Below are 243,793 nucleotides of genomic sequence, written 5' to 3'. Positions count from 1 at the left end.
AAGGGATTTCTTTAAAAAAAAAAAATCTTGTCCACAGCACTCTGTCAGTTTCTATTTTGAAGTTCCTTGAGGGTGAGTGTTGGGTCTAAAGTCCATCGTGGGACAGGTGGCCCATGGGTCTGTGTGCCGCAGATTGCCCCCTCCTCCCCAGTCCTCTTCCTCTCAGTCCAGGATGAAGTTCCCTAGTAGATTTACACAGAAATCTTGTGGAAATGGCTTTTCATTTTATTGTTTCAAGAAGAAGGGCTGCCATCGTGATCTCTGTAGTCAGGTTTTGGTGGCTTGAAGGCTATGCAATTACGTTTTTCTATTTAATATAAAGAAAAAAATTACAAGTACAAAATTAGTCCTATGGTGGTGGCAGGGGATCTTGAAAGTGGGGACCATTAGCTTTGTTAGTTTCAGGTGCAGGGGCCTCTGGCCATGAGGACACATCATCGTGCTCTGAAGTTGGAGGGACCAGTGGGCTCAGTGGGAATGTTTACTGAGTGTATCTCATGGGCTGGGCATTGACCTATTTGTACTGTGTGTTCCTTATTTGAGACAGTGAGTTCGTTTAACCTCAATAGCCTCTTTAATAAATTAGACTTTTTATTTTGAGATATAATGTAGATTCCCATGTAGTTGTAAGAGATTATATGGAGAGGGCCTACGGACTTTTTGCCCAAGTTTCTTTAAAGATTCCATCTTGCAAAGTTGGGATACAATTCAGTAATGACTCACTAACCCTATGAGGTTTGTGTTATTGCCCTCATTTCTATTCATGATTAAACTGGGGTTAAGAGGAGCACACAGGCCTGCCCAGGTCACCCATGGTTAGTGTAGAGTCGGGTGAAACGTGGGCTTGGGATTTCCAGGCAGTACCAACATGATGCTCTGTGGCAGGGAGCAGCATTCATTTTGCTTGTTTATTCATTCATTCAACAAGCATTTATTGAGAAAACTCTGTGGGTCAGATGCTATCATAGGTTTATCTGATTCTTCAGCATTACGGAGAATCCGGTAATTTTTCCTTCTTTTTTAATCTGAGAAAATTAGCTCTGAGAGGTTATAAACCCCCCAAAGGAAATATAGCTCATAAATGAGGGATAGTAAATTTGTACAGTTCCTTCTTCTTATGCAGGTGGGACCCTAGGCATTTTACATTTGTAAACGTCCATAATCCAGATATATTCTTGTAAGGCAAGGATTTTTTTTTATTTGAAGTATACTCATGTTTACAATGTTGTGTCAATTCCAAGGTGTTTTTTTTTTTTTCTTGAATTTGGAATTCAAAGAATATTTTTTGAGGGGGGTAAATAGGTTAATTTATTTGTTTCATTTTTTTTAAATGAGGTACTGAGGATTCAACGCAGGACCTCATACATGCTAAGCATGTGCTCTACCACTGAACTGTACTCTCCTCCCCAAAGCAAGTTTTCTTATCAGGTATTCTGCAGCTTAGGAGTTCAAATAAATTGGAGTTGAAATCCAGGTCTTTTGATCCTACTGTGTTTCTTTGCATTATATCCTGCTGAGGGGTGTGGAAGCAGTTCCTTTATTCATTCCTTTATTCAGCAGTTTTGAGCATTGACTTTGCATCAGGGCCTGGCTAGGTGCTTGGAAACAGAAAACAAGAAATGACCCTTTTCTGCAGAGGGCGGAAGCCTACACCAAAAGCTGCGTAATGTGATCCGAGCTGCGGTAGCCATGTGCAGACGCTGAGGACAAACTGTACCCACGGCTTTGCTTGGGCTTCCCCTGCCATCTGACTGGTACACACCAGGTCACCGCAACCCATTGTGGCCCGCAGCCCGCAGCACAGTATGTACCTCTGTCTCCTCTTCCCTCTCATCAGGGCCTGCAACATGAACATCCCTGACTACGTGCAGTGTGCTGAGGACCACCAGACTCCCCCCGTGGTGGTCCAACCCGTGGGGATCATCTCAGAGGAGAATTTCTTTTGCATCTATAAGCGAATCTCCTTGGTGAGGCAGATCATACCTTGCGGCTCGCAGTGGGCACTCTGTATCCACTACAGTCACCACTATGCGCCCAAGAATGGGTGGAGCAAATTCCAGACCCAACGCAAGGTCTTGGGCCTTGTCACCATTACCGACTGCCTCTTGGCCAAGACCTTCGAGAAGCTCCACGTGCAGAGGAGCTGTATGGCACCACGCTCTATGACTCTCGGCTCTTTGTCTTTGTGCTGCATGGGGAGGTGGCCGAGCAGCCGCGCACCGACGTGGCCTTCAATTTACGAGGACTGCAGGGTGGTGGAGAAGAGGTTCGAGGACTTCACTGAGTATCTCTTCATCATGCTCAAGTCCAAGTGTCTGGACTGTGCATCCGACAAGTCTGGGGACAAGATCCTCCTGCTCTACATCCTGTTTGAGAAGGAGGACTTTGTGTGATTGGATACAGAGTACAGGAAAGTCTACCTGGATGCCCGGACACCCTGGCTGTGTGAAGGGTTGCTTTCCTACATCCAGAAAGGGATCAGCAAGGAGGAGGTCTGTCTTGTAGCCAAGGCGTGAGGGAGGTGAAACCCGCCGGTTTTCAGACGTTTAAAAGTGTATCCGCCTTTGTTTCAGAGAGATTCTTTTAGGGTTATTATGGACACTTACTCCCGCTTTTCAGCCAATTCCCCTGGTGTGACCCCTGGAATTGATGTCCAATAGAGTAGCCAAAGTCACTGATGCTAGGAGAGCTGGGGAGGAGGCTGCTCTGAGCTGAGATGTGCTGTAGGTCAAATGCACATCAGACGCTGAGACTTGTCTAGTAAAAAGAATGTAAACTATCTTGTTTCTTTCTTTATTGATTACATGTCAAAATGATAGTATTTTACATACTGTAGAATAAGTAAGATATGCTCTTAAAATCAGTTTCTAGGGTTTTTTTGGGGGGGTTTACATTTTTAAATGTGGCAACTTGGAAACTTTCTTTACATGGCTGTCATTTCATTCCTGTTGGCAGCATGTCCTGGGACAATCTCATCCCTTTGCTTATAGATGTCATGCTGAATCCTGAGACGCAGAATGAGGTGCTGGTTGAGCTGGGGGTGGAGCCAGTGTCTCCTGCCTCCCAGGTCCAGCACCTGCACGGCTCAGGCCCTCTCTCCCTGCCTGACAACCACCGTGCCAATTTAGGACAACAGAAACACTGCCAGGGGCTTCCAAATGAGCTCCTTACGCAGGGAAAGGCGTGTCACGGAGCATGGGACACAGCAGGGAAAGATTCGTCCTCACTTTGTCCCTGTGATTAGTTCAACGGACCCACTTTGCCTTGGAAGTGCAGACGAGCTCTTCTGGGCTGCCTACCCCCCCACATTCTGCTCTGTTTCCCTGTGTATCCATCGAGATGTCCCTCGGGCCGAAGAAGGTGAGATGCCTTTGCCGAGAGGTGGTCCCCCTTTGCTGGGGAGAGTGTGGGAATCTGTGCCCCCCCGACCTACGGCCTCGGGCCTTGAGTCTGGAGAGGGCTCATGGCGGTCCCACAGGTACGGACTGAGGGCCTGGCACGTGCTGCCGGGCCTGATGTGGAGAAGGTTTTCTGCGATTCTCTGTGAGTCTAAAATCAGATTCTACTTTCTGGTTGTTGGTAAGTTGGAGGAGAAGATGCCAGAGAATTGATAAAAAGAAAGTCCAGACCAGTCCTGTGAGTGACAGGCACAGGGGACCCGAGTCCCTCCTGCTTGTGTTGCCTGGCGGGCTCTGGATGAATTTTCTCTTCGTCCCCGGACATACATCTATATCTTAAGGAAGGGGCGAGGCATGTCGTGGCCATGACCTGTACTTGTCCTCACAGGGCCCCGTGAACTACACGGCTTTCTCCCCTTCTTTTTCTTGTAGATGAACTGGCAGATGTTGTGGCCTGGACAAAGCTGAGGACACAGATGCCAGCACCGTGCCACTCCCAGGCTGGCTCCATCACCTGTCACCTCCTGCTGAGTCCCCAGGCGTCAGTTAATGTCGGTACATCGGTGCAACGTAAGCAGGGACCAACATCTCCCCCTGGACAAAATGGTGGGTGAGCAGTGGAAGCCTGGAGCCCTGCCCCAGCCCCCTGTCCAGTGCCTCCTCTTTTGTCACAGGAGGCACTGGTGACATGTTTGCTCAGCAACTGCTTGGCTCTGAGTCTGCAGACCCACCATAGAATGCCAGCTTGTTTTTGCCTTTTGAAGTCTGTCCTTGGGATTTGGCGGAGTAGCTGGTTGTGTGCTTAGCCCATAGTGGTTGATACTGTCACCATTGTTTACCCAGAACCTTGTGTACAAGGCATGGCTCCCGGCATCAAAATACAGCAGCGCATTAAACCTCCCTCCTGGTGGGTCTGTCTGTTTTGGTACCGTAAAGGCTCAGCCAGCATCTGAACGTCAGTGAGATAACGCGGCCTGTGAGCTCGGGTCAAGTAAGGTCTCCTCCAGTCACTTTTACTCCATTGTTGCTTTTACTATTCCACAGTCATTACTTTTTTAAACAATGCTTTGGTGCAGGAACAGAGCCTAATTCTCTCCTGTTACTCTTGGTGGGAGTGAGTAAAATTGTCCAGCTTGAAATGCGACCACATTTTGTAGCTCAAAAGCTGTTTACACGCATCTAGGTGAAGTTTAGGTTTGGGGCGCTGACCACGTTGGGGTCCCCCGGCAGCGCCGCTCGCCTCAGGCCCCTGCCTTCCCTGGAACAATAGGTGAGGGTGGGTCTCACCGTCCCCTCATCCCTGTCCTCACCAAACTCACGTAAATTCTTGTAATTGCTCTCAGTTATTTTTGTTCTCATGTGTTTCTAATTTTCGCTGTTCCTCTTTTCCTTTTTCTATTTCCCTTTCTATCTTGTACCGCCCTGTGAGCATGTTGTTGCGTCTGAAAAGTGGACTGTGCACACCCTGCATTGGAAATAGCCAGATTGTCCTCCGTGCTGTCCCCATCGCTTTAAAAAGCAAAAACCTTAACAGTTGCCTTGGTCCATATATTATCCTAGTCATCTTTTTATTTTCTATTTTTTTGGAATTTTTGCTTTGTTAGCACATCACCCACTGGTGTTTGATACCTGTTAAAATCCTTGCTTTGAGGAACCAGTTTGGTCCTTCTTATGTTTGGTGACAAATGCGCCCTTATTAAATTTGTTTGATTGTTTTGAAGAAGCGAGATGCGAATTGATTTAGGCGGCTGCTGAGGGATTTTTTTCATGGAGTATTAAACTTGGAAAGTCAAAATCTGCAGCATCTTCCTTGATTCTGGCTTTCACACAAACGTGCTTGGCACGCGGTTCCGGGCTGTCGCTGTGTGACGTGAGTGACGGAGCATCCTGGACGGTGGTCACTGGTGAGAAAGTGGCAGGCTCGGAGATGAGCAGCTGCAGGAGATGCTGTTGGAGGAAGCAGTCACCGTTTTTTGGTTTTTTGTTTTTTGTTTTTGCATTCACCTTCCCCGTGCCATTTACTTTACTTTGCCTTCATAGAGAGGCAGGAGCGGGTCTAAACTCCATGCCACTCTTATTTTCCCTTTATGAGGCTGGTTTTTCTGAGTATCAGAACAACATGGCCTTCTCATAAGTAGCTGGCTCACTTGGATCTGGTGGACACAGGGACCGCTAAAGGGGACCGTAGCTTCCTCTCTGCTCCAGCCAGTGGGAATTCAGAGCCGGGTCTGTGGTTTGCCTCAGCAGCCATGCAGACCTCCCTGCACCAGCCTTTACTATTAACACATGGTGGCAGTAAATAGCTGACTCCGTGTCTGTTGCAGCTGACGTCCACCGGCCGTGTGGTTAGTTTGCGATAGTGAGTCTCCAAAACCACCGTCAGCCGTGAAGTGACCTTGCATTCTCACTCACACCCTGGTTCATCTCACCCGGGGAAAGGGTTTGGCCACCACTGTCATGCTGGTCATGAGACCTTGTTTCTCCTTTCATGCCCTGGTCCAATTGTGGACACTTCATCATTCACTGACTTGGTCTCGCTTGAGACAGGCCAGACATTCTGAAAGAGTCCATCACATTCTGGGGGGGAACAGAACAGAAGTAAGTGTCGCAAGTAGGAGTCTAGGCTATCTGGGTTGGAAAATGCAGGCTGGGATCTGTGAAGGCTGGGCTGTGCCCTGAACACAGGCCTTTCCCGTGGCTCCCGATAGCCCAGGGGTCGGAGTGAGAACAGCCTAGCCTGGGTTCCCCCATCCTCATCTGCTCACTGGCAGATGTGTCTGCTAACAAGGAACTGCCCAAAACCTCGGGCTCTTCAAAGTTCAGACCACAGGAGAACCTTGAGTCCCTTCTCCTGGGCCTCCTTTTTGAGAATCCAGTGCCTTCTGAGGTTATCAGCGGCAGGAGATGCCTCCCCCTCCAGGGAGCTCTCTTCGGAGGACTGTGAGGCACTGCACCTTCCTTTCAGCTTGTGGGGTTCCATCCGTGGTCCTTGAAGAACCAGACTTGAGACTCGCTTAGCGATAGAAATGACAGGACTGATTCCAGGGCAGGGCCGGGGGGAGGAACAGGGGAAATTGAATGTGACCTCAAACACCTAGGTGGGTTCTGGGTCTGTTACTAAAATTGGGAGCCTGGGAGGTACCTGCCAGGAATCGAACTCTAGAGTAAATGGTGGACATGAGGCATTTTTAAGATTCCAATTGTCATCCAAGTTAGGACCTCAAAAAGGTACTCGGTTCTATGGCCCTGGGGCTCAGGTGAAGGAGCCGGACCACAGATACACGTTGGGAGTCGTCATTCTTAGCTGGTGTTCACAGCCGTGCAGGTGGATGAGCTCATCTCGAGAGGTGCAGACTGAGGCTGAAGCGGGGCAGGGCTGTGCCTGGGTTGGAGGAAAGCCCAGACCATGCAGCTTTGGTGTGTAAGTCAGTGGCGTTTGGGATTTTCAGAGCAATGGCATTTATCCTTAAGGGTCCTGGGGGTGGGCAGGGCCACCCAGGAAGAAATCTGAAGGGAGGGTTGTGGCCACACGTGCGCGTCTTGGGATGATGCAGGGGCTGCATGGTCCTGGAGGGGAACCTCCTCGGAAGCTGGAGTCGGAGTGGGGAGTGGGGAGAATGTAGTCACACTCACCTGTGAGGGAGGGACAGAGGCCTAGGGAGTCTCCACCCTAGTGGACTCTCTTTCCCAACAACAAAAGGCCAGTAGACAGAAGATTTGAAGTGAGAAGGGACGGGCGCTGGGAGAGGAGCCAAAATGGAGAATGGTGGTTGGACATTTCTGGAATAGTCTCCCTGCAAAATAGAGTTAAAAAAACTCAGACTCTTAAGAATATTGATAGTGACGTTGGAGGAGATAGTTCTTTTCTGGCCTCCTAAAGGTAAGGCATGTATCCAGGAATACACAGAAGAATCGGGCAGTCTGGTCCGGGGGCTTGACCCTTACCAGGGGGAACAATGCAAGTTTAAAGGGGAAGAAGGTCAGCGGAGGGAAACTAGCCAGGCCTCGTGTCAGGTACCAATCGGCCGCCCTACTTGCGTGTTACATTCACATCCATGTCTCCCAGGTGGGCGGTGGCAGCCCCCTTTTGCAGATTGGGAAGCCTTCTCAGAGGGGTTAAGGATTTAGTCCGTTTAGCGGCTAGTCAATGCTGTAGCAGGATTCAAGCAGGGCCTTGTCAGACTTCAAGGGCATGTTCTATCTACTAATTCCGGTACCTCCCTGTTGTACCTGGATTGGTGAATTGGGTCAGTTTTGGAGCCGTTCACAAAAAGTACGATTTAAGTGCCTCAGGACTGTTCCACAAAGCTCAGTGTTCTTTAATGGTTCAGAAGCACCGCAGTGATTTTCGCCCCACAGAGGTAAGGTCTTACTCCTTTGACGCTGACGTGGTTGCAAATGACGTACAGGTGCAAAACCAGACTTAGCAGCTTCTGAAGGGAAACTCTCCAGTTCTCCCTTGATAGGCTTTCGTCCACGGGATGTAACCTGCTGCAGCGTAGATCTGAGCTTTCCGTATGGAGTGAGGGTTTGATATCCAAATTTAGCAAAGAAGGGTCAGAAGGAGAAAATCGATGTTAACAATTTATTTTGGGGTTTCATTAGACAAGATGCACTATCGCTTAATGGCCCCTATAACGTATGTAATTGAGTACAGAACATTGCATTCCTTACTTTCTAATGAGAGCTGTCTTGCAACGTAAGGTTGTCTGCTTTAGAACTTCAGCTCAGGCAGTAGGGCCCCTGTCATTGTTTTGGTGTGATTGTATTTACACAGTGCATGTAATCTGGGCTTCCTCAGCCCCAAACACTCCAGTGAAGAATCATAGGCTGTAGCCATCACTTAGTTATACAAATACTTCTACAACTATATGATACAAAAAAAAAAAAAAAAAAAGAGAGAGAGAGAGAGAGAGAGATTGCCTTTATCAAAGTTCCTTTGATTTTAACTGCAAACTGTTGTTGAGCAGCTATGGTTTCCTTTGGATATGAATATGTACATTTCTTTGCATGTAACTTGGATTTTAGACTAGAACACCAACCTCTTGCTTTCCAAGATCCAGAAAAATCATAGCCAAATGACATACATATTAAACATTTTATTCTTTTCTTCTGAGACAGAATCCTTGAATCTGGGACTTGGGCTGTGATTTTGCTTTTTGCTCGTCCCACACCTCTTGTCTCACTCCTTTTTCCCACGTGGCCTCCAAGACTTCATGGTCTCCGAGGAGCAAGTGGACAAACAGTTGGTCGCCAAGCAGTCCTGCTGTAGAGGGAGCCCAGCCAAGAGCTAAAGAACATCATCAGAGAGGGCTTTCTTGAAGAAATGGGCTCTACATTCAGTTATGAGGACAGAGTAAGAGTTAGCCAGGAGAAGGAATCAAGAGGGTGACTCAGGTGGCAGGAGCAGCCCGGGTAGAGGCCTGGAGGCTTTTGGGGTGGGGACTCGGGGAGAGTGCACAGTTTGGTCCAGGGTGGAGGGTCCCCCTGCTTGGGAGGACCCTGGAGTGGGCCTAGGGTTGGAGGGCTTTGGAGGAGCTTGGTTTTTTACTACAACTGACACAGAAGAGGCAGTGAAGGGTGTCAGCAGAAATTGACCCTCAGGAGAGGTACTCATGGTTTTGCTTCTGATGTTCTACAGAAAGAAGGGGTCGGGGTGGGCGAGAGCAGCTCTGCCAGTCCCTTTGAGACCCACCCCTTCATTCATTTATTCATAACACATGCAATTCTGAGTGTCCAGGGGAGAGAGGGTGGACTCACAGTAGTAAGCAAAATGTATTGCTTCTTGAGAGCTTAGCAGTGTCAGAAGTTGTCTTAGCGTAGAATGTTCTAGGAACACAGCAGGGGCACCTAACCCAAAGTGCAGAGGTTCGAGGGAAGGAAGACTTCCTTGACAAACCGTCAAAATGAGCCTGGATGCAATTGGGAAGTAGCAGCAAGTCAGGGGGCACCTGAGGTCATTGGGGACCTGTGTACTGAAGTGAGGCTGGGCGAGCAGGGTCGGAGGTGGGGCTAGAACTCTACCAGGAAGCCTCTGAAGGGTTTGAAGTGGGGGTGATGTAATCAAATATGCGCTTTGGGAAGGCTGTTCTGGCTCTGAGTGTGTGTGTGTGTTTGTGTGTGAAGCGGGGAAGAGGGGGAGAATGCCACCAACTGGGAGGGTCATTAGAAGACCATTGACAGGCTGGGGTGCCACCAGTGGGAGAGGGGCGTCGGGGCTGCTTGGGGACGGCAGGGGCAGTGTGGATGCCGGATTTCCTCATGGGGAGGGCTTATTAACGGGGACCCCCTAGCGGCACCTTGTGTCTGGAAGAAAACGGATGCAGCCAGGTCGACTTTTCTCTTCTTCCCTGCCTTGTGTGATGATCTTATCTCAGCCAACATTTGGAACAGAAGAGCTAAGTTTCAGGGTAGCCCAGGACTTTGTTGAGCTCGTTCTAGTGAGATCTGCATGTTCACATAGCAAGAAACGTCCCGTCTTTTGGATTTCCATAGGGGTATTTATTCTTGATAAAGATTGCTTTCTTGGTGAGAGGAAATTTAATACAGCTGCTGTGTTTCTCAAAAAAAATCTTATCTATTAAAAAATTTAATATTCAAAAGAATAGCAAAATTTAAAATGATAAAGTAAGGCTTTGGTGTAGTTTCTTTGGTTTCTGAATTAATGTAGAGTTAGAGCCTTTGCATTACTTAAATAGCACATCCTTGTCAGTATTTAAAGAGCTGTTAGTGAGCGCCCCAGGCCCCACTTCTCAAAGCATCATTAAATCTTTCTCTGAAATAGTGAAGTCATAAAGGTCTTGTTGGCAGAAGCCAAACAGTTGGTTTATAATTTGCAGCATAGCACCCTTTATAAAATAATAATAGGTTCAAAATTAAGAAAGTGGAAGATAATTGATTTTTTAAAGTGGAAACATAATCTTTCTTGTGTTAATGATGCAACTGGAAATTTCGAAAAGAAAAATCCTACTGTAATATCATCTATGTGGAATACATATATGTCTATCACGTTTGCAATGTAACTGCGCAGTGGTTTTTGAAGTCAGGACCATTCCAGCTGAGATACTGGCAGTGAAGGTTGCTGGTTTTCAATGGAAGACCCTAAATTTGCGTTCTTAGCTTTATCCTTTTCTTTTCTGTTCTCTCTCTCTCTATTTTTTTTTTTTTTTTGTAGTGAGAAGGCTCAGTAGTGCTTTGCCAGCATGATTATGGGGCAATTTGGGGGCAGATATCGTGCACAAGCAGTGAGATATTTCCATGCATTTTACTTTCCGGACATCACCATGGAACATGTGGGGGTTTGTGCCTGCAGGCCGGGATGCTGCAGGACTCCCTGGTCCATCACCGTTATGTCTTGGAGCTGCTCCAGTCAGTGAATGACTTTCTGTGGCTTGGAGGTAAGGTGATCTGATGCAGATGATCAGATGTGTAACTAAGTGCTGTTACTTGAAATAGAAAACCTATCAAAAATGGGTCTAAAATACAGGATGAAGGAGGAGAATTGGCTGAGCTGCTTGCATGGGGAATATTCTCAGGTGACTCCCTCATTGGGTCTCCTGTCACTCCCCACCCCCCCAGCCCTGCACGGCAGTCATGCTGAAGCAAGCATGCACTTTCTCAGAAACGTGCTGAATTTCCTTGTGCCTCTGTTTGTTGGCTTTTTTTTTTTTTTGAAAGCACATCTTGCCCTTTGCTTAAATGCCATCCCTGCCTAGTCACCTCTTACACTCATTCGTCTGGACCTCGTCCATACATAGCTGCTGAATGGATGAACAGAATGTAGTATCTCCATGTAGTTGTACATTATTCAGACGTAAGAGTGAATAAAAAAGGAAAAATAAATAAAGGGGAATATGAAAAATGCCACCTGCTCTTGGAAGTCCACCCTGACTGCTCAACCCGCCCTTTTCCCTTTGAAACCCAATCACTTATGCTCCTCTCTACTCTTTTTGATAGTACTTACCACCTTCTAATAAACTTTAAAACTTTCAAAAAAAAAAAAAGAGAGATGCTCATACCACTTCAACATGGACGAGCCTTGATAACAGCACGTTAAGTGAAAGGAAGCAGACACAAACGGCCACATATTGTTGACTTCAGTGATCTGAAATGCTCAGAATAGGCACATGCAGATGCAGAGAGCAGGTAATGGTTTCAATGGGCTGGGTGGAGGGGGGTTGGGGTGTGACGGCTAGTGACAGGGGTGTTCTTATGGGGTGATGAAGTGTTCTGGAAATAGATGGTGGTGAGGGCTGTACAACCGTGAGTGTGCAGAAGACTGCTGAGCGCTGTCTCTGGGAGTGCCTGTGGTTGGGGGCGGATTTATTTTGTTCTCATCCGTGAAGAGTCATCTTCTGCTGAGGCCATTCTACTCCTGGAGTGGTGAGGCTCAGAGACTTTGCAGAGTCATGTGTTATTTTCCCACTTGCTGAGTGTAAGCAAAAAAGGTTTAAGCCTGAGAAAGTGCTCCATCTGCAGAAATGTCTTTCAGTTTTGCATGGTGTAAAAATCTTGAGAGATTTTTAATCGTTGAAGACAGCCTGTGGGGGGAAACAGCCCGTGAATCCTGGGTGACACTGGGAAGAGCCGCGATTCCATCCCTGACATGGGTGGGGATTTCACCCCCGTTCAGGCAGTGAAGGGCCCAGACCCGTGAGCGGAGTTGACAATCGTGAATATTTACGTGTATCCGCTGCTTCATCTTGGATATTAATTTCAAGCTGAGTCAGTTTGTGGCGGCAGCCTCATCCTACATCAGGAATCTATAGTATCTGCTCTTTGAGGTGAAGACCTGACAGACTTGATTATTTAACAGTCTCCCTTGAATTGATATGTCAGATTCCTTTGTCAATAGTAAAACAGCAGAAATATAGACGTCCTTTAATGCCGATGTGACCTGGAGCAGGTTTAGTCTCTGTGCCTCAGTGGCCTTATCTTCGGGGTGGGGAAGATGATAACAGTGCTTCCCTCAGAGGGGCTGGTGAGGGGAGAGTGAGGAGCACAAAGGGAGGACTTACAGGATATGCTCATGAATGACAAAATTTAGTACTATCAGCCTGGTGAGGCCTCAGGGGCAGAGATGGCCGAACAGAGAGGTCCTAGCCGGAGCTCGATCCGTGTTGGCAGCTGTTATGATCAGTATCACCACTGTGGGTTATCAGGCTGTTTTAAGACTTGGTAATAGGAATTCATGAATAATGTTAAAAGATTAGACAACTCAGATCCGGTTTACATAGTTCTCAAGATTTCCTATGAGAAATGGATATTTTTCCCCATCTTAAATCTGAGTTGAGTCTCTAAAAATATTCTGTATTCCTCAATCTTTTTGATTTAATTCTCCATTTCTTGAAAAAAAATCTTTAAATGGAGTTACAGGTGTCTGAACTGAGGGTCTCATGCATGCTGAGCACATACTCTCTCAAGTGAGGTATAATCTCCACCGTGATTTTTTTAAACTTTTCTTTCTTAGTATTCAGAGGTTAGAGGCCTCTAATTCTTTTTATGGAGACATGTCCATGAACCTGTAAATCTATAATTAGTGGACAAAATTTGGTTTATGAAAAAATTCTATAAAACATTCTGCAATCCTTTCAAAAGGAAATGCTCATTGACATAAAATGTTTCCCCTTTATGGTGATTTCTAATTTTTTGTCTGCCTTAACTTATTAAAAGTAATCCTCATCATCATAATGACCAAGCTTGCTCTGAGTGGACACCTCCCTAAGGCTAAAATGCTTTCCTCATGTTTTACCTCATAGCAGGAGTTTAAGGGTAGGTATCAGTGTCTCCTTTTTTGCAGCTGAGGGATTGAGAGATGGGGCAGCTTGTCCAAAATCTCACACAGCTGTCGCTGGCAGACTCAGGGCTGGAACTCAGGCTGCACAGGATGCTTTCTCAATGGCTCCTCTGATCAGCCCTGTGTTGAGTGGTTTCCCGAAATCCTGTGAGTCCATAAATGAACGATTTTAGCGATCTCAGTTTGATGAAGCCTTCAAAGTAGAGACACCAGTGAGAATGTGAGACAGAGTGGCATAAATTGAAATTGTACGTTTTCACAAATGTTGCATTCTCAGGCAATGACTTAAAAGGTTTATATTTTTTTATTTTAGTGCTATGTAAACACTAAAAACAAAACATTAAAAATAATTATAGTGCAAAATAGGAGTGGGCTTTGAAAGTCCAACCATTGCTAATGATGTTGCTTGTTTTTCTCTAGTGGTGCTTATTGACAGAAAAATTTACAAAGACTGAATTTGTTCTATGTAGTCTTAGTATGGAGGAAAGTTTTGTCAGTGAATATTCTAAGTAAAATCTTTACTCTTTTCTTTCCTGATGATGAATATGTAAGTTGTTTTCATGGCTTAAGTACATTTCCTCATTTGTGAAATTTGAGTGATGCCGTTTACATTGTTTGACTGTGAGATGTAGACGCCTTTTATACGAAGCACCCAAGAGCTGCTTTGTAAAAATATGCTGTCACAAGGACAGATAGTTTAGAAGGAGCAACTCTGAATACTAAAGAGTGTGGCTTGTTTCTGATGCATATTCAATATGCATATATATGAATATATGAATATGGCTTAAAGTAACAAGGATTCAGGGTTATGTGTGTGTGTGCAGTATGAAGGTTTAATGAAATCTGTATCATTCTAGTGAGACAGGGACTAGTTAAATCACCTTAAGCAGACGGCCTTGAAGATTATTTACACAGAAAGTGTGTTGTTACAACTCAGAATTCATGTTGCCGTGTAACCATCCACTCAGACATTTAAATTCGTAGAAATCTGACCAGAACTATTAAGTTTAAAAAAATCCACATTGATCATTTTAAGGGAATAAGCTTCTTTCTTTTGTGATTAAAGAAATTTTGATTTATTTTTCTGCATGCTTAATAGGTTTTAAAATATCAAAACATTGATTTGACATGTCACTTTTTTTAATAGAATAAAGCTCATGCTGTTTTAATGTGCAAATAAAAGTTTTTGTATTTCAATACACTTGTATGATTTCCTGGCTGTTTGAGAAGTATTTTGCAAGATACTTAGATGACCTACTGTTGGAAAAATACAGACGTGACTTTTATGAATAGAGGCCTAGTACAGATCTGTTGGTTTTTGCTACACTGCATGACATGAGGCCTAGGAGAGAGAGATTTGCTGCTGATTGCCGGAAGGACAGATCCCACATCTCAGTCTCCCCTCCTGTAAAATGAAGTGGCTGGACTGGATTCTTTCCTCTTCTAAGATGAGTTTCCATGAGCCTGTGTCTTTTGTTTATATTCAAGAGTATTAGCAAAGTCAGATAATATACTGAATACCCCTCCCTTCCCCGAAGCAAACTGCAGTATGTGCTACATAAGCTTTTAGTTATCAGATTCTTGTTTCTGATTCAACAGGCAATTTTTGTGTTGCATCTTTCCCGGCAACCTGGAAGGTCTTTTTAGCCATAGGAGGCGCTGATGCACTTTCATACAGTCTTAATTTTCCTGTTTGTAAAAGAAGGCTTAACAAATATTTTTTTGCTTTGATTCCTTTGCTTAGTGCTTCAGAATAGCACAATGTCCATTATGTCTGTCTACATGGAAAAATTATTCTGCTTATATCTTTGTTTTATTCTCTCATCTCGCTGTGAACATTTCAGACTTGCTATGCAAAAAATGGCAAAATCGGTCTTTTATTCCAGTGTTAGCAACCAGTGAGCCGGGATTTTATAAAGCAGCTAGAAGCGGCCTCTTGAGCACCTTATAGCTGAAAAGTGTACTGAGTTCCCTGAGTATTGGCCCAGCCGCTGTGTGTCATTTGGTGGGAGGTGATTTTGTACATACAAGAAGGGGTGTAGTGATTTGGCTTGGGTTTGCTTGCAAGCGCTGCCACTGAGCCACATGAGCCTGAGTCAGTTTGTTCTGAGTTTCTCCCTCGTCTGTGAGATGGGGATGCTCGTATAAACTTTGCAGAATTCTGAGAATTAGAAATTATGTAAATTGTTTAGCACAGTGGGAATGTCAAAGGGCTCATAAAGTTTAGCTCCTGTTTTGTATGAAGCCATCATTTTACAGTCTTTGGCTATTACTAAGAAACAGGAAAATAAGAAAAGCTGGTTTTATGATGAAAGATATTTGAGGAAGTTCCATAGTTCCTATACCCATAATTTAGCATCAGCAAAGTCAGGACCGTTACACAGTCGCCCTGAAACAATGTTAAGCCACAGAATTTTTTGGTACTTCATATATATTGGGGCTTAAGTGGACCCAATACTTATACACATGTTTTCTCCAGCAGCCAACTGAGAGATGACACAGAAGAACAGACAGGCGATAAATGTCTCCTTTATTACTGATGAAGCCACGTTCTCCATGAAATTCAGGGCTGTGGGAAAATGCGTGTCATGATACTGTGTCCCAGAATTAGAGACTCACACAGTCCCAGTTAGCTCTGGGCCACAGTGAGCCTTCCCTTAAGATGATCTGCCCCATCCTGCACAGGGCTGAACTGCCATGGAGCTGAGCATCCCGGGTGCTTCCCAAGGGTGGCCAACACTGGAGGGAAAGGAAAGGTTTCATATGCCCTGCTTGTCTCTCCAGACTCACACCTCAATCTGTTATTGTGAAGAGTGCTAGCCGTTGGCCAGGGGTAAGGGGTGTGAAGGGGGAAGCCCTCTCCATGGACCAGAGGAGTGTGGAGGAGGCATCCCTTCCCTCAGTTGAAACAGGTGTTGGGATGCAAGAGAAGGGTGCTCCCAAAGTTTTTATAAGAGGGGAAATAAGGATTTCCTTTGGGACTCAGACTAGCCATGAAACACAGAAGATGATTAGTAGGGAGACTTGTAAATCACTTTCTTATTAAATTCACATTTGTTGAGCACCAAAAATGTTCTACATACTTTTCTGAGCGTTTTACAGAAATGAATCCTTCAATCTTCACAACAAGTGAGTAAGGGAGATTTGATTGTTATCCCAGGTTTACAATGTGCAAATTGAGGCACGGAGAGAGTAAGTAAGTTGGCCAATGTCACAGAGCTAGTAAGTGAAAGAGCTGGTATTTAAACCCTGGCTGTCTGTTTTCCAGGCTCCCAGGGATGGGCTTTGGGTGTTTAGATGTATCTGCATCCCTGGATCTCTATACCTCTGTGCATAACTTAGCCCAGAAAGGACAAGGAAAGGAGAGTTACACAGGTGCTCACAGTCGTGTCTCAGCCACTGTCCACGGACAGTGCACCGTGATTGGCGTTAAATGTCTTCTGGGCTGCAGATCTGTTCGTATAACAGAAATTTATTCCATTGAGTTAATCTAGAAAACCTTCCTGCTCTGCTTCTCTCCATGGTTGCCATGTGGCTGCCTGCCTGTGATTGGGCCGTTGAGGAGAATCTGTACTCATAGTTGAACTCTGATATTTCAGTCTGGTTCGTGGTTTCACATCTCCTGTTACATTAATAAATTCAATTTCTGGTTTTCTTGCATCAGTCTCTCATGAGTTTGGTTAATGTGACATCAGTCCATGGGAGCCCAGGGTTGCTGACGGTATATTTTCTGAGCACGTTGTGGCACTTCTACCCGTGCGGACCTGGGTGGAAGATTTCCGCCTTCCGCACTGATTTCCCTGAAGAGCAGGGTCCTCTCCCACCCCCGGATGTGAGGCTGGGAGCTCTCAGAGTAGGCCAGTCAGAGGCCAAGTCCACCAATCAGAAAATGATGAAGTCCTTGGAAGTGGGTTTAATAGAAAAAAAGGGCTTCCAGGTAGTCCGATGGGCTGTTCGAGTCCATTTGGTGAAAAGCTATCCACTGTTTCTGGTTGAGCTGCTTCTTTGCTGTTGAAAAGTCTGGATTACATGGAGGGATTTTAAAAAGCAGAATAGTGTGATTTCATGTGGTAAATCCACACCGGTGAGAAGTGATGGATGACCGCCTGTGTGAGGCATAGACAGAGTCTTACAAACTTCATAAAACAGCTTTAAAAGCTCTGCCATCTGAGTGCACTTAATATGGGGTCCAATTCATGACTGGGCATGCTGAGAGGGCAAATAATTGATAATGGCATAAAGGACACGGAGGCATCAAAAAGGTCTCAATCATGTTCCCTGTTTAAAGGATGTGGCACAAAGTAATATATTTGAGCTGGTTCTTCACTGAACAGTTTTGAGTGTTTTCTGGGACTCCCCAGTGCACCAAGGTTCCGTGAAGCTGGGTGTCCCCTCAGTGCAGCTCTGTCAGCGCTCATCCTGGGCTGACGTGGTGTCACGGGGAGCAGGACGGTCAGCTTCCCCGGCTCCTCCGAGCTCCGTTTCTTCATCCGCAATGCTGGGTTTCTCTTCGGTGTCTACTTAGTAGGGTTGCTGAGAATCACACGTGATGTTGTCAGGGGCGATTTGTGGTTGTCTCTGTAATTGTCATATAGTGAATATTTGATAGAAACTCGTTTTTTATTAAAATTATGGCTCCTAGATTGCAGTGGTTTTTAGTCTGCATTTACTCTTTTTATAACATTATTCTTATTTTTAAATATGCACTTATTTTTATTTATTTTTATGAAGGTACTTGGGACTGAAGCCAGCACATTGTGCATGCTAAGCAGGTGTTCTACAACTGAGTAATACAGACCCTCCTTGTCTGAACTTAAAAATAAATATTTCAATACACAAAATTGGTCTTAAACACCATCATGGGACCTATTTTCTGTATAGACATATGAATACATATGCTATTTCAATAAGAATAAATGTTGTTGGGACATACTTTCTGAATCTGTTTACGTGTTTAAAAACGATCATAGGTAGTGATAAACACGAGTCTTGGATCCACTACTTAGGGTCTGTTTTGCCATCATGGGAAATTATATTCTACAGAGAAGGCTAATTGGGTCTCGTTGATATTTGGATGATTTAGCAGATGATGAAGGCTTTCAAAACCTGACAGTTTTGTTTTTTAAACTAACTACAAAGTTATCTTCTACAAATTGGAATCCTCAGCTTGTGAATTGCCCAGTAATTCAGTGTGTACATGTCTGTGTCTCTGTGAACGTGTGTGTGTGTGTGTGTGTGTGTGATTACAGGAAGGTAGAAATAAGTTCCATATAGCCTTCTGATACCTTTCTTTTCCAGTTCAATGTGTAGGCATATATTTATACAAATAAATTGATACTCTTTTGTCATTTGGCATATTGGTGGGAATAAATGGTTCTCATACTTGTTTCAGAAGGGTTGGGGAGAATGAGCTTAGAAAATAGGAGGAGATAGAGGCAGGAAGGTTTTTTACTCTTTGTGCAGGATGAGAAACAGCAGCTTTTCTTTTTTCTACTAAAGCAAACTGGCACTGAATTGTAAAATACTGTTACTCAGAATTGCATTTCTGATCAGATACGAGTGCCTCAGATTTTTCAAGGCAACATGAATGATGAAAGGTGTTTTAGCAGTTATCTTTAAATGTAGTTTTATTTTTTAAGTAAAAGGCTATAGCCTGTTTTTCTTCCAGCGTTACAAGAAGTTCCCATTGATCCAGGTACATGATAATTGTGCTTAGTTTCTTCGGGTTGTTGTTTTTTGTTTTTTTTTTTTAAGTGCTTGTTTCATTGTGGTGTGAATGAATGTTTAAAATTTTTGGATTTTGATGTTTAGAACATGCTGATTTATCAGAACTGTTAAAAAACTGATTGTTGTTTGGTCCTCGTTTGTTGGGGTAACCTATTGATTTCTGTTGTCTGTTAAAGAGGGAAATTCTTCCTCTAGCCTGTAGATCATTAAGTGAATCGTTTGCAGTGTGCCTTTAAAATTCTTTGAATGCATTGAGCATGTTTGTCCAGTGAGTTTTGAATTGACTCATAGTAATGACTTTGTTTGATTCTGTGGCTTTTGCTCCTCTCCACATGAATTTGAATTCTCTGTTGCATTTTGTATACGTGTCCTTAACAGCGGAAGAAATTTTGCCTTTTTTACATAGGTGGGTTTTCCTATCCCCTCTGAATGCCTTCTGTAATTGATACAGCGAAAATCTGTTATTGCAGTGCTTAATTATTTCATAAACTATTTTTTGGCTTAATCAGAAACAATGAAAAAGAATGATAATAAAAAACATGAAAACCTTCCTTCCTTTGAAGAATAGAATTGAGGTGGTCAGGCTCACGCGTGCTTTGTAACTGACACCCTTAATTTCATGTCATTGTGTATCATGATTCGGAGATGGAGTTGCTTCAGGTTTGTAGATTTTTGTTTTAACATTTGTGTTGAATTCATTCTCTAGGCTGATGTTTCCTGTTGCGTTTGTGGAAAGTGTAGGTGAAGGGATACAGATGCTACGTTTTGTATTCAGGAGGCCTGAGTTGCTGAAGAGAATAGAGTAGAGGGTGGGCTGAGGAACAGAGTGACACTCCCTCACCTCCAGGCTGAAATTGATGAACAATGAAATCAATTAGGTGTATCGGTATTTATTTGACCAATAGAAGTCAGAGGGCCCAGACTGTCTAGTTATGCGCAATGGAAAGTACTGAATTCACCTGCAGAATTAGGTGATTTACCAAGTAGAAGCAGCTTAGAGCAATCAGAAAAATCAGTTCTATGATGAGATATAAAAAGAATATAATATCTATTATTTCTGAAACTTTTCTATGTTAAGTTGTGTAGAGTTAAAATTAAGTTCCAAGCACCAGGAGTTAAGAGTCTGGGTGGTTCTTTGGGATCGTTATTCAGCGATGTGTCTAGACCATGCTGGAATGGCCGAAGCTGGCAGGAAAAGACCCAGAGCCAGGATTTGTCATCCTAGGTTGTCCTCCATAAGGGTTCCATGTGATAGCCCATGATTGGGTTAACAAATTTAACAGACACCAGACGCATGTCAACTTTAAGAAGAAAAAGTGTGCTTAGTAACTGCTTTCAAGCAAGCACCTGTGCATCCTCACTCCTGTCTCCTTGCCATAAAAAGCAGAGACAATGCCTTGCTTGCATATTTGAGGTTTTAGATAGCACTCTGTTCATTGCACAGCAATAAGCCAGGCCCTCAGCTATAAATGCTGGGCGTGCATGCTGTTAGATAGTCTATTATCCCCAAAACACGGACCTGGCTGGACTGGTGGTCTGCTTTGTAATGAATATCTAAAGGATTTATCTTGTTCCCCTCTCCCCATGACTCCCCTAAAGGTAAACTAAGCCTTTTTACTCATTGTGGATTCTACAATCTCTGTCTCATCCTGTCTTTCCCCAAGTTCCTGTTTACTATCACACAACTGTTAAAGACTATTTCCTTTGATTATACCCAATAAATATGGGAGCATTTGAGAGGCTCTTGGAGTTGGCTCCCTACTTCCTCTTGTTTTTTTTCCTTTTTCCACAGTCTTGAGTCATTCATTCCATGTCGGTAAGACTTCTGCCAGCCAGATCCCACTGTTCCAGGTGAGAAGGATGCAGAATTTATCTCTCCTACCCGAGGGAGAGAGAGAAGAAAATTGAAATCTGCTCCCTCGTGGTCCCTTCATGCCCCAGGGCCACTCCAGTTCACCTGCAGCCTTATGGCCTCTGCTCTCAGGGCCTCTGTCCCAAGACTGATATCAGCCTTTTTTTCCCTTGTCAATATTTCCTGTGCCTTTCAGAAGTTGGTCTCTTCTCTGCAATTCCTCCCTGGCAGATGTGATGGTTGTCAGCGTGCTGGTGGGCAGTCATTTGGGGACTCACAGGAGCCATTCTGATTCTCCTGAGTCTCTCATTCGGGGTTACAAAACTGTCGAGAACCGGAGGAAGCCCATTCAAGTGAGGTTAACACAGTATTATATCACTTTCATTTTATTTTTGAATTTTCAGTGGAGAAATTATTTGTAGCAAACTGTTACAGATTTTCGGCCGCCTGCTTTCATCACCACTATTTCCTTGTTGGCTCTGGTGCTTGTTTAAAGAACCAGGTTTCTTCTCTGGTCACTTCTAGCAGCTGGGCTTGCCGAATCCTTGATCTGCATTTGAAGCAGAATGCTTCTTCGTGATGTCAAACTGATTTTCCTTGTCATGTCTTAATATTTTGTGTACACTCAGCAACTGTTTGAAGTGAAATGCTCTTGTCCAATTTCGGTTAACTCACATTTGCTGAACTCCTGCTTTCATGCTGAGGGCAGTTTCTTCTTCCTGTAATAAAATTTAAAAATTTGCATTTACTATGGGAAGGTACTGGCCCGAGGTGCTTTCGTTCTTAACAGTTTTAATAACAATTCACCCGTTAAAATGTACAGTGGTTTTTACTCTATGCCCAGAATTGTGCATCCCATTCAATCTTAGAACATTTTCATCCCCCCAACAGGAAGCTCCTTATGCATAAGCAGACATCCCCATCTTCCCCATCCTCCCACAGACCCAGGGAGCCACTTTTCTCTCTCTGTGGGTTTGCCTCTGCTGGAAATTTCATGTAAATCTAGTTACTTCATGTAAGTGGAAGCATCTATTGTGACTGACTTCTTTCACACTGAGTAACGTTTTCAATATTTGTCCACGTTGTGGCCTGGGTCAGTACTCTATGCTTTGCTATTGCTGAATAATATTCCTCTGTATGGCTGGGCCCCTCTGTTTACCCATTCATCACGTGATAGACATATGTGTTGTTTCTGATGTTTGGCTGTGATGAGTAATAGCACCGTGAATATTCCTGTAGGAGTTTTTATGTGAACATTTGTTTTCAGTTCTCTTACGTGTGTGCCCAGGAAGCAAAATTGCCTGGTTATTCAGAAACCAAATGTTCAACTCTCTAAGGACCTGCCAGGAGTTTTTCCAAAGTGGCCAGGCTGTGTTACATCCTCACCAGCAACGGCTGCGACCTCTGCATCTTCTGTGTCCTCATTAGTGCATGTTACTCCTTTTTTGATTATAATCTATTGTAGTGAGTGTGAAGCGGTTTCTCCTAGTGCTTTTGACTTGATTTCCCTTACAGCTAGTGATATTGAACATCGTTTCGTTGTGCTTATTAGTCATTTGTATATTTTTCTTGAAAAATATTTTTCAGATCCTCTATTCATTTTTTAATTCAGTTGCCTTTTTATTGTTGAGTTGTAGGAGGTTCTTTTTGTTTTTGTTTTTGTTTTTTTTTTTTTTTTTTTTGGTAGATACAAATTCCTTATCAGATAAAAGATTTGAAAAAATTTCTGCTGTGTGTTGTTTTTTCACTTTCTGGATGGTGTCCTTTGAAGCAAAGTTTTAAAATTTGATGAACTCCAATTTATCTCTGTTTTCTTTTTCCTTGTTCTTTTGGGGTAATATTTAATATCTGAGGTATTTTATTTAACCTTTTATATATAAAATAACTTAATTATTAGGACCGTTCTAGGAGACGGGTGCTGTTGTTGTCCCAAGTCTATGGAAATGAGACTGGGATGCAGAAAATTTCACTGACTTATCAGTGTCAAAGCTACGCAGTGCTGTGGGAGTTCAGACCCTCATGTTTGTCCCCAGCATCTGTGCTCTTCACCACCATGCTCCACTCCATCCTGGAATCGTTAATGAAAAAGTCTTTACTTTTTTGATTTCTTGTTAGTTTTTGTTTTTCTCATTGGGGCCTCATCTCCTCATTTTCCTTAAAGAGATCAGTGTAGGTTTATTTTAGGTCTCATGTAGGCAGAAGCATTGCTATCAGTTAACTTCTTTTTTACTCACACTCCATTGATGGCTATTGCTAATTGACCTAATGAAGTCTTGCTTTAGTCTTTCCTTCTCATGACACTAACAACAGAGTCATGACTTACAGGATGCTTAAAGAAGAAAGTACTTGATTGTTTTTATTTTGCTACCCAATCAAACCAATCAAATAAAAACCCCAGAGTTGACACAGACGGTAAACCCTCCAGAATAGGCTCACTGTCTTCCTTGTGTTTCATTTGTTTGGTCACAGTGTCTGGATAGTGCCTTGCTGTCCAGCAGTTTTGTTAGGATACAGTGCTCGTGAATCATTGTAAGGACAGAATTTTGACAATAGACTGTGCTGTTCATTTCACGAGGGAAAAGTTAATATAGAAAAAACTGCTCAGATCTATTTTAAAATTAAGCTTGGAATTTTGAGAAGAGTTCAAGAAACCATACAAAGATCTTTTTCACTAATTTTAGATCTATCTTAGACAAATTATGGTTACATAGAAGAGTACCTTATCAAGTAAATTTGACAAGAGGTGTGTATTATTGATTATTTGTTTTAGTTGAAATATTCTACCTGGGAAAAAGTAATCAGTGCCCATAAATGAACAAATATGTTTGTAATTCTATGCAACATGGGAGCAGACTTCATATGTTTCTATATAATATATATGACTGTGTGTTTTAATCTGTCTTTCAGTGTTTTTATAGTTTTTCAGCAATGTTGTAACTTTAGAATTCTTCAAAGAAATTCACCCCAGATTCTAGTGCAGTTTGTACTGTGTATCCTGACTTATGCATGGGATTCCACTGTCCCCACAGGGAGGAATTTCCTCTTCTATTGAATTAGTATCAGAGTTAAAGGAACTGTGATTTCTAGGCCTTTGCTCTCCATGTGTTTGCATTTGACTGTCAATCGCGATTTTCCCTTTCTTGAGTTTTCATTGTTCAATTAGTATTTTTGAAAATAACTATTAATATGTTGCATCGGTCTCCCTAGAAACTTGATGTGTTTGTGCTTTTCAGTTTTCAATTTATGAAAAATGTAAATACACACTTGATTTTAAGTAGTCCTTTTTCACTAGATATTTGGTTACCTTTTTATAGTTAAAATGTTTTTTTCCCAATGAATGAATCGGTGTGCATGTTTTAAAAGACACCTTACTTTCTATTTTTCTTATTGTAACAGTTATATTCATTGTAGAGAATTTAGAAAATACGGATAAACACAGTCATAACTTCACAATGGCCTCTAATCTCACCTAGGAATACAGTTGTAAGGTTTGAAATTGAGAATTACAAGTCCTCTCACATTGTTCTTCTTTTTCAAGTACGTTTTGGTTACTGAGACCCTCGAATTCCCATATGAATTGTAGCAGCAGCTAGTCAGTTTCTGCAGAGGAGCCCGCAGGGATTGTGATCGAGTCCAGGTTGAATATACGGATCGTTCTGGGGAGCACTGCCATTCCAAGAGCGCTGTCTTGTGATCCAGCAATGTGCGTGGTTTGTCTGTCCAGGTATTTAGGTTTTGTTTAATTTTTTTTTTAACAATGCTTTGAGTTTACAGAGTTATTTTACTTTTTTTTTTTTTTCCCTTTATACTGAGGACAAGTGTGCCAGGTACCGGGATCAGAAGTGTATTTGAGCCCCGCCACTTGCTGCCACAATGGTCGCTGCGCTCTTGCTTCACCCGCTCTACAATGTTGCACAGAATAGGACCTCAGTAACTCTCTCTCTCGAATGATTATATGCTTGTTGGATGATGCTTGAGAGTCCGTGTGATGATTTTTTTTCCCCAGCCTTTCCCCACTTCTTTACTATGCCCTTTCTCTTCCTTTCCTCCAGCCTGGGTTTCAGTTTACCTGTGGCATTGATTTTTCTTGTCTGTAGACACTTCCTTTCACTGGTTCACGATAATTTTACATGTGGGCTGTGGAAACTTGCTAGATGTCAAGAAAGAACCAATCCATTGCATGCTAGTATTTTTAGAGTGCATTATTGTTTTATCGATTGAAATTAAATCAGGGTGACCGCCTGAGCCCTCCCGTGAACTGTTTTTGCCTTCCTACTGGTGATAATGCTCTGGTTGCTGAATGTGCCCTTTCCCCATACTTGGTTTTGGAGTTAAGTCACCATCAGTGGAGCCCTCTCTTTAAAAGATGAAGTAAACATTTGCTCCTTCTCCCTGGTTGGGGACTTGGATGAGATGAGGTAACAGATAAAGAATGGAGCCCCACCTCATTCTAACACCCGCTCGTTCCGTTCTTTCTCCACGGAAAAAGAGTACAATTCAACACTATAAAGACTGATTGTGAGCAAATGAGATAGACAGGACAACCGATCATTTATTAAATATACTTTCATGCCAGAAACAAATGTATTATACACACAAAAAGCACACAAAGCACGGTAGTACCGTGATTACAAACGTGGGTCCGAGTTCGAGTCCTGGAGTGACCAGTCCTGTGAGATGGAGAACTGGTAGGTCGGCTTAGCCTCTCCCGGTCTTGTTTTCTGTCCTGCAGAGATGGGGCTCGCTAGGCGTCCCTCCCCCGTAGAGGTGCTATAGGGTGCAAATGATGCGCGTGGGCAGCCCGGGCACAGCTGCTCCTTCCTCATAAGTGCAGGAGAGCATAGCTTTTGTGGTGAAGGCTTTATAACAGCCCCTTGTAGACTCTCAGTGCTACGAAGGGATGCCTTGTGCTTTGGAGATGGGATTCTAATTTCTGTAAATACCCAAGGATTGTGTAATTGGGCCCTGCTGATTTGAATGTATTCTTTAGAAAGTACATATTGTAGATATATTTTTCAAGCATGCATGCTTTTTTCTTTTATTATTTATAGTTCTACCCTCTCTCTTGGTGGGACTTTTCATGGAATCCAGGAAAAAGCCCTTATCCACCTAGCTCTTCACACGTCTCCGTGGCGGTTTTCTTCCCTGACTAGAAGAGGGTTCTGCATAGGGAATTTTCTTTGTTCCCCTTTTCTTGGAGTCTCTCTGTCTGTCTGCCCACCTCTCACCTGTCCAACTGTCCATTTCTCTACCCACTCATTCTTCTGACTTGTTCCAAAAAGCATTTCAGGCAGCTTACAGAAGAACAGATACCAAATAAACAGGTGAGGAAATGGGGCCAAGTTCAGACAGTGAGGCTAGGAGGCGAGCCTGTGTGAGGGTGGCAGGCATGAGAGACACGCGTCTGCCCTGTGACTTATAAGATCGACATCAAGAGTGTGCCTGAGGCTCCCAGCAGACACAGGGAAACAGGGCTTGTGGGAGATGCTCACTGGCTGTGAAATAAATAAGTCGCTGAGGAGAAGCCCAACCTTTCCAGCTACTAAGGCTTAGGAGAATATTTTGAGTGTCTTCAACATCAGAGTATTTCATATTTTCTTTTATCAGAGTTCTACATATAGTTGGTTACATTCTGTACCTGGAAACTTCTACAAAATTTCTTCCCACGTGAGTCCCATGACTCGGGTATGGGTTGGTTCTGCTCATTGACTGGGGTTGGCCAGAAACCGAAAATGACAGCTTCAAAGGAGCCTGGGATTTGTCAGTTATGTTTTGTCAGTACTGTAGAGTTCAAAAAATGCTTTCACAGTATCTCTCCATCTGAGGCGGCAGCGTGCTCTCTTACCAGCATCAGGAGCTTAGGGCCTGTGGATGGTGGGGGCTGACTGCATTGCCGTCAAGACAGCTGAGCTAGTCACTGCAGGTGTTTTTCTATTACGTAAGGCCTTTCATGATCTTTACTTGAATGTTTCAACAGGGAGTTAATTAACTGAGTCAATTAACATTTAATAAATATGATGCTTTGTTGAAAAGACAGTTATAGACAGAATATAAGCTCTGAAGCCTTTAAAAACGGTTTCATTACTGAAATTTCAGTAGGGGAGATACACAGTTTATCTTATTTATGCCTCTCTTTTAAAGTAACAAAGAAGCAAAACAGAAAAGGCAGAGGATGGTTTCTGTTCTTCCTTTCTGCTTGCAGGTGCCCTCACCTCCAGTAGCATCCATCCAGACACATGAACTGACACTGGCCGTGCTCAGAACTGCCTCAGCCCTGAAGATACAACTGACAAATAGAAGGGGGCCACGCCCTGTTACAGCAGGTGCTCTCACTTTGTGGATCCTTATGTAACTGAACGGTGTTAATCAGGATTGCCCGTTCTACATTGTGTGGCGCTGCTGCGGTGTCTCCTAGGTACTTGTTTCTGTAAGTATTCATGTATTATTCCCCACTGCGTGGTACTACACGTCTAAAAATGCTTTTTTCAGATGAAAAATAATGTGCATTTAATACAATATATTTGAAAAAAGGGACAAAAGAGTCTATCCTGGTCCCGCTACTCAGAGATAATAATTAACAATTTAACATTTATTTTCTGTTTTTTCGTCAGTGTGTATCATCTCTGTCATAAAAACCAGTGAGCACTCTGTCCCTGTTTACTGTTCGGAGACCTCCATTTTCCATTTGGCTTATTACATGTTTTTCTACAATATTCTATCTCCCCTGGCATGAATTTTAAAGACCAGTGTAGAATTCTGTCTTATGGAGGCATCGTCCATTTTACTTCGGACTTAAATAAACTTTTAAATTCCAAGTATACTTAACTGAAATACTGAAAAGAGAACTGTGGTGGTACAGGAAGGCCCCTAACTCCCTTCCCATTATTTCCTGGGAGTAAAAGCTGTTGAAAATTTGGTATATATATTTCATGACCTTTATGCCTATGAGATACATATATATACACATATGAGAAATCAATGTATAGGTGTGTGTATATATGCTTTATTTAAAAATGAGGCCATACTATATGTTTTTCTGCAGCACGCTTTATTCACTCAGGGGTATATCATGGACGTCCTCCCACTCCAGACTCACCCGGCCCTTTCAGATAGACTGGAGGGGTCTCCTGATGTGCGGGTGTCGTCTCTTGTCCACGGACACATTTGGTGGGAGAGTGCTGTGAACAAGGCCCTGGACCACGGCGAAACGCCGGCTCCCTCAGGGCCCGCAGCTCGCCTTGATTTACCGCATCATTGTCTTGATGGTGGACAGTTAAGTTTTCTCCATTTTCCACTGTCAGAAAGAATGTTTGAGTTGCATCCTTCTTGTACAGACATTCCTGTGATCTTGTATGTGTATTCCTTTAGTTAAGGCTTCTGGAAATTTAGTCCCTGGATGTGACGTTTACATTCATCACAGACTCCTTTCAAGTGACTAGAAATTCCTTCTCCATTGGGGAATGAAAAAATGCACAATTACTTATGTAACCAATTCTCTATCGCTGGATATGATTTCACTTCAGTTTTTCTTCCCACCTTTGTAAACAGTGCTGTGTAAATGCCCTGATGGGTACATCTTTTTGGACTGATTTTTTTTTCCTAAAGGAAACGATTCCTAGAAGTGGAGTTGAGTCAGTGTGTATGTACGTTTTTCAGAGCTTACAAATCCATTGATATGTCATCCTCTGAAAAAGTCGCTCATGATTTGTTCTCCCACAGATGGACACTAGCTAGAATATCTTAAAAATATTTGCCAATATGATAAGCAAAAGTGCTTTTTCATTGTTTTTGTTTGCATTTGATGACCAGTGAAGTTTTGAGCATTTTTCACTCATTAGCCATTTGACTTTTTTAAAATGAATGATTCCTCTTGTCCTTTGCCCACATTTAAGTGAGGGAGCTTCTTTTTGCTTTGTGAAAGCTTTTTGTATGTTATGAAAATTAACTTCGTGAATTCATCAACATGTATCACAGAGCTTTTTCTTGTCATTTCTTTCCTTTCATTTTGTTCAGGAAGTTTTTTGATTTTTGTTGTGGCTCAAACTATTCTTAGGATAGTAAGTGTCTTCCTTATGGGTTTTATCTTTGACATTATTCTTAGAAATACTCTCTTATAATGGAATAAATCTCTTCTGTAGGTTTTTTTAATCTCTAAGATGGAGATTATAATAGTAAATGTTATAGTGAGGAGAAGTTGAGTTAATAAGAGCAAAGAGTTGTATTTGCTGTTACTAGTACTTTTTAATATTTACATCACTATCTGCAATTTATCTTGTGGTCATTATGACAGGAATGGAATTTATTCTTTCCAGGTGATTCTCTGTCCCAGGACAATTATCGAATTCATAATTTTCTCTTTGATTTGAAATCCCAACTCTACAAAATACTTACATACACTAGAGTCTTTTTTTGAGCTCATGGTTCCCTTCTGTCAATCTCCTTTCCTTACTCCAGCACCATATCTTACATACTGTAAAAATTTATTTAATCACTGGCAGTCTGATTTTTTTTGATTCTTTTCTTCCATCCCAAATTTTCTTGTCAAGTATTATGACTTTATTATTCCTGAAGAATTCCAAAATATTTTGTTCAAGTTAAAAAAAATCAGATTGGAATTTTCATGGGATATTTTAGTAAGTTTTGAATTATTCTTAGGAGAACTTACATCTTTACAAAACTGCTTTTCTCCATGCAATATGTTTATGTCTCTACATTCATACCTCTTACTTTAACCCTCAGTACAGTCCTGAAGTTTGTCCATTTAGAATATGGGCATTATTTTTGAATTTATTCCAGATTATTTTTTATGTTTTTGTTAATTTTGTAAGTGAGAATTTTTTGCTATTATATTTTTAAATGCTTAAAACTGACATTTAGAAAGGAAGATTCGTTTTGTCAATACTCACTTTGTAAATTGTCATTTAAAATTGTAAGTATTAAGTACTTGTTCCAGAATCCTTTCTTTTCTGTTTTTAAAAATTTGTTTCCAAGATTCTCAAAATGTTCATAGCTAAGTAGTATAGGTGGGGAGACAGATGGAGAGAGGTAGTGTGGCTCACGTACAAACTGTGAGCACTTTCATGGCTGCCTTTAGGCTGGAGAAAACTGCAGAAGATCCCAGGTTAGACTAAGGGTGGCTTTGTATGCACTTGAAAGCCAGCTTTCCTGCCTGTATGGTGAAGCATGTTGGGCGTGGCAGGTAGATGATCAAGGTCTGATCAAGGTCATTGGCTACACATAGCGCTGTGTCTGTGAGAACTGGAGACCATTACCTTGGGAAATACTTGGCGCCAGGAACACTGCAGGGGATCTGGGGAGCATGTGTGTTAAGGAATTTCCAGCGCTGGGAGTGGGAAAATCAGACTCTGCATTCAGATCTGAGTTTGATTTCATCCTCTCTGGTTTACTGGTCCTCTGAATTTTGTCAAGTTATCTACCCGCTTTGAACTCCTGTTTTCTTGTCTCTCAAAACAGGAGAATTGCAGCCTGCTGCTAGAGTGTTTCATCAGGGTAAATGATTTGTGTCTATAAGATGCCACGTACAGTCACAATCTCAGTGAGAAATGGGCTGTCACCTCTTCTTCTGCAACTCAGTGCTCCATAAGACAACGGGGGAAATCCAGTCCCTAATTTGTATGTGATGCAATGAGGAAGAAAATTATCGTCTTGCCTTTCCCTAGCAGTATTCTAACTTCTTTGCTTCATTTACCTCTTTCCTCCTTTACTCTCCCCTTTCACCTCCTCCACCAAAAGAGACTGAGTCTGTCTCAGAACACTACATTCAAATTACTTTAAATGTTGGCTCATCCCCATGAAATTACAGTGAAATTAAAAATAATCTGTACACGTCCCAGACATGATTATATTTGATTTACACACACACACACACACACACACACACACACACACACACACACACACACACAATCAGGCTACCTCCCATTTGCTGAGTTAGAAGGACCACTTTTTCTGAGTTTTCATTCACTGAGCGTGAGAGCAAAGTCTCTTAAGCAGAAATTCGCCTGGCTTTTTGCATGGTTTTTTAAATTGGATTTCTGCTTTGTGTCCACAGAAATAGTCTCCTATTAGAAGAGGGGAAGTGGAGACATAGATATTCTGCTGAGATATTGGTGTCATCATATTTGAGTTGGAAAGGACTTATGACAGCATAGATTCGTAACTTTTTATGGGTGAGAATCCATGATAGTGTAACTTGGACAAGAACCCGGGTCTTCTGTCTTCATGTCCACACGGATGAAGAGGAAACTGGGTGGGGGATGGCAGGGATCCTTGCTTGAGTTCCGGGGTCTTGCTAGTTTCCATTGTTCAGCTGCCTTTAGTTTATGTCCATGTGGCCTCTCATGGGAAGGTCACTCTATCCTGATAGATTGAGTTTCTAATCAGCAAAACGGTCTGGACACACTCATGGTTCCCAGAGATTTTCTGCTGACCTGCTGACACTTTATATACATGAGACCTAAGAAACTGCTGGATATAAAATCCTTATTGTTATCATTTGCCCTCGAGTTCCACAGGAATGGGGTGCTGTCTCAGGCTGTCTAAGGCCAGCTCTGAACAAAGATAGGGTTCTAGGCTTGCAGCTGGACACGCCCCAGTCGAATGGGATTTCCAAATTAGTTTTTAGAATCAGGCAGATTAGTTCAAATCTTACCTTTACCAGTTATTAGCTTTGTGACCTTGAGGAAGAAACTTTACTTTTTTGGGGACAAATTTTCTTTATCTGTAAATAAGTCCAGTATTTATTTTAGGGATTTTGTTTTAGAATTGAATGAGCTAATTCCCTCATTTATTCCTAAAATACTGATCACATGGTTCTATGCTGGTGACTTAGTGGTTGATTACTAAGGGACTCAGTAGTGAGAATGTGGGTGAGGCTCCCTAGATAATAGAGCTTATATTCCAGGATATGCTTGTAAAAGACTGGATTGCAGTGGATTTTTACTAAATATCCATTCCTTTCCTAATCCCCATTGATTGTGTATATATCTTTATACTAATATATGAACAATTTTTTATTGCAATTTAAGTCTTTTTGTAGTATTTAAAGTATGTATCTATAACAAAAATACGTGAAATAAAATGATTTGACTTTCATTTTCTTTTCAATAAGCAAAACAAAATAAAATAGAAAAGAAAAGAAAAAGTTTTGAAGGAGTAGAAATAATTTTATTTCCGTGGAATCGACTCCCTATGTTATGTTTTTCGGTTGTGTTCTTAAACAGCATATAAAATTGACAGGTTTTGACTTCAGTGTTGATAGCTGGGTGAGTATAGATTCTTTTTGTGGTTGTCTTTGATGAATTATTTGCACTAGATCATAAATAGTATGCATGTTACATATTGGAAACGAAGAAACAGTGGAGACATACTACCTCCAATGCAGTCATTTTGTTACCGAGTCCAAACTCATTCTGCTCACCAAATGACAGGCTAATAAACTGGGAGATGAGGTGTTGGAGCGAGGAATAGTGACTTTATTTGCAAAGCTGGCAGACCCAGAAGATGGCAGACTGATGTCCTGGAGAACCATCTTCCCCAAGTCAGAATTGAGTCTCCTTTTATACTAAAAAGGGGCGGGGCTGCAGTTGGTTGTTGGAAACTTCTTGTTGTATGAATTGCTTGTCCTTTGAATCCGCTGTTCTTGCAGCTGTCCATGTGGATCAAATCATGTTGCCCCTGTAAAACCTCCAAAAATAAAACAAAGTTATTCTCTATTTTGCTACTTGCCATCTCTACATAAGTGCAGATTAGTTAGCATCCTTCAAGATCACAGGCAGGAGAAGAGGCTGTCCTGGATATTTCAGTCTAAAGGCAACTTTCTTTTACAAATGGTGCAGAGATAGCAAGTCTGAGCCTAGAAAACAGGGCACAGGTTTAAAGCCAAAGGAACAGACTTAACATGGGGTCAAAATTGTTCTTTTCTTTTACAATTCCCTTTTCCACTTCATAGATAATTTTAGTAAGAAACATGAGCAATTTTGTATTTTTGCTTCTTAATAACCGATAAGTGGGCCAACTATATTTTTGTGAGCAGGGATGCTGTGCGGGCATAGGGGTCACAGCAAACTCTTGTTGGGGGTGTCCGACCCTGGAACATGTCTGATGCCCCGTGAGTGTTGGTGAGGGTCCCCCTAGCCAGCGTCTCTCTTCAGGAGCCAGCATATGGGCATTGATATCTGGAGACCTCATTTTCGGCTGCAGGAAATTTTTTAGATACTGCGATTGAAAAATCACTCCAGCTGGGGATAATTAGGGAAAAAAAGGAAAAGGAAAAGGGTTTGGAGTAGAGTAGAAGAGAAGGACATCAGATCACCGAGCCTGAGTGCTTGGCAGCGGGGCTTCGGGGGAGAGGGGAGCAGACGTGGGGAGGGGCCTGGCCCCGGAACCAGCTCCTGCACCTGTCCCCGTGCCCAAGCCACATAGCTTTTAATTGGGCCACCTCTCTGGGCTGGATGTCACCCTGGGCAGAACCTTGAGAATCGAAGGTAAGGGGTGGGCAGCACTCACCTAGGGGTTCACTGTGGATTTCGGTCAAGTCCACAGTGCCTTTTCTGGTCATGAGTCTTCACTTGTCCTTTATCTCAGGATCTGAGGAGGAGGAGAAAGGAACTCAGGTAGAGATCCAGGAAGATATCCGACTGTGTTAAGAGAGGACAGACACAGTGACACGGGGAGCGAGGACACTTGCAGCAAAGTAAAATTACTTCACAAATATTGCTTCAGAGTTGCAGGTGTGAGAGAGCCTAAGCCTGTCTTAGAGTGCAGGGGACATGTGGAAAGGAATGGCAAAATTTCCACTGAAAATTGAAATTTTGTTAAATAGCCTGCTTCTGTTGCTTGTATCACTTGAATGAATGCAGGCATATTTCTGTGGGCATTTATAGGTTCACTCAACCCCACCAGCCCCTCTTGCCCCCATCGGGGATGGGATTTCTCAAGCACAGTGCCCCTCCTGCTTGGGTGGGCCACGCTGCGTGTCCTCGCCTGGGGCCGGGCTGCTGCAGGGCACTGAGTCCCCGAGGCTCGGCCTGGGAAACACTACAGGAATATCTCTGCTCTCGACTGAGGGCCTCCTTTTCCCCCTGCAGTGTAAGAATGCCGGTGACTGAGTTAGAAGCATGCTCCCAAGCTGTCCGTGTCCTTGCCATTCAGAAGCGGACACTGGAAGCTTCCGAATTTCTCCAGAATGCGTTCTACATTCACCTTCGGCAGGTGAGTGTATGTCTTTACACAAGTGGAGGAATTTCTGCCGTTTTCCTGGAACTTACTCACCACTAGTCCATCTGATATTTCTGTGCTAGTATTCAGTATGGCCTGCTGAAATATGTGGAGTCAGATCTTGAAACACTGATGAAGAGGATCATTTATTTTATTTCTATATATGATAGCCTTTTACTTTCAAAATTCAGAATTTTTGGTTCTTTCAGGAATTTTTGGGGGTTGGCGAAACAACTTTGCTCTTACCATCTTTGAGACCTGTTGCTTTGTGCCTCTCACCTGTCTTCTGTCACTTGTGAGGCGATTCCATTTGTGACCCTGTCCGGGTTGTTCATGTTATAAAACATATAGTCTGTTAAAGTACAGTCCCTTTTACTCCGAAGGCATTCCACAAATACTCCTTAAATCTGGGTGTGGTTTTAAGAAGACAGAATCATTAGAACATATGCTTGCAGGTTGCTAGTGCAAAATCCCCAAATCAATAGTCTAGCTCAACATCTATAATCTTTCTAATCTACCTTGGATTTGTATGGATAAGTGAAGCAGTTTGCTAAGAACTCAAGACCAGGGTTAGAATACAGGCTGGTGTAGCTCAGCAGGTCCTCCTGGGCCAGCGCTGTGCCAGAGGGTGGGGCAGAGGGGGAGAGGTCTGGGCCTTGGGGAAAGGGGAGGGCCAAGAAGGAGGGGGGTCCTGCCGTTCCTGAGCTCAATGTTTCATGGCAAACACCTTCACCAGGTGAAAAACTTGGAGTTTCTTCTAAGAACAGTAGGTTTGAAAAGAGTCCTAAAAGCACGGGAGTGACAATATCCCATTTGTGTCTAATATGGGAGAGCGGCTGTGGGGTCACTTGGGAGACTCTTGAGTCCAGGTGTGAAGTGTTGGTGGCTTCCACTTAAACGGTGGGACAGTCAGTGGGACAGGCAATGGGAAAAAACGAACAGACTTTAGGCATGTTTAGATGGTAAAAAGGAAAGGATGAATGATGTCTGTGAAGGTAGGATGGAGTTAGGCCCAGGTTTCTGGGTGGATTAATGAGGTAAGTGATGGTCCTGTTGTGCTCTGAGGAGGGAAACTTCAGAGGGAGCTCTGGGGGAAAACTGATGAGTTCAGCTATGAGTAAAGTGAAAGGCTGTTAAATGTGTGGTCTGGGAGCTCAGGTGAGAGCCAGTAGTGAGTAGCGGTAGGGGAGAGGGACTGTCAAATAATTTTGTGCGCATACAAATAATTATGATTAATGATACACTTACGCATCTACATTCTGGATTTAAAACCCATTAACATTTTGCTATATTGACTGCAGAGTTTCCTAATTTTTTTAACAGAAATAAAATAAATAGAAACAGAATAGTGGAGTTAATGAACATCATAGAGCTGATGTGTGTCCTTGTATGTATTTTGATACCTCATCTGTTTATAACCATAATCTATACAAAGTTAACTAGTTTAACATAAGTGTTAGACAGAGGGACGTGACACACAGTGTTGGGGCTTGAAGCTGATCTTCTCAGGCAAAATATGTCACCTCTTTGTGCCTTAGTTCCATCTTCTGTGACTGACCCCGGGCCCCTCATCACAGCTCATTTCCTAGACTAGATGTTGGGAGGGAGGCTGCTGAATGGAGTAAGAAGTGGCAACTGCTAGGGACACTGAAGAGAGACACAAAAAGTGATTAAAGCCGATAAACTCAGTACAAACAAATACTCTCAAAAGAGAAAGAATCCCGCAGTGTTTTGAGCCACTTAGCGTATGGGAAACAAAACCACGTGGACCCAAAGCTCTTGAGCATGTGAATATTGTGGGTGGGAGGGTGTCATCAGAAAAGGGTTGAGAAAAGGCCTTTTGGTTTCCCTTGACGTTTCCAGTAAGGATGGGGAGCAGAAGAGAAAACCCCCTGCTTCACAGTGGAAGCTGCTGTTTTGTGCAAAAATGACCAAAGGTTGGAGAACATTCATCAGCGTTGCTGGCAAATGAAGAGACTTCGGGATTGGGTGGGGCACTTGCTGCGACTTCCAGGTGACCTGCTGGCTGGGGGCTGTGAGGCGGGCAGTAGGTTGGCAGGTTGACCCGGGCATAAACCCTGGCTCTGAGGCTGCTGGTCTGACTAGCAAACCTGGGCACGCGCAGTCCTAATGGGGCAGCTCGGGATGTGGCCTGGGACACCTGCCATTCTGAGGGTGAAAAGAGGGCTTCCCTGAGGGGGTGTCCCTGCGGAGAGTGGAAACGTCCTCCTGCAGGGGAGGAAGAGCCTCTGAGCAGGGTGCTGGATGCACAGGCAAGACCACCCTGAGCACGGAGGGTTTGGCGAGCCGTAAGTCACATAGTGGCCCGAGCAGCCTTGTTCCTGAGAAAATAGAGGGAGAAGAGGCTGAAAAGCAGACTACGGTCAGACCCTGTGGTTGGTTATGAGTGACAGTAAAGGACTGGTCCGGCAGGCACGAGAGAACCCTGTGGGTGTCCCAGTGGGGGCGTCACATCGGAGGGTGTAGCTGGGTTACAGACTTTGCCACTTATTAGCTGTGTGACTTTGAGCAAGATCACCCCACCTCTCTCTATATATCTTCATCTGTAAAATGACACAGTGACAAGCTCGTGTCATCAGAAGGCTTAGTTTAGCTCTGATCCTCTGTGTCCAGTCTTGTCAGTGCTTCCCTGCAAGGTTCTGCATTGGCTGCTCTTACCCTCAGATGGGAGGGCGTAGAGGGATATTGTAGCACCTGACGGCAGGAAGGGGTTGTTTTAAAAACAGACATGTAGCCGCCTGCAGCTGCAGGCCTGCAGGCAGTTTGATTGATGGTCCTGGAGAGGACTTTGGAAGCCTTAGCATCGTTTTAAGACTTTTTTCCCTTGGGGGCAGCATTTGCTTTTGCAGATTAATTTTGAAGGTTTGGGCTTCTTGCAAAGCTGTCTTCAGAGATGGTTATATACGTAACATATCGTATAAAATAAAACGCTTTTATTTAATGTGTGGGACTTTGCAGCTGTTGGGAACAGCTCTGTTGGCCTGGTCTCCACGGAGGACACTAGGGGTCAGCAGAGCGTGCGGGAGAGCAGGCAGCCCGCCATGCTGCTTCGGGGTGTTCTCCCCAGCACAGCACTGTGCTGAGTTGACTCTTCTCTGAGTTTGGTTGCCAGATGTGCAGACAGCAAATTAATGAGTTCTGGTCGGATTGTATAATGACAGGAAGAAAGAGGGTCCCGTAGTTTTTCTGGACTAGAACATTCTTTTGGTTCCTGATCCAGTGTGTTCCATTACAGAATTGATGAGTTGTGTGTATTCTGAGACTTGTCGACTGAAAAAATGTGTAGCCTGAAAGTTTAGAGTTATGCTTTATTTGGCGGGAGGACTCGAGGCGGAATTAAAGCCTTCAAATCTGTCTGAGGGCCTGCTTCCAAGAAGTAGGGGAGGAGCTAGGATTATATAGAAACCTTACAACAAAGACCAGGGAGTTGGAAGAATAAAAGATTGCTTGTTATCTAAAGAAATCCAGGCATCTCAAGTTCAAGAATTTAGTGATTTTCTTTGTATGGGAGGAAGTAAACATTTTGGCTCATTGAATTCATTTCTTTTACAAGCACCTAGTTATCTAGGGCCAGTATTCTGTCCTTTCATATTCTGAGTCCCCTCAGAGGGCACCATTCTGTGTGGCTGCATAGGTTGAGCTATAAGCCTGTCCTCCCTGGGAGATGGTGGCAGCTGCTGATGACTTGGTTTCAGCACTCTTTGTTTACTGACATGGTTGCCGTATTTTCATTCACATTGTAGTATTTTCATTTACAGTGCTCCCCCTTGGTCCTAAATTCGACCAATAATTTGAGAGACATTTCATGACCAATTTTGTCCCAGGGTGCTATGAAGGCTCATTCCTAGTTCAGGTTGAAGAAATTTCTGACCTGCCATTCAAGGTTTTAGGTGTTTTTATCAGGCCCTGTTGATACTAAAAGTTCTCTGGATGGCCTGTCTTACTAGTCTGTTATGATCCAGGAAATGTTTACCCTTCGTTGCTCATTCCCATACCTAGAATCACACTGTTATAATTATTTTATGCAGGGTTATAAATTTTATGTATTTCTTCCATATGATTTGCCATCATCAATCTTGTTGTAGGCCTAGCTACACTTTGGGAAATGTAAGAGAAAACAATCTTATAAAATAGACAGGATATAAGCAATACAGCTAGTAACGTTAATAAAGTCACGATTAAGAAATTAATAGTCAAGAAGTTATATTTTTGGGTTAAAATTTTTCTTGTGTTTCTGACTGAGTTTGAGTGATCTTACGAGAAAGTTCGTATTTATGGTCAGGCTTCGAGCAGGTATTAATTGGCCAGGTGAGGTCTCCCACCTTGTAAGATCAACAGTGGCCTAAACAGAACTATAATTTCCTTTTTAGAATAACGTTTCTGAGGGCTATCTAGTTAGAGCCTTGGAGTAGGGAAACCCACCAAGGTAACACAGAAGTACTAGACATAGGTAATTTACCATAAACTTAAAAATTGGGGTAGTTCATAATCAAAGGTAGGAGAAATTATCAAAGTAACTGGTATACAGGCCTGGTCTGGTGTCTTGGGTCAGCTGTCTACCTCATATGTCGTCGTCTTCTCATCCTGGCCTGGTAGCTTTTTCTCCATTTGGGCCTTGTTTAAGGTGAGCAGTGCTCTATAGGCCAGTGCACTGCAGGGGCTCTTTCTGATTGGAAATGAATCTGAAAGTCAGTTTCCTTCAGCTTTGCTGTGTATGGTCTAGTTAAGAGTACCTGATAGAGTCCTTCCATTCATGTTGGAGACAATTTTTTAAGTCATGCCTGTTCCAGTATGTATAATCCCCTGGCCGCAGGTCATGGGGCATTGGATCTTTACCCAAGGATATATTACTAAGCTTCAGAAAGAAACATACAGTGTCCTTTTAATAATTCAATTAAACTTTGCAGCAATGTAACATGACAGCAAGGAATGATCTGGGAAGTGTCTTACTAAATATAGACCTCAATTAACAAAACGAGAATTTAATATCCACTAAAATATAATCTTTTTCTCTCTAAAGTTCCCTCATTTTTATCAAATATAGTCAAATCAAGGTGAATTTGTTTACAAGTTGTCTGATTATTTGATCATATAGGCTCTTTTAAATTGGCTTTGTTGGAACTTTTAATAAGGACTTTTAAGCTAGAATGTTAATAAGGTTTGTTAAGGCCAGGAAAGCCCCATCAAGGGCTTGTCATAGATTTCTGCCTAACAGATTTAGGTAAATTCTTTTCTATTTGATGTCCTTAAAATACCTTGAGGTTCCTATACCTGTTAGGAGACGATCTTCCTAATTTATCTCATAGAGCCACTGGGGACCTTAAAGATTTTAGTCTCTTGAGGGATCAGATAGAGAGAAAAGATAACTGTTCTAAGTCTGCTTACATAGGTATAATTTATCAAATTGACGTGAATCATAAGTAGTTTAAGGAGAAGAGTTTCTTTATGTCTGGTAAACAGGTTAAAAGCCAGTAGTATTTCAGACAAAATCAAAAATTGTAACCATATTCATCAGTTTACTCAGTCCCACGTAACTAATTCTTTTAATCAGAGTTTTCATTAGACCTTTAAAATTTCTTACCCAGTTTATTTCAGTGCTATAGTTTGAAATTTATTAGAAATCAGTAAATCTCCTTGAAGAGAGAGTATTTTGCAAAATCATCAGAAGAAAACAATTACCTGCCTATAAATGACAACAGAATTAACAGCATGGTTAAACAACATTACACTGTAATCTATAAAGAAACCTGGTCACAATAACCTGAATTATGACTGGTAACATTTCAGATATACCAGAATGTTAGGGAGTCCATATAATTTCTAGAATATCTATATTAATAATATTTTCTCATACAATATAACCTAGGAAGATTTATTATTCATTTGACAATACTTCCCATGTTAGTTAACATGCCAAATGAAACTTACTACTTTAAAATCTCTCTTTGAGATGTTTCAGGGACCCTTTGTAGCATCCCATAGTTAACTGGAGACTAAAAGAATTTTAATGAGAAATTGATATTTGGGGAGCTTGTTAAAAGTTTTCAAAACACTTGGTCAGATAAGCGTATAGATCACTGTAAAGTAGTACTTACTCATTAACAAGAAAATATTTCAAAGGTAAAGGCACAACAGATCACTTAAGTCGCATAAGAAGTTTTACAATTTGTTACTGAAGGTGGATTAATATTTTAAGAAAATTTTGTCCCCTTAACAGAGAGAAAACCAAATCTAGTCTTGTACCAGCTTACTTCTAAGATTCATTTACTTTGCCCAAATTGATTCTAAACTTAGCCAATTCTGACCACGTACAAAACTCTTTCCTCAGGGTTCCTCTTCCACAAGCCTTCCCCAGCTTTCTATACTCGTATTAGTGTGTCCCTTATTTTTTCTTCCATTCACAAGTAACCAGATTCAGGACAAAGTCACTATTTTTCATTAACAAAATATAATTCCATTCCTTATATCTTCCTTTACACATTTATCTTACCTTCCTAGGATACTGAGATCTTTCCCTTAATAATAGAGACTATTTCAGAGTGGCACCAAGCATTTATTAATATTTCTAAACACCTTTAGTTTCTCTGTAAGAGGAAGTAATATGTTAAGTAATTCATATTTCAATCTTATTTTATCTGAAAATGGCATAGCTATTTAATAAAATCCTATCATTTGACTTAATTTAGCACAACTCTAGAATTTAGATACCAAACATTTAGAGATTATCTTAAGCATACATTTTAAATATATATTTTAAAAAATTTACCCAAAACTCTCATCTCATTTGCATTTAATTTACTTCAAATTTTATCACACCACATTACTATTATTTTTTTTGACAAATCTGTAACATATATAACAGGATCTTATTTGACTTTCATTAAACCTAGGTACAGTAAATGCATTATACTTAATATTGATGAGTTTAAAGATGTCTATATTAATTAGAACACACTTAAACTAAACAATACCAAGTGTTATCTTAATATTGAATATTTTCCAGTTCACGTGAACCTGAAGGTCAAATTAGTTAGTTTTTATTTTAAAAATACTTAATTTGTAAGCTATTACTTTTTACGTCAATTAAGCAGAGCTCTTTGACTTTGTTTTTTTTCTTTTTTTTAGCTGTAGAAATATCTCACATCTATAATGTGTACTCAGGCTTATAAACAGACCAAATCTAGAGATCTCATAGCTTCACTTTAAAACTTACTTATAAGAAAGGTATAATAATAGTTGGAGTAAGCTTAATTTGCTTGCTCAAATCACTAAGGCTTACTATTTATGAAAAAGATATTTAAGATTTCTTGACAAAGTCTGACGGACCCATCAGAGTTCTGAGTTCTAAAATGCCAAAAATTTCTTTGGCCTTAAGTTTTCTCTCATTAAGCTAATTAGGCTCAGTCCTATGTCACTGTTTGCTGTATATAGATTTCTGACCTGCAAGACAATGACAGACACTTCCAGTTCCCCAGAGAACTGCTCTGTCACGCAGGCCCAATTGTACCTCCTTATTTGGCTTTTTTGTATCAGTGAGAAGAGCTTTAAACAAAGAATTCCATGTTTTAAAACTTTAAGGTTCAATTTATCTTGTCTTCCAAAGCTTACATAAGGCATTTAGTAAGGTCTCTTTTCCTTGAATTATAAGTTAAACCCAGGGTAAACCTCTTATTATATTTTTCTATTAGCCACTGAATATTAGTTTTAGTTTTACATTATATTGGACGGCTCATGTAACTCTATTGGTTTCCTTTATTTTGTTCAATTAATATTTTCTGAGGGACAGAAATGTGCCCAGCCTTGTAATACCAAGAAGGGGAAGCGTTTTTCCATTGAAACACATCTTTCCCACAACATAATTAAGCAAAAAGTTTATATAAAGCCCATTTAAACATACCAATTTTACAAACTTTTATCTCAACTTTATTAACTCTTATACCTTTAATTTTAATATTTATTAGGTTTAATCAATAATTTTTATTTCTAGAAGGAATGCCAGAAGCCCTTTTCTTCTTTTCTTTTCTTTCTTTCTTTTTTTTTTTTTTTTCACTGTATCTAATTTTATAGAAAAGTCTCTGGGATACCCAAGTTTTAGCCAAACAACTTAGGCCCTTCTCAACTTTTAATTTGATTAATGGGTCTGTTGCCCCATTCATTGATCAAATATCACAGTCTACATATATTATATGTATCTATCCCTATAAATACATACATTTTAAACTGGGGCAAATAAAACGGACTTCTTTGAACTTTAATTTTGGGGGGCAGTAGGTGACCATTTTGGCCATTTTTTTTTTAACTTTACGTAGTGTAGAATCAAAACCTTGTCTCAAAATCCAACAATGTCCATTTTATTTATGTCATTCAAAATAACCATCAAAAAAATTTACCCACTTAGGATAATCCACTTATCATTTTTTTTTTCTGCTAAGAAAAAAAAAATCTTTCGACATTTTTACATTCTTTTTTCCAGTTACTCAACCTAATTAACATTAATTATTCTAAGATTTTATTAACATCTCTAAAAGCATTAATGGGAAAGGAAAAACATAAATGTAGCTTTTTAAACCAGTTTTTGTAAAATAAGTTCTTAGATTAACCATTAGATATATTTTCTACCTTTAAACTTGATTTTAATAGGTACCAATAAAACGGCTGTTTATAATGAGAGCTCTTTCAACTTTCACCAATTTAAAAGTTTTCCAAATTAAGGGATCCATCATATGGCCATCAATTTATATATATATATTGATTTTAAACGAATAAGATGAAGAGGCTTTTCCAAATGAGAGTAGGGGTGCTGCCTAAATAAAATTCAAAAGTTTACTCTCCAAAAGGTAAAGCAGTTCATGGTCCAGACTGATGCAACAAAGGTTAAGATGGCAAAATGCCTGAAAATTGGTACAAAGGATTGTTGAGAATCCCAATTTATTTGTGTGGTCACCATATGTACACAATACTTGTACCTTTTGCATGGCAGAGTCCAAATTTTCCATTAAAAACAAAAAGGAAACATATATATACATACATACACACACATAATACACCCAGCGAAAGATAAAATGTTTATATTTCAAAGACACAGGAAGAGAAATCCAAGTTCCCCCTAAAAGGGTTTTGGTTTTTATAAGTCCAGAATTCCAAAAAATGTTTTTATCAGGCCTGGTTAGTTACTTTAAGAGTGAGATTTTTTTTTTAATTCCCAATTAAATTTGTAAGTATTGTATGTATATAAACCTGGCTGGGGTATTAGTTGGAGGCTGGCAATCTGTCATTTCTTTATCTTTTTTTTTCCTTTTCTTTCTTCCTTCCTTTATTTTTCTTTTTTTTTGAAAGTTCTATTCCCCATTCTAAGGAAGGGTTGTCAGAATAAAATTACTAGTAGGTTTTCCCGCAGGGACAACTCGATGGCATGAAGTCTTTGCCTATACCACTCCTGCAAGTTTCTCAGTCATCCGAGAAAACTGTTACCAGCCAGGAAGGGGGTCCCATTTTTGGAGTTGAAAGGTTCCTCATAAGAGTTTTACTTTTATTCTGAAAAATTCAATGGAGGTAACCAAATTGAGGAAAACATTAGACCAGCCTCTTACCTAACCACTCAGTCCTGACCCCAGTGTCTTTCAACATGGACCCACTCTGGAGGTCCCCACTGGGTATTTTCCTGGTATCTTTCAACCAGCCCCACCTTGGACGTCTCCTAAAGATGGGTGTTTCCCGTTATCTTTCAACCAGGCCCCACACAGTATGTCTCCACTGGGTGGGTTATTCCCCCCCAGTATCTTTCAACTGGAGGGCCAGGTACCTGGATACACCGCCAAATAAAACTCAGGATTATCACCCAATATGGGAGATCCGAGAACCAAGATAGACTCACCCAAATTCATCTGGACTCCCCGAGGAGGTGGATGGGCACAAAGGGCCACTGCTGGTACCAAGGCTCCGGATACTCGGAGAATTCAGTTGGAGAAAGTCTGCTCTGGGTCCCTTCATGGTGTCCAAAACTGTTGACTGAAATACATGTGCAGCCTAAAAGTTAAGAGTTATGTTTATATGGCAGAAGGAATCGAGCCGGGATGACAGCCTCTCAGATCGCTCTGAGGGACTGCTCCGAAGAGGTTGGGGAGGAGTTAGGATATATAGAAGCTTTACAACAAAGACCAGGTAGTTGGAACAATAAAACATTGTTTGTTATCTAAAGAAAGCCAGGTATGTCAAGTTAAAGAGTTTAGTGATTTTCTATGTATCACGTGGGCTCACTGGATTCATGCTTTAGACAAGCACCTAGCTATCTAGGGCAAGTATCCTGTCTTTTCTTATTCTCATTCTGTTCAGAGGGCACTGTTGTGAATGGCTGTAGAGGCTGGACTTCAGGACTGTCCTCGCTGGGGGATGGCGGCAGCCACTGATGATTTGGTTTCAGCATTATTTGTTTACAGATATGGTTGCAGTATTTTCATTCACATTGTAGTATTTTCATTCACAGACTGATTGTGGATAATCTGGAAACTTGGAAAGGAACCGAGATAGAATTACTGAAGGTACCTTCTACTTTAATATTCCGTGTGCAAACATAAACACGGATGAAGCATACATTTGAATTTGGTGGTGTAGGGAATGGTTTCTGCACATTACAGGAGAAGGCAAGGCAGAATTCCTCTACTTTGTTGGCAGGGATGTGGGTCCACCTGTCTTTTCTGTAGCGGTTTCTGAGAGTAGTTTATGGTAATTAACAAACATTGACAAACGGTGGCACACATTGCATTTAAGAGCTGGCCTGTGCAAACTTGTGTATTGGACAGGTGGATTGGAGAGAGATGTAGCCCAGGCCTGGGCTCAGATACAGGTTTAAATCGCCATTTCCTCACCAAAGGGCCTTGAACTAGAGTGGAACCTCCCTTAATCTGTTGGTGAAACAGTGAAATGTGCATTATAATATTCGTTTCTTCCTGGGATTGTTGTAAGATGTGAACAGTATTATAACACTCATGAAACACTTAACAGGCACTTAGCATTGTTCACTGTGTCTGTCCGCCCCGCTTAGCGTGTGTCACAGCCGTAAAGGTAGCATGTGCATGTTGAGGATGTACTGGTAGCCCCTTGAATAGGTTGTGAATTTGGTGATTTCCTTTAATCCTGGAAACTCTATACGCCATGGGCAGTTATTTTCATTGACAGATGAGGAATCTCAGGGTAAAGAAGACTGTGTAATTTGCCCAAAGTCAGACCATAATTTTGAGTGCTGGGGCCTCGTTTCAGCATGGGCCCCTGGGCCTTCTGCCCTCTCCGTTCTGCCCCAGAGCCAGACGTGGGGTCGCCTTTCTTCCAGCCCAGAATATCCAGTAGGCAGCAACACAAACCTGGACCTGTGCTGCTTAAGCAAAACTCCGGAGGGGAGGCAGGTACTAAGGGGATAAATGTAAAAACAGACGACTGCAAACTGTGATCAGCTCTGAGAAGGAAAGGAGCACGCCTCGCCACGCAGAGCTGGGAGCTTTCCCTTCGGGGCTGCTCTGGGGGCGTTCATCTCAGCTAAACAAACTCCGGTCCTGCACCAACGCAGGAAGGCAGGGCGCGTGTGACCAGGTTGACTTGGCCTCGTTGATCATACTCATTCCCCATTCAGCGGCAGCTCTTACGGGCACTTACCTAGTAAACAGATTTTGGCCATTATCATAACGCACTTTGCTTGGTAGTTTTATTGGCCTCACATTTGAGATGAGGTAATTGAAGCTGGGGAGTTTGTTGCATGCGCGTGATTACCTTGGAAATACCCCCACTGGTCTTTCAACCTAGACTGGTGTGGCTGTTATATCCCAGCCCTGTGAATGGCATCGTGTAGCTTCTACCAAGTGGCGCAAATGACTGACACTGATTTTTCTTAATTCGCCGGAAATGGTATGTGACAATAAGAGAAAAAGGTAGTCAGAAATTGTTTGGAAAACTAGAACAAAATCCAGTTCTTCCCCAGCTGGGGAAGCGTACCCAGTGTCACTCACCCCACTCACTGCCTGGCATCTCCTCCCTGCCGACTCCGTGTTCAGAAGCCACTCTGAGCCTTTGAAGAACATTTTGCCTCATGACACTGTTGACAAGGACTTGCAGCCTCTCTGTCCCTGGTTAACTCTCTCTTCAAAGCCATTTAAATTTTATGCAGGCTCCTCAGCTCAGATGTAAGAATAGCCTCTTTAAACTTCTTGATGCAGCTCCTTAGTGAAGATCTTGTGAAGGAAAACTAGCCAAAACCTGGGAGTTATGCACACAGTGACTGCAACCTCAGCACTTTGTGAAGTTCAGAATCAGAGGGGTGGGAGACTCAGGAAAGGCTATTTAAGGTAGAGAGGGGAAAGTGAAAGGACTCAGGCAGTGTGAGACTGAAGCATCTCGTTCCCAGCTAGCAAGGCAGCTGCGTTCAGGATGGTATGTGAGGAGTACAGAGTTCTCACAAATAAAGAAGTGGTGGGATGGGAGGGAGCACAGATAGATTCTTTACTAGGGAATGAAAAAGTGCGCTGAAAACTTCCTGGTTGAATAAGAGGACTGTGACATGATGTGCTTGAATTTTGGAGAGAAAGGTTTTGTGGGGATAGGCCTAGGAGAACGCTGTCTGGCTAGGGGGTCAGCACAACAGGGAACCACAGAGAACATGGCTGACCTCAGGGCCCCTGCTGGGGGAGGGGCTGCCCGCCATTTTGAGCCCTGGGGGCTGCTTCTGTCCCTTAGCTGGGGCCTCAGAACTCCTTTCATATCCCAGTCCTGTTGATACAAGAAAACAGATGTGGGGCATGAGAAGAGCTGTGTCCCAGGCTTTGGTTGAGCCCCTTGAATGTGCCCCACCAGACGTGGGTCCTTGGCTTCATGCAGGAAAGATTTCAAGAACAAGCCACTGTTGAGTAATGGTAGATTTATTCACAGAGACACATTGAAAGGCAAGAGAAAAGCCACGAGTTGTGGGGTTCGGGTGCTCAGATTAAAAGTAGGTACACACTTCGCAGACAGAGTGTGGGCCTTCTCAGAAGAGGGAGAGAGAGTGGTGACCGCGAGGTGGCGCTGTGTTGCTCGTTTTCTTTGGCTTGATTGTTTCATATGCTAATAAGTAGACTGAGCAGCCTAAGGGCAAGGGGCTGGGATTCCCAGGGAGTTGGCCATTTCCTACCCTGTGACCTTTTGTGGCTAGCCTTGGGATGGCCATGGTGCCTTGGGGCATGTTATTCACCATGTTACTATTACAATGGGTGTAGAATGAAGCTCAAGCTCTGCTAGAAGAAGTTATATCTCTTCATCTTGAGCCTCAAGGCCTATTGGGGATTGAATCCTTCACCATTTTGATGTTAATTGTTGTGGCCTTCCTTGAATGGCTGTGCTCTGCCCCCTTCCATCCTGTCTCACTGTGATGACACAGAGAGTGCAAAGCCCGGGCCCTACTCATGCTCCTGCATTTAACAGGGGGATGGGTGGTGTGGGCTGAGGATGACTCTGAGTGGTGAGAAGGATGTTTCAGATTTTCCCACGTGGGACATGGGGACCTGCCAGCAGCCACTGCAGATTTATCTCACAGGTATTATCGCTTGTGTCACTCATTTGTTTCTATTTTTCTTTTTTTTTTTTTTTAATATTTAATCTAAATTTAATATCAGGTTTTTTTAGGAAACAAATTTCTCTTTTTGTTTTCTTTGGGGCTCTTTGGGGTTTAGGTAATTAGGTGTATTTATCTGTTCGTGGAGGCCCTGGCACTTGAACCCTGGACCCCGGGCACGCTAAGGACACGCTCTACCACTGAGCTCTACCACCCGCCCCATCATCTTTTACTTTTTGCTTTAGCTGCCAAGAATCTTACAGTTGAATTTCTAGTCGGCCTTTAACACTTACCCTAACTTCATGGCATTCATTTTTATGACTTTACCTTCCCCTGTTTTCATTTAAGTATTCAATTTCCATTTTGTCTTCACTCTCACTTTTGTCTTTTTGTTGTTATGGTTGTTAAGCTGTGTTTAAAAAAATTGTTTAATTTCTCTTTTAGCAGGAGGCTGAAAGTAAATAAATATGTAAACAAACTTATCACACTTAAATATTTTATACTTTCTAAGCTGTTTAGTAGTTACTTAAAAACCGAATTGAATACTAAAGTGATAAAATTTTTAAATTATTTTTTAATTTTTTTATAAAGTTATAGCTGATTTACAATGTGATATAAGTTTCAGGTGTACAATAGTTGCACAATTTTTATTTTTATGTTCCATTTATAGTTATTGTAAAACATTGGCTATATTCCCTGTGTTGTAAGATCCATCCCTGTAGCGTGTTTATGTTAGATGGAGCAGTTTGTATAAGAAAGCTGGGTAACGCAGAGTCTGGGTAGTGGCTCAGTCTAACCCATGTGCATGGGCACCCTTCCTGTCAGAGCCCAGGCCCTCACTCCTCTCTGCAGGGGAGTGAGTGGAGGCAGCCCTCATCAGCGCTGGCACCACCCTCTGAGTGGCAGTGACAACAGTGACTGTCTGTGGACATGCAAATTGTTGTTCCAGGAGCTTTACATGCATTTCTGCATTTAATAATTAAAGCCCTCCTTTGAGGAATCATTTTATGTTTTTAATGAATAATACAATTTATTTTGATTTTGATAGACTTCAAACCTCCAGAAAATTTACTGGAATAGTACAATAAACGCTCAGAGCATTTCACCTAAAAGGGCACTCTTTGCCCTTTTGTGTCTGGCTTACTTTAGTATAAACTTTCAAGGTCCATCCATTTTGTACCTTCAATCAGTAATTTATTCTTTTGATTTGATAATATCTTTTTTCTTTTTTTTGTTTTTTGTCTACTTAAAAATATTTTCATTGAATTCTAGTCAGTTTATAATGTTGCATCAGTTTCTTGTGTACAGCACAACACTTCATTTACATAAGAAAATTCCTGCATTCATTTTCATATTCTTTTTCAATATAAGTTACTATAAGATACGAAATATATTCTCCTGTGCTATACAGTATAAACTTGCTGTTTACTCTATACATACTATCTGCAAATCTTGAACTCCCAAATTATTCCTTCCCACACCCTCTCCACTCAGGTAACCATAGTTTGGTTTCTATGTCTCTGTGTCTGTTTCTGTTCTGTAATTAAGTTTATCTTTTTGTTTTTTTTGTTTTTTTTTTTTTTTTAGATTCCATATGTGAGCGATCTCATATGGTATTTTTCTCTCTCTTTCTGGGTTACTTCACTTAGAATGACATTCTCCAGGTCCATTCATGTTGCTACAAATGGCATTATTTTATTATTTTTTTATGGGTGAATAGTAGTCTGTTGTACAAATATACTACAACCTCTTTATCCAGTCATCTGTCACTGGATATTTAGGTTGTTTCCATGTCTTGCTATTGTAAATAGTGCTGCTGTGAACATTGGGATGTAGGTGTCTTTTTGAATTAGGGTTCCTTCTGGATATGTGCCTTGGAGTGGGATTGCTGGGTCATATGGGAGGTCAATTTTTTGTCTTTTGAGGAACCTCTATACTGTTTTCCACAATGGCTCCACCAAACTGCATTCCCACCACAGTGTAGGAGGGTTCCCTATTCTCCACAGCCTCTCCAGCATTTACTGTTTGTGAACTTCTGAATGATGGCTATTGGGACTGGCGAGATGTGATATTTGATTGCAGTTTTGATTTGCATTTCTCTGATAACGATATTGAGCATTTTTTCACGTGCCTATCGGCCATTTGTATGTCTTCATTGGAGAAAAGTTTCTTTAGGTCTTCTGCCCATTTTCGGATTGAGTTGTTTGTTTTTCTTTCTTATGAAGTGTAAAAGCTGTTTATATATTCTGGGAATTAAGCCCTTGTCAGTCTCATTTATTGCAAATATTTTCTCCCATTCCATAGTTTGTCTTTTTGTTTTGCTTACTCTTAACTTTGCTGTGAAAAAGCTTGTAAGTTTAATTACATCCCACTTGTATATTTTTGCTTGTATTTCTATTGCTTGAGTAGACTGCTCTAGGAGAACATTGCTGAGATGTATGTCAGATGTTTTCCCTATGTTTTCTTCTAAGAGGTTTATAATGTCTTGTATACATGTTTAAGTCTTTAAGCCATTTTGAATTTATTTTTGTGTATGCTGTGAGGGAGTAGTCTAACTTCATTGATTTACATGCAGCTGTCCAGTGTTCCCTACACCATTTTCTGAAGAGGCTGTCTTTAATCCATTGTATGTTCTCACCTCCTTTGTCAAAGATTCAATGACCAAAAATTTGTGGGCCTATTCTTGGTAATTTTGTTTATCCGTTCATTGATGGATGGATATTGTTTGTAACCTTTGGCTACTCTGAATGATACTGCCATGAATATTGATGTGCAAGTTTTTGTGAGAAAATGTTTTCATTCTGTTGGCTGTACAGTTGGCCGGCCATATCTGTAGTTTCCACTTCATGGATCCAGATGGCTGATTGTAAAGGGACTCGAACATCCTTGGATTATGGAATCCAGGATGGGGGGTTCCTGAAACCAACCCCCCGAGAATACTAAGGGATGACTCTTCATGTAGGAGTGAAATTGCTGAGCCATATATTTCTAACCTTTTGAGGAAACAGCAGACTTCTCCAAAGAAGCTGCACCATTGTCCCTTTCCACTGGCCGCATATGAGGTATCTCTGCCTCCTGAACAACACTTGTTATTGTGCATGTTTTGATTATAACCATCCTGGTGGGTATAAAATAAGATCTCATTTTCATTTTGATTTGGCTACTGATGCTGAGCTTCTTTTCATATGCTTTTTGGCCATTTGTGTATTTTTTTAAATCCTTGGAAAATTTAAAAATTGGGTCGATTTTCTATGTATTGTTCAGGTGTAAGCATTTGTTATATATCCTGTATACAACTCTCTTATTAGATACATGCTTTGCAAAATTTTTCTCCTATTCTGCAGATTATCGTTTCACTTTAGATTTTTAAATATTAAAAAAAAATTCTTTATAGTGGAGGTAATTAGATGTATTGATTAATTTAATTTTTTTGGTAAGCACGCACTCTATCACTTGAGATAACCCCTACCAGTGTCATTTCACTTTCTTGATGATGTCCTTTGTAAAAAAAGGTTTAATTTAGATGAAGTCCAGTTTATCTGCTTTTTTCTTCTATCACTGGTGCTCCTGGTATTGTATCTAGGAAACCAAAGCCTATCCTAGGACCACAAAGATTTATACTGTATCTTCTTTTAAAAAGTTTGTACTTTTAGTTTTTACATTTCTGTCTGTGATCCATTTTGAATTAATTTTATTTGTAATATAAAATATGGGGGTCCAGATTCCAGATTCATTCTTTGCCTGCAGACACCCAGGTTTCCCTGCACCATTTGTTGAATAGACTATTCTTTCCATAGAGTGTTGTTGGCACCCTTGTGGAAAACTGACTGTAAATGTAAGTTTTTTCGCCCTGGGATTTTATTGTGTCTCATAGATTTATTTACACAAACTTATGCCAGTACCATACTGACTTAGTACTATATCTTTTTAGTACCCTTTAAAGTGAGTCCTCCCACTTTGCTCTGCTTCTTCAAGATTGTTTTGGCTGTCCTGGGCCCCTTGCACTTCCATATGAAATTTGGGTTAAGTTTTTCAATTTTTGCAAAGAAGTCAGCTGGAATTTTGATAGGGTTTCTACTGAATTTGTAAATCACTTTGGGGAGTCTAACATTTTTAACAATATTGTCTACCATTCCATCAACATGGGATGTCTTCCATATATGTAGATCTTTTAAAATTTTTTGGTGATACTTCAAAATATTCAATGTACAAACCTTGTAAATTTTTGTTAAATGTATCTCACTTTATTTTTAATGCTGTTGTAAATGGAAAGGCTGAGCTTCTTGAGGGAAGGACTATATATCTATTTGTTTATTTCTAGGATTTCTACGCAGCAAATACCGTAAGCTTATATTTGTTACATAAATCTATCCACAACTCTTCCCACCCCCGTGTTATAAGAAACCAAGACCCAGGTTAAGCTACCTGAACAACTATGTGGAATTGAGAAATGAGACCCTTGGGTGGGGCTTTGTGCAGATGATACTGAGAGCTTATTTAAGATGGCTTCATCTTAATTTCTTTTAAACAACACTTTCGGTGTAGTCAGATACATTAAGAACATGCCCTTTTGATGTGCAGAGGAGCTAAGACTATTATCAAATAATTTCTAGAGATAGTGTTGTACTTGAAATCTAATTTGCATCAATCTTTGAAGATTTATGTTTCAGGAGTTTTGAATAAAGAACACCTGTCTTTATTCATTAGTGACAAATGCTCAAGCAACTTGTAATAGTCTGAGAAACTGCCCCGCCCCGTAGTGCTGGGTGGCTGCAGCTGTAACCGGAGTCAGGGCTTACCTTTCCCAGTATGCTTGTGCTGATCTGCTCAAAGCGGTTCCTCCAACAGTGTGTCTGTAGTCTGTTGGACATAGCCATAAAACATTGAGTTAAGGTAGCTGGAATGCATTATATTCTTATTAATAATAAGTAAGCACATATTGAGTGCTTACTGTATGTTGGGAATTGTCCCTCAGCCTCACATGAATATTATTTCTCTTAAAACCTCACATATTTCCTTGTTATTCTCACTTTACAGATAAGGAGACTGAGAATTAAGTCTTCTCTCTTTTGGGTGGAGCTCATTATCAATGACGAGAAGTTGTAAGGAAAAAGATATTGATTCATCCTGAGAAATCATTTTTCTGAGAGTCAGCAGTGAAGAGGGTGGACAGTGAAGAAGGTGATCATTGTTTGATTGAGAAGAGAACCGGGTTGTACGGAGTCAGCATCCCTATCCTGGACACAGCCAGTGTATAGCTGCGTGGTGGGTGAGGCGGCGAGGCCGCGCACGAAACGCGGATGCCCGGCCATTGGGCTGTGCTCAGGACCGGTGGGGCTTTATCCTAAGGGCAGTGGACAGTCATTGACAGATTTTAAGTAGGGGAAAGGGGTGCTCTCCTAGATCACTTTTGTCTTGTAGAATGCTTAGAAACATTTAGAAGGCTCAGCAGGAGGTGATGTGATGAGTCAGATTAGGGTGGCTGCCAGGTGTAGGAGTGTAGAATTTTCAAGTGGTTTTCAGTCCCAGTTTTGTGGCTCAGTAGCCGTGTCACTTTGGATAATGGACTCAAGGAAGTGAAACAATTTATCTAATCAATAAATGCAGTGATGTACCGACCTCCCAGGACTGCTGTGGAGATCCAGTGAGATAATGTGTGCACAGTGTGCAGCATGGTACCCAGCACAGAGTCAGTGCTGAGTTAGTGCCAGTGAGTACCTGGTAGGACAGGTGTGGGTGGTGGGACTCGGTGACTGAGGAAATCTGGGCCCTGAAGGAGGGGTCCAGTCACATCTGTGAGTGATGGGCCTGAGCTCGGAGAGGCAGAGAGACCTTGCCCCCCGACCAGGGGCCCTGGGCAGGACGGCTATGGGAGGAGAACCGTGAAGTCAGCTCTTTGCAGGTGGAGTTGTAGTTCCCCTTGAGAAATCTAAGTGCAGTGTCACGAGCTCAAAGAGGAGGTCTGGGCCCAGGCTGTGAATTTTCCTATAATCTTAATCCCTGAGGACGCCGAGGTATTGATCACTGAACGTGAAGGCATATTTTACAGGACAAGTGAATAGTAGTATCATCTCTGTCATCAAAGCTCATGCCTCTTTATTCATCACCCACTTTGCTAATTGGGTACTTACAGAGCTCAATTCACCGACCTCCCCTGGGCTCAGGCTCCACAGTAAAGAGCTGGTGAGCCTCCCTCCTTTCCAGAAGATGACACATTATGCTGGTATCTTTCTGTACCTCGCCAGACTTAGAATTTTAGTTTGTTGATTTAATTCTATATTCTGTTAGCCATCTCCTGACAAGAGAGACGTTTTACCTCATGGTCATATTTCAATTAGCTGTTACTGAGAATTGCTGATCTGATCCATAGAGTAATTATTATATTAACCTTGTAGAGTATTTATCATTTTTCTGTCTTTGCCCTTTAATTTTGTATGCCCTTTCTCTATCCTTTTTGGGGCCTTAATTTTTTTTAATTAAAAGATGTCTGTTTGCAGTTAAGAAAACAAAAGAAAAAATACACATGATAGCTAAACTTAGAAAATAACTAGTGTGTTTTCTGTCTCTGCAATGGAGGGTTGTAGAAACTTGTGAAAACCTTCATTACAAAAATTTCTTAAAATGCGGATTAAGAAATAAAACCTTCCTTCCTCATCTTTCAAGCTGCACAGCTAATTGTCAAGAAAGTGAGGGGAAATCCTCAGAAGCCAAGACAAACCAGAAAGCAGGGATTCTGGGTAATACATGAGCCTTAGAAGCCCTGGGGTGCCTGTTGGCTCCTGTACTGAATTTCAGTTGCCTTGACAGGAGGGTAGGAGGTGAGCCCGTAGCCTCTCACACTGGGAGTTGGATGACTGATCATATGTAAAGCCAAGCCCATCCCGAGAAGCATGGTTTACTAAAGGGTGAACTAGGGAAAAAAATTTCCTCAAAGCAAGACAGTAGGGAAAGTCAATTTTGTTGGAAGAGGGGAAAAATAACAAATCCAAAGTAAGGATATAGTTTAAAGCTCTTCTTGCATGAGAGTGACCACAAACTCCTGGCAGAGAAGCAGAGCTACTCCTGGAATGAGAAGCTGTGTTTTGAATGGATTAGTGAACAGCCATTCCGAAAAAGGCCTCCAGAGTATTGTGGATCAAGATACTTGACTGCAAACACCTCTCTTCCAAGGTCTCATTCAAATAACCGGAAATGTTTTAAAGGAAAGAAGCCACAATCATATTTCTGTTTATTGACATTACTATATGCTAGGAATTCAGAGGTATCTATGGAGTTGACTTCTCATTTATGGACCTTACTTTCTCTTTGGGGAGAAAAACTGACATAGTTGGGAAGCTTGGTAGAGGGAGGTGTTAGTCTGTTGCAATTAGCCAGGAGAGGAGATTAAGAAAGCAGTGAAGGGTGGGTGAACGTTTTAGCTGAGGACAGACAGTCTTGTTCAGTTAGCTTTTAATTGCAGGCTCAATGAGCTGTCACTGTAGGGAATAGATCTCACGGAGGATGGGCTTAGCTCAGGCCTCTTTAGAATGGACACGTGAAACTGGAGAAAGACAGTCAAATCTGTGCAGACATTAAAGTTCACTTGAACATGCTCCATCACTGAGCCAAAGATAGGACAAATATGCAGCACTTCTTAAGGACAGAGGAGTGGTTTCTAAGGTTCTCCAAGAATGAATCCCAGGGAACCGGGATGGCCAGTTGTCAAACTGTGACTTTGCTCTTTGGACGGTGTACCCACCAAGGGTATTGGTATAGGTTTCCATTTCTCTATAATACATGTCAGGTGATGAGGACGTGGGCACAAGTATTTGACACCTTGTCGAGGCGAATTTGGTTACCTGCCTAGAAGCACGGGCACATCTATGGCTGCGTCATACATCTTGCCGCCCATCCCGTTCCTCGGCTCAGTGATCATGGCAGAGTGGTCCCTTGTTGACCTGTCCGTCTCCTCTGTGACATCATAACCGACGAAAAGACCGGAGCGTATTAACGTGGTTTTCTTAAAGTCAAAGGATCAGATCAAATATGGAGTCAGATTTGTTCTTTCCTATTTCAGTAGTGCCATGGAGAAGGCAGTTTTGGCAGCTTATTGTAGGGCCCTGGAGGATTTCTCTCTCAGCCTCTGGGCACCTTTATTGAAAACCCTTCATAGCTGTCTAGCGTGCTGTAAAACCACTCCACCTGTTTTGCCCTGAAGATGTGTTCAATTTATAACTCATCTATACTACTTGGAAAACAACTCAATAAAAACTCAGTTGGTTTTCCACCAGCCATGGGCAGGGGTGGGGTATACCTTGTTATTATTTCATAAAATAATAATAACAATAATAATAGTAATAATAATAATAAATAATAATAATAAAAGAAGTCTTAAAACAGCACTGGGCCCATAGGAGAGAGTCAATAAATGCTTCCTGGCTTAAGTCAAAAGTGATGACTCAGTAATTCCATGGCTGCTGTATTTGCTGAGCTAATAACTCCTTTGCTCCATTACACATTTTTTTTAACTGAAAAAGAAATACATGCAAATGGTTAAACAAATTCAAACAGAGCACAAAAATACACAAGTGAAAGAAGTTTACCCTCATCCTCTGTTCTTCCAGCCCTCCCTGGAGATGCCACTGTTTACTAACCTTTGGATGCTTTTCCAGATATGGTATACACACTCCTAACTATGTATGTAAATTCCTTTAAAGTTTTAGTTATTTTTAACTTAAAGGGATTTTAATCCTCAAGTGGCTTCTGCCCGTGTAATAGAACAGAACAAATCTGACTGCATAGTAGATCTTTTCATTTGAGTTTAACCCTATGCTGTGTCTCCTAGGCTTCATCTTGCATGTAAAACAATGTTGCTTAGAGCCTGAAATATACAGGAGAGCCTATTCTAAAGGCTCTGACCTTTAAGGATATTTAACACTTTTTCATTCATAAAAAGATAACAAATTACAGAATAGAAAATAACGTTTGTTTTGTTGGAGGTTTACAGAGATTTGACCCAGGCAGATAGCTGGAAGAACAGAGGATTCTAACAAGAAGGAATTCCTACACCAGGAAGATTGCAACAACCAAGCACGTAGGAAAGGAGCCTGAATTCTGACTTGGGGAGATTGTTTTCCAAGACATTATTTTGCCATCTAGGTATAAAGAGACTTGCTTTTCCTTGCCCCAACACTTGGTCTCCCAACTTATTGGCCTGTCCTGCACTGAGGAGAATGAATTTGGAATCGGTAACACTCCTATCTACCTAGCAAGCTGGGCACTGGAACTGAGTGTTAGGGAAACAACAGGCCAGCCAAGAAACAAGCACCGCTGGGAGGGTTGGCGTACTCAGAATTATTATGCCGGCGGGCTCAGAGGGGATTCTGCTCCGAAGTTCTGAGCAACTCCAAGACATGCACATGAGGTTTTAAAGGGTTAATTACAAGTAAGGGGTATTAGCCAATAAGGCTCAAACAACAAAAAGCAAGAAATCAGTACACTGGAGCTTATCAACTTGTAATAGATCACGTTACTGACACCTGTTGAGGTTGGATTTATGAGTTAGCTTGTTAGCCCACTAAACTGACACTAAACTTCAGATTTACGAGTTAGCCCAGCAGAATTTAGATCAGTAAACCGACACTTATCCCACTTAGATTTGTGAATTAGCTTGTTAGCCCAGCTGGGCTTTTCCTTTACATGATGATAGCTCTCCCAAACCCAGGAAATTACTGTGAGCCCTTGATGGTTCCACTAGGCTGGGGTGTGGTTTACCCAGGAGGGATGGGGACTGTGCACCAACACTCAGGCAGTCTGCTCTGTCTGGGGTTCTGATCTTGTACCACCCCGCTCCCCGCCAGCCCAACACCTGGGAGAGTGGAACTAAGGCAGAGATCATGCCTGGCTGTTTCCCAGCGTGTAAAAGGGGAATAGGTACTCTTCCCAAGGTAGTTCTGAGCGACAACACCTGTGGGTGCTTGGTTCCCAGAGCAACAGAAAACCCAGCTCCGCGTGGGGGCAACGGGTGTGATACCCATAGGGGTTCTGCTGAAGCATCGGATGGAGGGCTGGATCAGAGAGGTAAAACATGAGCTGCGGGCCTTGAAGGGTAACAGAATGGTACAGAGGCAGGACTGCCGCCTCCTTCGGGGTGCCCCCAGAGGTAAAGCTTTTTCTCTCCATCTCCGCTAAGACCCTCCCCTCTCCAGATCCATCCCTTTTCTCTGCTCTTCCTGTCCATCTGTCTCTCTCCACTTTTCCCCTCCTCTCCTCCCCCTCCCATCTTCTCCCTCCTTCGTTGCCCCACCTTCTCTCGCAGAACCCAGAGTGGATGGCTGGCCCTCCTGCGCATGGGCAGTCGGTGCCAGCTGGACCACGGGTTGGAAGCTCCAGCTCCGAGCCGGGGATCGGCCCCAAAGGCTTCTCAGCTCTGTCGACCTGTAGGCTTTTAGCTCCTGCCCGGGGCCGGGGCATCTGGCTGTGGTAATGCAAGGTGAAGGTTCCCGGGAAAGGGGTCAGGCGGCTGCGGGAGGGCGGTCGGCATGTCACAGCACCCCAGGGCGCCAGTCAGCCTGTGTTCAGCTGAATAGCTAGGGCCAGATCCCTCTGCCCGCTCCACATGCCCCGGCGCCCCGGCCACACCTGTCCATGGCCAGGGGTGCACCTGCCTCCTCTCACCCAGCCGGGCTTCCCTCAGTCCGTGGCTGGCGTCCCCTTCCCCTCTCCCGCCCGTGAAACCTCTCCTCCCGGGCTGCCTCTCCTCGGCCGCAGGCCGGTCCCCGCCACTGGGCGGGCTGTGTCCCAGGTGGGCGGTGTCTGCGGACCCAAATGGGGGCGGGCGGCTGGGGCTGGGGTTGGCCTCCGAGCGGGGCTGCAGCCCACGTTTCCACCAACCCCCCACTGCTTTCCCTGCCCCGCGACCCCGGGGCTGCCCTTCTCTTCCTTTCCTGCTCCCTGAGGACAAGCTCAGTGGCGTGGGAGATGCTCCCTGGGCTGAGAGCCTCCGGCTGTAAAGCCCAGCTTCTGGTGGAGTGGGGAAATTGGATCCTCAGTGCTGAGCGAGCTTCTGTCTCCTCCCTCAGTGTTTCTGCCCCAGGTAAGTACCTTGAACACTTTCAGGTGTTATGATGGCGGTGCTTGTTGATGTCACGTGTTTTTATAGTGCCAGGGATTACAGTGTTGAAATCAGGGCTAGGTTCAGTTAAAAATGAGCTGAAGTCATGAGGCTGTGACATGCTCCTTCCTTCCTACTCCCAGGGTGAAACGTGTAATCGTCGATTTTAAAAAGATAGTTACAGTCCCTAACTAGCCCAGCCCAGCTAGGGTGCGTTAACAGGAACAGCACCACCAGAGGCAGTGGAGACCCAGGGACATTGAAGTCCTAAAGAGCTCCTGGCACAGTTTGGTTTGTTTTGGTTTTTTGTTTTTATTAAATCGTGGGGCAGACTACTAGTATAGAGGGAAAAATAATTTTCAGGAAATATTTTTTCATATTACAGCTTCATTGTGATATTGTTCACACACCATGAAGTCCATCCATTTAAATGGTACAATTCAGCAACTTTTAGCGTATTCACAGTGGTTCAACAATTATTATTCCAGAACGTTTTCATCACAACAGAAAGACCAGTGGAAATGAGTGACATACCCACCCCTCCCCAGTGGTGTTTCTAAAGAAGTTTCATGACTATTCCTGACCATAAATTAACTTGTTACATTCCATGAAATATCTGGTAGGAATTCTAATCAGAATTGCAATGAATCTGTGTATCAAAACAGGAAGAATTAATGTCTTTATGGCATAAATTTCTTCTACACATGACTATATCTGGGACCGTATCTTTTCATCTCTCCAGAGCCTGGCCCATGGGAAGTCCTCACTAAATGTTGGGCTTGTGAATGATGAGATTCTATACATCGTTAGTTGCTACTGTAGCCTTTCACAGAAGAGAAAAGTAACCTCAGTGAAGCCAAGTGACTGTCTGATGGTCAGAAAGAGTGACAGCCAGTGCTGGAGAGATCCAGTGGACTTGGTGCTTGCAACCAGGATTCTCCAGGACCTACAGCTAAGAGGATTACAGTATTCTTTTTTTTTCTTAATGGCGTTGCTTTTATTTTTACTTTTTTTTTAATTTATTTTTTATTGAAATGTAGTCAAGTTACAATGTTAGTTTCAGGTGTACAGCAGAGATTCAGTTATCAACATATGCATATGTATATACATATGTTTTAGATTGTTTTTAGTAGAACTCATTACAAGAAATTGAATATAGTTCCCTGTGCTATATAGTAGGTCCTTGTCATTTATTTTATATTTGTTAACGTGTATCTGTTAATCCCCCCTTTCCTGCCTGCTAGGCACAGTTTGCTTTCTATGTCCATGAGTCCATTTCTAGCAGCACAGTTTTTCCTAATAATATATGCTCTTTGGCTGCTTTCAGTTACAGTAATTCCATGTTATCTGTGAGCGCTTTTCTTCTGGTGGCCTTTATGTGGTTTGCACACGTGGTAATAGAGATCTGTATTTGGGAGAACTCCAGGCTTAGTGTAGTCCCTGGTACAGAGTGCCCACTGAGTTGATTATTGAACTGGGAAAAAAACAGTAAATGTTGGAATTTCCACTATGGTTGAGACTTCCAGGTTTCTGTAACCAGTTTACCCCACCTAATTATTGGCTGCCCCCATACTGGGTAATTTGGTGGAAATTCATTGTATGGTGGTGTAGAGACGGGGCCTTGTATGCTTCTTCTCTTTCCGTTTTCTAAGGCTCATACTCCTGGGCCTTCCACATTCTCCCCCAGCAGTGCCCAGGGCTGGCTTGGTGCTGCGCTGAGGCAATATTTGTTAATAAGGCCCTTTCCTCATCTCTTCTGACCCTCCGTTTCTTTATCTGCACAATGAGGGCTTAGACTAGATAAGTGCTTTTCAGTTTCTTTTAAGCCATGTTTCCTTTGAGAAACAGAAAATGCAAATCTCTCCTCCCATCCCAACACTTTAGATTTTGTTACTTCCTGCAAGGAGGGACATAGCTCTTTGTGGAAAATTGATGTGATTGTGATTCCAGGTGGCACAGAAAAGACTCTTCAGAGATTTATTGCAGGGAGAGGGCAGAAAAGGGGCAGTATGTCACACTTTCTAGTGTGAGCACTGGAGCAGGGCCTTGGATTTAAATATGGTGTCTGTCGTGGCCTCTCTTTAATCTTGCACAATGTGACAAACCTCTCTACCTCAGTTTCTTGATGTGTCAAGTTGGGGTGATAATATTTTAAGGCTTTTGTGAAACATTATACACATAATCTATTTGTGTCTCAGTAGAAACAAGACCTGCAAGGGATTCAGGGATTTAAAAAAAAAAAAAAATCTTGCCCATAGCACTATGTCGCTGTGCATTTTAAATCTCCTGGAGGGTGATGGTTGAGTCTAAAGTCCATCGTGGGACAGGTGGCCCATAGTTCTCTATGCCCCAGATTGCCCCCTCCTCCCCAGTCCTCTTCCTCAGTCCAGGATGAAGTTCCCTAGTAGATTTACACAGAGGTCTTTTGGAAATGTCTTTTCATTTTATTGTTTCACCAAGAAGGGCTGCCATCATGATTTCTGTGGTCAGGTTTTGAAGGGCTGCCATCATGATGTCTAGTCAGGTGAAGGCTATGCAATTGGGAGTTTCTATTTAATAAAAAGAAAAAAATTACAAATAGAAAATTAGAACAAGGTTGGTGACAGGGGCTCTTGGAATTGAGCACCATTAGCTTTGTTAGTTTCAGGTGCAGTGGCCTCTTGCCACGAGGACCCATCCTCTTGCTCTGAAGTTGGAGGGACCACTGGGTTCAGTGGGAATTTTAACTGAGTGTATCTCATGTGCTGGGCATTGTCCTATTTTTTCTGTGTGTTCCTTTTTTGAGACAGTGAGCAAATTTAACCTCAATAGCTTCTTTAAAAAAGTAGAAATTTTATTTTGAGTTATAATTTAGATTCCCATGTAGTTGTAAGAGATAATATGGAGAGGGCCTATGGAGGTAAGGACCTGCTATGTGTCCCCAACTATGCACCAAAGATGCCAGAAGACACAGCATTCCCACTCAGTGAATTTATAGCTTGGACTGTGAGCAGCTCTTCAGAGGAAGAAACAGTGCCTAGTTTATCTCTGTGACCCATATTTGGGACTAGCAGAAAGTCAGTGCTCAAAGTTTTATCTGATTCAGCTGTTTGCCTACAACTGCCTCTGACACCCCCCACCAAAGCCGCCCCCAGAGGCTGCTAAGAAAATTTTCCCAGTTTTCCTTAATGGTTCCATCTTTCAAAGCTGGGGTACGATTCATTACTGACTCACTAAAAATTTGAGGTTTGTGTTATTGCCATCATTTCTATTCACGATTTAACTGGGGCTTAGAGAAGTACACACGCCTGCCCAGGTCACCCACATGATTAGTGTAGAGACGGGTGGAACGTGGGCTTGGGATTTCCAAGCAGTACCATTATGATGGTCTGTGGCAGGGAGCAGCATTCACTTTGCTTGTTTATTCATTCATTCAACAAACGTTTATTGAGTAACCTCTTTGGGTCAGATGCTTTCATAGGGTTATCTGATTCTTCAGCAGTACTGAGAATCATGTAATATTTACTTTTTTTTAAATCTGAGAAAATTAGCTCTGAGAGGTTATAACCCCCAGAAGGAAATATAGCTCATAAAGTAGGGATAGTAAATTTGTAGTCACCCCTTTTTATGCAGGTGGTACCCTAGGCATTTTATATTTGCAAACTTCCATAATCCAGATATATTCTTGTAAGGCAAGGATTATTTTTTTTTAATTGAAGTATAGTCAAGTTTACAATGTTGTGTAAATTGCAAGGTGGTTTTTGAATTTTGAATTAAAAAGTATTTTTTGAGAAGGGTAATTAGGTTTCTTTATTTGTTTCGTTTATTAAAATGAGGTACTGGGACCTCGTACATGATAAGCATGTGCTCTACCACTGAACTGTACCCTCCTCCACAAGGCAAGTTTTCTTATCCATTATTCTGCAGCTTAGGGGTTCAAATAAATTGGAATTGAAATCCAGATCTTTTGCTCCTACTGTTGTCCTTTTCTTTATATTCTGCTGAAGGGGGTTGCGGAAAGCAGTTCCTTTTTTCATTTCTTTATTACGCATTTTTGAGCAGTGACTTTGCATCAGGGCCTTGCTAGGTGCTTTGAAACAGAAAACAAGAAATGACCCTTCTCTGCAGGGGCAGGAAGCCTAGACCAAAAGCTGGGTAAAGTGATCCGTGCTACGGTAGCTATGTGCAGGCTCTGAAGGACAAACTGTACCCCTGGATTTGCTTGGGCTTCCCCTGCCTTCTGGCTGGTACACACCAGGTCACCGCAACCCAGAGGCGCCTGCAGCTCACAGCACAATATTTACCTCGATCTCCTCTCCCCTCTCGGCAGGGCCTGCAACATGAGCATCCCTGACTACGTGCAGTGTGCTGAGGACTATGAGACTTTTCCTGTGGTGGTCAAACCAGTGGGGATCATCTCAGAGGAGAATTTCTTTTGCATCTATAAGCGAATCTCTTTAGTGAGCCAGATCAGCCCGTGCAGCTCCCAGGGCACACTCTGTATGCACTACAGGCATCACTATGCGCCCAAGAATGGATGGAGCGGCTTCCAGACCCATCTCAAGGTTGTGGGCCTTGTCACCATTACCGACTGCCTCTCGGCCAAGGCCTTTGAGAAGCTCCACGTGCAGAGGAGCTGTATGGCACCATGCTTAATGACTCTCAACTCTTTGTCTTTGTGCTGCATGGGGAGGTAGCTGAGCAGCCGCGCACCAACGTGGCCTTCAATCTACGAGGACTGCAGGGTGGTGGAGAAGAGGATTGAGGACTTCACTGAGTCACTCTTCATCTTGCTCAAGTCTAAGTGGCTGGATGGGGCCCCCGACAATTCTGGGGACAAGATCCCACTCCTCTGCATCCTGTTTGAGAAGGAGGACTTCATGGGACTGGACACAGACAGCAGGTAATTTACCTGGCGGCCCGTCCGCCCTGGTTCTGTGCCAGGTTGCTTCCCTACATCCAGAAAGGGGTCAGCAAGGAAGAGGGCTGTCTAGTAGCCAAGGGTGGAGGGAAGTGCAGCCCACCGGTTTAGAGACATTTAAAAGTGAATCTGCCTTTGTTTCAGAGAGATCCTTTTAGTGATAGTGTTAGAGCACTTACTCCTGCTTTTCAGCCAGGACCCTGGTGGGACCCCTGGAGTTGCTGTTCAATAGAGTAGCCACAGCCACTGATGCTAGGAGCACTGGGGAGAAGGCTGGTCTGAGCTGAGATGTGCTGTAGTTCAAATGCACATGAGACGCTGAGGCTTGTCTACTAAAAGCATATAAACTATCTTGTTACTTCCTCTATGGATTACATGTCAAAATGATAGTATTTTACATACAGTAGATTATGTAAGATATGTTCTTAAAATCAGTTTCTAGTACTTGTTTTTTGTTTGTTGGTTTGTTTCTTTGTTTACATTTTTAAATGTGGCAACTGGGAAACTTTCTTTACATGGCTCTCATTTCATTTCTGTTGGGCAGCCTTTCCTGGGACAGTCTCATCCCTTTGCTTATAGATGAGATGCTGAATCCCGAGAGGCAGAAAGAGGCACTGGTTGAGCTGGCTTGGAGCCAGAGTCTCCTGCCTCCCAGGCTCAGCACCTGTTCGGCTCAGGCCCTCTCTTCCTGCTCGACAGGCAGCATGCCATGTTAGGACATCAGAAACACCGCCAGGGACCTCCGAATGAACTCCTTATGCAGGGAAAGGCGTATCACGGAGTATGGGAAAGAGCAGAGAAATGTTCATCCTCACTTTGTCCCTGTGATTAAGTCAACGGCCCCACTTTGCCTCGGAATTACAGACGAGCTCTTCTGGGCTGCCTAACCCCCCAACTTCTGCTCCGTTTCCCCGTGTATCTATTGTGCTGTCCCTCGGGCAGAAGAGGGTGAGATGCCTTTGCCGGGAGGTGGTCCCCCTTTGCTGGGGAGAGTGAGGGAATCTGTGTACCCCCGGCCTACGGCCTCGGTCCTTTTGTCTGGAGAGGGCTCATGGCGGTCCCACAGGTGATGGTCGGACGACCTGGCACGTGCTGCCGGGCCCGCTGTGGAGGCGGTGCTCTGTGATTCTTGAACTTAACTAAGATCAGATTCTACTTTCTGGTTGTTGGTAAGTTGGAGGAGAAGATGCCAGAGAATTGATAAAAAGAATATCCAGATCAGCCCTGTGAGTGATAGGCAAGAGGACCCGAGTCCCACCTGCGTGAGGTGCCTACCGGGCTCTGGATGTATTTCCTGTTCCTCCCGGACATGCTTAAGTAAGGGGCAAGGCATGTCGTGGCCATGATCTGTTCTTGTCCTCACAGGGCCCTGTGATCTACATGCCCGCGCTCCTCATCTGCTCCTTGGAGATGAGGTGTCAGGTTTAGGAGCCTGGGGACTGCTGAGGGCACAGCTACCCACCGTGCTACACCGAGGCTGGCTCCGTTCACCTCACATGTCACCACCTGCTGATCCCCCAGGCATCAGTCAAGGTAGGTGCATCGGTGCAACGTAAGCAGGGACCACCTTCTCCCCCTGGACAGACTGGTGGGTGAGCAGTGGAAGCCTGGAGCCCTGCCCCAGCCCCCAGGCCAGTGCCTCCTCTTTTGTCACAGGAGGCACTGGTGACATTTTTGCTCAGCAACTGCTTGGCTCTGGGTCTGCGGACACACCAGAGAATTCCTGCTTGTTTTTGCCTTTTGAAGTCTGCCCATGGGATTTGGAGGAGTAGCTGGATATGTGCTTAGCCCATAGTGGTTGACACTGTCACCATTGTTTACCCAGAACCTCGTGTACCAGGCATGGCTCCCGGCATCAAAATATAGCAGCGCATTAAACCTCCCTCCTGGTGCGTCTGTCTGTTTTGGTACCGTAAGGTCTCAGCCAGCATCTTAACGTCAGTGAGATAACGCGGCCAGTGAGCTAGGATCAAGCACGTTCTCCTCCAGTCACTTTTACTCCAATGTTGCTTTTACTATTCCGCAGACATTAATTTATTAAACAATGCTTTGGTGCAGGAACAGAGCCTAATTCTCTCCTGCTACTCTTGGTGGAAGTGCGTAAAACTGTCCAGCCTGAAATGTGACCACAATTTGTAGCTTAAGACCTGCCTAGACCAATGTATGTGGAGTTTTGGTTAGGGGCGCTGACCACGTTGGGGTCCCCCGGCAGCGCCGTCCCCTCAGGCCCCTGCTCTCCCTGGAGCAGGAGTTGAGGGTGGGTCTCACCATCCCCACGTCCCTGGCCTCACACACTCACGTAAATTCTTGTACGTGCTGTCAAAGTCATTTTTGTTCTTGTGTGTTTCTAATTTTCTCTTGTTTCTCTTTTCATTTTTCTTTATTCCTTTTTCTCTTGTACTGCCCTGTGAGCATGTTGTTGCGTCTGAAAATGTGGCTGTGCACACCCTGCATTGGAAATAGCTAGATCGCCCTCCGTGCTGTCTCCATCGCTTTAAAAACCAAAAACTTAACAGCTGCCTTAATCCATGTATTATCCTTGTCATCTTTTTATTTTCTAATTTTTTTTAGCACATCACCCACTGGTGTTTGATACCTCTTAAAATCCTTGCTTTAAGGAACCAGTTTGGTCCTCCTTATATTTGGTGACAAATGCGCCCTTATTAAATTTGTTTGATTGTTTTGAAGAAGTGAGATGCGAATTCATTTAGGCGGCTGCTGAGGGATGTTTTTCATGGAGTATTTAAACTTGTAAAGTCATATTCTGCAGCATCTTGCTACATTACTTCTTTTACACAAACGTGCTTGGCACTCGGTTACTGGCTGTCGCTGTGTGACGCGCGTGACAGCGCTTCCTGGCCGGCGGTCACTGGTGAGGGAGTGGCAGGCTCGGGAGTGAGCAGCTGTTGGAGGAAGCAGTCACCGTTTTGTTATTTAATTTTTTTTTTTTTTTTGCATTTTACTTCCCGTGCCATTTACTTTACTTTGCCTTCATAAAGGGGCAGAAGTGGGTCTAAATTCCATGCCACTCTTTTGTTCCCTTTACGAGGCTAGTTTTTCTGTGTATCAGGACAACATGCCCTTCTCCTAAGTAGCTGGCTCACCTGGATCTGGTGGACATAGGGACTGCTAAAGGGAACCGTAGCTTCCACACTGCTCCAGCCAGTGGGCATTCAGAGCCGGGTCTGTGGTTTGCCTCAGCAGCCGTGCAGGCCTCCCTGCACCGGCCTTTACTTTTAACACATGTTGGCAGTAAATAGCTGACTCCGTGTCTGTTGCAGCTGACGTCCACCACTGTCGGCCTTGTCGTTAGTTTGCGGTAGTGAGTCTCCAACACCCCAGTCAACTGTGAAGGAAAATGCTTTGGCCGACCTAGGACCTTGGATTCTCACCCCCTACATGGTTCATCTCACCCGGTGGAAGTGTTTGGCCACCACCATCATGCTGAACATGAGGCCTTGTTTCTCTTTTCATGCTCTGGTCCAAATGTAGACACTTCATTTTTCACTGAATTTGTCTCGCTTGAGACAGGAGAGAATATCTGAATGAGTCCATCACATTGTGTGTGGGGAACAGATCAGAAGTAAATGTCGCAAGTAGAAGGAGTCTAGTCTGTCCGGGTTGGCAAATGCAGGCTGGGATCTGTGATGGCCGGGCTATGCTGTGGACACAGGCCTTTCCCGTGGCTCCCGAGGGCCCAGGGGTCGGAGTGAGAACAGCCTTGCCTGGGTTCCTCCATCTTCGTCTGCTTACTGGCAAGTGTGTCTGCTAATTAGGAGCTCCCACACACCTCGGGCCTTTCAAAACTCAGACCACGGGAGAACCTTGAGTCTCTTCTCCTGGGCCTCCTTTGTGAGAATAAAGTGCCTTCTGAGGTGACCAGTGGCAGGAGATGCCTCCCCCTCCAGGGAGCACCCTTTGGAGGACTGTGACTCAGTGCACCATGCTCTGAGCTTGTGGGGTTCCGGCCGTGGTCCCTGCAGAACCAGACTTGAGATACGCTTAGTGACGGATATAACAGAACTGATTCCAGGGCAGGGCTTGGGGGAGGGAACAGTGGAAATTGAATGTGAGCTCAAACACATAGGTGGGTGCTGGGGCTGTTACGAAAATGGGGTGTCTGGGAGGTACCTGCCAGGAATCGAATTCCAGAGTAAATGGCGGACATGAGGCATTTTTAAGATGCCATTTGTCATCCTAGTTAGGACTTCAAAGAGGCACTCGGGTCTATGGCCCTGGGGCTCAGGTGAAGGAGCCGGACTAGAGATACACGTTGGGAGTCGTCATTCTTAGCTGGTGTTCACAGCCACGCATGTGAATTAGATCATCTTGAGAGCTGCAGACTGAGGATGAGGCGGGGCAGGGCTGTGCCTTGGTTGGAGGAAAGTCCAGACCATGCAGCTTTGGTGTGTCAGTCTGCGGCGTTTGCGATTTTCAGACTAATGCCATTTATCCTTAAGGGGCCGGGGGTTGGGCAGGGCCAGCCAGGAAGAAATCTGTAAGAAGGGTCGTGGCCACGTGTGTCTTGGGAAGATGCAGAGTCTGCAGGGTCCGGGAGGGTAGACTTCTAAGAAGCTGGAGTTGGAGTGGGGAGAAAGTAGTCACACTCACCTGTGAGGGAGGGAGGGAGTCCTTGGGAGCCGCCACCCTACTGGACTCGCTTTTCAATGAACAGAAGTCAATCAGACAGAGGATCTGAGGTGAGAAGAGATGGGCGCTGGGAGGGGAGGCAACCTGGAGAATGGTGCTTGCAAAGTTCTGGAATAGTCTCCCTGAAAAATTGAGTTAAAAATACCCAGACTAGTAAGAACATTGATAGTGACTGGGTAGGAGGCAGTTGTTTTTCTGGCCTCCTAATTTTAATGCATGTATCCAGGGATACACAGAAGATTCGGGCAGTCTTTTCCACTGGTTTGATCCTTACCAGGGGGAACAGTGCAAGTTTAAAGGGGGAGAAGGGCAGCGGAGGGAAGCTAGTCAGGCCCCGTGTCAGGTACCAGTCGGCAGCCCTACTTGCGTGTTGCGTTCTCATCCATGCCTCCCAGGTGGGCGGTGACAGCCCCCTTTTGCGGATTGGGAAGCCTTCTCAGAGGGTTTAAGGAATTGGTCCGTTTAGCGACTAGTCAATGCTGTAGCAGGATTCAAGCAGGGCCTTGTCAGACTTCAAGGGCATGTTCTCTCTAATAACTCCGGTACCTCCCTGTTGTACCTGGATTGGTGAATTGGGTCAGTTTTGGAGCCGTTCACAAAAAGTACGATTTAAGTGCCTCAGGACAGTTTCACAAAGCTCAGTGATCTTTGATGGTTCAGAAGCACCGCAGTGATTTTCGCCCCAAAGTGGTAAGGTCTTACTCCTTGACGATGACGTGGTTGCAAATGACGTACAGGTGCAAAACCAGACTTAGCAGCTTCTGAAGGGAAACTCTCCAGTTCTCCCTTGATCGGCTTTCTTCCACGGGATGTAACTGCTGCAGCATAGGTCTGAGCTTTCCATATGGAGTGAGGTTTTGATAACCAAAGTTAGCATAAAACGGTCAGATGAAGAAAATCGACGTTGACAATTTATTTTTGGGTTACATTAGTGAAGATATTCTATCAGTTAATGACCCATATATCGAATGAAATTGAGTACAGTTCATTGTATTTCTTTCTTTCTATTTAGAGTTCTCTTACAGAGTAAGGTTGCTTGCTTTGGAACATCAGCTCCACCACCACGGCACCTATCAGTGTTTTGGTGTGATTGCATTTACGCAGTGAATGTAATCTGGGCTTCCTCAGCCCCAAACACTCCAGTGCAGAATCACGGTCTGTAGCCATCTCTTAGTCACGCAAATACTTCTAAAATTATATGATGCCAGAAAAGAAAGTGGAGGGAGAGAGAGATTGCCTTTATCAAAGTTCCTTTCTATTCTAACTGCAAACTGTTGTTGAACAGCTCTGGTTTCCTTTGGATATGAATATATACATTTCTTTGCATGTAATCTGGGTTTTGGACTAGAACACCAAGCTCTTGCTGTCCACAAGCCACAAAAATAGTAGCCAAATTGCACACGTGTGAAATATTTCATAATTTTCTCTGAGAAAGAATCCTTGAATTTGGGACTTGGGCTGTGATTTTTGCTTTTTGCTTCCCCCACCCCTCTTGTAATCTCTCACTCCTTCCCACGAGGCCCCCAAGAGTTCGTGGTTTCAAAGGAGTGGGCAAACACGCAGTTGGTCACCATGTACTGTTGCTATAGTTGGAGCCCTGCCAAGACCAAAAGGACATTATCAGAGAGGACTTCCTGGAAGAAATGGGCTCTACATTCAATCGTGGGGACAGAGTAAGGGTCAGCCAGGAGAAGGAGTCAAGAGTGTGGCTCAGGTGGCAGGTGCAGCCCGGGCAGAGGCCCGGAGGCTTGTGGGGTGGGGACCTGGGGAGAGTGCCCTGTGTGGTCCAGGGTGGAGTGTTCCCCTCCTGGGGAGGACCCTGGAGAGTGCCTGGGGTGAAGGGCTTTGGAAGACGTTGGGTTTTATTTGAACAGACACTGGGGGCAGTGAAGGGTGTCAGCAGGAAGAGACCCTCAGGAAAGATACTTCTGGTTTTGCTTCTGATATTCTACAGACAGTAGGGTTGGGACGGGCGAGAGCAGGTCTGTCTGTCCCTTTGAGACCCACCCCGTCATTCATTTATTCATAACCCGTGCACTTCTGTGTGTCTAGGGGAGAGAGGGTGGACCCACATTAGTAAGCAAAATGTATTTGCTTCTTGTGAGCTTAGCAGTGTCAGAAGTTGACTTAGCCTAGAATGTTCTAGGAATAGAGGAACAAGTTGCGGAGGTTGGAGGGAGGGAAGTCTTCCTTGAAAATCAGTCAAAATGAGCCTGGAGGCAAGTGGGAAGTAGGAGCAGGACAGGGGGGACCTGGGAACTGGGGTGAGGCTGGGTGAGCAGTGTCGGTGGCGGGGGAAGAATTCCACCAGGGAGCCTCTGAAGGGTTTGAAGTGTGGGTAATGTAATCAAGTTTGTGCTTTGGGAAGCCTGCCATTGCTCTGTGTGTGTGTGTGTAGCGGGGAATAGGGGGAGGGTGCCACCAAATTGGGGGGCAACTAGAAGACCATTCACAGGCTGGGAGAGGGGCGTCAGGGCTGCTTGGGGACGGTAGGGGCAGTGTGGATGCTGGATTCCCTTATGGGGAGGGCTTGTTATCGGGGTCGCCCGAGAGGCGACTTTTGGCTGGAAGTAAAGAGATGGAGGCTGCCAGGTGGACTTTCCTCTTCTCTCCTTCCCTGCCTTGTGTGATGATCTTAGCTCAGCCAACTTTTGGAACAGAAGAGCTAAGTTCCAGGGTAGCCCAGGACTTTGTTGAGCTCGTTCGAATGAGATCTGATAGGATTTAGATTTCTGTTCAGATCGGCATGTACACTTAGCTAGAAACCTCCCGTCATTTCGATTTCCATGGGGTATTTATTCTTGATAAAGATTGCTTTCTTGGTGAGAGGAAATTTAATACAGCTGTTGTCTTTCTCAAAAAAAAATCATATATTATTAAGAAATTTAATATTCCAAAGAATAGCAAAATTTAAAAATGATAAAGTAAGGCTTTGGTGTAGTTTCTTTGGTTTCTGAGCTAATGTGGAGTTAGAGCCTTTGCATTACTTAATAGCACATCCTTGTCAGTATTTAAAGAGCTGTTAGTGAGCACCCCAGGCCCCAACTCTCAAAACATCATTAATGTTTGTTCTGAAATAGTGATGTCATAAAGGTCTTGTTTGCAGAATTCAAACAGTTTGTTGATATTATGCAGCATAGCACCATTTATAAAATAATAATAGGTTCAAAATTAAGAAATTGGAAGATAATTGATTTTTTTAAAGCTGAAACATAAACTTTCTTGTGCTAATATTGCAACTGGTTATTTTGAAAAGAAAAATCCTACTGTAATATCATCTACGTGGAATACATATATGACTTCCACATTTGAAAAGTAACGGCGCAGTGTTTTTAGAAGTCAGGAGCATTCCAGCTCAGATACTGGCATTGATGGTTGCTGGTTTTCAATGGAAGAGCCTAAATTTGCCTTCTTAGCGTTTTTTGTTGTTGTTGTTGTTGGTTTTTTTTTGTAGTGAGAGGGCTGAGTAGTGCTTTGCCAGCATGATTTTGGGGGAATTTGAGGGCAGATGTCGTGTACCAGCAGTGAGATATTTCCATGCGTTTAATTTTCCGGACATCACCAGGGTACATGTGGGGTTTGTGCATGCAGGCTGGGATGCTGCAGGACTCCCTAATCCATCACCGTTATGTCCTGGAGCTGCTCTGGTTAGTGAATAATTTTCTGTGCCTTGGAGGTAAAGTGGTCTGATGCAGATGATCAGATATATACTTAAAGGGCTATTACTTGAAATAAGAGAAACCTAGAAACATGGCTCTAACAATACAGGATGAGGGAGGAGAATTGGCTGAGCTGCGTGCAGTGGGGAGTCTTCTCAGGTGACTCCCACGCCGTGATTCCTGCCAAAATCCGCCCCAGCCCTGCACGGTTGTCCTGCCGAAGCAAGCATGCACTTTGCTCAGAAACGCACTGAATTTCCTTGCGCCTCTGTTTGTTGGCATTTTTTTTGAAAGCACATCTTGCCCTTTGCTTAAATGTCATCCCTGCAAGTCGCCTCTTACACTCAACCTTCTGGACCACGTCCATACATAGTTGCTGAATGGATGAACAGAATGTAGAATCTCCATTTAGTGAAACATTATTCAGACGTAAGAGTGAATAAAAAAGAAAAAGAGGAAAATGAAAAAGACCACCTCTTCTGGGAAGTCCACTCTGACTGCTCAACCCGCCATTTTCCCTTTGAAACTCAATCACTTATGCTCCACTCTACTATTTTTGATATTACTTACAACCCTCTAATAAACTTTAACGTTTTCAAAAAAAAAGGGAGAGATGCTGATACCATTTCAACATGGACGATCCTTGACAACAGCATGTTAAATGAAAGGAAGCAGACACAAACGGCCAGATATTGTTGACTTCAGTGATCTGAAATGCCCAGAATAGGCACATGCAGAGGCGGAGAGCAGGTGAAGGTTGCAAAGGGCTAGGTGGAAGGGGGGTTAGGGAGTGACTGCTAGTGACAGGGGTATTGTTTTGGGGTGATGAAGTGTTCTGGAAATAGATGGTGGTGAGGGCTGCACAACCGTGAGTGTGCAGAAGACGGCTGAGCTCTGTCTTTGGAAGTGCCTGTGGTTGGGGGCGGCTTTATTTTCTTCTCACCCTGCACTCTGAATAGTCATCTTGTTCAGTGGCCTTTCTACTAGTGTGAGTGGTGAGACTCAGAGACTTTGCAGAGTCTTGTTTCTTTTTCCCCCCCTGCTGAGTGTAGGCAAAATAAGTTTAAGCCTGAGAAAGTGCTCCATCTGCAGAAATATCTTTCAGTTTTGCATGGTGTAAAAATCTTGAGAGATTTTTAATTGTTGAGGACAGTCTGTGGGGGGAAATAGCCCGTGAAGCCTTGGGGAGACCTGGAAATCCGCGCTTCCCTCCCTGACACGGGTGGAGTATTCACACCAGTTCAGGCAGTGAAGGGCCCAGACCCGTGAGCGGAGTTGACAATCGTGAATATTTACGTGTATCCGCTGCTTCATCTTGGATATTAATTTCAAGCTGAGTCAGTTTGTGGCGGCAGCCTCATCCTACATCAGGAATTTATAGTATCTGCTCTTGAGGTGAAGACCTGACAGAGTTTATTATTTAACAGTCTCCCTTGAATTGATATCTCAGATTCCTTTGTCAAAAGCAAAACAGCAGAAATGCAGACGTCCTTTAATGCCAATATGACCTGGAAAGGGTTTAGTCTCTCTGCCTCAGTGGCCTTATCTGCGGGTGGGGAAGATGATAACAGTGTTTCCCTCAGAGGGGCTGGTGAAGGGAGAGTGAGGAGCACAAAGGGAGGACTTACACGAGATGCTCATGAATGACCGAAATTAGTGCTCTGAGCCTGGTGAGGCCTCAGGGGCAGAGATGTCAGAACAGAGCATTCCTAGGCAGAGCTAGATCCGTGTTGGCAGCTGTTATGATCAGTATCACAACTGTGGGTTATCAGGTAGATTTAAGACTTGGTAATATTAATTCATGAATAATGATCGAAGACTAGACATCTCAGATTCAGTTTACATAGTTTTCAAGATTTCCTCTGAGAAATGGATGGTTTTTTCCCCATCTTAAATCTGAGATGAGTCTCTAAAAAATTCTGTATTCCTCCATCTTTTTGCTTTAATTCTCCATTTCTTAAAAAAAAGTTTTTAAATTGATTTAGTGGGGACTGAACTGAGGGCCTCATGCATGCTAAGCACATACTCTCCCAAATGAGGTATAATCTCACTCCTGATTTTTTTTAAACTTTTCTTTCTTAGTATTCAGAGTTTAGAGGCCTCTAATTCTTTTTCTGGAGACTTGTCCATGAACCTGTAAATCTATTATTAATGGACAAAACTTGGTTTTTTAAAAAAAATGAATAGAATATTCTGCAATCCATCCAAAAGGAAATGCTCATTGGCTTAAAATGTTTCTCCTTTAAGGTGATTTCTCCTTTTTGGTCTAGCTCAATTTATTAATAGACATCCTCATCATCATAATGACCAAACTCGCTCTGAGTGGACACCTACCTAAGGCTAAAATGCTTTCCTCATGTTTTACTTCATAGCAGGTGTTTGACGGTAGGTATCAGTGTCTCCTTTTTTGCAGCTGAGGGATTGATAGATGGAACAGCTTGTCCCAAATCACAGGCAGCTGGCGGTGGCTAGCTCGGTGCTGGAATCCAGGCGGCACAGGATGCATTCTTAATTGCTGCTCTAATCAGCCTCCCATTGAGTGGTTACCCGAACGCCTGTGACTCCATAAATGGCCGATTTTAGCGATCTCAGCCTGATGAGGACTTCAAAGGGGAGACACCAGTGAGAATGTGAGACAGAGTGGCATAAATTAAAATTGTACATTTTCACACATGTTTAATTCTCAGGTAGTTGCATAAAAAGTTATTTTTTATGTATTTTAGGGCTCTATAAGCACTAAAAACAAAACAATAATAATTATAGTGCAAAAGAGAAGGGGGCTTTGAAAATCCAACCACTGCTGATGATGTTACTTGTTTTTCTCTAGTGGCCCTTATTGACAGAAATACTTACAAAGACTGAATTTGTTTTATGTAGTCTAAATATGGAAGAAAAGATTGTCAGTGAATATTTTAAGAAAATCTTTATTCTTTTCTTTCCTGATGATGTATATATAAGTTGTTTTCATGGCTTAAGTACATTTCCTGTTTTGAGAAATTTGAGTAATATCGTTCAACTTGTCTGACTGTGAGAGTTAGTAGCCTTGTATACAAAGAACCCAAGAGGTGCTTAGTAAAAATGTGCTGTCACAATGGCAGATATTTTAGAAGGATCAACTCTGAATACTAAAGAGGGTGGCTTATTACTGATGCATATTTAATATGTATGTATATGATATATATGAATATGGCTTAAAGTAACAAGGATTCATTTATTTTTTAGTGCACTATGAAGTTTTAATGAACTCTGTATCATTTTAGTGAGACAGGGAGTAGTTAAATTGCCTTAAGCAGACGACCTTGAAGATTATTTGCACAGAATGTGTATTGTTAGAACTCAGATGTCATGTTGCCGTGTAACCATCCACTCAGACATTTAAATTCGTTGGATTCTGACCAGATGCATTAAGTTTAGAAAAATCCACATTGATAATTTTCAGGGAATAAGCTTCTCTCTTTTGTGATTAAAGAAAATTTTGATCTTTTTTCCTGCACTCTTAACAGGTTTAAAATATCAAAACACTGATTTGACATGTAACTTTTTTAATAGAGAGAATAAAGCTCATGCTGTTTTATTATGTAAATAAATGTTTTTGTACTTCAACAAACATATGATTTCCTGGCTTTTTGAGAAGTATGTTGCAAGATACTTAGATAACCTACTTTCGGAAAAATACAGGCGCGACTTTTATGAATATAGGCCTAGTACAGATCTGTTCGTTTTTGCTATAGTGCAAGACATGTGGCCTAGGAGAGATTTGCTACCGATTGCAAGGAGGACAGATCCCATGTCTCAGTCTCCCCTCCTGTAAAATGAAGTGGCAGGACTGGATTCTTTCCTCTTCAAAGATGAGTTTCCATGAGCCTGTGTCTTTTGTTTATATTCAGGAGTATTAGCAATATCAGATTAAATACTGAGTTACCCTCCCTTCCCCCGAAGCAAAGTGCAGTATGTGCTAAAGAAGCTTTTAGTTATCTGATTCTCGTTTCTGATCCTATAGGCAATTTTTGTGTTGCATGCTTCTTGGCGACCTGGAAGGTCTTTTTACCCATAGGTGGCGCTTGTTGCACCTTCTTACCGTCTTAATTTTCCTGTTTGTTAAAGAAGGCTTAAACAACGTTATTTTGTTTTAATATCTTTGCTTGATGCTTCAGAATAGCACAATGTCCATTATGTCTGTCTACATGGAAAAATTGTTCTGCTTATATCTTAGTTTTATTCTGTCATCTCGCTGTGAACATCTCAGACTTGCTGTGCAAACAATGGCAAAATCGGACTTTTCTTCCAGTGTTAGAAAACAGTGAGCCGGGAATTTATAAAACAGCTAGTAGCGGCCTCTGGAGCACATTAAAGCTGAAAAGTGTACTGAGTTCCCTGAGTATTGACCCCGCCGCTGTGTGTTAATTGGTGGTAGGAGATTTGGTACATATACGTAGGGGTGTAGTGTTTTGAATTGGGTTTGCGTGCACGCGCTGCCACTGAGCCACGTGAGCCTGAGTCAGTTCGTTCTGAGTTTTTCCCTCGTCTGTGAGATTGGGACGTTGGTATCTGCTTTGTAGAATTGTGAGAATTAGAAATTATGTAAAGTGTTTACCACAGTGGGTATGTCAAGAGGGCTCATAAACTTTAGCTGCTGTTTGGTGTGAAGCCATCATTTTATAGTCTTTGGCAATTACTAAGAAACAGGAAAATAAGGAAAGCTGGTTTTATGCTGAAAGTTATTTGAGGAGGTTCCATAGTTCCTATAAACATAATTAAGCATCAGAAGAGTCAGAACTGTTACACAGTCGCCCTGAACGAACGTTAAGCCAAAGAATTTTTTGTTACTTCATATATGTTGGGGCCTAAGGGGATCCAATACTTATATGCATGTTGTCTCCAGCAGCCAACTGAGAGATGACACAAAAGAGTAGGCAGGCAACAAATGTCTTCTTTGTTACTGATGAAGCCACGTTCTCCATGAACTTCAGGGCTGTGGGAAAATGCGTGACATGATACTGTGTCCCAGAATTAGAGACTCACTCTGTCCCAGGTAGCTTTGGGCCACAGCGAGCCTTCCCTTGAGAGGATCTGCCCCATCATGCACAGTGCTGTCCTGCCATGGAGCTGAGCATCCCGTGTGCTTCCGAAGTGTGGCCAGCACTGGAAGGAAAGGAACGGTTTCACATACCCTGCTTGTCTCTCTGGACTCACACCTCACTCTGTTAGTGTGATAAAGGCTAGCTGTGGGCCATGGGTCTGTGGTGTGGAGAAGCACTCTCCGTGGCCAAGAGGAGTGGGGAGGAGGCATCCCCTCCCTCAGTTTAAACAGGCTGTGGTATGGAACAGAAGGTTGCTCCCCAAGTGTTTATAAAAGAAGAAATAATGATTTACATTGGGACTTAGTCTAGCCAGGAAATATAGAAGATGATTAGAAAGGAGACTTGTAAATCACTTTAATATTAAGTTGACATTTGTAGAGCACCAATAATTTGCTACATTCTTTTCTGAGAGTTTTACAGAAATGAATCCTTCAATCATCTCAACAATCGAGTAAGGAATGTTTGATTTTTATCCTAGTTTTACAGTGTGGAAATTGAGGCACACAGAGGGTAAGTAAGTTGGCCAAGGTCATAGAGCTAGTAAGTGGCAGAGCTGGTATTTAAACCCTGGCTGTCTGGTTTTGAGGCTCCCAGGGATGGGCTTTGGGTGTTTAGAGGTATCTGCATCCCTGGATCTCTGTACCTCTGTGCATCAGTTTGCCCAATAAGGACAGGGAAAGGAGATTTACACAGGTGCTCACTGTCGTGTCTCAGCCACTGTCTACGAAGAGTGCACCGTGATTAGCGTTAATTGTTTTCCAGGCAGTAGATCTGTTGGGATAACAGAAATTTAGTCCATTGAATTAATCTAGAAACCATTCCTGTTCTGCTTTGTCCATGGTTGCCATGTCACTGCCTGCCCGTGGTTAGGCAGTGGATGAGAAACTGTACTCATGGTTGAACTCTGATATTTCAGTCTTGTTGATAGTTTCACATATTCTGTTACATTAATAAGTTAAGTTTCTGGTTTTCTTGCATCAGTGTCTCGTGAGTTTGGTTAATGTGAAACCAGTCCATGGGAGCCCAGGGGTGCTGACGGTATAATTTCTGAGCACGTTGTGGCACTTCTACACTTGCAGTCCTGACGAGGATGTCCGCCTTCCTCACTGATTTCTCCCAAGAGCAGTTTCCTCTCCCACCCCAGTATGTGAGGCTGTAAGCTCTCTGAGTAGGCCAGTCAGCGGACAAGTCCACCAATCAGAAAATGATGAAGTACCCGGAAGTGGGTTTAATAGAAGAAAAGGGCTTCCAGGTAGTCCGATGGGCTGTTCCAGTCCATTTGGTGAAAAGCTGTTCACTGTCTGTGGTTGAGCTGATTCTTTGCTGTTGAAAAGTCTGGATTAGATGAAGGGATTTTAAAAGCAGACAGGAGTGATTTCAGGTGGTACGTCCACACCGGTGAGAAGTGATGGATGACCGCCTGTGTGAGGCATAGACAGAGTCTTACAACCTTCATAAAACAGCTTTAAAAGCTCTGCCATCTGAGTGCACTTCATAAGGTGTCCAGATCATCACTGGTCATGCTGAGAGGGCAAATAACTGATGATGGCATAAAGGACACGGAGGCATCAAAAAGATCTCAGTCATGTTCCCTGTTTAAAGGATGTGGCACAGTGTAATATATTTGAGCTGGTTTTTCACTGAACAATTTTTCGTGTTTTCTGGGACTCCCAGCTCCCAAAGTTTCCACGCAGCTGCATGTCCCCTCAATGCAGCTCTGTCAGCACCTGTCCTGGGCTGACGTGGTGTCACGTGGAGCAGGATGGTCAGTGTCCCTGGCTCCTCCGAGCTCCGTCTCCTCATCCGCTGTGCTGGGCTTCTCATCCGTGTCTACTTAGAAGGGTTGCTGAGAACCACACGTGATGGTTGTCAGGGGTGATTTGTCATTGTCCCTGTGTTTGACATATAGTCAGTATTCGATAGAAACACATGTTTTTTATTATAGTTCTGGCTTCTACATTGCAGTGGTTTTTAGTCTGCATTTTTTTTATAACTTTTTTCTTATTTTTAAATAAGCACTATTTTGGGGGGGGATTAATGGGGATTGAAGCCAGCACAATTTGTGCATGCTAAGCAGGTGCTCTACAACTGAGTAATACCCACCCTCCTTGTCTGCACTTAAAAATAAATATTGCAATACACAAAATAGCTCTTAAACACCATCATGGGACCTATTTTCTGTATAGACAATTGAATACATATGCTATTTCAATAAGAATAAATGTTGGGACATACCTTTCTGAATCTGTTTACTTGTTTAAAAACGATCATATCTAGTGATAAACACGATTCTTTGATCCAGTACTTCTTAGGGTCTGCTTTGACATCATTGGAAATTACATTCTACAGAGAAGGCAAATTGGGTCTCGTTGATATTTGGATGATTTAGCAGATGATCAATTCTTTCAAAACTTGACAGTTTTGTATTTTAAACTAACTGCAAAGTTATCTTCTAGAAGTTGGAATTCCTAAGCTTGTGAAGTGCTCAGTAATTCAGTGTGTATGTGTTTGTGTCTGTGTGAACGTGTTTGTGTGTGATTTCAGGAAGGTAGAAATAAGTTCCATGTAGCCCTCTGATACCTTCTTCCTCCAGTTCAAGATGTAGGCATATATTTACACAAGTAAATTGATATTCTTTAGTCATTTGACATATTGGTGGGAATACGAGGTCCTCACACTTGTTTCAGAAGTGTTGGGGAGCATCAGGTTTGAAAACAGGAGGGGAAAGAGGCAGGGAGGCCCTTCACACATTGTGCAGGATTTGAGAAACAGTAGCTTTTCTTTTTTCTTCTAAAGCAAACTGGCGCTGAATTGTAACATACTATTACTCAGAATTGCTTTTCTGATCAGATACAAGTGCCTCAGAGTTTTCAAGGCAATATGAATGATGAAATCCGTTTTAGGAGTTATCTTTAAAGTAGTGTTAATTTTCAAGTAAAAGGCTATAGCCTGTTCTTTCTTCGAAGGGTAAAAGACGTTCTCATTGATCCAAGTGCATGATCAATGTGCTTAGTTTCTTTGGGGTTTTTTTCTTTTTTCTTAAGTGCTTGTTTCATTGTGGTTTGAATGAATGTTTAAAATTTCTGAATTTTGTTCTTTAGAACATGCTGATTTATCAGAACTGTTAAAAAACTGATTGATCTTTCGTCTTTGTTTGGAGGGGCACCCTTTTGATTTCTGTTGTCTGTTAAAGAGGGAAATTCTTCCTCTAGCCTGCAGATCATTAAGTGAATGGTTTGCAGTGTGCCTTTAAAATTCTTTGAATGCTTTGAGCATGCTTGTCTAGTGAATTTTGAATTGACTCATAGTATTGACTTTGCTTTGATTCTGTGGCTTTTGCTCCTCTCCACAAGAATTTGAATTCTCTGTTGCATTTTGTATATGTGTTCTTAAAAGGGGAAGAAATTTTACATTTTTTACAAAGGTGGGTTTTCCTATCCCCTCTGAATGCCTTCTGTAATTGATACAGCGAAAATCTGTTATTGCAGTGCTTAATTATTTCATAAACTAATTTTTGGCTTAATCAGAAGCAATGAGAAAGAGTGATAATAAAAAATATGAAAACCTTCCTTCCTTTGAAGAATAGAAATCAGGTGGTCAGGCTCACGCATGTTTTGTGCTTGACACACTTACTTTCATATCATTGTGTATCATGATTCAGAGATGGAGTTGCTTCAGGTTTTACAGATTTTTGTTTTAACATTTTTGTTGAATCCTTTCTCCAGGCTGATGTTTCCTGTTGGGTTTGTGGAAAGCGTAGAAGGGAAACAAATTCTTTGTTTTAATTTCAGGAGGCCTGAGTTGCTGATGAGAAAAGAGTTGAGGGTGGGCTGAGGAAAAGAATGACACTCCCTCTCCTCCTGGCTGAAACTGATGAACTATGAAATCAATTAAGTGTATCAGTATTTGAACAATAGAATTCAGTGAGCCCAAACTGGCAAGTTATGCCCAGTGGAAAGTACTGAATTCACCTGCAGAATTAGGTGCTTTGCCAATTAGAAGCAGCTTAGAGCAATCAGAATAATTAGTTCATAGGATGAGATATAAAAGAATGTAATATCTTCTACTTGTGAAACTTTTCTTTGTTAAGTTGTGTAGAGCTAAAATTAAGTTTCAAGCGCCAGGAGTTAAGAGTCTGGGTGGTTCTGTGGGATCGTTATTCAGGGATGTGTCTAGATTCTGCTAGAGTGTCTGAAGCTGGCAGGAAAAGACACAGAGCTAGGATTTGTTATCCTAGGGTGTCCTCCATAATGGTTCCATATTGGTTACATGTGGGAGCCCAACATTAGGTTAACAAATTGTAACAGACCCCAGCAGCATGTCAATGTCCAGAAGAAAAATGTGTGCTTAGTAACTGCTTTGCAAGCAGGAGCATGTGCATTCTCACTCTTGTCTCCTTGCCTTAAAAAGCAGAGACAATGCTTTGCTTGCATAGTTGATGCTTTAGATAGCACTCTGCTCATTTCAAAGCAAGGACCCAGGCCCTCAGGTATAAAAGCTGGGCTTAGGTGCTTTTAGATAGTCTATTATCCCCAAAACAAGGACCTGGCTGGTCTCGTGGTCTGCTTTGTAATTCACATATCTAAAGAAAGTATCTTATTCCCCTCACCCCATGACTTCCGTAAAGATACACTAAGCCTTTGTACTCATTGTGGATTCTACAATCTCTGTCTCCTCCCGTCTTTCCTCAAGTTCCTACTTACTATCACACAACTGTTAATGACTTTTTACTTTCGTTATACACAGTAAATATAGGAGCATTTTAGAGGCTCGTGGAGTTGGCACCCTACTCTTTCTCTTTTTCTGGACTTTTCCCACAGAGTCTTGAATAATCATTCCGTGTCGGTACCACTTCTGCCAGCCATAACCCACAGTTCCAGGTGAGAATGATGCAGGCATTATCTCTCCTACCCAAGGGAGAGAGAGAAGAGAATTGAGATCTGCTCCCTTGTGGTCCCTTCATTCCCCAGGGTCACTCCAGTTCACCTGCAGCCTTCTGGCCTCTGCTGTCAGGGCCTCTGTCCCAGGACTGACTGCAGCCATTTTTTCCCTTGCCAACATTTCCTCTGCCTTTCAGAAGTTGGTCTCTTCTCTGCAATTCAACCATGGCAGATGTGATGGTGGTCAGCGTGCTGGTGGGCAGTCACCTGGGGACTCCCAGGAGCCATGCTGATTCTCCTGAGTCTCTCATTCGGGGTTACAGAACTGTCGAGAACCGGAGGAAGCCCATTCACGGGAGGGCAGCGCAGCATTGCATCACTTTCATTTTATTTTTGGAATTTCAGTGGAGAAATTATTTGTAGCAAACTGTTCCAGTTTTTTGGCTGACTGCTTTCCTCACCACCATTTCCTTGTTGGATGTGGTGCTTGTTTTAAGAACCAGGTTTTTCTCTGGTTATTTCTAGCAGGTGGGCTTGCCGAATCCTTGATCTGCATTTGAAGCAGAATGCTTCATCTTGATGTCAAACTGATTTTCTTCATTCTGAATATTTCATATACACTCAGCAACTGTTTCAACTAAACTGCTCTTGTGCAATTTCGGTTAACTCACATTTGCTGATCTCCTGCTTTCATGCTGAGGGCAGTTTCTTCTTCCTGTAATAAAAGTTAGCAATTTGCATCTTCTATGGGAAGGTACTGGCCCGAGGTACTTTTGTTCTTAACAGTTTTAATACAATTCACCAATTAAAATTTACACCGGTTTTTACTCTATGCCAAGAATTGTGCATCCCAGTCAATCTTAGAATATTTTCATCCTCCTAACAGGAAACCCCGTATGCATAAGCACTCATTCCCATCTTCCCCATCCTCCCCCAGCCCCAGGGAGCCACTCTTCTCTCTCTGTGGATTTGCCTGTGCTGGACATTTCATGTAAATCGAGTCAATTCTTGTAAATGGAACCATCTATTGTGACTGACTTATTTTCACACTGAGTAACGTTTTCAATGTTTGTCCACGTTGTTGCCTGGGTCAGTACTCCATGCTTTGCTATTGCTGAATAATATTCCACTGTATGGATGGGCCCTTCTTTTAACCCATTCATCAGGTGATAGGCATTTTGGTTGTTTCTTCTTTTTGGCTGTGATGAATAATGGCTCCGTGAACATTCCTTTAGGAGTTTTTATGTGGATATTAGTTTTCAGTTCTCTTACGTGTGTGCCCACAGAGCAGAATTGCTGGGTCATTCAGAAACCAACTGTTCAACTCTCTGAGGTCCTGCCAGGCTGTTTTCCAAAGTAGCCACGCAGCGTTACATCTCACCAGCAAGGGCTGCTATCTCTGATTCCTGTGTGTCCTCATTTGTTCTTGTTATTCTTTTTTTAAATATAACCTAATGTAGTGAGTGTGAAGCAGTTTCTCCTAGTGGTTTTGACATGATTTCCCTTACAGCTAATGATTTTGAACATCGTTTCATTGTGCTTATTGGCCATTTGTATATTTTCCTTGAAAAATACCGTTTCGGATCCTTTATTCATTTTTTAATTTAGTTGTCTTTTTTGTTGAATTTTAGGAGCTCTTTTTTATTTGGAGATACAAATTCCTAATCAGATAAATTATTTGAAAATATTTTCTCCTGAGTGTTGTTTTTTCACTTTCTGGATGGTGTCTTTTGAAGCAAAGTTTTAAATTTGATGAACTCAAATTTATCTCTGTTTTCTTTTTTCCTTGTGCTTTTGGGGCAATATTTAAAATCTGAGGTATTTTGTTTAAAATTTACATATAAAATAATTTAATTCTTAGGACCGTCCTAGGAGACGGGTGCTGTTGTTGTCCCCAGTCTATGGATAGGAGGCTGAGATGCAGAAAATTTCACTGACTTATCAGTGTCAAAGCTACCCAGTACTGTGGGAGTTCAGAGCCTCATGATTGTCCCCAGCATCTGTGCTCTTCACCACCATGCTCCACTACTGCCTGGAATCGTTAATGATAAAGTCTTTCCTTTTTTGGTTTCTTGTTTGTTTGTTTTCTCATTGGGAACCTCATCTCCTCATTTTCCTTGCAGAGATCAGTGTTGGTTTATTTTAGGTCTCATGTAGGCAGAAGCATTGCTATCAGTTAACTTCTTTATTACTCACTCTCCGGTGATGATTGTTGCTATTTGACCTAATCAAGTCTTGCTTAAGTCTTTCCTGCTCATGACACTAGCAGCAGAGTCATGACTTACAGAATGCTCAAAGAAGAAAATAATTGATTGATTTTATTTTGCTACCTAATCAAACCAATCAAATAAAAATCCCGGTGTTGACACAGACGGTAAGCCCTCCAGAATAGGGTCACTGTCTTCCTTGTGTTTCGTTTGCTTGGTCACAGTGTCTGGATAGTGACTTGCTGTCCAGCAGTTTTGTGAGGATACGGTGCTTGTGAATCATTGTAAGGACAGAATTTTGACAAAAGACTGTATTTGTCATTTCACGAGGGAAAAGATAATATAGAAATACTGCTCAGATCTATTTTAAAATTAAATTTGGAATGTTGAGAAGTGTTCAAGAAATCATACAAAAATCTTTTTCACTTCTTTTAGATCTATCTTAGGCACATTATGAATACATAGCAGAGTAACTTATCAAGTAGATTTGACAAGAGGGGTGTATTATTGATTATTTGTATTAGTTGAAATATTCTACCTGGGAAAAAGTAATCAGTGCCCATAAATGAACAAATATGTTTGTATTTCTATGCAACATGGGAGCAGACTTCATATGTTTCTATATAATATATATGACTGTGTGTTTTAATCTGTCTGTCAGTTTATTTATAGTTTTTCAGCAATGTTCTAACTTTAGAATTCTTCTAATAAAATCACCCCCGATTCTAGCGCAGTTTGTACTGTGTATCCTGTCTTATGCATGGGATTCCACTGTCTCCTCAGTGAGGAATTTCCTCCCCTACTGAGGTAGTAGCAGAGTTAAAGGAACTGTGATTTCTAGGCCTTTGCTCTCCTTGTGTTTGCATTTGGCTGTCAATCGGGAATTTCCCTTTCTTGAATTTTCATTGCTCAATTAGAATTTTTGAAAATAAGTGTTAATATGTTGTATTTGTCTCCCTAGAAACTTGATGTGTTTGTGCTTTTCAGTTTTCAATTTCTTAAAAATGTAAATGCACTCTTGTTTTTAAGTAGTCCTTTTTCACTAGATATTTGTTTACCTCTTTATAGTTTAAATACATTTTTTCCAATGAATGAATCGGTGTGCATGTTTTAAAAGATACCTTACTTTTTATTTTCCTTATCATAACAATTATATTCATTCTAGAGAATTTAGAAAATAAGGATAAACACAGTAATAACTTAAAAATGGCCTCTAATCTCACCTAGAGATAAGTTGTAAAGTTTCAAATTGAGAATTACAAGTCCTCTCATGTTGTTCTTCTTTTTCAAGATCGCTTTGGTTACTGAGACCCTCGAATTCCCATATGAATTATAACAGCAGCTAATCAGTTTTTGCAGAGGAGCCAGCTGGGATTGTGATCGAGACCACGTAGAATATACGGATCACTCTGGGGAGCAATGCCATTCCAAGAGCACTGTCTTCTGATCCAGGAATGTACGTGGCGTGTCTGTCCAGGTATTTAGGCCTTCTTTAATTTTTTTTCAGCAATGCTTTGAGTTTACAGAATATTACTTTACTTTTTTTCTTTGCCTTTATACTGAGAACATGTTTGCAAGGTACCGGGATCAGAAGTGTATTTTAGCCCTGCCCCTTGCTGCCAAAATGGTCGCTGCACTCTTGCTTTGCCTTGTGTACAATCTTGCACAAAATAGGACCTCAGTAACTCTCTCTTGAATGAATGATTATATGATTGTAGGATGATGCTTGAGAGTCCTTGTGATGATTTTTTCCTCCAGCCTTTCCCCAATTCTTAACTATGCCCTTTCTCTTTCTAAACTCCAGCCTGGGTTTCAGCCTGCCTGTGGCATTGATTTTCCCTGTCTGTAGACTCTTCCTTTCACTGGTTCAAGATAATGTTTCATGTGGGCTGTGGAAACTTGCTAGATGTCAAGAAAGAGCAAATCCATTGCATGGTAGTATTTTTACAGTGTCGTATTTTTATCGATTGAAATTAAATCAGGCTGACCCCCTGAGCCCTCCCGTGAGCTCTTTTCACTTTCCTACATCTGATACTGCTCTGGTTGCTACATGTGCCCTTCCCCCAGCCTTGGTTTTTGGGTTGAGTAAGTCATCATCAGTGGAGCCCTCTCTTTAAAAGATGAAGAGAACATTGTCTCCTTCTCCCTGGTTGGGGACTTGGATGAGATGAGATACCAGATAAAGAATGGAGCTCCACCTCATTCTGACCCCCGCTCTTTCCGTTCCGTTCTCCAGAGGAAAATAGTACAATTCAACAGTATAAAGATTCATTGTGAGCTAATGAGATAGACAAGACATCCGATCATTTATTAAATATTCTTTCATGCCAGAAACAAATGTATTACACACACAAAAATCACACAAAGCATGATAATATCGTGCTTACAGACGTGTGTCCGAGTTTGAGTCCTGCTCTGGAGTGACCAGTACTGTGAGATGGAGAACTGGTAGGACGGCTTAGGCTCTCCAGGACTGGTTTTCTGTCCTGCAGTGATGGGGCTCGCTAGGCTTCCTTCCCCCGTAGAGGTGCTGTGGGGTGTAACTGTCACGCGTGCACAACTGCTCGTTCCTCCTATGTGCAGGAGAGCATAGCTTTTGCGGTGACGGCTTTATAACAGCCCCGTGTAGACTCTCAGTGCTCCGAAGGGATGCCTTGTGGTTTGGAGATGGGATTCTCATTTCTGTAAATACCCAAGGATTGCGGTATTGAGCCCTGATGATTTGAAACTATTCTTTAGAAAGTACATATTGTAGATATATTTTTCAAGCATGTGTGATTTTTTCTTTTATTATTTATAGTTCTACCCTCTCATCTCTTGGTGTGACTTTTCATGGAATCCAGGAAACAGTCCTAAGCTACCTGCCTCTTCACTCTTCTCCGTGGTGGTTTCCTTCCCTGACTAGAAGAGGGTTTTGCACAGGAACTTTTATTTGTTCCCCTTTTCTTGGAGTCTCTCTTTCGGTCTGCCCATCTCTCATCTGTCCATCTGTCCATTTATCTACCCACTCATTCTTCTGACTTGTTCCAAAAAGCATTATAGGCAGCTTACAGAAGAACAGATACCAAATAAACAGGTAAGAAAATGGGGCCAAGTTCAAAGTGTGAGGCTAGGAGGCGAGCCTGTGTGAGGGTTGCAACCGTGAGACACACGCCTCTGCCCTGTGACTTATAAGATCGACAGCAAGAGTGTTCATGATGCTCCCAGCAGACACAGGCTAACAGGGTTTGTGGGAGATGCTCACTGGCTGTGAAATAAATAAGTGGCTCATGAGAAGCCCAACCTTTCCAGCTACAAAGGCTTAGGGGAATATTTTGAGTGTCTTCCAAAATCAGGGTATTGCATTGTTTCTTATGTCAGAGTTCTATGTATAGTTGGTTACATTCTATACCTGGAAATTTCTCCAAAACTCCTTACCAAGTGAGTGCCATTGCTCGGGAATGGGGTGGTTCTGCTCATTGACGGGGGTTGGCCAGAAACCGAAAATGACAGCTTCAAAGGAGCCTGGGATTTGTCAGTTATGTTTTGGCAGTGCTGTAGATTTCAGGAAATGCTTTCACACTTTCTCTCCATCTGAGGCGGCAGCGTGCTCTCTTAGCAGCATCAGGAGCTCAGAGCCACGGGATGTTGGGGGCTGACTGCACTGCCTTCAAGACAGCCAAGCTAGTCACTGCAGGCTTGGTCCTTTCACATAGTGCATTTCATGTTCTTTAGTAGAAGGTTTCAACAGGGACTTAATTAACTGAGTTAATTAACATTTAATAAATATGAAGCTTTGATGAAAAGACGGTTATAGGCGGAGTATAAGTTGTGAACACTTTGAAAACGGTTTCATTACTGAAATTTCAGTAGGGAAGATACACAGTTTATCTTATTTATGCCTCTCTTTTAAAGTAACAAAGAAACAAGACAGAAAAGGCAGAGGATGATTTCTGTTCTTCCTCTCGGCTTGCAGGTGCCCTCACATCCAGTGGCATCCATCCAGACACCAACACTGACACTGGCCATGCTCAGAACTGCCTCAGCCCTGAAGACACAAGTGACAAATAGAAGGGGTCCGCGCCCTGTTACATCAGGTGCTCTCACTTTTTGGGTCCTTATGTAACTGCACGGTGTTAATCAGGATCGCCCGTTCTACATTGTGTGGCGCTGCTGCGGTGTTTCCTAGTTATTTGTTTCTGTAAGTACTCGTGTATTATTCTCCAATGTGTGGTACTACACATCTAAAAATGCTTTTTTCAGATGAAAAATAATGTATATTTAATATAATAAGTCTGAAAAAAGGGACAAAAAAGGCTATCCAGTTCCCACTACTCAGAAATAATAATTAAAACTTTAACATCTTCTTTCTGTTCTTTTCATCAGTGTGTATCAGCTCTGTCATAAAAACCAGTGAGCACTCTGTGCCTGTTTACTGTGTGGAGACCTCCATTTTCCATTCGGCTTATTACATGTTTTTCTACAATATTCTATCTCCCCTGGCATGATTTTTAATGACCAGTATAGCATTATGTCTTGTGGAGGCATCGTCCATTTTACTTCGGGCTTAAATAAACTTTTAAATTCCAAGTGTACTTAACTGAAATACTGAAAAGAGAGCTGTGGTGGTACCGAAAGGCCCCTAAATCCCTTCCCCTTATTTCCTGAGTGTAAAAGCTGTTGACAATGTGGTGTATATATTTCATGACCTTTATGCCTATGACATATATATATACCCATACATAGATACATACATACATATGAGAAATCTATGTATATGTGTGTATATATGCTTTTTTGAAAAATAAGGCCATACTATATGTTTTCTGCAGCTCGCTTTATTCACTCAGGGGTATATCATAGACGTCCTCCCACTCCAGACTCACCCGGTCCTTTCAGATAGACTGGAGGGGTCTCCTGATATGCAGGTGTGGTCTCTTGTGCAAGGACACCTTTGGTGGGAGAGTGCTGTGGACAAGGCCCTGGGCCACGGGGAAACGCCGGCCCCCTCAGTGCACACAACTCGCCGTGATTTACCGCATCATTGTCTTGATGGTGGACACTTAAGTTTTCTCCATTTTCCACTGTCAGAAAGGATGTTTTACTGGCATCTTTCTTTAACAGACATTCCTGTGATCTTGTATGAGCATGCCTTTAGTTAATTCTTCTGGAAATTTAGTCCCTGGATGTGACATTTACGTTCATCACAGGCTACTTTCAAGTGACTAGAAATTCCTTCTCCAATGTGGAATGAAAAATGTAGAATTACTTATGTAACCAATTCTCTATTGCTGGATATGATTTCACTTCAGCTTTTCTTCCCACCAGTGTAAACAGTACATCTATTTGAACTGAGTTTTTTTCTAAACGAAACGATTCCTAGAAGTGGGGTTGAATCAGTGTGTACACACGTTTTTCAGAGTTTACATATCCATTGACATGTCATCCTCCAAAAAGGTTGCTCACAGTTTTTTCTCCCACAGATGGACACTAGCTACAATATCTTTTAAAAATATTTACCAATAAGATGAGCAAAAGTGCTTTTTCATTGTTTTAGTTTGCATTTGATGACCAGTGAGGTATTGAGCATTTTTCACTGATTAGCCATCTGACTTTTGAAAAGTGAATGATCCATTTTGTCCTTTGCACAAATTTAAGTGAGGATGCTTCTTTTTGCTTTGTGACAGCTCTTTGTATGTTATGAACATTAATCCATTGTCTTCATCAACATCTATCACAGAGTTTTTCCTTGTCATTTCTTTCGTTCCATTTTGTTCAGTAGGTTTATTTTTGTTGTGGCTCAAAATATTCTTAAGATAGTAAATGTCTTCCTTTTGGGTTTTATCTTTGTTATTATTCTTAGAAATACTTTCTTATAATGGTATAAATCTCTTATGTAGGTTTATTTAATGTCTAAGATGGAGATGATAATAGTACTTGTTATAGTGAGGGGAAGTTGAATTAATTTGAGCAAAGAGTTGTATTTGCTGTTATTAGTATTTTAATATTTACATCACTATCTGTAATTTTTTTTGTGGTCATTATGACAGGAATAGAATTTGTTCTTTCCAGGTGATTCTCTGATTGTCCCAGGACAATTATCGAATTCATACATTGCTCTTTGATTTGAAATCCCACATGTATAAAATACTTATGTAGACTAGAGTCTCTTTTTGAGCTCATGCTTTATTTCTGTCAATCTTACTTCCTTACTCCAACGCTATATTTTACATATTGTAAAAATTAATTATTATCTGACAGTGCGAATTTTTTTTTTGTTCTTTTCTTCCATCCCAAAATTTCTTGGCTATTATTATGATTTTATTATTCCTGAAGAATTCTAAAATATTTTGTTCAAGTTAAAAAAAAGTCAGATAAGATTATTCATGGGAATTTTATTAAGTTTTGAATTATTTTTAGGAGAACTTCCATATTTACAAAACTGTTTTCCTCTATGTAATTTGTTGATGTCTCTACATTCACACCTCTTATTTACCCCTCAGTACAGTCCTGTAGTTTTCTCCATGTACAACATGGGCATTAATTTTGAGTTTTTTCCAGATTATTGTTGATGTTTTTGTTAATTTTGTAAGTGAGAATTTTTTGCTATTATATTTTTTAACTGTTTAAACTGACACCTAGGAAGGCAGATTCGGGTTGTAAATACTCACTTTGTAACAAATCATTTAAAATTGTAAGTATTAATTGTTCCAGGATCCTTTCTTTTGTGTTTTTAAAAATTTGTTTCCAATATTATCAAAATGGTCATAGCTAAGAAGTATAGGTGTGGAGACAGATGGAGAGAGGTCGTGTGGCTCATGTACAAACTGTGAGCACTTTCATGGCTGCCTTTAGGCTGGAGAAGCCCCAGAAGTGCCCAGGTTAGACCAGGGGTGGCTTTGTATGCACTTGAAAGCCAGCTTTCCTACCTGTATGGTGAAGCCTGGTAGGCGTGGCAGGTAGATGATCAAGGTCTGATCAAGCTCATTGGCTGCACAGAGCGCTGTGTCTGTGAGAACTGGAGTCCATCGCCATGGGAAATGCTTGGTGCCAGGAAAACTGCAGGGGAGCTGGGGAGTCTGTGTGTTAAGGATTTTCCAGTCCTGGGAGTGGGAAGATCAGACTCTGCATTCAGATCTGAGTTTGAATTCATCCTCTCTTATTTACTGGTCCTCTGACTTTTGACAAGTTATCTACCCTCTTTGAACTCCTATTTTCTTATCTCTCAAAATAGAAGAATTACGGCCTGCTGCTAGAGTGTTTGATCAGGATAAATGATTTGTTTCTATAAGATGCCACGTACAGTCACAAGCTCAGTGAGAAATGGGCTGTCACCTCTTCATCTGCAACTCAGTGCTCGACAGGACATCGGGGCAAAGCCAGTCCGTAATTTGTTTGTGATGCAAGTAGGAACAAAATTAATGCCTTGCCTTTCACTTGCAGTAATCTTACTCCTTTGCTTCATTTACTTCTTTCCTCCTTTCCTTTCCCCTCCTCCACCAAAAGATCCTGAGACTCTCTCAGAACACTAGATTAAAATTACTTTAAAGGGTGTCTCATCCTCATGAAATGAAAGTAACTTAAAAAAAATCTGTAGAGATCCCAGACGTCATTGTATTTGATTTACACACACACACGCACACCCACCCACACACACAATCAGCCTACCTACAACTTGCTGAGGGAGAAGGACCAATTTTTCTGAGTTTTCATTCACTGAGCGTGAGAGCAAAGTCTCTTACGCAGACTTTCACCTTGCTTAGTGTATGGGGTTTTTAATTGGATTTCTGCTTTGTGGCCATAGAACTATTCTTATAGAAGAGAGGCTGTGGAGACATAGACATTCTGCTGAGATATTGGTGTCAACATATTTGAGTTGGAAAGGACTTAGGACAGCATAGAGTCGTAACTTTTTATGGGTGAGAATCCATGATGGTGTAACTTGGACAAGAACCCGGGTCTTCTGTCTTCGTGTCCACGTGGATGAAGTGGCAACAGGGCGGGAGATGGCAGGGATCCTTCTTGCTTGATTTCCAGGGTCTTGCTAGTTTTCACTGCTCAGCTGCCTTTAGTTTAGGTCCATGTGGCCTCTCATGGGAAGGTCACTCTGTCCTGAAAGACTGAGTTTCTAATCAGCAAAAAGCCCTGGACCCACTCATATTTCCCAGAGTTTTTCTGCTGTCTTGCTGACAGTTTATATAAATGATACCTAAGAAACTACTGGATATAAAATCCTTATTGTTATCATTTGCCCTCAAGTTCCATAGGAATGGGGTGCTGTCTCAGGCTGTCTAAGGCTAGATCTGAACAAAGATAAGGTGATAGGCTGTGCTGCTGGACCCTCCCCAGTCGAAAGGGTTTTCCACCTTAGTTTTTAGAATCAGACAGATGAGTTCAAATCTTGCCTTTACCAGTTATTAGCTTTGTGAACTTGGGGAAGAAACTGTACTAGTTTGTGTCCAATTTTCTTTATCTGTAAATAAGTTCAGTATTTATTTTAGGGTTTTTGTTTTAGAATTGAATGAGCTAATTCCCTCATTTATACCTAAAATACTGATCGCGTGGTTCTATGCTGGTGCCTTGGTAGAAGATTACTGAGGGACTCAGCAGTGAGAATGCAGGTGGGGGACCCCTGGATCATAGAGCTTATATTCCAGGATATGCTTGTAAAAGATTGGATGTGCAGTGGATTTTTAGTAAAACTACATTCTTTTCCTTATCCACATTGATTGTGTATATATCTTTGTACAATATATGAACAATTTTTTATTGCAATTTAAATATCTTTGTAGTATTTAAATTATGTAGCTATAACAAAATACGTGAAATAAAATGATTTGTCATGTATTTTCTTTTCAACATGCAAAACAAAATAAAATAGAAAAGATAAAAAGGTTTTGAAGGAGTAGAAATAATTTTATTTCTGTGGAATCAATTCCCTATGTTAGGTTTTTTAGTTGTGTTGTTAAACAGCATATAAAATTGATAGGTTTTGACTTCAGTGTTGATAGCTAGGTGAGTGTAGTTTCTTTTTGTGGTTGTCTTTGATGAATTATTTGCACTAGATCATAAATGATGTGCATGTTACATATTGGAAACGAGGAAAGAGTGGAGACATACTACCTCCAATGCAGTCATCTTGTTACCAAGTCGAAACTCGTACTGCTTGCTGTATGACAGGCTAATAAATCGGGAGATTGAGGTGTTGGAGCAAGGAATAGTGACTTTATTTGAAAAGCTGTCAGACCCAGAAAATGGCTGAATGACATACTGGAGAACCGTCTCCCCCAAGTCAGAAATCAGTCCGCTTTTATACTAAAAAGGGGCGGGGATGTGGTTGGTTGTTGCAAACTTCTTGCGGTACGAATTGTTTCTCCTTGGAATTCTTTGTTCTTGCAGCTGTCCACGTGGGTCAAATCATGGTGCCACTCAAAAACCTCCAAAATAAACCAAAGTTGATTTTCTATTTTGCAACTTGCCATCTCAACATAAGTGCAGAAGAGTTAACATCGTGAAAGCTCAGAGCCCGGAGAATAGGCTTTCCTGGATATTTCAGGCTAAAGGCAACTTTCTCTTACAAAGTCTGAGCCTAGAATACAGCAAAGGTTTAAAGCCAAAGGAACAGATCTAACATGCAGTCAAATTTATTCTTTTCTATTATAATTTCTTTTTCCACCACATAAATAATTTTAGTAAGAAACATGAGCAATTTTTTTACTTTTGCTTCTTAGTAACGGATAAGTGGGCCAAATACATTTATGAGAGCAGGGATGCTGCGCGGGCATTGGGGTCACAGCAAACTCTTGTTGGTGTGGTCGACTCTGCAACATATCTGATGCCCCGTGGGTGTTGGTGAGGGACCCCATAACCAGGGGCTCTCTTCAGGAACCAGCATATGGGCATTGACATCTGGAGACCTCTTTTTCAGCTGCCGGAAATTTTTTCAGATACTGTGACTGAAAAACCACTACAGCTGGTGATAATTAGGGAATAAAGGAAGAGGAAAAGGGCTTGGATTAGATTAGAAGAGAAGGACAGAATATCAGGGAACCTGGGTGCTTGGCAGTGGGTACTTGGGAGAGAGGGGAGCAGAGGTGGGGAAGGGCACGGCTCTGGAACCAGCTCCTGCACCTGTCCCAGGGCCCAAGTCACACAGCTTTTAATTGGCCCAGGACGCTCTCCTGTCTGGATGTCACCCTGGGCAGAATCTTGAGAATCGAAGGTAAGGGGTGGGCAGCACTCAACTAGGGGATCACTGAGGACTTCGTTCAAGTCCACGGTGCCTTTTCTTGTCATGTGTCTTCACTTGCCCTTTATCTTAGGATCTGAGGAGCAGGAGCAAGGAACGCAGGGAGAGATTCAGGAAGACATCTGACTGTGTTAAGAGACGACAGTCACAGCCACACGGGGAGCGATGACACTTGCAGCAAAGTAAAACGACTTCACAACTATTGCATCAGAGCTGCCGGTGTGAGAGAGCCTAAGCCTGTCTCAGAGTGCAGGGGACAAGTGGAAAGGAATGGTAAATTTCCACTGACAGTTGAAATTTTGTTAAATAGCCTGCTACTGTTGTTTGTATCACTTGAATGAATGCAGGCATATTTCTATGGGCATTTATATGTTCACTCAAACCCACCAGCCACTCTTGCCCCCATCTGGGATGGGCTTTCTCAAGCACAGTGCACTTCCTGGTTGGGTGGGCCATGCTGCGGGTCCTCGCCTGGGGCCGGGATGCTGCAGGGCAATGAGTCCCCGAGGCACGGCCTGCGAGACACGACAGGAACACCTCTGCTCTTGACTGAGGGCCTCCGTTTCCCCCTGCAGTGTAAGAATGCTGGTGACTGAGTTAGAAGCATGCTTCGAAGCTGTCCATGTCCTTGCCATCCAGAAGCGGAGCCTGGGAGCTTCCGAATTTCTCCAGAATGCGGTTTACTTTCATATTCTACAGGTGAGTTTATGTCCTTTTACAATTGGAGGAATTACTGCAGTTTTCCTGGAACTTACTCACCACTAGTCCATGTGATTTTTCTGTGCTTGGATTCAATATGGCATGCTAAAAATTCTGGAGTCAGATCTTGAATCCCTGATGAAGAGGATTATTTTATTTCTTTATATGATAGTATTTTACTTTCAAAATTCAGAGTTTTCGGTTCTTTCAAAAAATTTTTGGGGGGTTGGAGAAACAACTTTGCTCTTACCATCTTTGTGACCTGTTGCTATATGCCTCTCACCTGTCTTCTGTCACTTGTGAGGCAGTTCCTTTTGTGACCCTGTCAGCGTTGTTCATGGTATAAAACATAAAGTCTGTAAAAGTACAGTCCCTTTTACTCCGAAGACATTCCACAAATACTTCTTAAATCTGGGTGTGGTTTTAAGAAGACAGAATCATTAGAACATGTACTTGCAGGTTGCTAGTGCAAAATCCCCAAATCAATAGTCTAGCTCAACATCTAAAATCTTTCTAATCTACCTTGGATTTGTATGGATAAGAGAAGCAGTTTGCTAAGAACTCAAGACCAGGGTTAGAATACAGGCTGGTGTAGCTCAGCAGGTCCTCCCATGCTGATGCTCTGCCAGAGGGCGGGTCCTAGGGGAGAGGGCGTGTCCTCCCCTCCCTGAGCTGACAATTTGATGGCAAAGACCTTCATCAGGTGAAGAACTTGACTTTCTTCTAAGAACAGTGGGTTTGAAATCAGTCCTAAAAGCGTGGGAGTGACAGAATCCCATTTGTCTGAAGTAGGGGAGAGTGGCTTTGGGGCCACTTGGGAGACTCGTGAGTCCATATGGGCAGTGTTGGTGGCTTCCCCTTGACCGGTTGGACGGTCAGTGTGTAAAAGCGAACAGATTGAAGGCATGTTTAGATGGTAAAAAGGAAAGGATGAATGCTGTCTGTGAAGGTAGGATGGAGGAAGGAACAGGTTTCTGGGTGGATTAATGAAGTAAATGATGGTCCTGTTGTGCTCTGAGGAGGGAAAGCTGTAGAGGGATTTCTGGGGGATAACTGATGAGTACAGCTGTGGGTAAAGTGAAAGGCTGTTATATGTGTGGTTTGGAAGCTCAGGTGAGAGCCAGTAGTGAGTAGGGGGAGGGGAGAGAGACTTTCAAATCACTTTGTCTTGTGAACATACAAATAAGGATGAGTAATGACACACTTAAAACCTCTATATTCTGTATTTAAAGCCCAGTAACATTTTGCTATATTGACTGCAGAGGTTCTTAATGTTTTTTTTAATAGAAATAAAATAAATAGAAACAAAATAGTGGAGATAATGAACATCTTAGAGTTGATGTGTGTCCTTGTATGTATTTCATACCTCATCTGTTTATAACCATAATCTACAAATAGATCGCTTGCTTAGCATAAGAGTTAAACAGAGGGACGTGACACACATTGTTGGGGCTTGAAGCTGATCTTCTCGGGCAAATTAAGTCACCTCTCTGTGCCTTAGTTGCATCTTCTGTGACTTCCCCCCGGCCCCTCATCACAGCTGATTTCCTAGACTAGATGTTGGGAGGGAGGCTGCTGAAGGGAATAAGAAGTGGCAACTTCTAGGGATATTGAAGAGAGAGACAAAAACAGATTAAAGCCGATAAACTGAGTAAAAATACCCTGAAAAGAGAAAGATTCCCGCAGTGTTTTGAGCCCCTTAGCGTAAGGGAAACAAAATCAGGTAGACCCAAATCTCTTGAGCATGTGAGTATTGTGGGTGGGATGGTGTCATCAGAAAAGGGTTAAGAAAAGGCCTTTTCATTTCCCTAGACGTTTCCAGTAAGGATGGGGAGCAGAAGAGAAAACCCCCTGCTTCACAGTGGAAGCTGCTGTTTTGTGCAAAACTGACCAAAGTTTGGAGACCAGTCATCAGCGGTGCTGGCAAATGAAGAGACTTCGGGATTGGGTGGGGCACTTGCTGCTACTTCAAGGTGACCTGCTGGCTGGGGGCTGTGAGGCGGGCAGTAGGTTTGCAGGGTGACCCGGGCATAATCCCTGGCTCTGAGGCTGCTGGTCTGACTAGCAAACCTGGGCACGCGCAGTCCTAATGGGGCAGCTCGGGATGTGGCCTGGGACACCTGCTGAGCTGAGGGAGAGAAGAGGGCATCCCTGAGGGGATGTCATGCGGAGAGGGGAAACGTCCTCCTGCAGGGGAGGAAGAGCCTCTGAGCAGGGTGCTGGATGCACAGGCAAGACCAGCCTGAGCACGGAGACTTCTGGGAGCCAGAAGTCATACAATGGCCCGAACCGCTTGTTCCTGCCAGACTGCAGGGAAAAGATGCTGAAAAATTAGGCTAGGGTCAGACGCTGTGGTGTTTTATGAATGCCAGTAAAGGACTGGTCAGGCAGGCACGAGAGAACCCTGTGGGCGTCCCAGCTGGGGCGTCACGCCGGAGGGAAGAACAGAGTTATAGACTTTGCCACTTATTAGCTGTGTGACTTTGAGCAAGATCACCCCGCCTCTCTATATATATATCTTCATCTGTAAAGTGACAGAGTGACAAGCTCGTGTCATCAGAAGGCTTAGTTTTGCTCTGATCCTCTTTGTCCAGTCCTGTCAGTGCTGCCCTGTGAGGTTCTGCAGCGGCTGCTCTTACCCTGAGAAGGGAGGGCATAGAGGGACATTGTAGTGCCCGAGGGCAGGAAGGGGTTGCTTTAAAAGCAGACATGTTGCCGCCTGCAGCTGCAGGCCTGCAGGCAGTTTGGTTGAAGGTCCTGCAGGGGACTTTGGAGGCCTTAGGTCGTGGAGAGTACTTTGGAAGCCTTAGCTTCGTCTTAAGTCTTATTTTCCCTTGCGGACCGGATTTGCCTTTCCAGATTGATGCTAAAGATTTGGGCTTCTAGTAAAGCTGTTTTCAGAGATGAGTATATACGTAAAATATCGTATAAAATAAAATGATTTATTTAACTTGTGGGACTTCGCAGCTTTTGGGAACAGCTCTGTTGTCCTGGTTTTCACGGAGGACACAAAGGGTCAGCAGAGCGTGTGGGAAGGCAAGTAGACTGCAGTGCTGCTGCGGGGTGTTCTCCCGAGTAAAGCACTCTGCTGAGTTGACTCTTCTCTGAGTTTGGTTGCCAGATGAGCAGACAGCAAATTAATGAGTTCTGGTGGGATTGTATAATGACAGGAAAAAAGAGGAAACTGTAGTTTTTCCAGACTAAAACACGCTTTTGTTTCCTGATCCAGTGTGTTCCATTACAGAATTGATGAGTTGTGTCTATTCTGGGACTTCATTGAAATAAACGTTCAGCCTAAATGTTAAGAGTTATGTTTTATTTGGCTGGAGGACTCGAGCCGGGATGGCAACCTCTCAGATCACTCTGAGGGACTGCTCCCAAGAGGTAGGGGAGGAGCTAGGATATATAGAAGTTTTACAAGAAAGACCAGGTAGTTGGAACAATAAAATATTGCTTGTTATCTAAAGAAAACCAGATATCTCAAGATCAAGTATTTAGTGCTTTTCTATGTATGGGAGTAAGCAAACATTTGTGTCATTGAATTCATCCCTTTGGCAAGTACCTAGCTATCTAAGGCCAGTATCCTGTCCTTTCTTACTCTGATTCCGCTCAGAGGGCACCACTGTGAGTGGCTGAGAGGCTGGGCTGCAGGCATGCACTCGCTGGGGGTGGCAGCAGCAGCTGATGACTTGGTTTCAGCATTCTTTGTTTACTGAAATGGTTGCAGTATTTTCATTCACAGTGCTCCCCCTTGGTCCTAAATTCTGCCAATATTTTGAGAGACATTTCATGACCAATTTTGTCCCATGGTGCTAGGATGGCTCAATCCTAGTTCAGGTGAAGAATCTTCTGAGTTGCCATTCAAGGTGTTAGTTTTTTATCAGGCCCTGTTGATACTAAAAATTCTCTGGATCACCTGTCTTACTTGTTTGTTATGATCCAGGAAGTGTTTTCCCTTCATTGCTCATTGCCATACCTAGAATCACACTATTACAATTACTTTATTCAGGGTTATAAATTTTATCTATTTCTTCAAGATGTTTAGCCATCATCAATTTTGTAGGCCTAGTTACACTTTGGGAAATGTAACAGACAATTTTATAAAATAGACAGGATATAAGTAATACAGCTAGTAAAGTTAATAAAGTCACAATTAAGAATTTAATAGTCGGGAAGTTGTATTTTGGGGTTAAAATTTTGCTTGTGTTTCTGATTGAGTTTGAGTGATCTTATGAGAAAGTTCATATTTATGGTCAGTCTCAGAGCAGGTATTAATTGGTCAGGTGAGGTCTCCCACCTTGTAAGATCAACAGAGGCCTAAACAGAACTATAATTTCTTTTTAGAATAACGTTTCTGAGGGATATCTAGTTAGAGCCTTGGAGTAGGGAAACCCACCAAGGTAACACAGAAGAACTAGACACAGGTAATTTACCATAAACTTAACAATAGGAGTAGTTCATAATCAAATGTAGGAGAAATTATCACAGTAATTTTTATGCAGCCCTGGTATGGTGTATTGGGTCAGCTGTCTACCTCAGATATCGTCTTCTTCTCATCCTGGCCTGGTAGCTTTTTCTCCATTTGGGCATTGTTTTAAGGTGAGAAGTGCTCTATAGGCCAGTGCATTGCAGGGGCTATTTCTGATAGGAAATGAACCCGAAAGTCCGTTTCCTTCAGCTTTGGTGTGTATGGTCTATTTAAGAGTACCTGATAAAGGGTCCTTCCATTCAGGTTGGAGACAGTTCTTTAAGTCATGCCTGTTCCAGTTTGTATAATCCCCTGGCTGCAGGTCATGGGGCATTGGAACTTTACCCAAGGATAGATTAGTAAGCTTCAGAAACAAAGCTAGAGTATTCTATTAATAATTCAGTTAAACTGTACAGCAATGTGACATAACAGCAAGGAATGATTGGGAAGTGTGTTAGTAAATACGGACGTCAATTAACAAAACTAGATTTTAATATCCACTAAAATATAATCTTTTTTCTCTCTAAAGTTACCCTATTTTTCTCAAATAAAGCCATGTCAAGATTAATTTATTTACATGTTTTCTGATTATTTGATCATATAGGCTATTTTAAATTGGCTGTGTTGGAACTTTTAATTAGGAGTCTCAAGGTAGAATGTTAATAATGTTTGCTAAGGCCAGGAAAGACCAGTCAACGGCTTGTCATGGATTTCTGCCTTACAAATTTAGGTAAATTCTTTTCTCTTTAAAATCCTTAAAATACCTTGAGATTCCTATATCTGTAAGGAGATGATCTTCCTCATTTGTCTGATAGAGCCACTGGGGACCTAAGAGTTTTTAGTCTATTGAGGGATCAGATAGAGTGAAAAGATAACTGTTCCAAGTCTGATTACATAGGTATAATTTATCAAGTTGCTTTGAATATAGCTAGCTTAAAGAGAAGAGATTCTTTATGTCTGGGAAACAGGTTAAAAGCCAGTAGTATTTTAAACAAAATCAAAATTTATAAACATATTCACCAGTTTACTCAGTCCCATGTAACTAATTCTTTTAATCACAGTTTTCATTGGAAATTTAAAATTTCTTACCCAGTTTAGTTCACTGCTATAGTTTGAAATTTATTAGAAATCAATAAATCTTGAAGAGCAAGCATTTTGCAAAACCATCAGAAGACAACCATTAACTGTCTATAAATGACAAAAGATTTAAAATCATGGTTAAACACCGTTACACTATAATCGATAAAGAAACCTGGTCACTATACCCAGAATTATCACTGGTAACATTTCAGATATACCAGAATTTTAGGGAGTCCATATAATTTCTACAATATCTATATTAATAATATTTTCTCATACAATATAACCTTAGAAGATTTATTATTCATTTGACAATACCGTGTTATTTAACATGCCAAATGAAATTTACTAGATTAAAATCTCTCTTTGGGATGTTTCAGGGGCCCTCTGTAGCATCCCAAACTTAACTGGAGATTAAAAGAACTTTAATTAGAAATTGATATTTGGGGAGCTTGTTAAAGGTTTTCAGAACACTTGATCAGATAAACATATAGATCACTGTAACGTAGTACTAATTCATTAACAAGAAAATGCGTCAAAGGTAATGGCAGAACAGATCATTTAAGTGGTATAAGAAGCTTTACAATCTGTTACTGAAGGTGGATTAACATTTTAAGAAAAATTTTTCCTCTTAACAGCGAGAAAACCAAATCTAGTCTTGTACCTGCTTACTTCTAAGATTCATTTACTTTGCCCAAGTTGATTCTAAACTTAGCCAATTCCGACCACGTATGAAACTTTCCTCAGGGTTCCTCTTCTACAAGCTTTCCATAGCTTTCTCTACTCATATTAGTGTGTCCCTTATTTTCTCTTCCATTCAGAAGTAACCAGCTTCAGGAGAAATTCACTATTTTTCATTAACAAAATATAATTCCATTCTTATATCTTCCTTTGCACATTTATCTTACTTTCCTAGGATACTGAGATCATTCCCTTAATAATAGAGACTATTTCTGGGTGGCATCATCCATTTATTAGTATTTCTAAACACCTTTATTTTCTCTGTAAGAGGAAGTTACATGTTAAGTAATTCATATTTCAATCTTATTTTATCTGAAAATGGCATAGCTATTTAATAAAATCCTATCATTTGACTTAATTTAGCACAACTCTAAAATTTAAAGATACCAAACATTTAGAGATTATCTTAAGCATACATTTTAAAAATATATTTTAAAAATTTACCCAAAGCTCTCATCTCATTTGCATTTAATTTACTTAAAATTTTACCACACCACATTACTGTTTTTTTTTCTTGACAAATCTGCAACAGATATAACAGGATCTTATTTGACTTTCATTAAACCTAGGTACAGTAAAAGCATTATACTTAATATTGATGTCTTTAAAGATGTCTATATTAATTAGAACATTCTTAAACTAAACAATATCAAATATTATCTTAATATTGAATATTTTCCAGTTCACGTGACACTGAAAGTCAATTTGTTCAGTTTTTATTTTAAAAATACTTAATTTTCAAGCTCTTATTTTTTACGTCAATTAAGCAGATCTCTTTGACTTTGATTTTTTTTAGCTGTAGAAATATCTCACATCTATAATGTGTACACAGTCTTATAAACAGACAAAAGCTAGAGATCTCATAGCTTCACTTTAAACTTACTTATAAGATAGGTATAATAATAGTTGGAGTAAAGTGAATTTGCTTGCTCAAATCACTAAGGCTTGCTATTTATGAAACAGACATTTAAGATTTCTTGAAAAAGTCTGAAGGACACCTCAGAGTTCTGAGTTCTAAAATGCCAAAAATTTCTTGGCCTTAAATTTTATTTCGTTGAGCTAATTAGGCTCAGTCCTAGGTCACTGTTTGCTGTATTTCCATTTCTGATCTGCAAGACAAAGACACAATCTTCCAATTCCCCAGAGAACTGCTCTGTCACCCAGACCCAATTTTCTCTCCTTAATTGGCATTTTTTTATCAGTGAGAAGAGCAGTAAACAAAGAATTCCGTGTTTTAAAACCTTAAGGTTTAATTTATCATGTTTTCCAAAGCTTGCATAAGGCATTTAGTAAGGTCTCTTTTCCTTGAGTTATAAGTTAAACCCAGGGTAAGTCTCTTATTATATTTTTTTATTAGCCACTGAATATTAGTTTTTAGTTTTACGTTATACTGGACGGCTCATGTAACTCTGTTGGTTTCTTTTACTTTGTTCAATTAATATATTCTGAGGGACAGATTTGTGCCCAGAATTATAACACCAAGAAGGGGAAGCGTTTTTCCATTGAAACAGATCTATCCCACAACATAATTAAGCAAAACTTTTATATAAAGACCATTTAAATATACCAATTTTACAAACTTTTATCTCAATTTTATTAAATCTTATACCTTTAATTTTTATATTTATGTTTAAATCAATAATTCTTATTTATAGAAGGAGTGCCAGAAGCCTTTTTTTTTTTTTTTTTGTGCATTGTATCTAATTTTATAGAAAAATCTCTAGGATGCCCAAGTTTCAGCCAAAGAGCTTAGACTCTTCTCAGTTTTTAATTTGATTAATTGGTCTGTTGTCCCAATCATTGATCAAGTATTTCAGTCTATATATACATATATTTTAAACTGCGGCAAATAAAACGGACTTGTTTGAACTTTAATGTTGGGGCGCAGTAGGTGATCTCTTTGGCCCTTTTTTTTACTTTATGTAGTGTAGTATCAAAACCTTGTACCTAAATCCAAAAATGTCCATTTTATTTATCTCATTCAAAATAACCATACAAAAAATATTAATCCACTTGGGATAAGCCCCTTATCTTTTATTTTTTGACCATTTAACAATCCTTTTTCCAGTTATTCAACCTAATTAACATTAATTATTCTAAGTTTTTATTAGCATCCCTAGAACCATTTATCGGAAAGGAAAAACACAAATGTAGCATTTCAAACCAGTTTTATTTTTTTCACTAAGTTTTTAGCTTAAACATTAGATATATTTTTCTACCTTTAAAATTGATTTTAATAGATACCAATAAAACAACTGTTTATAATGAGATCTCTTTCAACTCTCACCAATTTAAAAGTTTTTCCAAATTAAAGGATCCATCATATGGCCATCATTTTATATATATATATATAATAATATATATATTATTATTATATAATATATATATAGTGATTTTAAACCACTAAGATGAAGAGGCTCTTCCACATGATAGTGGGGGTGTTGCCTAAATAAAATTCAAAGGTTTACTCTTCAAAAGCTAAAGGCCTTTGTGGTCCAGGCTGATGAAACAAAGTTTAAGATGGCAAAATATCTGACAATTGGTACAAAGAATTGCTTAGAATCCCAATTTATTTGCGTGGCCACCATATGTACACAATACTTGAACCTTTTGTATGGCAGAGTCCAAGGTTTCCTTAAAAAAAAAAGTAAACTTATATATACATACATACACACACTTAAAACACCCAGAGAAAGATAAAACGTTTACATTTCAAGGACACAGGAAGAGAAATCCAAGTTCCCCCTAACGGGGATTTTGTTTTTATAAGATCAGTATTACAAAAAATGTTTTTTATCAGGCCTGGTTAGTTAATTTCATAGTGAGTTTTTTTTTTTCTAACTCCCAATTAATGCTGTAAGTTTTGTACGTACATAAACATGGCTGGGGTAATAGTTGGAGGCTGGCAATCTGTCATTTTTTCTTTTCTTTTCTGTTTTTTATTTTTTTTTTGAAAGTTCTATTCCACATTGTAAGGTCGGGTTCTCAGAATAAATTTCCTAGTAAGATTTCCCTCAGGGACAACTCTATGGCATGAAGTCTTTGCCTCTACCACTCCTGCAAGATTCTCTGTCACCAGAGAAAGCTGTTACCAGCCAGGATGAGGATCCCATTTTTGGAGTTGAAAGGTTACTCATAAGAGTTTTACTTTTATCCTGAAAAATTCAATGGAGGTAACCAAATTGAGGAAAACATTAGGACAACCTCTTACCTAAACACTCAGCCCTGAACCCAGTGTCCTTCAACTTGGACACACTCGGGACGTCTCCACTGGGTGAGTATTTTCCTGGTATGTTTCCACCAGCCCCTCTTCAGACGTCTCCGCAAGGTGGGTATTTCCCGTTATCTTTCAACCAGGCCCCACCCAGTATGTCTCCACTGGGTGGGTAATTCACCCCAGTATCTTTCAACTGGAGGGCCAGTTACCTGGAAACACCACCAAATAAAACTCAGGATCATCAAACAATATGTGATTTCCGAGAACCAAGAGAGACTCACCCAAATTCATCTGGACTCCCCGAGGAGGCAGATGGGCACAAAGGGCCACTTATGGTACCAAGGTTCCAGATACTTGGAGAGTTCAGGTGGAGAAAGTCTGCTCTGGGTCCCTTCGTGGTGTCCAAAACTGTTGACTGAAATACATGTGCAGCCTAAAAGTTAAGAGTTATGTTTTATTTGGCAGGACGACTCGAGCCGTGATGACAGCCTCTCAGATCTCTCTGAGGGACTGCTCCCAAGAGGTTGAGGAGGAGCTAGGATATATAGGAGCTTTACAACAAAGACCAGGTTGTTGGAACAGTAAAAGATTGCTTGTTATCTAAAGAAAGCCAGGTATCTCAAGTTCAAGAATTTAGTGCTTTTCTATGTATGGGAGGAAGCAAATATTTTGGACTCCCTGAATTCATTCTTTAAACAAGCACCTAGCTACCTAGGGCCAGTATCCTGTCCTTTCTTATTCTGAGTCTGCTCAGAGGGCACCATTGTGAGTTGCTGCAGCTGCTGGGCTGCAGGCCTGTCCTCGCTGGGGGTTGGCGGCAGCCGCTAATGACTTGGTTTCAGCATTCTTTGTTTACTGACATGGTTGCAGTATTTTCATTCACATTGTAGTATTTTCATTCACGGACTGATTATGGATAACCTGCAACCTTGGAAAGCAACCGAGATGGAATTACTGCAGGTACCTTCTTCTTTAATAAGCCGTGTGCAAACATAAACATGGAAGAAGCATACATTTGGATTTGGTGGTGTAGGGAAGGGTTTCTGCACATTACAGGAGATCGCAATGCAGAATTCCTTAAGTCCACCTTTCTTTTCTGTAGTGGTTTCTGAGAACAGTTTATGGTAATTAACCAACATTGACAAATGGTGGCACACATTGCATTTAAGAGCTGGCTGGCTGCAAACTTGTGTATTGGACAGGTGGAATTCATAGGCAAATTGTCAGGTGGATGGGAGAGAGATGGAGCCTAGGCCTGGGCCCAGATTCCGGTTTAAATAGCCATTTCCTCACCATATGGCTTTGGACTAGAATGCAACCTCTCTTAACCTGTTGGTGAATTTGTGAAATGGGCATTATAATATTCGTTTCTTCCTGGGATTTTTGTAAGTTCTAAAGAGTATTGTAGCACTCATGAAGCACTTAACACACTGGCACTTAGCAGTGTTCACTGTGTGCGGCCGCCCCGCTTGGCGTGTGTCAGAGCGGTAAAGGCAGCATTTGTCTGTTGAGGGCGCACTGGTAGCCCCTTGAATAGGTTGTGAATTTGGTGATTCCCTTTAATCTTGGTAACTCTGTGAGCCATGGGAAGTTATTTTCATGGACAGATGAGGAATCTCAGGGTAAAGAAGACTGTGTAATTTGCCCAAAGTCAGACCATAATTTTGGGTGCAGGGGCCTCGGTTCAGCATGGGCCCCAGGGCCTTCTGCCCTCTCCGTTCAGCACCAGAGCCAGATGTGTGGTCGGCTGTTTCCCAGCCCAGAATATCGGGCAGGCCGCAAGACACACCTGGCCCTGCACTGCTTGAGCAAAAACTCGGGAGGAGAGGAAGTTACAAAAGGGATAAACATAAAAACATATGACAGCAAACTGTGATCAGCACTGAGAAGGAAAGAACACGCCTCGTAATGCAGAGCTGCGAGCTTTCCCGTCGGGGCTGCTCTGGGGGCGTTCATCTCAGCTAAACAAACTCTGCTGCTGCACCAAGGCAGGAAGGCAGGGAGCGTGTGGCCAGGTAGACAGGGCCTTGTTAATCATACTCATTCCCCATTAAGCTGCAGCTGTCACGGGCACTTACCTAGTAAACAGATGTCTTCCATAATCATCACGCACTTTTCTTGGTAGTTTTATTGCCCCACCTTTGAGATGAGGTCATTGAAGCTGGGGAGTTTGCTGCATGCCCGTAATCACCATGGAAATAACCCCACTGGTCTTTCAACCTAGACTGGTGTGGCTATCATGTCCCAGCCCTGTGAATGGCATCGTGTTGCTTCTCCCAAGTGGCCCAAATGACTGTCATTGATATTCTTAAATCGTAGGAAATGGTCTGTGACAATAGGAGAAAAAGGTAGTAAGTATTTGTTTGGAAAACTAGAACAAAATCCAATTCTTCCCCAGATGGGGGAGCGTACCCTGTGTCACTCACCCCACTCACTGCGTGTCACCTCCTCCCTGCCGCCTCTGCATTCAGAAGCCACTCTGAGCCTTTGAAGAACATTTTGCCTCATGACACTGTTGACTAGGACCTGCGACCTCTCTGTCCCTGGTTAACTCTCTCTTCAAAGCCATTTAAATTTTTTGCAGTCTCCTCCTCTCAGATGTAAGAATATCCTCTTTCAACTTCTTGATGAAGCTCCTTAATGAAGATCTCGTGAAGGAAACTTAGTCAAAACCTGGGAGGTATGCACACAGTGACTGCAACCTCAGCAGTTTATGAAGTTCAGAATCAGATTTGTGGGTGACTCAGGAAAGGCTTTTTTATGGTAACAAGGGGAAAGTGAAAGGATGCAGGCTGTGTGAGACTGAAACATCTCGGTCCCAGCCAGCAAGGCACCTGCGTTCAGGATGGTGTGTGGGGAGTGCAGAGTTCTCACAAATAAAGAAATGTTGGGATGGGAGGGAGGACAGTTAGGTACTTTACTGTGGAGGGAAATAGTGGGTTAACCATTTCCTGGTTGAACAAGAGGACTGTGACATGATGTGCTTGTATTTTGGAGAGAAGGGTTTTGTGGGGACAGGCCTAGGGAGAACGCTCTGTGGCTGGGGAGTCAGCAAAACAGAGAAACACAGAGAACCGGGCAGACCCCAAGGCCCCTGCATGGGAAGAGGCTGCCCACCAATTCGAGCCCTGGGGGCACCTTCTGTCCCTTAGCTGGGGCCTCAGAGCTCCCTTCACAACCCAGTCCTTTTGATACAAGGAAAAAAACGTGAGGCATGAGAAGGGCTGTGTCCCAGGGTTTGGTTGAGCCCCTGGGATGTGTCCCACCAGATTTTGTTCCTTGGCTTTGTGCAGTAAAGTATTCAAGAGCAAGCCAGTGTTGAGGAAAGGTAGATTTATTCACAGAGACACATTGAAAGGCAAGAGAAAGGCCACGAGGTGTGGGGTTTGAGTGCTCAGATTAAAAGGAGGTACACACTCCACATAGTGTGGGCTTTCTCCGAAGAGGGAGAGAGAGGGGTGACCGCGAGGTGGCGCTGTGTTGCTCGTTTTCTTGGGCTTGGGGTTTCATTTGCTAATATATAGAAGGACCAGCCTAAGGGCAAGGGGCTGGGATTCCCAGGGAGTTGGCCATTTCCCACCCTTTGACCTTTTGTGGCTAGCCTTGGGACTGCCATGGTGCCTTGGGTCATGTTATTCACCATGTTACTATTACAATGGGTGTATGATGAAGCTCAAACTCTGCTAGAAGTTAAATCTCTTCATCCTGAGCCTCAAGGCCTATTGGGGGTTGAATCCTTCACCATTTTGATGTTAATTGCTGTAGCCTTCCTTGAATGGCTGTGCTCTGCCCCTTCCATCCTGTCTCACTGTGATGACACAGAGAGAGCAAAGGCCGGGCCCTGCCTGTGCTCCTGCATTTAACAGCGGGAGGTGTGGGGTGGGCTTATGATGACTCTGAGTGGTGAGAAAGATGTTTCAGATTTTGCCACGTGAGACATGGGGACCTGCCAGCAGCCATCACAGATTTATCTCAAGGGCATTATCGCTTGTGTTGTTATGGAAACAACAGGCCAGCCAAGAAACATGCACTGAGATTTATTACGCCGGCGGGCTCAGACGGGCTTCTGTTCCGAAGCTCTGAGCACCTCCAAGACCTGCACATGAGGTTCTATAGGGTTAATTACAAGTAAGGGGCTATTAGCCAATAAGGCTCAAACAACAAAAAGCAAGGAATCAGTACACTGAATCTTATGAATTTGGAACAGATCACTTTACTGACAATTGTTGACCTTGGATTTACAAGTTAACTTATTAGCCCATTCAACTGACACTAAACTTCAGATTTTCGAGTTAGCTCAGCAATACTTAGATCAGTAAACCGACACTTATCACACTTAGATTTGTGACTTAGCTCGTTAGCCCACCTGGGCTTTTCCTTCACAGTGTCATTCATCTTTTCTATATTTCTTTTTTTTTTTTAAGTATTTAATCCAAATTTAATATCAGGTTTTTTTGGAAAGAAATGTCTCTTTTTCTTTTCTTTGGGACTCTTTTGGGGGGTAGGTAATTAGGTGTATTTATCTGTTAGTGGAAGCCCTGGGGCTTGAACCAGGGACCCCGTGCACACTAAGCACACCCTCTACCACCCCCCCATGATATTTTCTTTTTGCTTTAGCTGCCAAGAATCTTACAGCTGAATTTCTAGTCGGACTTTAACACTTGCCCTGACTCCAGGGAATCTATTTTTATGACTTTACCTCCCCCAGGTTTCATTTAAGTATTGAATCTCCAATTTCTCTTCACTCTCAGTTTTGCCTTTTTGTTGTTATGGTTGTTAAGGTGTGTTTAAAAAAATTGTTTAATTTCTCTTTTAGCAGGAGGCTGAAAGTAAATAAATATGTGAACAAACAGCACACTTAAATGCTTTTATACATTCTAAGCTGTTTAGTAATTACTTAAAAACCGAATTGAATATTAAAGTGATAACATTTTTAAATTATTTTTTAATTTTTTACAAAGATATAGCTGATTTAAAATATGATATGTTTCAGGTGTACAATAGATGCTCCATTTATAGTTACTGTAAACATTGGCTGTATTCCCTGTGTTGTAAGATACATCCCTGTAGCGTGTTTACATTACATGTTGCAGTTTGTATAAGAAAGTTGGGTAACGCAGAGTCTGGGGCATGGCTGTGTCTGATCCAGGGTCACGCTCACCCTGCCTGTCAGAGCCCAGGCCCTCACTCCTGTCTGCAGGGCAGCGAGTGGAGGCAGCCCTCATCAGCGCTGGCACCACCCTCTGAGCGGCAGTGACAGCAGTGTCTGTGTGTGGACGTGCAAAGTGTTTTTCCAGGAGCTTTACATGCATTTCTGCATTTAATAATTAAAGCCCTCCTGTGAGGAAGCGTTTTATGATTTTAATGAATAATACAATTTATTTTGATATTGATAGACTTCAAACCTCCGGAAAATTTACAGAAGTAGTACAGTAAACGCTTAGATACAGTTCACTTTAAAGGGCACTATTTGTCCTTTTGTGTCTGGCTTATTTTAGCATAAAGTTTCAAGGTTCATCCATATTGTAGCCTGAGTCAGTACTTTATTCTTTTGGTTTCATAATATCCTTTTTCTTTTTTTTTCATTTTTGTTCTATTTAAAAATATTTTCATTGAAGTCTAGTCAGTTTATAATGTTGTGTCAGTTTCTTGTGTACAGCACAACAATTCAGTTAAATAGGAACATACCTGTATTCATTTTCATATTCTTTTAAACATAAGTTACTATAAGATATTAAATATATTCTCCTGTGCTATACAGTATAAACTTGTGGTTTATTCTATACATACTCAGTATCTGCAAATCTTGAACTCCCAATATATTCCTTCCCACACCCTCTCCACTCTGGTAACCATAGTTTGGTTTCTATGTCTCTGTGTCTGTTTCTGGTCTGTAGATAAGTTTATCTTTTTGTGTCTTTGTTTTTTGATTTTTTTTTTTAAGATTCCACATGTGAGTGATCTCATATGGTATTTTTCTTTCTCTTTCTTGCTTTCTTTTCTTTCAATGACATTCTCCAGGTCCATTCATGTTGCTGCAAATGGCATTACTTTATTATTATTTTATGGCTGAATAGTAGTCTATTGGAGAAATATACTACAGTCTCTTTATCCAGTCATCTTTCAGTGGACATTTAGGTTGTTTCCATATCTTGCTACTGTAAATAGTGCTGCTGTGAATATTTGGGTGAAAGTGTCTTTCTGAGTTAGGGTTCCTTCTGGATATATGTCCAGGAGTGGGATTGCAGGGTCATATGGAAGTCAATTTTTTGTCTTTTGAGGAACCTCTATACAGTTTTCCACAATGGCTCCACCAAACTGCATTCCCACCACAGTACAGGAGGGTTCCCAATTCTCCGTAGCCTCTCCAGCATTTACTGTCTGTGAACTTCTGAATGATGGCTATTCGGACTGGTGAGAGGTGAGTCTTGATTGCAGTTTTGATTTGCATTTCTCTGATAATGATATTGAGCATTTTTTTCATGTGCTTATTGGCCATTTGTATGTCTTCATTGGAGAAAAGTTTCTTTAGGACTTCTGCCCATTTTTGAATTGAATTGTTTGTTTTTCTTTCTTATTAAGTGTAAAAGCTGTTTACATATTCTGGGAATTAAGCCCTTGTCAGTTTCATTTATTGCAACTATTTTCTCTCATTCCATAGATTGTCTTTTTGTTTCCTTTCCTGTGCAAAAGCTTGTAAGTTTAATTAGATCCTACTTGTATTATTTTGCTTGTATTTCTATTGCTTGAGTAGACTGCTCTAGGAAAACATTGTTGAGATGTATGTCAGATGTTTTGCCTATGTTTTCTTCTAAGAGGTTTATAGTGTCTTGTCTACATGTTTAAGTCTTTAAGCCATTTTAAATTTATTTTTGTGTATTCTGTGAGGGAGTAGCCTAACTTCATTGATTTACATGCGGCTGTCCAGTTTTCCCTACACCATTTTCTGAAGAGGCTGTCTTTACTCCATTGTATATTCTCACCTCCTTTGTCAAAGATTCAATGACCAACAGTTTGTGGGACTATTCTTGGTAATTTTGTTTATACGTTCATTGATGGATGGATATTGTTTGTAAACTTTGGCTACTCTGAATGATACTGCCATGAATATTGATGTGCAAGTTTTTGTGAGAATATATTTTCATTCTGTTGGCTGTACAGTTGGCCCGCCATATCTGTAGTTTCCACTTCATGGATCCAGATGGCTGGTTGTAAAGGGACTCGAACATCCTTGGATTATGGTATCCAGGGTGGGGGGTTCCTGAAACGAACCCCCCGAGGATACTGAGGGATGACTCTATATGTAGGAGTGGAATTGCTGTGCCATATAATTCTAACCTTTTGAGGAAACACCAGGCTTTTCCAAAGAAGCTGCACCATTGACCCTTTCCAATAGCTGCGTATTGAGGGTTCCCATTTCTCTGCCTCCTGACCGACACTTGTTATTGTCCATGTTTTGATTATAACCATCCTAGTGAGTGTAAAATCAGATATCATTTTGATGTTGATTTCGCTAGTGATGCTGAGCATCTTTTCATATGCTTATTGGCCAATTGTGTATCTATTTAAATACTTGGCATATTTAAAAATTGGGTCGATTTTCTTTGTATTGGTCAGTTGTAAGCATTTGTTTTATATCCTGGATACTAGTCTCTTATTAGATATATGCTTTGCAAAATTTTTCTCCTATTCTGCAGATTGTCGTTTCACTTTAGTTTTTTTAAACATTAAAACAATTTCTTTCTAGGGGAGGTAATTAGATTTATTCATTTTATTTTTCTTGCTAAGCACGCACTCTATCACTTGAGCTACCCCCTTCCCCTTCATTTCACTTTCTTGATGATGTCCTTTGTAACAAATGGTTTTAATTTTGATGAAGTCCATTTTATCTTTCTTGTTTTTCACTTGTGCTCTTGGTATTGTATCTAGGAAGCCATAGCATATCCTTGAACCACAAATATTTAAACTATGTCTTCTTTTAGAAAGTTTATACATTTAGTTTTTCGTTTCTGTCTATGATCCATTTTGAATTAATATTTTATTTGTTATATAAAATACAGTGGTCCAGATTCCAGATTCATTCTTTTGCCTTCAGATACCCAGGTGTCTCTGCACCATTTGTTGAATAGACTATTCTTTCAATGGAGTTTTGTTGGCACATTTCTGGAAAAATGACTGTAAATGTAAGTTTCCCCCCTGGATTTTTTATTGTGTCTCATAGATTTATGCATTCAAACTTATGCCAGTACCATAATGCCTTGAGTACTATAGATTTGTAGTAACCTTTGAGTGAGTCCTCCAACTTTGCTCTTCTTTTTCAAGATTGTTTTGGCTGACCTGGGTCCCTTGCACTTCCATATGAATTTTGGCATCAGTTCTTCAATTTTTGCAAAGAAGTCAGCTGGAATTTTGATAGGGATTCCATTAAATTTGTAGATCACTTTGGGGAGTCTTAACATTTTTAACAATATTGTCTACCATTCCATGAACATGGGATACCTTCCATATATGTAGATCTTTTAATTATTTTTGGTGATACTTCAAAATGTTCAATGTGCAAATCTTGTAAAATTTTGTTAAATGTATCTCTAATTTTATTTTTAATGCTGTTGTAATTGGAAAGGCTGAGCTTCCTAAGGGTGGGACTATATATCAATTTATTTATTTCTAGGATTCCTACACAGCAAATACCCTAGATTTATATTTGCTACATAAATCTATCCACAATTCTTCCCACCCCCGTGTCATAAGAAACCAAGACCCAATTTAAGCTACCTGAAAACCTATGTGGAAGTGAGAAGTGAGACCCTTGGTTGGGGCTTTGTGCAGATTATACTGAAAGCTTATTCATTATGGCTTCATCTTAATTTCTTTTAAACAATCCTTTCAGTTTTTATAGTCAGATACATTAAGAAAATGCCCTTTAGATGTGTGGAGGAGCTAAGACTATAATTTTCAAATAATTTCTAGTGAGAGTGTTGTACTTGAAACTAATTTGCATCAATCTTTGAAGATTTATGTTTCAGGAGCTTTGACTATATAATACCTGTCTTTATTCAATAACTACAACTAAATGCTCAAACAACATGTAAGAGTTTGAGCAAACTGCCCCCGCCCCGTAGTGCTGGTTGGCTGCAGCTATAACTGGAGTCAAGTCTTACCTATCCCAGTACGCTTGGGTGGATCTGCTCAAAGGGGTTCGTCCAATAGTTTGTTGGTAGTCTTTTGGACAAAGCTATAAAGCATTGATTTAAGGTTTCTGGAATGGAATCTATTTTATTAATATTAAGTAAGCACATATTGAGTGCTTACTGTATGTTGGGAATTGTCCCTTAGCTTCACATGAATATTATTTCGCTTAAAATCTCTCATATTTCCTTGTTATTCACACTTTACAGATAAGGAGTCTGAGTATTAGGTTTTCTCTCTTTTGGGGGGAGCTCATTATCAATGATGGGAAGTTGTAAGGAAAAAGATACTGATTCATCCAGAGAAAACATTTTTCTGAGAGTCAGCACTGAAGAGGGTGATCATTGTTTGAGTGAGAAGAGCCCCGGGTTGTACGGAGTCAGCATCCCTGTCCTGGACACGGCAAGTGTAGCGCTGCGTGGTGGGTGAGGTGGCGCGGCCGTGCAGGGAACGCAGATGCCGGGCCGTTGGGCTGTACTCAGGCCGGTGGGGCTTTCTCCTAAGGGAAGTGGAACGTCATTGTCAGATTTTAAGTAGGGGAGAGGGGTGCTCTCGTAGATCACTTTTGTCTTGTAGAATGATTAGAAATATTTAGAAGGCTCGGAAGGAGGTGATGTGATAAGTCAGAGTAGGGTGGCTGTGAGGTGTAGCAGTGTTCAATTTTCAAGTGGTTTTCAGTCCCAGTTTTGTGGCTCAGTAGCCGTGTCACTTTGGATGATGCACTCAAGGAAGTGAAACAATTTATCTTATTAATTGAAGCAGTGATATACCGACTTCCCAGGACTTCTGTGGAGATCCAGTGAGATAACGTGTACACAATGTGCAGCGTGGTCCCCAGCACAGAGTCAGTGCTGAGGGAGTGCCAGTGAGAACCTGGTAGTTGAGGTGTGGGTGGTGTGACTCGTTGACTGAGGAAATTGGGCCCTGAAGGAGGGGTCCAGTCACATCTGTGAGTGATGGGACTGAGCTGGGAGACGCAGACAGACCTTGACCCCGACAAGGGGCCCTGGGCAGGACGGCCATGGGAGGAGCACCATGAAGTCAGCTCTTTGCAGGTGGAGTTGGAGGTGCCCTTGAAACATCTAACTGCAGTGCCACAATCACAGAGGATGTCTAGGCCCGGGCTGTGCATTTTCCTATAATCTCAATCCCTGAGGACGCCAAGGTATTGATCATTGAACGTGAAGACATACTTACAGGACAAGTGAATAGTAGCATCATCTCTGTCATCAAAGCTCACGTCTCTTTATTCATCACTCACTTTGCTAATTGGGTACTTACAGAGCTCACTTCACCATCCTCACCTGGGCTCAGGCTCCACAGGAAAGATCTTGTGAGTCTCCCTCTTTACCAGAAGAAAACACATTTAGCTGGTAGACTTCTCTACCTCGCCAGACTTAGAATTTTAGTTTGTTGATTTAATTCTGTTTTCTGTTGGTCGTCGCCTGACAGGAGAGACATTTTACCTCATGGTCAGGTTTCAATTAGCTGTTACTGGGAACTGCTGATCTGATCTATAGTGTATTCTTTCTATTAACTTTGTAGAGTACTTATCATTTTTCTGTCTTTGCCCTTTAATTTTGTTTCCTCTTCAATGTTCTATCCTATTTGAGGCCTTATTTTATTTTTTAATTAAAAAATGTCTGTTAGCAGTTTAGAAAACAAAAGCAAATAAAAAATGCACATGATAGCTAGATTTAGAATATATCTAGTGTGTTTTCTGTCTCGGCAATGGAGGGTTCTAGAAACTCTTGAAAATCTTCATTACATAAGTTCCTTAAAATGCTGATTAAGAAATAAGACCTTCCTTCCTCATCTTTCAAGCTGCACAGCTAATTGTCAAGAAAGTGAGGGGAAATCCTCAGAAGCCAAGTCAAACCAGAAAGCAGGGATTCTGGGAGATACGTGAACCTTAGAAGCCCTGGGGGCCAGTTGGCTCCTGAACTGAGTTTCAGTTGCCTTGACAGGAGGGTAGGGTTGAGCCCCAGGCCTCTCACACTGGGAGTTGGATGGCTGTTCTTATGTAAGGCCAAGCACATCCTGAGAATCCTGCTTTATAAATTGTGAATTAGAAAGAAAAGTAAAAAAGCATTCCTCAAGGCAAGGAAGTAAGGAAAGTCAACTTTTTTGGAAGCGGGGAAAAATAACATATCCAATGTAAGTATTTAGTTTAAATCTGTTCTGGCATGAGAGTGACAACAAACTCCTGGCAGAAAATCACAGCTCCTGCCGGAAAGAGAAGTTGTGTTTTGAATGAATCAGTGGGCAGCCATTCCGAAAAAAGATCTCCAGAGTCTTCTGGATCAAGATACTGGACCCAAACACCTCCCTTCCATGGTCTCATTTAAATAATCAGAAAGGTTTTAAAGGAAAGAAGCCATAATCATAGTTCTATTTATTGACATTAATATATGCTAGGAATTCAGAGGTGACTATTGAGTTGTCTCCTCTTTTATGGACCTTACTTTCTATTTGACATAGTTGGGGAACTTGGTGAAGGGTGGTGTTAGTCTGTTGCAATTAGCCAGGACAGGAGATTAAGAAAGCAGTGAAGGGCAGGTGACATTTTTAGCTGAGGACAGTCCTGTTCAGTTGGTTTGTAATTGCAGGCTCGTTGAGATGTCACTGGAGGGAATTGATCTTATGGAATTTGGACTTAACTCAGGCCTCTTCAGAATGGACAAGTGAACCTGGAGAAAGACAGTCAAATCTGTGCAGAAATTAAAGTCCACGTGAACGTGCTGTATCCCTGAGCCAAAGATAGGACATGTAGGCAGCACTTCTTGAGGACAGAGGAGTGGTTTTTAAGGTTCTCCAAGAATGAAGCCCAGGGAAACTGGATGGCCAGTTGTCAAACTGTGACGTTGCTCTTTGGACGGTGTACCCACCGAGGTTATTGGCCGTTTATAGGTTTCCATTTCTCTTTAATGCATGACAGGTGATGAGGACGTTGGCATACACTTTTGACACCTTGTCGAAGTGACTGTGTACCTGCCTAGAAGCGCGGGCCAAGCTACGGCTGCGCCTTACATCTTGCCGCCCATCCCGCTCCCTGGCTCCGTGATCACGGCAGAGTGGTTCCTTGATGACCTGTCCGTCTCCGCTGTGACATCATAACCCAACAAAATACCGGAGCGTATTAGCTTGGCTTTGTTCTTTTCCATCCTTCCCTTCAAATGATGATGACTGATAATGGACCCAGTTACTTTTGCATATGATTTACATGTAGGGCTTTCAGTACAAACCTCGTAATCCCCACTGTGTGATCTAGAGAAGAAAGTTACATTCTTTCCAAATTGTTTTGATGCACTTATGTGGGAAATTGATGTACGTTTGAATATGTATTTCCTCTCTGAATCATCATGGTTACAGATGAATATTTGTAGACATGGAATGAGTTTACTCTATTTGAACTGTATGGTCCTCTAAATTCTCCCCAGCTTTTTAAAGTCATCACTGGAGTGCTACCTCCACAGTGTCCCAAAGCATCCACCGCTGCCTGTTCTTCGGACACTGTGAGTTTCCAAGTTGGAGAAGGCTGCTGGCTGTTTAGGCATTCTCTGGCACATCTCTGGCTGGCTGATGTGAGCTTAGCACACAAGATTTGGCAGACAGTATCTAACCATGGTCACGTCCATTTCTGGAACACTCATTTAGGATTTTACACCTATGCTAGTGGCATACGTTATTTCATTTAGTTTTCCCAACAATCATAATTAGATTTTATCACCTGTATTAATAAGGAAACTGTCAAAGCGAGTGATGTGCAGACTTTGGACTGGAACACTGGTCTTTCTGATCCTATCTCTGTTCCCTCCCCAGCCTATCCTTCCAAATGGCCAAGAGACTCTTCCTCAGTCTTGAATTTCCCGCTGATGTTACCACTGTCTTTGTTTCTGGAGAGGAAAACAAGTCTAAACTTACTTTCCAGTTGGAAATGGAATGGAGAGTTAACGTTGGAAGCCGAGAGAGTCTGTCCTGTGATGAAGCGGTCTCTGAGCCACTTCCATGGGGACGTCACGTCACTGTCTGGGCCCCTTGCACAGCCTGTGCACAGGTGATAAGCCAGATGTGCCGAGCAGTCCTACCGGACAGGGAAGTGCGTTGGAAATCAGTTTGGGTATTTGGTTTCATTAAATAGGTTCCTGAGGGCCTTGGCCTGGCACTTCAAGTGGGACCACTCCCTGTCCCACAGACTTATGCTCTGGGCCCGGGCAGACCTAACGTGGCCTCAGCCTGAGGCTCAGGGCCCGTGGTGATGAGGAGCATTTTAGTCCAGGGTCTGCCGGAGGCTCTGACACTTCTTGGCCGTGGGAATTTGTCCAGGATGATAATAAATCCTCCCCGAGATTCAGATTTCCTTGCCTGTGAGCCGGGGTAGTAATAGTTTCTGAAATGATTGTAATGATTCAGTAACGGGCACAGCGTGTGCTGGCAGGTAGCTGGTGTTTAAGGAGCAGAATTCGCAGTCAATCTGTCAGCCTCTCACTGTGTGCTCTGTGCTTTGAGAGGTTGTGTGTTTGGTGAAAGTCCCGCCCAAACACTAGGGTGTAGATGAACTGTTGTTCCTTTACTTTCCTTTCCTTTTCCTCTTTCCCTTCTCTGTGTCCCATGTTTAGGTAGCAGATTCCTCTGTTTCAGGGAATACGCGCCTTTCTAGTAAAAGGAGAGGCGGAACGTGGAAAGGTGGGGCCCAGAGGAGGTCTGGAGCGTCTGCACAGCGCTGCTTCCATGCATTTCTGCATCCGGTCCCATCAGTGCACGAAGTCAGCCTTCCTCTTCCTTCCTGTGTCATTGGGTCTCTATTTTAAGGGAAAATTTTTTAAGGGTCTTTTTTCACTTACATGTTTCGTTCAGATGCTTGTTGCTTTTCTCCCTGTGCTTCAGCATTCCTAGGAGAGAATTCAGCAGTGCAGCATCCTCTCCGAGCTCTATGAGTTGATCGGCTTCCACCGCAAGTCCGCCTTCTTCAAGCGGGTGGCCCCCGTGCAGCGCGCGGCCCCCGGCATTACGGAGCCTGGCGGGAAGGCATGCTACCGACTCCTTCTGCAGACGCTTCCTGGCTACAGTCTGTCGCTGGATCTGCAGGACTTCAGCAAAGGTGTTGGAACTAAAACATTGCTTCAGTCCCATTAACCATGCCTGGTTTGGGCCCTGCTGTCCTGTCTCATCAGGGTGAATTCTGATTCGTTTAGAATAGGGCTCAGCACACTTTTTCTGTCAAGGGCTTGGGAGTAAGTATTTCAGGGTCTGCAAACCTCCTGATCTCTGTTGCAGCTGCTCAGCTCTGCTGTTCAGACGCCAGAGCAGCCAGACATTCCTCACACCCACAGAGCTTTATTAACAGCGGTGTCTGGGGCTGGATTCAGTGTATGAACTGCAGTTTGTCCCCACAGCCTCCTCACTATTGACGCCTGCACCAGAGCATGCATTTGCGACAATGGGTGAACCTGCACTGACACGTCATCATCACCCAGAGCCCAGACTTGACACTAGGATTTACACTTGGTGGTGTGCACTCTGTGGGTTTGGACAGATGTGCAATGACATGTATCAACCGTCACAGCATCATACAGAGTAGTCTGTCTTAGTGACCTTAAAATGCTCCGTGCTGCACCTCATTCATTGCTCCTTCCCCTCTAGCCTCTGACAGCCACTGATCTTTTAGTCTCTGTGGTTTTCCCTTTCCCAGAACACCATACAGTTGGAATCAGACAGTTGCGGAACCTTCCCAGATTGGCTTCTTTCCCTTAGTAATATGCATTTAAGGTTCCTCCATGTCTTTCCATGCCTTGATAACTCATTTCATTTTAGCACCAAATAATTGTCCATTTTCTGGCTGGACCACAGTTAATCCATTCACCTACTGAAGAACAGCTTAGTTGCTTTTGAGTTCTGGTGATTATGAATAAAGCTGCTATTAACATCTGTATGCAGTTTTGTGTGTGGACATAAGTTTCCATTTCGTCGAGTAAACACCAAGGAGCACAGTTGCCGGATCATGTGTTAGGAGTACGTTTAGTTTTGTAAAAAATTGCCAGACCGTCTTCCAAAGTATCTGGGCCATTTTACATTCCCACCAGCAATGCATGAGAATTCCTGACGCTCCACATCCTCACCAGCATTCGGTGCTGTAAGTGTTCTGCGTTTTGGCAGTTCTGACAGGTGTGCAGTGGTACCTCGCTGTTTCAGTCTGCATCCCCTTGATGACAGATGCTGTGGAGCATCTTTCCATAGACTTCTTTGGCATGTAGATTTCTTCTTTGATGAGGTGTGTGTTCAGGCATTTTGCTCATTTTTTAATCAGGTTGTTCATCCTTCATGTTGAGTTTAAAGAGATTTTGGTATATTCTGGATATCAGCCCTTTATCAATGGTTCCCTGCCCTTCACCTGCTGCACCGGAGTTGTCCTTTGGGTCTCAGTGGAGTGTCAGCTCTTCAAAGAGGTTCCCTGTCTTCCCTCAGCCTAAATACTGTCCTTGTATTTTTCACTTTCATTGACTCATTTTGTTCTTTTTAAATAGCATTTCCCATAATTTGTAAGTACATTAAAAAAAGGGCAATGGTTGAACACCACCTCCCCCACCAGGCTGTGTGCCCTGTGAGAGCAGAGGCCCTGTCCCCACTCACCGTTTCCCATGACAGCACATGGCACATGTCCATGTAAAAGTGTGTAACGTGGGGCCAAACCTGATGAGCAGCTATGATGACATGTGTTGGCTTCCATTTATTGAGTAGACTTTGTTTCTGATCTTAATTATTAAATCATATGAATGAAACTTGTTTGTTTTGAAAAATAAACAACAAAGCACACCTCCATTTGATTGGTACTTTCTACTTAGCCTTCTGACACAGGAGGGGATGTTCACCATCATTTTGTGGAGGAAGTTTGGGAGGTAAAGTAAGAGAGTGAGATTAAATAAAGTAAAAATGATAACTATCAGTTGGCTTTATTTTCACTAAGACATAAAAGTTACTTTAAACCCTATCTCAGCTGTTGTTCTGTTGTTTTAAATATTTCTCATAGAATTAAATGGAAGCCCACTAAACCCTGAAAGGGAAATTGTGTGCTCAGGTCCTGAAATGTGTTTATGTCTATTTCTTGAAATGCACATTTTCCCTGCTGGTTACAGAAATTCGAGGCGGGAACACAGCCGTCCGCTGTGTGTCTGCCGGCTTCACGGGCTGCTCACTTTCATTTTCATTTTCTTGTGTTGCAGTTTATGAAGGTTTTCCATGAAATATATTGCTCAGCCTTTTCCTGAATGAAGGATTGAATTTTCCACAGGAAATCTTATGAAAGAGGGTAACAAGGCACATGGGTTTCCCAAAAAGGAATACTTGATGTAATAAACTCTCACTATGGTGAACTTTTTTAATACAAGCCAGTTGAAAATTTTATCACTAGGTCATAGGCCACAAATCTGTCTTAAGTATAAAAAGATTCAAATTTTATAGAAGAAGCAGTTTGAATCAAGTTGAAATTATGATTTGTACACTAGTTGGTGTTAGAACTTATACTCAGTCTTCTCATAATTGCCTGTGGTAGGAACTGGATCATTATTTATTTATTAAAAAAAAAATCCACTAGGTGCTATTTGCCCAATTCTTGATGCAGCAGTGCTGAGGTTAGTTATGTTTGGCCATTTAGGATTGTTAGCTAGGTTTTCCGGACATTAATTTCAGCCTCTTTATCTTTTTTACAATCTCTTCTTTTGTATCGGCCTTTGGTCTTTGGACAACGTGGAAATACTCCACGGATCTGCCTTTCCCTTTTTTCCTGTCTTTGTGGGAAAAGATTTCTGAAAGACAAACTACTAGGATATTAATGATTTTGTGTGGGGTAAGTTTATTCAGTTCTAAGGGTTTCAATTAATACGTATTAATACTTGCCATTCAGCTAATGACAGTAAAATTATAAACTAACTTATGTATACATCAGTAAGTATAGTACAATCACCCATCACCCTGATTAAGGAATTCACAAACTTTTCCATATTTCCTTTATTCAGACCTTTGTTCTTTTATTTGTCCTTTGTTGAAGTATTTGACAGCAAATCCAAGAAGACATGCCATTTTACACTATGTGTTCAAGTAGGCATGTCTGAAAAATGAGGGCCTTTTTTTGATCAGGTTTTTCCATTTGACCCATGTGCTTGTTAAGTATCAGCTTTATCAGGCATCTCACTAGGAATTAGGGATCCTTGGGCAATGAGACAGTCCTGGCTCCCAAGGAATTTAAGGGCTGATGGAAGAAATCAACACAGGAGCTTGGGTGCCTCATTTAAGGTCCCTACTGGATGACACCAATTGGACAAAATTTGTGCACAATACAGTAGGAATCACAGAAGGGACTGATCAGACTTGTAGGGCAGGCCGTGAGAGAGGCGGTCAGCAGGGCTACAAGAGGAGGACTCATTTGATCAGAATCTGAAATCCTTTCTGCCAACCTTCCTACCAAGCCCCCAGGGCCCATCACACACAACCCTGTGCTGTAACTGTTTTTGATTCCAGTTACCACATCTCCTTCAGGAAGGATTTTAAGGTGGAAAATATTTAAAATCCGTAATTGTTGCCAGAAGGGACATAGAACAGGGAACATGTAAACAACACAAATGTCCATCAGCACATGACTGGATAAAGACGAGGTGATACATATATACAATGGAATACTACTCAGCCATAAAAGATGCCATTTGCAGCAATATGGATGGACCTGAAGACTGTCATTCTAAGTGAAGTGGGGTGGAAAGAGAAAGAAAAATGCCATATGACTTCATTTATGGGGAATCTAAAATTAATAGCAATAATAATAAGACCACAAATGAACTAAATATTGTTTTGATTTTTTGAATATATGCAAGCACATCTGACTCTCCTTTGTGATTGGATTACCATATTCTGTTTATTCTTTTGTAGATGTCCTTAAACCTCTGGTAACTAATTTTAAAAATCTAAAGCTCTAATCTGTTCTTAGAAACAATAATTAGTACATATATGTAAACAAAAAATGCAGTATGCTCTATATATGTATTTGCATGCAATATGTGTATGTGAATTTGAACTGTAAAAATTCTACCTAATAAAACTGAAAAAGGAAAAAAATAAAAAATTTATTTTAAAAAATCACCCCTCTTTAGATATTAAAACGTTCATTTCTGAGATTCTGTGAAAGACAGCATGGAAGTAGGTTTTTAAGATTTTCTCCTTGTTCCTCGGTGAGCAGCCTGGGCTGCACAGCTTGGCCGCCACAGGCACCCAGGACTTGCCAGCTTGCTCCTCACTTGTTGGGAGGAAGATTAGCTGCTTCAGGAATATTTATGTTCTTAGAAGTTGCTGAAAACCCCACAGAGCTTCTGTTTACATGGAGTGTATCTGTCAATATACCCCATTATAGAAATTAGAACAGAAAATTTAAACCCAAGAACTGACAAGCACACGCTGTCCCAGCACGTGGTCAAAGCAGTGCTGCCACGATGGCGTGTGTTGGTTCTAGAAAAAATGCACAATACACTCAAGAATGAGGGTGAACCCACAGATCTCATCTCAGCAATGCTATGAAGAGGTGGGAACCAAAGACCCTAAAACAGTGTTGAAGTACCCAGATGTCTCAAAACACACAGAGCCATGGGTTCAAGAATCCAGTGTCTCACGGATCATCAGCTGTGGAGACCGCGTCCTGGGTCAGGAGAAGCAGAATTAGGGACAGAAAGCACACAGTCCTATTGACAGCAAAGCTTTAAATGTTATGAATTGACAAAATTTGGCAAAGATTTGCATTTAGACTACTACATTTCCTCTCCTGGAGACGTTAGAAGGATAAAACTGATTAATAGAGGATGATTGTAATGGATTAATTATGATACTGATGACATGGGCTGCGAACACTAACCCTGCACTCAGTGTAGACTAAGCCTTTTATGTACACAATTCATTAGGTCTCCACACCCCTGCAACGTGGCATTAAGCACTCATACAACCATGAAACCAGTGACTATAAAACAGTCACAAGCCTTCCTCTCCAGCATGAGGTAGCAAAACCAGCAAGGATTTTCAATGACAAAAGCCAAAATCATATATTTTTGGGAAAGAAAGCAAATGAAACACTGAAGAACAATAAACCAAAAGAGCAGATGGAATGGAAAATTTTATTGAAGAAAGCAATGATTGATTCAATTAAAACAGCTAATGTCCCTGGTATAATTGAACCATCAATCCAAATTTTTGGAAAAGTGGGTTGTGAAATTACTGTCTCATTTAATATTGGAATTCCTATTTGGACCAATTTGATATGCACCACTGGTGTGAGGTTAGATATTTAGGTAAATAACAATATTCCTATTTTTTAAGTTAACAGGAAACATAACACAGGACTCCAGATTTAGGGAGAGAATGCAAAAAATTACTATCATACTCCATCCAGTAAGGACAAGTGTCCCTGCGTCACCAAAGCAATGAGAATTTGCAGAAAGAAAACACAGTTCCAATTGTGACAAATACGAGACCGTGAGCCATGAGTTACGAGAACAAGCAACTGTTTAAATTCCATGGGCAAATTTTTTTATCATCTTGAAAACATCACTGATGGTCTAGGTAAGAAAAAGAATTGTTTTACTAACAAATCCAACTGACACAGGGGTTTTTCCAAGTGAGAAGGTGATTCTAAAAAGTGCAGTAAAATGAGTAAAGATGATCTGCACAGTGACGTAGATGGTCTTAGACAAACCAGCACCACGATTCCTGGTTTTACACTTGCTTTCTGCTCGTCACCTCTGACACAAGAACTCATTAAATGGTGGTTTTTTCTTTAGGGAAAAAAAATAAATAAAATCTAACTGCAAGATGTGGTATGTAAAGCGGTAATGTAGTTTTCTAACATTACGATGCAGCCAGTGTAATGTAGCACTTATTCGGGCACTAGAATTTTTAATTTATTTCTTTATACCCTATTTCTATCCTAAAGGAGACACTTAAAGTTTTCTACTTTATTCAATGTATCTTGTGAGGGTTGTGATAAACACTGGTATGGCAGTTTCAGAGATTCAAAATCGCCTCTGTGGTTGAGGTCAGGAAAGGCAAGGCTCCCTCACTGCTGCGACGGAGAAGGAATCCCCGGAGTCAGCCTCCGGGTAGCTTCCGAAACGCATTTGCTAGCACTTAGGACAGGACACCATCAGCAATTTTAATTCTGACAAGGAGATTTCCCCTGGGACATGGGAGGTGCTCCAACATTCTGAAGCCACTTTTTTCCCATTTAGGTAAGGCTTGAAAAAATAGTTTATTAGAAGTGACTCCCTTTGTATGTGCCTTTTGTCCTGAGAGGTCACTAATTAGCATAGAATATAAAATACCCCATAATATAAGAATTTAGGCACCACATCTTTCCATCTACCTATTTGTTTATCATATTTATAGTTAGGTTACATTTTCTATGACGTTCACTTCCGGGCACCAGAAATGAAATGTTACAAAATATTTATTATAAATAGGGGGGACTGGGTCTAAGGGTTAAAAACCACTCCTGCTAACAAAAAAACCATATAATAATTTTAATCTCAGTTGCATCAGACCTTCGAGAATGACTCCCTCAATTTCACTGTTAAAACAGTAATGGAATCTCTGTTCTTCCAAGACTCGGGCCTGATCACCACCCATCCAGATATCTGTCTGTGTGTCCCTACTTGTCCTCGAGGCCCCCGAACACACCATATGGGGTGAACTTTCTTCAGTGTCCCTACTGTAGGGGAAACCTGGAAGTCCCAGGCACTGTCCAGGAGTCACACTTACCAGCAAAAATCAAAGTCATGTGACTGAAACGGGACAACACAGTTAGTGTGATAGGGCTGAAAGCTCACCAAAACAGGTTTGGGGGCCTAACCCAAGCCCTCCGTCTCCAAACATGAAGAAGGACAGGGAGTCCCAATTAGCCACGAGACTGGGGGGCTTCATTACTCCATGAATAAAGGATTTGTGCCAGTACCACCTTTAGACAGGGAACCCCAGAACCCAGACTTGGAAGCATCCTGTCCCCTCCCCTCTGAACAAATATTCTCTCAAGATACGTAGTGAGAGATGGGAGCCCCAGTGAGCTCTGGAATAAGATGCAATCTGAAAGACTGCTGGTAACAAATGGTGTGGAGCTCGGGCAGCCCCCAGGGCCAACAAACATTCTGGTACCACTGATGCCCACACTTCCAGCCACAACAGCTTCTTCAGGACACTTACGCACAATAACCATCACACAAAAATGGTTGCTTAGACATGTTTTAAGAGAAATAACATTAAGAGAATGCCAAATTCATGACAAGTCAGAGAAAAGACCCCAGAGTATTTACTGAATGAGATCTCACGTGTGCTCCGCATGAGCTTTAAACCCTTAGGACACAGTCATGGAACAGTAGGCATTTTCTTTCTTTCCTCCAATTTGGCTTTGCTGGAGAGCTCCGTAGACACAGGAAGACTCTGGATCCCACCTCTACTACTTACACAAAAGGCACAACACGTAGAGAGTTATCAGCGCTGGTGCGACCGGCTCCAATGTGCGCACTCCAGTGCCCAGCTCCCCGAGGAGCAGAGCTCCCCCCACAGGAGCAGAAACCCCCAGGAGCAGAGCTCCCCCAACGGGCACTGCAGTGCCTGCGAGAATCAGGTATCTGATGAGTGAGCCTGCGGCGGGCAAGACAGGAAGCAAGCACCACTCCCTCACGCTCTGCAGGTGATCTCTGTGTCATCTTGAATAAATACAGTCAGTATTAAAGATGTTTGACCAGTGGGTAAAAGGTAAGGCCTCCCCAAATCTCGCATTCCTTTAGTGGGAGTCCTGTTAGAACACATGGTGACAAGAGACGCTGGCTTTACATGCGCACGTTGCCCTCAGGGCTGCAGGGGTGGCCACGGTGCTGCCTCTGCCCCACCTCCTGCCTTCGTCCCGCAGACCTCACAGGGGCCGCTGACTCGTTCCTCTGACTTTCTCTCCTTGGTTTTGCAGCTCTTCCAGCTTTTAAGAGCTCATAAGAACCTCACCAGAAAATCTTTAACAATGAACGCAAATCAAATAAATTCAACCAAAGAAACACAGTGCCTTCATCATTACTTTACATTTTAGGATGAAATTCTTGAAGACGACTCCCTGACCTGAAGGGATGGATGGAGTAGGAAAGAAAAGAAGACAAGCATCTTTGGCCCATAAAAAATGAGAGGTAACCAGATGGTGGCTAGTTTTCATTGCACCTCTCTGCCCTCCTCAATTTCACATGCCCCTCCCAACTCAACTCATCGGAACTCCACTGAAGGAGACGGCTTTGCAAATTTATTGGTAGCCAAAGAAATCGCTTGAGAAATAGTCTCCCAAACCCAGCGAGAACACTGAAAGCTGACCAGTGCCAGGATCTGAATACTAAAACACACAGATTCAAACTCCGACACCCTCCCTGGTGGGTGTACTTACAGTGGGGGTGTGGCCGTGCAATTTGTCAGCATCCAACATATAAAAATGAAAGGGATACCAGTTTTCAACATCACAGTCCCTCTGAAACAACTGGTAGTCAATTAGCGTTTGTCGGCAGCAAAAGTCGATTTTCTCCCCTGCACGTGGAGGTGAACACACAGAAGAGACTGATGATCCCCGCTGCGAGTGTAGCTAAGTGTGTCCAAGCAAACTGACTCCACCAGCCTTCTGATGAACAGGGGAGTGTGTGAGCCGTGTGGCTTTGCAGACTGATGGCCAGGCAAAGAGGGCGCTTCCTTAATTTGGGGAGAAAAACGCGGAATCAGCACTCGCTGGAAATAAATTCTAATTAAAATTTCAGTTGCGCTTCCTGCAGCGTAACCCACGCCAATAGATGAGGCTCCCTCCGTGCTGTCCAGTCATGTGAGCCAGGCTCATTACTGTACCTGTGTGTTTGGTTTAGCAAGTGAATCATGTGTGTTTTCTGGAAATTACATGAGGGTGGAAAACCTTCCAAACATGTTCATTTATTTGCTGTGGAATTTGTTTAATCCTCTTGAGAGCATTTACAATGACATCCTTCTTAAATAAGCATCTTTGCCCGAGAGACCTTCCAAGGCACATGCGCCGAAACCTAGGACAACCCAGAAACAAAATCAAAACCGTTAATAAATAATAATATGTCATAGCACTAACCACCAAAATTATATATATTAAAAAAAAAAAAGCCAGGGCTTTATGCTGTCCAGGGTTTGAATCATTTATTTAACGTGTCAATTATTACAGGAATAAACTTTTCTAAATGTAAAACCTCCTCAGAAATCTTCAACTACTATTCAAGAAAAATATCACAGAAAATTTCTGAAAAGCATTTAAAGGAAAATCATTTTTAACTGAATCTTATTCTAGGCACACAGAATAAATTCTCTTTAGAGAACTCCTACAATTTTTTTAATAAATGACCTATAAAAATACACCCAGCATTAATCAGTAAATCTTCATTCCTTATTTTTAAAATTTTTAGGGCACGCTATTTTTTTTAAATCAAATGAGGAGGTATTCGCAAGCCACTGGACAACGGAATTACCTAATGAGACATTATAAAGCAGCAAGAGCAACTAGCATTTTGACAAGCATTCTGCCTGAGAGTCACTCGTACCATCTCATTTTGACCTGGCCACTTGGAGGTGAGCTCCATCAGCCCACTTAACACTTGAAGAAACTGAGGCTCTGGGTGGTCATGTTTCCAGTACTTAGGGGAGCCAGGATCCAAACAGGGATCACTGTCTATAGAGCCTGTGCCTTTACCAGATCACACTTACATTTCTCACACTTCAAATGCACTCAGTCCCCGAGGTAACACACCTTCCTTGTGTTTCTAAGATTTTTAGGAAGTACTGAAATACAAAGACTTATCAGACATTTGTGTGGGCTAATTTTTTATTTTCTGATTTTCCTGAATCAGTTCAGGCTGAATTCATACTACTAATGAGAAGAAGTCCTGAGGAAGAGGAGAGAGGGGAAGATAGTCCAGACATAAACAATTTCAACAGATCCACTTCATCAAGGAAGCAAAGTATTAAATAAACAACTTCAACAACAAGCTTGTCAATAAACCTTGGTGTCTCTGTCTCTGCCTGAAGGAGGGTAAGCCATCCAGCCCATCTGCCTTCCAGCCACATACCCTGGATGATCTTGGTTCCCTCACCTGTGACACGTGTGTTCTCCAGGGAATCTTTGTAGAGATTAAACGATAAAACTATATGCATAGGGGATACTTATTTGTTAGGCAGTAGGCACTAAACAAATAATAAAATTATTTTATTTCATGAAAATGGGAGATAGGTCTCCCAATTAAACATTCCTGACAGAATCCCAACAAGCACTTTAATTTATCTGCCAGAAATTGTAAAATAACATTTCTTTTTAAAGGCTGTATCCATTCTCCCTACTTTTTACCAATCCTGGCTGTTATCCTGAAAATCTATTCCCAGAACTTGGCATCCATCTCCCATATTTAAATCCTTTAAGTTTGAAATTATGATGAAGCTTGGGCACATAAAGATTCACACAATAATTCACAGAATAAACAAAGACCACAGGAACAGGGCCACTTCCAGACCCCATGTGCTCAGGACAGGCTCCAAACTTCATAAAATCAGATGCATGCTGTTTGAAGAGAAAGAAAATTGAATGTGATCAAGGAGGCTGACATAGAGCACTGGCTGGCTCAAGAGACGACTCCTTCAACCCCTCGTCTGACTTAAGTCATCTAACAGTTATCAGGTGATCTCTAACTAAAAGTAAAACAGGGGTAGGGTTGAAAAGTAAATTTTTTCCTACAATATATACATATTGTCAACTAAAAATTGGCACGTGCCGTCTGCCTCTGATTTGATTAAGTTATGAGCCACTGCAGCTGCTGACCTTCAACACCCTCTGAAAGTAGTTCTGTGTGGAGTTCAGGAATGGGGCGCTCTGTGCTCTGGGAGAATGGGCAGAAAATCTTTCAGATATTTAGACATTTTCAGGAAATTTTATGAGCCCAAATTCTTGCATCTCCTCCTATCTAGAAAAGCACTAAAATCATTAACAGAGACACCTGTTCCTCGACTAGCAGCAGCCTCGGACTTAACGTATACTTGACTGCACGTACGCATACAATGAAATCTCATATAATGCTGAGCTCCCCCTCATCGTCAGAGCAGTTCCTCCGAGCTCTCTGAGATGCTGTCACCTGGGTTCTGGTCCTCATTTTGCCCCAGATAAAACTTAACCCAGAACTCTCACGTTGTGTGCCTTATTGACAGTACCACAAAAATTAAGCTTACATACTTGAACTCATAGTAAACATACAGTATCAAATATTTCTTGACTTAAATTATTTTTTAAAAGTAAATAATTATTCCATTTCTTAAATATAGCATCTTTAAATATAAATAAACAGATATTTGTGAATCTTCGAATAATATATTCTGGAGAAATTTTTAGCTACTTAATAAAAAAGCTATTGTGTGGAGTTTTAGAAATTCAGAAGTGGAAAAGAATAGTATTGTAACTCAAGTTCTTGTTTTAATTGCAGAGATCCTGAGGCCTCAAAAGACATATAAAGTTTCCTGATTTTATACACTGTCCTTTAACAGAAACCTAGAACTAAGATCCTGGTCTTTGAGAAACCAAGACTTGCTCGGCTGGTGCAGGGCTGAACTTTATGAAAATGGGTCATGAGAAAGAACCAGAATGCTGGGGCCTGGGCGAGGCAGCGGAAGGAAGGAGGGTCTCACCTGGTCGTGGGTGAGAAATAGGCTCCCGCAGTGCTGGTGTGATGGGCATCCCTCAAGTGCCTGAAAACTATTTAGCACACCTGCCACCGAAAAGCACACATGCTGTTTAACTAGAAGGCTGACCAGGAGGCTTTCTCAGTGACACAAGGAGCTATTTTCATGTGAACTCTACAACTACAGGAAGAGAAAGAATAGAAAGCTGATATTAATTACTAATAATTTACACCAAGAACCAAGGAATTTCCAGGAGAAATATAAAGATTTGTGGAAGTTTCATTATGTGAACTTACTGCCAATTCTGTTGTCTTAAAAATTGTTCTATAAAATATATTGTCCTTTGATGTTCCAAATCACATTTGAAAGATTAATGTTTCTTAAGGGTGTTTCTGGAATTTTCTTCTATTTCCTAACACCAAATCTCAGAGCTTTAAAGAAATGGAGGGTTGGAATTTCGTCCACTCTTTTCTAGGCAAATTATTGTTCCTGCAAAGAACAAGGGGGGAATCACACAGAAAAGCATTTGAGCATCAGGCTGCTTACATTTCCTCCGGAAGTCTTGGAAAATAACGTGGAAATGAACAGCAGGACAGAAACCTGGCGGGAGGGTCACTGGCTAGAAGGTGAGAACAAATGTGTTTTCCAACGTGCTCTGGTCGTCTCTAGTTTAAATGAACCGAGCAATTAGTCCAGCATACACGCACCTCTATGTGAAAATCTCAACCGTTACCAACTGCTCAGTGCAGCCCGAAGCAATGGACGGACTGCAGAGGCCCCCGGCGGCTCATCGTGGTGTCTTACACCATGTGCAGGATGATAGGTTCCTTCCCGCCCACTCCCTCCCCTCCCCTCAAGGGAGATGGCTGGTCCTGAATTGAGCTTACCTCATAGAAAGCTGTCTCTCAGCCCTCTGTCTAAAGCAAAATAAAAGCAGGAAAGCTACAAGGGACTTTACAGAACCATCCCAAAAGGGAACTGAAGCACATTTCTTCCCTCCATTCTGCTCCTGGAATGTGGACCTGATGGTTGACCCTCAGGCAGCCAATTTGGGCCATCATGTTGATGGGCTGAAGATAACAGGCATCTTGTTCTCTGACCCAGTGGCCATCATGCAAACCAGCCCTGGGCTACCGATTGCTTGACTTCTTTATGTAAGAGGGAAATACAATTTTAGCATGTTTAAGCCACTGCTGTTATCTGGGGAACTAGGTGTTGTACATTGGCATGGTAAGACCTAATAATAAAGTTCAATATTCACCAAAAACTATTTACCAAATAGTTAATAAATGATAAAGAGATCTTGATTTTTGTTTTAATGCTATGAAATGTAAATCAAGTTTCAGCATATGCCAATAAAACAAGACACTGTGGAGATGAAGCAAAACAGAGTTTGTAGAACAGAGACCAAAAGCATCCTCCTCTCTAAGGCACAGGAGTACAGCCGTGACTATACATGCCAAGGCTGTGGTCACATGGGCTCCCTGTTTTCCATGTCTTCGGTTGTGTTCTGTTTCCAGCCTTGGGAAAAATGGTTAAGACTGCTGTTCAAATCATTTCAGGAGCAGTTTCCATCATGTAGATCCCATGTCTCTTCCTTTCCTCTGCCTCCTGGAATGTTCTGACACAATTAATCAGTCCAGCCTTCTAAACTGAGCAAATGGAGCTCAATCAATCTGCTTTTAGACAGAGCTAAAAATAGACATTAAAAAGCATAACTAGGAAATCTTACCTTCCAGAGGTCATTGCACAGATGAAATAGGAGAATATCTGTGAATCACTCTGTAAACACTAAGTACAATACAAACAATATTAGTACTGATTCTATGTTACATTCATCAGTAAAGGAATACAGAACCCTTTCTTACCAGAAGGAAAAGTGCTTTGAAATTTTCTGTCACTTTAATTCTTCAAAAGTTTCTATAAAATTGATATCCTTAAAAAAATCAGTATTTGGAACTAATTTTAATTCCTTCATCTCCCCCGGTTTAACACATATCAAGAATGTTACCATTTCTAGATATATTATTTAGGAAAGCCTTTGGTATTCATGAGGCACAGAGCACGGCAAATTGTCAGTATCACTCAGGATAGGAAAAGCATTTTTGATACCCGAACTTGAAGACATGAAGAAGATGCCTGACATGTCCCACTGACCTTTCAAGCTATTCTTTTTCAAACACTTGCTTCTTCTTGGTCCAGAACAGACACGCATTTGTTGATGTGAGACTCTTTAAGTGAAAAGGTCAACCCATCATTACCACTTTAGAGACTGAAATCTTACGCTCCTCATCCATGTGGACATAGCATCCTTACTGATTCCTAACATGAAAAATGACCATCGATGACATCTCAGGATGCTCCAATGCAGTGGTTCTCTGCTGCAGTGAGGAAGAAAAAGCCGTATGCTTCAAGACTCACTTCCTGTCTGTAGCTCACTTGGCAAGACGCTACAACTTGTCTAAGCTAAAGCTTAAAATTGGAGAATACAGACAACATCCATGGCAAAGGGCAATCGAAGGCTAATTCCTTGGCCCCAATTCATCGCTTCTCAAGAGCCTTGGGCAATACCTTGAGAAAAGCAGCAACATGGTACCCAATTCATCAAAACCTGCACCTCCTACTAGTTGACAGTAAAGCAAGTGTCATCTGGCTCAACAGATCTCACTGTGTCTCTACAGTGTACGGCTACATTTTCTTTATTTTCTCAGTTGGGGGACATTCCATTTCTGAAAATCCCCCTCCCTGCAGTAGAAGTTCTTAGTTTCCCAATCACAATGCAGGCTTGAAGGGGGAATAAAAGATCTGACAAAACATAGATCACTATTTATTCCTTGATATATTTTTGCCACATGGACTAAAAATCTTTGGGTCAGTTGGGCACCAAGAACATATCTAATTTACACAATTGTCAACTGTCATTTTATTACCAGCTCCTGAAACAGTCACGTGGTCACTAGTTTTTTTTTCTTTTTCTTACCTTGACCCATGGATTTGATGATTTCTTAACAGACACAATAGATTTTTGAAAAGAAATCTGTTTCACCTTTGCTTTTAAACCTAATTTTTGTACCTGACCCTGACTTCACTCTAACATTCACAAAAAGCTATCCAAAGACACCCCCTTTTGACATCATATCTAGATGTCTCGAATATACTGCTGAGCTGATTCTTCCAGATCATTAAAATATATATGCACATTATGCTGTGGTCCTCTTCAATTTGTGGTATTTTCAGTAATCATTACCTCTTTGGATACTTTATTACACATTTAGCATTTCTTTATCCAATTCAGTTACATTTGTATATAAGATTTCAAAAGAACTGGTTTCTCAAAATGATGATATTTAACATCTATGGCCTTTTCTTAATCAAGTAATTCTATAAGGATGTCAAGGGCAGCAGTGAACTTTGTGTGTGGTGATTGCTGCTTCAGAGTCTCCGGTGCTGACCCAAGATCTTGCAGGTGTTTATGCATCCCTGTGAATGTCAACAAATCAGTCTATTAGGAGCTGAAATTAAACTACCTGGATGCTAATTTTTCTTTTTAAAAACAATAAACTCAATTTCCCTTACTAATTCTTTATTGTTTCTTATAATGAGTCTCAACACTTTTCCTAATATATATGTTTGGTGGGGGAGGGGGGCACATCCCTGAATGCCTGCAGACAGCAACAACTCTATAAGATTAACCAGAGGTGGCCGTGGATGTTGTGTGACTTCAGTCACTGAGCACGAGCACCTGCTGTCCCTCCAACTGTTCTGCCTGCATTGCTGACAGCCCTGAAGTTCACTGCCTCTTGTAAAATTCTACAACATTACAGTTCATATATTTTTAAAAGGTATCAATTTGTGAAAGTCATCTGTGTAAAATGGGGGGTACTTCTCTTTGCTCATTTCAGGCTAAACTAAGTTCAGAAGGACACACTCACACACACACACACACTCAGTTCTGAGTGCCCCCAAAGAAAAGTATAAAAGGCTTCGGGACAGTGGTGGCACTCAAACCTTTGGAATTTTGAGCTCTATGAAAGTATCACTTATTCAGAAATTAAGCATTATAATTCTAGGCCAAGAGAATCAGTATCCCCCACAAGTTACTTACCAGAATTTTTTTAAAGAAACTATCTTCCCTAAAATCCAATGATAAATCAAATATCCATGGAAAGAATATAGATCAGTAATATCAAGCAACAATTTCTACACTAATGCTGATTAGCCATCAGCCCAAACCAAAGGACATAGAAATAAGACACCTGGAGATAAAGAGATGGAAGAGAGGTATTAAAAAGCAAGAATATAAAAGAAGAAATGGCCCTATGGAAACCTGCTCATTTTTTTGAAATAATTACTTGGTTAAAGGAACTCACTCTTGAGGATTTGAAATGCAACAAGGGGAAATCTAGCAGGGAAAAGAAGCAGAAGCAGGTCTCAGTTTTTTCCGAGGCTGATCCTAAATGAAGAAAAAATCCTTGGCTTCCACAATACACAACCTGCATTGATGTCTAAGCAGAAGAGTGAGGAGGAGAGAAAACCGAAAGTGTGTGGAAGCCATCCTTCACCAACACTGCTGGAAGCACAGAACTGTGGTGTTGGGGCACTGACCGACCGATATATATAACAGCAGGAATAAGCTCTAACTAGGTTTCTGAGCGAAAAATGCTTTTAGCTTTAAATCTACTCAAGTAAACATGCAGAGAATTCATGGTAAGTGCTTGAGATGAAGCCTTGCTGTTTAGGTGAGACAAAGGAATGCTTCTACACTTGTTCCATTTTGGAAACACATGTGAGTAGAAGCCAACCTTCACTTAGGTTTTTGAGAACCCAGAGTTTCTGGCCTCGGGGAATTACGGTACTTACATATATAAGGGGAGGCACAATCTCCAGGAGGCTTTTCCATTCCAAAGAGCTTTCACTTGAAACCGGCATTCAGAATCATGCTGAGAAATCAGAGTTAGTGTTTCTATATGTCACTCCATCTTTTATGCTGTATGAAAGAACTCCACACCACATGCTCAATTTTTAGATATGTATGAGTTTGGAAGCCATCCTTCAACTAGCTAATTGGGAACCCACAGTTTCTGGGATAGGGAAACTACGCTACATACATATCTATTGGGATGCACTAGTACCAAAAAGGTTTTAAACTGCAAACCGCGTTTACTTGCAACCGGCTCTGAAAAACATACTGAGAAATCAGTGTAAGTGTTTCAGTATGTCACTTAACCTTCAATGCTGGATGAAAGAACGCCTCTCCACATGATAACTTCTGACATATGTATGTGTGTTGGAGCTGTCCTTCACCTAACTTGTTGGAAACCCAGAGATTCTGGTCTAGGGGAACTACGCTACTTACATACCTAACCGGAGGCACTCGCTCCAACGCGGTTTTCCTAAGCAAACCACTTTTACTTTGAAAACAGCGTTAGTAAACACGCTGAGAAATCAGAGAATGTGTTTCTACATGTCACTCTGCCTTTTATGATGGATGAAAGAACGCCACTCCACATGCTCTATTTTCAAATCTGTACATGTATGGAAGCCGTCTTTCACCTAACTTTTTGGGAACCACAGTTTCAGGACTAGGGGAACTACGCTGCTTTCTTATATTTGGGGACGTCCTAGCACCAACTCGCATTTCCACTGCAAAACGTTTTTACTTGAAACGGATTTCAGAAACATGCTAAGAAATCAGAGTGAGTGTTTCAGTATGTCACTTAACCTTCAATGGTGGAAGAAGGAACGCCTCCCAACATGCTCACTTCTGACATCTAAATGTGAGTTGGAGCCATTCTTCACATTACTTCTTCTAGAACAAGGGTTTCTGGTCTAGGGGAACTACGCTGCTTACATATCTAAGCAGAGGCTCTCGCTCCAAAGCGGTTTTCCACAGCAAACCACTCGTCCTTAGAAACTGGCATTAGGAAACATGCTGAGAATTCAGAATAAGTATTTCTGTATGTCACTTAACCTTCAATGCTGGATGAAAGTAAGCCTCTCCACAACATCACTTCTGACATTTGAATTTGTGTTGGAGACGTCCTTCTCCTAACATGTTGGAAAACCAGAGTTTCTGGAATACGGGAATTACCCAATTTACATATCAAAGCAGAGGAACACGATTCAAAACAGTTTACCCAAGCAAAGTAATTTTTTTGAAACCAGCATTTCACAGTAAACATAAAAGTCAGAGTGAGATGTACAAACACGTTCTCTGATTTCTCAGTATGTTTCTTAAACCCGGTTTCAAGTAAAAGCGGGTTGCAGTGAAAAGCTGAGTTCGTGCTAGTACATCCCCATATATATGAAAGCAGCGAAGTTTACATTGCACTGAAAGTCTGGGTTTCCAACAAGCTAGGTGAAATGCGGCTTCCACACTCCTACATTCCTGAAAATTGAGCATGTGGAGAGGCGTTCCTTCAGCATAAAAGGCAGAGGGACTTCTAGACACACATTCTCTGATTTCTGACCGTGTTTCTTACGCCGGTTTCAATGTAAAAGTGGTTTGATCTGGAAAACGAAGTTGGAGCCAGAGCCCCCCCTTACATATGTAAGTTGCATAGTTCCTCTATACAAGAAACTCTGGGGTTCCAACAAGTTAGGTGAAGGACGGCTCGAAGAGAAATTCAGATGTCAAAAGTGAGCTTGTGGAGAGGTTTCTTTCATCCAGCCTTGAAGGTTAAGTTACATACAGAAACAAGTACTCTGATTTCTCAGCATGTTTCTCAAAGCCGTTTTCAAGGAAAAGCGGTTTGCAGTGAAAAAAATCGAGTTCGTGCTAGTACATCCCCATATATTGGAAAGCAGCGTAGTTTACCTTGGACTGAAACACTGAGTTTCCAAAAAGCTAGGTGAAGAACGGCTTTCACACTCATAAAGATCTGATAATTGATTATGTTGAGACGCGTTCCTTCATGCAGCATAAAAGGCAGAGGTATTCGAGACACAAATTCTCTGATTTCTAAACGTGTTTCCTAACGCCTTTTTCAATGTAAATTCAGTTTGCTGTGGAAAACCACTTAGGAGCGAGTGCCTCCCCTTAGATATGTAAGTAGCGTAGTTCCCCTATACCAGAAACTCTGGGTTTCCAACAAGTTAGCTGAAGGACGGCACCAACACAAACTCAGATATCAGAAGTGAGCTTGTGGGGAGGCTTTCTTTCATCCAGCATGGAAGGTTATGTGACAGAAATAATTACTCTGATTTCTCAGCATGTTCCTCAAAGTCGGTTTCAAATAAAAGTGGTTTACTGTGAAAAACCTTGTTGGTGCCAGTACGTCCCCATATATATGAAAGCAGCGTAGTTTACCTTGGACTGAAACTCTGGGTTTCCAACAAGCTAGGTGAAGTACGGCTTCCATACTCATACATTTCTGAAAACTGAGCATGTTGAGAGGCGTTCCTTCATGCAGCATGAAAGGCAGAGGTAGTCTACACACACAATCTGTGATGTCTCACCATGTTTGCTAACACCGTTTTCAATGTAAAAGCGGTTTGCTGTGGAAAACCGCTTTAGAGCGAGTGCCTCCCCTTCCATATGTAAGAAGCGTAGTTCCCCTATACAAGAAACTTTGGGTTTCCAACTAGTTAGGTGAAGGACGGCTCCAACACAAATACAGATGTCAGAAGTGAGCTTGTGAAGAGGCGTTCTTTTATCCAGCATTAAAGGTTACATGACATACATAAACATTTACTCTGATTTCTCAGCATGCTTCTCAAGGCCGGTTTCAACTAAAAGCCGTTTGCAGTGTAAAACCGAGTTCGTGCTTGTTCGTCCCTATATATATGAAAGCAGCTTAGTTTACCTTAACTGTAACTCAGGATTTCCAACAACCTAGGTGAAGTACGGCTTCCAAAATTATACAGCACTGAAAATTGAGCATGTGGAGAGACGTTCTTTCATGCAGCATAAAATGCAGCGGTATTCTTCACACACACTGTTATCTCAGCAGGTTTCCTACCTCGGTTTTCAATGTAAAACCGGTTTGCTGTGGAAAACCAAGTTGGAGCAAGTGCCTCCCCTTAGATATGTAAGCAGCTTAATTCCTCTATACCACAAAATCTGCGTTTCCAACAAGTTAGTTGAAGAATGGCTCCAAGACACATTCAGATATCCGAAGTGAGCTTGTGGAGTGGCGTTCCTTCATCCAGCATTGAAGGTTAAGGGACATACAGAAAGAAATACTCTGATTTCTATGCATGTTTCTCATAGCCGGTTTCAAGTAAAGGCGGTTTGCAGTGTAAAATCGAGTTCGTACTAGTACGCCCCGATATATATGGAAGGAGCGTAGTTTACCTTGGACTGGAACTCTGGGTTTCCAACAAGCTGGGTGAAATACGGTTTCCACACTCATACAGTTATGAAAATTGAGCATGTTGAGAGGAGTTCCTTCATGCAGCATAAAATGCAGAGGTATTATAGACACACATTCTCTAAAATTTCAGCATGTTTCCTAACACCGTTTTCAATGTAAAAGCGATTTAGTGTGGAAAACCACGTTGGAGCAAGTGCCTCCACTTAGATATGTAAGTTGCGTAGTTCCCCTATACCAGAAAATCTGGTTTTCCAAGAAGATAGGTGTAGGAAGTCTCCAAAACAAATTCAGATGTCAGAAGTAAGCCTGTGGAGAGGCGTTTTTTCATCCAGCATTGAAGGTTAAGTGATATACAGAAACACATTTTCTGAGTTGTCAGCATGTATCTCAAAGCCGGTTTCAAATAAAAGCGGTTTGCAGTGTAAAACCGAGTCCGTGCTAGAAAGTCCCCATATATATGAAAGAAGGGTAGTTTCCATTGGACTGAAACTCTGGGTTTCCAACAAGGTAGGTGAAGTATGGCTTCAACACTCATTCAGTTTTGAATATTGAGAATGTGGAGAGACATTCGTGTGTCTATAATAAAGGGAATGGTTTGCAGTAGAAACACCTACACTGGATTCTCAGTAAGCTTCCTAGTGCTGGTTTGAATTTCATGCAGTTTTCATTGTAAATCCCAGTTGGAACTAGTGCCTTCACATTTACACAAATGTAGTGAATTTACCCACTCATAAGAAACTGTGTGTTCCCAACAAGCTAGCTGATTGAAGACTTTCACACAACTTAACTCTCAGAATTGTGCAAGTGGAGAGACGTTCATTCATTTAGCATGAAATAATGGGTTGCAATCGAAACACTTGCTCTGGTTTCTCAGTATGTTTTCCTAGTGCCGGTTGGAGATTCATGCAGTTCTCACTGAAAAACCGAGTTGGAGCTTGTACCTCCCAAAATATATTTATTTAGCTTAATTTTCCACACAAAAGAAACTGTGTATTCCCAACAAGCTACGTGATTGACGGCTTTCATACTCATTTAAAAGTCAGAATTCAAAATATGATGAGACGTTCGATAATCTAGCATAAAGGGAATGGGTTTGTAGAAACACGTACTCGGGTTTGTAAAAACACGTACTCGGGTTTCTCAGTATGTTTTCTACTGCCGGTTTGATGTTCATGAAGTTTTCACGATAAAACCGAGTTTGAGCTAGTACATCCATATACATATATAAGAAGTGTAGTCCCCACATAAAAGAAATTGTGTGTTCCCAACAATCAAGGAGATTGATGGCTTCACAATTAAATCTCATAAATGAGCATGTGGAGAGAAGTTCGTTCATCTAGCTTAAATGGAATGGTTTCTACTAGAAAGACTTCTACTGGGTTTTCAGTATGTTTTCCTCGTGCCAGATTGAAGTTCATGAAGTTTTCACTGTAACACCGAATTGGAGATAGTACTTCCCATTATATATGTAAGCAGTGAATTTCCCGGCTCTAACGAAACTGTGTGATCCCAACAAGCTAGGTGATTGAAGGTTTCCACACATTTAACTCTCAGAATTGAGCAAGTGGAGAGACATTCGTTCATCTACACAAAGGTAAAGGGTTGATATAGAAACACTTACCCTGGACACACAGTATGTTTCCGAGTGCCGCTTGGAAATTAATGCAGTTTTCACTGTAAAACGGAGTTGGAGCTATACCTCCACACATGTATTCATGTAGTGTAGTTACCCACTGAAAACAAAATGTGTTTCAAACAAGTAAGGTTTTTGATGGCTTGCAAAATCATTTATCTCTCAGAATAGAGCATGTGGTGAGACGATGTTTCATCTAGCAAAAATGGAACTGATTGTGGTAGAAAAAATTTCACTGGTTTCTCAGAATCTTTGCCTAGTGCCCTTTAGAAATTCATGAAGTTTACTCTGTAAAGTCGAGTTGGAGCTAGTAATTCCACATATATATGTATGCAGTGTAGTTACCCACTGAAAAGAAAATGTGTTCCAAACAAGATAGAAGATAGAAGAATTCCCACACACTTAACACTCAGGATTAAACATATAGACAGATGTTCGTTCATTTAGCTTAAAGGGAGTGGTTTCTAGTAAAAGAAATATTCTGGTTTCTCAGTCTGTCTCCTAGTGCCTGTTTGAAGTTCATGCGGTTTTCAATGTAAAATCGAGTTCGGGCTAGTATATCCCCATATATATGTATCGAGTAAAGTTTGCAACTGAAAACAATCTTTGTGTTTCCAACAAGCTAGGGGAAGTACTGCTTTCATACACCATTATTTGAGAAGTGAGCATGTGGAGAGAAGTTTTTCATCTAGAAAAAAGGGGACGAATTGCAGGAGAAACACCTACTCTGGTTTCTCAGACTGTTCATAGTGCCGGATTGAAGTTCCTGCAGATTTCACTGTAAATCCCAGTTTGAGCTATTAAATACCCTTATAGAGGTATGTAGTGTAGTTTCCAACTGAAAAGAACCTTTGTGTTACCGACAAGCTAGGTGAAGAACGGCTTTCACACACACTTATCTCTCAGATCTGAGCATGTGGAGAGACGTTCGTTCATTTAGCACACAGAGAACGTTTACAAGGAAATCACTTACTCAGTTTTCGCACTCTGTTTCCTTGTGTCTGCTTGAAGTGCCTGCAGTTTTCAATCTAAAACCGAGTTGAAGATAGTACCTCCCTATATATACGTATGTACTGTAGTTTCAAACTGAACAGATTATTTGTGGTCCCAACAAACCTTGTGAAGTTCGGTTTTCACACACAATTATCTCTCAGAACTGAGCTTGTGGAGAGACGGTCGTTCAACTAGCACAAAGGGAACGGCCGCAGGGAAAACACTTAATCTGTGTTCTCAGTCTGTTCCCTAGTGCCGGTTTGAAGTTCCTGCAGTTTTCACTTTAAAACCGTAATGGAGCTATTATCTCCCCAAATATATGTAAGAAGTTCAGTATCCAAATATAAAGAAACTTTATGTTCCTAACAAGCTAGGTGAAGGAAGGTTTTTACACATACTTATCTCTCCGAAAAAAGCACGTGGAGAGACGTTCGTTCATTTAGCACAAAGGGAACGGGTTGCAGGGAAATCACTTACTCTGTTTTCTCATAGTGTTTCCTAGTGCCTGTTTGAAATGGCTGCAGTTTTCCCTGTAAAACCGAGTTGGAGCTTGAACCCACCAATATATATGTATGAAGAGTAGATTCCAACTGAAAAGATATTTGCGTTCCCAACATGCAATCTGAAGGACAGCTTTCACACACACTAATCTCTCATAACAAAGCATGTGGAGAGACATTCGTTCATCTAGCACAAGGGGAAGTTTTAGCAGGATAAACAATTACTCTCGTTTCTCAGTCTGTTTCCTAGTGCAGGTTTCAATATCCTGCCCTTTTCCCTGTCAAACTGAGTTGGAACTTGTGCCTCTCTGTATATATTTATGTTTGGTAGTTTCCAAAGGGAAAGAAATTTGTGTTCCCGAAAGTTTGTTGAAGGACTGAATCCACACACAATCATCTCTCAGAAATGAGCATGTGGATCTACTTTCGTTCATCTAGAACAAAGGGAACGGGTTGCTGGGAAACAATTACAGTGATTTCTCAGTCTGTTTCCTTGTGTCTGTTTGAAGTGCCTGCTGTTATCACTGTAAAATCGAGTTGGAGCTAGTACCTCCTCATATATATGTTTGTAGTGTAGATTCCAACTGAAAAGAAACTTTGTGTTCTCATCAAGCTAGCTGCAGGACGGCATTCACACACACTTAATACTCCGAAATGAGCATGTGGATAGACGTTCGTTCATCTAGCAAAAAGGGAACGGTTTTCAGGGGAAACATTTACTCTGTTCTATCACTCTGTTTCCTAGGGCTTGTTTAAAGTTCATGCAGTTTTCCCTCTATAACAGAGTTGGGGCTAGTACCAACCCATATATATGTATGAAGTGTAGTTTCCAAATGAAAACAAACTTTGCTTTCACAAAAAGTTTGCTGAAGGACGGATTCACACACAGATAGCCCTCAGAACTGAGTAAGTGGAGAGAAGTTCGTTCAACTTGCACAAAGAGAACGGGTTGCAGGAGAAACACTTACTCTGTTTTCTCAGTCTGTTTGCTAGTGCCAATTTGAAGCTCCTGCAGTTGTCACAGTAATGAATACTTGGAACTAGTACATCTACATATACATGTATGTAGTGTAGTTTCCAAAGGAAATGAATCTTTGCGTTCCCAACAAGCTTGATGAAGGCGGCTTCCACAAAAAATTATCTCTCAGAACTGAGCATGTGGATAGACCTTCGTTCATCCAGCACAAAGGGAACTGGTTGCAGGGAAAATACTTTCTCTTGTTTCTTAGTCTGTTTCCTTGTGCCTGTGTGAAGTTTATGAAGTTTTCAAACTTAAAACGTGTTGGAATTTCTACCTCCCCATATATAAGTAGATAATGTTTTTTCATCTGAAAAAAATTTGTGTTCTCAACAAGATATATGAAACACGGCTTTCTAAGAAACATCTCTCAGAACATAGCATGTTGACAGACGTTCGTTCATCTAGTACAAAGGAAACGGTTTGCAGTGGAAACTTTTTTCTGCTTTCTCAGTTTGTTTCCTGGTGCCCGTTTGATGTTCCAGCAGTTTTCACTGTAAAACTTTATTGGAGCTAGTACCTCAACATATATATCCATATAGTGTACTTTCTAACTGATACAAAATTTTATGTTCCCAGCAAGCTATTTGAAGGACGGCTTTCACAAAAAATTTTTTCTCAACTGAGCATGTGAAGAGACGTTCCTTCATGTAGTCCAAAGGGAACTGGTTGTAGGAGATACATTTACTTTGTTTTCTCAGTCTGTTTCCTAGTTCCGGATAGAAATTCCTGCAGTTTTCAATGAAAAAACGAGTGGGAGTTTGTACCTCCCTTTATACATTTATGCAGTGTAATTTGAACTAAAAATAATCCTTGTGTTTCCAAACAGCTAGGTGAAGGGTGGCTTTCCCACACACGTAGCTCTCAGAACTGAGCAAGTGGAGGAATTTCGTTCATCAAGCTCTAAGGGAAAGTGTAATAGTAGAAACAGTTACACTGGTTTTTCAGTCAGTTTCCCAGTTCCCGTTTCATGTTCCTGCAATTTTCTCTGAAAACAGAGTTGGAGCTAAAACCTCCCCAAATATATATGTATGTAGTAAAATTTCTAACTGTAAAGAATCTTTGTCTTCCCAACAATTAAGTTAAAGTACGCATTTCACACATACTTATCTCTCAGACTGGGCATTTTGAGAGATATTCGTTACTCTAGCACGAAGGGAACATGATAAAGGAGAAATATTTTGCTTTCAAAGTGTTTTTCTTTCTGTCGGTTTGAAGTTCCTACAGTTTTCAGTGTAAAACCGAGCTGGAACTTGTACCTCCTCCCCATATATGTGTAAGTAGTGTAGTTTCAAAATGAAAAAAAAAAATTTGTGTTGCCAACAAGATATGTGAAGGGCTGCTTTCACACGCACTCCTCTCTCCGAAAAGACCATGTGGAGAGACGTTCGTTCATCTAGCACGAAGGGAAAAGTTTGCAGGAGAAACACATAGTCTGGTTTCTCATTCTGTTTCCTAGTGCCGGTTTTAAATTCCTGCCCTTTTCACGGTAAAACTGAGTTGGATTTAGTACCTAGCCTTATATATTTATGAAGTGTATATACCAAATTAAAAGAAACTTTGTGTTCCCAACAAGCTAGGTGAAGGACGGCTTTCACACACACTTAACTCTCAGAACTGAGCGTGTGGAGAGACGTTCGTTTATTTAGCACAAAAGGAACGGTTTGCAGGAGAACACTTACTCTGGTTTCTCATGGTTTTTCCAAGTACCGGTTTCAAATTCCTGCCGTTTTCACTGTAAAGACGAGTTGGAGCTAGTGACCCCCCATATATATGTATGTAGTGTAGTTTCCAACTGAAAAGAATCTTGTGTTACCAACAAGCTTGTTGAAGGACGGTTTCCACACAAAAGTATCCCTCAGTATTCAGCATGTTGAGAGTCGTTCGTTCACCTATTAGAAAGGGAACGGGTTGCAGGGAAAATATTTTTCTCTGTTTTCTCAGTCTGTTTCTTAGGTTCTGTTTGAAGTCCCTGCTGTTTTCACAGAAAAACCGTATTGGCGCTTGTACCTAACCATATATATGTATATATTGCAGTTTCCAACTTAAAAGAAACTTTGTGTACCCAGCACGCTAGGTGAAGGACGGCTTTCACACACACATATATCTCAGATCTGAGCATGTTGAGAGACGTTTGTTCATCTAGCACAAAAGTAAAGTTTTCAGGAGAAACAGTTACTCTTTTTCTCACTCTGCTTCCTAGTTCCTGTTTCAAATTCCTGCCGATTTCACTGTAAAACCAAGCGGGAGATAGTAACACCCCAGATATATGTATATAGTGTAATTTCTAAGTGAAAAGAATCTTTGTGTTCCCAAAAAGCTAGGTGAAGGACGGCTTTCACACACACTTATCTCTCAGAATTGAGCATGTGGAGAGACGTTCGTTCATCAAGCACAAAAAGAACGGGTTGCAGGGGTAACTCTTATACTGGTTTCTCAGTCTGTTTCCTACTGCCGGTTTGATGTTCCTGCAATTTTCAATGTAAACCCGTGTTGGAGCTAATACCACAACACATATATGTATATTATGTAGTTTCTTCCTGAAATAAACTTTATGTTCCCAACAAGATAGTTGAAGGACGGCTTTCACACACAATTATCTCTCAGAACTGAGCATGTGGAGAGACGTTCGTTCATCTACCGCAAAAGGAATTTGTTGCTGTAGAACACTAACTCTGGTTTCTCAGTCTTTTTCGTAGTGCCGTTTTCAAATTCATGCCGTTTTCACTGTAAAATCGACTAGGAGTTAGTATCTCCCCATAAATATGTATGTCGTGTTGTTTCCAACTGATAAGAAACTTTGTGTTCCCAACAAGCTAGGTGAAGCATAGCTTTCACACACACTTATCTCTCAGAACTGAGCATGTGGAGAGACGTTCGCTCATGTAGTAGAAAGGGAACTGTTTGAAAGTTAAACAATTACTCTCTTTTCTCCGTCTGTTTCCTAGTGCTGGTAAGAAATTCCTGCAGTTTTCAATGAAAAACCGAGTTGTAGTTTGTACCTCCCCGTATATATTTATTCAGTGTAGTTTCCAACTAAAAAGAAACTTTGTGTTCCCAACAAGCTAGGTGATAGTCGGCTTCCCCACACAATTATCTCTCAGAACTGAGTATGTTGAGAGACTTTCTTTCATCTAGCACAATGGGAACGGGTTGCAGGTGATACAATTACTCTGTTTTTTCTGTCTCTTTCCTAGTGCCGGTTTGATATTCCTGTATTTTTCACTGTAAAACCTATTTGGAGCTAGTACCTCCCTATATATATCCATGCTTTGTTGTTTCTAAGTGAAAGGAAACTTTGTGTTCCCAACAATCTATGTGAAGTTCGGCTTTCACACACACTTATCTCTCAGAACTGAGCTTGTTTAGAGACGTTCGTTCATCTAGCACAGAGGGAACGGTTGAAGGTTAGACACTTACTCTTGTTAGTCAGTCTTTTTCCTATTTCCGGTTTGAACTTTAAATTTTTCACTGTAATACCGTGTTGGAGCTAGAAACTCCCCATATATATGTATGGAGTGTAATTTCCAACTTTAAAGGAGCTGTATTTTCCCTATAGTCTAGGTGAAGTTAGGCTTTCACACAAATTTATCTTTCGGAACTGAGCCTGAGGAAAGACGTTCTATAATTTAGCAGAAATGGAAGGGGTTGCCGTAGAAACACTTACTGTGGTCTCTCAGTATGTTTCCTAGTGCTGGTTTGGAAGTAATTCAGTTTTCACCTTAAAACCCTGTTGGAGTTTGTACCTCCCCACATATATATATTTTCTGTTTTTTCCAACTGAAAATAACCTTTTTTTCCATCCAAATATGTGAATGTCCTCTTTCACACACATTTACCTCTGAGAATTGATCATGTGGCGAGACGTTCGTTCATCTAGCACAAAGAAAATTGGTTGCTGTAAAAACACTTACTCTGGTTTCTCAGTATTTTTCCTAGTACCGTTTTGAAGTTCATGCAATTTTCAGTGTAAAACCGAGTTGGAGCTTGTACCTCCCCATATATATGTATGTCGTGTTGCTTCCAAATTAGAGAAACTTTATGTTCCCAACAAGCTAGATGATTGACGGTGACACACACACGTATACCTGAGAACTGAGAATTTGGAGAGATGTTCTTTCATGTAGCACAAACGGAATTGGATGCTTTAGGATCACTTACTCTGGTTTCTCATTCTGTTTCAAAATGCCGGGTTTTAATTCATGCAGTTTTCACTGTAAACCCGAGTTCGAGGTAGTAACAATAAATATATATCTATGTAGTGTAGAATCCAACTGAAAAGAAATTTGTTTTCCTAACGAGCTAAGTGAATGTCTTCTTTCACTCACACTTATATCTCAGACCATAGCATGTGGAGAGATATTCGTTCATCTAGCTCAAATGTAGTGAGTTTCAGTAGAATCACTTACTCTGGTTTCAGTATATTTCCTAGTGCCTGTTGAAAGTTCATGCAGTTTTTACTGTAAAACAGATTTGGAGCTAGAACCTCCCCATATATATGTATGTAGTGTAGTTTCCCACTGAAAAGAAGCTGTGTTCCCAACAAGCTACGTGATTGACTTTTTCACTCACACTTATATCTCAGAATTGATCATGTGGAAAGACATTCGTTCATCTAGCTTAAGGGAAATGGTTTGCAGTTAAAACACTTACTCTGGATTCTCAGTATGTTTCCTCTGCCGATTTTAAGTTCCTGCAGTTTTCACTTTAATTCCCAGTTGGAACTTGTTCCTCCCCATATGTATGTATGTAGTGTTGTTTCCCACTTAAATGAAACTGTGTTTTCTCAATAAGGTAGGTGACTGACGGCTTTCACACACACTTAACTCTCAGAATTGAGCATGTGGGGAGACGTTCGTTCATCTAGCATAAATGGAATTTGAAAGTGATGATCATGACCTGTGCTTGTAAAAAAACAGTTAAGGGAGCATTAATTTAGAGCCTTTATAGTTATGGCCATGAGACATTACAGAATTTCGTTTTCAGCAGTTGATTTCTTTTTTTTAAACTTCAGAAAACTTAAGTCTTTCCTGTAACTGGATATAGATAGTGAATATCTTAAAATCTTGAGCGACCGCTTCAAAGTAGACTAGTTACTTTGCTTTTGGTCTTTAACCTAAAGGAATATCCAGAAGTCCAGTGGCAGTTCGTAAGCAAGGGCCTTATCCTTGCCTTTTCATTTTTTTATGTTGAATAGGTATAACTGTATACTAGGTTAATATGTTTATCTGAAGAGCTTCTTGGATATGTATATGTAAGTTATATTTTCAAAAATTATAATATTATGAAAATCAATTAACCTTGGAGATATATTTCATATATTTTATTCTTTAATAAAATAGATTCAGATAGCCCTGTTTTATGTAACACTTATGAAAATAAGTCGGCTTTATATAAATCCTTTTTCAATAAATCATTTAAAAATTGGATTTTTTATCATTTGCTTCTTAAAAATAAGATATTAATTGCACAATATGTATGTTCCTTCAAGTTCATCCTTTTTTCTCTATACTATCTTGAGTTGCTTAGATAACTTTTCCCGCAGTATTATTTATTTTAAACACTCAGTATGTGCTTCTGTCTGTTGCTTTATTTGAGAGCAAGAATTCATTATTATTTTTAATAAAGTATACTTTCAGGAAACTATACTGGGATTCTTTCATTCACACAGTTAAGCAATGATACCTGTTTTGTTATATCAATTGTCTAAGCCTCTCAACTTCCAAAAGATTACATGGACAAAGTTTAAAACGTCATAAATGATCGACTAACAAAGTTTATTTTCTTCCTTGATTAAAAGTACAAATATGAGTCAGTCTTAAATTCGGATGTAAACGTCTTATAAATTACATGATTCTTCTCCAAAATTCTTTAATTTGGGCTTTAAATCCTCCAGTAAAAAACTGGTTTGAAGAAGAAGAAAGTCGAGAATTGATTCAATCCAAATTCTATGGGAATAAACAAAGCTAAATGTTTCAGTCATTTTTTTGAAGCAGAATAGGTATGTTTTGTGCACCATATGATTTTAATAGTATTCATCTGAACATACGGTTTTGACACCATGAGACCACAAGCCAGCAAACAAGATCTCAGGCAAAGCAAGAAAAACAACTGAGGGGATTTTCTGCTGCAAAATTTCCCCTAACTAAAACTGTAATTGAGAACAAATCTGACGCCATATTGGATCTGTTCCTTCAGTTTGAAGAACTGTGCCCTGTTTTCCAGGCTTAATCTTGCTGGCTTTGCACCTTTTGTAAAACAACGTTGCCTTTAGCCTAAAACCTACAGGAAAGCCTATTCTCGGGACCCTGACCTTTAAGGATGTTAGCACTTCTGCACTTATGCAGAGATGGCAAGTTGCAAAATAGAGAATAACCTTTGTTTTGTTGCAGGCTTACAGGGACACAATAGCCTGAGCCACATGGATGGCTGCAAGAACAAAGAATGCCGGCAGCAAGAAGTTTGCACAACCAACCACACCCCTTCCCCTTTTTAGTTCAAAAGGAGCCTTAATTCTGACTTGGGAAAGATGATTCTCCAGGACATTAGTCCCCCATCTTCTTGGTCTGCCAGCTTTCTGAATAAAGTTACTATTCCTTGCCCCAAAACCTTGTCTCCTGATTTATTTATTTATCACTGTTGTGCAGTGAGCAGAACAAGTTTGGCCTCAGTAACAGAACCAGCTTTGTCATTCCCTCTGATGTGAAATCTCTCTGGGTGTACAAGTGCTTGCCTGGTGGTGGTGGTGGCGGTGGTGGTGGTAGGCAAAAATATTTCACATCTCCTGATTTCAATAGGCTAAAATTTACTGCTATTTAAGTCAACTCTAGACTTTTACAGAATCACCTGCAGATGTGTTTCTGGGAGCTACAAAAATTCCAACAATGAAAATAATTCTATTGTCTCCAGACAAGATAATTTTCCTCAAAATTGAGCAGCTCTGAAACACACTTCAGGAGTACAGATAGATGCAGTGTTCTTCATTTCCCATGCTGTTCTGACACAATTTTCCACTTATATCAAAATAAATTAAAATCAGTCTTCAACAGCAGATGCTCTGCCATGATACAACAATGTCAATTCCACTTATTTATTGAGCCAGAGCAGCTTTAGAATAAATGACTTTACACCAAACTCCTGCTTGATATCCTGTCTTCTCCATGGTGGCTAATTCCTTCTTCTTACTTCCTAAAAGTTCTCCTGTTATGGGAAGTTAGCCTTTACTGTGCACATTCAATTGGGAAGGCACAAATTAAATATGTGAGGGGATGACATACATATTTAATTCTTACTTATACATATATACAAGCACACAGGATCTGTGTCTTGGAAGATGTCACTTTCTAATGTGGGCAAAAGGATGGTCTATAGTTCAATCAATGATCTAAAAGCAGTTTTCTAGGATATAATAAAGCAGTGCTTGAGTTTTAAGACAGAACAACTCCTGGATATGAATCAGTGGCACCAATCAGTGGGTGCACATGTGTGCATACACACGCCTATGCACACGGAGCAGCCTTGGAGACACTCCATCTGTGCTGATGGAGCAAAGCCATGCTGGGGAGATGAGGAAAAAGTGCCTAATACAATAAAACCAGGACACCTGAGTAATGGGTAATAGGAGTCAATTGAATTTTCTGGTTAGCTGAAGGCCAAACAAAAACACTTTTAGTTTCAAACGTCATTGTTAAAAACTTTCTTAAAGCACAGAAGCCTGTTTTCCTGCTTTGCTTAGTGTCACATGGCATATTAAACATGACAGATTCGTAGTTCTCTGACTGTGGAACGGGAAAGGCCTTGCTGTCATATTTCTGAACATTAGTCTATGTTTTGCAGCACAGTGGATACTGAAAATGGGGCAATTTGAGTGAATGGGAATGGACATAACCTAGCAGTCATTGACTGTGTGTGATTTGCCAACTTTCTCCAAAAAGTAGGGGTAGCAAGCAAATCAGATAAATTCAGGGATCCTGGGGTGGGGAGTCAGGTGGGCTGACAGCTGGGTGGTCCCAGGTAGCTTGTTTTACTGTGTAAAATTGTGACTATGATCCAGACAGTAACACAATGTCAAATTCTTGTGCCTGTAGTTTTGATACCTGGCCAAGTCTGTGAGCCAAATTTATCGATGGTGCAAAATGAAGATAACTAACATTCCCTGAGGACCAGGTTGTGTGACTTCCATGCATTGACTCACTGAATTCCCTAAGCACCCTTTGTGGTATATAACAGTCTTAAAATATGCAGCAGGGGATTATTCTGTTTGCAGATGATAAAATGAAACTCTGAACTGTTGAAGCCTGGCCCGAAATAATGCAGATGGGAAGACGCCGTGTTGGGAGCTAAGCTCGGGCCAGGCTACAGAACCTGAAGCTCCCAGCAAGTCCCCTCACCCAGGAACCTGGCCCACAGCCAATGCCTGGCCCTGTTCTATTTCTTTGAGTGCTCATAGGAAAAAGCCAGGTACTCAGGGTCAATGCGACTTGATTAAGAAATTCAAACTGGGATAGCCTTTTGTTGGGGACTGTAACCTGGGAGTGAAACTGGCAGTGAAGTAAGGGAGGAAACATCTCTGGTTGTAAGAATATTTCTAGGGAAGAAGGTTTCCTGATGGGCTGGCATGGGAATCGCTGTGGTTGTGAGCCCCGTGTTGCACTGTGGGGTTGTGGGCAGGGAAGGAGAGAGGCTGTTCATACTGGTCATAGTCAATACAGTTTGTAAACAGCTGAGTTCTGTTCCCTCACAGCTCAGACACATGCAGGACATGAGGATGCTTAGCTAATGACCAACAGTTGGTATCAAAGGCCAAGAGTGGGGTGGGGAGGAGAGATGGGGCCACCTTCTGTAAGAACCGCTGCCCCAGGGGACCAGGAAGGTAGTGAATGATTGGGGATGCACAAAGGGTTTCTATGGCCTCATCAGGTAGTTCCTATTTTAAACTGATTGTCTGGAATATATGGTCAAATGCGGTGGAATGTCTGCTCTTATTTTAAGTTCTACAAACACTTAAACGGATAGATTTCTATCTCCATTATACAAGCACTGCTGGGTGACCTTTACAGTCAATGTGAGGATCAAAAGAGTGAGTACTTATTAATGCTATTACCATGCTTCTACTGAATTAACACTTCAGCAACAGTATAACGGCCACGCTCCTTAACAACTGCCTCTGAAATGGTCTTGTAAGTCACAAATAATAATTATAAAGAAAATATATTAAAAATAATAACAATTACAGTTACAACAACTATGTTGTTTATAACGATAATAGTGTTAGCATCTCCCTCTCATATTAAACAGTACCCAACACTAGATTCCTTAGGAAACAACGCCAATGCATTTTTGGACTTTCCTAAGTCTTCACCCAATGAAGCCTTTTTATTCACATTGGTCCACCACAGCCAGAATTGCTGTTCCTTGCATGGTGGGCTGCCATGCTGCGATGTTCTGGGCTTTTTCTGGCACAATGCGTCTATACTGGGTAGTCAAGGTTCCACGTACCCACTCTGATTTCCAATATATTGTTCTCCAGAGCCAACAGAGGGGCCACTGGAAAGAGGCCACATATACTGTGGTGAACCCAAACTGAATACCTGTTGAAGGAATGGACACAAAACATGGAGTGGTGGATGGATGGAAGGACAACATAAATTCTTTTACTCCTGTAAAGAGAGAGGGGAAAATGGTGAACTAAATCCCAAAGAGAAAAGACGTTCATGGTAATAATAATGTTCAACAGTGAAAGAACCCAAACAAAAGGCAAATATAAAATCTCTGGGAAGAAGACTCATTACAACCTGTTTCTTTCACATATATACCCTTAGTAGGAATAACATACTTAAAAACCTTTAACCAACCATAATTATTTGCTCATAATAAACTTGGGAATCTTGAAGCATATTATTCACTCTCAGTGTTGAAATAATACAATCTTGGAAGATGATTTGTATTTGAGGATTAAAAAAAGAATATTGTGGATGTATCTAACAATTTAAATAGAAATAAGAAATGTACCTTTGGGAAAGCTATGCATAGAGAATGTTGGAGGAAATACACTGAATATAGGCAAGTGAGCAAGCTCCCTTGAGTTTGGGAAGGTGAGTGCAGCACATTCATAGGGTCTATGAAGTTATTACAAGTCACAGAAAGGTATGCAATTAAAGTGTCTTCCTAAGCAAAATATTCTTCTTCAAGAATTTTTATCTTGATATTTCTATGGTCTGTGTGGTCACAGGAAGTCAAAGTTATGGTGGTGGCTTAGAAGTTCTTTTCTCTCTGTGTGTAATTTACAGGGCAATGCTACAGATGGGGCAGCAAAGATCTGTGTTAAGCTGTTCCATAGGGTGGGGGAGCGGTTAGAAATGATAAGGTCAGAGATCTAAAAGACTTTTAGACCCTCCCCTCCTAACTGGCAGACCTTTAAAGTAAACTAGCACAGGTATGTAACTAAGACAGTGGATGAGAGGCAAATTTATAGTCCCTTTAGTGTTACTGCTCAGTCAAGGGGTAGGGACCACTCTGGCCAGGAACGGCAAGACCGTGAATGGGGTGGATGGGTAGGAGGAGCTGACATTTGCTTCTGACCTGAGAGGCAGGGGTGTGTTGCAGAAAAGCCGACAGTGCTGGAAAGATGCAGTAGTTCCACAGCCCAAAAGGAGCTGTCATATTCAGGGAGGTCAGAGAGCAAGAACCAGAGTTAGTGACGCCACAGGGTCAGCAGCGTGGCAGCATTGATGTCAGTATCTGTGTCCATAACCCACCTAACCCTACATGAGCTCATCTGCCTAAGGGGGCAGGTAAGTAGCAGAAATGCTTGGAGTGGGTGCAGCCACTGGCAAATTGGCAAGTGGGCATCCTAAGGAAACGCAATGCTTACCATCACCATATTGGAAATAGGGCCTCACAGTGTCAGATCTCCTTCTTATTCAAGAGAAGCCAGAAATTACGAGTTTATTAGCAATCAACCCAGATCAAAACCCAGAAAAGATATCATTTTATAATGACAAAGAAGGCACAGACTATTAAGAAATAAATTAATGAAAAATATTAAGAAGATTCTGATAAATGATTTAAAAAAAGAAAAAAAAGATGATTGAATGAACAGTAGAATGCACCACCCTCTTCAGTGGGCAGACTCAAATTTGGGGGACATAGAACATTTTTTCTCCAAAATAAATTTAGTATCTGAATGCAAATTTAGTTAATAATCCCAAATGGATTTAAGAAAAAAATCTGAAAGGTGATCCTAAATGTATTCCAGAAATATACCTATATATACAAATAAAGTAATGAGGAGGGATGTTTGAATTTGTAGTATTAGGGATATTCTGGAAAAGGATAAAACAGGACCAACTCTAGGAGGTATTAATCTATGGTCATGGAAAGAGTATAGAAATAGTGCACTGAGAGTATGAATGAAATACATTACATTTCAAGAATAGACGTGGATATTTATGAGATTTTAGTAATATTATAAAACTGACACTTCAAATCAGTGGATTCAAGTTCTGCAGTAATTAGCGAAATCATTGGAAGACCTGGTAGATTGTCCTCATTTATGACATTAAAATAAATTCCAGATAATTTTTTAATTAAAAAATAAAACACCAGAAATAACCCAACATGAATTAATCTGTTCAGATTTTCAAGCGAGTAGAACTTTCTAAAAAGCTTTTGGAACAAAGACCAAAAAGAGCAAAGGCCTAGCAACTCAGCAAGGCCAGAAACGCCCACTGTAAAATAAAACGAACCCTCGCCCAACCCTCTCTCACGGCCCTGTATTGCTCTCTGATATGTTCTACACTTTCTTCTTCCATTTAAAGTCCAGCTTCTTGGAGAAGTACCTGCGCTGAAGACTCCTCAGGGCTCAGAGCCCTGCATCCCCCACGGCCCTCATCGCAGCACTGAGAAAGAAGTTGCACTGCCGGTGGCTGCGTGTTTCAAACTAGTCAGCATTTTCAGCTCGTGTTTATTTGATTACCAGTTAGCTTTTGCCGTGGACAAATATTTTCCTCTCAGTGGGATGTTTTCCCCCTTAATTTTTGTTTTACTTAAATACATTTAAAAAGCCCAGACAGAAAATTGTGTGTGCACATATGCACACACACAGATACACACAGATCTGTTTTTTAAAGTCTACCTAAGTATAGTCCTCCTCCTCCTTTTCCCCAGGCTTGGCAATTAAAGGTGCGCTTTACCTCTTGCTTTATTGCCCCACACACCCCCCCCTTTCTCACTATGCTCCTTTTAGTCAGTGTTCAAATCCCTCTTAAGCCAGGTTACAGCCTTCTCTGTGTTGCCTCAACTAGTTTCTCCCAACTGCTCTGCTATTCTTCTTTCTCTTGGTGGATTTCTCTTCTCCCATGTGCCATGTACATGGCCCTTTTCCCCAGGGCCTCGTCCTCAATCCTCCACTTGGCAGGAATGAATCGCCCCCACGGCCTCACCCACAGCTCCTCTGAGCTCCTGACTGTTGAATCCAGCTTAACAACGGGCATCACCCCTCAGATGACCCGTAGACATTTTGCAATCAAAATGCCACCCACAGAACCATCTCCTCGAAAGCATCTCCTCCCCTTACACTCCCACTGCAGATCCACTCTCCAGATGGGTCACTGGAAAGTCACCTCAGCAGCTCTGCAGCCCGCCGCCCCGGCCCTGTAGTCCCCTCTGCAGCAGTCACCACTTCTGCCGCCCACGTCTCTCTCCCTCTGCCCAGGGCCTCTCTGCAGGCGTGTGCCACTTGTCTGGATTGCCTGGGGTGGCCCCCGAAATATCCTTTCCCCCCAAAATATGGGCCTCCCTCAAAAAATGTTATTTTCCATTCTGCTGCCAGTATAACCAGATCTACTTTAACATAATCATTATGCAATTCTCTTGCTTACATATATTCCAATATAGCCCTGTTTCTTTAAGTATATATTCAAGTCTAATCACACAAGACCCATCGTGACAGTGGCCTTGTGCACCTGATATTCCCACCTATGGATACTTTGTTCTAACCCTACTTGTTGTTCTTCAGTCTGGCCAAGCCGATTCATGCCGTGTACTCTTATATGTCTCTACCTCTCTGCATGAAGTGTCCACTCCCTCTACCACACATTAGAGAGCTAACTTCCTTTCACCTTTCAAAATTCAGTTCAAATATTCCCAGCTCTATGAAGTCCAATGTGTGTTCACCTGCTTACCAATCCATCAACTACTCTCCAAGTCTTGCCTGGCCTGTGGAGTGCAGACAACAAGTCTTACCTGTCTTGGTCTCCCCAGCAGTTGATACAGTGTTTGGCATAGCAGGTGCTCAGTGTTTGTTGGATAGATAAACGAATGAATCAGTAAAGAGATGAGAGGTCTACAATCCCCCCCAGTTACTCAGCTGCCATTTTGGAAAGTTCATTCTGCGGAGTTAAGGAAATGTCAGTGCAGGTGGTGGGCAGACAGAACAGAGGTGAGGGCGTAGGGGAGAAAGGCCTGGTCCTGGAGAGCGCAGGAGAGGCGTGGGTGGGATAACAATGGAGAGAGAGGGAATGGAGGGGGCGGGTGAAAGGAGATGTTGAAGAACAACTGATATTAACTGCAGTAAATTAAATGGAGAACATAATATATGAAGGGAAGTTCAAGTTACCACAACAAGGGTGGAAAAGGCAGTACCAGAGACGAAGAGCTCTCACTTCATCACTCACTGCATTTCACTTACGGCACCCGCCCTCTGGGAAGGCAGCGCCAAGTTCTTGAGAGACTGGTGTTTGTGCTGTGGGTGCTCTAATTACAAAACGGTATCTTATGGCTTCCAGATTTTAAGACTGATAGATTATTTCTCTTATGTCCCGTGTCTGAGTTCTCAAACAGCAGGATCTTTTGCTTGTGGGGGTGAGCTATTGTGGTTAATAACTCAGGGTTCCTCCAATAATCTCAAAGGACAGTGGGGAAATCACTAGAAGAAATAAAAGAGAAATTTCACTCAGAAAAAAACATATGCCCTATAGAACCTTGTGGGGGCCTTGGGGGCAATGTTACCGCCAACCCATCTAACAGTTGTATGTGAGTGCGTTGAAACTCCAAGCTCAAGTCACTTAAACACGTATGAGAACCAGGGTCCAGGCTGTGGTGCTCCAGACATGCACGGGAAGATGAAAAGCCTGACTATTGCCTCCGACAGGATCAGTCCAGCCGGGGAGCGCAATGGACACAGACATGATCACGCACCATCAAGACAAGAATCAACTGCAATTCATGCTTAGAGAGGAGAGCAGAAAATCTCTAAAAAGTGGAGGGTTTGCTGCCAAGGCTTGGCAAGAGTCCTTCCAGGCAGAAAAGCAGATAAAGATACTTCTGGTGAAGGAGACTAGGGATGGTGGATGTGTGCGAGGCCTAAAGAAGCAAGGGTGGAGGGCTCCAGGGTCATATTTCAGAAGCTGTTCCCCTTCAGCAGCTAAGAGGCATAACTAAAAAGGCAGGTGTGATGTCATTAATGATCATGGGGAAAACTGGGAGGAGGAAACTGAGGTCAGGAGATCACCACCAAAGGCACTTTATTTGAGAGGAACAAAAATAATTCAAAAAGCACTTGGAAATCCTATCTCCCATGAACGAAAAGAACACAAAATAAGTTTCAGTCCAGCGTTGAATACAGAATAACAGAATGCCTACTCTCAAAAATGGATTGAAATATCTAATTCGTTAGGGATTATTTAGAGAATAGGAAAACGAATAAATCTGAACAATCTCTCTAGAATAGCTTTTAATCCATCCTGTTATGTAGAGTAGAGTTAGGGTGAATTATTTAATTAGTATTTTAATGAGACTATAAAGTTCTAAATGTCCTATCAATTTCTCCCAAAAGCGTTCAACTTTTCCTTTCAATGACCTTTATTTGACTTAACTAGAACAATAACTATTTTCCAAGGCTTTTTTCGTGTGTGTTAAAATACCAAATGATATGCTGCCCTCAGAATGTTGTTGTTATTATTAATGCTGATAATAGCCCCAATAAGAAATATTTACAATTATGACTCATTTTGGAATAACAGGTCATTGGCTTAAAGTCCTTTAGAAAATAAGCAGAAAAAACGAACATAATTTCTACACCAGGGACAGGAGCTGCACCCTTAATCGAACCTGGTCACTAAGCACAACAAAAGCAAAGATGAAACTCAAATCAGACACCAGGCCACAAAGCATAGCTGACTGAAGATGCCACAAAATGACCTTTCATTATCCGAGGGAATCAGATGCGTTTCTATGTATATTATATATTTTAAAAGCAATTATTATATATATAGCATGTAATTTAGGAAAAAGAAAACTCCCTCTTTCTGTAGACTTATAAACAGGAAGCCCAATGGGGTGTCTTGCAGACATGAAACCGCATGCATAAATGAAAAGCCTATTGACCAAAATACTTTCCTGTCTCCTAAGTTTAAAAAAAAAAAAGTAATTCAAGGCAGTGGTGAGCTCAAAGGTCTCAGATACAAAACGTGCACATCATCAGCCTTCTAGTAGATAAAAGTGTGCCATGCATAATAGAAAAGATGAAGTTTCCTATGGAAATCTATTTTGAGATGCAACAATTTAAAGGCAACCGAGAGCTCAAAACCAAGTTCAAACAAAGAGAAACAAAGGCCAAGCAAATGTACAGAAATGGACAAAGACATTGGAGAAGGAGGGGATCTGTGTTCTACCAATACTCCAGATCAGCAAATTCATCCTGAATTCAAGCCAGTGATGTGCCATGAGGTCACTCAAGGAACCAGGCAGAAACCATCGGCCAGAAGAAATAGGAAAAATGTCAAAGGCATGTGTGAGGTGTGGAAGGGGTGACCGTGTGACCCATGCTGCCATGAGGCAGGATGCTCTTGCGGGCTTTCTGCACAGGCTGGCGGGCTCACATGACTCTGTTTAGAAGGATATCAGCCAACAGCTGTGCCACACGGGCTGCAGCCCGTGCTGAGTCACATCTAGTAACGGTTCTGAGTTCATCCTTAGACGACATGACCAGAAGGATCTGAGAATCAATGATGGAGAATTACCTGAATGACTATTCCATTTCATTCCTTGGCAGTAAACCTTCAGCTTTGTACAACATAAATATTGACAAAGATATACACAGGCAACCTATTTGAAAGACTGACTGCATAATTGCTTCTAATTGAGAAAAGCGGGCTCCGTTTCGGTAAGCTAGGTCTTTGTTTGGCTCGGTAACCGATGCTTCTGAGACCCAAAGCATATTCTAGTATAACCGACAGCACAGAAATCCCCACTGATGACTTATTCATTTCAGGGTATTCATAAAATAACCCCAGTTTGCCCGTGGGATACAAATGGTTGTCCCATTCCCATCGTGTTGTGGTCTGTTCTGCTCCCGAAACTGTGGCATCATTAGATTCATGACACAGCTGCCAAACAGATCAAATTATAAGGCAAGATATTATCAGACCAAGGTCATAAAAGTATTACTGACATTTCAAGCTGAACACATCATCTTCCCAAGAATTTAATTTCTTGTTTTCAGGATAAATTTCTTTTTATTGCTGCCTACCTACACTCAAGTATTGTGAAAACTAGTCCTGACTACGTACCTTGTGTTTACCAAAATTGTAACGACTACTACTACTTTATCTCCTACCTCCTTTTCAGGTGGGCACTTTAGCTTTTAGAAGATACCTACCCTCATTTGTTTTTTCCCCCATTTCTCTGCTATTATCCACCATGGCATTTCCAGTCTGTAAATTGTCAGAGAAAATAAGTAAAAGAAAGAAATACAAGGTCGGTGAGCTGGTGATAAGTGCTGCAAAGGAAAATAAAGGAGGGCGAGGAATGTGTGGTAGGGAGGAGTGTGGATGGGGCAAGTGACCTTTGAATAAGGCAAAGACGGAGGCAAAGGGGTGGGCAGAGGGAACAGTGATCACAGGCCTTGAGGTCCCTCACGCTGGACAGACAGCATGGAGGCTGGTGTGGGCCAGAGTGAATAGGAAATAAGTGGTGGTTTTGGGAGGTGGAGCCTTAGAGGCTGCCGTGAGGATGTGGGCATTTTTCCCTCTGAAGGAATTGTGGAACCATGGAGGATCACTGAGCAGAAAAGTGATACTCTAACGTTGGATCGAAAAGGTCCAAGACCCTAATTTCAGCTGAACAAATCAAGGGCCAAAGAAGTGACATGCCACCTCAAATTCAGTGCAGAGCTTGAAAGAAACAGCCTCGACTCGCAGCCCAGTGCTCTGCACCCTTCTGGATGTTGTCCCACAGAGCTGTCTCTAAGGTTAAATTTTTTCCTCACTCAGAGGCTTGTGGGACAACTGAATGCTTCCCCCTTTTTCAAATGGCAATTTGTCCTGAAAGGAATTCGGAGTTGGCAGTGAAACACGGCATGGACCTGTAGACTACAGAGCTGTTGTTCCTGAAAGCAACAGCTGGCGCGTGGTTTACTCGTGGAGTTCAGCAGAAGAGACAGAGCAACAACAGACAACTTAGCATCTGGCGGAGCTTCGGCTGACTGCACTGCACGTTTGGATGGATTTCAAATTTGGACAGTGAGGCGGCTTCACACGAAAGGCAGGTGTATACATCATACATGCCCATACGTCTGTATGCACACACACGTGGACACACACAGAGTATATGATGTGACTTGAAAAGAGCTGCCCCTGCTAGGTTTCCTACTGCCTCTTATCTCAGCGTTAACCTTTCCCTGGCCATGCTCCCAGGCTTGCTACGAGATTTCTTTGCAATGGAACATGCCCTTCGCTTCACAAACTTTCCCCAATTCTTTCAATGACATTAGGGGAAGAGCAGGGAGCTCTGCGAGGGGGTGGGGATATGGACTCGAGATACCCCTGAATCTGAATCCACACTTCATGGCTTATTTGTTATTTAACTTTATTTACATTCAAAATGCAATTGTTGCAGATCTCAGAAGTTGATTTACACTCACTGCTGTGGCAGAATGTTGCGGTCAGTAGACCCACCACTGGATCCGCTTATTCAACACGTCCTTCCAATAATTCAGATATTGCTGTATCACAAATGCCCATTTCTATATTTTGATACCTGCTTTTCAGTATAATTATCTTCCTTCTTTATTCTCTAAATCTTATGATTTTTAAACATTTTTCTGAGAAGTGTTCCAAAGGCACTTTACATATGATAAGTTGATAAAGAGATCCTGGAGTTCAAAACCACATTTAAATCATGAGATAAACTCAACTGTGCCGTATACATGGATAGGTTTAGTCTGCTTCCTTTGTTACTTGGTTTAGTAATTTTTGTTTCAAACAAGATCCTACTGTATAGCACAGGGAACTACATTCAATAACTTTTAATAACCTATAGTGGAAAAGTATATGACAAGGAATATATATATATATATATATATATATGTATGTATATGTGAATCACTATGCTGTATACCAAGAATTAACACAATATTGTACACCAACTATACTTTCAACAAAAAATGTTGAAATAAAATTGGGAGGTGAAACTTCGACTGCCCAGGCTGCTGTCAAGATGAAACGATTCAAAGCAGGCCAGGTATTAGCAAACCCCCTAACACATCAAAACCCCATATGGGATCGTCTTTTTGAGCAGCACAGGCTAACCAGCTGTGGTCACCTGTAAATAAGGTTGGAGTCACTTAGACCCTTGGCTTGGGAACGCCGTGGCCACCGGGGTGGGGGTCACTGCAGCACCTACGAGAATGACGGGGACAGCCTGCTCCTGACGCCGCTCCCCAGGCCGCATCCCGGAGCACTGCAGTCAGGTCTGAGGTCCGGCCGGGAGCGCACAGCTCCACAGCCACTCGGAGCCCTGCGGTGCGGGTGGAGCTGGGACCGCGCTCGTCCATCACCCTTCCAGGCACCCAGACTCGGGAGTCCCCTGGGGGAATTTTTCTCTGCCTCATAATTCCTGTCTCAGCCTCTTGTGGAATGCGGTCCATGCCCAACGGAAGCAGGGCTTTAACCCTCCGGGACCCAAATCCATCACGGTTTGGATCCGGGATGTAACTTCCATGTTAACTCACCTGGTGCTCCCTTCTTGTGCTGAACTGCCCTCCCCCGTCGATGACATTAGGTCGTATTAGAAGTCCCGACTTGCTTGTCCTTAGCTAAGACTCTGAGCCTCTTGCTCAGTCTTCCTGACTGGAACCACTCTTCTGTGGCAGAAAAGCTTGGGCTGTAGGCAACCCATCATTGTCCTCGGTCTTTTGGGTTTTCTGTTGGTTTATGGTTCTCATGCAGGGATACCAATTTGCACATGAGAAACACCTGTAGACATTTTAAAAAATACAGACACTGGATCCTCCCCACTCTCCAGCCAAGGCTGGAAGCTTTCTCCCTCTAGCAGGGGTTACACAATAATTTGCTTGGGAATTGACCACACATATTGGCATAATCATGGTAAATTGCCCTTTACTCAGTGCTTCCCACGTGGCATTTTCTACTTCATGTTGTCTTTGTACGTTCATTATCACATTTAATCCCTGAATTATAGATAATCACCATTTCTTTTGAGGACACTCCTACTTGCTAATCTTGAATACAAGTATCTTTGATTCTCTTAATCTATTTCATTCCTGAGTTTCCTGTTCCTGGATTTAAAGAGTGAATTATGGAAACATGTATTTAAGATTCTCTTAATATATCTATCTGACTCATCCTCTAACCAAATCATATCTGGAGAAGAGAGATTTTCTCTTTTAAATATTTGCATTTTCTTACTATATAGTAGTGCGTACACACGGTGGAAAATGTAGAAAGCATATAAAGTAAGAAAATTACAGCCATACATTATCTAAACACCAAAGGACAGTGCTATGTCATGTTGGGCATTTAAACATTTTTCTTAATATTTTATCATAAAATTTCCCTAGGGCAAGTTACTTAACCCTGGAATTGTACTAGACTTTTGTCAAGTACAGAATAACATTCCCAGAAATGACCCCAACATCAAAATAGTACGTGAGGCTGGGAAGGCCATAGGGCACTCAGCTTATTCTCTGAGTCCTACAAAGAATGCTGTTAATTCACTGATTTTACTCATTCGATGCCTGTGAGTCACTCACTCAATCAGCTGGCTCGGACTGAGACCTACTTTATACCAAGTGCCGATCCAAGTGCTGGGGAGACCCCAGAGAGAGCCTGGATCACGGCATCACTGTCCTTCTTCATTTGCTCCCAGAATCCTACTCAACAAACCCACATGGGATTGGGGGTTGGAGGCAGGTGAGATATGGTAAAATTCATTTCATTATGTTCCTTTAGACATATTTAAATAGCATGAAAATAGTCACTAACTTTGATAAGTTTTCTTTTCCCTTCCTATGTATTTTTGAGGATGGGTATAGTTTTGGGGCAGCAAGAGTAATTGATAGATCTTTAGTATGTTAGGATTTTATATGAAAAATTAAGAAGGAAACTGGCACCTTATACAAAGAGAAGAGTCAGTGAGGAAAACACAAGCCACCCTCGAACTTGGCTACCATTCAGAATTTCTGGTATTCAAAAAAGGGAAACATAATTCAAAATATTTTCCCTAAATATTTTAGCCCAGAGTAGAAATACATGTAGGCAAAGTTCAGCTCACTGGAACCTACAACAATGTGCTTACTTAAGTGAAGGTATAAACAGACCACAGATACTATAATGCATCCTTTACTTTAAACTAGTTAATGTGAGCAAGTTTCATTTCACATGAATTGCTCAGTAACAATTTAGGAAATATATCCTTCTTGATTGGTAAAAATAGCTCACTGATAACCAGATTCAACAAAATTTAGTGTTAAATAATTAACCTATTTCCTTCAGGAAATGCTTTTGAGTAATCTGAGTTAAGTATTTCCTCTATCTGATCTATTTCTTTTCACAGAGAAAAGAAGTATTATTTGCACATGAGCTACTTTTACTCCTCTGGAGAAATCTGACTGTGAGCTCAGGGTAAGAGTTGTCTACTGCACAGTAGGGAAAAAAAAGATTCATTTCACAGCAAAGATCAGAATCTTTTTTTTTGAGGGGCATGGTGAGCTGGGGGACAAGGGAAATGCCTTTGTTTAGAGACAGACCACAGTAATCAATCCTGAAGCTGAAAGATGAAGACCTTGTGAAGAAATGTGGAAGGACACACTGACACACAAATGTGTTCACTCTGCAAAAACAGAAAGAAGGAAAGAAAAAATAATTTAACTGCCCTATAAAGAGAATGGACAGAAAATTTGTAATAAGGGAGAGTGAAGGAAAGTTAGGGAAGGGAGGAGAAACAGTGAAAGGGAACTTGGATGCGGTGGGCAGAATAGCAGGTTTCTGGAGCTTACAATGAAGGATGATAAGAAAAAAAGTAAAGTTTAAAAAAGTTACAAAGTTTAAAATAGTTTAAAAATTAAAAAATAAAGTTAAAAAATAATTTTTTTTATAGTGGCATGGAAGATTGTAAAATGATGGAGGATTTTATTTCAAAATTCAAGTTGTTTGAGTTTCTCCTCCATGCTCCAAACAACAGTAAGATCTGCTTGTGTAATTGGTTTTGGGGGACACCACAGAGAGGGGTGAGCAATGCAGTTCGGTTGGCCAGGAGCAGAATGCTTTTGTGGAAGGCAAGACAGAAGAGAGATCAACAGTTTCATGAGGACAGAAACTCAAAGCCAGAAATTATCTTAAAAAGCTTATTGTGGTGGGCAGAAAAATGTTTCCCCCCCAATATGTCTATGTCTTTATCCCCAGAACATAGGAAGAGTTAAGATTCCCTGGCAAAGGGGGCCTATGGTTGCAGATGTGGTTAACGTTGCTAACCAGCCTACTCTAAGAGAGATGAGCTGGATTATATAGGTGGGCCCATTGTAATCACCAGGGTAGTTAAATGAGGAAGAGGGAGACAGAAGAGGGGAGAGAGGAGAGGAGATTTGACCACAGGATCTGGGTCAGAGGCACACAACCATGCTGACCTTGAAAGAAGGAAAAGAGGTCACAGGCCAAGAGACGTAGGTGGCCTCTGGAAGCCAGAAAAGTCAAAGTTACAGTTTCCCCTGAGGCGTTCAGAAACAGCCGTGCCATTATTTTGACTTCAGCAGGCTCCTGCGTTCAAGAACCCTACAAGGTTAAATTTGTGTTGTTTAGTGGAGACTATTTCTTTTTTCTTCCTACTACCATGTCATTTGGGGATACTTGTTACAACAGAAAGCGAATACACTAAGCTCCTTGAAATGTTCAGAAATTGCAGATAACACTGGACTGTCCACTTTGATATGGGATTGGGCTTATGTGAAAATCCAAAGGACAGTGTGACCTTTGCTAACATCTGCTTTTCTCATTTTTAGGAAGAGAACAGTAAGTCAAAACATCTGTAGTTATTATTTTAGACAAGTGTCTCTTAAAACATTATGTAACCCTTTGCCTTAGGACACCAAGAGAGTCTCTTTTCTTAGAAGAACATGGATTCCGTGAGATAGGGTCTTACATCTGAGTCCCACAATGGTCTCTTATTGGCAATGAGAACTTGGGCAAATCATTTACCTTCTTTAAGCCATAGGATCTTCATTTGAAAAGGAAGATAAGAATAAGGATTGTTTGGGTGATTAAATTCTACTCACAAACACACGCACACACACATATATGTACAACATTTAATACAGTGACTAACACATACTAGGCACTCAACAAATTCCTGTTATGGATTTTTAAATGCATGTATAAAAGGAGGAGAAAGTTGCGGGAAGTTGTGGGAAAACTTAGTTCACGGCCCCAAAAAGGGCCATCTCTCAACGGGCTCTGATCAGTCAGTCCCCAGTGATGGGCTAATAAGCAGAAACTATAGCACTTGAGGATTTAATTTAAACATAAAAAGGGAGGAATTTAAACATAATTATTAAACAGGAGGTATGTTTACACTGTTGGCTGGATCATCTTATCTGGAGAGCTTTAATAAGCAGAGAGTCTCCCCTGTTTTAGAGATGGGCATGCAGGAAAATTACTTGGATGGGTGGGCCGTTCTCACCCCAAGATCACATGACTTAGTACTCACGGAAGTAACACCTCTTGTATGTTATTCCAGATGGACTGTCCTCCCATGATTATTGTCAGCTGCATCATCAGTTCAAGGAGACAGCCACCTGGGTCACACTGGAATATTAGACAGAAAATCTCATTTAAATTTTAGATAGCTCTAACATGAAATAAAGTCATTATTTTATGCCTAAAATAATCTAAGGAACAGAGAGTAAAGACACTCTTCATTGGGCAACTAAGAGAAAACATGAAACAGGTTAGACTGTCAGAACACAAAGCTGTATTCACACGTCTTCATTTCTGTATTTTCACAGCCAATACACCAGATCTCCAGGATAAGTCACAAATCTGCCCTTAAAGAATGTGATGTAGAAACACGAGGAGTAGTAGTTGACAAACTGGAAGAAGAACACCTTCATGGCTAGGTTGTTCTCATAGTCAGTCTGGTCCTTGGGATCTCTGCAGCTAGAATAAAGAAAAGTTAAGTCTGTAAAACTGTGAACAGCCTTGAGACACTAATCAAAGCCACGGACACATGAGTTAACACGCTAAATATGTATATATATTTATATATATATATATACACAATTCACACTTTTTTCCATATAAGATGTTTTGAATTCCTTAACATAGCTACTATATTAATTCCAACTGTACACACTGTTGTAAGAGTTTCTCCCACTATGAATGCAATATTACAAAAGGCAAAAAAAAAAAAAAAAAAGTCACCCGTTCCTTAAAATTTATAAGCACAACAGTATCCAATGGGCAAGAACTGTCCTCTGTCAGGTGAAAGTTGAAAGAAAGCTACTTCTAAACATCCTGCTAAATGAAATTCTCTTGTCTCCCTGAACAGCAGGAAGGTAGGACTATTGAAGAAAACAAACAAAACACGGGGCAACTTGCTAGAATCATTTGGGGAACATAAAACATCCTCCTAGTTCAAAATTTGAATTGGTCTTAGTGTTTTCAGAAGATGACCACTGAGCAGACAACTGGAAGAATGACCCAGCCACATGCAGTGTGTGGGAAGCAGTTAACTTGGGCCGCTAAGCTGCTGGCTGGGATAAAAGCCAGAGAGAAGAAACATTTGTTATAGAAGCCACAGCTGATGAGAATGGAGCTACACTAACAGGAACAGCATGGGGGGAGGACACATAACAGTGTGATTACTTGTCCTCTCCGTAACGCACAAGCAAATTTGCCACTAGAACCACGACCCTCTTCCACTTATTTGCAATAGAGAGACTATTTACTTTCAACAATAGGGTACATGATCTAATGTAATTGAAATTATTATTAAGCACTGACATATTTACACAGAGCTTGGACATTCTAAAGCTTTCTTTATCCATTTTACTAATGCAAAGCTGCAGCTAATTCACTTCTCATATAGGCTAGAGAAAATACGTTTACACTTGAAGTTTTCTAAAGACTGTAATGTACTGGAATTGAAGTGCCTAAAAGATAAAGTCTCTGTTTTGACCTGGTTCTAAAACTGGTGTAGAAATGACCTCAGCTGCAGAAGGAGCTTAACAGACTCAGTCATCTTGATTGCCACTTTCTCATATATGACGTTCAGGGTCACAATGATGATAAAACTGATGAGGGAAGCAGTGATGGGCGTGGCCCACCTGCACAGTCAGGTACTTCTGGATTGGGTCTCTTCCATTCAGGTTCTAGGGAAGTTCTGCTGAAAATACAATGAACACTGAAAGTCCGTAGACAATGATCCCAATAACTGAAGCAATGGTCAACAAGACCTGACAACCCAAAAACCTAGCAGCATAAGGCTCACTAATGATCGTATTTTTACACAGAAAACTTGCCCCCAATCCAAGCTTAAACAGAAAACATGCACGTGCTGTAAACCTCACATAAACGTGAAAAGTGATGTAAATCGCATGTAAATGCCACAAGAGACATGAATATCAGGCATGTTAAATTTTAGGGGAGGAGGAATGAAGGATGTCAAAAAGAATGAGTGCATCCACTAATGTAACATGCTGACAGCAGGAGCAGCTGTGTGCAGGGCATAGGGAATATATGGGAACTCCACTTTCTGTGAATTTTTCTGTAAACCTAAAACTGCACTAAAGAAGGAAGCCTGTTAAGTATATCATTAAATGGCTGAAAATAGAGTAACTGGTGGCATGTTCTTTTGGAGACAATTCTGTGATAGCAGAACCAATGAAAGTATCCCTTCTACATCTATAGAATTACTTAGGTTATGAACTAGTTGTAACCCATGAAGGGGATATGCTTCCTTTCAAGGGAGAACCTATCACTGATTCAGGGGTCAGCAGGTGCTAGCTGTCATCTTCATTCTTAATAGGACAAGTGAAGCTGTGGACATGCCCTGAGGGAAATAGTGGAAGTGACAGCAGGTCTCTGCTGATGAAAGCTTCACATGCTTTTCATACTCCTTGAGATCTTAAAATGGCAGGTATTCCTACTCCCTGCATTTGCACAAGATTCATGTCCCTGATCCATTGTAGTTCTGACTGTGTGGACCCAAGGACAACGGGAGTGTCTGAAGCATAATTTGCACGTGGCTGATAGGGCTTCAGTTCCTCACTAGGCAGGTATTTTTCTGCCCACTGAAGAATGCACATTAAAGGTCCCATTTTTAATCTGTTTTCCTTCCATCTACCTTCTTGGTCATAGTCCAGAAGCATGTACTCAGGGTCCCTGGCTGCTCCTGATGGCTGCCCCAGAGAGAAAGCTACAAAGAATGTGAATTTCAAGACTAAGTGAACCACATCATGTTATTTACAGTAACAGCGGGAAGCTGGCTTGCACCTGCAAGGGAGAGCAGATGGAGTGTTTACAAGCCCCTCCTGGAGCCACACTCCTGCATCTGGATTCCAGCTCCGATGCTAGCTGTGGGGCCTTGTGCAAATTTCTTATCTTCTAGGGGCTTCAATCTCCTCACCCATATAATGGGGGGATAATAATAGCAATTTATAGGACTATTGTGATGAGTCAATGATTTACAAATTGTGAAAACAATTAGAACATTAACCACAGGCATGTGAAAAACTCTAACTAAGTATTAGCAATGAATATGGTGACCAAAGTCTTAAAAAGGTGTTTTTCTTAGTTTTTAAGCCATCAGTTTGTAGACAAAGCATTTTATTTTCTCCTCTACTCTCTTTCATCATCCTTTTCTTCACAGAAAGTCTTCATGATTGTGAAAGGAATAACTTTTTGGTGTGTGTGTGATTAAAAGTGAAAATTAGTTAAGGCTGAGAAAAAATGTATTATAGAAGGTATATAAAGCCTTTCCCACTTGTACAGCACATATAGGCCATTTAAATGCTATGCATTTTTAAAAAGTCTGCATAATAATTTTTTAATTATTTATTAAGTAATCTTAATAGTTAAGACTCTTTAAATGCTTACTATTGCTTCAGCACACGTCTGTTTTTCTAAATCCTCACAATCACCCTGTTGGGAAGGTAATATTATATCTCTTTTACAGATGAGGAAATAGAGCCACGTGGAGATGATGCAATTTCCCCAAATGAAGCAACTATTAAGTGAAAGAACTGAAATACTCAAAGAGCCCAAAGACACACTAACTGTATAGCACTGTCTCCAACATGGTCTGTGAAATTAATTGTAATTCATTTCAGAACTTTTACAAACTTGACACATTTCCATTTTTCTTCCAAGCACTTAATGGGTTCAATATTTCTTATGAAACAGGAAAGCTTTCCATTCTCCTTCCTCAAGTTTCTTCGTATTTATCATCTTTTCTGATCATAACTTTAACATTTGCTCATTAAAGAAAATTTGAAAGTACTCAGTAGTGGACAGAACTGTTGTCCTGGATCTGTCCCCAGTCTTAGAAGGGGACTCAGATTTTGCTTTAGGATAAATAACCTCCCTTTTGTTTTTAGTCCTGTGATTTAAGCTCGATTAACCCACTCTTTCTGAAGCACCAGAGGTAGATCTCAGTTGGTTTAAGACAAATAATACCCCTCATTGTATTGGCCTCGCACATGATTGGAGAATTGGCAAATAACCCAGTAAGAGCCACTATTATGTGAGGAGATACGTGCTTGTGCCCATGTGAATGATAAGCTTCCTCTATCAAGAGAGGAAGCTGCCAAAAGAGACCTCTCTTGGTTTGGATGGATGATCTGGGATGCTGAGTGCCTAGAAGCAGCATGCTGAGACATCATTGGACACAGAATGAAGACAGGACAAGACCAGCCCTTGACATCATCTGGGCTAAAGTATCTCTCCTTGACTGAAGCCAGACCTCAGATCTGAGGTTTTCATTTACAGGAACCAATAAATCCCATGCATCCCCATTTTTTGGGTGTTGTTTAAACACATTGGAAATTGATTTTGTCACCTACAATGAAAAGACTCCAACTCTGAAAATGAATAAAAAATAAAATAAGAAAAATGCTTCTACCTATAGACATAATTCCTTCAGAAGGGTTCATTGTTGTATATTACAAATCATTTTATATATTAATTTTATTCTCAAGCCTATCATAAGCATAACATTTTGACATGTCATAAAATATTTTCATGGACACACTTTTCCATGGCTGCGTATTGTTCTATTTTGTGAAGGGTTGGAAGAATATTTTGGCTGAGATTTTATATATATATATATATATATATATACATATAAAAGTATGTCTGTGACTTGCATCCATACTGACTTTTCCCTGCCATTTTGAAATACTTCCTGATTAAAAGTTTTTCAAAGCTGAATTAGTGGATTAAAGCATAGGAATATTTTTGACTCTTGATATTAACTGCCAGACTGCTTTCTAAGAAGTCTTGAGGAGTACACCAGAAATTAACACAGGATTGTAAATCAACCATACTTCACAAAAAATATCCAGTAACCTAGGCATGGGATTGGTGATCACTGGCATTTCATCCTCATAAACAGAGCTGTGTCACTTGAGAGGTGGAAAATTACTTCATTTTGATGTGCACTGAGTGAATTACCATTGGAGTGTGACATCTATTTTTTCTTTGTGAATGTGTGTTCCTTTTCTCTGCCTTCTACGCTCCTGAGATTTTTTGATGTTACCTTTGAAGTGATCTGAACTCTCTATGTATTGAAGGAATTAGCCCCTTGTTGGATTTGTAAACAAATAAAATCCTCTGGTGTTTTGTTTAAAATTAGGATGCTTCTGATGCATGGAAATCTTTGTATACTTTCCTCAGAAACTTACTGCTCATCTAGAGTTTGTGTAAACATCCATATTTATTTCTAGTTTTTTTCTAATTGTGTTACTTTTTAAATGTTTCTGGAATTTATCACAATATATGGTTCACTGTATGATTTCAATCTTTTCTTTTCCCCCCAAGTAGCTAACGAGTTTTCCATTCACTGAATAACCTTTATTTATCTCCCTGATTTGTAATGCCTTCCATCTCATATATTAAATTATTATTGATATCAGAGCCCATATCTGGACTTCCTGTCCTATTTTCTAATCTGGCTATTCTTGAACTACTAAAAGTCTCATTATCTTATTAATTATTATATTACTAATATGATTTTATTCACAATAAACCCCAAATCAATTTTATAACTTCTGATATTTTGGAGATATGATCTTTTAATCTAGAATCATGTGATTAAAGCTTCTTTTATATCTTTCAGTAGTTTTTACTTTTATTTTATGATAGTTCCTACTATCCTTTTCTTAGGTTATTCTTAGACATTTTACCTTGGTTGTTACTCTTGGAAAATTTTAGAAATCTTAATGCCTCCATCTGGTCTCTTAATCAGACCCTGGAGAATCCTAAACCACTGATCTGATTTGAACAAATGAGGTGAAAAGAATAGGGGGAAGCACTGTGAGCAGAAGAGACTGTGGAACCTCAAGAGTGGCGCCCTCCATTGGCTCAGATGTTCTCTGGAAAAAGTTTTCTCTATGAGACTTCATAGTTCCCAGCTTCATTTTCAGTTTTCTCAGGATTTCACATTAGATTTTAAAAAGTCTGTGGCAGGTTCTTACCCAGAAAAAGAGCACTTGCACAAAGGGTTATATGTATACACTTTCCCCAGGTGGTAAATGGAACACGCTCTTCTTCCTAATTAAAAAAACAAGTTAAGTCAATCAAGAGATTACACCTATGAAATGACTTTTCTCCTAACTGGTCAATAAATCCTAAACATAATTTAAAAAAAAATAATTTTCAGACATAGCCTCATTATTTGTAATTGCATGGGTTTTTTTCCTGTTTTTTTTTTTCTTTTCTTTTCTTTTCTGTTAACGATGTCAAACAAACAACAAAATACGTACAGTGTTCATTTTAATACTATTTTTTGAAAATGCATATGTGAACAGTAAACTGTTTCCCTGCCATTGTCTGAGCTTGGGGATCTGGGTACCTGACGAGGCCAAGCTGTAAAGCTCTACTCCTGAGCTGGCCTTAGATTTCAGAAGTGACGCTAGTGACAGCAGAGTCCGTGCAGGACAGAATGTTTCACAGGTGTCGGCAGCTAACTGATCTCCACTGTGTGTTCCTTTGTTGAGCTTTATGTGTTTATTGGCAACAACTATGAAGTTTTCGAGTTTCCATTTTAGAGTTTATATTTATATTTCATTTTTAGAGATGAAATCAGTAAGACTCAAGTTTTACCTGGATAATGAAAGCAGATAAAGTATAATAATAGCTGTCACTAAGTACATGGCCTTTCCTCTGTGCCAGGAAGTCTTCCAAGTAGATTCTGCACATAAATTCAACCCGTCCTTACCATAGTCATGAGGAAGCAACTCTCTTATTCTGATTTTATAGGAAACTATGGTACAGAGAAGTTAAGTTGTCCAAGATCACTCAGGAAGCAAGCTGCTGTGTTCAAATATGAATTTAGGCAACTTCATTTCCAAGCTCTCACTACCACAACGCTGGCCTCTCTAAACAATGGAGCATACTTTCGCAAGTAAAGTAAAATGCTTCAATTAAAAAACTAAACAAAAAAATTAGGCAATTTTTTAAATAAGGAAGAACAATAAAGTGAAATGAGTTTTCATCTTCAATTTTTCAACAAGCATGTTCTAATGAAACTTTAAACTTATTAGCTGGCAATTTTAAATTTAAAATTGGCAGTTTAAATGACCAAAAAACTTTTATTCAGTATTTTTTTGTATACTGCCAATATGATACGTTTTTGTTTTTCAGGAATCAAAAGCATTATGAACAACTAATTTTGTCTAAGTTTCAGCTTTCCACTCTGAATGTACAGTCTTTAACAAAATATGCTTTGACTCACATCTTCAGTTGTAAACAATGTGAAATATTCATAATGGGGATTATTAGAAGCTTATTACATTGTAAAAGACAAATGTCACTTTCTATTGGTAGCTGAACCTCATTTCTTTCCATTTATAAAAAGAAGAGTTTGACCTGCTCCCTCCAGAACTTTTCAGTGCCAACATTCTGTAGATCTGTGATTCAATTTATTAAATCTATAGTTGGAGACATTTTCAGATGCTCCTTGTAAAAGCATTTTCTTTCCAAGGGTTATTCATGCTCACAACCTACTGTCCTGCTGCTGCTGCTGACTGCAAGTACCATTAGCTCTAAATTATCTCAGCTGATGGAAAGAAGCAATAATACAGATGACTCAAAAAATCATCTTTTCATAGCTCTGGAATGTTGATACAAAGATATATAGTTTTATTTTTTTAATTTTGCAGCAGGAGAGGCAGCAATAAATTTACATTTTAAGTTATGCAAAATGCCTAGCTCAAACACTGCTCAAACACTGATGGCACCTCAACAAATGTTTCCCTGCTTGTTCTACCCTTTCTCTGACTTTAGGATGAGAGCCATGCTGCTTTGTGCACATCCCAACCGGAAGGGGGAGCAGTGACCGCGACTTAGTTAAAGACAAAGGGGCACCTAGTCTACTATGAAAAGGAGGCGGCAATAATGAAGGCACATGTGAAAAAATGGGAGTCAACTATAAAAACCAATGTGTCTTTCCTCCTACATCTATGTCATAGCAGCTAATTTATATTTTGCATTTATTTATTGGTGTTATGAAAGGATACAAGTCAATGCCTCTTTTCTCATACACTTATACCAGACCTTTTCTTTTCCCCCTTTTTACTGTTAATATGAATGAAGGACCTCAGTTCTCTTCTGTGTCCACCATTCCAGGGAGTGCTCCTTCACCTTGGCTGCACATTATAATAACAAGAGGAACTTTAAAAACTTCCCTATGCCACAATGTACCCCAGGCCACTAAGTACCATCAGAGTTAGCAGTGATGGAATCCAGGCACCAACATTTTTTAAGGTCCCCTGGTGATTCCAACATGCAGCCAAGGCTGACAAGCCCAGAAGTAAACAGACTAAAGTGAATCTAAACAGCGCCCGCTTTTCCTGGGTAATCTCATCTGTCTCCACGTGGGGACACCGCTCCTCCTATTCTGACCGGACTTGTTCTTCCTGCTCAACCGTGTCCCATTTGTACTCAAGTTATGCCTGGTGCAGCTTCCAGAGCTCCAGAAGTAAGGTGACTAACAGAGAGAGAGAACAGCAGAATGTGGATCTTCAGTGATGACTGATGCTTCAGAAATCTGTACTTAATATTTATTACCCTTAACACTTTCATAAACGGTTAATAAAATCACATTTTATTTATAGACGATACTAAAGAGAAACATGAGTTAATGCCTTTTTTTAAGAAAAAAAATGTAGATTATTTATTGAACTTTTGGAAACAGACTAGCTCTCTAGCTCATGGGAAAGGTATTAACGTGATGGTCAGACACAGGTGACTGTGTCTGATGCTAAAGTATCTGCTACCAGCACATTATGCCCGCTAAAAACACAAATATCCGGGGGATGGGTATAGCTCAGTGATAGAGCACGTGCTAAGCATGTACAAGTTCCTGGGTTCAAGCCCCAGTACCTCCATTAAAAAAGAAAATTAAAAAAAGTAAAAGTAACTGTCACAATTTAAAAGCAGTGCACGGTCCACCCGCCAAGAGGAGGTCCTTTTCCTCACATAGCTCTGTCTCTTCTGTCCAATGGACCTGAGGGTGGGGAAGGGGATTAGAATGCTTTAGTAACCCCTCCATTTCTATTTTCCACCACCCCAGTCACACAAAATTAAAATAACATTCTTAAATATGGAAAACTGCCATTTTCCTCAATCTTCGGTAAAGTAATTTTTAGAAATCGTCATTCTGTTTTAAGACTCGTCAATTCAAATAGACAAAAACATCATGAAATGTTTATTGAAAAATGTGGCTTCAGGGTAAATCCCCTAAGCCCTTCTTCCAACCAGACTGTTACTCCTAGGCCATAACTCTAGAGAAATTCCAGAATAACCACTGTTCCCTCCACCATTATACCTGAGTCTCTACCATGATCTGAGAATAAAGAGAAAATAGACACAGTCCCTGCTTCCGGGAGCTCCTAGGTGCACAGGACTCATCATGAAATGATGGCTGAGGAGGCGTGTTAAGACGGCTTGGATAACAGTCAGCAGTGGGTGCTCAGGGCAGAGAGTCGGAACTGTAGCCAACGCTCTCCCAGAGGAGGGAACCACTGTGGTGAGTTCTGAGATGCCCTAGAAGTGATCAGGTGAAGTTATAATGTTAAGGCCATTTCTCCCTGGGGAGCTGCACATGCAAAGGAGGGAGGCCAAAGAGAGCCAGGTCACTTCCAGGAACTGCAAATAGTCTAGAAGTGAGAACAGGTTGTGGGAGGCAGGTGAGGCAACCAGGTGGAGAGATCACAGGTGCACATCACACAGGACTCTGTGTGCCTCCAAGGTAAAGGAGACATGCAAAGTGATCTAGAAAGAAAAAAGATAGAGGCAGGGAGACCTATTGGCAGGTTCATGTGAAGGCCTGCTGAGGCCCCGCTAGGAGGAGAGAGAAGAAAACATTTCAGCAGGTGGACGGATTGGCCACAGATGTGATGGAAGGGCAGGAAGAGGTCAAAGATGCCGGCCAGCTTTCTGGCTTTGGCAGTGTCCTAAATTATAGTGCCATTTCCTAAAAGAAGGGCAGGAAGAGGAGCAAGTCGTGAGAGGAGACAACTGATTCAGTTCTGGCTGGGTGCCTGTGGGCTCAAGGAGAGATGTCCAATAGGCAAATAAAAGTCTAGAAATCGGGAGAAATTTCTAGGCTGAGCCAAGTAGTTTTCCTGCTTCAAGAGGCTAATGGTTGTGAGTGGACAAGCTCATGAGAAGAGATGTAGAGGGGTAGCTCTCACCGTCCTGCACATGGGAAGCATCTTGGAGCCTTTAAAACATAGTGCGCCCCAGCCTGGTGTGGGGCCTTTGTACTGTTTATTGTTTTATAAATACTTTCTTTTTTGGGGGGGTAGTTAGATTTATTTATTTTAATGGAGGTACTTGGAATTGAACCCAGGACCTCTTGCATGCTAAGCAAGTGCTCAGCCACTGAGCCATACCCTCCCCACCATTTTTTTGTTTTTAGACATTAGCTCTACTGAGCAGTCAGGGTTGAGAATCAACCTGTAGAGAGCAGAGAGCCTTGGGGTAGAGATCAAGGAGAAGCTTCCCAGAGCCCTGCAGACCCCAGAAGGGCAGCCGGAGATGCAGGGAGCCTCGGATGGGCTGTGAGGAACGTGAACTCAACACTCCCCAATGACAAACATGTTTCAAGCACCCACTTCCCAGCAGTGTTTCTTCTGAGTTTACTACTTTTCCAGTAATACTGGGTGAGAATAGAAATAATCTGGACAAAGGGATCAAATTCAAATGCTCGTTCTGACCATTCTTAGCTGCGTGATTACTGATTAAAAGGTTACCGGTCTGCCACGTGTAAACTGGGGGACCTAGAACCGTGCTCGTGGGCTGCTGTGAGCGTAATGAAATGACAACTATAAAGGCACTCCTGACTCTCAGAGGTAATTGCTACTATTGTCCCCATTTGGGACACCAAGAAACAGAGTCACAGAAAGCTTCAAACATTTGCCCAAGATGAAGGTTAGTGTCTGGAATCAAGCCAATGACTTCGTGGATCCAGAGCCCAGGATCTTCTTACGAATAACACGGCACTGCCCAGGTTCCCTGCTCCAAAACCCGCCTCCCTTTGGCTCAGTTCCATGGGCCCTGCGCTGCACAGATGTCGTCACTGCCTGCCTGCCCGCCCGGTGTCTGACCCCGGCACTGCTCCCTCCATCTCACACACCGCTTCCTTGGGCACACCAACCCTCACGAGGCCATTGCTTTGGGTACTCGGATGTTTACACGGAAACGCAGGTGGCAGCCCAGCTTTTTGCTATAGATGCTGCTGTCAGTGGAGGCAAAGAGCTCACAGTTGGTGGCGGAGGCCACTTCTGGTATCCTCCTTGGCTGGAGAGCTGGATGGAATCCAGTTTCCCTCTGCAACTTAGACATCCAGCATGAGAGTTATGTAAGGCCATCTGGCCTCTCAACATAGAAATGATGCCCCGCAGTCGTACTTAATATTGTAATCTCCTGGCTCCACCAGGGAGCAGAGGCCATGGCCTGTTGTCCAACAAGTTTTGTTTCCTTACACGACAGCTACAATGGGGTGAGTAAACACCGGACCAGAAAATCTACAAAGCCCTCGTGTACTATTTCCTGACACTTGCAGGTCACCCAAATACCCCAGATCCTCCAAGTAAACAACTAGTAAGAGGAACTGAGCTGGCTCGTCTGTCAGATCCCTGATGGCAGGACGGATTTGTCCTCTCCTGCTCTCGGGATCATCCGTTCTCCTTCTGTGTGCCCTTCCCCGATTGAAGGAGACTGTTCTTTGTTTATGGGCTATGGAGTATTTGTGGCTGTCTGACGAGAACCTTCGAAACTAGAGCTCTTGGTGAGAATGGAAGCATGGCACCCACGTCTCATGAGCTCAGCTACCGAACAGCCTCATCTAGCCAAGACTGTGGCCAACACCAGGGGTCCACGCTGTTGAGGGTTGGGTCTGGAGAGCAATGCCTCCACCACTGAGAAGCTGCCCCACCACTTGTGCCCTTGTCCCCATCCAGGGGGAGGTGACGCATCCATGGGGTGAAAGCCTTGAGGGCACTAGGTGACTGTGGACCAAGCTGTGACTGGCTGGTCCTGCCCCCCAAGTGACCCATGTTACCCTCACATGCAGAAAATCCCCAAAGATACCCCTGCTTGAGGGAATGGGTCACCTATAAGCCAACTGTCCTCGGGCCACCTAAGAAGCAACACAGTATACACAGTGAGCCACCCACTCACTACAGTATCCAAGGCTCACAGTTCCCTCATGTGACACCATGTACCCCCAGCAAAAAGAAGACCGTTACTTTGTAATTGACTTGAGAATTCTACTGAAAACACTGCCTTCCACCTTCCACTTATGAAGTTCTTTCCAATGTGTCCCCTGCTCTGCAATTGTGCAATGAGTCCAGAGCTCCCTCATGAGAAAGGAAGGAAGGGGCCGGGCAAATCCAATAAAGGAATGGAATAGCCTTTAGCACCAAGATGGTGGAAAAGTCAACTCCCAGTAGATCTTGAGCTTCAATACACACTCACCGAAATACAGCAGGATGTTAAATGGCACTCCCACAGGTCCCAGGACAGGTTCAAGGCTGACCATAAAATGTCAAAGGGTGAGTGGTGGCCCAATTTCTGGGAATCCCAACACCTTTCCCAAAGCAGTTGGAATATTCCTCCCACTTATTAGCATATGAAGATACTGAGTGCATAAAATCTAACAATCCCACACCTCGTGGTTGCTCTCTCTGCTGAGATAGACAGCCCACACACTGTCTGTGGAGTGTGTATCTATTTTTCCTTTAAACTGGAGCACCCAACCCCCATGCCTCATGGCCTTTCTGTTGCCTTCTGAAACAGCCCACTCTGTCTATGGTGTATATATCTCTCTGAATAAATCTACTTTTACTGAACTGTGGCTCTCGAATTCGTTGCTGGGCAAACCAAGGACCCACACTTGGTGAGGTGCATCCCAGGGACCCAAATACGACCTGGGATATGGCCATCCTCTCCCCCACATTTTCCTGTATCATACATTCTTTCCCAAAGGATCTCACCTTGTGCACTCCAAAATAGACAGCACTCATGTGTCCTGACCAGGATCTGCTCCTGTGTGTATCATTTCTTATTTCCACTAGAACATCAACTTCAGGAGGACAGGGATTTGGTTCTGTTCACAAAGGAAGCACCAGCACATCACAGGTGCTGGAGAAGTATTAGCTGAATGAATGAGCTGTGGGAAGTCCTGGGATTTCCACCTGGAACTCCTAGCCTCTTGGGTCCCAGCTGACTACAGGTGCTCCCTGCTACTCATGGCTGACCTCTTGCCACCACTCTCTGCTCTGCCATCACCTGAGCTGGGATGAGCTGAGATGGGCACACACCCCGGAAAGCATGCCGCATGGTTCATGCCGTTACAACACACTAGCCCCTTGACTGTTAGAGGTTACTTAGGGTGGACAAACTGAAGGCAGCACCATGTGCACCGCCCTACCCCACAACTCACTTGAAGCACCAGGACTGCACACAGAGGAAACGCTGGCCCTTTGCAACCTAAGGAGAGGGACTATGGGTGAGAAGAGGGTCTCTGTCAACTAACAGTCTCTTTACAAGCCCAGTCTTAGGAAAGCTCTTTAAAGATACTTTTTGTATCTTCCATGTGTTTCTGTAATCCCTCTAGATTTTGTCATTTTAATCTACACATCAGAAATACAGATATTCTTGAAATCTCTATTGATTTTCAATGAAGAAAATCCTCAATTTCCTACACTGCTAAGAAAATTACTGCACTTTATTTAAAAAAAGCAGCTTCCTTTCATGACTTCCTATCTTCAAACACCTAATTTCACAAGAATCAGTGAAGCAGGACATGAAAATCATGCTGTGTTTATCACCTACAGGTGGGCAGGGATGAAATGAATGAGTACTGATCTCATGAGACAGGAAGGCTGGGGCTGTATTATTCCAGCTACAGATGGAAGGGTCCGTATCTGTGAGGGTGAGGAAGGACCAAGGATGAGAAACCAACATTTTCTAACCCATTTCTCTTTTTCAGATTCCCAGAAAAAACAGTGTGATTGTATCAACTAAAACAAGAACATCTGCACCCTTCTAAATGCACGCTACAATTTTACTACTACACACGGCACTCTGTCACTGACCTAAAGGCTGATGACAGCCAAGAAATTTGCAGGGATCTTATTCTGTGCTCATCCCATTTTGTCTTTGGAACCTCAGGATATTTGCCTCCTCTCCCTGAGTGTCATTTTCCTCATCTTTCAAATGGGAGTGTAACAGTCATTCATTTGCTCAGGGTCTATTCGACAACTGGAGACGGCTTATGAAAACAACAACAACAAAAAAAGCAAAACAGCAATTCTGATCTGTGCTCTCTTCCTCCTCCTCCCTGAACATGAATGGCATCTTTCACTGAATCCCGAACTTAAGGAGTAGTTCTGATGAGGAAGTCACAGGACTGCTGTGTAACAGAGAAATGACCTGGTGAAAAAGAATGAGTTGCCAGCAAATCCTCAAAACCCATAAGGGTGCAAACCCTGGGAGCTACAGGCATGGGTGGGAGTTCCTTGGATCCCCATTTCACAAATGGGGAGAACTTTGCAGGGTCCATGAAAGACACAGATAGCCCAGTAAAACCACACCATGTTTTGGAGTACACCAGGGCCAGGTCGCTGCTGACCTGTACTTCTTTGTGTCCCAGAGCAAGAGCCCTGGGCAGGGGTGACTGTGTTTGAGGATGGACAAGAACTTTCTGTTCTGTCTCTATTGCTTTATCTCTTCCTGCAATAAAACAACTGGTAGGACTCTGGTGGGAGCAATATACCCACATTCTATGGCAAACCACACACCAGGCAGCTCTAGCTGATCTGAAAGAGGACTCTTCAATGAACATATATACACCAAAGTCAGGCAGAACGCTGCCTGTGACCTTGGGAATCCAAACCAGCTTGTCCTCTTAATCAGGATATTCGACATCTAAAGAAAGTGTGCACCAGATGAAGACAATGACTTAGACAGCGTTGGTGGTTATGGCCAGCAGTATCTAAGGACAAGACATGCTGTGGCAGATGGGAGCATTTTGGTTGCTTTAAGAGTTTGCTACTGAAGGGCTGGGACATTTCATTGGGCCTTGAAACTCCAGACCTCTTTACTCACAAAGGCAGACAAGTTAGGTGAGCCAGCTCAGCCTTTATTCCAACTTCCTAACCAAAATGCTATGAGGTTGAAAATATATTTCTCAGACTCTTCTGCAGCAAGGGTTCCAGATGTGGCTTTAAAAATGCCCATCAGAGATTGAAATTTGCAAATATTAACTACTATATATAAAAATAGCTAAAAAAACTAAATTTCTTCTGTATAGCACAGGGAACTATATTTAATATCTTCTAATAACTTTTAATGAAAAATAATATGGAAAGGAATTCATACATATATATGTGTATATGAATGACTGGAACATTGTGCTGTACATCAGAAATTGACACATTGTAACTGACTATATTTCAATTAAAATATATATATATATATAATGCCCATCAGCAGCATCTGAGTGTCACTGAAAGCAGAAACCCAGATGAGTAGAGGCAGAGGTGGTTGGAGGAGCTACGTTATTTTGCTGGGATGGATGCAGCTGGCATGGCAGAGATCTAGAAGGAATGCTCACAACAGCCACTTACTGATCTGCAAGTGAGTTCGGGTAATAGCTTCCTGAAATCCTCCCCACCCCTCCTGATGAGCCAGGTGTCTGGCGTTTCTCTGGAAATCACTAGGCACAGCCTGGGACTCAAAGGTAAAAATTAAAAACTGCAGTCAGGCAGTGAAGAGACTGGCAGGACGTGTTGGACAAAAGTAGGTCAGAATCAACAAAGAATGAGGAGGGGATACAACGTGTGCTGAGGACCCTGACTACAGTGGTGGATTGTCTGTGTTAAGGACTCTGAGTCAGTATGAGTAGATGGATTGGTGTGGACTAAAATGGTGGCCATTGTTCAGATAAATATGTGATTTGGAGTATATTTATTAGAGGAGGGCTTTTTTTCCCCCTTCAACGTTGATCATTTCTAGGGAGCAGAAAAATACTCTGCCACACAACATCTAAGTGCAAAAGAGATGCTACGGGATGGTGGTGGTGTGAAAAATTTCAGTTCTGCAGTTCCAAGGTTTCCTTAATGAGGTTCACAGCAGTTGGTACTTAAAATAAAATAAGGTACTTATAATAAAGACATCATCATATGTACATATCCTTAAAGATACACATACGGTGCTATACGTGTGCCTGAAATGTGTTCTGCATTCTAAAATCCGATGAAATAAAATCAGTAGCTCAATATGCCTGTTGGCTCTATAAACATGATGTAGCTAATGATCACAGAAAACAAGATCAGCTAGTAAATTTGAAATTTGTCTTTTCCAGTGTCAAAGATAATATTTTTTGCTTTACTTAAAAAGCATTTTTTTAATTAGGACTGTCAGTGTCCATTGGTATATGGGGTTCAGTAGATGTGTTCAGATATTCTAGACAGTGAATCAGAGCAAAGACTGAGGTTTAGACAGTAATTAAATGCCTCACCCTTGTAATCAGCATCCACATATTGCTATACTGAATATCCTTAAAACTGAGAACTTCATTAAAGCAACTAAAAGAAAGGGAAAAATTAGCCACAGACTATTGGAAGATTTGTAACGTGTAAAAATGACAAAGGGCTATTCATGAGCATATTCTTAAAAACCCATACAATTTAATAAGTAAAACAACAAACGGACAACAGGTTGCACACTGATCCCTTTAGGAGAAGCCATGCAGATGAACTCTTATGTGAATGGGGCTGGAGCTGTAGAATTAGTTACTCTTGCAAATAACTCAGTTAAAAACAAATGCAAATGGGATACACTTCTACAATATCTGAGTAAAAATCTTGGAAAACTTACTCCTCTGTTAAGCAATGACAATGGCAAAATTTGTCAAAATTAACCTCTGCAGAACTCTGGAAATTTAACCAAGGCTTCCAGCAATCCGGGGAGTGTTTATTTGAGAAAAAATAACAGCTAAATCTCCATAAAGATAATCAGTTTTGTCATATTGTAACTTGATCTACACCATCCGAGAATCCTCACCTAAATGGTGGCCTTTAAAAGCAACAGTCTCACAATCAAGGAAGGGGCAGAAGTGATTTGAAGTTACCCAAAAAATCCGCCCCCAGAGAGCTGTCACTATTTCACCTATCTCAAACTCATGCTGTGCAAACAGCCTGTCCCCAGAGTGTTTGTGGAAAACAATCAGCAGTGAGTAACATTACAACTGCCTGAGGCAGTGGTACCAGTACAGGCTAACTAGATGCTGATTAGGAAACTTAGAAGGCAAAATTAAGTATTGAGACTTTCTGGGGGTGGAGGTAGGGTTAAATAGCTCCAAAAAATTCTGAGAATTGTAGAAGTCCGTACACATGTGTGGCATATGGCAAGGAAAGATCTGAGAAAATCTTAAGCCTTCAACTCTGGCTGAACTTGAGGTTCTGCATAAGCAAGAACTAAAGGCTACAAAATAGCTGCAGACTGCCTGCCGGTGCTGAGGGCATCCGTCAGCATGCAGGCACACAGCCACCTGGCAACAGCTCAAACGATTGGCTCCAGGCATTGAAAGAAATCACTGTCCAATCATTATTACAGTGACGACAGCTAGGCTTTCTGCACACATACAGATCTCATGGCCATGCATGATAAAGAATACAGACTTTACAGAATTTGTTCAGGAAAGTAACTACATAAATAGCTGCAGCAGCAATGACAATGGAAGCAACGATAAACCCTGGAGATGAGGAAAATCTGGCTTTCAGTTCTGCCATATTGTAATATTTTAAATGTCCAGTTTTCAACAGAAAATTACAAGATGTACAAAGAAACAGAAAAGTTTGGCCATAACACAGGGGAAAAAGTAGTCAATAGAAACTCCCTGAGGAAACCCAGACACTGGACTTACTAGACAAAGACTGAAATAAGGAATTACACATATGATCAAAGAGCTAAACGAAACCATGCCTAAAGAATTTAAGTATGTGAACATCTCATTGTACAGAGAATATCAATAGATAAAATTTATATTAAAAACCAACTGGACATTCTAGAGATACAAACATAATGACTACAATGAAAAATTCAATAAGAGATTTCTCTGTAGATATGAACTTGTTGAAGAAAATGTCAGTTAACTTAAAACTATTGAGATTATCCAGTCTGTGGAACAGAAAGAAAAAGGAATGAAAAAAAATGAACACTGTGTCAGAGATAGGTTGGACACCATCAACAATACCAATACACACATAATTTGAGAGCCAGAAAGGAGAGAAAAGAAGGGGTAGAAAAAATATATAAATAATGGCTGAAAACTTCCCAAATTTGATGAAAACATTAATTTGTACATCCCAGCAGCTCAACAAACTCCACGTGGTATAAATGTAGAGACATCGAAAATAGGCAATCAGACTCAGTGTGCCAAAAGAGAAGAACAAATACTCTTGACAGCAGAAAGAGAAAAGAGGCTCAACATATTCAAAGGCTCCTCAGTAAGACAGTTGATTTCTCATCAAAAACCATGGAGACCAGAAGGCAGTGGGAAGGTATCGTCAAAGTGATAAAAGGAAAATACTGTCACCAAGTATTTTATAGCCAGCAAAATGATTCTTCAAAAAAATTAAAGGAGAAATTAAGACACTCGTATAAAAACAAAATCTGAAAGAATCCATTGCTAGCAGGCCTGTTTTACAAGAAATATTAAGGATAGTCCAGCAGCTGTAAATGAAAGGACACTCACCTGAAAAATAAAGAGCACTGGTAGAGGTAACTACATGAGTAAAAAAATAAAACAGTATAAATACAGTATTAAATGTAAGTGTTTTCTTCTAATTGATGTAAAGGACAACTGCATAAAACAATACTTATGAAACTGTGTAGATGCACTTATAAATGCATAAAGTTGTAATTTGTATGACAGTGACAGCATGAGGAGGGGGAGGGAAAAGATTGATACCAAAGCAAATTTTTTGTGTACTATTGAAATTAAGTTGGCATTCATGTGAACTAGATTGCTTTAAAACAAGATGTTAATAGTAATCTCCAGGGCAATGGAGGAGAATGAGGAGGAGGAAGAGGAGGAGGAGAAGAAAAAGATAAAATAAACAACAAATTAAAATGCCACACTTGAAAATGCCTACTTTGTACAAAAAAGTGTAGTAATAGAGCATTGGGGAAATAAAAAGATATATAGAAAGCAGATAGCAGATGTAACTTCAACCTGATAAGAAATTACATTAATGTAAATGAATTAAATATTCTAATCAAAATAGTAAAGGCAGAAATAAATGGAATAGAGAATAGATGAAGAACAGAGAATAATCAACAAAAAGAAAAGTTGGTTCTTTGAAAAGATCAAGAAAACTGACAAATTTTTAGCTAGTACTGAAGAAAAAAAGAGAGAAGATTCAAATTACTAAGATGAGAAATGAAAGGAAGGATGTCACTACTGCCCTTACAAAAATAACAAGGAATATAAGGGAATACCATGAATACTTTTATAGCCAATAAATGAGATAATCTAGATGAAATGGATAAATTCCTTGAAGGATATAAATGACTAAATCTAATTCAAGGAGAGATAGAAAACTCAAATAATCCTACAATAAGTAGTGACTGAAAAAGTAATCCAAAACATTCCCACAAGGAAATGCTAGGCCAGTATGGCTTTGCTGGTGAATTCCATCAACTACTTAAAGAAAAAACAAAAACAAATAACAAACAAACAAAAAAATGCTTCACAAACTCGTCTAAAAATAAAGAGGTGGGCACACTTCCCAATTCATTCAATGACACGAGTATCACACTGATACCAAAACCAGACAAAGGCATCACAAGAAAACTAAAGACTATCTCTTATGGATATAAATGTAAAAGTCCTCAACAGAATACAAGCAAATCCAATCCAGTAACATATAAAATAGACCACAATTCAGTGGAATGTATCCAGGTATGCAAAGGCATTTCAACATACAAAAGTCAATTCATGTAATATGCCATATTAATAGAATAATGGATAAAAACTAGGAATAGAAGAGAACTTCCTCAACTTGACAGAGAACATCTATGAAAAACCTGGAGCAAAGATCATACATAATGGTGAAAGACTGAATTATTTCCTCCCAAAATCAACATTGTACTAGAGGTTCTAGTCAAAGCAAACAGACAAAGAAAATAAAGCCTCTAGATTAGAAAGAAAGAAATAAAACTATTTCAATTCCAGATGACATGATATTATACATTGAATTCACAAGGAATCCACAAAGAAAAAAAACAGAGAGAGAGAAAAAAAAAACTATTAGAATTAACAACATAGTTTGACCAAAATTGTAAGACACAAATCAATACATAAAAAAGTAATTATATTTCTATACAACAGCAGTGAATAATCTAAAAATAAAATGAAGGAAACATTTTCATTTACAATAGCATCAAAAAGAATAAAATACTTAGGAATGTTAAGAAAAATATGTGGAATACTGAGAAAAATGTCTGAAACTTGTAAATTGAAAACTAAAATACTACTGATAGAAGTTAAAAATGACCTAAAATAAATGGAAAGCTCTTCTGTGTTCATGGATCAGAAGCCTTATTATTGTTAGGAAGGCATTTGTCCTCAAAATGACATATAGATTCAGTGCAACTCTGGCTTTTTGGGAGAAATGAACAAGCTGATCCTAAAACTAATATGGAAATGCAAGATACCCAGAATAGTCAAAACAATCTTGAAAAAGAACAAAGTTTTGAAGCTTCCAAATTCAAAACTCAGTAACAAAATGGTAATCCATACAGTGTGGTACTTGCATAAAGGACAGACAAATAAATTGAGAGAAAAGAACTGAGAGTCCATAAACAATCTCTTACACGTAGCCAGTTAATTTTTCATAAAGGTTCCATGGCAATCCAATGGGGAAAAATTAATCTTTACAAAAATGATGCTGGGACACCTGAACATACACCTGGAAAGAAAGAAAACTGAACTTTTACCTTAACACCATTTATTAAATTTAACTCAAAATAAATCACAGACCTGAAACTATAAATCTTTTAGATAATGAACAATGAGAAAATCTTCAGGATTTTGAAGTAGAAATACTTCTAAGATATGACAGCAAAAGCACAAACAACAAAAGAAAAAAAATCAAGTAAACTGGACTTCAGTAAAATTAAACACTTCTGTGCTTCAAAGGGCTTCATCAAGAAAGTAAGAAGACAATCCACAGAATGGGTGAAAATATTTCCAATATTTTCCCTGATAAGGGACTTTTTATCCAGAATAGACAAAGGAGACTTAAAACATGACAATACAAAGACAAATACAATTAAAATTGGCAAAGAATTTGAATAGATGTTTCTCCAAAGAAGACATACGAATGGGAAATAAGCACATAAAAAGATGTTCAACATCAGTAGGCATTAGGGAAACAAATCAAAAGCACAATGACATGCCACTTCATACCAACTAGGATGACAAATATATATGATATATGATATATAAATATGTATCTATAAACCCGGTAATAAAAAGTGTTGATGAGGATGTGGAGAAACTGGACTCCTCATACATTACTACTGGAAATATAAAATGGTTCAGTCACTTTAAAAACTACTTTAGCAATTCCTCAAAATGTTAAAAGTAGAATACATCCCAGCAATTCCATTTTTTGATATATCCTGAGGAGAACTGAAAATATGTGTTCACACAAAAACTTGTCCATGAGCATTTACAGCAGAATTATTCATCATCAACTGATGGATGGATAAGCAAAGTGGTGTATTTATAACAATGGCATATTATTTGAACACAAAAAGGACTTTGGGTACTGATATATGCTACACCATGGATGAGTCTTGACAACGTCACACTAAATGAAAGACGGCAATCAAAAAAGGCAGCATACTGTATGGTTCTATTTATATGAAATGCCCAGAACAGGCAAATCCGTAGAGACAGAAAGTAGAGTGGTGGCTGCTGGGGTCTAAGGGAAAGGAAGTTTAGGGAGTGACTTACTAAAGAGTACTGGTTCCTTTTGGGAGTGATGGCTACAAAACCCTGAAATGTACTTAAAAACCTAATGCACAATTTCAAAGGCTGCATTTTATGGTATGTGAATTATATCTCCATAAAGCTGTTACTCTTGAAGCTGAGCCCACATATGGAGCAACTGGCCCAGCACTGACTGCAGCATCTGGAGGGGGAGTGACCCACCCACCCACCACAAAGGAAAGGATCACCTGACCCAGTGTTGGAGGGGTGCAATCTTCTTGCCGACAGACACTGTGAGCAACACAGACAAGGGGGCCAACAGAGCAAGGTGAGTTCGTGAAAAAGGGCGAAGACACAAAGGCCTCTCAATAAAACCATTAAGAGCTCACAGTCTCTAGGAGAACACATCTTTGTTTTTAAAATCTTTTTATATCTGTTTTATACCTATTACATTTTTAATCTTTATTTTTAAACAGTTCTATATGTTTACAATTCTCATTTCATTTTTAATTCTCTTGGTTTTGATCTGTTATTTATTAATCACAGGTTTCAAATATTGTATTTTGAATTTTCTCTTCTTTTTATTAAGATTCTTAAAAGATATCTCAACTCGATTCCTATTCTGCTTCAACTTGCTCTTCTATTATTGATTATACACTGTTTTCAAACCTTCTTTTCCTCCATTCTTTTAAAATTCTCTCTCTCTCTCTTTTAAGTTTTATTCCCACATAGGCTTTAGATAGATAAATAAATAAACTCCTTTAAGGACCACAATCGATAACTGATACTCCTTAAGCCACAGTGCCAGAGAGATATGAGCAGAATGAAGAAGCAGAGGAAGTCCTGCCAATTAAAAGAGCAAGAGAAATCCCCTCAAAGAATGATCAATAAAATAGACATTGATGGCCTACTAGATCAAGATTTCAAAAAAGAAGTGATCAAATTACTGAAGGAACTAAAAGAGATAGTCTTTAGAGACATAAAATATATCAAAAACAAAATAGAAGCTATAAAGAAGAGCCAAGTAGAATTGGTAAATTCATTGGCTGAAATGAGATCTGACATAAAGGCTGTAAAAAGCAGGCTAGATAACGCAGCAGAAAGAATAAGTGACCTAGAAGACAGGACAACAGAAAGCACCCAATCAGAACAGCTGAGAGAAAAACAAATATAAAACAATGAAAACAATATAAGGAACCTATGGGATAATATAAAGCATGCCAATCTATGCATAATAGGGGTTCCAGAAGGGGAAGAAAGAACAAAGGGGATGGAAAAGGTAATTAAAGAAATCATGACTGAAAACTTCCCAAACTTAAAGAAGGAATCAGACACCCAAGCACAGGAGGCTCAGAGGGTCCCAAACAGGAAGAGCCCAAAGAGAAACATGCCAAGATATATCATAAATCAAGATGGCTAGACTGAAGGATAAAGAAATGATCCTAAAGGCAGCAAGAGAAAAACAAAGAGTGAGTTACAAGAGAAGGCTCTCAGCTGATTTCTCTACAGAAACACTACAGGCCAGAAGGGAGTGGCAAGATATATTCAAAGTCCTGAATGAAAAAAAAAAGATGCAGCCTAGGATACAGTCTCCAGCAAGGCTATCCTTTAGAATAGAAGGAGAGATAAAGAATTTTACAGAGAAGCAAAACTAAAAGAATTTAGCAACACTACACCCATGCTAAAAGAAATATTGAAAGGTCTACTCTAAATAGAAAAGAAGCAGGATGCTACAGAAATGAGAATTCATGAATGTGAGAGTATTTTTTCTTTCTTCTTTTGTTTTTAAATCTTTTGTTCTCAGTAGGATGGGTTTGAGATTACATTAATATCTCTTTAGTATAGACAGTTAAAGTAATTGGTTAACAGACTTACAAAAAAGTGTAATCACAAGCCAAAAACTTACAAGTGAGTCACAAAAACTAAATACAATACAAAGGAAAATTACCATACCACAAAAGGAAGAAAGGAACCAAGAAGAAATACCAAATCAACTGCAAAAATAAGTTCAAAATAGCAATAAACTCTCATCTATCATTAATTACTGTAAATGTTAATGGTCTAAATGCTCCAGTCAAAAGACAGAGTAGCAGACTGGATAATAAAGCAAGAAACTTCAATACAATGCATACAAGAGACACATTTTAGGGAGAAGGACACATAGATTGAGAGTGAATGGACGGAAAAGGATATTCCATGCAAATGGAAATGCCAAAAAAGCAGGTGTAGCAGTACTGATTTCAGACAAAATAGACTTTAAAACAAGGGCCATAAAGAAAGATAAATAAAGACATTTTATAATGATTAAAGGAGTGATACAAGATGAAGATATTACAATCATTAATATATAAGCACCCAACATGAGCACCTAAGTACATTAAACAACTACTAACAGGGATAAAGGGGGAAATTGATGGGAATACAATCATTGTCAGAAATTTTAACACCACATTAACATCACTAGACAGATCTTCCAGACAGAAAATAAATAAGGCAACAGAGAAATTAAATGATACAAGAGAATAATTGGATTTAGTGGATATTTTCAGAGCATTACAATCCTCCATAATAGAATACACATTCTTTTCAAATGTGTGTGGAACACTTTCTAGGATTGATCATGTACTTAGTCACAAAAGAAGCCTCAACAATTTTAAGAAGATAGAAATTATCTCAAGCATCTTTACTGACCACAATGCCATTGAAACTAGAAATCAACTTCAGAGAAACAAAGGAGAAAGAAAGGAAAGCATTGAGATTAAACAACATGCTATTAGAAAACAAATGGGTCGATGATGTAATCAAAGTTGAAATTAAAGAATACCTTGAGACAAATGAAAATGAATACACAACCACACAAAACATACGGTACACAGCAAAAGCAGTACTAAGAGGAAAGTTTAGGGTAATGCAGGCCTTCCTCAAAAAAGAAGAACAATACCAAATAAACAATCTAACCCACCAGCTGAAAGAACTAGAAACAGAAGAGCAAAAACACACAAAAGTCAGCAGAAGGAAGGAGATAATAAAGATCATGGAGGAAATAAATAAAATAAAGATTAAAAAAATAGAGAAAATAATCAATCAAACCAAAAGCTAGTTTTTTGAAAGAGTAAATAAAATCGACAAACCTCTGGCCAAACTCACAAAGAAGAAGAAAGAGAGAGCACAAATTTGCAAAATAAGAAAGGAAAATGGAGAAATTACAACAAATAACATAGAAATACAGAATATCATATGAGAATATCATGAAAAACTACATGGAAAAGTGGATAACCTAGAGGAGATGGACAAGTTTCTGGAAACATACAGTCCACTAAGACTGAATCAAGAAGAAACTATCCACTTGAACAAATGGATCACTAGGAATGAAATTGAATTAACAATAAAAAACCTCCCTACAAATAAAAGTCCAGGACTGGACAGCTTCACCAGGGAGTTCTACCACACATACAAAGAAGAACTCATACCAGTCCTTCTCAAACTCTTCCAGAAGATTGAAAAGAAGGAATATTCCCAAACCCATTCTATGAAGCCACCATTACCCTGATACCAAAACCAGGCAAAGACACCACCAAAAAAGAGAATTACAGACCAATATCACTGATGAACACAGATGAAAAAATCCTTACCAAAATACTAGTAAATAAAATCCAACAGCACATAAAAATATAATACATCATGCTCAAGTGGGGTTAATCTCAGGGACACAAGGGTGGTTCAACATATGAAAATCAATCAATGTAATACTTCACATCAACAAGAGAAAGGACAAAAACCACATGATCATCTCAATAGATGCAGAAAACTTTTGATAAAATTCAACACCCATTTATGATAAAAATTCTCACCAAAGTGGGTATTGAGGGAACATATCTCAACATCATAAAAGCTATATATGACAAACCTACAGCCAGGATAGCACTCAACGGTGAAAACCTCAAATGTTTCCCACTAAAATCTGGGACAAGTCAAGGATGCCCACTATCACCACTCCTATTCAACATAGTCTTGGAAGTCCTGGCCACAGCAATCAGGCAAGTAACAGAAGTAAAAGGGGTCTAAATTGGAAAAGAAGAGGTAAAAGTGTCACTATATGCAGATGACATGACAATATATATAGAAAACCCTAAAAGGTCCACACAAAAAATACCAGAGCTGATCGAAGAATATAGCAAAGTAGCAGGTTACAAGATTAATGTTCAAAAATCAGTTGCATTTCTTTACACAAATGATGAATCAACAGAAAAAGAAAGTAAAGAAACAATCCCCTTTAAAATAGCACCCAAAGCAATAAAATATCTAGGAATAAATCTAACCACAGACGTGAGAGAATTATACACAAAAACTATAAAGCATTGGTGAAGGAAATTAAAGAAGACTTTAAAAAATGGAAAGGTATCCCATGCTCTTTGATTGCAAGAAGCAATATTGTTAAAATGGTCACACTGCCCAAGGCAATCTACAGATTTAATGCAATCCCTACCAAATTAACCTGGACATATTCCATAGAACTAGAACAAATCACAATAAAATTTATATGGAACCATCAAAGACATAGAATTTCCAGGGCATTACTGAAGAAAAAAATAGGCTGGAAGAGTAACTCTCCCAGACTTGAGACAATACTATAGAGTTACAGTCGTCAAGACAGCATGGTATTAGTACAAAAACAGACATATAGCCAAATGGAACAGAATAGAGAGCCCAGAAATGAACCCAAATATTAAGGTCAACTAATCTTCAACAAAGTAGGCAAGAATATACAATGGAATAAAGACAGTCTCTTCAGCAAGATAAACGTAAGACAAGATACAATAAACCTCCTAGGAGAAAATACAGGCAAAATATCTGACATACATCTCAGAAATCTTCCCCTAGGGCAGTCTACCCAAGCAATAGAAATAAAAGCAAGAATAAACAAATGGGACCTAATGAAACTTACAAGCTTCTGCACAGCAAAGGACACCTTAAGTAAAACAAAAAGACAACCTACAGAATGGGAGAACATTTTTGCAAATGAAACTAACAAAGGCTTGATCTCCAGAATATATAAGCAGCTCATATGACTTACTAAGAAACAACCAAATAACCCAAACCAAACATGGGCAGAAGACCAAAACAAGCAATTCTCCAAGGAAGATATACAAATGATCAATGGGCACATGAAAAAATGCTCAATATCACTAATTATCAGAGAAATGCAAATCAAAAGTACAATGAGGTATCACCTCAAACCAGTCAGAATGGCGATCATTCAAAAATCCACAAATGACATATGCTAGAGAGGCTGTGGACAAAGGGAAACCTCCGACACTTCTGGTGGGAATGCAGTTTGGTGCAGCCACTGTGGAAAAGGTATTGAGTTTCCTCAAAAGACTAGGAATAGAATTGCCATATGACACAGGAATCCCACTCCTGTGCATATATCCTGAAGGAACCCTACTTCAGGATGACAGCTGCACCCCAATATACATAGCAGCACTATTTACAATAGCCAAGACATGGAGATAGCCTAAATGTCCATCAACGGATGACTGGCTAAAGAAGTGGTATATTTATACAATGGAAAACAACTCGGCTATAAAAACTGACAATATAGGGCCATTTGCAGCAACGTGGATGCTCCTGGAGAATGTCATTCTAAGTTAAGTAAGCACCGTAACAAGGAATAAAGAGAAGTTACCTCTAAGTACAGTTATTTTGATTAAAATATACATACAGAAAGCAAGTCACCCCCACGACCGCTGCCAGGAGGAGCATCTGAATGTAATAGCCCAGCCCAAGCAAAGTAGATTCCGACCTTCTCTCCGTAGAATTTCCTGCAGAAAGACAGAAGGTAGTTTCAGAAGACACACATATTCACTCTGTAGCTTCATCCTCATGTTAATTTCTTTTTTCTTTGTTTTTTGGTGGGGCATAATTAGGTTTATTTATTTGTTTTTTAAATGGAGGCATTGGGGATTGAACCCAGTACCTCATGCATGCTAGGCATTCACTCTACCACTGAGTTATACCCTCCTTCCATCATACTAATTTCTGACTCTAAATCAAGGGGGCTTTAAGTTTAAACCTCTGACTCAATTCACACTTAAAACATATGCGTTTTCACAGGAGCCCCCAAATTCTACCGTGAAATAAGAAGTATTTTACATATCATAGAAATACAGATCACTGGTTCACCTGCTGAAGAGAGATAAATGAGAACAGAGCAAAGGAGGGGACGAGGCCGACTCCGGAGCAGATGCAGGGGATCATCACCACTCACTGGACAGTCTGGCACATTCAACAAATCCCACCAAAGATCATTCTTAACAGGCTTGACACAAGTGGACTTCAACTACTGGCTCAGTCATCTGCGTCTGCCTTATCTCGGGAACTTCCCTGGAGCAAATGCAACGTAAACCACAGATAATAAGGAAATGGCTGATAATGATAACAACTGGGAGTGCAATGTCTCTCTGACAAAATATTTATAAAACTCATGTGGGAATGGGAGAGGGCAGGAGGGATGTGGCTGAGTAAGGAACTGCCCTGTATTCTTTGTATCTAGCACGTCGGCTGTTCCTAGGTTTCAAAAACCCTTCAATGTTACTCAGTTAATCTGGAGTAGACGGAACAGGCCAGGGAGGCAAGATTAGAAGAAAGGAGGCAGGGCACGAAGCGGTGCCAGGCTGGTCCTGAAAGGGAGACAGACACAGACAGGCAGACACAGAGGGCTTAGGGATGAGGCGGAACAATGAGGCGGCGGCTCAGGTGTGTTTGCTGCTGCTGCTACTTCCCTCAGCTGGAGCACTGCTGACGCGGCAGTGCTGGGTAAAACCTGTGACTTTCCTCAGCTTTGAGTTCTCTCGGAAGCTTCCGGCTCAGTCTGGAGCTGAGATGAGCTCCGAGGGCTTAGCCTAGGGGGGACTCAGCTCTGAGAACAGCCTGGAGTCCTGAGAAACTTCACGCAGGAACCCCTAGGGCTGGACCAGCGCTCACAGGGCTGCTGTGAGACCAGCTCCATCGTCAGAGACCTGGGCGTGGACCATTCCATGGGGAAAATGGCTGAGCCCGATGCCAAATCAGATAGGAGGGACAAAGTGTGTTCATTCTCATGTGACTGGTATTTGTGGCCTGGCTCACAGATGGCAGGCTCAGGATGGTGTCTGGCAGAGAAAACCCTGGCAATGGGTTTGAGATGTCTTGGACTCTTTTTGTTAAGATTTTTGTAATACATTCTTATCAACTATCCATCCTGAAAATGCCACATTCAAAACTGAAAGAATGTTAGAAGTTGCTTGCTCCAACTGGCCAATGGTAAACACACCCTGCTACAGTTAGAGAGCTGGTCAGGCAGCCTCTGCCTGCATATTTACAATGACGGAGAGTTCATTACTTCCAAAGTTTACATGTCGGCAAGAATGTCAGAAAGAACTTTTGAACCTTAAAAAGATGTCTGCCCCCTAGTCCTTCCTGAAAGGCTAGAAATAATGAGGATCCCTTCAAATGTAGTTTTGTCTGATTGTTATCTCTCTCTGTCAAAAACACCCCAATTCTTAACATCAATTTTTCAAAATTCAGCTTTGATTTCTTTTTATCAAACTTATACCATACATTCATTAAAGAGTCAAACAGTTCTCGAACACTGATTGTAAAAAGGAGCAGTTCCCAACAACCACCCCATTTCCTGGCCAGAAGCAAACACATTCAGCTCCTACTGCTGACTCTTGGAATAAAAACTCCCTATCTCTGACTAATATCCTTCTAACATAGCCTATTGCCTTTTTCAGCTTTACGTATCACCTATTTAACTTTCTATTTTGGAAAATGAGGATTAAGCTCTCTTTCAAACCACATCTCCTCTACACACCCAAACCTTCATTCTTCCAACCTTTTGATACAAATACATTATAATTTTGATCAGCTCAGTATCCTTGCTTTACATTATTAGGACTCTGTACAGACTGTTCACAGCTGTAGCAAGTTGTCTGCTAGGCTTACTTTTTTCTTCCCTACTTTGCTTTTCCTGGAGTTAATAATTGTCTTGGTGGTTCATAGCTTAGATTTCTCTGCGCTTAACAATTCAACCCCATACCTTCTCCTAATGAATAACTTTCTCAATACTTTCCAATTCATTGTCTACAAATTTCATCTCCTTGAATAAATCTCTTCAGATCTCTTTCAACCTGGATTAACGACATGCTAGTCTTGTCACAGAGCTCAAGGGGCCACTAGTGGGAAGCAACAAGGGAATACATGGACCAGGAGAAGGGAACAGATCAACATAATTTCCTTTACAAACATACTTAAAACAGTGGGAAAATTGTTTTCTTTACAAACACAAACACTCACACCAACCCCAAAAGCCCATAAAGAATGATTAAATAGCCATCAAACCCATTGGCCTGCCATCAAATTCTGTATAACATAAAACAAAAATAACAGAAGGAATATATCATATAAATATGAATCTCAAGGGGGATGGGGTATACTCAGTGGCAGAGTGTGTGCTCAGCAAGCATAAGATCCTAGATTCAATCTTCAGTACCTCCATTAGAAAAAAACATTAGAAACAATAGAAAAATGTATCAAATTTAAATATTTACAAATATATAAACTTCCTCTTTTAAAACTGTTCTACAGGATAATCCGGGTTAATGAGAAAGTGCCTCTTCATGACTGTGATCCTGCTGATAATTGTGGGAGGAAATTAGAGTATGACCACATGAAATAAAATCCCTTATGAAATAATGATCCCGGGTGACAATCATTATTGGCTGCTGTCATCACAAAAAAGAGAGTCAACTGGACATTATGTACCTTATGACAGGAGTACAAAACTTCATATAACAAATATTCTTGCACAAAGTTTAACCTCAATCAGATCAAGCTTTTAGGGGAGGATCAAATCACTTAGCTAAAGCCAATACATAGGATGGAGAAATAAGTCTAACCACAGGGGAGAATGAAATCAACCAAACAGGAAATAGAGAAACCCATCAGCAATTTCAAGGAAAATGAGAAACAGGAAAATTATAGATTAGAACCCACTTGAGAGATATGCTAGCTGCAATGTGTGAACTTAGTCTGGATCCTGATTTCAACCCCAAAACTGCTTAAAAGTGTATTTTTGTGACAATCAGGGAATTATTTTGTAACCCTAAAAAAAAAAAAAGGAATATTCCAATTGTATTTGAAAGAGACCTTGTCATTTCACTAATGAAATGTTAAGCTATGTAGGATTGCCTTCAAAATGATCCCGAAGTGGGGGAGGGGAGGAGGTGGAGATGAAAGTTGCAACAATAGTGACTCTGAGTTGATAATTCTGGAGATGGGTGACTGATACAGACAGGCTGGCTGTGCTGTTCTCTCTACTTCTGTACGTGTTTGAATCTTTCCATAAAATGTGAAACAAACAAAAAGACTTCAGTGATTTAAAACCCTCACTTGGTAGGTTAAGCGGTTTGCCCAAGTAGGTGGGCATCTGAATGGGGCACTGAGATTAGGAAGATCAGGCACCTGGCTCCAGGCCGACCTGGGGCTACCTTGACCCTTCTCTTCTCCTCACCATCCACAGCCAGCCCATAACTGCATCCTGTCAGCTCCACTCCCCAAACGCATTCTCCCTGGCTCCCACCATCTCTCATCTGGCCCACTCCAAGAGCCTCCGACCAGGCCTACCTGCTTCCTGGGTCCCTGCAATTCATTCTCCACATTATCTTTGCAAAATGTGAGAGAAAATTACTTTAGTCCTTAAACTATCATGACTGCTTCTCACTGCACTTAGAGTCTACACTACTTTCCGTGCTCCTGATGCCCCTCTAAACCTCGCGTCTCATCACTCTCACCAGTGCTGGCTCCAGTGTCTCCTCAAACCTGCTGAGCACATTTGTGCCTCGGGGCCAATGGACAAGCTGCCTCTATTCCTGGGGTGACTTATCCCAGATCCTCAAAGTCCAGCCTCCTTATCACCATTTCAGCTCACATGTAACCTACTCAAAGATCGCTTTCTTGACTCACTTCCCCCCAAGTCTCCCATCTCAATACTGTATTATTTCCTTCATTTCAATCTGAAATTGTTTCCTTATTAGCCCGATTATTTTTGTTTGCTCAGTTGTCCTTGGCCTTCCTCCTCCCAGCAGCCTTGCCCAAACAGCATAAGCTCCCGGAGAGCAGCCGGCGCTGGTGCTCTGAGAATACACATGCTGAGAGCGACATTACAGTCACGTGGTGTAGTGAAACGGTGTCGAACAGCAGATACAGCTAAGCAGAGAGAATTCTTCTCTTATTATATAATTTAAGTGAAACCTAACATTTACTCCTGTTTAATGAAGAATTTTGTAGGTCTTTGTTCCCAGTTCCTGGACGGCAACCCCTAAAGCCTTGAAATTTCCCAAGATAGGAGTGTCTTTACTATTCATGGTGGACCCTTGGATGGCTTGTGTTCATGAGATGACTCGGGATGGGCACTGGCCAGCCAGAGACACCAACCATGTGATTAGAGGAGTGGGGCTTTGAGCTTTGTGACAAGTGAGTGACCATCAGGAGAGGTAGGGGCTCAAATGTTAGGGCTAAGGAAAGGTTTGACTTACAGTTAGGGTTTGGGTTAGCCATGTCGGTAGTGATCCAATAAGTCATGTCTTTGTAATAAAGCCTTCAGTAAAAACTTGGGGTAACAAAGCTCAGAGCTCCTGTGGGCTTCCTGGTTGGTAACACTCTTGGAGGACTGTCACACTCAGATGCCATGAGGGCAACCCTGAGCCCTTCCCACTGGAGTGCCCTCCACAACAGCTCACCTGATGAGATCTAAGGGCTGCTTCTTGTCTATGCTTCGAGGAGGAGCAAATTCTCTGTACAGAAGGTCCTGTTCGCTGGGGCAGCTGAGGTCCTCTGATGGAGGCTGAAGTTGCACTGGGAAGCAGAAGCAAACAGGTGAGCGTCACTGTCACCACGTGTTCACATGTTCTGCTAATAAAATGTGGTGCTAACACTTTGTGGTCATTTGTAAATAAGGGGCCCTCCTTTGCCAGAAGGGATGGAGGTACCATATAATTTTTCATAATTCTCACCCAGGATTAATACTAACCCCTTGAGGGTCATTTGCAAACGTGGCTGGAAATGAACACTTGGATGATACAGTCCGGGGACCACAGTGAGTACCTGGTGAGGGCCTTGAAGATGCTTAATGTCCTACAACCGGGCCAGTCTTCCACAGCAAAAAACTAGGCCACCCAAGTGCCCAAACTGCTGCAGTGGAGGCAGCAGCCCCCTCCTTGGACACCCAGAGGAACCTGAACCCTAGCTGTTTAGGGGCAGGGTCAATTTTAAACCCAGGCTTTTTTGTCCCCACAATTCAGTAGTTATTCGGTGACAGCACATGGAATATAAACAATAAAGAAACTTGACATGATGTTATTATATTTAGCTTACTCAAGAAACAAAATTTAAATCCAGTCATTCTCCTTCCCACCTGACCTACTTTCCTTTCTCCTGTACTAGAACCAGATTATTACCCACCCAGCCTTAGCATGGGTCCTGATTCCACTTACCTCCCTCCCAAACACCACATGAGATGATTCCTCAGCCTGGATGTGGAACCAGCAATTACAACAGGCTTTAGTGAAAAAGAAATGGTTGTGTGCAGATGCCAACTAAACACTGTAGAATCCTGGTGTCCCACATTAGTAATCATGACAGCTGTTTGCAAGTGTCCCCAAAGTTCATTTCAGACTCTCACTGTTAATTTTGCTGGGATATAAATATAAAACATGTGGACTGCTGGGCCGGACTGCTATGCTGGTTCTCTGTTCCAGGAAGCTCAGTGACTGCTCCCTGCACCCAGCTCCCTGTTCTGTCCATGCATGTGGATCAAGCAGCTGTTTAGTGTCCATTTTAATATCTTAGACAGTGCATTTCAGTATGGTCTTCATCCACAAATACGTGTACCACACAGTAGTAATGATCAATCTCAGTCTTTGATTTCTTTTGTCTTAGAGAGTCAGATAAACGGATAGCAAAGATAAAAATGTCATAGAGCGCTATAATATAATATTTCCTTTATTTCAATGACAGGATTTATTTAAAGAGCTTATATATAACATCCTTGCATTTATGGCATCATTTAGCGTCTGAAGCTCTTACATTTTACAAACTTCATTTCATGCGAGATGTTGTCAGTTAGAGAAGTGCTTCTGAATTTGAGGGGTTGCTGTCATCTCAGACGGAGTCCCTTAAAAATGTGAAAACTCTGCAGTATTGTCATCATGACAAGAACTCAGACAGATGAAATTTGGAAAGCACTGTGACTTACTAGTGCACAGACAGAAAATGGTATTTCAGAGGGAAAAAGCCTGAATTACAGAAAATGATAAATGAAATGGTCTAACATTTATTTCCCTTACAAATAACTAATACTTCTTTGGTTGATAATAACATCTGTCCGTAATTATGAAAGGAGCTGACAGATGCATAGTACTTTCTATTAGCCAGGGCTGTTCTAAAATTGACACAGATTCATTAATCCACATAGCAACTCTACGAGGTGGGTATTATTATTATCCACATTTTATTGATGAGGAACTTGATAAACACAGAGGCTAAATGACTTTTACAAGGTAGACAGCGAGAAACCAGCACAAGTGTTCCAGCCTGAGTCTATGCTCTTGGACACTTCTACCTTTTTTTTTTTTTTTTTTTTTTGGGTGGCAGGGAGATAATAAGGTAATTCTGGTGGGGGGTGGGGAGGTAATTAGGGTTATTTGTCTATTTTAGAGGAGGTGTTGGGGGCTGAACCCAGGACTTTATGCGTGCTAAGCATGCGCCCCATCACTTGAGCTGTACCCTCATCTCTCGAGTCTATGCTCTTAGCTGCTAATCCACACTGCCCCACATGGTAACTCTGGGGGAACTACAGTTCATTCATTCACTCACTTGTTAAACTCAGCCTTCCTGGTGCCTGGGATTCAGCAGTGAACAAGACAACATGTTTCCTGCCCTAAATGGGCTTGTCGACACCTGACATATCTTCATTTTACCCAGGAAATATCAAGGTCAAGAAGACTCGCCTTTTCGTGTTAACACCGGAGGATACATGAGGTGCTTTATTTCATTTCTGCCATTTGACTTACACCATGGGAAGGGAAAGCTGCCTTGCAGATCCCGGAGCTCACAAGCCTGTTAATTATGAATTTTTTTTAAAACTGTCCCTTACTTGATACTTGATCTGAGAAAGGATGAAGTAAACCTAAATAGATTCTAAGAGAGCGTGTGGTTTATACAGGGTAAATAACCAGCCACTGTTTACTATCCTAACAGGAATCTGTAGGCATAATTCTTTTCTTTCTTTTTTTTCCTTTTTATGGGCAGCTTTTAAAAACCAAACCAAACCAACAAAACCAAATCACTTATAATTCAACAGCAGGTTCTAAATCACCCCCAAGACAGCAGCTAAACTCGGTTTAGACTTACAGTGCGGCTCCTGGTGGTTGGGTTGATGAATGTATCTCTATCCTGAATATAAAAGTCGTTCACGCAGCTCTTCTCAAATAGGGCAATGAAAAACTCTTGTTCCGGTTGTTGATACTTTCATCCACTTGGAGGACTTTCATAAAACAGCTGAAGGTATCAAAGGCTGAGGACAGGGTTTTCAGATGATTGGGATTCAGAGGCAATTTTATGTACAGTATCTCAGCGTATGTACAGAGCACCTCCCACAGGGTGTGTACTTTTGCAAATACAAGCTTGTCATCCAAAACCTATATTGGGAGAATGAAAACACAAACCAGGAAACTATTTTCACATTTTTAGTACACAGATTTTTCTTACATTGCTGGTAGTTAAAGCAGTTGTGCAAACTCACACAGATATGACACTGGTAAAAGTGAAGATATAATAAAAATAGATTTGCAAACCATCATACATTTTTGCCTTAAAGTTAATTTCTTTGTTGAAATTACTGAAAAGTTATTTAAAATCCTTACAATTCATTCATAAAATAACCAATGTTTTAGATGAAGAAAAGTAAACTTGTTAACTTTTAGTCCAAATTAGTAACTAAAAATAGAAACACGAAAAAATTCTTTGCAGGGGCATTGTAATGACAAATTTTTAAATTTCTTAAACCTAGGACTATTTACATATCTGTTCAATATAATGTTAAACAGCCATTAAAAGGGATTTAAAAGAATTACATTTATTGATATGGAATATATAATAAAAGGAAAAAGAAAAAAATGTGAAATAATAATTTTCATTTTTGGAAGGGAAAAATATCTACATTTGAACAAAAAAATGTTTAGAAGGATTTTAAGATTCTTTATGTATAACTAAGGTACAGATGATTTTTAATTCCACTGTTTTTAATTCCATTGGATTTTAATTCCAATGTTCTTTCATTTTCAATTTTGGGGGAAATTTTTATAATAAAAAAACTTTAAAATTGTTCTTGCATAAATACATTAATAGATATATTTATGACTACATTCTCTGGCTATTAAAAAAGATCTCCTAGCTTTGAATCTGAAACATACATTCCATAATGCAGATTCTGACTGACTCGCCTCCCAGTCCAGAGCAAAGGCACAGCTAGGGTGACATGTTTCAAATATCATTCCAGGGAACATGCAGGCTCCCAGCCAACGGCTGCAAAGGGACTGACACTGATCTGCTTGCTCCCAGCTGCAGACCATCACAGATGAGTTTAGATTCATAGGCTCAAGTTTTCTCTGTCAAAAGAAATCAGAAAATGTTAGGCTTTTACTTTCACCAAGGGAACAAGAAGTTGTTTGATTTTCTTTTATTAAAAAAAAAACAACAAACCAATTTGAACCTGAAGAAAAGACATTTGCTCAAAATACCACAGTAGCAATGAAGGTGCTCTGGCTGGCAGGGACTTGTTGGATTCCTGTGAGTGCTGGACTCCTCACATGGAATTCCCTCGGCACTCCAGAAGGCCTGTGGTTGTCCCCATGGGTTTGTGGCCATATGTGGTGCACAAAAGTCTCTGGCTTTGCCACAATTTCAAAGCCTTTTTTGGCTTATGAAAGGCTTTGCACTCAAATGGAGTTTTCTTGAGTCCACTCACTGATGTCATTCACCAGAGTTATAGTCCAGATCTGACATTCTAGACTCTTAAAATCTTGCAGACATTCAAATGGTTCAGGTTTGGATGTGTATTCACCTCTGCAGGCCTGGACCAAATTCCATAAAGCCACCCGGACAAGTTCAGCAAAATGCAAAGACATTTTTCTTTCTGCAAGACTGAAATGTCTGTGAAGCTATAAAAACTTCTGCATCTACAAAAATAGGGAACCAACTCATCAATAACATATCTATCCATAATGCATGGACATTTGAAAAAATACTGTATTTACTCCTATTAAATTCTATCTGGCTTTGCCAAATTGTGTCCTAAACTGTAAGGAAAGTATATAAATGTAGAGAATTTTTGATCTTTTAAGAGAAAAAGGAACCCTCCTACTCGGTTGGTGGGAATGTAAATGTTGCAGCCACCATGGAGGACAGTATAGATTTTCCTTAAAAAACTGAAAATATACTTCCGTGTGATCCAGCAATCCCATTCATGGGTATATGTCTGGAGAAAAATATAATTCAAAAAGACACATGCACCCCAGTGTTCACAGCAGCAATATTTACAATAGCCAACACACTGAAACAACCCAAATGTTCACTGGCAGATGACTGGATAAAGAAGTTGTGGTATATTATATATATGTATATTTACATATATACACGCATATACACACACATATATACACATGAACACACACACACAATGGAATACTGCTCAGCCATTAAAAAATTAAATAATGTCTTTTGCAATAACATGGATGGACCTACAGGGTATTATGCTAAGTGAAATATGTCAGAGAAAGAAAAACAAATATTCTATTTATTAACTTATATGTATATCTAAAAAATAAAACAAATTAATTACTATAATAAAACAGAAATAGACTCACAGGTACACAGAACAGACTGGTGGTTACCAATGGGGAGAAGGAGGAGAGGGAGGCAGGAAGGGGGTAAGGGATTGAGAGGTAAAAAGTACTATGTATAAAATGGATAGGTTATAGGGCTGTATCATACAGCACAGGGAAATATAGCCATTATTTTATGGTGACATTAAATGGAATATAATATATAAAGATGTTGAGCCTCTGTGTTGTACACCTGAAAATAATATGATGGAAATCAACTACTCAATTATAAAATACTTAATCAAAGTTTTTTTCATATTATTTGCAATAAGTTAGATGCCAGCACTGTCAATAGAAACATAGTGCAAGTCACAATTTTCCAGTAATCCCATTTAGACAATAAAAAGGAACAAGTGTACTTAATTCCAGGAATAATTATATTTATCCCAAAATATCCAATATACTATCATTTCAAAAGTGTGATTAACAATTTTAAAACTTATTAATAAATATTTTACATTATTTTTGTTGTACAAAGTCTTGAAAATCTATTATGTATTTTCCACTTATAGAACATCTCAATTCACAATAGTCACATGTGGCTGGTGGCTACCATACTAGACAGAGCAGATTACACCATTCACACTTCTGATAAATTACCTGCTCTTATTTATTTAAAAAACTTCCAGAAAAGGCTTTAGATATTCCCTATATCTAACAAAGCAACCTTGACGGGTGAGGAATATCTTCATTATAAAGTGAAAAATAAAGGTAAGAGAGCCATGTTTACATGTAAGTTAATGTAACAATTCCTTCTTAATTCATTCAGGACTTTACAATCTTTCTTCATATTCCAAGGATTCACTGTCACTGTGCAATGTTTTTCACTATAATCATCTTTGGAATTGAGAGGCTTCTGATGACCCTGCTTTGTGCATCTGTACATAAAAGAAAATAACAAAACAGAGAAAAAGACCTTATTAAAGATAATTTAGGGGGGTATAGCTCAAGTGAAAGATCATATTCTTAGCATGCACAAGGGCCTGGGTTCAATCCCCAGAACTTCTTATAAAAATAAAATAAATAAAAACCTAATTACCACCCCCTGCAAAAAATTAATTAATTATTTTAATTAAAATTTAAAAAAAGATAATTTAGAGAAGCCTTATCAGGCTACAAGAGCTACAATGAATGCCCCTCTCCCATTAATTTAGAAGTTTCACAATATTTCCCAACATAAAGGCTAAAATATAATTCGGAACACTTCCTGATGGTCAGCATCATTTTAACAAAAATGTAGATAATTACTTCCCTGGTGTCAAAGCTCTGTCTGAGATGGGCACAGAAAATTTAGTAAAAATTATTTTGCAACTACCTTTGAAAGAAATGCTGAGAAATGATCTTTTCTGTTGGAAATTAGCCTGCTTTTATATTCTGCAGTAGGCATATGTGTTTACAAACCAGGCAGGAACTGGATCATATTTTACACATACTTTAGAAACTGATTTGAATTTTGCTCTCTACCTGCAAGGCTATTTCTTAGGTAATAACATAAGCTGGCCACTATACTAAATTTTGTTTCCCTGTTTGCTTAATCCTCACAACAATTCTGTAAGCTGCTTTTATTACCCCCATATAACAGATACAGAGCTTGAGGCAGAAAATAATTTGGGTAACTAGGTAAATGGTGGAGCTGGGTAATATCGCAGCCAATCTGACACTCAAGTCCATTCTTCTCACCGATGTCTGATACTGCTGCCTACATTCAGCAATGACTCCTGATTTCATATTTAAGTGTGTCATTTCTAAAAGTGCAAAGCTATATTAGTAGTGCTGTGTAAATTATTCTTTTCAGATGTGATTGCCAAAAAAACAAAAACAAATAAAATCAGGGTGCCACTGAGGGGAGGGCGAACTGCATATGGATGGACACAAGGGGACTTTTTGAGGACACAGTTGCACAACTGTAGAAATAGCTAAAATGGCTGACTTGTACAATTATAATATGTGAATTGTATGGCCTGTAAATTACACCTTAATACAGCTATTAAATTAAGAAACTGAGATAACAAATTAAGACTAAAACACATATATATATATCACACATAGTACAACAGGCAAATATCATTATTTACTGCAACATTTTCCTTCATGCAGCTTCCTTTCCTCACCTGTTCCTGAAAGGATGATTCATTTTTAAAATAGCCTTTTAATTTATTCAGCAAATAATTTTTGACGGCCTGCAATGTACCCAGGACTACTCTAGGCACTTGGAAAAGATCAATAAACAAAACAAAAGTCCTGTCCTCACGGAGCTTGGTTGGAGTCTAGCTGGGGTGGGGGGTGGAGATGACAATTCACACAACAGAGCAGCAGAGGAGGTGGCATGCTAGGAAAGAGGAACCATGGAAAAAAGTAAAAAGGGCAAAGTAAAGAGAGTTGAGGGTATAGGATGAGGGTGATGTTGTATTAAATACCAGAGCAGGGCACACTGTGAACTGAGGTTAGAATTAAGACAAGGAGGTGAGAAGTCCCAGGTGGACGGAATAACCATCACCAAAGCCAGCGTGACCTCGCATGTTCCAGAATGGGGGCACAGCTGGAGCTGCGGAGAAGGGTCAATACAGATCCTGTATGGCCTTGGAGGACATTGTAAGGACTGTGGCTTTTACCCGGAGTGAAATGGGGAGGCACTGCAGAAGGACGACACAATCTAACTTAGGTTTTCAAGGCTCACTTGACTGCCGGGTGAGAATAGTGCAAACGGGTCAGAGATGAAAGGTGGGAAGCTACTGAGAAGGGCTATGGAGGAGGAGAGGACAGTGGCTCAGGGAAGGGAAGCAGCAGTGGAGGCAGGAGCCATGGTGAGAAGTGGCTTGGTTCTGGATATGTTTTAAAGGCAGTGTTAAACCAGATCTATTGACAGAATTCATGTGGTATGTCAGTGAAAGTCAGAATAACTCCAAGTTTTTTGACCCAAGCAGCTGGAAGGATTAAGTTTCCACTAACTGAATGGGGGAGGCTGCATAAAGAACCAGTTTGGGGGGTAGGAGGACCAAGAGCTCAGTTTTTACACACGTTGGTTTTAAGATATCAGAGTTCCAAGTGAAGATGCCAAATCAGCAGAATATTATAAGAGTCCAGAGTTGGAGAGAAAAAGTCTAACGGGAGACAGAACTGTGCGAATCATGGGTCACACAGGTGGTAAAGGAAGACATGAAACCCAGGTACTCAAACATTAAGATAACCTTGCATTAACCATAGGAGTTATCATTGAGAGCCTGCCTACTAGGTGAGGATATCAGTCCTATTTCCCGACCACTCGAGTTTTAAAAAGGAACTTACAAATGAATTCGTGCAAGACACTGCCTCCAGTGGGTGGGATCAGAGCTGGAGTCGGAGAATGGGATGGTGCACGCTACTCCCTACGGCAGATTGTGTGTGTGTGTGTGTACGCATGTTTGTGTGAGAAGGGGGATAAGTTACACCTGTCTTAAGAAAAAGAGCTAGAAATTCTAGAAGCCGAAAGATGAAAGAACATCCAGATCTGGTAGAGGGAACAGGGGAAACACTGTACTGTAAGACATATCCCCATAATGCCATTTCCCACCATCCTTTCATCAGGAACACAGTTGGAAACTGGGGAATTATGTAGATACGTGTGATGTACACAAACTTTCTGACTATGTAACACTAAATATCTACATATGTAGCAAGTTAATGATATTTATATCTGCTTCAAGTTTAATAACAAGTTCACAACAGAGGGAAAATAAAATATTGAGGACTGGTAGAATTATCCTTGAAGGACTTTAAATGCTCAGAATGGAAGCAAAAGCGGCTTCACCCCACAAAGAATGTCATTATGAGTCAAGAATGTTTATACTTGCTTAAGAAATTGAGAGTTACAACTTCCTGCTTTAAAGAGTTAACTTTAAGACAGATACCATACTATAAGCAACATCTATACTGGTGCTTTCTTAAAGCTATTTTTAGTTCCTGCTTGTTCTGATGTACTCCAGAAACTCTGCAAAGAAAACCTTCTATTCAAAGGCTTAAAGGAATAAAAAAAGAAATAACACCGCATTCTTTTAAGTGTTCTCTGTACTGAAAGTCATTTGCAAATGCAGCACCCTGCCACATATCTACATTTTTAACAATAAAGACTTTTGTGCAATTTTTCAATTGCTATGTGACTTTGCGTCAGTCTCTCACTCAGAAGCAGAATGGAGTACCAGAAAATGACACATCATGTCTAAAACTACAGATGTGGAATATGAACTTACACCAGGAAACAGCTAAGTGGGAGGGTAAGGTTTACCTTTTAAGTTACCGTAAGTGCAGTTACATCTTCTCCCTGCTTCCCCTGTGAAGTGAAGAACTAGTCTTTCCCAGGAAAGCTCTCATTCTGAGTACTGTTTTCTTTAAAATATTTGGAGATTCTTTTTTAAGGTTCTTTCACTTTTAAGTCTTTCCCCAACTCTACATCCCATAACAAGTGTTAAAATTATCCAATAGCCTATTGTTACAGAACATACTCTACAAAAGCTGAGGTTTCCCAGGGCTTGGATCACACAACTCTGCTACCAGATAATCCTAAAGCCTTCCTTCCATAACTGACTCTTCTGCCAATTCCCAGCTGAGGGCAAATTTGGCTTCTCAGCACAGTTAACTTTCTAACTCTGCTTAGGAACACTCTACTGCCAGTAAGGGAACTCTAAGGGAGCCAACAAAGCCCCTAGTGAGTGTTGCCTCTTTCAAACAATCAAGATGCCATCACCAAGCAAATATTTAAACCTGCTGCAAAACTTCTGAAGACATCTTACAAACAATATAGTTTATATAGATTCATACTATTTGCTCTGGAATAGTGATTTCCAATGGAGGGAACAAAGGACCACATGACCCAAGCAATTATTTAAAATTTCACATAACTATCCCTATTCACCTGAGGATTCAGGCAAGCCCGTCTTATAGGCCTAGGTGTAACAGAATGGCAGCATCACTACAGTAGGTTGAAAAACAGCGAGGTAGACTTTTAGTGAAAGGGAGTGATGTAATAGGACCCACCGCCCACTTACCTCCCACCACAGGACAATCATCTCAGATCGAGAACAAACACTTTGGGAAACAGAGGTTGTTTAAGTTTTTATGGTTTTCTGGTGGAAATAATGCCCTGAGTCACGTGAAGTTGTGGCTGCAAAATTGAACAGGAGACCAGACATTTTCACATTCAGGACACAAATAATCAGCCCCCGAGTGGTCACAATAACTGTTCTCCCCTTTGCCTGTTCACCCCAAAAGCTGCAGGACTCTCCTGCTTGCAGTGACACCCACCATTTCTCACAAATTCCTGCCAAGTTCACGTCAGCAGCTGGTGGTGTCAAAGTCAACATTTGTACTGCTCTGAAGTCTCTCCATTACTTTATATCCTTCTATTTTCTCTGTTGTCTTCCTAGCTACCCTTGCATTCAGAAGCTGGTTAACGCACTAACATTGACTCTGTAATCAGTCCAGGATATAGGAAGCAGGGATTCAACTGTAACCAGTCCCAGAATACTTGTCATGCCACTCTAGTGTCCCAACAAAATACTCTGGCATCCCTCATCTCACCCAAAGAACCACCGCATTACTTAGAGGTTGTAAAAGTAGAGGGTTTCTCTACTGGGAAACACTGGCTTGTGGTAGAGTCTTGATTTCAGTTTTTGCAACTAGTTACAGGCAAAAAGACATGGTCCGCAAATTTTCTTCAAGCGTTTGGAATTTAAACTTTTATTAGATACAGAGCCGGCGGACTAACCGTAATCTATGAACATATGGTCATATTATAAAATAATGTCCATGTCTGCCTTACAGCCATGTAAGAACTTGAATTACACCTGCATCCTGTAGGCCTTTAGAATTGGATGTGAAGCATCCTGTGTTAAAAACCTCCTATCCAGTCCCAGAACATCTTAAAGACAACATCACATTAATGCCACTGAATACATTAGTATAGAACTTGTATGGTTAAGTTACATCTCCAATTTCCCAGAGCTGGAAAGCAGATGCCTAGAAAGGCTGGAAAAGCCCAACTACCAAAACAGCTCAAAAGTTGAAGCAGACTCCTGCACCTCCCAGGGCAGAAGGCGGATAGTGGAGGGGGCATTGCCAACCACACTGTCCTCCCCCAGGACGTGGCATGTGGGGAAGCAGGCAGAAGTGGGTGGCTGGGACTCAGAGGTGGAGAGGTGATGAAAGCAGGAGTGGAACTGCTCTGGTCCTAGAACAACAGAGCTGTAAAAAGCTCGGCTTCAGTTCAACCCGCTTCCTCTCCCACTACCCTCCCACCTACGTGACAAACAGAGCACAGTCAGGCACTTTCTGCCCATGACGGTGACTACTAGCAGGAAAGGGACCAGGATAAAAGCATGTCCTACAAAAGATCAGTCTGATTTTAAAGACTGTGTTATAATCAATGAACAGCAGTGTCAGAGAGGGACACTTGTGAGGCGCTCAAATAGGGAGGAAGAGGCTAAGGATCCATTTCCAGCACTTCCATGTCTTTTATCACTCCTATTTCTGACCTTTCGTTTGCCACGTTTTGTAGCACTGCCATCACTGGCAGGTAAAGGGGCAGCAATGAGACTTGGCCGTTTGGCTGATGGGGCTACATTTCCCAGCACTGGAATGAAAAGGCACTGGAAGAGGAGCAGCTGGAAGATGTGAACCGCGGTCCTGGCCTGTGCCAAACACTAAACAGGTGACCCTGGGTAAGGCTGTTAGTCTCTCTGGGCTTCCGGCTGTTTACTTATAAAAGAAGGTTTTGTCATTGCACAAATATATCCAATATGAAATGTAACGTGAAAGTCAAACATAATGACATCTCACCTGCTTGCCTCAGGGAACTGTACAAGCACTGAACATTATGTGAATGTAAACACAGAGTTAAGAAAACTGTTGAGGTAAAGCGCTAAACTGAACATGGAGATAAAGTTTTTCTCCATGGATTTTCTTGGCTTTCTTTTTTAATTGCAACACTGAATTAATAGTTATTAGCTATACTCCACACCACCACCCCTGCGAATAACTAAAGTAGTTTAGCACTGCCTGGATGCCTGCTATTGCCCGATGCTAAGCAGGGTGAGGGTATAAAGGAGGCTGAACAATGGAGTCTTCTCCAGTTACCAGCTCAGTGAGGAGACACATTGGAAACCACCCAGGAATGGTACTAAGTCAGTACTCAAAGCCAAGATAACAGGCTACCGATCATAAACAGTGCAGGAATACAAAAAGGAGCTAGAAGTATTTGGAGTAAATAGGGAAGATTCTATGAAGGGGATAGGGATTCAACTAGTTCTCAGGGCAATTCTAAGCTGTTTTAACTGAGGACTGGAGAGGAAAAGACTGGTGACTCCTGGTTTTTAATAAGGCACAGGTTACCCTCGGAGGCTAAGTCACATAATGATTGGAACACATAAGGTAAGGTCAAAGTGATGAAGGTTCGAGCCTACCTGTCTGAGATCTGGTTGTGGTAAGTCTTTGACTTGACTCTAGATGTTGGAAGGTCAAAATGGTAGGTTGACTGAAAAGGGGAGGTGAGAGAATATCCAAGAATTCTACAGAAGGAAAAATTCATGTATCAGGGATGAAAGCTCTTCATCAGAGTATCAGCAATCAGAATAGACACTTGAAACCAAAAACATACAGTTCCAGAAGATGACAAAATGTGGAGGGTGGTGAGAGAAAGATGAATCAAAGTCCATTCCAAGCCTTTGGCTATTCAAGACCAGAAGAATGATTATCCCACTGAATAAGTGGAGACGCTGCAAGAAAAAAGATTATGAAATCAGCTTTAGACATGTTGAATCTGACATATGAGCTAAGAGTAGGTGTTCTCTAAGAAGCTCAAAATTCAAAACTGAAGCACAGATCTAGAGTACAGGCTTAAGCTGCAGATGGACAAGACTTGATAAATCTCCTAAAAGAAAACATAGGCAAAACATTATCTGACATAAATCTTAGCAACGTTCTCCCAGGGCAATCTATCCAGGCAATGGAAATAAGAGAAAAAAACAAACAAATGGGACGTAATTAAACTTATAATTTCCTTCACAGCAAAGGCAACCATAAGTAAAAGAAAACATAAACCTACGAATGGGAGAAAATATTTGCAAATGATACGACTAACAAAGGCTTAATTTTCAGAATATATAAACAGCTCATACAACTTAACAACAACAACAACAAAAAAAACTCAATCCAAAAATAGGCAGAAAACCTAAACCAGCATTTCTCCAATGAAGACACAAATGTCCAATAGATACATGAAAAAATGCTCAGTATCACTAATAAACTGAGAAATGCAAATCAAAACTACAATGAGGTATCAGCCCACACCAGTCAGAATGGCCATCACTCAGAATTTCATGAATGATAAATGCTGGAGAGGCAGAAGAGTGTATGGTACCCTCTTACACTGCTGGTGGGAATCCAGTTTGGTGTACTCATTATGGAAAGCATGGAAATCCCTCAAAAAACTAAAAGTAGACTTACCCTATGACCCAGCAATCCCACTTCTGGGTATATAACTGGAAGGAACTCCAATGTGAAAAGATACATGCACCCCAGTATTCATAGCACCACTGTGTACAATAGCTGAGACATGGAGGCAAGCTAAATGTAGCAACAGATGACTGGATAAAGAAGTTGTTGTATATTTATATACTGGAATACTACTCTACCATGAAAAGGACAAAATAAAACCATTTGCAGCAACATGGATGTATCTAGAGATCGTCATTATAAGTGAAAGCAACCAGAAACAGAAAAATACCAAATGATACCACTCAGATGTGCAATCTAAAAAAAGAGAGAAAAAGACACTGTGAACACATTTACAAAACAGAAACAGACTTGCAGACTTAGTAAACAATCTTAAGGTTACCAGGGAAAGGGGATGGGAAGGGGTAAATCTGGGAGATTTACAAATGTTAGCCACTATATATAAAAATAGATTTTAAATAAAGTTCCTTCTGTATAGCACAGAAAACTATGTTCATTATCCAGCAATAACCTATAATGAAAAAGCCGATACAGCCACCAACTGAGGAAGCAAGAGAAGAAAGGAGTTAGTTATGCTGGGCTAGAGCCCATTTCTAAAATCCTTCTCAGCCACTGAGGCTGCCCCGAGTAACCTGAACCCTCCTCCCAGGGACAGGCTGACATGACATATGTCCTGCAAACCTGAGGCAGCAGAGGCCGTATCCAGGTCTGGCCCTGGGGGAGATGGGAGCAAGTCCACCTGCTCCCCCTGGGGCAGCACCCCTCCCCGCAGACCCCGCCTCCTGACTGCACCGCTCCTGTCTCTCAGGAACCCACTGACTTGAAAACAAGTGGTCCACGAACCTGGGGCAGCGGCAGGGAGATGGGCAGCGACCTGGCAAGCTGGTCGATTTGCCCCCATCTCCCCCACGGCCTGTCCAGGGCTCGGCCTCTGCTGCTCCAGGCACGGTCCCCAGGTCAGCCTGCTCCCTGGAGGAGGGCGCGGTGTGGTCGAAGGCAGTGGCTGGTTATGGGGTCCGCCCATGTGTGCCTGTGGATTTGCTTCAAACTCCCCAGCACATGGCCTGAGCTTGGCCTCTGCTGCCCCAGGTTCGTGGAACTCAGGTTACAGGTCAGCCTGCTCCTGGAAGGCGGGTGCTGTGCTGTCAGGGAAAGGCGGCGGCTGCGATGGCGGGATTGGGGCTGCCTTGTGAGAGCGCAGGGGTTGCAACCACTTCCCGCTGCTGCTGCAGCCATTCCAGCACACTGATCGCACCGCGCCCACCTCCCAGGAGCAGCCTGACCTGTAACCTGTGTCACAAGATCCTGGGGATTTAGAGGCCGCCCCCAAGGTCAGGCCGCGGGGAAGATGGGAGCAAATCCAGGGGCTCTCATGGGGCAGACCCCATTCCATCCGAGGCCCCGCGACCGCACCGCACCCGCCTTCCAGGAGCAGGCCATTGTCTGAGGGCCAGTCGGAGATGCTCCAGAGCCGTCCGGTGCCCTCCCACCTCCCGGGGCTGTGCCTCCTCTCCTAAACCCGGACATAAGCGGCGGCAAAAACGCGGGGTTCAGGAACTACTAATAGCGGGGTTACCACTAACCACAGCGGCGGCTGGGACCCGCCTCAGGGTCCTAACGGGACGCGCGGCCTGGACTTCACCTCCGCACCCCTCCCTGTAGGCCTCCCCAGCCGCACAGCCCAGGTGTCACCCACCGGCTCCCCGAGCAGCGCGCCCCCACCAGCGCCCCCTTAACTGCCCAGCAGCGGCAGCAGAACCGAGGGCAAGCGGCGACCCAGACCCCAGGCCGTGTTCCTCTTCCAGGAGCTGGTCCAGGAACAACCGGCTCCAGCCAGCTTCCACGCGTTCTGGGCGGGTTCCGGCGTCCGCGCATCTGTGCGTCTGCGCTTGCGCGCGCCTCCTCCTCCCGCCTGCAGCGCAAACTGCTCGGGTGGGTCTCCTGCTTTACCGGACCAGGCCACTGGGGCCGGGAGGAACCAGGTGGGGCCCCTCCTGCTCGTCCCGCCGGGTCTCCATCCCCAGAGCCTTCACCCCGCCACCGACTGGGTCCTGGCACTGAAATAGAACCACGACTGCCCTGAGCCAGGCCACACCCCGCCAGCCCCACTTCCCCTGCTCACCTTCCCCTCCCTGTTACTACCCTCCCACCCCTGGCCAGGCCCAGTCTCCCACCAGAACTTGAAGACAGGGCTCCTTCTCCTCACACCGAGGTCCCTGCCCTGACACTCCAACCTGCTAGGTCCTAACCTATGGCCCCTACACCCACAAGCTTACCCCTCATGCCTCACCACAGGAGGCCCAACATCCTGAAATTGTCACCCTCACCTCTCAGCCAGGTCAGTTCCATTCTAAGCGGGCCCCACACCCCACAACCTGTACCCCCTCACCATGGGATCCCCTTCACTCTGAGCGCACCCCTAACCTGAGCTCATTCCCTCACCCCTCACCCTGTGGTTGGGGTGGGGAAATCCGGGCTCCAGGAATGATGACTACTGCCACCAGTGGGGGATCCAGCCTAGTGTGCACCTTCATATTTAATGTCTGAGGCTACAGGGCGAGGCAGGCTTGGCTGAAGGCGGTTCCAATTCCTGCCCTGGCACCCTGATCCCCGCACTCTGTGTCTCATCTGACCCGATGGGTCAAGGTGATCCCAGGCTGCCAGCCACTGGCCTGTGGGCCTTGGGTGGTTGATGGTCCTGATGGTGGTCTGGACCCCTAGGGCGGAGGCACTGGGCAGGCGGACCTTTGGGGTGGGGGAGTTCAGAGGGTGCACTTGGGCCCAGGGGTAGACAGCAGATGGTGGGCTGTGTGCATGGGGCTGTGTGTGTGGCCTGGCCTCAGCCCAGGTGGGTGCAGGGATATTGTTCATTCACACCAGGCCAGAGGGAAGAGGGACGGGAGATTTTAAAGCGTCAAAGTTAGGAAGCTAAGGCTGGAGAGAAAAGTAGGAAGGTGCACTGGCCTGGCCACCATGGAGCCCGCCGGCGACGCTGGTCCCATGCATTAGGGGAGACTGGCAGTTGACTGGCCAATGGGACATCCCCTGCTGTGGTATAGTTTACAGGCAATTGAAGGGATTTTGACAGGTAATTTTAATCCAATAATAGTCACTTTCTCTGCGGGAGATCAGGTCCAAAGTCATGGTGAATCTGGCAGGGTTCCTGCCTGAACTCCATCCTGGGACAATAGAGGACCCACCCAGGAATCATACTCTTAGCTCTCACCCAAAGGCACTGTAATAAAGAAGAACAAATCTGACTCCATATTGGATCTGTGCCTTTTCCTTTAACCCTCTGCCGTGTTTTCTAGGCTTACTCTTGCTAGCTCTGCACCTTTTGTAAAACAATGTTGCCTTTAGCCTGAAATAAACAGGAGAGCCTATTCTCAAAACTCTGACCTTTAAGGATATTAACACTTTTGCACTCCTATAAAGATAACAAGTTGCAGAATAGAAAAAGTTAGTTTTGTTGCAGGTTTTACAGGAACACCATGATCTGAGCCACGTGGACAGCTGCAAAGGATTCCAAAGAACAAAGTAATCCTACACCAACAAGGTTGCAACAACCAACCACAGCCTCTCCCCTATTTACTAGAAAAGGAGCCTAAAGTCTGACTTGGGGAAGATGGTTCTCCAAGATATTAGTCTGCCATTATCTTGGTCTGAAGCTGTCTACGTAGACCAGGTCATAGTGCCTCTGTAAAACCTCTAACAAAACAAAAGTTATTTCCTATTCTGCAACTTGTCATCTTTATATAAGTGCAAAAGTGTTAATATCCTTAAAGATCAGAGCCTTGAAAACAGGCTCTCCTGTATATTTCAGGCTAAAGGCAACATTGTTTTACAAAAGGTGCAGAGATATTAAGATTAAGCCTAGAAAAGAGGGCACAGGGTTAAAGCCAAAATGACCGATCTTCTATGGAGTCAGATTTTTTCTTTTTTATTATACTATATTCTATTTTTGTTTTAAGTTTATAAGAATAAAGTTTAGCCTTTCCCATTTTAAATTGTGCAATTTTAAGGAGCATTAAGTGCATTCACAATGCTGTGAGACCAATACCACTGGTTTAGACAATTGCCTTCTCAAACTAAAAGCTTGTATACAAAGCGCACCCCACATCCTACCTCCCCCAGCCCATGAGAAGCACTAATCCCATTTCTCTCTCTATTTCTTTACCTATCCTGGAGGTTCCCTATCAATGAAATCATATAAAATGTGGCTTTTTTTTCTCGCTGCCCATATATCTTAAGTAGGGACGGGTGAATTTTTTGTTTATTTGTTTTCATGTTAATTAGCATTTTTGTATTTTGAGAGGAAAATCCAGATGGATTAAAGATGAGACGTACCAAATGACGCCCTTTTGGTAACTCTGTGCATAATCTTGTGGTAGGCACTGCTGTTCTAAGTGTGAAACCAGAGCCAGAAGGGAGATGCTTAGCTCTTCTTGTGGCAAAATAAAACCAAACTAAAGCAGAAAACAAAGGCCAAGAAAGACAGCTGGAAAGAAAAAACACAACCTGGATAAAGCTTTCCTCAAGACCTAAGGTCGGAGTAAATCTTCACATCGCTGTGGTGGAAAAACTTCTTGAAGCCCAGTGTTCTGAAAAGAAACAAAACACACACAGGCAGTTCCAACGAGAGGCAGTGCAGGTGGCCAGTGTGTGCTAGAGATGCTCGACCTGTAAGGTGAGGACATAGGCAGATGGACAGACTGCAGAGATAGCATTGGCCACCATCACACTGGCAGGTCTTTAGCCCAGTGACAACCAGCCCTGGTGACAACATGAGCAGGCAGAGGCCCCAGGAGGTCCCCTGGAGGGAAGAGCAAATGGACGCTCCTCTCCGGCAGAACAAGGTACAGGATACATCAAAGTGCCACAGGAACATCCCTTCCCTAGCAGTGCTGGTCCTTAGATAAGATCCCACCAAAGTGTTTGCACAATTTTCAAAGATAATTTTTCTTTAGTAACATGAATTCAAAATAATCAATATGTCATCAAGGGATTTTCAGAAGTGACCTGCCCTGGGCCCGAAAAATACACAAACATAAATACACACATATACACATAAATATATACACACATACATACAGGAAAAGAGACAGACAGACTGAAACACAGAGAAGCAGGGGGACAGAGAAACAGAGAGACAAAACAGAGAGAGAGGCACTGAGAAACAGAGACAGAGAGAAGGAACACTGGAGCTGTGAAGGAGTGGAACTCACGCACATTTTCACAAGTCAGTCTGCATGTCAGAACCTGGTCTCAAAGTCCATCCACCCTCCAGAGGAGGGTGTGGGGATCACACAAGGGCGTGGGAACAGAAGGCAAAAAATATGAAGCCATTGTGGGGCAGCCCACCACAGAGGCCGAGATGGGACATTGGGCATGTATGTCAACATGACAGAATGACCTAGGAGGTTGTATGCCAGAGCGGACGATGTCAGAGTTGTATTTAAATTTAGTCGCAAGACTGGGAGCTGGGAAGCAAGCAATAAGGAAAGAGACTTTCTCCAGACCTCAGGGCAGACCCAGGCCTGTGTGGCATTTGCTCTGCGCTCCGCCAGCCCTCTGTGGGGTCCTCCATTTGCTGAGTCTGTTCATGAGCTCCCTGTGATGCCAGCCCGTGTGGGTGACAGATGCAGTATGTGTTTCTAGGTCTAGAGACAGGATGGCTTCTCTAGGAAACAGGGGCCAGAATGATCCCCAGTGTGCTGATGGGAGATTGGGGACACCCTGAGAGGCACATGGCTTTTCCATGTTGATAGCACTGTTGAGTGGGGGGAGCCATGTCTGAACCCAGCTGTGTCTTCAGAGCTGCAGCCTTGGCTGCATCCAGGCCTCCTCAGGGCTATGAGGGGGGCTGAGTTGGTGTCACTGTGTGTGGACATGGCATGGAGTGAGAAATGAGAGATTGGCAGCCCAGAAAGGCCCTTGGGGAGCTATGTGTCAGGAGGAAGCTTGGGTAAGTGAACCCCAGGAAGTGACCTCACTTCCCTGGCAATAGAGCCCAACAGAACTTGGAACCAAAGTCACCAGGCACCCACTCTGTAGAGAAGTCCCTACTCAGCTCACTTGATTGGAGACAGAGGCATGTTCTGCTGCATCCCATTATCCCGAGACGCAGCTCCCGGAAAGCCCACAGCGAGGGGCTGTACCAACGCTGCCGGCGCTGGGTCATGTCTCACCCAAGATTCCTCTGGACTTTTGGCCAGAGAGACCCAAAGGTAACACAGGGAGGCCCAGAGCAGCCCGCCCAGGCCGGGCCACCACTCAGATCCCAACCAGGTATCCCCACGGCCCCGTCCTGTCTGGTGGAGGTGGAGCAGTCACGCTGGGGATGGGTTTCTGCCTCAAGCAAGAGCAGTTCAGAGGCCTGGTGGGCCGGTCACATCCACAGCCCAGGGCAAAGCTGGCTGGGATGTGGAGAGCCAGGGAAGGGTCCTGCTGCCCAAGGTGGAGCCCATGCATTCTGGGTATGTCTTTTCCCTCCCGGGTGTCTGAGCTGAACAAAGTCTCGGTCTGATCTGGCAGCAGAGGGTCGAGTGGACAGAAGCAGGAGTGTTCCTGGCCGGGCAGGGCTCTGAGACTTCCAGGCCGGGTCAGCTGCTGGTCACTGTCATTGCAGAACTAGATACCATATATTGAACAGCAGCTGATGAATAAGAATACCAACGCCCCCTCCCCAAATGAAGGGCTGATGTGCCACTCTTCTGAGGGCCAGCGCAGTATCCAGGTGTGTCTGAATAATGAGGGGTCCCCACCACCATGGCCCAGGAATCAGTGGGGCAGGCCTCCGACCCAGACAACACCCAGGGCTCCCCCCAGGGACCTGTCCGGGGCAGACGGGTTACCCAGCACACCCGGCTCTGAGCTGGAGCACCGTGCCCACCTCGCTGCAAGTAAGGTGGAGGACCAGGAGCCCCCGAAGCAGAGCCCGAAGGTCAGAAAGGCAGGGCTGGTGCATGTGTGCAGGTGGGGGAGTGGAGAGGGCTAGGCCACACAGGGAGGTGTCCCCAGAGGCTACCGTTGGGACCAGAGCAAAAAATGGCCTCAGACCACCTGTCTGGAAGAATTCAGTCACAGAACACATCGTGTGGGCACTTTCTGGGTGGGAGCTGTCTGGAAAGCTCTGGGAAGGTTTCTGTCTTTAAAGAGGCATATGGAAAAGGAGTCAGGTGGATAAATTTTTCCTCTCACAGCATAAGCTCTTCCACAAGACTTAAAACACTCTCCACATCCAATAGTTACAGAGGAGGCAGGGGCAGGGGAAGATGTCAGAGACCAAAAAAAGGACGATCTGGATCCAGCAGGAGACCCCGAGCTCCCTCCTGCCACTCCTGCAGCTCATCCTGAACTTGCATCTGCACCTGGACTGCTGGGCAACGGAGAACCAGTTCAGACATCACCACCCCCTGGGGCAGAGCCCCCTCTGCACCCACCCACACCTTCTTCTCCAAAATGTACTCCAAAATCCCACCGTCAGTCCCCCCCCCCAAACTTGCTGTTCCTTCCGCTGGAGATGTTTTTGTTTGGTTTTCTTTAGTTTCCTTTCTTTGTTTCACATCATTTATGGCATCCTTTATTTTTCTTTTTAGAGTTTCATGTAATAAAATATAGACTTTTCCCCTTTTAAATTGTGCAATTCATGAGCATTATGGGCATTGACAATGTTGTGAGACCATCACTAACATCTAGTTTCACACTATTTCTTTCCTCAAAGTGAAACCATGGATCCAGAGAGCGCACTACCCTCCCTCCTCGCCCAGCCCCTGACAACCCCAAGTCCTCTTTCCTTCTGCGTGTCTTTACCTCTGCTGGGTGTTCCCTTTCAATGAAACTTTATGATAGTTGGCTTTTTGTGCCTTCCCACATGTTTTCAGCAGGGGCTGCTGGTTTTTCAGTTTTCACTTGAAACAGCATTTTTATTATTTTAAGGGGATATACAGGGGGATTAAAGATGTGATGTACAAAATGAAGCCCTTTTAGTAACTCTGTGCATAATCTCAGGGTAGACACTGCTGTTCCCCCTGTGACACCACAGCCAGAAGACATAAGGGAGATGCTTAGCTCTTCCTGTGGCAAAAACAAAACGAAACAAATCAAAAAAATTAGCAAAAGCCCAGAAAAACTGCTTGAAAGACAAACCACAACCTGGAAAAAGCATTGCTCATAACTCAAGTTTGGAGAAAGTTTTCCCATCCCTGTAGTCCAAAAATCTTTCAAAACGCAGTGTTCTAAACAGAAACAGAACAGACATGGTCAGTTCCAATGAGAGGCAATGCAGGTGGCCAGTGTGTGTTAGAGATGCTTGACCTCTCAGGTGAGAACACAGGCAGACGGAAACACTGCAGAGACAACACCGGTCACCATAACACTGGCGGGTCTTTAGTCAGGTGACAACCAGCCCTGGTGACAATGTAAGCAGGCAGAGGCTCCAGCAGATCCCCTGGAGGGAAGAGTGAAGGGACGCTCCTTTTCAGGAGAACAGGGTGCAGGACGCATCAAAGGGCCACAGACGCATCTCTTCCCCAGAAGTTCTGATCCTTACAGTTCATCCCACTAAAATCCTTACACACCTATTCAAAGATGCCTTTTCAAGGGTGTTCATCACAGCACTGCTTGCAACAGTCGGAATTAAACAACACTAATGTTGATGGAGAGGGGATTGGGTCCACTCGTTCTGGTTCATGTGGATGAATGAATGCTGTGCAGTTGGAAAAGTGGGTGTCTGGTCTCAACCCAATGTCAAGGGAGGCCTCAGGGTGGAAGTATGCAGACCCACTGTCTGCATCCAGGGTCCCATCTGCATGACCACATATGTGTGAAATCAGTATAGATGTAAACTGATCTGATTGTGAGTGTGCGAGAGACAGAGATGGAGAAAGACATACTGAGAGACACAGAGACTGAGACATAAGCACCAAATCATTCATGACAGTCACCTCTGTGGGTGGGAATTACAAATCTCTTCTCTTTTAGGCAGTATTTCAATTTTTCATACTGTGTCTTTATTACTCTACTAATCCTAAAAGGATTAAAATCCTATGTTAATGTGACCCATTCATTGTTCATCTATGGAGTAATTAAAGTACATTAATCCTATTTTTAAAAGAATATAAAGCCTTCTCAGGACTCAGTTCCATGTCAGCTCCGTGGCAGTAGAGGTTCTCCAGGAGGTCGTGTCTCTTCTGAATCAGCATCCAATAGAGGTGAGGAAGAAGTACCAGACATGGACACTGAAGATTACAATAGATGAGAGATTCTGTCAAGAGAAATTAAGACCTACATTCACAGAGAATAATCCCATATTCATGGAGCAGAAGGCTTCATTCTACTAAGATGACAGTAGTCCATGAATAGATGTAAGGATTCAAAGTATGCCTACCCAAATCCCAGGTGGTGTTTTCCAGGAATTGACAATCAATATAAAATTCACGTGGAAAACCAGGGGCTCAGAATACATGAGTGAATCTTAAAAAAGAAGAACAAAGTTCGAGGAATGGAAAGTCAGATGGAACCCACGGTTAATACAAAAGCACTTTAGCTGAAGATACCTGAGATTCAATAGATGTAGAAGAAAACCTGTCATAGAAACCAATTTTCTCCTCTCCCTTTGCCCTATTAAGTTAGGTTGATAAAAAAAGCCTTCAAATTTCACCATTTAACATGGTAGTTACTTTTCTGGTTGGCTCCTACGTGTGTATAAATAAACCATTTCTCTCGTTCATCTCCTCTTTACTTCTGTGGGCTCTTTGGGAGGGACCCTGGATGTTGGGGACCTGCTCTTTTCTAACCTTCTTTAGTGATATCTTTTGTCCATGGTGAAGTGATTAAAAAAAAAAAGAAAAGCTCATTGCTTTTGGGCCAGATTTGGAACATGTATACCTTTGGAGACCCCCTGGAGGAACAATGGGGTTCAATACTGCTGGGAGAATTTACTGGTTGTCTTGTCCAAATGCCTAACAAGACGCTATTTGCAAGGTTTTTTTTTTTTTTTTTAAAGATTCTTACCCTAAAACAAATACCCTATCTAAACCTCTTGGATGATCAAATAGAAAGAAAAAAGGAGAATCATGTCTGGCCTAAGAACACTTCCTTAATAAAATGGAAGGACAGAATCAGATTCAGAGTAAAAATTAAAATCCATTTATACCATCAACCCTCCCACTCTTTTGTACACTGTCCTCATGTAATCTGCCAGATGGCGCCCTGGAGAAGGCCCTTTGCCCGGAACTCGTGCTCATTTTCAGAGCTCGGCCAAGCGGGAGGTTGGTCCCCAGGGCCTGAGAGGGGCTACTTGTGAAATCTTCTCTGCTGAGACCCCGTGGACTGAAGGGAACTGTGTGCTCTGAGTGAGAGAGAGCACACCGAGCCTCTGTGTAGGCATCTCTGAGATCATTCCAAAGGCACACAGCTCTAACTGTGGACACGGGAATTTTTGATAGGCATCTTAGTTGGAAATCTCCTCCTGGATAGAAAGAAGCAGATTCAAGAAGTTGCAATTGGATGGGCAGGTCGGCCTCTCGAATTTGTCGATGAGGGAGACACGCAATTCTCTGCAGAAGTAGGAACACCCATCCCTGCTCTGCTGACTTCATCTACAGAGAAACAGAGACGCGGCTCTAGGGGGAATTAAACACCCACCAACCCTTCTTACCAACGTCAACGTCCCCACTTTATTCTCCTGTCAGGTCTCTGTACAAAAACTGTGGCTCAGCCCCAAATATCACATACCCATCACCCTGAACCACTCTGTGTCTGTGTCCAACTCGATCATTAAGGCCTGTGACCGTTACTGTCAAATCGTGTCCCCATTTCAGCCCTTCTCCCACCATCATCCCAGCCCAACCTCGGTGTCTCTCTCCAGGTCAGCAGCACTCTTCCCAGTGCCTTCCCATCAGCTTACCTTGCCCTGCTTCCATTGCTTATTCCCCATATGTTACCCACAGCGGTCTTATTAAAGTATGAATCAGATCAAGTTGTTCTGCTTTGCAAAATACTCTCGTGATTTTCTGTTGTATTCAGAAGGATATCCGGAGTCCCTACCAAGGCCCTGTGTGATCCGGTCCCTCACCCGTCTCTGCAGCCTCAGGTCTCACCGTTCTGCTTCAGCCCATCTTCACCGCCCAGATGGTCCCCACTGGGACAGCTGTGTTTGTAACTCCAAGTCTCGTAGCTACACTTCTCCCGGCCTGGGAGGCTTTTCTTGTCTTTTACATACGTGGCTTATTCTTTTGCTTCATTCAGGACTTTGTTCAAATTATTTTACCCACAGAAAGGACTTATCTGACCACATTATTTAAAATAGCACACACATATTTCTTATTCAATCATTTTCTCTCCTAATAAGTTTTATGTTTCTTTGTGGCAATTATAAGCACCTGGCAGTTCATAATATATTTATTTGCTTACTGGCTTATTGTCTATCTTTCTTACTAGACTTATATTCATGGAACCACAAATAACTGTTTTAACCAGTAACTTTCATGCCACCTTTAAATAAATTCTTTATAAGGTGAGAATTTCAGAGGTTTCCAAGTGTTGCTTAGGGGAAAAAAGAGAAAGAATTCAGGTTGAACTAGGTTATTAAGGACGTGGGAGTTGGTTATTTATTTTATTCATTGTAGTGTGTATCTGTTAATCCCAAACTCCTAATCTAGCAAAAGACTGAGCTGATTACTATGTAAAAAATGTTTTTTTCTTTTAAAGTTGGATTGTTTGAGATCTCTTTTCTTCTTTGTTCTTTTTCTTTTGTTAAAACAGAATTTTCCTTATTATTTTTTTACATTGAGGTACTGGGAATTGAACCCAGCACGTACTCTACCCCTTGAAATATACCCTCCCCTCCAAAGACAATTATTTTTATACTTTGACAATACCATACTGAATTAAGAATTTTTTACTCCATTTTCCCTTCAGAGAGTTTATAACTGAGGGAGAGAGTCAGAGGAAGCCCTGGGCCATCCCTTCATTCTCAGTGGGGTATTACACAGCACAGAAGCTAGGCTGTCGCCAGGCCCAGCTCACCTTTCTGCTCTGAGGGTAGACTCAGGCCACTTCTCTAAACAGAGATGTGTTAGAAGCAGCAGAAAGCCAACTAGCGAGCAACAATGACAAAACTGACCCACCTGCAGTTGGACATCATCTGATCTGAAATGACCCTCTTAAAGTTCTTCTTACTATTAGTGGATGGTTTTCAAAAATATTCCCAAGGAGATGACTCTCACTCTATTTTTCTGGATTTCTTGGGCATTCTATGACTTTGACTGCAGGCTTGATTTTCTGCACAACTTCTGTAGGGAAGCCAGGCAGAAAACGTGAACAGACCCTTCAGGCCACAGCTGAGGCATCCGGTCAAAGCATCCTTGTTGTGCAGAGCCTACGTTCATGGGACCATTTTCATTACTGCTGTAATTAGTTCTCATCCAATTGTCCCACTGAAAATGTTTATAGATGGAAGGTGGTCTGACGCAGGTGAGCAGTGGGGATGTGGGATGAAGATGGCAGACAGACTGGAAGGAGAGACGGGAAATATTTCCTCAGGCTTCAGATTGGAAGATTTCTGATTTTCATATGGACATTAAACTGGGTCAGGATGAAGCGCCGTTTACTCTATGACGGGGTGATGTACACGTATCCCTACAACTTCTAAAAAATATGGTGAAGTTGGACGTGACAGCCTAGGGGACAGACAACTTAGAGTGACACCTCCGTTCCAGGCTGCCTATGATCTTGGGCTCACAGAGAGAAAAAGAATACACATATTTTTCCTGTGTAGCTCTATGTGAAATTATTTTGACCCTTGCCGAATGGTGTAAGATCAGAGATCATGCAGTCTGTCTTACGTCGCAAAGGCAACAATTCTTCTTGATGAGTCAGCAGACTGTTTCCGATGGCCCGGGGACTGTGCCAGACATTAGCTGTCTAGACAAATACCACACAGCCCCCATCCCTCAAGGAGATCACAGTGTGTCATGGAAGAGACAAATTTAAATAGGTTTTCAAAACAATGTGTTAAGATTCACTTGGCATCATGTTTACTGTATGTTCAGAAGGGCTTTTGCACTGCCTGGGGCAGGGTTCTAGAAGGTAGGGAAGGTGTCAGAGAGGAAATGCTTTCTGCACTGACATCTGAAGGATTCCAGCAAATCTGTAGACCAGGAGAGTGCGTGGTGGGGACGGGATTCTCAGCAGCTTGCGTGTCTCGTGCAGAGGTCTGGTCGTGTCTAACAGCACTTTGCAATTAGGGAAGGAAGGTCAGTGAGGCTAGAGGCTGTGAGGAACTAACGGAAGCTGAGGCTGAAAAAAAGCAGCAACTAGGTTATGAGAAGGTGTGACGTTAAATCAGGGAGCTTGGACTTCCTCACTTACGCAGCGGGGAATTCTTTGGGGTTTTAAAGAGGAGAGTGACACAGATTAGCCATTAAAAGTGAGCAAAGTGGATTGTTCACTCTAAAGAACAGCAGTGGGGAGACTAGCAAGGGGTGGGAATTAATGCACTGGGGAGTGAGGGGCGTGGACTTAGTTGGGGGATATTAAGGAATAGAATTGTAGTACTGACGGGGGTGAGGGAGTGGAAAAGTAAAGGAAAACTCCCAGATGTATGGCACGGAAAACAGATGGGATAGTGATGCCATTGTTTGAAGAAGTAAACCTACTACTGAGCGAGTGTAAATTCAAACACACAGAGCTTGAGATTTTTATGGGCTAATCAATTGGGAATGTCTACTTGTCAATTATAAGTATATTTCTGGGACTGAACTGAGATGTCCTTGCTGGAAAAGATTTGACAGTTAATCAGTGGACAGAGAGCAGTTGAAGCCACGGGAATAAATGCCACCCACTGACATTTTATCAAAGAAAAGGGAAGGAGGGCACTTCTGGTTCAGAAAATATGGCAGACCGGAAATTTGAAGACCCACTCACTAAAGACACATAAAAACGTAGGACACAATGCCGCCAATCTTTTATTTATTTATTTATTTTTTTACAGGCACCTTTATTGTTGTATGATTCCTGTAAAGTAAATTACACATATTTCACATGTACTATTTGATGAATTTGGTAGATGTCTACACCCAGAAAACCATCACCACAATCAAGATAGCTAACATTTCCGTAACTCCCCAAGAGGGACACTTTTCCAATTCCCATAATTATCCCTTCCCATCCACTTCTCTCCCTGGTAACCGTAAGTTTGTTTCTCTATGTCTGTGGGTCTGTTTCTCTTTTGTAGTTAAGTTCATTTGTGTCTTTTTTGATTCCACATATAATTGAAATCATATGGCATTTTTCTCTTTTCCTGGCTTACTTCACTTAGAATGACTATCTCTAAGTCCATCCATGTTGCTGCAAATGGCATCATTTTGTTCTTTTTAATGGCTGAGCAGTATACCTTTGTATAAATATACTACTATATCTTTATCCAGTCAGCTGTCGATGGACATTTGGGTTGTTGCCATGTCCTGGCTATTATAAATAGTGCTGCAGTAAGCATTGAGGTGCATGTGACTTTTTGAATTAGAGTTTTCTTCTGACATATGCCCGGGAGTGGGAAGGCTGGATCATGAGTTAAGTCTATTTTCAGCTTTTAAAGGAAATTCCACACTGTCTTCTCTAGTGAAAATGCAGCCCATTTTGTGAAAGCAGACCATGCTCAGAAAGTAACTGGTATTTCTAGGGGCCAGACATGAAGCGCAGTGAGTGTGGCCTGTTCAAGAATAAGAGGGCAGTCTGCCAGGTCTGGAGGAGAGTGACAAGGGAAGTGTGGTACAGGTAGTATTCAGACCACGTGGGGACATGACAGGCTGGGATAAGGAGCCTGGACTTCCAGTCATCCCTTGGTAATCATGGGGCACTGTTTCCAGGACTCCCCCGATGTCAACATCCATGGATGCTGACGCCTCTTGTATAAAATGGCATAGGACTTGCATGGAACTTATGTGCACCCTCCCATGTACTTATATATATATATATATATATGTATATATATATATATATACACAAACATTTTTTATTGAGTTATAGTCATTTAACAATGTTGCATCAAATTCCAGCTTAGAGTACAATTTTTCAGTTATACATGAATATACACGTACATTCGTTGTCACATTCTCTTTTGCTGTGTCCTCCTGTGCACTTTAAATCATCTCTAGATTACTCACGGTATCTAATACAACATGAAAGCTATGTAAGTAGTTGTCAGTGTATGGCAAAATCAAGTGATGCTTTTTGAAACTTTCTGTTTTTCCACGAATATTTTCAAACCACTGTTAATTGAATCTGCTGGATAGGGAGCCCCTAGATATGGAGAACCCCCAAGCTCTTCCTTTCCACCCCCTAAATTTCCACTGCAAGCACTTAAGGGGTCCAAACATAGAAGAGCACCATCTACCTGCTGGAAACCCTGAGGAATTCCTTCAGCTTATGTAGCACAGGAGAGAATATATAGGGACAACTAGTCGGAAAGGACGGCCTGCCTGGAGAGGAAGGAGGAAAGACCGCAGTGGAAGCCAGCTCGCACCCTTACTGGAGCTAGCTGATAGCAGTGAGGGACGCCGAGGAACTGGAGGCACGTCACATGGGGGGCGATCCTGGCCACCATGTGCAGGGTTCGCATAGCTGGGACCCAGTTTGCAAGATTAAAATAACAAGGGGGGAGAGGGGCTGCCTCAGCCCCGGGATCCTGACAACGGCCACAGCGCCGTGACCCCAGCTAATGCAGCTCCCCTAGTAAGCCAGAAAAAGGAAACTCTGAGCCAAGATATTGCAGATTCCACCACAGCCACACGGATAACTAGATCTCTAAGCTGACAAAATGTAACCAATGGAAACAGGAATCTTTCCTTTTCTCTTCATTTGGACCTTTGGACAGGGAGCCACAAATCTCGGATGGGAACCATCTTTAATCCAATAGAGAGCTCACTTTTTCAGGAATAAGCATGGAGAAAAAGAGTGGGGTGATGGTTTAAAGCGGAAGTCAAAGTGGAAGCCCATCTGAGAAATGGTAAAAACATGCATCTCAATGAATCCGAGTTATGGCGAAAAGAAGGAGGAAGGTTAAGGAAATCTCTATCCAGCAGACAAGACTAGCCAGTCATAAAAAGACAGCACTTTAAATCATGAAAACTGTTTTTGTTTTTTGGTGATGAAAAACAATGCCATATTTTAAAACAAGGCTTGGGCCATCAACAACACCCTGAGAGTTGTTGAGGAGGAGAACATAAAGCTGCATATAGACATGAATGGTTTCCAAGTCCACCGCTCGGAAAAACTTAGCCAATCATGTGTCCAGTTGATTTGAAAATCCCGATAAGTAAATAACTCAAAAGTGGGAAAGACATGGTATTAAATAGTGATAGTGAGCAATGAAATCCAAGAAGTTTATACCTATATTTTCATTGTTAATATAACAAACTGAAAGCAACTCTCAAAATGTAGTAACTGGAGGACACTTACACACACACACACACACAGAAACGCACACACACACAATCTGGAACAGCAGAGAGGAAAAATATGCTAAATTTATCATTATTGTGGAAAAGGATCTAATAATTATTTCATTTTTGATAGTGTTATAGGAATACTGGTCCAATTACATAGAAAGTTATGAACTTAGAGATATTTATAAAAATTTAGAGAGAATTTTCATTAAAAGGCAATATAGCTTCCAAATCATTGAAGAGAAAATTAACAATAAAAAAATTAATCAATCCAGCTAATATGGAGTAACAGAGACCATATTTACCATCCTAAATTAAACCACAAAATGGATACAATATATGAAGCAATGATTTTTAAGAGAGGTGAAACGATCATCCACTAGGACCCTGTCCTGCCACCCCCATAACAAGGCTGCTAGGCCTCCTACTGCCATCACCAATAATGTCCACCAAGACACGGCATTTCCTTCCTCTGCTCCTACTGCAGAGCCAGTTCTGAGCAGTCCTTTTCCAGATTTTGGCAGACAGCTCCCAGAAGTGCTCTCTTGGGTCTTGGTCCCTTTTGGCCACCAGCAAAGGGATCAAGGATGAGCAGTAAGCCTCCTTATTCATCCAAGACCTAGGAACCTATCTGATTTCTGAGCAGGGCTTCAATCTTGTCTGCTGTCTGGTACTCTCTGCCCGGCTTCCCGAGTACCCGGATTGGGCAGCCTGCACGCTGGCCACAGCCCATCAAAATCTGTTCCCCCGCCATGAGGCCACGCGTGATCGTGAGCAGGGCTCCAGGCCTCTGGAGCAGCGTGGCTTGGACTGCGTCCTGGCCCTTGGCGCGCGAGTTCCATGCCCTTGGTTGAGTCAGTTAACATCTCTAAGCTAAGTTTCCTCATCAGTAAAATGAAGACATATCAATATGGTAAAAAAAAAAAAATCAGAATCGGGGCGGAATAAATTTCTGATGACTGAAGTTTTTTTAAATTTTGAATTATACAGCAAAAGACATCATAGAAATTTTACTACTTCAGAATTCTAAAGGACAGCTTCTACTGTTAAAACTAATGCATGAACGTACACACAAACACACGTGCAGACACACAGACTCTGATCCACATACATCCCTACACACACACGTACATGGACTCATGTACCACACACACACATAGCATGCACACAACCACATATATCCCCAGGGGCGCCTGTGCACAGCCACACACACACTCACAGTCATGTACCACAAAATTCCCCAGGTGCGTTCGTGCGCACACACACGTCATAACCACCTTTGGCATTATTCTAAATCAATTTACAATTGAGGGTCTCAGTGTCCATTGTTTTATCCTCTCAGAAGATCCTGACTTCGGAGCGTGAAGCAGGAGCCCTTCGTCGCTGGAGACGGTCTTTGCCACTTACAGTCTCAGTAGAGCCAACATAAATGCTCTGGACCTTTGGAAGTGCAGTTCCAGAGCATACCTGGGAGCTCACATCCTATATATCTAAACATTTTAAGTGCAGTAGGTTCTAAAGTCCTGCCTTTACAAATATATATTTATTATAAGCAGGAAGGCCAGGTTCAAAATTAGAATTCCCAGACACAGGGGAGTCCTGAAAAGAAAGTGAGCGTGTGGGGAGAGCTGATTCCCAGACTCTGATCACTAGCCTGACCCTTTTCTTCCCAATGCTGGGTCCATCCCTTGCCATAAGGGGCCTTGGATGTGCACAGGGGGACACTCAGATTTCACGTCCGGGCTCTGCCTATAACCTCCATGCAAACAGCTGCCCTTTAGTCTCTCTGTGAGTCCTGGGTATCTGAAATCCGGGGAGAGCCAGTGCAGGCACTAGAAATGGGTCAGGGGCTGCTGAGGCAGGGCATTCGGCGTCCTGGGTTTCTAGAGCACGGGGTGGAGCCAATGACCATGTTCCCTTGGTCCTGCTGACGCCACCCGATGGAGGGGGTGGCCAGAGGAAGTGTCAAGGCCAGGGGGACAGTCTACAGTGCAGGACCGAGGGCAGCGTGTCCCCTTGCAGGGGTCTAAGGCGAGAAGCCCTAAGGAAAGTTCTGAGGAGGCTGTAATGTATCATCATTCCCATTAATTAAAAAAAAAAAAGCTTACCACAGGCGTGCGTGGGAAGGGTTTTGTTCTAACAAGGGAATGCACTTGCCAACGTCTGGCATTAGAGGGCTGGTGGGCTTGCCAGGTTGACGAGGAACCGAGAGGCCGTTATTCTCCACTGGATCTAAACACTGCCTGAATTCGTCCAGGTGACACTTAAATGCAGTGAGACATGGAACCCTCTCAAGTTGTTAAAATATTCATGGTGAGCCATGCAACTCTCTCCTCATTCTTGGCTACGAAAGCACGATAAACACAGGTGGGAATCTCATCAGCCTGTTGGTTGGTTCACTGTCCATCTGGTGCCCCCTCTTGTAGGAGGCTTTATCACATCACCCAGGGCTGATCCATCTCACGATCACAGCTGATTTTCTGCAGGTGGCATCACTTGCTGGTGACACGAAGGAGACATGTTAGCCACCTCCCAAACACTGAGGCTTCTCCTGGGAGGAGCCTGCAGACCACCAGTCCAGCCTCTGCACAATGATGCTCCTCAGTGTCACTCCTGGCTTGCTGCCCTGGCCTCTAACTCTGGCCAGAACCTCGCTGGATTGTCGATAAATGTCACCCATGCACCACGTCTAAGCTTCGCGTCCAGATGTGACCATGGTTCTTCTTTTCTTCCCATCGATGGATTGTTTGATCTTTGTGTAATCGTGTCGGCAGGAAGGCCAGTACCGCCCTCTTGAGGTCTCCCAGAACCGCCTCTCTCTGTAACTGTCCTAGCGCCCCAGGGGATCGGGTCTGAAGCCTGGCACTCAGACACGAGGATGACAGCTGGAGAGATAGGAATCCACTCCTACTGTGGCTTCTACTGAGGCTCGATGTGGCCATAGAAACGGATCCCACAGGCCCTGACTTCACTTGACTCACTGCAGGGATGCTCCCAAACTGCCCCATTCCCCCCAGAGACCGAGGGCTTTCTGCTTGTTCCCGAAAGCCCCACCCCCGAGGGGGCACTGGGTCCAGTGGAGCGTCCAGCCTTGTTCCCCGCCAGCCCTTAGGGCTTTTGTGGGGCCTGGAACATCAACTACCCTCCCCTTAGGGGCCCGTTTGTCCTTTCCAGCCAACAGACCTAGGTCATAAGCACTTTAACTCACCTGAGGGTGTTTTCCTCACTTCAGGGGCAGTGAAGACGGGGCTTCTTCACACTCCAAGTGCCCCCGGTCTGGATGCAGACAGTCTGGCTCTCCACCCAGTCCTGCAGTTCCCGGCCACACCTGCTGCTGGTCACTGAGTCTGTGCTGTGTTCTCTTCCAGGACAAGAGGTGCACTCTGCCCCCGCCCCGCCCCCACCAGCGGTGGCAGAGGCGGCGGACAGGCAGGTGAGATGGGGCCTGAGACAGTGCCCACAAATCAGTGCCCCAGAGGCCGCTGGTGACTAGAGGGACCACGCGGCAGAAGCCAGCATGGGAAGGGAGGAGGAAGAAGGTTCAGGATAAGGAGATGAAAGGGGGAATGGATAGCACCGTGAGTACCTCGACCATGAAAGGGAAGAGAAAAGACAGTGACAGCTGGAGCGGTGTTGGTGTTAAAAGCTGAGGGCTTTTTTTTAAAATTTTATTAATTACCAATATATATTGACAGATTTCTTATTTTATTAAAGATTATGTGCCATGTCATATAACAAGATATAGTATGTTATTATTTATTAAATAATACATAATAGAAGATATACTAGCATATTATGTTCTGTTTATTTATTAGCAGATAGTATATAATATATATGTAGTTGTTTATATACATAACATATAATTCATGCATCTATGTAATATATAACCCATAACAAATAATGTAAGATTATCATTAATATATAATATAACAAGATTACATAACAATAATGATGTAATATTACCCATTGTATGTCTTGGTTCATGACACATTCTCATCATAGATGCCTGTCAGAGGTATTTATGTATTAAAATTAATATTAAAAGACACAGTTATGAACATATCACCCAGCATCATAACAGGAATATTGACAGAGACATACTGTGTCCTCTTTCCCTATCCTGTTCTTGGCCTCTTCTCATAGGAAATAACCATCATCCTGACTCCTGGCTTACCCTTCTCTTGTGTTATTTTCACACACACAATATTTAAGATCAGTTAAAACAAATGAACTGCAGGTACATGCAATGAAATGGATGAATCATACACTCTATGTTAAATTGAAAAAGTAAGCCCTAGAAGGTGGCCTATAGTGTGCTATGCTTTTAACTGTGTATATATATGACAACTAAACTCACTAAATTAAGAACAACTACAGCTAGAGTCCAGGTGGGAGAGAGACAGATAAAATTTGAGGTGAGCAGGTTTGTTGCAGGTGAGCGAGATCCTTTCCAGTAACATGTCATTCTCTCTGAAGCAGGAGGCAAGGCCATCTGCTGGGAGTCAGGGAAGAGACAGAGGGAAGCTTCGAGGTGTGCAGAGAGCAGAGAACGTTAACACCACTGAGTGATAAGTGGGGAAATGTGCTCACTAGAGAAATCCTGGAGGATTGCCTGGCAGCGGCAACATGGTGGGAATTGATTTGTAGTCTTAGAAACCTGTGCTGGGAGAGCCTGCTGCCTGCAGGCTCAGAACAAGTAGAGCTGGGTGAACCGAGATGGAAGTCGGCCTGGTGAGGAACTGAAAAATTCAAGGCTCAAGGGGGTTTTGTCTCTCATAAAGAGAGTGCTGACTGTGGATGCAGAGCTGGAAGGTGGGGAAGTGGAAGTAAGAGGAACGAGGACAGGCAGGAAAGCAGAGTCAGTGCATGATGCCCCAGTGAGGGTGAAGGAGTGCCAGGGAGGCTGGTGGAGAAGCAGCTTGACGGCTAGAGGTGGGCACTTAAAGGAGAGAGCATGGAACTTGGGTGGAGACACACCCGGCTATGAGCCCGGGGGTAGGGTGAATGGGGGGTGGCTGGCTCAGGCTGACGGAGAAGAAGACCCTAAAATGACCACACTGGGTGGAGGAGGGAGAATGAACTTTGACGTCTTGATGGTAGGAGGCGAGGCAATACAGAGCTGGTGGTCCAGGTGCTCCTGACTGAGGCAGATGAGCTGGGAGGCCAGGGTGGCAGGCACTGATAGGAAAGGATCCGTGTTTTCCAGGTGCTCCCACGAGGGGAGGAGCAATCATCTGAAGGTGGAAAGTGAGCACAAGGAGGCCAACCCAGGCTCCTGGTCAAACTGGGGTTGTGAGGGTGCAAAGTGTCAACTCCAGAGATGGTTACCCAGGAAGCAGGGACCACGGGTGAAGTGAGGGGACACTCAGAGAAGAGAGGGAGAAGAGTCTTCTGGGTGTAGGGGGAAGAGAGGCCCCAGGACAAAGGAGCACAGGGGCACAGTGATGAGGATGGACTGGCTCTATGGTGACACTGAAGGGATGGCTGGATCTTTGTCATGAGAGCTTAGGTTGGGGGGACTACTGGCCTCATGAGGATCCCCTCTCAGCAGCCTGGACAGACGCTCCCGCTCCTGAGGTCTGTGTGGCCACCACTGTTCCCGGAGGGGCCCTGCCTCCATCTTTTCTTATCAGACTTTCCTGCCCAGCCCCCTACTGCCAGCGAAGGGGCCTGGGCCTCGAAGCTGCTTCCCGTGGAGGGACACAGGCTCCTCGGAGAAGCAGGCTGATCTTACTTTTCTTCGTAACCCAGAGCCTAGCAAAGCGCCAGCCCATGTGTGGGCCATGTAGAGGCTCGGATACTTACCAAACTAACTCAAAGCAGTAGAATAGCAGAGCCAGAGGAAGTGATCACTGAGCCCACAGAGTTCACTGCCCACACCCCCATTCTACAGATGAGGAATCCGAGACCAAGTGGTGAAGCAGCCTTGGCCAAGGTCACGCTGCTCTTAAATGCTGGCCTGTGTCGGGCATGCCAAGTGATGTGCTGCAGTGAAGGGGCTGAGAGGGGGCTCTGGGGCCAGACATCTTGGGTTCAATTCCCAGCTCTGCCATTTATTAGCCGTGTGATTAATTAATGTCCTTATCTTTAAAGTGGAACTCATAGTGGTGCGAACTCATTAGGTTGTCATGAACACAGCGTTCATGGAACAGCAGGACAGAGTTCTGTAAGGGTTTGCTATTGCTTTGGTTACTATTATTATCACCAATTGAACCCTGAAATGAAGAACAAAGGCAGCAAGAATTTTTATTTTAAAGGATTTTAAAATCCTCTGATGAATGCTTCATTTCATCTATTCAAGTTTGCTTTTGACACTTATTAACAACTACACAATGGATGACTTTTGAGGCACTCTTGCTTCATGTCTTTAATTCTCACTAATGACACAGGCTATTTAACAGGCAGCAGTTTCTTTTCCAGGAAGAGGGACAAAAGGTTAAAATGTCTCAGTGCCTCTCGGTCCCCAGTGAGTTGGTTGTGACCTGTCAACCCAGCTTTGGGGAAGTGCCCGCTCCCCCTGGGCTCGCTGAGCTGCCCCGCAGCCTCCGGGGGCGACGTACCCCCACACGAATCCAGTCTCTTTGTTCCTATCTTTGTTTCATATCCCTCAAGGACTGCCCATGACCCAGGGCCCCATCTGCCCCGCCAGCCTCGCCTGCTGGAATCCAGGACACTATCCTGGGTCTCAACCATCCTCTGTTCATATGACCGCCCCACTACTCTACATTTTGTCCTACAAGTGTGGGCTCCTGTGGCTCGCCACACAGCAGGGGTCTCCCAGTCCTCCACCTTGGGTAACTGCATTGTCCTGCACAGTGCCTAGCGAACCCGTGTGGAGGCAGGAAGAATACAGAACAACAGGTGCTCAGAGGGGCTGCCTTTCCCACTGCAGGGGCCCTAGAGAGATTTCTCCCGGCTGGTTATTCACAGGCGCTGAAGCTGTGGAATCTCGATCTCACCAATTTAAAGGGCACCATCACTAATTACAAAAGCAATCATTTCTTCAGTAGCAAAAGGAGAAAAGACTTTGTTCCCCACCTCCAACTTTTTTCCTCCACCTTCAGATGTTTCTCATCTCTGGACTAGGGTAGAAAGCAACTCACAGAATATTATTTTTCAATGTTTTTTCCCACTCTGAAGATTGCTTTCCCAGAACCGATGAAGGCTAGAATGGACTTAGCTTTCCTGGACTGAGTATTAAGAGGCCTGGGGTGGGAAGGGGAGGGGGGAGGGGAGATAACTCAGCAATATTGAACCTAACAGAGACATTACAATGTTCTATTCTAAACAGAAAGGAAGCAGGGTGCTGTAGAAACAGGAAAACCATAGTTGGAAATGCAATAATGAGTTACAAGAGATTAAACATAAAGATGTAAAAATGAAAAAGGACATCAAAATAAAAAAAGGTGGGAATGGGAGAGGGGAACAAGAAAATATAGATTTTTTTCTTTCTTTTTTTTCTTCATTATTCTTAGGATGTGTTGGAGCCTAAGCGATTATCAGTCTAAAGAAAATAGATATAGTAATGGGTTGATATATTTGAAGAATAAGGTAACCACAAATCAAAAGCATACAATACAGTCACAAAAAAACCAAAAAGAAACAAACTCAAAATGGCTTAAAGACTTAAATATTATACAAGACACTACAAACTTCTCTCAAGAAAACATAGGCAAAACATTATTTGACATACATCTCAGCAATGGTTTCCTAGGGCAATCTAAGCAACCCAAGCAACAGAAATAAAAGCCAAAATAAATAAATGAGACCTAATTAAACTTATAAACTTTTGCACAGCAATAGAAACCATAAGTAAAACAAAAAGACAACTTATGGAATGGGAGAAAATATTTGCAAAAGATGAGACTGACCATGGCTTAATTTCTAGACTATATAAATAGTTCATACAACTTAATAAGAAAAAAATAAACAACCAAATCCAAAAAATGGGCATAACAGCTAAACAAGCAATTCTCCAATGAAGACACACAAATGGCCAATAGGCATATAAAAAAATGCTCAGTATCGCTCAATTATCAGAGAATTGCAGCTCAAAACTACAATGTTATCATCTCACACCAGTCAGAATGGCCATCATTCAAAAGTCCACAAACCATAAATGCCGGAGAGGCTGTGGAGAAAAGGAAACCCTCCTACATTGTTGGTGGGAGTGTAGTTTGGTGCAGCCACTGTGGAAAACAGTATGGAGATTCCTCAAAAGACAAAAAAAAAAAAAAGACTTATCACCTAGTCCAGCAATCCTGCTCCTGGGCATATATCCAGAGGGAACCTTCATTCCAAAAGATACCTTCACCCCAATGTTCACAGGAGCACTCTTTACAATGGCCAAGACATAGAAGCAAACTAAACGTCCACTGACAGATGACTGGATAAAGATGTGGTATTTAGATATAACAGAATATTACTCAGTCATAACAAAGAAGGAAATAAAGCCATTTACAGCAACTTGGATGGAACTGGAGATTATCTCATTAAGTGAAATAAGTCAGACAAAGTCAAATATCATATGATATCATTTATATGTGGAATTCTAAAAAAAATGATACAAATGAACTTATTTATAAAACAAAAACAGACTCACAGACTTGTAAAACAAACTTAGGAGTTTGGGATTAACAGATACAAATTACTATATGTAAAACAGACAAACGACAAGGATTCACTGTAGAACACAGGGAACAGTATTCAGTATCTTGCAACCTATAATGGAAAAGAACCTGAAAAAGAATAGACTATGTATATTTACAACTTAATCACTATGCTGTATACCTGAAACTAACAAAACAGCACAGGGAGTGAGTCCTTCTGGGACAAGGCCTCTGTGGCAGTGGCCTCCTTGTCACCACTCCATCTCACCAGGAGGCCAGGGTTTTCAGAGGTGAGCGGACATAGACCTCATACACTTCAAATTTATTTCCCGAAAAAACTATGGAAAAACCAAATTCACCTGCAGTGTGGGAAACATGAGCAGGGCCCTTAAGCAGACCGACAAACCCAAAGTAAGATGGCCCGTTGTTCAGATCGGAACCAGAACAACGACCACCTGGCCCCAGTTAAATTACCACCTCACCTGCAATGAACTGCTCGTACTCAATGTCAGGGATGTTTCTGTTGAGACTTGGGAGGTCAAAGGAGTCGGACCAGGGATCGGGGCTCTGCCAGTGGTAGAGGTGTCCCCAAGGGAATAGCACCAGTACCGGCTACTCCATCTTCAGCAGGGTCTTCAGGAGGAAGGCAATGTGGATGCAGACGTTCCTACGGAGGCTGAATCCCTCTGGAGGGTTGACGTCACACAGAATGTACCTCGCTGGGAGCAAAGGAGAGCGGGTCATCTGGGCCAGGCCTCTGCACAGGAATCCCGGCTTAGATAGAACAGATACAACGGGAATCCCTGCACAGCCCATGGCCTACAATCCAGACACATTCAGCAGCTTCTGGTTTGTAAAGTGGAGGCACTGCCCACCCATCTCCATGTGGCCAATTACTTCAAGTCCGGGAGCAGTTGTGGAAGACATCTTGGCATCCGTCTAACACCAAGCACCTGACTAGCACCTGAGCACACGTTCTCCAGGGGCTCTCAAACTTATTGTTCTACAGAACCCTATACACTGTTAACAATTACTGAGAACTCCAAAAGGCTGCTATTTATGTGAGTTAAATCTATCAATATTTCTTGTGTTAGAAGTTAAATAAGAAGTTAGAAAAAGTGTATGAATTCACTTAAAAATATTAACAATCTACTGTATGTTACCATTAATACTCTTAAACAAAATATAATTCTATTTTTCAAAAGAAAAATCATTAGTGAGAAGAATAGCAGTGATTTTAATTTCTGCAAATCTCTTTTGGACTGGTGAGAGCTGAATTCTCCTATCTGCCTCTGCGTTCCCTGTTTTGTGATATCACAGGCCAGGTTTTCCCTGGAAAACCCCACAGGAACTCGGGAGAGCAAGAGTGTGCAAAAGGCAGGTGACATCCCGGCGTTTCTATGAAAATGGTTTTGCACCTCAGGGGCCTTGGATACGCTTTGATAACTGCTGCCCTATCCAAGGCGAGACTCTTCTACACAAGAGCCAGGCAAGGGTCCTGGATTCTGTAATGAGTTACCGCCACCACACCCCTCCCTTTTCTGTGTGTTTCTCATAACCTCCATTACTGCAGATGAGGATGTAATCCTCAGCTGGGGCCTCTAATCCAAGAAGACTGCTAACTTCAAGAGAGAGGGTCCCATCTACCATCTCTACACCCCGCATAGTTTATTTTGAGTCAAGCCCTAGATAACTACTTATCGGCACAGACCCTTGTGTCTTATTCCTGAGGTTGACTGAAGGAACCAACATCTGGATGGAATTGAAATTTCCCTGCAGATAAACAACGCTGATAAACCACATCATTCCAACATCTGACTCTGGGGCTCTTCAAAACCCGGGTAAGGACCCGCTTCATCTAAGAGGGGTCCTCCGCCTGCCCTTCCCGGTGGGTTCTGGGAGGCCACGGCCACCAAGGGCTACCCAGAATCGCGGCCCCAGCCCCAGGGCCTGAGGGGGAGGAAAGCTTGAGTCTGTGCCCAAGCCCTGTCCCGCCCCGCCCCAACACACTCCCCGGCACCACAGCCCTCCCCGGCCACCACCCCAACACCGATCCCACCCTGGTTCATGTACACCGGCCCCGCCGACGGCGCGGATGTACGTTTACCATCTGTGAGACGCCGCCCCAGACAAGATGTCGGCCGCCTACTGACCAGGCCAGAACTAGTCGCCTGGCCGAGCAAGCCGCCATCCCCAGCAGCAAGCACCGCCATGGTCCCGGGCAGCTGCACACTTCCGGAGCCCGCTGCCCGCCCCAGAAGCTCAGGCCGGCCCGCGCGGAGCGCGGCGCCTGTAACCCTGGCAACGCGGCAGGGCCATCCTCTAGCGCTTGCGTCGAGTGTCTTCCCGAGTCTAGATGTGCTAGGGCAGAACTTGCGGAGCCAATGGGAGCCAGGGCGCGGCCAGGACGCAGGTGGGGGAGGCTTATGGGGCAGCTGGGCGGGGCCGCTCGGAAGTCCTGACCGGCAGGTGGCGCCGGGCGGAGGCTGGGGCGGTGCTGCAACCAGTGGGCAGGGCAGTGGGGCAGCGGGGCAGCGAGACGGGGACACCCTCACCTGTCCCTGTGTGGGGATCAGCCTGGGCTCCGTGGCCTCCGCTTGCACCGGACGTGGACAAAGTCTACCAGTGGGCAAGATAGAGGACTGAGCCCAGGCACGCACGGCTGGCCAGGTAGGGCACCTGAAGTGCAGATCCGCCAGGCCCGCTGCCGGCCTTGAATACTCGCTGCTAGGCAGTTTCCAAGAAGACGGGATCTGTCATAAGAGGGGAGGTAGGGCTGGGGTGCCAGATGCCGGGTTAGGTGCAGTCTGACAGGAGAGCCATGGTGAGAGGACTCAGAGCGGCCCCTGTGTAGGCGGGGCTAAGAGTTTGGGGTATAGGGTGGGGGTGGTGTGTGCCTTGCTCTGTGTTCTCCCCAAGAACCCTCACTCCAGAGCAAGGGGCTCTGCTCCCCCCACCCCTCACTGCACTCCCTGCCTTCCCCAGCACCATCTGAGGTGTGGTCATGTCGGGGAAGGGAAGGCCCAGGCAAGGGGCTCATTCAGGGGCAGGGGCCACTCTGCAGGGATGCTGGACCTGACAGTGATGTGGTGCTTCGGAACTCCCCTGGGCTGGGTTTCTAACCAGTGGGATGGAAGGGCCTTTCCTTCCTGGGGTGCAGTTGGGGGAAATAGATCCATCATGAATGTCAGCCCTGAAAATGGAGGCTGCGCTACATCCATTCCTGGAAAGAAAAATCAGGCCCCTCCAGTCCAGGTGACTCAGAAAGTCATTCAGCAATGTTTGGGGTCCCCAGTTTACGTTTTCAACTAGAGCTGAGCTGCTCAGGAGGCCAGATCTCTGTCCGTGGCTCCAGGAGTAGGCTTTCTGTTGGGCGACAGGATCCTCACAAACACCTGTGTCTTTGTGGGTCACTCCCCTCTGACAAGCTGGGAGGCAGGGTGCAGTTGTGGGAAATTGTGTTTCCATGAGGAGAGGGCCACCAAGTGGTGGGGGCACAGGAGACAGTGAGAAAGAGTCCCGCAGCCTTTCTGGAATCAAAAAACTGGCAAATGTGAAGAAGTGCATAATTTGTTTTATTGAACAGGCTGCTTATGTACGTTTGGAGGGCCAGGTTCAAGGACTCTGCGTCCCTCCAGGACAATAGCCTCAAGAGAAGAACAGAGCAGGAGGAGATATGGGGTTTCTCCCAGGAATGAGGCAGAACCGGGATTTCTGCAGATTTGCAAGGAGACCCCGACCACTGAGCACGGGGTTACAACCCCACATGACCCCTGTCGTGTTTGGCTTGGGCTCTGGGTCTGGCCTGATCATGTATTCTTCCAGCTGAGTTCCAGAAACTCAGAGGGTAGATTTAGAGAGGCTGCGTTTGGAACCCGGTGTGGAGACGGAGGGTCGTTTATCCTGAGTCCCTTCAGCCTAATCACTGTAGCTCAGTTAAAACACCACCCAGGCCCCCAGGGTGGCCGTGGAGGGAGAGCAAGCCTGGCAGGTGACCCAGGGGTCCCACTGCTGTTCCCCTCCTTTATCTTTGTTCCCTTTCATCCCGGAAGGTGTGATTGTCTCATGTCATGGTGACAAGCCATCTCTCCTCTGTCAGGTGGGGTCCCCACTCCCACTCAGCCTTCTCTCTGCATGGATGATGAAGGACCAGGCTCACTTGAAGTTCTGAGCTTGAGCAGTAAGGTGGAACCAAAGAAACCAATGGAAACAAAGAAACAAATCATTGTGGCAAATCTCCCCACCACAGAGAAGCTGCCCTGAGTGGAAGGGTGGGTGTGGGCATGCCCATTTGTTTCCTGTCTCCCAGTGCTCTTCGCTTTCTTATTGCAGACCTGCATGGTTAAAACAAAATGATCTGCAAAACTGAAAATATTTACTCTCTGGCTTTTACAGAAAAGGCTGACCAGCCTCTGGTTCCCGTACCGGTCAAGTGATAGGAGTACCTTTCCAGTTTGGAAACATCTGGGCAGGCCCAGGTTTGCAAAATTCTTTAAGAGTAGTTATGGAGTTTTGCTTCTAAACATTTTTACTGCTGTATACTTAACTGTGGTTGTGCTGTGTAATTCTGAGCCAGGATTTTCTCAAACTGTTTCTCATTTCTTATACCAGACACCCCTAAATTCCAAGGTGAATGGGATTTTAAGGAAGCCATGGAGTTTAGGAAAAAGATACAGATTTCATTTCCATTTAAGCATCGATGTATCTCCATCCTAGGCAGTATCGGTTCTGTGGTATTGATAGGGGAACTAAATAGCAACCAATTTTATAGAAAATAGTGGGTCATTGGGTACACAAGTTCTTCTTTTCAAAATTTTTGTAATGTTTGCAGCTTAAGATGACCATTCCTGAGAAACAGGCAGCCTCTTAGAATGAAATAGCATTTTCCCTGAACCATACTCAATTTTTATTTCTTAGACAGCAGGAAGGACAATCACACATTCAACAATTGGGGACCTCAAAGATAAAATGTAACTTTCTGAGAGCACACTCCCCCCGTCTCCCTCTGTTCTTTTCACTGTCCCATTGTCCCTGAAGGCTCTTTCGTATCTTCTGCTCATGACTCCAGTAACTCTTCCTCCTCTTTCCTCAGCTGGTAAGTTTACTTTTCTACTTTAACCAAGCAAACTGAAGCCAACAGAAGAGAACATTCACCAGCAACTCCTAGCACATCCGCTAACCTTCTGATGTCTGTGACCTCACTCTCGCTTCCCCACATCTTATTACAGGTGACATCAAAAGCCATATCATCCAAAAGTCGCCAGGGGGCCCATCCATCCAATCTTCTCGGGGCTGTCTCTCCCACATCCAACCTCTCTGTCACTACCTCATCTATTTTGTTCTCCTGCTAGTTGGCTCCCATCAGTATATAAAAGTCCATCCTCTTAAAAGAAACAAACAGCACTCCTTGACCCTAATTCGCCCCCAACAATTGCCACCCCATGTCTTTGCAGCAAATCTTTAATGAGTAGTTTAAACTCACTGTCTACATATTTTCTTGAGCCATACCCTTTTGCACCCACTCTGGCTTTTCCCCTGATCCCTCGCTCTATGGAAACTTCTCTGTCAAGGCCATCAGTGACCCCACGTTGCTAAATATAGTGGTCAGTTTTTAGTCTTCATCATGCTTGGCCCTTTGGCAGCATTTGACCCAGCTCTTCCATCCCTCCTCCCCCGTGTTCCTGCTTTACTTGACCTCCAGCCTATCGCTCTGCTTTCGATCTTCTGGCTGGACTTTTGCCAACGTCTCCTCTTTTTTCCAAACATTTACTGCGAATGTGCCCCGGAGTTGGGTCCTGGGTCTCTCCTCAATCTCTCTGCTATAACTTTGGTGGAAGCAACCAGACTTGGAAATTGACATGCCATCAATTTCTCGATTTGTCCAAACTCCCTGATTTGCCCTTTCCATTTGGAACTCTCTCCCTGATACTCATATAATTTTTCTTTCATTCATCTTGCTTTCACATTCATACATATGTTCTACTGTGTAAATTACTTTTCCAAATTTTGAATCAGTCCATACATATCATGTAAAATGCTCAGATCTCTATTATTTCCACTAAGATGCTTATTCTAACTTAGAACCTTTCTGCATTTCTGTATTTATGTCAATAAAGTGAATAGTATTTCTACAATCCTCATAGTTAAACAGTGTGTTTGTTTGGGGCTATTATGTAACATGAAATAATGATACATCAACATAGTCCTTTTTCATTTAATTTTATGTAACACCAAGATGAGGTTTTTTCATGAAGACTGGTTTTATTGAAATTTTACCTACGTTATGGACAGTCAGTTTATGTGAAAGCCCTCATTTCTCCTCTTTTCTGATATATTTTCCATTTGGCTATTATAACATATA

General features: G+C 42.1%; 1 protein-coding gene and 1 long non-coding RNA gene across 3 annotated transcripts; one reads left to right on the top strand and one right to left on the bottom strand.

Moving 5' to 3' along the window:
* Positions 1 to 9,989: 9,989 nt before the first annotated feature.
* LOC141577999 (trafficking protein particle complex subunit 9-like) lies at positions 9,990 to 120,516 on the top strand. Of its 2 annotated transcripts, XM_074366433.1 has the most exons (17): positions 9,990 to 10,795; positions 11,355 to 11,543; positions 24,312 to 24,497; positions 26,976 to 27,200; positions 33,883 to 34,006; positions 44,517 to 44,571; positions 57,904 to 58,077; positions 58,544 to 58,680; positions 59,441 to 59,664; positions 63,008 to 63,242; positions 63,375 to 63,580; positions 64,964 to 65,131; positions 85,367 to 85,552; positions 88,031 to 88,255; positions 94,377 to 94,576; positions 94,879 to 95,002; positions 116,636 to 120,516. In XM_074366433.1, the coding sequence occupies exons 9-12, from the start codon at positions 59,570 to 59,572 to the stop codon at positions 64,971 to 64,973; spliced, it is 546 nt and encodes a 181-aa protein (XP_074222534.1). In that variant the 5' UTR covers positions 9,990 to 10,795; positions 11,355 to 11,543; positions 24,312 to 24,497; positions 26,976 to 27,200; positions 33,883 to 34,006; positions 44,517 to 44,571; positions 57,904 to 58,077; positions 58,544 to 58,680; positions 59,441 to 59,569; the 3' UTR covers positions 64,974 to 65,131; positions 85,367 to 85,552; positions 88,031 to 88,255; positions 94,377 to 94,576; positions 94,879 to 95,002; positions 116,636 to 120,516. The 2 variants fall into 2 exon arrangements, with proteins under 2 accessions (XP_074222534.1, XP_074222535.1); XM_074366434.1 differs by lacking the exons at positions 9,990 to 10,795; positions 11,355 to 11,543; positions 24,312 to 24,497; ... (2 more) ...; positions 44,517 to 44,571; positions 57,904 to 58,077 and having other exon boundaries at positions 58,089 to 58,680.
* Positions 120,517 to 148,621: 28,105 nt separating this feature from the next.
* Positions 148,622 to 204,934, bottom strand: LOC141577997 (uncharacterized). Its single transcript, XR_012507809.1, has 7 exons — positions 204,492 to 204,934; positions 202,422 to 202,616; positions 201,361 to 201,647; positions 198,690 to 198,804; positions 193,631 to 193,730; positions 165,883 to 165,980; positions 148,622 to 152,540 (listed from the first exon to the last, which is right to left on the bottom strand). It is a non-coding gene; the product is annotated as an uncharacterized LOC141577997 (long non-coding RNA).
* Positions 204,935 to 243,793: the final 38,859 nt, after the last annotated feature.

Source organism: Camelus bactrianus, chromosome 6 (genome assembly GCF_048773025.1).
Source record: "Camelus bactrianus isolate YW-2024 breed Bactrian camel chromosome 6, ASM4877302v1, whole genome shotgun sequence".
Classification (NCBI taxonomy): Eukaryota; Metazoa; Chordata; class Mammalia; order Artiodactyla; family Camelidae; genus Camelus; species Camelus bactrianus.
The sequence above is the reverse complement of the archived record's forward strand: the minus strand, read 5'-3'. Positions and strand labels throughout refer to the sequence as shown.

Coding starts and splice junctions, on each gene's coding strand:
- LOC141577999 (XM_074366433.1), top strand. CDS start 59,570: ATGGTCAGAAAGAGTGACAGCCAGTGCTGGAGAGATCCAGTGGACTTG. Junction 59,665..63,007: donor CTACAGCTAAGAGGATTACA/GTATTCTTTTTT, acceptor CCCTCTCGGCAG/GGCCTGCAACATGAGCATCC. Junction 63,243..63,374: donor GCTTCCAGACCCATCTCAAG/GTTGTGGGCCTT, acceptor ATGGGGAGGTAG/CTGAGCAGCCGCGCACCAAC.